This window comes from Melanerpes formicivorus, unplaced genomic scaffold (genome assembly GCF_026170545.1).
Source record: "Melanerpes formicivorus ecotype bairdi unplaced genomic scaffold, bMelFor1.0.p_v2 SCAF_8, whole genome shotgun sequence".
Lineage (NCBI taxonomy): Eukaryota > Metazoa > Chordata > Aves > Piciformes > Picidae > Melanerpes > Melanerpes formicivorus.
The window spans coordinates 3,255,968-3,540,878 of record NW_027142360.1 but is presented as its reverse complement, the minus strand read 5'-3'; the positions used below and the strand labels follow the sequence as shown (position 1 = coordinate 3,540,878).

At 51.2% G+C, this 284,911-nt stretch overlaps 3 protein-coding genes and 1 long non-coding RNA gene across 7 annotated transcripts in view; 2 read left to right on the top strand and 2 right to left on the bottom strand.

Annotated features, from left to right (window-relative positions):
- The window catches only part of BCL2L13 (BCL2 like 13), a 61,185-nt gene extending 9,858 nt beyond the window's left edge, over positions 1–51,327 (bottom strand). Inside the window, exons 1-6 of one of the 3 annotated variants that reach the window (XM_068141841.1) lie at positions 51,309–51,327; positions 42,591–42,780; positions 27,267–27,377; positions 26,147–26,303; positions 22,639–22,708; positions 14,950–15,093 (exon numbers count right to left, since the gene is read on the bottom strand). In XM_068141841.1, the coding sequence (XP_067997942.1) occupies positions 14,950–15,093; positions 22,639–22,708; positions 26,147–26,303; positions 27,267–27,377; positions 42,591–42,711 (603 nt within the window). In that variant the 5' untranslated portion in view covers positions 42,712–42,780; positions 51,309–51,327. Of the gene's footprint in view, positions 1–14,949; positions 15,094–22,638; positions 22,709–26,146; positions 26,304–27,266; positions 27,378–42,590; positions 42,781–50,828; positions 51,015–51,308 lie in introns of those variants that run through there. The other 2 variants (XM_068141840.1, XM_068141842.1) reach the window with 2 other exon arrangements.
- LOC137442816 (uncharacterized) lies at positions 51,120–51,811 on the top strand. Its single transcript, XR_010987773.1, has 3 exons — positions 51,120–51,304; positions 51,401–51,539; positions 51,648–51,811. It is a non-coding gene; the product is annotated as an uncharacterized lncRNA (long non-coding RNA).
- A 2,878-nt stretch (positions 51,812–54,689) lies between these two features.
- ATP6V1E1 (ATPase H+ transporting V1 subunit E1) lies at positions 54,690–73,844 on the top strand. The gene is made up of 9 exons (XM_068141843.1): positions 54,690–54,829; positions 60,370–60,435; positions 63,124–63,233; positions 64,418–64,484; positions 67,589–67,678; positions 69,518–69,586; positions 69,980–70,074; positions 70,883–70,970; positions 73,238–73,844. Exons 1-9 carry the CDS (start codon positions 54,797–54,799, stop codon positions 73,298–73,300), a joined length of 681 nt encoding a protein of 226 aa, XP_067997944.1. The 5' UTR covers positions 54,690–54,796; the 3' UTR covers positions 73,301–73,844.
- Positions 73,845–109,189: 35,345 nt separating this feature from the next.
- Positions 109,190–256,530, bottom strand: CECR2 (CECR2 histone acetyl-lysine reader). Of its 2 annotated transcripts, XM_068141837.1 has the most exons (19): positions 256,348–256,530; positions 174,297–174,391; positions 140,084–140,267; positions 139,103–139,242; positions 138,493–138,597; positions 137,052–137,101; positions 134,269–134,438; positions 133,467–133,544; positions 127,999–128,155; positions 120,714–120,843; positions 120,420–120,457; positions 120,232–120,323; positions 119,848–119,974; positions 117,810–118,243; positions 116,300–116,428; positions 115,358–116,180; positions 111,686–113,090; positions 110,522–110,627; positions 109,190–109,473 (listed from the first exon to the last, which is right to left on the bottom strand). In XM_068141837.1, exons 1-19 carry the CDS (start codon positions 256,519–256,521, stop codon positions 109,468–109,470), a joined length of 4,443 nt encoding a protein of 1,480 aa, XP_067997938.1. In that variant the 5' UTR covers positions 256,522–256,530; the 3' UTR covers positions 109,190–109,467. The 2 variants fall into 2 exon arrangements, with proteins under 2 accessions (XP_067997938.1, XP_067997939.1); XM_068141838.1 differs by lacking the exon at positions 133,467–133,544.
- Positions 256,531–284,911: the final 28,381 nt, after the last annotated feature.

Genomic DNA, 284,911 nt, shown 5'->3' with positions numbered 1-284,911 from the left:
GTTAGAAAGGACCTCAAGGATCAGCCAGCTCCAACCCCCTGCCATGCCCAGGGACACCTCACACCACAGCAGGTTGCTCACAGCCACATCCAGCCTGGCCTTAAGAACCTCCAGGGGTGAGGCTTCCACTTTGGGCAGCCTGTTGCAGTGTCTCACCACCCTCATGGTCCACTGCCCAGACATTGAGACTGGACACCAGCTCCTTCAACCAGCAGGGTGTTCTCTGTGCTAGGTAGGCACCATGGTCCCTGCAGCATAAGCTACTAACAGACAGCTACAGTCACAGCTATTCTTTTTACAGAGTCAGGACAATAACAATTAAACACTGAAGTAACTAGGGGCAAAGCCTACAATCTGGTGAACCTCTGTGCTGCCCTCCTCCCTGCTCAGCTCTCCCCTTCCACGAGTCAGTTGCTGTACTGCCTGCCCGCAGCACATGGCAGCAGAGCAGCCTCTGTGCTCTGACACAACTGCCAACAGCTCTTCTCTTCATGCACCACTGCGAGCATCTGTAACGCTGAGAGACCTGGGGCTCTTCAGCCTGGAAAAGAAGACTGAGAGGGGATCCTATCAATGCTTATCAGTATCCAAAGGTGGAGGCCATGAGGGTGGGGCTGGGCTCTTCTCAGGGTTTCCCAGTGATAGGACACAGGGCACTGGGTACACCCCAGAACACAGGAGGCTTCACTTGAACTCAAGCAGAAAATCCTTTGAGGGTGATGAGGCACTGGCAGAGAGGTTGTGGAGCCTCCTCCTCTGGAGACTCAAAACCTGCCTGGACATGTTCCTGTGCAACCTGCTCAGGGCCTCAGGAGGAGGGTTGGGCTCAATGACCTCCTGAGTTCCCTTCTCATGGTTCTGTGACTGCTTCAACATGAAGCATATAAAACACCACACTGTGCTTCTATGGCCTTGGAGCCACAGGGATCTACTAAACTCCTTTTCAGTAGTAAACTAAAAAAGCACCAGCTAGGGTCATGCTGAGTCAGCCTGGATTCCCCTCAAGTCATATGCTACAGAGCAGTGAAAGCCAAGTGCCTTTGAGCAGGAGCTCAGCAGTCTACAGCAGAGGGAAAGGAGCCTCCTGCAGTCACAGTATCACAGTATCACTAAGGTTGGAAGAGACCTCGAGGATCATCGAGTCCAACCTATCAACACAGACCCCATGACTAGACCATGGCACCAAGTGCCACATCCAGTCCCCTCTTGAACACCTCCAGGGATGGGGACTCCACCACCTCCCTGGGCAGCACATCCTGATAACCAACAACTCTCTCTGTGAAGAACTTTCTCCTCACCTCCAGCCTAAACCTCCCCTGGCACAGCTTGAGACTGTGTCCTCTTGTTCTGCTGCTGGTTGCCTGGGAGAAGAGACCAACCCCCTCCTGGCTACAACCTCCCTTCAGGGAGTTGTAGAGAGCAAGAAGGTCTCCCCTGAGCCTCTTCTCCAGGCTAAGCAGCCCCAGCTCCCTCAGCCTCTCCTCACAGGGCTGTGCCCCAGACCTCTCCCCAGCTTTGTTGCCCTTCTCTGGACACCTTCAAGTCTCTCAATGTCCTTCTTAAACTGAGGGGCCCAGAACTGGACACAGGACTCAAGGTGTGGCCTAACCAATGCAGAGCACAGGGGCACAATGACTTCCCTGCTCCTGCTGGCCACACTATTCCTAATGCAGGCCAGGATGCCATTAGCCTTCTTGGCCACCTGGGCACACTGCTGGCTCATATTCAGGCAGCTGTCAATCAGTACCCCCAGGTCCCTCTCTGTTTGGCAGCTCTCAGCCACTCTGACAGTGGGGACAATTCCATACAGAGAGTGTGCTGCAGTTCAAGCCACCCTGATGCTCCTCAATACATATTCCCCCCAGCCCCTTCTGCTCTGCTCCTGATCCACTACACTCTTAAGTTTTAACTTTCCTCTCAGAAGGAAAACTCCAAGTTCTTTAGAGGGACCCCACAGATGACCTGACCATCATAAAAATGAACAAGAAACACAAAGAAGGAACCACCACAGCTTCTAGGTGGGCTGGGAGCTGCCCAGGCCCAGCAGCCTTAGCTCGGGAGGATGCAGTGCTACACCCTAGGCAGGTCAATGAATGGGTGGGGAGGCAGCCCTGGCACGTAAGGATTGGGCATGGGCTGCTGTGATTCCCACATACCAGGACATTTCTCACAGCCCAAGTGCTTTGCTAGAGCATCTTGACTGGAGATGGAGTGCTCACAAAGGGTAGGTAAGATCTGGGCCTGTGCTGAGGGGAACATGCAGAATAAACTGCTTTGGAGAGGGTAAGGAATCAAAGGGATGGCAAAACAAGGAACATCTCAAACGCTTCATTAATTCGTGTACCAACACTGTGCTCCCACCCTGCCTTGGGCAGAAGGGAGGCCTTCAGAGGCTCAAACATTGTACTCTTCCTTTCCCCATGCAGACTGCACTGACCTCAAAAAAAAAATGATCAGCTGCTGACTTCCTAGAAATCAGAGCACTATGAGCCCTGGCTGATTCCTTTCCTTCTTTACAGACAGTTTAACCTCCATATCAGTGCTGGGGGGGCTCAGCTGCCCAAGGCTGGGACCCCTGCAGGAGAGCTACACTGAGTAGCTCTCCACTGATTCTCCTTGCAAAGCTTGGGAAGTTTTACCTGCAAAACCAGACAGTCACAGCAACACTTAGGATACGTGATTCACACCCCTTGGGCTGAATTGAGAGTTACCACAGAGAGTCAGATGCACAGAGCTAGGATTTAGTGCTGATTTGGTGGAGGGTTGCACTTTGTTTGGGGTTTTTTGTTTTGCTTGGGTTTGGTTTTGGGTTTTGTGTGTTTGTGTTTCCTTTTAAAGCAGCTGCCCTAAGAACTGAATGGCAATTGGGACAACTCCTCCTGATTCATCCACAGATGTGACCCAGAAGCAAAGCTCCCACAGAGAGATTAATTCAGGACAGGCTGGAACATGTGGAAGGATTTTTAATAACCTGGAGGCTTACATAAGCCCTACCCTGGTGATCTAACTGTGAGCAGGCAATGGGGAGAAGTGCTGCTTTGCTTTGCAATTGGAAGCAGAGAGTCTGCTGCTCCAGACCAGGAAAAACAGAGGTCCTCTTTTTCAGATTTGGGATGGAAGGCTGGCAAACTTGGAGTGCTCCTCCTCATCCAGCACAGAGCCACAGCATCTGGGGTTGCTTAGCCTGGAGGAGAGGAGGCTCAGGGGAGACCTCATTGCTCTCTACAACTACCTGAAGAGAGGTTGTAGCCAGGTGGGGGTTGGTCTCTTCTCTCTAGCAACCAGCACCAGAACAAGAGGACACAGTCTCAAGCTGCGCCAGGGGAGGTTTAGGCTGGAGGTGAGGAGAAAGTTCTTCCCAGAGAGAGTTGTTAGGCATTGGAATGTGCTGCCCAGGGAGGTGGTGGAGTCCCCATCCCTGGAGGTGTTCAAGAGGGGATTGGCTGTGGCACTTGGAGCCATGGATTAGTTGTCAGGAGGTCTTGGGTGACAGCTTGGACTTGATGATCTCTGAGCTCTTTTCCAACCTTATTGATTCTATGATGTACATCCAGGGAAACAAAAGTCCTTCACTGCAGCACCCTATCACTCATGATCCCAACCACTGCCACTTGAGGGAAGAGCTGGCTCAAGTTATGATGAGGGGGACTGGATAGTTCCCTTCTCAGCTAGAACACAAGGGCCTGTGAGGCAGTCCGAGTTTAATGCTGTTGAGGTGGTGTTTGCAGATACAAGAAAGGAGCTCCAGCAGTCGATCTCTGGCCTCAGTCTGTGCAGTTTGACTTCTACAGGTGACAGAAAGCACTTGTAACACATGTGCCAGGCTACCTCCAGGACAGGCTGCAGCTGTTAGGACACAGGGGGAGCTACACCAGGTAAATGTCAGCTGATGAAATAATGAAAGAACTATCTGAAAGGCCTTCCAAGAAGCAGAACCTTTCAGCTGGGATTCAGCTGCAGGCTGCCAGTGTCAGCCATCTGAACAGTCACTCTCAGCAGTGGAATCAGAACACTACCAACCTTTAACACATAGCAGGAAACTGCCACTGCCAAGCTTCAGCTGTGATTTAAAGACAGCAATCACAAGGACAAATGAACATGAGGACTTGGAGACTGACTCTCCTGATGCCTATACTACTTTTCACAGCACTCTGAGAGGTCTGTTGTTGAAAGGAAAGGAAAGGTTGCTGCTGGCCTCTTCTCACAGGTGATTAGTGATAGAACAAGAGGGAAGGGCCTCAAGCTGCCACAGGGCAGAAACAAGCTGATCACTAACTACAGCACACATTAACCACACCTAAGAAACCCCAACCATCCTCATTTGCCAGATCCATAACTTCTGCCTGGTTTTTGCTTCTGGTGCACACAGATATTCACATCAAAATCCTGCATGTCTCAAAGATAAGATGAACTCTTTTCCCCCCCTACAAAACTAGTAGGAGTAGCAGCACACATTGCATCCCAGATGGAGGTGGCATCACTTAATGAGCAGAAAGAGATCCCCATTCCAGCTGTCTGACAGGGCATCTGCTGTATCTTAGAGAAGGCTTTGAAAACCCTGCCCCTGTAAGCTGAGAAGCATGTAAGAGAGTGTGCCTAACTGCTGTGGAAGCTGTGTGTACTCTTTAAGTGCTCTTAAAGGTTCAACCACTTCCTCTGGTTCAGTTCTTAAGCCTAAGCAGGCAGGTAAGGTGTAGCTGTGTCCTCACAAGGAACAATGTGGATGGGCAACTCATACACAAGTAATTTCTGAAGACATTAAAAAGCCCTCTGAAAAACCACACAGCCTGGCAAAGCCACCCATCCACCCCAAACCTTGACTGTGCTCAGCACAGACAGAAGTTCTGGATGCAGGTCAAAGAGGAGTGCCAAAATGCAGAGAAAAATTTTACCTGTGTTCCCTGAACTCTCCCCCCAGCCCTGAAAGTACTGACCCACCTAAAACCCCCAAGAAATCCCCTTGAGGGGCAGGAGGAAAGGCTGGAAGAACAAACTGGAGAATGATCTTATGGAGAGTGACTGAAGGAGCTGGGTCTGCTTAGTTTGAGAAAGAGGAGGCTGAGGGGAGACCTCATTGCTGTCTGAAAGGCAAGGTTGCTGCTGGCCTCTTCTCACAGGTGATTAGTGATAGAACAAGAGGGAAGGGCCTCAAGCTGCCACAGGGCAGGGTTAGACTGGACATTAAGAACTTGTTCCCAGCAAGAGTGGTCAGGCACTGGAGTGAGCTGCCCAGGGAGGTGGTGGAGTCCCCAAGCCTGGGTGTGGTGCTTAGGGCTCTGGTTTAGGGGTGACCCTTGCAGAGCAGGGTTCTGGGTTGGGCTTGGTGATCCTGGGGGTCTTTTCCAAGCTGAATGCTTCTGTGAACACAACTATCCTAGGAAAGTTTCAGTGTGATAAAAGCTTCCAAACACCCAGCACAGCTAAGAAGTTTCTAAGGCAAGAGCAGTGACTTTATCTTCTACCCTAAGTGATGACAGAGGGACAGGAGGTTCAGTCTTTACTCTCCATACACAGCCAGTGCCACAGCAACACCACGAGCAAATGCTTCTGTGCTTAAAATCCAGGGCCTGAAAAACAAAGGGCAAGGAGGGAGGAGCTGGCCCGCGTCTGGGGACCCCAGGAGACTCCCTCTGGGGAAGAAAGCAAACTTCCCACAGTAGCAAATGTCCCCAGAGCTGGAAGGTGCCTGTCAGAGGATTTCTGGCTGTAGCAGAGGGGCAGCCGTGTGCCCCTGAGGCGCTGCCTGTGCCGAGGGCTGAGCAGGCAAAGGCTGCGCCCGCGGCCGGCTGCTGGGGCTGGACAGCTTCACTCCCACCCGCACCAGCGGGGCTGCAATGCCATCTGCTCTGTGCCTCCCGCTGCAGCCCTCCTCTGCCTCCTCAGACTCTGACTGCAGTCAGATTTGACTGCTAATCCTTCAGAGAACTGGATTATAAAAGGCAGCTGCGAACAGATCTAGAAGGAGACAGTTCGGTTACAAAAGTAACCCAAAGCCCTCAGGCATTTCCTGCAGCAGGCATCTCTCTGATGATGTCGAGCCAGGTGGAGCCAAGGCAAACAGAGACCACAAACAGGACTGTACTTATTGTGAAGAGAAAGAAAAGGGGGGGGGGGGGAAGGTCATGTGAAGTAAATCGAAGCACACCGCTGCTGCAGGCGCTGCTCTCAGCCCCTTCACCGAGTGCTTGGGCAAGGACAACTTCCAGAGGTGATCCTGCTCCTTCCCCTGCCCCCAACCCCACAGCTGCTGCCTGCAGTGCCACCACCAAAGCCACACCCTGGAAGTTCTCGGTCCTGTCAGGTAAAACTGAAGTAAATTCCTTTGCTCAGAGACTGCTTTTCCCGATGGAATTATCTGAAGTTGTCGGAAGGGAAAAAAGGAAGGAGATGTAGCTGCTCCTGAGCCATGGAAGGTCCTTCTCCTTCATCATTTTGAAAGGCAGATGCCTTCCTGGGACTCCTCAACTGGATTGCTCCCCTCTCTGCCACACTGAAATCACCTCTCTGTCCTGCAGTGGGGCATGTCTCTCTATTTCTGCACTGTCATTCTCAAAGCAGACACCTGGGCTGCTGCAGGGGATCTTAATCTCCAGCAGCACGCACCGATCACCTCTCGTGCCTCTTCACTCCTCTTCTCCTCCAGGTTTGTTAACAGACTCCCTAGCACTTGGATTTTTTCACATCACCAGCAGCAAAAAAAGTGTCAAAAGAGCTGGGAGGCTCCTGACCAAGCACTGGAAACAGAACAGCTCTGCCCAGGCTGAGATATGAAGCTGTCAAATCCTTTCAAGCCAAGGGACTGTCTTCAACACGTGCAAACAACTAGTTACATTCAACCCTGCATCTGAACATCACAAGACAAGAGCCTGGGAAGGGAGAGACAGTTTCAGCTGCGGGTTACAAAGACCAGCCCCTGGTTATTAACTGCATGCTGATAAACACTGGCTGCAGGCACTTTGCCTCCTTCAACCAAGGGCACCCCAGGCAGGCTTGTAGCACAGCTGTGCAGCTAAGGGAAAAGCAGCAGCGAGCTTCCAAGTCACCTTTTACTCTTTCCTCCTTCTAGACCTTCCCAGACTATTTCAACACAGATGACACCTAACCACAGAAAGCAGAGCCTGAGATGAAAATGCACTGTTTGGGAGGAGGGGTGGGAAAGGAAGAGGGGGGAAAAAAAATCCTTACCAAGCAACTGGCCTTACTGTGCACTTCTGCAGGAGAGCCAGGAATTGCTTCTGATGCAGCAGCATTCAGCCCTGGAGAAAGGCAGGCAGAGCGAAAGAGGGAGGGAAGGTAGAGGAAGGGAGGGGGCAGGGAGGAGAGAGGGGAGGGAGGAGAGAGTAGAAGGGAGGAGAGAAGAGGAAAGGGGAGGGGAGAGCATCTGTGCTGCTGAGCCCTAACATTGCTCTGGGGAAGGAGGAGAATGAAGCCACTGCTAAATCAGGATGTGAATTGCTTTGCAGCAGCTCAAGATGACAAAGCAAGGAGATCCTAGTATGCCCATTTAGGTTCAAAACAGGGAGCTGGACCGAAGAAATGTGTCCCCTCACATGCATCTATTTAGAGAACCTGGAATGCCAAACCTCTCACTGCAACTGGTGGAGGAGGGAGGCCATCCACAAGAAAGCAAGGCTTCTTTGCTTTCCCTGCAGTCCCCCAGACTCAGCTTGCACCTTATCTACCTGCAGATCTCAGATGGACAACTAGCTGGAGCAGTCATTTCATCTCATCTACACCTTTATTCTGCCAGCTGCACCCAAACACACCATGCAGTGCACTGCAGACAGTCCTATAGTTTCATAGTTTCATAGTTTCATTCAGGGTTGGAAGGGACCACAAGGATCATCTAGTTCCAACCCCCCTGCCATGGGCAGGGACACCCCACACTAGATCAGGCTGGACAGAGCCTCATCCAGCCTGCTCTTAAACACCCCCAGGGACGGGGCCTCGACCACCTCCCTGGACAACCCATTCCAGGGTTTCACCACTCTCATGGGGAAGAACCTCCTCCTCACATCTAGCCTGAATCTCCCCACCTCCAGCTTCATTCCATTCCCCCTAGTCCTATCACTACCTGATATCCTGAGAAGTCCTTCCCCAGCCTTCCTGTAGCCCCCTTCAGATACTGGAAGGCCACAATTAGGTCTCCTCGGAGCCTTCTCTTCTCCAGACTGAACAGCCCCAACTCCTTCAGTCTGTCCTCATAGGAGAGGTGCTCCAGCCCTCTGCTCATCCTCGTGGCCCTTCTCTGGACACATTCCAGCACCTCCACATCCCTCTTGTAATAGGGGCTCCAGAACTGGACACAGTACTCCAGGTGGGGTCTCCCCAGAGCTGAGCAGAGGGGGAGGATCACCTCCCTTGCCCTGCTGGCCACACTTCTCCTGATGCAGCCCAGGATCTGATTGTCTTTGCGGGCTGCAAGTGCACACTGAGAGCTCATGTTGAGCTTTTTGTCCACCAGCACCCCCAAGTCTCTCTCCTCAGGGCTACCCTCCAGCCAGTCAATGCCCAGCCTGGATTTGTGCCTGGGATTGCCTCGACCCAGATGCAGGACCCTGCACTTGCTCTTATTGAACTTCATGAGGTTGGCCTGTGCCCACCTCTCCAGCCTGTCCAGGTCCCTCTGGATGGCCTCCCTTCCCTCCAGCCTGTCTGCTGCACCACACAGCTTGGTGTCATCAGCAAACTTGCTGAGGGTGCACTCAATGCCACTGTCCATGTCCCCCACAAAGATGTTGAATAAGACAGGTGCCAGGACTGATCCCTGAGGGACTCCACTTGTCACTGGCCTCCACTGGGACATGGAGCCATGTCCTGCTTGGAAGACTTTCACCCTAAAGCAGTACAACAGACCAAGGGGGAGTGGAACAGGCTACACAACAGCCAGAACCACAGCATCAAAATGCTGTATGCCCTTGAACATGAAAACATGTTGGCCATTCCCTCACCAACCACCCACCCTACCCCACCCTGCTGTGGGAATTTAGCCAAACCATGGTTTTAGTGCCTGAAGGCAAATGGGAGTGGAACACTCATTGCTTCACCATTTCCTCTCATCACCAGGTCTGTGCAGGACTGGGATGAAAAAATCAAACAATGACTTCTCATCTCAGAGGCTCTGCCTCTACTCTCCCAAGCTCCCCATTCCTCCATGCTGATTTCTTGAAATCTATTGCACAGCTATTCACTTTATCAACTTTTATTCTCCTGAGCTAGCAAATTTGTTTCTGCTCAGCTGATTTTTTCCCACCCCCCTCAGAGAGATGCTTTCCAAGCCTCCTGAGCTGACAAGACAGCTCGGAGTCTTTCACGCATGCAGAACCTTGGGAGCTCTTCCAGCTGCACTGTGGCTGCACAGCATGACACAGCAAGTGGTCTCCCTGGATGACACAGCTCTGCAAAGGTCTCTAACAAAGTCCAAAGGCAGAAGGCAGAAACAGGGCCCCATGTGTCTGTTGAGAGAGCCTGGAATGCCAAACACGCTTTCTGCTCCGTGAGAGAGACCACACTAACGCTTGGGCTTAGTATGCAGAGCCACACATCTGCAGTGGGGCACTGGAAGGGTTCAGCTGGCCCCTTACCTCCAACTGGCTGCCTCCTTCCTGGCAAAGCTCAATCCAAGAACTGAGGAAGATCCCAAATTCTGTGGTGCCAAGGGAAAAGACAGCACCAGAGACACTAAAGACATGTTCAGGTCTGGCCCTGAGAAGCTGACTCCTATGCAGCTCTCCTCTGCCCTTGATCCACGAAGGACCAGACAGGCCTCTCTGGTGTCTGCTAAGACACCAGAGGAGGAGGTTCTTCACCATGAGAGTGGTGAGACCCTGGAATGGGTTGTCCAGGGAGGTGGTCGAGGCCCTGTCCCTGGAGGTGTTTAAGGCCAGGCTGGATGAGGCTCTGGGCAGCCTGATGTAGTGTGGGGTGTCCCTGCCCATGGCAGGGGGGTTGGAACTAGATGATCCTTGTGGTCCCTTCCAACCCTGACTGATACTATGATTTCAGCTCTTAAGAGCTGTAGGAAAGACCTATCCTCAGACTGCTCTAGAACAGCACAACAGCCAAACCAAACCTCCTCCTGTCAGAGCACCATCATTCAGAGGGGCCTGCCAGGTTTCCACACTGCCCTTGTGGCTCTAGCAAAGCATTACTGACAACTTGCTCCGGCAGACAAAGCCCCTGGGGCAGATGCTTGCAAACCACTTGGGTGATGGCTAACAGCCTGCCTGCCAGCTGCCTTGTCCCTAGCCCTTCCCAGCAACACAAACTCTCCCAGCCTTACCCTGCTCCCCCAACTCCATCCCCAGAACACCATCCCACAGACTCAGAACAATCCAGGACACATGCTACCAGCCACAATGAACACTTCCCTTGCAGGAGAAACCCAACACACTGATCACATCATGTGTCCCCTTCTTCTGCACAAAGCCACAAGCCCAGGGGGTTCCCAAGCCCCTCCCCACAGCAGCTCACAAAGGGTTAGTGCAGCTACATGAATCCAGCTGGAAAGGACTTTCATCACCTTGTCTCTTTCCTCCCCTCTTCTGCTGTTTCAAAAATAGCTCTGGCTGGTCTGCTGTGCCGCTTATGTCAGGCTGATTTCATGCCTGACTGGATGTCTGCAGACAAGCTGTAGCCCACTAAACAACAGCCACCCAGCTCCCTGCATACATGCACAGTCCCACAAACAAAGCACAGCCCCCTCCCCTGGGGGCCAGGCTGGAAAGCTGCTTGTTTGGAGAGGCTCTGCCTTGTATGAAGTGTGTTTGCAGCAGGCCTTGAGAAGGGGCTGGAGAAGGGAGCACAGCCTTTCCTGAGGGTACATACAGGAAAAAGCAAACCAGCACCACCATCCATCCATCCATCCATCCTCCAGCTGCAAGTGAGGACCATTTCTGTGATGAAAATGCTTTGAGATGTGAGTGCACTCAGTGCACTTATCCAGTGAGCTGAGGTCCCTTGGCTGCACGCAGCTGATGTCTCTGTTCTGTCCATTTAAAGACAAAGGATCCCTCCTGAAGGCCTTGAAAGCTATTCTGCACAAGTGCCAGGAAGGGAAAGGACATAGAAAGGTGAAGATGGACAGAAGTACTGGAACAAACTACTCCTCAAACAAAAGCTGACAGGAAGAAGTCCTGACATGCTGTCTGAGTGAGACTGTTTTCCTTGCTAGCACTTTGCAATCACTGGGCTCTCCTGAACAGCTTTTCTTTGAGGCTAAATCAACCTGCTGGAGCCATTTCCCTAATCCCACATTAATTCCATTCAACTCTGGCATCCTTCCCAGGCACAGCAATCTAAAGCTCAGCCTTCAAGGCCCAGCTCATCAGCTGTGAGCTGCCTCTGGGGGGGATTTTCAAATGAAACTTTCTCAGCACACTGTGACTCAGGAACATTGGCTCCCAGGGACTGAAGGTTTGCACCAGGAAATGCAGCACAGAGACACCTTGATTGCTCCTTCCACCCATGTTCCTGTCAGGCTATAAAATCCCAGGTGCATTAGGTGTTTAGGCCTACTGACATTTCTGTAGGAAGTGGGCCCCAGCTACTTACCTGCTAAAAAATACTCTCTGGAAATGAAGAGGGAAAAACATCCTATACCATTTCCAGCAGTCACCAGAGCACAGAACAGTCAGGCTTGGAAGGGACCTCAAGGCTCAGCCAGTTCCAACCCCCCTGCCATGCCCAGGGACACCTCACACTACAGCAGGTTGCTCACAGCCACATCCAGCCTGGCTGCAAACACCTCCAGGCAGGAGGCTTCCACCCTGGGCAACCTGTGCCAGGCTCTCACCACCCTCATGGGGAACAACTTCTTCCTCACATCCAATCTGAATCTACCCATTTCTAGTTTTGCTCCATCCCCCCCAGCCCTATCACTCCCTGACACCCTCAAAAGTCCCTCCCCAGCCTTCTTGTAGCCCCCTTCAGATACTGGAAGGCCACAATTAGGTCACCTCAGAGCCTTCTCTTCTCCAGACTGAACAGCCCCAACTCCTTCAGTCTGTCACAGTATCACAGTATCACTTAGGTTGGAAAGGACCTCGAGGATCATCGAGTCCAACCTATCAACACAGACCCCATGACTAGACCACAGGAGAGGTGCTCCAGCCCTCTGATCATCCTCCTGGCCCTTCTCTGGACACCTTCCAGCACCTCCACATCCCTCTTGTAATAGGGGCTCCAGAACTGGAGGCAGTACTCCAGGTGGGGTCTCCCCAGAGCTGAGCAGAGGGGGAGGATCACCTCCCTTGACCTGCTGGCCACACTTCTCCTGATGCAGCCCAGGATCTGATTGGCTTTGTGGGGTGCAAGTGCACACTGCTGGCTCCTGTTGAGCTTTTTGTCCCCCAGTACCCCCAAGTCTCTCTCCTCAGGGCTGCTTTCCAGCCAGTCCCTGCCCAGCCTGCATTTGTGCCTGGGATTGCCTCGGCCCAGCTGCAGGACCCTGCCCTTGGTCTTGTTGAACCTCATGAGGTTGGCTTGTGCCCACCTCTCCAGCCTGTCCAGGTCCCTCTGGATGGCCTCCCTTCCCTCCAGCCTGTCTGCTGCACCACACAGCTTGGTGTCATCAGCAAACTTGCTGAGGGTGCACTCAGTGCCACTGTCCATGGCACCCACAAAGGTGTTGAACAAGACAAGACAACACAAAGAGATGAGCCCCTCAGGCACAGCCTCCTTGTTGTAGGTGTTCACTTCTCAGTGCAATTCTGTATGTATGTTAACAGGAAAGAACAGAAACCTGGGAGTTCATCCTGCAGCCACCAATCAGCATCCTAACACACAGAGAATGAAAGCTAGCTGTTATTTGACATCTGAGGACCTCTTCAATTCCGAGGGCAATCCAACAAAGCAGACAGGAAAAGAACTGGAAGAGACTGCCTGGGGCAATTATGGAGTCCAATCACACAGCTCTTTACTGTCAGCATCAGAAGTGAATGGGCAAAAGGCAGCTCTGCCTTGGGGCAGAGAGGAGCAATAGATGGCTGCCCAGGATCCCTTTCCAACTACATGATCCTGATCTCAGAATCATAGAAAATCTGGTTGGATGTGACCTCAAAGCTCATCCAGTCCAACCTTCAACCTAGTTTAGGGTCTATCCTAAACCATGTCCCTAAGCACCAGCTCCACACACTGCTTAAACACCTCCAGGGATGGTGGCTCCAGCACTGCCCTGGGCAGACCATTCCAGTGTCTGAGATCCCTCTCTTCTCCAGACTGAACACCCCCAGTTCTCTCAGATGCTCCTTATAGACCACATGCTCCATCTCCAGCCTTGTTGCCCTTCTCTGGGCACACTGCAGCCCTCAAAGCCCTTCCTGTCATGAGGGGCCCAGAACTGAACACAGCACTCCAGGTGTGGCCTCACCTCCCTGTCCCTGCTGGCCACAGTGTTTCTAATCCAAGCCTGGATGCCATTTGCTTTCTTGGCCACCTGGGCACACTGCTGGCTCATGTTTAATTGACTCTCAACCAACCCCCCCAGGTCCCTCTCTGAGTTGCAGCTTCTTCTCCTGATTCTTTTTTTTTTCCCCCTCATCTTTTCCCTTCTCTCATCTGCTTACTTCTAGCAACACCTCTTAGCTTTCACTCATTCAAAGCTTCAAAATAAGCTTTGAACATGTGACAGTTTAGGCTGGGTGCCTCCTGTTCCTGTCACATACACCTCCAGTGTCCCAGGTGTCCAGCCCAGTAGGTGTATTTCATACCCATAATATCCTGTGCCCTATAAATCCATCTGCAAAGTCCTTCTCTTCCTCTTTCTTCCCTCTCTGCTCCTGTGGGAGATGCTTGCTATGGGTAACAGTGGGGGAGTATCTCAAGGCCTCTTAGGCCTGGCTAGGCCTAATGCCAGGAGAACAACCCCATGCAGAGCTACAGGCTGGGGGCAGAGTGGCTGAGAGCTGCCAAACAGAGAGGGACCTGGGGGTGCTGATTGACAGCTGCCTAAACATGAGCCAGCAGTGTGCCCAGGTGGCCAAGAGGGCCAATGGCATCCTGGCCTGCATCAGGAACAGTGTGGCCAGCAGGAGCAGGGAAATCATTGTGCCCTGTGCTCAGCACTGCTTAGGCCACACCTTGAGTCCTGTGTCCAGTTCTGGGCCCCTCAGTTAAAAAAGGACATTGAGAGACTTGAAGGTGTCCAGAGAAGGGCAACAAGGCTGGGGAGAGGCCTTGAGCACAGCCCTGTGAGGAGAGGCTGAGGGAGCTGGGGTTGCTTAGCCTGGAGAAGAGGAGGCTCAGGGGAGACCTCATTGCTCTCTACAACTCCCTGAAGGGAGGTTGTAGCCAGGTGGGGGTTGGTCTCCTCTCTTGAGCAACCAGCACCAGAACAAGAGGACACAGTCTCCAGCTGTGCCAGAGGAGGTTTAGGCTGGAGGTGAGGAGAAAGTTCTTCACCAAGAGAGTTGTTAGCCATTGGGATGTGCTGCCCAGGGAGGTGGTGGAGTCCCCATCCCTGGAGGTGTTCAAGAGGGGACTGGATGTGGCACTTGGTGCCATGGTCTAATCATGGGGTCTGTGGTGACAGGTTGGACTTGATGATCTTTGAGGTCTCTTCCAACCTTGGTGATTCTGTGAGACTGTGACACTGTGAGAAGGGGGGAGGGGCAGTCTCAGACCTGGCCAGCCTGAGACCAGCCTAGCAGTGCAGCATGGGGAAGAAAGAGCTCTGGGGGTTTTGGGTGTACCCTCAGGTGGGGAGAAGGGAAAGGCTGGGTGGCTTTTGGGTGTGCTGGAAGTGACTCTGTATGCTTTGGGATTCTCTTGTCACTGTGCTTGTAGCTTCTGTACAACACTGGCTGCTTCTCCACTTAACCTTTCCCTCACTTCTGCAATCCATTTTTGTGGTGAGTGTCATTCTTTTGTCCAGCTCAGGGGCAAGAGAGGATCTGCCTGGCCTCAAACCAGGACAGAACAAAGAATGAACATTAAACACTGTCTTCTTACCCATCCTCCTTGCTGGATGATGTAGTCTGCAGAGTAGTCCTCTAGATAAGTCAGCCCGAAGTTGATCAGGGCGCTCAGTGGCTCCTGGCCCCGCCGGGTCAACTCCATCAGAAACTGCTGCAGCAGAACCAGGGGCACCAAGACCTTCAAAAACAACAACAACAGAGCAGCCCTGTGAGTACAAAAAGCATTATCAACACTGCCTAGGTAAAGGAGAAGAATGTCCATGTGGTCCATTGAAAAGGGCTGAATCGAAAGGGCCAAAGATCTCAGGGAACATCCACTTCGGCTTTGTGCAGACACAAAGCAGGCACACACCACCATGGTGGGCTGAAAGTTCCCCTCCCCACCAACATGAAACTTGCCAGAGCAGCAGATGCAAGCTGTATTCACAAGCAACACTACAACCTACCATGGACTGCAAGGAATATGTACAAAATAGCCAGGAGGTACAGCATTTACAACTGATAATGAGCACAAGGACCCCCTGGAAAGCTGGGGAGGGACTTTTAAGGGTGCCAGGGAGTGATAGGACTGGGGGGGATGGAGCAAAACAAGAAATGGGGAGATTCAGATTGGCTGTCAGGAAGAAGTTGTTCCCCATGAGGGTGGTGAGAGACTGGCACAGGTTGCCCAGGGAGGTGGTGGAAGCCTCATCCCTGGAGGTGTTTGCAGCCAGGCTGGATGTGGCTGTGAGCAACCTGCTGTAGTGTGAGGTGTCCCTGGGCATGGCAGGGGGGTTGGAGCTGGAAGATCCTTGGTGACCCTTCCTACCCTGACAATCTGTGATTAACAGCTGACAGAGCCCAATCCTATGGCAGACAGGTCACCAGCCTGCTCCTCTGGGATGACAGTTACCACTGCAGTTACTCAACTAGGAAGGAGATGGTGCTTGAATGTGAAAAGCCTTGGGGGGGGTTGAGTTTCCTGCAATTAATTTCAACTCAGAGGCAGAAAAGATGCAAGCTTAGGGTGCACAGACATGAGGAGCAGGTCAAGGTGAGGCAAGTGACTGAGGATACTCTTTCTTCCCAGAAAGAGGAATGGGCCATTGGGAGGTGGTGGAGTCCCTGTCCCTAGAGGTGTTCACAAAAGGCTTGGATGAGGCACATGGGGCCATGGTTGAGTTGTCAGGAGGTGTTGGGTGATAGGTTGGACTTGATGATCTCTGAGGTCTTTTCCAGCCTGCTTGATTCTCTAAGTATCAGAAGACACCTCAGTCTTTTTGGATCAAAGGAACAAAAGCATGCTGTCAGGACTAGGCATCCTGCAGAGGCTCTGGGCACACTCACATAACTGCTACAGCATGAACACTGAGACCTCAAAAGCAAGGCAAGAGAAACAAAGGCAAAAAAAAGGCTGCTTAGGAAGTGAAGGGAACTCAAATGGCTTACTGAACATGACTGTCACCACCTGCCCCTGCCAACTGAAGTGTCTAATCTACCCATTCCTCCCAAATTTGGCAAGCCTCTGCAGGCCTCCAGTGCAAGGGACCAAATTCAGACTCATTAGAGTCCTGTGCAGACCAACAAACACTGCCTGGTTTTCCTTTCCTGACGAAGCTATTGACACTTACACCTCTCACACCAGTAGGAAGAGAACAGGATTGCATGGCAGTGTCACTAAAATCACAGGCTCACTGTGTTAGGGGTTGGAAGGGACCTCCAAAGGTCATCCAATGCAACCCCCTGCCAGAGCAGGAGCAGAGAATCCAGCACAGGTCACACAGGAACACATCCAGACAGGGATGGGAAGGCTCCAGAGAAGAAGACTCCACAACCTCTCTGGGCAGCCTGCTCCAGGGCTCTGGGACCCTTAGTGTAAAGAAGTTCTTCCTCATCTTGAGGTGGAACCTCCTGTGCTGGACTTTATATCCATTGCCCCTTGTCCTATCACAGGGTGAGGAGAGCAGAGCAGAGGCTGTCCCTGTCCTTCCTTCCTGACCCCCAGCCCTCAGCTATTGATAGGCATTGATCAGATCTCCTCTAAGTCTTCTCCTCTCCAGACTAACCAGCCCCAGGGCCCTCAGCCTCTCCTCATCAGGCAGTGCTGCAGGCCCTTCAACATCCTTTTAGCCCTTTGTTGGACTCTCTCAGGTAGAGAAATTACCTTCACAGTACTTCCATGTGAATGGTGATGAGATTTCACTAGACCAAAATAAAAACCCAGCCCAGGCAATTCACAGCAACTGCAGTTCCCTCCACCAGCATGGCTGGGAAAGAATGCCAGCAGCTCTTGGTGTTCTGACTCAAGAGAAAGCAAACAGAACACCAGGCACAGCATGCCAGGAAATTGCTGGCAAAAGAAAGTTTCTGGGGAATCACTTAACAATCCAAACTTTACTCTCAGAAGCCTGCAGGTGCATGGTGTAAGCCTGTCTGTCCATCATAGCACTGCAGTTCCACAGGACACAGAACTGGCTTGGTGTTGCTGTCGACACTGTCCTGCACCACAGCCTGGTCTCCACACCGGTGACACATGGGTGTGAGGGGCGACCACGAGATGGGTACAGAACTGGCTTGATGGCTGCACCCAAAGAGTGGCTGTCCATGGCTCCATGGCCCAGGGGAGGCCAGGGACAAGCAGAGTCCCTCAGGGATCAGTCCTGGGATCAGGCTTGTTCAACATCTTTGTGGGTGCCATGGACAGTGGCATTGAGTGCACCCTCAGCAAGTTTGCTGACGACACCAAGCTGTGTGGTGCAGCAGACAGGCTGGAGGGAAGGGATCCATCCAGAGGGACCTGGACAGGCTGGAGAGGTGGGCACAAGCCAACCTCATGAAGTTCAATAAGAGCAAGGGCAGGGTCCTGCAGCTGGGTTGAGGCAATCCCAGGCACAAATCCAGGCTGGGCAGGGACTGGCTGGAAAGCAGCCCTGAGGAGAGAGACTTGGGGGTGCTGGTGGACAAAAAGCTCAACAGGAGCCAGCAGTGTGCACTTGCAGCCCAGAAAGCCAATCAGATCCTGGGCTGCATCAGGAGAAGTGTGGCCAGCAGGTCAAGGGAGGTGATTCTCCCCCTCTGTTCAGTCCTGGTGAGACCCCACCTGGAGTACTGCCTCCAGTTCTGGAGCCCCTATTACAGGAGGGATCTGGAGGTGCTGGAAGGTGTCCAGAGAAGAGCCAGGAGGATGAGCAGAGGGCTGGAGCACCTCTCCTGTGAGGACAGACTGAAGGAGTTGGGGCTGTTCAGTCTGGAGAAGAGAAGGCTCCAAGGTGACCTCAATGTGGCCTTCCAGTATCTGAAGGGGGCTACAGGAAGGCTGGGGAGGGACTGCTCAGGATCTCAGGGAGTGATAGGACTAGGGGGAATGGAATGAAGCTGGAGGTGGGGAGATTCATGCTGGAGGTGAGGAGGAAGTTCTTCCCCATGAGAGTGGTGAAGCCCTGGAATGGGCTGTCCAGGGAGGTGGTTGGGGCCCTGTCCCTGGAGGTGTTTAAGCCCAGGCTGGATGAGGCTCTGGGCAGCCTGATGTAGTGTGGGGTGTCCCTGCCCATGGCAGGGGGGTTGGAACTAGATGATCCTTGTGGTCCCTTCCAACCCTGACTGATACTATGATACATACTAGGGAGTGCTTTATTATCCTATCTGGGTAGCTCAGATAGTTCTTCTTATTTAGTCATAAGGGTTCAGAGCTGCTGATGGAGAGGATTTAAATACACACCCTTCAGACTTTCACAAACCTGAGGCCAGCACAGCCTCCTGGTGCTGCCATATGCCTGCTAATTAGCCCTAATGCTGCAGCTATTCATAGCTCCTTTTAAAAAAGCCTTTTCTAGCAGCCTCTTCTTCACAGTGAAAATTAAGCTGAGTTGAGGTAGGAGAAAAGATCTCTAGGTCTCCTCTGTTACAAAATACAATTCTGATTCAGATGACAAAGGAAGTTCCAAGGAAATGAAACCAAGACAATTGTATCCCCTCTGCCCAAGACAGCATTATTACAGGAACTGCTCAGCATTCCTCAAGCATCAAGCTAGCAGGAAAACAATCCCAACAGAGGCTGGGGTGCTCTTCCAAACTTCCATCCTGGTTTGCTTGTGTGTAACTTTTGTGGGAACAAATGTTACAGGTAAGCACAGATAATGAGAAAGGCCTCTTCTGCACAGAGTCACAGAATCAAGCAGGCTGGAAAAGACCTCAGAGATCATCAAGTCCAACCTAGCACCTATCACCCAACACCTCCTGACAACTAAACCGTGGCTCCTAGTGCCACATCCAAGCCTTTCAGAACACCTGCAGGGATGGTAACTCCACCACCTCCCTGGGCAGCACATCCCAATGGCCAATCACTCTTGCTGGGAAGAGTCACAAGCTGGTGGGGATCAAAATCCACAAGCCAGGGGCCTGCACCAGCATTCCAGCAATGAATCACAGAGTCATAGAATGTTAAGGGGTGGAAGGGATCTCAAGAGGTCATCCAAGTGCAACCCTCCTGCCAGAGCAGGAGCACCTAGAGCAGATCACACAGGAACACATCCAGGCAGGTCTGAACTATCTCCAGAGTGGGAGACTCCACAACCCCCCTGGGCACCCTGCTCCTGAGGGCTGATCCATCTACCCAGAGCTGTGTGCTGATAGCACATGAAGATGTGGCAGGCCAGTGAGGAGCTCCATGCAGCTGCCCTCTCCCTTGCTGCCAGGTCACCAGGACCTGCTAATTTTCCAGTTTCACCAACTGACAAGTACAGTGGGCTGGCTTAAGCCACCCTGATAATCAGATTTCATGGTGGTTTAGGCTAAAATGCTGTGAATCACAAGATGGCAAACTGAAAGCACACACACCTCCCCCAGTGATAATTGCTGGAGCCATGGGCAGTAACTTGCCAAGCAATGTTTAAGAAGCTGCTTTAAAAGTGCCCACACCCTTGGCTAGATGATCAGGCAAGTCTAGAGAAGGAAAAGTATCTCTGGAAGCCAAATGTAAAGAGAGGGGAAAAGGTTTCTTGTTTTATTTTCAATTTAAGACTACATTTGAACACTCCCTCTGTGAGCAAGCTTCCCAGGATTTATTTCAGTCTGTCATTGTTTGTTCTGAGGCCCACTGAATGCTTCAGAGAATCAAAAAGATGAGGAAATGCAGGAGAAAAATCAGAGAGGCAAAAGCCCAATGAGAACTCCAGCTGAGCACTGCTGTGAGACAATAAGAAGCATTTTTATAGCTACATCGATGCCAAAAAGAGGGCAAGAAGAACCTGCACCCCTTATTGGGCCTGGAGGGTAGCACTGTAACTGAAGGTGAGGAGAAGGCTGAGGTCCTGAACACCTACTTGGCCTCAATTTTCAACAATAAGGCAGGAGGACTCCAGGCCAAGTGGCCTCCTGAGCTGGGTGATGGGGTCAGGGAGCAGTGTAGTACCCCTGAAATACATGAGGAATTAGTTTGGGACCTGCTGAGCCACTTGGACACTCACAAGTCCATGGGACAGGATGGGATCCATCCCAGGGTGCAGATGAGCTGGCCAAGCCACTCTCCATCATTTTCCTCCAGTCCTGGCTCACTGGAGAGGTCCCAGATGACTGGAAACTGGCCAATGTGGTCCCCATCCACAAGAAGGTTCGGATGGAGGAACCTGGAAACTCCAGGCCTGGCAGCCTGACCTCAGTGCCAGGGAAAGTGATGGAGCAGATTATCCTGGAGGCAATTACTGCACACCTGAAGGATGGCCAAGGGCTCAGGTCCAGCCAGCATGGATTTAGAAAGGGCAGGTCCTGCCTCTCCAACCTGATCTCCTTCTGTGATCAGGTGACTGCCTGGTGGATGTGGGGCAGGCTGTGGATGTGGTCTGCCTGGACTGCAGCAAGGCCTTTGACACTGTCCCCCACAGCAAACTGCTGGCTAAGCTGTCAGCTCGTGGCTTGGACAGCAACACTCTGTGCTGGGTTAGGAACTGGCTGGAGGCTGAGCCCAGAGAGTGGTGGTGAATGGTGTCACATCCAGCTGGCAGCCAGGCACCAGTGGTGTGCCCCAGGGATCTTGTTCAATATCTTTATTGATGATCTGGACAAGGGGATTGTGTCCATCATCAGTAAGTTTGCAGAGGACACCAAGCTGGGAGCAGATGTTGATCTGTTAGAGGGTAGGAGAACTCTGCAGAGGGAACTTGCCAGGCTGGACAGATGGGCAGAGGCCAAGGGTAGGAGATTGAACACATCCAAGTGCCAGGTTCTGCACATTGGCCACAACAACCCCATGCAGTGCAACAGGCTGGGGTCAGAGTGGCTGAGAGCAGCCAGGCAGAAAGGGACCTGGGGGTGCTGGTTGACAGCAGCTGAACATGAGTCAGCAGTGTGCCCAGGCAGCTAAGAAGGCCAAGGGCATCCTGGCCTGCATCAGGAGCAGTGTGGCCAGCAGGAGCAGGGAGGTCATTCTGCCCCTGTACTCTGCACTGGTTAGGCCACACCTTGAGTCCTGTGTCCAGTTCTGGGCTCCTCAGTTTAGGAAAGATGTTGAGATGCTGGAAGGTGTCCAGAGAAGGGCAACAAAGCTGGGGAGGGGTCTGGAGCACACCCCTGTGAGGAGAGGCTGAGGGAGCTGGGGTTGCTTAGCCTGGAGAGGAGGAGACTCAGGGGAGACCTTCTTGCTCTCTACAACTACCTGAAGGGAGCTTGTAGCCAGGTGGGGGTTGGGTTCTTCTCTCAGGCAACCAGCACCAGAACAAGAGGACACAGTCTCCAGCTGTGCCAGGGGAAGTTTAGGCTGGAGGTGAGGAGAAAGTTCTTCACAGAGAGAGTTGTTAGCCATTGGAAGGTGCTGCCCAGGGAAGTGGTGGAGTCCCCATCCCTGGAGGTGTTCAAGAGGGGATTGGATGTGGCACTTGGTGCCATGGTCTAGTCATGGGGTCTGTGTTGATAGGTTGGACTCGATGATCCTCGAGGTCATTTCCAACCTTAGTGATACTGTGATACCTGGGAGCCCTGGTGGATAGCAAGTTCTACATGGGACAGCAATGGCCTGGGGGGCATTCAGGAGTGTGTCCAGCAGAGCCAGGGAGGTTCTCCTCCCCTCTACTCTGCCCTGGTGAGACCTCACCTGGAATATTGCACTCAGTTCTGGGTTCCCCAGTTCAAGAGGGACAGGGATGTGCTGGAGAGAGTCCAAGGGAGGGCTACAAGGGTGATTCGGGGACTGCAGCACTGCCTGGGGAGGAGAGGCTGAGAGCCCTAGGGGTGATTAGTCTGGAGAGGAGAAGGCTGGGAGGGGATCTGATGTCTACAAATATCTGGGGGATGGGGGTCAGGAAGGAAGGGACAGGGACAGCCTCTGCTCACTTGTGCCTTGGGACAGGACAAGGGGCAATGGAAAGTACAGCACAGAAAGTTCCACCTCAACATTCAGAAGAACAACTTTACTGTGAGAGTCACAGAGCACTGGAACAGGCTGCCCAGAGAGGCTGTGGAGTCTCCTTCTCTGGAGACTTTCAAGGCCCATCTGGATGCCTAGCCTGTGTGAGCTGTGCTGGATTCTCTGCTCCTGCTCTGGCAGGGGGTTGGACTCGTAGGTGTTCGGAGGTCCCTTCCAACCCCTGACATCCTCTGATCCTGGGATGCTGAGAATGAAAGCCACTTCATACCAAAACCCACTTGGTTCTTTTCACTCTCATTCCTCTGTGAAGCATAACTAGATCATAAATCCACTGTGGGCAAGAAACAGAGGTGAGAGAGAGGGAAATGCAAGTCAGTGCTTTGCTACCTTGTTCCATCCGCTGGCATGGGCAGCTGCCTCCTGCGTGCGCTCCCGGTACTCCTGGTATGTCACCGGCCTGCAGGAGGCAAACCAACACCGAGGGTCATCAAAGGAAACCACAGAACCAGAACACAGAAAAACCTCTCAGTTCCCAGCAAATAAAGTATTGGCACTCAGATTGCAGTAACTAAGTTTCAAGAACTACCAAGCCTCACATTTTCAAGACATAAAACAGCAGCACCAGGCAGGGTCTGGAGGGCAGCTGCTGCCCCTCTGCATCACGTCACAGATTTGGTGAGGTGAATTTGACACTGCACAACTTAAAGGACATCACAGTATCACAGTACATAGAATCATAAAATTGTCAGGGTTGGAAGTGACCTCAAGGCTCAGCCAGTTCCAACCCCCCTGCCATGCCCAGGGACACCTCACACTACAGCAGGTTGCCCACAGCCACATCCAGCCTGGCTGCAAACACCTCCAGGAAGGAGGCTTCCACCCTGGTCAACTTCTGCCAGTCTCTCACCACTCTCATGGGGAACAACTTCTTCCTAACATCCAGTCTGAATCTACCCATTTCTAGTTTTGTTCCATTCCCCCCAGTCCTATCACTCCCTGACACCCTCAAAAGTCCCTCCCCAGCTTTCTTGTAGCCCCCTTCAGATCCTGGAAGGCCACAATGAGGTCTCCTCAGAGCCTTCTCTTCTCCAGACTGAACAGCCCCAACTCCTGCAGTCTGTCCTCACAGGAGAGGTGCCCCAGCCCTGTGATCATTCTCATGGCCCTTCTCTGGACACATTCCAGCACCTCCAGATCCCTCTTGTAGTAGGGGCTCCAGAACTGGAGGCAGTACTCCAGGTGGGGTCTCACCAGGGCTGAGCAGAGGGGGAGGATCACCTCCCTTGCCCTGCTGGCCACACTTCTCCTGACGCAGCCCAGGATCTGATTGGCTTTCTGGGCTGCAAGTGCACACTGAGAGCTCCTGGTGAGCTTTTTGTCCCCCAGCACCCCCAAGTCCCTCTCCTCAAGGCTGCTTTCCAGCCAGTCCCTGCCTGGTGCACCTTAACAGAGTTCATATGCATAGAAGAGCACAGAAAAATATAAGCTAGACAAATAAGTCTTGCCTCAAACAGCACTTCTGTTACAAAGATGAGTAACAGAATGGAGTTGAAGGACACAGAGGAAAATATAGTTTGGCTTTGTCACTTGAAGTGCATTCTAACAACTTCCTTGGTAGGTTAGTTCCCTTGAAATGCAAATCCAAGGGAATCAGTGGGATGAAAAGAGCAACAACAGCTGCAGGAAGGATATCATCAAGAGATTAAACAGTAGCTCTAACAAGGCATGCATTGTCAACACATTATCACAAGCACTTCAGCCTTCAGAGGTATGTCTGTCTGTATAGAAAGTCATTACTTGGAATGCAAACATCTTCTCCCAGAATACACAAGCAGCCCAGAACATCAGGCTAGAGCAGCTGGAACATTCACAACAGACAGGAGCTCATGTGCATCCATTAAAATCAGGCTGGGAACTTACAACAACAAACCCCAAACACAACAGTTTTATCACCTAGCATTCCACTATGCCAGCATGCCAAGTACATGCCAAGTACAGCTGGCAGATGAGCTGGCCAAGCCGCTCTCCATCATTTGCCTCCAGTCCTGGCTCACTGGAGAGGTCCCAGGTGACTGGAAACTGGCCAATGTGGTCCCCATCCACAAGAAAGGTTGGATGGAGGAACCTGGAAACTGCAGGCCTGGCAGCCTGACCTCAGTGCCAGGGAAAGTGATGGAGCAGATTATCCTGGGGGCAATAACTGTGCACCTGAAGGATGGCCAAGGGCTCAGGTCCAGCCAATGTGGATTTAGGAGGGGCAGGTCCTGCCTCTCCAACCTGATCTCCTTCTATGATCAGGTGACTGCCTGGTGGATGTGGGGAGGCCTGTGGATGTGGTCTACCTGGACTTCAGCAAGGTCTTTGACACCGTCCCCCACAGCAAACTGCTGGCTAAGCTGTCAGCTCATGGCTTGGACCACTACACTCTGTGCTGGGTTAGGAACTGGCTGGAGGCTGAGCCCAGAGAGTGGTGGTGAATGGTGCCACATCCAGCTGGCAGCCAGGCACCAGTGGTGTGCCCCAGGGATCAGTGCTGGGCCCCATCCTCTTTAACATCTTTATTGGTGATCTGGATGAGGGCATTGAGTCAGTCATCAGCAAGTTTGCAGGTGACACCAAGCTAGGATCAGATGTTAGTCAGTTAGAGGGTAGAAAGGCTCTGCAGAGGGACCTCGACCGACTGGACAGATGGGCAGAGTCCAATGGGATGGCATTCAACAAGTCCAAGTGCCAGGGGCTGCACTTTGGCCACAGCAATCCCATGCAGAGCTACAGGCTGGGGGCAGAGTGGCTGAGAGCTGCCAAATAGAGAGGGACCTGGAGGTGCTGATTGACAGCTGCCTGAATATGAGCCAGCAGTGTGCCCAGGTGGCCAAGAGGGCCAATGGCATCCTGGCCTGCATTAGGAATAGTGTGGCCAGCAGGAGCAGGGAAGGGATTGTCCCCTGGGACTCAGCTCTGGGGAGGCCACACCTTGAGGGTTGTGTCCAGTTCTGGGCACCTTAGTACAAGAGAGATGTGGAGGGGATGGAGCCAGGGCAGAGCAGGGCAAGGAATCTGTGAAGGGCCTGGAGAAGAAATCTGATGGAGAGTGACTGAAGGAGCTGGGGATGGTTAGTGTGAAACAGAGGAGGCTGAGGGGAGACCTCCTGGCTCTCTACAGCTACCTGAAAGGAGGCTGTGGAGAGGTTGGTGCTGGTCTCTTCTCCCAGGGAATTAGTGACAGAACAAGAGGGAACAGCCTCAAGCTGCACAGGGCAGGGTCAGACTGGGCAGTAGGAAGAATTTGTTCCCATCAAGAGTGGTCAGGCCTTGGAATGTGCTGCCCAGGGAGGTGGTGGAGTCCCCCAGCCTGGATGTGTTTCAAGGTGGTTTGACTGTGGTGCTTAGGGCTATGGTTTAGGGGTGACCCTTGTAGAGTAGGACTCTGGGTTGGACTTGGTGATCCTGAGGCTCTTTTCCAACCTGAATGTTTGTGTGACAGCTAGCAGACCTACATGGTGGTTATAAAGCACTTCACTACTGTCCTTCCTGGGAAACTCTCCCATTCATCTTGAGCCAGAATGCAAACAAACCTCCAGCTCCATTCTTAACTGAGAGGTAGGAGAAGCTGATCTGGCTAGAGGCCAGCAGTCAGGAAACTGGCAATGGCAGCTGCCAGCTGCGAGCTTCAGCAGCAGCTCAAACTGCTGGGAAGTTCAAAGAGGAAAGCTGAGAAAAAACTTAGAACTTGCATTGCTGCAAAGAACAAGTAGCACAAAGGAACACTCACAGATTGCCACACAAAACACAGAACCAACCAGACAAAGGATCACTGAGCAAAAAAAGAGACACCCAATGCAAAATGTTGTCCCACCCTTAGCACTTCCCTTTGGCAAAGCAAATGGAAACTCACTTGCTAAGCAAGCTCTGCAGAGCTTTGTGCAGATGTTCTTTCAATTCCTGGGACACCTTCTCCCCCAGATGAGCCAGGCAGTCTTCTATTGAGCTCTCTGGATTGGCAGGACTGAAGACTGGGGAAGTGTGGCAGTCAAATCCTGTAGCAGTAAATGCTGAGAGAAAAAAAACAACAAAACCCCCAAACAGACAAGATAAGAGAGATTAACCTAAGAACATCAAGAGGCACAGGTTTCTTACCCCAGCACTTAGCACAGCTCACATGAGGGGTGAAGCAAGCCTAAGCCTATGAACAGCTTGTATGAAACAAGTGTGGGCCAGATTCTGGAGGTGGTACTTACAAGCCACAGAGTGGCCACAAGCCACAGGACTACAAACACAGACAACATTTGCCCTCCAGCCCTCACTTCACAGCCCCATCCCAGCCAGCCCATCAGCTGAATGTGCAGCTTGCTCAATTTTAAACTGATGCCAAGCCAGGTAAGCAGCGAGGGAGCATCTTCTTCCTGGTAAGACTTACTGCCCCATAGAGGTAACTGCAGCAGTACCAGAGCATGGTGTGGCTCAGAAGAATACTCTGCTGACATTATCTTCTCCATCTCAGTTTAAAACTTCTAAGGAAGCTTTATCTATGGATAAGTATCAACAGGCCTGGAGCCTTTCTACTTCAGACTTCCAATTTGCAACACCCATGCAAAGCAGAGAGTGCTTCCAAATCATCCCTGGCCAGGAGTCCTGCACAAGCCACACACACAGGTCAAGGCATGGCACAAAACACAAGCTTGGTGAAGTGAGAAATCTGATGGTTTAGGTCCACACTCCTCTGAAGGTGAGCTGCTGAGGAATGATTTCACTCTGTCATCAACTGGAGCAGCTTAAGGGCTGCTTCCATGCCATTATTTATAGCAGCCTGTTAAATGTCACTCAAGTGTTGGCCTTGGCCAGACTCCACTGCTACAAATGCTAACCTTCAACTATTTGACTTCATGAGACAATGTGGAGAAGTCTCCTGGGTGCAGGAGTGTACAGAGATTCCATGTGGCCACTAAAGTGCCTGTTACACATTAACCACCCTTAAGAGTGCACAGAATCACTGAAAGGGAAAAGCTGAAGTGCACCTTCCAAGATTTCTTCCTCAAGCTGCTTCAGCTCCTGCTCGATTTCTGTTTTAATCTTCTCCAGAGCCTCTTTCTCCACAGCATGTTGTGCCACAGGCTGCTGGGGAGGCCCTGAAAGGATCAAGAGAAATCATTCAAACCAGGCAGATATTGCAGTAGCATGTTCTGTTCACTGCAAAGGAATCCAGGGGGAATATTCTACTTCATAGTAGAGTAGAGTATCATAGTATAGTATCAGTCAGGGTGGGAAGGGACCACAAGGATCATGTAGTCCCATGGGCAAGGACACCCCACACTAGAGCAGGCTGCCCAGAGCCTCATCCAGCCTGGCCTTAAACACCTCCAGGGACAGGGCCTCAACCACCTCCCTGGACAACCCATTCCAGGGCTTCACCACTCTCATGGGGAAGAACTTCCTCCTCACCTCCAGCCTCAATCTCCCCACCTCCAGCTTCATTCCATTCCCCCTAGTCCTATCACTACCTGAGATCCTGAGCAGTCCCTCCCCAGCCTTCCTGTAGCCCCCTTCAGATACTGCAAGGCCACAATGAGGTCTCCTCAGAGCCTTCTCTTCTCCAGACTGAACAGCCCCAACTCCTTCAGTCTGTCCTCACAGGAGAGGTGCTCCAGCCCTCTGATCATCCTCCTGGCCCTTCTCTGGACACCTTCCAGCACCTCCACATCCCTCTTGGAATAGGGGCTCCAGAATTGGAGGCAGTACTCCAGGTGGGGTCTCACCAGAGCTGAGTAGAGGGGGAGGATCACCTCCCTCGACCTGCTGGCCACACTTCTCCTGATGCAGCCCAGGATCTGATTGGCTTTCTGGGCTGCAAGTGCACACTGAGAGCTCCTGGTGAGCTTCTCCTCCCCCAGCACCCCCAAGTCTCTCTCCTCAGGGCTGCTTTCCAGCCAGTCCCTGCCCAGCCTGGATTTGTGCCTGGGATTGCTTCGACCCAGCTGCAGGACCCTGCTCTTGGTCTTGTTGAAGCTCATGAGGTTGGCTTGTGCCCACCTCTCCAGCCTGTCCAGGTCCCTCCGGATGGATCCCTTCCCTCCAGCCTGTCTGCTGCACCACACAGCTTGGTGTCATCAGCAAACTTGCTGAGGGTGCACTCAATGCCACTGTCCATGGCACCCACAAAGATGTTGAACAAGACAGGTCCCAGGACTGATCCCTGAGGGACTCCGCTTGTCCCTGGCCTCCACTGGGACATGGAGCCATGGACAGCCACTCTTTGGGTGCAGCCATCAAGCCAGTTCTGTATCCATCTCGTGGTCACCCCTCACACCCATGTGTCACCAGCCTGGAGAGCAGGCTGTGGTGCAGGACAGTGTTGACAGCACCATCTTCCCTTCAGACAGCAACCCAGGAGGTGTGATGCCTTATGGGCACTTACTGCAAAGAAGTTTATGCCATGAACCCAGCAAGCCATCAGCTCCCAGGCCTGTCCAAGATAGAACAGCTCTTTGAGAAAGGATTTAGATATTTCAAGATTGTTTTTAATGAGCACTGTAAAGCCTCAGCTTTAACACCAAACCTATCTCAAACCTCAGACCAAAACCCAAAGCCAGGCACAGGAACACAGCTGTTCAAAGTCATTCTCCAGCCACATCCAAGCCAAGCAGACACAGAGAGGCACAGGGGGGATTGGTTTTTATTTTTCACTAGCTGAAGAGGAAATGTCTGCTGGTGCCTGGAAAACACAGACAGACACTCAGAGCCATGTTGCACTAACATCATTGAGGAGTCCTGAAATCCACTGACTGTGCATCCCTCTGCTGTTCAGGAGGAGACTACAGGCCACAATGAGAGAATTTAAGTCCAGGTACACAAGTCACAAGAGAGGCAAAGGACCCCTCCCACTGTCAGCCAGTTGTCAGTTCTCATCTCACAGGACCATGGATCACAGGATGTGTGGGGTTGGAAGAGACTTCCAAACATCTTCGAGTCCAACCCCCTGCCAGAGTAGGAGCAGAGAACCCAGCACAGGTCACACAGGAACACATCCAGACAGGCCTGGAAAGGCTCCAGAGAAGGAGACTCCACAACCTCTCTGGGCAGCCTGCTCCAGGGCTCTGGCACCCTCACAGTGAAGAAGTTCCTCCTCATGTTGAGGTGGAACCTCCTGTGCTGGAGTTTCCATTGGCCCTTGTCCTAGATAGGTGCAACTGAGCAGAGCCTGTCCCCTCCCTCCTCACACCCAGCCCTCAGCTATTGATAGACATTGATCAGATCCCTCTCAGTCTTCTCCTCTCCAGACTAAACAGCCCCAGGGCTCTCAGCCTCTCCTCCCCAGGCAGTGCTGCAGTCCCTTCAGCATCCTTGGAGCCCTCCCCTGAACTCTCTCCAGCAGATCTCTGTCCCTCTGGAACTGGGGAGCCCAGAACTTGATGCAGTATTCCAGGTGAGGTCTCATCAGGGCAGAGTAGAGGGGGAGAAGACCCTGGACACACTCCTCTCAATGCACCCCAGGATCCCATTGACCTTCTTGGCCACCAGGGCACATTGCTGCCCCATGGAGACCCTGTTGCCCACCAAGACTCCCAGGTCCTTCTCCACAGGGCTGCTCCCTAGCAGATCACCTCCTAACCTGTACTGGTACAGTTTATTCTTCCTTCCCAGGTGCAGGACTCTGCACTCACCCTTATCTCCTGCTGAAGTCATTCAGGAATCTGCAATAGCTGCACATCCCCAGCAGCATGTGTGCCACCATTAAGAAGCTTCAGCCACACCATTTAGGATAACAGACTCCCAATCATCTTAACTATTATGCTGGAGCAAAACACAGACAGAAAACTCTTCCCAAACAAGTCAAGGTGCTGAACAGAACAGAATAGAATAGAATAGACCAGGTTGGAAGAGACCTTCAAGATCATTGTGTCCAACCTATCATCCAACACCACCTAAGAAACTAATCCCTGGCACCAAGCACCCCATCAAGTCTCCTCCTGAACACCTCCAGTGATGGTGACTCCACCACCTCCCTGGGCAGCACATTCCAATGGCCAATCTCTCTCTCTGGGAAGAACTTTCTCCTCACCTCCAGCCTAAACTTCCCCTGGCACAGCTTGAGACTGTGTCCCCTTGTTCTGGTGCTGGTTGCCTGGGAGAAGAGACCAACCCCCACCTGGCTACAACCTCCCTTCAGGCAGTTGTAGACAGCAAGAAGGTCTCCCCTGAGCCTCCTCTTCTCCAGGCTAAGCAACCCCAGCTCCCTCAGCCTCTCCTCACAGGGCTGTGCTCCAGACCCCTCCCCAGCCTCACTGCCCTTCTCTGGACACACTCCAGCATCTCAACCTCCTTCCTAACCTGAGGCCCAGAACAACCAAGCTGCTGCACAACCAATACTGGCAAGCACAAACTCTTCTTTTGCGCTGAGCTTCCCCGTGTCCATGGAGGGGGTGAGGTGCTGGGAGAGCAGCCGCTCTCAGGGGCTGGAGTGATGATGATCACACAGGACAAGCTGTCACACTTGGTAAGTAGTCACTTGGAAAACAGCAGAGAGAGAGATTCCATCGCTGCCGGCGCACAAAAGAGCTGTTTAGATAAGCCCTGCCGCAGCCAATGGTTGCCATCTCCTAACACGCACAGCCCTGCAGCAGCTGCTGCTTCCAACAGCACCTGACTGTTCAGTCATGCCAGAGCAACAAAAACCTACCCCTCCCAGCCCAGTGACTTTGCACTAATTATCAATGGACTTCAGCTTTCTGGATCCTCCATATGCCGACTGCTGCCAACAACAACTGCGGCCAGCGCTGGAGAGCAGCGAACTCCAACGGCACAGCTCCTGAGCTGTAGGCTGCAGAGCAGAAAACTGAGAGGAGATCTAATAAATGTTTAGGAATATCTGGGGGCTGGGGGTCAGGCATGAAGGGACAGCCTCTGCTCACTTGTGTCCCCTAATGCAACAAGGGCAATGGATGGAAACTCCAGCACAGGAGGTTCCACCTCAACATCAGGAGGAACTTCTGCACTCTGAGAGCCCCTGTCCCAGAGCCCTGGAGCAGGCTGCCCAGAGAGGTTGTGGAGTCTCCTTCTCTGGAGCCTTCCCAGCCCTGTCTGGATGTGTTCCTGTGTGACCTGTGCTGGATTCTCTGCTCCTGCTCTGGCAGGGAGGTTGGACTCAAAGATCTCCAGGGGCCCCTTCCAGCCCCTAGCCATCTGTGACCCTGTAAGCGAGTGCTATCCTTTCTCCTTTAGATGACTTCCAGGCCAGTTTGCCAACAGGTAGAATGAAGCAGTTAAACACAGCTTTTAACAGATGGTAACATTTTAATGTTTACATTGTGCAGACTGCCACCCCAGAGATGGTACCTGCAAGATCCACACACACTTGAGCTCTTCTTCCCTGTGCTGCAAAAAGGGGGTTGCCCATGAGAGGCTTTTGGTGAACTCACTCTGCAGTGAGTGACTTTCCCAATCCAAACACACAACACATTTCCGCCTCACAGTCTTACACAAAGGAGTTAGGGTACTCTGCTCTCTACTTGTGGAATCAATGATCCCCTTTACACAAGCGTGGCCTTGGTAAGATTTTGAGGTTCAGGTATTTGGAGGTAACCTGCGGGAGAGGGAGAGGGAGAGGGAGAGGGAGAGGGAGAGGGAGAGGGAGAGGGAGAGGGAGAGGGAGAGGGAGAGGGAGAGGGAGAGGGAGAGGGAGAGGGAGAGGGAGAGGGAGAGGGAGAGGACGAGACCAGGTTGGAAGAGACCTTCGAGATCACCACATCCAACCTGTCACCCAGCACCACCCAATCAACCAAACCATGGCACCAAGCACCCCATCCAGTCTCTTCCTAAACACCTCCAGGGATGGGGACTCCACCACCTCCCTGGGCAGCACATCCCAATGGCCAATCTCTCTATGAAGAACTTCCTCCTAACATCCAGCCTAAACCTCCCCTGGGGCAGCCTGAGACTGTGTCTTCCAGAGGGTAAGGGTGAATTTACTCTAGAAGCCCATCAGGTGCCCCATCACTGACAACCAGACAGCATTGTGGCTACTACATAAATGTAACATTTCAGTACAGATCCACTGATAAGGTCCTTCCAGAAGTTTAGGAACAACTCCAGACTAACCCACTCCCCAGGTTTGACCCGAGGAGGAGGAGGGGTAAGTCACTCATCCAAGCCAGAGAGCCTATAGCATTCAAGTCAAACTCTGACCACACTGACTCCAAGAGAGCCTGAAGAGGTGTGACTCCTCCTTCAGTTCAAGTGCATGAAAAAGCAAGCTACTGATGTCACACACTGTATCACAGTACCACAGTATAACCAAGGTTGGAAGAGACCTCGGGGATCATCAGGTCCAACCTATCAACACAGACACCATGACTAGACCATGGCACCAAGTGCCACATCCAATCCCCTCTTGAACACCTCCAGGGATGGGAACTCCACCACCTCCCTGGGCAGCACATTCCAATGGTGAATGACTCTCTTTGGGAAGAACTTTCTCCTCACCTCCAGCCTAAACTTCCCCTGGCACAGCTGGAGACTGTGTCCTCTTGTTCTGGTGCTGCTTGCCTGGGAGAAGAGACCAACCTCCTCCTGGCTACAACCTCCCTTCAGGGAGTTGTAGACAGCAATGAGGTCACCCCTGAGCCTCCTCTTCTCCAGGCTAAGCAATCCCAGCTCCCTAAGCCTCTCCTCACAGGGCTGTGCTCAAGGCCTCTCCCCAGCCTTGTTGCCCTTCTCTGGACATCTTCAATGTCCTTCTTAAACTGAGGGGCCCAGAACTGGACACAGGACTCAAGGTGTGGCCTAAGCAGTGCTGAGCACAGGGCACAATGACTTCCCTGCTCCTGCTGGCCACACTGTTCCTAATGCAGGCCAGGATGCCACTGGGGGGAAGGACACCACAGGAAGGTACTATGAAGGGACTACAGATCAAAAGAAGGTATATGAAGGGTAAGTGAAGATACAGGGATGGAGTGTGAAGAAAACCAAGATATTCTGCAACATCCAGGTCAAGAGTGACCTAATGACATAAAGTCTGGCAACATGTATCCAACTGATGCAGGTCAAAACCACCCAAAGAAGGTACTGCTATTCAATCTGAGACAGGCTCTAAGGAGCCTTGAGCTCACAAACACCACATGAAAGCTGCCCACATCTTCCTGCGTGTATCTCCTGAGCTGTAACAGACACTGACACCAACTGGTGCCAGTGGATAAATGTAAACTCCATTTCCCTCAGTAGGTCCTTTCAGCATTGCTCAGCTGTAAGACATGCATGTGGCAAGCCACTGAAATGCCTTGATCAATGGCTACACGCAGCAATTCCAAACCACGCAGTGAAGGGTCAGAAGAGCACTGTGCCAAGTAACTGGGTTAAAGCACTGTGGACAGCAAGCACCTGAGGGGAATGGCAAACCTGTCAAGACCTGGCTCACCACATGAGTGATCAATGGCACCGTGCAGCAGGGGCACTGATCACAAATGTTCCATGGGAGAGAAGGGGTTATCTAAGATCTGTCATCCTGACATGGAAAACACAGGAACTACTTGGTTGAAGTCACAGGTTCATGGGATGGGGGTCAGCCATGGGGAATTAGATTGAAAAACAGAAATACACTGAAGTCTTGCACCTGGGCAAGAACAAGGTTGGGACTGACCTGTGGGAAAGCAGTGAAGGGGAAAAGGACCTGGTGGTCCTGGTGGATGGGAGGTTGGCCATGAGGCAGCAATGTGCTCTGGTGGCCAAGGAGGCCAATGGGGTAGATTAGAAGGGCTGTGGTTAGTAGGTCCAGAGAGATTCTCCTGTGCCTCTACTCTGCCCTGGTGAGGCCACAGCTGGAATATTGTGTCCAGTTCTGGGGCCCTCAGTTCAGGAAGGACCTCAAGAAACTGCCTGAAAGAGTCCAGCAAAGAGCCACAAAGATGATGAAGGGAGTGGAAGATCTGCCTCATGAGGAGAGCCTGAGGGAGCTGAGGGCTCTGTAGCTTGAGGAGGAGGAGCCTGAGGGAGACCTCATTCATGTTGATAAAGCTGTGCAGGGTGAGTGCCCAGAGGCTGGAGCCAGGCTCTGCTGGGGGATGCCCAATGCCAGCACAAGAGGCAGTGGTGGAAACTGAGGCAGAGGAAGTTCCATGGAAACAGGAGAAAACATTTTTTCCCTGTGAGGGTGAGAGAACCCTGGAGCAGGCTGCCCAGGGGGGTTGTGGAGTCTCCCTCTCTGGAAGTATTCCAAACCTGCCTGGATGTGTTCCTGTGTGATCTGCTTTAGGTGCTCCTGCTGTGACAGGGGGCTTGGACTGGATGAGCTTCCAAGGTCCCTTCCAACCCCTGACATTCTGTGACTCTAAAAATGACTCCTTGATGAAACACAAGAAGCATTAACAAATATATTGAACCCCAACAAGTACCTTGATGCACTTGCAACAGCACTAACAATTGCAGCAGCTTGGAAGCTTCTAGAATGAGCATCAGCTTTGGGGGGAAAAATGCAGAAGTGCTTCCCAGTACTTGATATTCATTTTCTGTGTAGTGAGCCAGTAGGAGATACAAGTAGTTCTAACAAAAAATACTGCAGCATCTCTCCACGGGCTATGAACAGAGGACTGGGAGCTCCCACACATCCAGAACAATGGCACTTGTCTGTTGCCTCAAACATAGAGGACACTTGAGAATCCTTTTTGGTTTAGCAGATTTCTGCAAGCAATTTGTATTATCACCTGAAACCCTACCAAAAAGGAAAGCAAAGCCTGCCAGAAACCCCAGCTAAGGCCACTGAGGTGAGGGTGATGCAGAAGCACTGCTCTGGCACCACTCTGCTGAGAGTGATCTCCCAAACTATTTCTCAGCTAAGTTTGATGGATGCTCCTCTGGAGAAACTGAAATCCACCACAGAATAATAGACTAGACTGGAATTAACCAGGGTAGAACAGAGAATAGAACATGGGATGGGATGGAATATGGAATGGAATATGGAATAGGGAATGGAATATGGAATAGGGAATGGAATATGGAATGGACTATGGAATGGAATATGGAATATGGAATGGAATATGGACTGGAATATGGACTGGAATATGGAATATGAACTGGAATGGACTATGGAATGGACTATGGAATGGACTATGGAATGGAATGGCATATGGAATATGGAATGGAATGGCATATGGAATGGAATATGGAATGGCATATGGAATATGGACTGGAATATGGACTGGAATATGGAATATGAACTGGAATGGAATATGGAATGGACTATGGAATATGGAATGGACTATGGAATATGGAATGGAATGGCATATGGAATATGGAATGGAATGGGATGGAATGGAATATGGAATGGAATATGGAATGGAATATGGAATGTGGAATGGAATGTGGAATGGAATATGGAACATGGAATAGAATATGGAATGGAACATGGAATAGGGAATGGGAAGGGAATGTGGAAGGGAATGTGGAATGGAATAAACCAGGTTGGAAAAGACCTTTGAGACCATCCAGTCCAACCTATCACCCAACACCATCTGACCAACTCAACCATGGCACCAAGTGCCTCATCCAGGCTCCTCCTAAACACCTCCAGTGATGGTGACTCCACCACCTCCCTGGGCAGCACATCCCAAGGGCCAATCTCTCTTTCTGGGAAGAACTTCTTCCTAACATCCAGCCTGAACTTCCCCTGAGGGCAGGTTTAGGCTGGAATGAATGAACTACAGAGCACTGTAAGGCTGTAAGGTTAAAAGATTGGTTCTGCAGATGGTTCTCTCTCTTCAGTGCCTGCCCTGCAGAGAAGCCATGCAAACAGAAATTTCAGAGTAGTTAATCAGATCTTGACTCAGATCAGCCTTCTCTGCCTGAAACCAGAAGCAGCCTTAGCTCTTGTAATTGAAGCCATCTTTCTTGCAAGTGACTCAAGAGCAACCAAGAGCTCCAGAAGGGAATCAAGTAAAGTAATTTCCTATGGAATTTGGCTGAGTTTCCTCTTCACCAAGTAAAATCCCTCTGAAAAGCAATGGTCTCAAAAAGCTTATTATGTCCCTGAAAAATGAGATGTTTCAACCTGAAATCTAACAAACATCTTCAACATCTCCAGGAGCACTTGGAACAAAAAGGCAGACATCATAAAACAAGCTCTGGAGTGAAACACAGGATAGCAACAGGTCTGTAGGAGATGACTACAGGAGGAAACAGAGGGGTAATGGACCAAAGCATTTAATTTCTATTACTAGTTCTCCAGGAGGTAAAAGAGTAGCCCTCCTGCTGGGAAGGATCACTTGTTTAGGTGGTTGGTGTTTTGGGGGGGGTTTGGTTTTGATCCATGAGATACATTCTCTGGTTTAAATGGAGTGTTAAAACCTCACCAAAACCGGTGAGAATGCTGTAGGAGGAGACTCAAGAGGGGTACAGAAATACTAATGACACCTAGTGTGCCTTACTTCCCCACGTTCTGGTCACATGCAAGGAGAAGCCTGAGAGGGGATCTAATCAATGTCTGTAAATGCCTGAGGGCTGGGGCTCAGGAAGGGCCAGACTCTGCTCATTGTGCCCTGGGATAGGACAAGGGGCAATGGATACAAACTGCAGCACAGGAAGTTTCACCTCAACACCAGGAAGAACTTCTTCACAGTGAGGGTCTCAGAGCACTGGAACAGAGAGGTTGTGGAGTTAGAGAGAGAAGATGCTCCAGCTGTGACACAAGGTAGCTGTGACACAAGGTGGCTGTGACCAGGAGCCTGCTCTGAACTGCCCTCTAGAGGAGTCCCTCACGCTCCCAAGGAGACAAGAGATCAGCTTTACAAGGGCAAACTACAACTGGCTTCTCCAGATCCTCTCCTTGTATTGTGATATGACACAGAAACCAGGCAAAAAGCAAAGCAGGGTCTGAAAAACAAATTGATGAAGAGGAACTACTAGGTACCAGTTCACACACATGATCACACAGGATGTTAGGGGTTGGAAGGGACCTCCAGAGGTCATCCAATCCAACCCCCCTGCCAGAGCAGGACCAGAGAATCCAGCACAGGTCACACAGGAACACATCCAGACAGGCCTGGAAAGGCTCCAGAGAAGGAGACTCCACAACCTCTCTGAGCAGCCTGCTCCAGGGCTCTGGGACCCTCACTGTGAAGAAGTTCTTCCTCACATTGAGGTGGAACCTCCTGTGCTGTGGTTTCCATCCATTGCCCCTTGTCCTATCCCAGGGCACAAGTGAGCAGAGGCTGTCCCTGTCCCTTCCTTCCTGACCCCCAGCCCTCAGCTATTGATAGACATTGATCAGATCCCTCTCAGTCTTCTCCTCTCCAGACTAAACAGCCCCAGGGCTCTCAGCCTCTCCTCTCCAGGCAGTGCTGCAGTCCCTTCAGCATCCTTGTAGCCTTCCCTTGGACTCTCTCCAGCAGATCCCTGTCCCTCTTGAACTGGGGAGCCCAGAGCTGGATGCAGTATTCCAGGTGAGGTCTCACCAGAGCAGAGCAGAGGGGAGAAGACCCTCCCTGGATCTGCTGGATACACTCTTCCTGGCCACAAGGGCACATTGCTGTCCCATGCAGAACTTGTTGTCCACCAGGACTCCTAGGGGCCCCTCCTCCAGGGGGCTGCTCTCTAGCAGATCACCTCCTAAGCTGTGCTGTACAGGTGCAGTTCATTATTCTTCCCCTGATGCAGTACTCAGTTGGTACCTCATACAAAAGAAACATAAACCAGAGGAGAATTCTGCAGTTAAAGTAGAAACAGGTAGCTCCTATCACTACTGCAATTGTTTCCTGTGAAAGGCTCCATCAGGACAATGATGAAATTAAAGCAAAAGAAGATTAGGTGACAGCTCCTTTGAATCAGAATCCTCTCAATTCACAAGTGAGCAGTGTTCAGCCACCTAGAGTAGGGAGACTGCTCACCAGAGACATCATCAATGGAAAGAACTTGGGATGACTCAAGAAGTTGCATCACCAGTGTCTGACCCTGCTTGGAGAACACAGAGAGAAGCAGCAGGTATTGTCATCCTGCCACCATCCCTCTTAAGGCTTCCTTACCCAAACACAGAAGCTTCCTTCTCAGGATGGGATTCTACACAACTGCTCATTCTCATTTACCACCTCTCACCTCTCTTTTGCCCTAAACAAGGTTTCTCAGACCACTCTTGCTACCCAGCTACCTTCCAACAGTGCATGAGGCAGTGCAGTCATGATCCATTATGGGCTGCTGCTGGGATCACTGCCTCTCTGGAGGAGAGTACATAGAGCAGAGTGCTTTGGTACAACTCTCCACAAGCAGGCATCAGCCACATGCCAAGCAGCAAGGAATCATAGAATCAATAAGGTTGGAAAAGACCTCAGAGATCATCAAGTCCAACCTAGCACCCAACACCTCCTGACAACTAAACCATGGCTTCAAGCACCACATCCAATCCCCTCTTGAACACCTCCAGGGATGGGGACTCCACCACCTCCCTGGGCAGCACATCCCAATGACCAACAACTCTCTCTGGGAAGAACTTTCTCCTCACCTTGAGTCTAAAGCTCCCCTGGCACAGCTTGAGACTGTGTCCTCTTGTCCTGGTGCTGGTTGCCTGGGAGAAGAGACCAACCCCCACCTGGCTACAACCTCCCTTCAGGGAGTTGTAGAGAGCAATGAGGTCTCCCCTGAGCCTCCTCTTCTCCAGGCTAAGCAACCCCAGCTCCCTCAGCCTCTCCTCACAGGGCTGTGCTCAAGACCTCTCCCCAGCCTTGTTGCCCTTCTCTGGACACCTTCAAGTCTCTCAATGTCCTTCTTAAACTGAGGGGCCCAGAACTGGACACAGGACTCAAGGTGTGGCCTAACCAATGCAGAGCACAGGGCACAATGACTTCCCTGCTCCTGCTGGCCACACTATTCCTAATGCAGGCCAGGATGCCATTGGCCTTCTTGGCCACCTGGGCACACTGCTGGCTCATATTCAGGCAGCTGTCGATCAGCACCTCCAGGTCCCTCTCTGTTTGGGAGCACTCAGCCACTCTGACCCCAGCCTATAGCTCTGCATGGGGTTGTTGTGGCCCAAGTGCAGCTCCTGGCACTTGGACTTGTTGAATGCCATCCCATTGGACTCTGCCCATCTGTCCAGTCGGTCGAGGTCCCTCTGCAGAGCCTTTCTGCCCTCTAACTGACCAACATCTGCTCCTAATTTGATGTCATCTGCAAACTTGCTGACGACTGACTCAATGCCCTCATCCAGGTCATCAATGAAGATGTTAAAGAGCACAGGGCCCAGCACTGATCCCTTGGGGACACCACTGGTGCCTGGCCGCCAGCTGGATGTGGCACCATTCACCACCACTCTGGGCTCAGCCTCCACCCAGTTCCTAACCCAGCACAGAGTGTTGTGGTCCAAGCCACGAGCTGACAGCTTAGCCAGCAGTTTGCTGTGGGGGACGGTGTCAAAGGCCTTGCTGAAGTCTAGGCAGACCACATCCACAGGCCTCCCCACGTCCACCAGACGGGTCACCTGATCATAGAAGGATCAGCTCATTAACAGCCTGAAGTCCATCCAAGGCATTATGAAACAGAGTGAGAACCAACCTGGCAGATTCAAAGGGACTTTTTTTTTAATCTAAACCAGTAACAACTCTGAAAAATAGATCTAATTCCGGTGAAAGATGACCAGGAGAGAAGCTGTGGTCACTGCCTGGGGTTAGGAGTGAGGGTTGGAGAAATACACAAGAATTTCCTGTTTAGAAAGGAAGGTTTAGTGCAACAAAGATGAAAGAACAGATTTGGAAAGCATCAGTGGTTTGGAGTGCTTCAAGAGCAAACCCAGCCACAGCCTGCTGGCACACAGGCTGCTACAGCTACATAACAGCAGAAGAGGAGACTCAGCAGCTATCCCTGCTCAGGAGCAAGTCCTCTCAACTGACTACACAGATTTCATTTAAGCATTTATAACTTCCTACCCATAACACTACAGCATGGCCCTTGAGTGCAAGTACTTCTTAAGAGGTTTCAGAAACAATTGGTTGAAAGGTTTCCTCTCAATTTGCAAACATTTGAAAGGCAATTATCACCACAACATTCTTAACAAACCCCTTCTAGACTAATGGTTTCCTTTCTGGATCTTGCATTTACAGAACAAAACAGACTTCCAGCCTCTAGCTTTGTATGTACTGTAATGGTTGGCAGGCAAGATCCTTCTCCAACCAAGCAGCCTCAGAAGCAGCAGCCAGAGAAAGGGGGAAAAAATGCATGTGGGAGAGACTGCTAAGGGTCCCCTGCACACATGTGGCCAAGGAAATTAGTTTAGAATAATCTTTTGTTTTCCTTTTTACACCCAACTGTGAATTGTTTATACAGCCCCATGCAGAGCTACAGGCTGGGGGCAGAGTGGCTGAGAGCTCCCAAACAGAGAGGGACCTGGGGGTGCTGATTGACAGCCACCTCAACATGAGCCAGCAGTGTGCCCAGGTGGCCAAGAAGGCCAATGGCATCCTGGCCTACATCAGGAACAGTGTGGCCAGAAGGAGCAGGGAAGTCATTGTGCCCTGTGCTCAGCACTGGTTAGGCCACACCTTGAGTCCTGTGTCCAGTTCTGGGCCCCTCAGTTTAAGAAGGACATTGAGAGACTTGAAGGTGTCCAGAGAAGGGCAACAAGGCTGGGGAGAGGCCTTGAGCACAGCCCTGTGAGGAGAGGCTGAGGGAGCTGGGGTTGCTTAGCCTGGAGAAGAGGAGGCTCAGGGGAGACCTTATTGCCCTCTCCAACTCCCTGAAGGGAGGTTGTAGCCAGGAGGGGGTTGGTCTCTTCTCCCAGGCAAGCAGCACCAGAACAAGAGGACACAGTCTCAAGCTGCACCAGGGGAAGTTTAGGCTGGAGGTGAGGAGAAAGTTCTTCCCAGAGAGAGTTGTTGGTCATTGGAATGTGCTGCCCAGGGAGGTGGTGGAGTCACCATCCCTGGAGGTGTTGAAGAGGGGATTGGATGTGGCACTTGAAGCCAGGGTTAGTCATGGGGTCTGTAGTGACAGGTTGGACCTGATGATCTTTGAGGTCTCTTCCAACCTTGGTGATTCTGTGATTCACTCTTCTGCTCCAAAATCTGCAGCTGACTTTTAAAGGCACAGCCTAAAACTGCCACAATGTGCTCAACACATCTCCAGTCCTAGCCCAGCTACCTGAGGATATGCAGAAAGCCAGAACAAGCACATTTGCCAACAAAGAGTCTTTTGAAACAGCTTCTTGGCACTACAGTGCCTCTCCTTTCATGGGCCACAGAGACAGTCAGAGTGGAAGCAATGGACACACCTCAATGCACTGAGGTTTACTTTATGAATGCTACAGAAACCAACCAGCACACTGAGATCACTTTCATAAATGCTGTACATATAAGCAGCACAGGCTATGTGCTTTGGTGCCAAAGTGACCATTGCTGTCCCAACTCTTGATGCTGTCTCTTCAGGTGCTTCTCACTTCATGACAGGTGAGTTCAGTCAATGCCAGAGGATGCACTCATAAATGCTTGCTCAATAACAAAGAGTCTGTCTTTGGAGGTTTTTCTTGCTACGCTTCATCAGAGTCGATTCTGAACCACAGGAATGAGTAGTGGCTGAAATGCCATTTGGAAGTGACAATTCCCCAATCCAACCTTGACAAACAGCATTGTTGAAGTGCCTGCCACCACAAAATCAAGTCTTACTCCCTAGGCTTGTGTGAAGCACAATCTATCTGTTCTGCCTCCCATTTATTTATTTAGCCTCCTGTGTATACATAAACCTAGCCTGGAAGAAACATCTGCCTCTGACTCCATGCAGTCCTTGTCTTCTCCAAATTAAATAAACAAATAGGTGTAGCTTAGGCCAGGCTAAGCCTCACACCTCTGCACTACCAGTGACTGACATCAACAGAAGCCTCAGCTTAATAGGGCAAAACTATTTAGCACATGAGATTGCTCAAGTCACTGCCCAGTTTATGCTGGTAAACACCACCTCACCCTTGTTGACTTCCACTTGCCTCCCAAAAAAAACCAGGCATGTGCTCAAATTCTCAAGATGGCTCAACAAAGATCTCCACTCCTCCTAGCCTCCAGACAGATACTAAACCCACTTATTTGCTTCATAAACACCAACTGGCCCTGGCACAGCTCAAATGAAAACAGTGAACTAAGTACAAAGAGCTTTTTCTCCATTAGCATCTCCTCCAATTACTGTAGAGGAATAAAGTAAGAGATGCATCACAGTAAACCTCAGGCTAGCACTCTCCATCCATGCACAAAGAGCTGCAGCACTAATTGCAAGTACAGCTGCACATGTAAATACACAGAGATGACTACAGAATAGAATAGAATTAACCAGGTTAGAAGAGCCCTTGGAGATCATCGAGTCCAACCTATCAAGCAATATGCAAGCATTACCTTGAGCTGAAGGAGGAGGGTGCTCCTGCGGCTTCTCTTGTGATAAAAGTCCCAGGTAGCTGAGCACTACATACTTTGTCTCATAGTGAAACCCTACAGGCACGGCAGTAGAGGACGCCATCAGGTTGGCTTGCAGGGCGGCAGCGCTCTTACGGGCACTGAGGCTTCCTCGCCGGGTCACTGAGGAAGACTGCAAAAGAGAACAGAGAGGTTTGCTTGGGGGTTTTGTATGGCTGCAACAGGTCAGGAACTCATACATAACAGGGAATTACATAACAGTTGTGAAGTAATAGCCAGGTTTTTGCCCTGATATCCTATGCATTCTTATTGTAATGAGAACCAACTGCCCCCCAGCCCGGCTCCCCTGCTGCCGGCAGTGGAATCTCTCACTCCTGCTCGGCAGTGCTCTCACATTAAAGCAAACTGAACGGTTCCTCAACGTGTGTGCTCCTCAGAATGCCTTCCAACTCAACCACACACAAAAACACATGTATTCACACAAAGGAGATTTGAAGGGTTCTGAAGAGTGACTGACTACAATTTGAGGCTAAAAGATGGATTGCAAGGAGCCTCTCTTCCCCCGGGCCTCTGAGGAGTGTTCTCCTGATCCTCTGCTTTCTCTGATGTGCTGTCATGATGCTTAAAAGTTTTAGTGACCACAGTTGCCTTGAATTAATGTTACTGTTCCAACAGTAAAGGCGAACACATGGCAAACAGAGGCAAGGCCACATCATCCTAGGGACTGGGAGAACAGATGGCTGTACGTCCTGCACTTCTCACCCAGACATTGACACCTCCAAAGCAGAAATCCACACCCAACAGCAACATCTGGCTGAAGAACATCCCTGGTTTGCTTTAATTGTTTTGTTGCTTCTTTTTTTCTAACAACTCAGAACAGGGAGGGGGAAAAAATGAAAGAAAGGTGGAGAGAACTCAAAACCAGCCACAGCAAAAAAGGTTAAACAATAATCTCAGAAAGCAGCAGAGAAGTGGGGGAAAGGCACAGAACAGAGTGAAGAGAAGCTTCAGATGAATTAACAAGGCTTAGATCTCTGTAATAGGAACAGTATGGATAACTGCTTCCAACATGCCATCAACTTGATGAACCAAATATTGTTAGTTAGGGATTTTTATTTAGAATAAACCTTTATTTAGAATAAACCAAACCAGGTTGGAAGAGACCTTCAAGATCATTGTGTCCAACCCATCAACCAATCCAACCCACCTAAACAACTAATCCATGGCACCAAGCACCCCATCAAGTCTCCTCCTGAACACCTCCAGTGATGGTGACTCCACCACCTCCCAGGGCAGCCCATTCCAATGGGCAATCACTCTCTCTGTGTAGAACTTCTTCCTAACATGCAACCTAAACCTCCCCTGGCACAGCCTGAGACTGTGTCCTCTTGTTCTGGTGCTGGCTGCCTGGGAGAAGAGACCAACCTCTGCCTGTCTACAACCTCCCTTCAGGTAGTTGTAGACAGCAATAAGGTCACCCCTGAGCCTCCTCTTCTCCAGGCTGAGCAATCCCAGCTCCCTCAGCCTCTCCTCACAGGGCTGTTTCCAAGCCCCTCACCAACTTTGTTGCCCTTCTCTGGACACCTTCCAGCAGGTCAACCTCCTTCCTAAACTGAGAGGCCCAGAACTGGACACAGTACTTGAGGTGTGGCCTAACCAGTGCAGTGTACAGGGGAGAATGACCTCCCTGCTCCTGCTGGCCACACTGTTCCTGATGCAGGCCAGGATGCCATTGGCCCTCCTGGCTGCCTGGGCACACTGCAGGCTCATGTTCATGTAAGCTCTCAAGATAAAGTTCTCAATCACTTCCAAAAGTCATCCCCAAACAAGCAGTAGCCCACTCTGGGCCATCAGAATGGGTATCTGAATGAAAGGCAGGCATGAAAGTTCAGGCTACTGCACTGAAGGAGATGTGTCAGTTACTAGTGAGAGACTGCTGCAGATACATTCAGAAGAAAAATGAAAACCTATTTTAAAGCTTAAAACAGAACAAGAAAAATTCTATATAAAGGGAACAGAAGTTGCAACATCTCAAGAGGGCTCCCAGTTATACTGGAAATGCCTTGAGACCAGGCCAAACTAAAGCACAACCTGCAAATGAAGCCTCAAGACTCAAAATAATACAAACAGAATAAATCAAGAGAAGCATTGGCCAGCCTAGCTATGCAAGATGTCTGGGCTAACTTCTAGCTCCTCCTCCCTGGACAGGAATTCACAATAGAATACATAGAATAAAACAGGTTGGAAGAGACCTTCAAGATCATCGTGTCCAACCCATCAACCAATCCAACCCACCTAAACAACTAACCCATGGCACCAAGCACCCCATTAAGTCTCCTCCTGAACACCTCCAGTGATGGTGACTCCACCACCTCCCTGGGCAGCCCATTCCAATGGGCAATCACTCTCTCTGTGTAGAATTTCCTCCTAACCTCCAGCCTAAACCTCCCCTGGCACAGCCTGAGACTGTGTCCTCTTGTTCTGGTGCTGGCTGCCTGGGAGAAGAGACCAACCTCTGCCTGTCTACAACCTCCCTTCAGGGAGTTGTAGACAGCAATAAGGTCACCCCTGAGCCTCCTCTTCTCCAGGCTAAGCAACCCCAGCTCCCTCAGCCTCTCCTCATTGGGGTTGTGTTCCAAACTCCTCACCAACTTTGTTGACTGGTGAGTGAGGATAAGCAGAACTGTTATCTGAGCTGTGGCACAGTTACTGCGTAAGCAGGTGGCTTGGCAGAGAAACATTTGTCCAACAGATTAAAAGCTGCAAAAGGAAAAGCCTTGGTGTAAAATGGGCTGAGTGTTCCCCCTTTAATCTTTAGCAATTCTGATTTCTGACAGTCACTTGGTACCCAAAACAGAGGAGGACTCTGTCAGGAAGGCTGTACTCTGGAAGCTCTGCCTCTTGCCATGTGTTTCCAAATGCCTGAAATCCTTTACCAAAGACTTGACTGAGTCTCTGCTATGGATTGAATTGAAAGAGTGATTTACAGAGAGAGGAATCAATGCTGAAATTCTGAGTCAACACTCTTCCCTTTTCCCTCAGAGCAGTAATCCTACCTCTATGTGGCCTCTACCCCAGAGTGCTCTACAGGCAACACACCATTCTTCAGAAGCACAAGAAATTAGAGCAGAAGATAAGCACAGCTTCTGCACAACTGCAGAGTTGGCCTTCAGCTGCTTCCATAAACTGAGTTTCATAAAGCAGGGAGATTGGAAAAACAATAACTGCTCAGAAGACTTTAGGATCCTTTAACAATAGACAGTGGACACTGGCACAGGCTGCCCAGGGAGGTGGTAGAAGCCTCATCTCTGGACGTATTTAAGGCCAGGCTGGATGTGGCTGGGAGCAACCTGCTGTAGTGTGAGGTGTTTGTGCCCTGTACTCTGCACTGGTTAGGCCACACCTTGAGTCCTGTGTCCAGTTCTGGGCTCCTCAGTTTAAGAAGGACATTGAGAGACTTGAATGTGTCCAGAGAAAGGCAACAAGGCTGGGGAGAGGCCTTGAGCACAGCCCTGTGAGGAGAGGCTGAGGGAGCTGGGGTTGCTTAGCCTGGAGAAGAGGAGGCTCAGGGGAGACCCCATTGCTAACTACAACTACCTGAAGGGAGGATGTAGCCAGGAGGGGGTTGGTCTCTTCTCCCAGGCAAGCAGCACCAGAACAAGAGGACACAGTCTCAAGCTGTGCCAGGGGAAGTTCAGGCTGGAGGTGAGGGGAAAGTTCTTCCCAGAGAGAGTCATTCACCATTGGAATGTGCTGCCCAGGGAGGTGGTGGAGTCCCCATCCATGGAGGTGTTCAAGAGGGGATTGGATGTGGCACTTGGTGCCATGGTTTAGTCATGAGGTCTGTGGTGACAGGTTGGACTTGATGATCTTTGAGGTCCCTTCTAACCCTGGTGATTCTATGTGATTCTCTGTGTGTCCCTGCCCATGGCAGGGGGTTGGAACTAGATGGTGCTTGAGCTCCCTTCCAATGCCAACAATTCTATGATGCTACAGATCTGCTCTTCAGACCAGATCCCCAGGTGTCATCACCACATCACATGTTCACATCACCAGGCCTGATAGATGTCCTTCACCAGACTGCAAAAGCTGCTCCCCAGCAGGCTGCAGTTCTGGTTTGCTCAGCAGAGATCCACAGCCCTGAGACCAACAGGCTTCTCCCAACGCCTACACAGTGAATGGCAGCCCTTCCAGACAACCTGAACTGATCTGGCCTGAAAACAGCACTCTGACAGATGGCCCAGAGACATCCAGACACTATGCTGTGGATCAGAGAACAAGCCTGAACATGTAACAAAGGGTGCAATTCCAAATCAACACAGCAAATGAAGGAACACAGGCACAGCAAGTGCCAGACTCCAGAGCAGCAGTGAGCACTAATTCAGGGAAACTTCAGCATGCTTAGCTCAGCACCTCTAGAGGGAGGAAAAGGAAACAAAAAGAGAGGGAGACAAGCAGACTACAGCTTATTTAAATAGCAGTTAATGCTTCCCTGTGAAAAGCATGAAGAAAAACAGCTTTGGCTGAAAAACCACTCATCACTTTGGTCACTGGATTGTGGAAGGTAGATCTGTGTTGAAATGAGGAAGGACATTTAGGAGCCTGAATAAAGGAAACATCTTCAGCTTCACATAAGAGAGTGTCAGACTGGGCAGGCACTTCAGAGTCACTGGTCTTCCTGGGGTACTGGATTACTCATTTTGAATTGTGAATGACTGGGTTTGTTTACTACAGGAAACAGACAAATATTGGCTCAGATGCTGTTAATGTCTCAGAAAAGGCCACTTTTCAAGACTGAGTGGGATGAAAAAGGGACATGCAGCTTGAGGCACCACATCAGAGGAAGGAGAGCTTTCCACTGCTGGAGAAAAATGGAAGAAGCTCCAGAAATTGTTTAAGAGAATAAGGCAAGGGCTTGTATGGGAGATGGAATGGAACAGAGGAAATCAGGCATTATACACAGGCTAGACAGGCCTCAAAGCAAGGGCAGGAGGCTTCCTCGTGGTGTAGCAGGTTTGCTGCAAGAATATTGCCTCTTAAAAAGCTAAGAGATAAAAATTATTACCAATTACTCCCCACAAAAAGCCCTCCTGAGTTCCTGCACCCCAGGGGGAGCAAAAGGCTGCATGTGTTGAAGCTTGCTTAGTTTGTTACTCCCCCAACCCTGCTGTCCTTTTTTTCACGTGGGCTGAGCTGCTCAACTGACCTGAGCACAGAGTTCCAGTCAGGCTGACGCTTCCTGGTGCAATCTGTCACAGCCTAATCCACAGAAGTCAGTGATATGTTAGATAACAAGCAACAGGAGCCTGCCAAGGAATACTGTGAACACAATCCCCTAGCAATGAGGCTGGGCTCTGTGTCAGTCCTTACCTGCAAAATCCTCCTGTGCATCACGCCGTACGCACCCCGCATCCTTCAAAAGCCAAAACGCAACAGCACCACGGTGCTGCCTGGAAGAACAGGTCACCAGCTGCCCCCAGGCACCTACCAAGCAGCTATCCAACCTGTTGCAGGTCTGAGACTCGCCTTTGCAATTACAGCCGGGGCTTCACAAAGTGCTTTGTTGCATACTTATAAAAGAAACCCCAAACAAGAGGCGATCAATACCCCTCCTGATTTCAGAAGCACTGAAAATGCAGCCCCAGAAAAAAACAGCACAGTCACAGACTGCCTTCTTCTTACCAATAACACTGCCACCATGCCCACAGCTAAGCCTCTCTTGAAAACAGAGTGAACCTAGGGCTGGATGCACTTCCCAGCTACAGCCCAGGTCATCAAGCCCCACTTACCAGCTACAAACTTAATCAAACTAGGAAGCTGCTGTGCTGGAAAAATATTTCAAAGCATGCATGGTCTCAGTCAGCAAGTGCTCAGCCAAGCAGGGACAGGGAGATTTAGCGAGGCAACAAAGCGGCAGCACTGGAATTCAAATCATCCGTAGGGCAGCATGCCACCAACAGATTCACAAGTTGGGGTCATCCCCCTGACATCAATCTCTGCAACAAGTAACCCCTCTTAGATCACTCTGATGTACAGAGCCCAGAAAGCCAATCACATCCTGGGCTGCAGCAAGAAAAGCATAGCAAAGAGGTCAAGGGAGGGGATTCTCCCCTGCTGCTCTGCTCTGGTGAGACCCCACCCAGAGCACTGTGTCCAGTTCTGAAGCCTATATTCCAGCAAGGATCTGGAGGTGCTGGAAGGTATCCAGAGAAGGGCCAGGAGGATGATCAGAGGGATGGAGCTGCTCTCCTATGAGGACAGACTGAAGGAGGTGGGGCTGCTCAGTCAGGAGAAGAGAAGGCTCAGAGGAGACCTAATTGTGGCCTTGCAGTATCTGAAGCGGGCTACAAGAAGGCTGGGGAGGGACTTTTGAGGGTGTCAGGGAGTGACAGGACTGAGGGGAATGGAGCAAAACTAGAAATGGGTAGATTCAGATTGGATATTAGGAAGAAGTTCTTCCCCATGAGGGTGGTGAGAGACTGGCACAGGTTGCCCAGGGAGGTGGTGGCAGCCTCATCCCTGGAGGTTTTTAAGGCCAGGCTGGATGTGGGTCTGAGCACCTTGCTGTAGTGTGAGGTGTCCCTGCCCATGGCAGGGGGCTGGAACTGGCTGATCCTTGAGGTCCCTTCCAACCCTGACAACTCTGTGATTCTATGATTTTTCTAGCTTTACATTTCTGTTCTACCCAAACGTACTGGTGTCAAGGGTTAGAGAGAAAGTCTCAGCCTTCTCCCTCCACAAAGAGAAAAGGCACAGCCTCAAATGGCCACAACTGAATTTCAAAGAGCTGCAGATCTACAAAACCACACCCCATATCAACAAGGTGGAAAACATGCAAGCACTCTGCACCCTTTCCAGAAGGCTCATGCAGGGACTTCAGATGAGACCTGCATGTGCAGACTAGTCTAACCTCGCAGCAGTCTATCTCTGGAGACACTTCCCCTAACAGGTAGGCCTTCCCCAAAGCACTCAATTGTAATCAAGTTGGAAGCTGAATTCTTCAGAGTATTTTTCCAATGCCATATGATGGTAAGTCTGAAAGGCTGCTTTTAACAAACTTGAGAACTACCGAGTTCAAATACCTCAATTTTACTGGAATTAATCAATACTGCATCCATTACTGATCCTCCAGTGGCACTTAATGGATAGAAATACTAGAAAATATGACAGTTAGGTATCTGGGCAGTGGTTTTAGCTGACCTTATGGGGAAATGTAATTAAATGAACGTTCCAGGCAAACGGTTTGAGTTTTTTTTTTTTGCCTTGTAGGAAGAAAACCAAAGACTCTGCAAGTCGTAACGGCTCTCAATCCTTTCAGGCTTTAAAACATCCTACCACAACATTAAAACGTAACAAACCCGGCTCCCATCAACAAGCTTTCATTCACTTTTTTAATCTGCCAAGCACTATTTGGTTCTGAAAGTGAGCGAGAGGAGAGGTAAGGTAGAAGCACTGCACTCGCTTTAAGTTTCAATAGCGCCAGACAAAGGCAGAACCGGAGCAGAGCCTGCAAGAGTTGCAGCGTAAGCTACTCAGTTACTACGGCGATGAATGAGGTATTTATATCTGGGCAGAAACGGCAAGGAGCAAAAAGCCGGGATGAGTCAGCCGGCGGGGTCCGTGCCGGAGCCACAGCCTACGCGCTACAGCGGCAGGTGCGGGCAGGCCGCAGCCCCTGCAGCGGAGCAGCCGCCGGCTCTCCTTGCCACCGCCCTTCAGGAGCTGCCGGGGGACGGAGGGGCACAGCCCCTTCTCGCATACCGCGAGGCCCGGCCCGGCCCGGCCTGACCACCTGCTCGAAGCGGCGCCCTCCTGGCAGCCGGTCGGGAAGGGACGCTCTGGAGGGGGCTCGGCTCGCTGGCCCTCATGGCTACCCGGGGCTGGGGAACGCGTCCTTCAGACGCGGCCACGGCGAGGGGCAGGAGGGGGGCACGGGCAGGAGGGGGGCGTGGCCCTGCTGCGCTCCACCCCCGCCGGGAAGTTCCACGGCCACCGACCCCGCGGAGAGCGGCCGGCTCCCCCCTCCCGTCATGGACAATGCGCGGGAGGGGGAGGGAGGGCGGGGGAGAGGAGGCGCGCGCACCGCCCAGCGGCCGCGCCGGCCTCCCGTCGGCTCCCCCACCGCGCTGCCGGGCGGCGGGGCGCAGGGTGACGAAGGGGGCGAGAAGGGAAAACAAATAAATAAATGAATCGCCCGCCCGCCCTTACCCCCTGCCTCACCTGCGAGCGCCGCGGGACGCGAACGGGGCGGGGAGGGAGAGGAGGGGGGCGGACAGGCCGGGCGGGCGAGGAGCGGCGCTGCTCCGGGTCGGTCCGCCGGAGGTGGTGGGCGCGCGCTCGCGCGCGCGCGAGGCGGTACGAGCTCTGCCCTAATTTGCCGCCGCCGCCATGATGGAGGGGCGGAGAGGTGGGGACGGCAGAGGGGGCATGACGTCACGGCCCTGTGTGCCGCGCGTCACGGCCCGCGCTCAGGGGCGTTGCCCGGGCCCGGCAGGACGCTTCTCCCGCCACGTGACTTCGCAAGGGAGAGGGAAGAGAGGCGGCGGACACGGGGGCGGCGCCGCTCCGCCGCTCCGCCGCCGGGCCGCGGCGCTAGACTGGAACGGCAGGCACGGGGGCGCGAAGACGGCAGGCAGGAAGCCCCTCCCCCGGGGTGGGCACTGGGCCGAGCGAGTTTCCCGCACTCTAAGGCACACGTACGCAGCCGGAGGAGTCATATCGGTCCCTGCGCGGATTGTGAGGAACAGACCAGGTTAGTTCCCGCGGGTCTCATCCAGTTCCCGTGCCTACAGGTGTGGGTCAGCAGGCCTGCGTCCGAGTCCCAAACAGAAAGCGTCCCGTAAGGCTGAGCGGTCGCTGCTCACCGGGGCTGGGGAAAAAGAAGGCAGGTCTGAGGGAAGTTCGACTGGCTTAGATTGCACCGAAAGAACAGTTAAGTGTTCTGAAGCCCCAAACTACCAGTTGATTCCCTGCGTTACAGTGTTTGCTGTAACATGAATAAAAGCTACACTCACTTTTATACCGAACTTTATTTTACAGAAACGATGGGGACTGTAAAAATGAAGGAAATAGAAGCAAGGAAGCAGCATGGGTATGACCTATCCCACCTGTGACCCTGCTTTGTAGGGAACGATTCTGTCTTTTCCCAGAAAATACACCTGGAGAGTGGAAATAGAAGCTAGAATAAACAATATGATTATGAAGATTGCTTTAAGTTTTTGTCACAAAAAAAAAATGGCAAAACTCCTGAAAAATCATGAATAGTCACAAAATGACAATAATAATAATAATAATAATAATAATAATAATGCCTTGAATTCCCATCAGGTATTCCTGCAATGAAATGCTGGTGCCATAGCTGCTACTCAAAAGGTTCCCAACCAACCTGAAGGACCCATCACAAGGCTTCCCCTAAGCCACCTCCACCTGACAGCCGTGACCACCAGTCTCCCTGCTGCGAGGCCATCCTTCACCTCCACTTGGTCAGCTGTTTCCTGCCTCTTTCTGATTGAGTGCCCTGTAACACTCTCCCTCCTACACCTCAGTCATAGTATCATTCAGGGTTGGAAGGGACCACAAGGATCATCTAGTTCCAACCCCCCTGCCATGGGCAGGGACACCCCACACTAGATCAGCCTGGCCACAGCCTCATCCAGCCTGGGCTTAAACACCTCCAGGGACAGGGCCCTAACCACCTCCCTGGACAACCCATTCCAGGGCTTCACCACTCTCATGGGGAAGAACTTCCTCCTCACCTCCAGCCTGAATCTCCCCACCTCCAGCTTCATTCCATTCCCCCTAGTCCTATCACTCCCTGAGATCCTGAGCAGTCCCTCCCCGGCTTTCTTGTAGCCCCCTTCAGATACTGGAAGGCCACAATGAGGTCACCTGGGAGCCTTCTCTTCTCCAGACTGAACAGCCCCAACTCCTTCAGTCTGTCCTCATAGGAGAGCAGCTCCAGCCCTCTGATCATCCTCCTGGCTCTTCTCTGGACATGCTCCAGCACCTCCACATCCCTCTTGGAACAGGGGCTCCAGAACTGGATGCAGTACTCCAGGTGGGGTCTCCCCAGAGCTGAGTAGAGGGGGAGGATCACCTCCCTTGCCCTGCTGGCCACACTCCTGATGCAGCCCAGGATCTGATTGGCTTTGCAGGCTGCAAGTGCACACTGAGAGCTCCTGTTGAGCTTCACCTCCCCCAGCACCCCTAAGTCTCTCTCCTCAGGGCTGCTTTCCAGTCCAAACCTATTAAAACTGTGACTTTTTAAAAAGAGCATTTCACAGCTTTTTGACAACTGACAGCTGAACGTGACATTGAGATATCAAAGCTTCCTGCAATGGGGAGCCCATTACCTGAAGAAATCTACTTGAAGGCCTTGTACAGGAGTTTCTCTCTGGGTTTCATGTCTCTGTTACAGGCTAAACGTGTTACGACACTTCTTGGAAGAAACTCGGTTCTTTTTGAAACTGAACATGATATTCTCACCAAAGCCTTAAAAACACTACATGCAAGGGAAAGATCCCTTCCCTGGAGAGCGGCCAGGCAGAGAGGGACCTGGGGGTGCTGGTTGATGGTAGGCTGAACATGAGCCTGCAGTGTGCCCAGGCAGCCGAGAGGGCCAACGGCATCCTGGCCTGCATCAGGAACAGTGTGGCCAGCAGGAGCAGGGAGGTCATTCTGCCCCTGTACACTGCACTGCATAGGCTGCACCTCAAGTACTGTGTCCAGTTCTGGGCCCCTCAGTTTAGGAAGGAGGTTGACTTGCTGGAATGAGTCCAGAGAAGGGCAATAAAGTTGGTGAGGGGCTTGGAACACAGCCCTGTGAGGAGAGGCTGAGGGAGCTGGGGCTGCTTAGCCTGGAGAGGAGGAGACTCAGGGGTGACCTTATTGCTCTCTACAACTACCTGAAGGGAGGTTGTAGACAGGCAGAGGTTGGTCTCTTCTCCCAGGCAGCCAGTACCAGAACAAGAGGACACAGTCTCAGGCTGCGCCAGGGGAGGTTCAGGCTGGAGGTCAGGAGGAAGTTTTACACAGAGAGTGATTGCCCACTAGAATGTGCTGCCCAGGGAGGTGGTGGAATCACTATCACTGGAGGTGTTCAGGAGACTTGACAGAGTGCTTGGTTGCATGGGTTAGTTGATTAGGTGGTGTTGGATGATAGGTTGGACACGATGATCTTGAAGGTCTCTTCCAACCTGGTTTATTCTATTTCATTTCATTTCATTTCACTGTACTCCCTGCACACAGCAGCACCCCTGACCTCCTAACCTCCAAATGTGTACCCTTGAGGCTCACCAGCTGCACAGTGGAAGGCTGGGAGAGCCAGGTGGCCCTGCTACCCCAGACCAGCACGGGGTATCTGTCGCCTCTGCCACTGGAAGGAATCACAGAATCGGTTTGTTTGGAAAAGATCTTTATGATCATTGAGTCCAGCATGAGACCATGTCCCTAAGCACCACACCCACATCCCACCACATCCAGGTGCTTCCAGGGATGGTGCCATAACCCACTTCCCCGAGCAGCCTGTTCCAATGTTTTACAACACTTTTGATGGATAAATTTTTCTTAATGTCTAAGTTAAACCTCCTGTGGCACAATATAAGGCTGTTCCCTCTTACCTGGGAGAAGGGACTGACCCCCACCTCACTGCAACCTCCTTTTTGGGTAGCCGTGAAGAGGCTCAGTAACCCCAGATCCTTCAGTTGCTCATAACACTTGTTCTCTAGATCCCTCACCAGCTTCGCTGCCCTTTGAACACCCTCCAGCACCTCAAACTCCTGGTAGTGAGCGGCCCAAAACTGAATCCGGTGTTAGACTCACCAGGGCTGAGTACAGGAAGACGATCATTTCTCTACTCCGTCTGGCCACACTGATTCTGAAGCAAACATGGGAGACGCGAAGGCAGCCCTCCCATGCCGGGGCTGCCCCTTTCGTCGGCCATGGAGGGGACTACAAGCCAGAGCCGCCGCCGACCACAAGAGGGAAGGATGCCGCGCTCAAACACTCACCCACCCGCCCCCGTGACGTCAGCCACAGTGCAAGTTTCTATTGGTCCGGAGCAGCAGTGGGCGGGGCGTCGTGACGCAGAGGCGGAGGCAGCAGTCCGGCTGTGACCCGAACCGGATTTGATTCCTCTCGCTGTCGGCAACGGCCCCGGTCGCCTTCCCTCCGGCCCCACCACCGCCGCCATGGCTCTCAGCGATGCCGACGTGCAGAAGCAGGTACACCCGCGGGTTCTTGCCTGAACGCGCCACTGCAGCCCTGAAGCGGGCAGCATGGGGGCCCCGAGGCCTCCTCTAGGTCTGCCTCCTCCGCACTGCGCTGGGCCCGGCCGGGGCCGCGGGGAGCTGGGGGAGCGGACCCGGCGTGAGGGGAGAGGCGCTGTGGCGGCGGTGGCAGCTTGCAGGCAGCCTCCTTGCCCTGAGCCGTGCTAGGTGTGAGGCTCAGGTGTGCCGTTTGTCTGGTAAAAGGGCAGTTGGAACGGGAAGGATAGCGGCAGCTCTGCGCCCCGCCGCAGCCACCTGCGGCTGACTCACGTTTTAGCTGTTCGGTAGGGTCTCCTGCGCTGGAGCGGTGGCGTTCTGTGACAGCCAGGGTAGCGAAGGGGACCCTCCTTCTCAGGGAACCTTCGTGAGAAGGAGAAGTCCCTGAAGAAAGTGAATTTTCCCCTGGTGGGATTGGTTTGACACCCACTGGGAAAAAGTCTTGAACCATTTTGATGACATCTTATGCCAGATTATAGTGAAAGGGATCGTTGAGTGCTACTGCAGCCTGGAATTGCACTTGAAGGCAGGTAAATGCACTGCCCTCGAGAAGTACTGGCTTATTAGATGTTGCTCTCTAAGGATGTCCCTTCCTTTTTATTCTTACAGCTGCATTGCATCTAATTAGCTGTAAATTATCATTTGGCTAGGCTAGTCAGTATTCTGGGTTGCCCTTTTCACTTTAGTATCCCGAGCAGAATAGTGCAATCTGGGTTTTCTCTTGCAATGGAAACTTCCAACCCTGAGGTCTGACTGTGCAGACTGAGGCAGGACACTTTGTCCTTATTGACAATAAACACTGCCCTTGCCTAAAACAGCTGCTTTGAGCTGGTTTGAAGATGGCTTGCCACGTTAAAGACTGCGTGGATCCAGTCAGTGCTGGTCTGGGGAGTTTCCTGGAGGCGGTGATCAGATCAGCCAAGTTCCTTTTGTCCTTTGCATCTCAAGTGCTGGTGTCTCACTTTCTCATTCGGTAAACATAATCTCTTGGCAGGGAAGCATCACATTGAAAAGTCAAATCGGCAGGCTGAGTTGGTTTTTTTTCCCCCAAAAGAGGAATTGTGTCATTGCATTCATTTACCTACAAAGCTTGTTTGGTTTTCCTGCCTCTTCCATGAAGATAATAACAATAAAGCTGGCATTGGGGTGCTCTTGTTCAGCCACCATGGGCCTGAACTTCAAAGGTTAGTTCAGAATCACAGAACATTAGGGGCTGGAAGGGACCTGGAAAGCGTATCCAGTCCAACCCCCCTCCCAGAACAGGATCACCTGTATGAGACCACACAGGAATGCATCCATGTGGGTTTGGAATATCTCCAGAGAGGGAAACTCCACAGGCCCCCTGGGCAGCCTGTTCCAGGGCTCTGTCACCCTCACAGGGGAAAAAAATGTTTGCTCATGTTTCCATGGAACTTCCTATGGCTCAACTTCCACCCAGTGCCCCTTGTCCTGTCACAGGGCATCACTGAGCAGAGCCTGGCTCCAGGATCAGTTGATATACTAAACATGCAATGCAAATAGTATTTCACATCTGCAACTTGCCTGTCACTGTTTTATACTCCTCACCTGTTATAAACTGCTTTATCCTCCTGTGAGCCTGTTAGCAGGAAAGGAGAATGCTGCTGGTGGCATGACAGTTCTGCATGTGTACAAATCCAGCTGCTCCTCTGAACTCTTAACTATTTGCCACGGTGTTATCAATGATTTTCACTTTGAAAAGCATTTCTAGTTAAGACTTTTTCCCATTGATAGACTTGATTGCTTTCCTCTGTCCAAAGTGTTTAAGAGATGGTTCCATCTGCTCTGCCTTCTAGCTCAGGCCAGTTTAACACATGAAACTTCCCATGGAAAGGATAATCTCATTGCTCTTTCTTTCTACAGGAAACACTGCCCTGCCAGTCTTAACTTAACTTAGGCTCAATCTCTCATTTAAAAATACATAACTTTGTCTTTGCAACTAAAAGCTAATCCTGCTCACAGATGTGCCAGTCCTGTGTGAGTAGGATCTGTTAATTTCCATGAAAAGCAAAAAGAGATTTCAGTACAAGAGGTTCTGAAGGACATAAAGCTGTTGAGCCCCACTGCCTTGCTTCCCTCTTATTCCTCTTCATTACTCAGAGGACACTTCTTGAACACTCAGAACTATTTGAAGTGCTTTTCCAATCTTCAGAAACCAAACCAAAGTGCAGGAAGTGACTCAGTAGTATCAGGGTTACCACTTCTGTCCAAGAGCTCTTAGTCTCCTCCAACAGTAGGCTACTTAGCAAAATAAGTCCCTTATTTTATATGTCCCTCTTGGGGTTTTTCTCTGGCATGCAGGTAGATCTTAAAGCTTGGTTTAACCAGTTATCACATGAGCATGGTAGGAAACTGGCACTGCCCTTGGAAGTGTTATAGACTAGGATGAAAAGGAAAATGGTTGATTTGCTTTTGAGGGTGTAGATAGTGTTCATTTCTTCCACTGCATGTGCTTAAAAGCATCCACTTGCCTGGTCACTTCTGGTTTTTCATCTATCTGGGTGTTGTGTCTGGTCTCACTGCTCATATTGGTACCTTTTTCACCTCTTTAAAATATTTCATTGTAACACAGGGTTGTATAAATGGAATCTTTGGTGCAGGTTTATCCAGACCAAGGTTGTCTCCTCCACTAAGTGCAAGCAAAAACAATCAGTATGTTTTCCACTCAAGTATATGATCCATTCTCTCTGCCCCTTGAAAATACTCTGCTAGTTTGGTTGGGCCTAAGTCATAGAATCACAGAATCAGTAAGGTTGGAAAAGGCCTCAAAGATCTTCAAGTCCAACCTGTTGCCCAAGACCTCATGACTACTAAACCATAGTATCATAGTATCAGTCAGGGTTGGAAGGGACCACAAGGATCATCTAGTTCCAATCCCCCTGCCATGGGCAGGGACACCCCACACTAGATCAGCCTGCCCAGAGCCTCAGCCAGCCTGGGCTTAAACACCTCCAGGGACAGGGCCCCAACCACCTCCCTGGACAACCCATTCCAGGGCTTCACCACTCTCATGGGGAAGAACTTCCTCCTCACCTCCAGCCTGAATCTCCCCACCTCCAGCTTCATTCCATTCCCCCTAGTCCTATCACTCCCTGAGATCCTGAGCAGTCCCTCCCCAGCCTTCCTGTAGCCCCCTTCAGATACTAGAAGGCCACAATGAGGTCACCTGGGAGCCTTCTCTTCTGCAGACTGAACAGCCCCAACTCCTTCAGTCTGTCCTCACAGGAGAGGTGCTCCAGCCCTCTGCTCATCCTCCTGCCCCTTCTCTGGACACCTTCCAGCACCTCCACATCCCTCTTGTAATAGGGGCTCCAGAACTGGACACAGTACTCCAGGTGGGGTCTCACCAGAGCTGGGCAGAGGGGGAGAATTGCCTCCCTTGCCCTGCTGGCCACACTTCTCCTGATGCAGCCCAGGATCTGATTGGCTTTGTGGGCTGCAAGTGCACACTGAGAGCTCCTGTTGAGCTTCTCCTCCCCCAGCACCCCCAAGTCTCTCTCCTCAGGGCTGCTTTCCAGCCAGTCCCTGCCCAGCCTGGATTTGTGCCTGGGATTGCCTCGACCCAGCTGCAGGACCCTGCCCTTGCTCTTGTTGAACCTCATGAGGTTGGCTTGTGCCCACCTCTCCAGCCTGTCCAGGTCCCTCTGGATGGCCTCCCTTCCCTCCAGCCTGTCTGCTGCACCACACAGCTTGGTGTCATCAGCAAACTTGCTGAGGGTGCACTCAATGCCATGTCCATGGCACCCACAAAGATGTTGAACAAGACAGGTCCCAGGACTGATCCCTGATCCCATGGCACCAAGTGCCACATCCAGTCCCCTCTTGAACACCTCCAGGGGCAGTCCTTATGGTGTGCCCCTAATGTGACCTTAATCTTGGGGCTGGTCACAGAAAGGCACGTGATAAAGAGGCAGCACTTGGTGTCATTGCTTTGCTGGCATTTAAGCTGTTGGACTGATGCTTCATTGTGTTCTGAGGTGGCTTTAAAGAGGTTCCCATAAGTAGAATGTGTTAGTGCATACCAGGCTCTGAGCAGCATGTGATAGACTTCATGTGGTCTAGAGGAACTAGCACTTCTGTCTCTCTCTCTCCTACTTCAGCTCCTCCAAACTGAGTACTTTATAAAGTTACATGGAGCATTTTTTTAATGACCTTGTAAGTCTTTACAGAATTTATAGCTTCCTTCCCCACCCCCCCAAGAAAGACTACTCAGATGTGTAAAGGAACTTCTGATGTTACAGATCCCTTTGCTTTCCTTCCCTGGTCACCTAGTGTGGAAGGTCTAGGTTCATGCAGATGCCAGCTGTAGAGCAGGGACTTCTATGATCATCTCTTATGTTTTCTGTAAACAGCACAGAACCTCAACAGACCACTCTAACATGTGAGGAGTTTGGGTTGCTCTGTTTGGTTATTTTGCTAATCATGGAGAGGGGAAAAAAGGTGTTCTCATTAGTGAAGAAAAAGGATACATCTACTGTGGTTTGGTTTGGTTGGGGTTTTTTTATGTAGTTGCATATCCAATGTATGTTCTTCTAATGGCAGCTACTGGAACAGCATTATCCAGAGAGATCTTTTGAAATCCTAATTTCAGTGTAATCTTTGTTAAGATGGACTGAGTCTTTGACCTGTGTGTGGAAAAACATTACAGAATCACAGAATTGTCAGGGTTGGAAGTGACCTCAAGCATTATCCAGTTCCAACCCCCCTGCCATGGGCAGGGACACCTCACACTACAGCAGCTTGCTCACAGCCACATCCAGCCTGGCTGCAAACACCTCCAGGCAGGAGGCTTCCACCATCTCCCTGGGCAACCTGTGCCAGGCTCTCACCACCCTCATGGGGAACAACTTCTTCCTGACATCCAGTCTGAATCTACCCATTTCTAGTTTTGCTCCATCCCCCCAGTCCTGTCCCTCCCTGACACCCTCAAAAGTCCCTCCCCAGCTTTCTTGTAGCCCCCTTCAGATACTGGAAGGCCCCATGAAGGTTTCCTTGGAGCCTTCTCTTCTCCAGACTGAACAACCCCAACTCTCTCAGTCTGTCCTCACAGCAGAGCAGCTCCAGCCCTCTGCTCATCCCTGTGGCCCTTCTCTGGACACCTTCCAGCACCTCCATAATAGGGGCTCCAGAACTGGTTATAGTGCCCCAGGTGGGGTCTCACCAGAGCTGAGCAGAGGGGGAGAATCATTTCCCTGGCCCTGCTGACCACACTTCTCTAGATGCAGCCCAGGATGTGATTGGCCTTCTGGGCTGCAAGTGCCCACTGCTGGCTCCTGTTAAACTTCTCATCCACTGGCACCCCAAGTCCTTTTGTTCAGAGCTGATCTCAGGGCAGTCACTGCCCAGCCTCTTTTGGTGCAAATGTCTATGAATTAGCAAATGGGTATGAAGTGGCTTACTGCACAAATGAGGAATAAATGCATACTTCCTGCCATCAAAGTTCTTGCTAACAGAAAGTATTTTTGTCTGTCTTGTTGCAGATCAAGCATATGATGGCTTTCATTGAGCAGGAAGCCAATGAAAAGGCTGAAGAAATAGATGCAAAGGTAAAAATGGAAGTTCAATGTCAGTAAGTGCCAAAGGGGGGAGGGGGGGAAGTGCAAAAAGTGTCATTGTGTCTAACCTCCTGCTGTGATAGTTGCAGTCAGAGCAGTCCTGGAGCCCTTTAAGCTACAACTTATTCACATTATTACCTAGTGAAAAAATTGTGCTGTCAAATGGAGTTCAAATCTGGTAGGCTTTGACAAATTAAATCAGATTTGGGCTGCTTTTTGGCCAAAGTTTTCCCAGTGGTTCTTGAATACAAATGTATTTGTGTGCAAGCTCACTCCTGTTCTCTAAGCAGCCAGGAGAGCTGGGTGGTAAAGTGAGCAAATGGAGTGGATTAAGTGGAGCACATTCTCCCACCTCCTGTACACAACTTGATGTCACTGAGGATTAAAGGAGTCCTCTCCCTAAGTAAGTCTGCTAGGGTTTGTCATCAGCTGCTGAGGCTTCACTTTCATTTTGGCTTGGTTTGCATAGTGTGTCAGGCAGAAACATTTAGCTGTAAGTTAAAGCATTCATATTGGAATCAGAGAATTGTCAAGTTTGGGAGGGACCCAAGGGATCATCTAGTTCCAACCCCCCTGCCCTGGGCAGTGACACCTCACACCAGATCAGCTTAGTAGTCTTGCACAAGGATTTATGCATGTGCCTAAATGATACAAGAGGAAAGTTAAACTGGTTGGTTAAAGTTGGTTTGTAAGCTGGGCCCCTGGCTGGGGCTAAAGCTGGGCCCCTGGCTGGGGCTAAAGCTGGGCCCCTGGCTGGGGCTAAAGCTGGGCCCCTGGCTGGGGCTAAAGCTGGGCCCCTGGCTGGGGCTAAAGCTGGGCCCCTGGCTGGGCCCTGCAGACTTACTTCTAGCTATGAGTGAGTAGGTATCCTAGGGAACTAAACCATGTATTTATGTTTAAGGCATGAGCTGAGTTACTTGGAGAATTCTGCACTCAGGTTAAGCCACCAGAGACTAGTTTTAAGACTAACCTAGTGATACAATGCAGATGTTGACCAAAGAAGCAGTGATGGTACCTTGCAACCACAACAATCTGCATTGTAGCAGTACTGAAATACCTTGCTGATATTGGACTCAGCTTGTGTATTGCTAATAATATTTAATCACAGAATCACAAAGTGTTAGGGGTTGAAAGGGACCTCAAAAGATCCTTGAGTCCAAACTCCCTGCCAGAGCAGGATCACCTAGAACAGACCACACAGGGACATATCCAGGTGGGTTTTGAGTGTCTTCAGAGCAGGAGACTCTACAACCTCTCTGGGCAGCCTGCTCCAAAGCTCTGTAACTCTCAACAAGTTTTTGCTCCTGTTTACTTGGAGCCTGTTGTGCTTCAGTTTGCACCCGTTGGCCCTTGTCCTGCCAGGGGCCATCACTGAGATGTGATGTTCAGTCCCTTAAACTTTTGGAACTGCACAAATATTTGATCAGTACTAAAGCAGATCTTCCTGATGATCTGCAAACAGAAGTCAGAAGCTGAGATTGGCTTCACAGAATTAACCAGGCTGGAAAAGACCTCTGAGATCATCAAGTCCAACCTCTTACCCAACACCATCTAATCAACTAAACTATGGCTCCAGGGACAGTGACTTCACCACCTCCCTGGGCAGCCCATGCCAATGGCCAACCACTCTTCTAACATTTCTTCCTAACATCCAGCCTAAACCTCCCCTGGTGCAGCTTGAGACTGTGGCCTCTTGTTCTGGTGCTGGTTGCCTGGGAGATGACACCAACCCCCACCTGCCTACAACCTCCCTTCAGGGAGTTGTATACAGCAAGAAGGTCTCCCCTGAGCCTCCTCTTCTCCAGGCTAAACACCCCCAGCTCCCTCAGCCTCTCCACATAGGGCAAAGCAGCAAAGCAAGCTGCAAACTACAGGGTGGAAGCCTCGTGTTAAATCCTGTTCAATGTCTGGCACAGCCTGGGTAGATCCAACCATGCCACACCAATCCTGCCACCCCTCTGAGGTGGAAGCCACAGAGGAACACAGCCCACTCAAAGCCCTTCACTGGGAAATCTGCTGAGTTCCCTGCCCTCTCTGAAGCAGTCAAGTGCTCTTCCCAGGGGACTTCATTTCTGTGGGATTCTGCTTTCAGACAGTGTTCAAGCAGCTCCTAGGCTCCAATGACCACTCTGGTTCAGATACACTTCTCAGGTAGAAACAGGAAAATCCATCATGTCTTTTCCCATGCTGCCTGGCCAGGCTTTATAAGAAAGGTAATAGCTATAGTGTCACTGTCTTTGTGTGAGAATTGCTTTGATTGATGTTGGGGGCACCCAGGGGCTGGGTAGCTTGTTTTAACTAGAATCTCTTGTGGCCAGGCAAGAAACCACTTCTACACAAGTCAGACCTGAAGCTCAGACAAAATGAGTTTTGATTAACAGCATAGAAGATGTAAATGTGGTGATTCTGTGCCTGCAGTGTGAATACCACATGAAAATGTGTCAGCCCATTGGTAAACTCAGCTGTACCTTAGTTAGCAGGGCTCTAGCTCAGCAGAGCCCAGCCCAAGCTGCCTGGGGCTGGGGTACTGGTGAAAAGGTTTTGTTCCTGTGGAGCTGTGCATTGTGTTGTCCTAGCTTGTCTGTGATGTGCTCTGAAAGCATGGCTGTTTCATTTTGGTTCTGTGTTTTTCAGCCCATGGAATCAGTTTCCACTTCAGTTATTTAATTTTTACTGTAGGCAGAAGAAGAATTCAACATCGAGAAGGGTCGCCTTGTTCAGACCCAGAGGCTGAAGATCATGGAGTACTATGAAAAGAAGGAGAAACAAATTGAGCAGCAGAAGAAAATGTAAGTTTGTGAGGTTTAGAAGGCTGAGTTCAGGGCCTGAGCTCTCATTTGATTGCTGAAACTCATGGAGTGGCGTGAAAAGGAGGAGAGACAAACTGAGCAGCCACAGAGAATGGAAGTTTGTGAGGTTCAGAAGGCTGAGTTCAGAGCCTGAGCTCTCATTTGATTGCTGAAAATCATGGAGTGGTGTGAAAAGGAGGAGAAACAAACTGAGCAGCAGAAGAGAATGGAAGTTTGTGAGGTTTAGAAGGCTGAGTTCAGGGCCTGAGCTCTCATTTGGTTGCTGAAAATCATGGAGTGGTGTGAAAAGGAGGAGAAACAAACTGAGCAGAAACAGAAAATGGAAGTTTCTGAAGTTCAGAAGGCTGAGTTCAGGGCCTGAGCTCTCATTTTGTTGCTCATCTTAAACAAAACTTTTGCCCTGGTAAACTGTAGCAAAGATATGTAGTTCCAGCCATGAGTTCTATTCTGGGGAGGTGGGGGAAGAAATTGGCCCAGCTGAGCTCCAGGAATATGACTGTTAGTAAATGTGGAGAGTGAATCTCATCTTTCCTTACGTACTTAACACCTGGAACTCTATCCTGGTTTGTTAACACTGGGGCAGATGAGGCTCAGTTTTGGTGGGTGTTTACTGAAGGATATGGTACTGCATTGTAATCATTTATGCAAACCTCAGGACCAGATGCAAACAGGATAGCAGGCTATGCTGTTAGATATTGTATTGCTCACTGGATGTTAGGGGTTGGAAGGGACCTCCAGAGGTCATCCAGTCCAACCCCCCTGCCAGAGCAGGACCAGAGAATCCAGCACAGGTCACACAGGAACACATCCAGACAGGGCTGGAAAGGCTCCAGAGAGGGAGACTCCACAACCTCTCTGGGCAGCCTGCTCCAGTGCTCTGGGACCCTCACAGTGCAGAAGTTCCTCCTCATGTTGAGGTGGAACCTCCTGTGCTGGAGTTTCCATCCATTGCCCCTTGTCCTATCCCAGGGCACAAGTGAGCAGAGGCTGTCCCTGTCCCTTCCTTCCTGACCCCCAGCCCTCAGCTATTGATAGACATTGATCAGCTCCCTTCTCAGTCTGCTCCTTTCTCTGTTAACTTGTAAATGTGAAGCATGTAGTTAAATGTTGCAGTTCGTCTCAGACTCTAATGGAGTAATTCAATTTTATCACACACCTTGCAGTCAGATGTCCAACCTGATGAATCAAGCAAGACTGAAGGTCCTCAAAGCAAGAGATGACCTTATTGCAGTGAGTATCTCTGTAGCAGATGCAGAGGTTCTGTTTCTGCTGTTAGAAAATGTTCTAGGCCATTCTCTAAAGAAAAGGATGATTTGTGATTGAGGGATGCTTGCTTCAGCATACCAAAATGGTTTACCCAGCTGCTCTGAAAAGACACTCAGGATTTAGTCCAGCTTCACTCATCTCCTTTAGCACAGTCTCTGTTACCTTCTCCTTTAGGTAAGTACAGTTCCCTGCCAGGAGTATTGCAGACAGTAGTTTATCTATCATGTGGACAATATTTTGGGATCAGTCCTGGGACCTGTCTTGTTCAACATCTTTGTGGGTGCCATGGACAGTGGCACTGAGTGCACCCTCAGCAAGTTTGCTGACGACACCAAGCTGTGTGGTGCAGCAGACAGGCTGGAGGGAAGGGAGGCCATCCAGAGGGACCTGGACAGGCTGGGCACAAGCCAACCTCATGAGCTTCAACAAGAGCAAGGGCAGGATCCTGCAGCTGGGTCGAGGCAATCCCAGGCACAAATCCAGGCTGGGCAGGGACTGGCTGGAAAGCAGCCCTGAGGAGAGAGACTTGGGGGTGCTGGGGGAGGAGAAGCTCAACAGGAGCTCTCAGTGTGCACTTGCAGCCCAGAAAGCCAATCAGATCCTGGGCTGCATCAGGAGAAGTGTGGCCAGCAGGGCAAGGGAGGTGATTCTCCCCCTCTGCTCAGCTCTGGTGAGACCCCACCTGAAGTACTGCCTCCAGTTCTGGAGCCCCTATTGCAAGAGGGATGTGGAGGTGCTGGAAGGTGTCCAGAGAAGGGCCACGAGGATGCTCAGAGGGCTGGAGCACCTCTCCTGTGAGGACAGACTGAAGGAGTTGGGGCTGTTCAGTCTGGAGAAGAGAAGGCTCCCAGGTGACCTCATTGTGGCCTTCCAGGATCTGAAGGGGGCTCCAGGAAGGCTGGGGAGGGACTGCTCAGGATCTCAGGTAGTGATAGGACTAGGGGGAATGGAATGAAGCTGGAGGTGGGGAGATTAAGGCTGGAGGGGAGGAGGAAGTTCTTCCCCATGAGAGTGGTGAAGCCCTGCAATGGGTTGTCCAGGGAGGTGGTTGGGGCCCTGTCCCTGGAGGTGTTTAAGCCCAGGCTGGATGAGGCTGTGGCCAGCCTGATGTAGTGTGGGGTGTCCCTGCCCATGGCAGGGGGGTTGGAACTGGATGATCCTTGTGGTCCCTTCCAACCCTGACTGATACTATGATACTATTTTGTTTCTTGAAAGAGCAGCATCTCTCCCTTGAGTGCTGCTTGACTGAGGCAGCATTTGTTCAATAAAGCTGGCATGGCTTAAGCAAGGAGGGCTTAAAATGCCACTAACTGGATTTTTCTATCTCCTTTAGTGGCCCCTAGTACACAAAAATGTTTGGCTTTTTGTTCTGGTAGGTGACCAAGCTGTGTGTTGATGTACAGGGTGAGTAATTGTTTATCAGAGCAGGCTACACTTAACCTTAGCTCAGTCTTACTCCATGGGATGCAAGATCAACATGGTATGTCCTCATTTTGCTCATTGCAGAGCTTGCAGGTTTCCTGTTACCTCAGAGCCCCTCAGAATCAGTTTGAGTGTTCCCATTCTGCTAGGTGGTGCTGTTGAGCTGTTGGAAAAGCTGCAAGACCTGTAGCAGTCAAGTAAAAAAAACCCCAAAGGATAATGTTCTAGTGGATGCCCCCTTGGAAAAGGAGAGCTAGCAGAAAGACAGTCACCAGTGTATTGGTTCTTTAAGCCCTAGTTTCAGCCTTCAGATTGTATTCACAGAGAGCAGTAAGGTGGGTGGCTGAAGAGCTAACTCTATTGTGATAGTCTCTGCTGGGTAATCTCTTCCTCTTTTATCAGCTGACTCACCCTCATGCTTCTGAGTAATGCATAACACTCTTCCTCATTTTAAAGCATTTAAAGTCATGTGTTGCCAGCTCTTTCTTCCCTTATCAGATTGCCAGTCTCTTCCATGAGCAGGGGAGATAAGCAGTTGCAGAAGTGCTGTGTTACTCCACTGCAGAGATGCCATTCAGTTGTGATAGTCTCCTATCCTACTACTGCCTGGGTTAAATTTAAAAGAAGATGCATTCTTCTTCTGAAGCACTGTGAGGCAGGCCAGTAAAGGAAGGCTTATACCAAATCACACCACTTCTTTATCTGAAGTGACTGTGATGAGTCAGTTCTTAGGGCCTGTTTGTGTTGACTCAAACTTTTTACCATTTCAGTCCCATTTGGTACTGACTTGCTGAGAAAAGAGGATAAGATCCATCTACTTCAAACTAAAAATAAGCTCTGGCTTGCAAATGTTGGCTTGCATTTGCTTGCAATTCAGAAGTGGCCTTCCAGTGTCTGAAGGGGGCTACAAGAAAGCTGGGGAGGGACTTTTGAGGGTGCCAGGGAGTGATGGGAGTGATAGGACTGGGGGGAATAGAGCAAAGATAGAAATGGGTAGATTCAGATTGGGTGTCAGGAAGAAGTTGTTCCCCATGAGGGTGGTGAGAGCCTGGCACAGGTTGCCCAGGGAGGTGGTGGAAGCCTCCTGCCTGGAGGTGTTTGCAGCCAGGCTGGATGTGGCTGTGAGCAAGCTGCTGTAGTGTGAGGTGTCCCTGGGCATGGCAGGGGGGTTGGAACTGATCCTTGGGGTCCCTTCCAACCCAACCCATTCTGTGATTCTGTGAGAGATACCTAACCTGAATCTTTTTGTGATAAAAACATAGATTGGATTTCTTTCCTTGAGCACAAAGCTGAAAGGTTTGCTTTGGATGACTTTATTGCATTACATTAGGTAATGATTCACAACATAGTTTAAGTCTGAATTCAAAGTACTGTCCTCTTACTGCTGAGGTCTCCCCATGTCATGAAAAGGGGATTGCTGTCAGGTTAGAATGGGATCAGATCAGGGCAGGGAGAAGGGAGCTGCTGGGAAGGGGACAGTGTGCCATGCACAGAGATGAAGGTCTAGCTCAGCTGAGCACCAGCTGGAGTGTACATTTACATGTTGGCAGGGTGTGATAGCTATAATAGGAGTACAGAAAGTTGGTAGGCATGAAACCAAATGCCAAACAGATGGGCTCTGCTGATCTGATTTCTTCTGAATGCAGGATCTGCTGAATGAGGCCAAGCAGAGACTTGCCAAGGTGGTGAAGGATGCTGCCAGGTACCAGACATTGCTGGATGGACTAGTTCTACAGGTGACTATTTCAAGTGTAAACAATAGATGGTAGCAGCTGTATCCTCCTGGGTGTCTTGCTTCCCAAGTAGCCTCCTGGGAGTTACAGTTGCATTGGGGTCTGGATCAAATATTGCTGTGTGATCTTTGAGCTTTAAACATCACTTCTATACCTTTCAGTCTCAGATTCTGAACAGATTAGGTAGCAGCTTATTTTGAGCTGTAAACCCCAATGTGCCCTTGCACCAGTTTCATTATGAGATGCCTACATACACCCTGTAACATGCATGTCTAGGATTCACACTGCTTCAAGCCTCTCTGATAATCAGTGTTTGACACAAGGTGTTTCTCCAAATCCAGAATTCAAGAGTTTTCTGCTTTTAAAATCATTTTGGTGCTTGGAACTGAGAGGTCCTGACACTGAATTTACTGTTGTGTGCCATGTGCTTGTGACAGGCATCCAAAGCAGAAACTAAAGCTTTGCTCGCCTGGAACACCATTCTCCAGCCCCAGAAATGAACAGCTGAAAATCCAGTACTGGCCAAGGTCAGCTGTGTGACCAGTGGTGCCACCCCCTGGTGTGACTTGGTGCTCTTACTGGAATCTCAAACCAGCTTTCCTGTCCGCAGTTTGACAGCAGAGTTTCCTAGCAGTGTTTCCTGCCAGCTTGGGATTTCAGTGCAGTGTTGTTTCCATGTCCTGCCTGTACATCAAGCAGAGCTGTCTCATTTTCACAAGGTGCCATGTCTGTCTTGGCTCATGAAATCTGATGCAGGGAGGGTTCTGTACTCATCACTAGTCACAGCTGGGCTAGGTGATCATTGTAGGTCTCTTCCAGCTGGAACTAAACCCATTCTATCCTCTCTCATGTACTACTGTAGGAACTTGTTGTGGGTTGAGGCTTATGTCCTACCCATAATAGATGATTCCTCCAGAGGGTACAAGGAGCTGAACAGTCCAGCCCAGTGGGTGGACACAGGAAATTGTTATTCCTTTCCCACAATGCCTCCCTCTCCCCTTTTATAAGGGAACAGCACAAGCTGTCCCTTTTCCTCCTCCCTCCCTCTCACCCTTCCTGGCTCCCTTCTTTGCTATGTCTGGCAGTAGAGCCTGGAGTGACCTGACTGGGGCCTGGAGCTGGCAAGCTGAATTTTAAGTGTGTCACTCAGGTTTGATAGGGGGCAGGGGGGTAGAGAGGCATTGGGGGGGGGGGGACACATTAGAGGCCCGGGGCTTTGGCCTGGTTTGAGGGAGGTTGTATGAAGCTTTGGCCTAAGGAGGTTCTTTGGTAACCATGGCTGTGATGGGCTGCAAAGCTTTTTGTGTTGTATATGCTTTGCACTGTAATCTGTAGTTATGACTAGCATTTCAGTTCTATCCAGTCCTGAGGGGAGTGCTTAACTCCTTTGAGAAGGGTTAAAGAGCTCTGTCTCACTCCTTAAAGAGAGACAGAGCTGCAAGGAAGGAGTAGTTAGAAGAGACATCAGAAACAACTGTGTGTCTTCTTCAAGAGCCGCATAGGAGCGTGTCAGCTTGTCTGCATGCTCAGCCTACTTAAGCAGCAGGGATCCTTATGTATGTAAATTGTATGGGCACCTCAGTGCTATGGTACATGTGTTGAGCTGCACTTGAGTTCCAAACCTGAAGCTGGCAAAGAAACACATCAGCCATGGTTGTAGGCTCTTGCTGAGACATTGGTGCTGTCCTTTCAGAACGAGGTGGACTTGAGAGCAAAGGACTAAATAAGAGAGGCCTATATTGGCAGGTTTGAAGTTTCAGGCTCCTTTCCTTTCTTGGGGGTTAAATAATTTCAAGACAAGTAAAATGCTGACTTTCTGCTGCTGTCATGCTTCTTGTGCAGGGATTCTACCAGCTGCTGGAGCCCAGGATAGTTGTTCGCTGCCGGAAACAGGATCTCCCTATGGTTAAGGTGAGAGCCCTGGAACAGTTTGACAGTATCCTGCTCTCAAAGGCTGGGACCTAACTGCAAGTGTTTGCTGCTCAGATCCCATCTGTGTGACAGGAAAACAAGCTAACAAGCTTTGCTTGCTGCACTTGTGCAAGAGAACAAGTCTGCTGTTCCAGTTGGGGATCCTTTGCTTGACTGGATATTACCTGGGAAGCTTGAGACATCCTTACAATGTTATTCTTAACAACAGGGTTTGGCTCATCCTGAAGTACATTTGAAAGACATAATGAAATACATCTGCCCAATTAAAGGCCTCAATCCTTTCATTTTGTGGCTACAAATGACTGAGTGGCCAAACTCCAGTGGTATGTGAGCATTTGTCAGTGCTAACTGGAGGTTTATCTCCTCTCCTAGGCTGCTGTGCAGAAGAGCATTCCCATCTACAAAAGTGCCACAAAAAGGGATGTGGATGTTCACATCGACCAGGACAGCTTCCTGCCAGAGGAAATGTAAGGAAAATGGGAGTTTCTTATACAGAGCACTAAACTCATGCAAGTTTCCAAGCCACTGCTCCTACAAGAACAACGTCAGAATATTCCACATGCAAGAGCATAGGATCTTAGAATGGTCTGGGTTGGAAGGGACCCCCAAAGGTCATCCAGTCCAAGCCCCTCTGCAGTCAGCAGGGACATCCTCAGCTAAATCAGGATGCCCAGAGCCCTGTCCAGCCTCACCTCGAGTATCTCCAGGGATGGGACCCCAATCACCTCCCTGGGCAACCTGTTTCTTGGGCTGGGGGTATTCAGCCTGGAGAAGAGAAGGCTCCAGGGAGATGTAATTGCCACCTTCCAGTACCTGAAGGGGGCTATGAGAAGGATGGAAAGAGACTGCTTACAAAGGGCTGCAGTGATAGGACAAGAGGCAATGACTTCAAACTAGAGAAGAGCAGATTTAGACTGGATGTTAGGAGCAAAGTTCTGAACCATGAGGGCAGCAGAATGCTGGAACAGGTTATCCAGGCAGGTGGTTGAGGCACCTGGAGATGTTCAAGGTGAGGCTGGATAGGGCTTTGGGCAGCCTGACCTAGTGGAGGACATCCCTGCTGAGTGCAGAGGGGGTTTGGCCTGGCTGACTTTACAGGTCCCTTCCAACCCAGAGCATTCTGTGATCAAAAAGAAGTTTGGTTTTTAAAACTCCCAAAATCTTCTCTTGCTTGCCTTGTTAGCCCTGATACAGGAGAACTACTCTGCCACATTCTGACTTGGAGATGTACCACCCACTTAATGGACTTCTTTCCTTCTGTCTCCCCCTTTCTAGTGCTGGAGGTGTTGAGATCTATAACAGTGATGGGAAAATCAAGGTTTCCAATACCCTGGAAAGTCGGCTGGACCTCGTAGCCCAGCAGGTGAGTGACTCCAGCAGCCCAGGTGAGCAGGATGTCATGAACTTGTTTTCATCTTGTGATTAACTCCTATTGTTCCCAGTGTGGTAACTGTCACAGGAGTGTGTGGGGCCAAAAAGTTAGTTTTGATTGGAGTGAAGCAAATGTTACCTACTGCTGGTGCTTCTCTGCAGCAGAGGTGGCTTTTCCCTGGGTGCTGCCTTTTGTGTTAAGCATGAGCACAGAACTCACAATTCTCACTCAAAAGACTTGTTATGAGGACACTGCAGTCAAGATACTGAAATCACAGTATCACAGTATAACTAGGGTTGGAAGAGACCTCGAGGATCATCGAGTCCAACCTATCAACACAGACTCCATGACTAGACCATGGCACCAAGTGCCACATCCAGTCCCCTCTTGAACACCTCCAGGGATGGGGACTCCACCACCTCCCTGGGCAGCACATTCCGATGACCAACAACTCTCTCTGTGAAGAACTTTCTCCTCACCTCGAGTCTAAACCTCCCCTGGCACAGCTTGAGACTGTGTCCTCTTGTTCTGGTGCTGGTTGCCTGGGAGAAGAGACCAACCCCTTCCTGGCTACAACCACCTTTCAGGTAGTTGTAGAGGGCAATGAGGTCACCCCTGAGCCTCCTCTTCTCCAGGCTAAGCAACCCCAGCTCCCTCAGCCTCTCCTCACAGGGCTGTGCTCAAGGCCTCTCCCCAGCCTTGCTGCCCTTCTCTGGACACATTCAAGTGTTTCGATGTCCTTCTTAAACTGAGGAGCCCAGAACTGGACACAGGACTCAAGGTGTGGCCTAACCAGTGTTGAGTACAGGGCACAATGACTTCCCTGCTCCTGCTGGCCACACTATTCCTAATGCAGGCCAGGATGCTATTGGCCCTCTTGGCCACCTGGGCACACTGCTGGCTCATATTCAGGCAGCTGTCAATCAGCACCTCCAGGTCCCTCTCTGTTTGGGAGCTCTCAGCCACTCTGACCCCAGCCTGTAGCTCTGCATGGGGTTGTTGTGGCCAAAGTGCAGCCCCTGGCACTTGGACTTGTTGAATGCCATCCCATTGGACTCTGCCCATCTGTCCAGTCGGTCGAGGTCCCTCTGCAGAGCCTTTCCACCCTCTAACTGACCAACATCTGCTCCTAACTTGGTGTCATCTGCAAACTTGCTGATGACTGACTCGACCCCCTCATCCAGATCATAAATGAAGATGTTAAAGAGCACAGGGCCCAGCACTGATCCCTGGGGCACACCACTGGTGCCTGGCAGCCAGCTGAATGTGGCACCATTCACCACCACTCTCTGGGCTCGGCCCTCCAGCCAGTTCCTAACCCAGCACAGAGTGTAGTGGTCCAAGCCACGAGGCTTGGATGCTGAGGCTGACTTGAACTCCTTAAGCTAGCCTGTGGTAGTTTCAGGCTAGGCCTTTAAAATTGTGTTACAGATTTTGAGCAGAAAAGTAGAAGAATGTAAAGCACTGTTGGGTGTGAAAAGGAAACCTAAAGACAATTCTGAACACTTTCATTGGAGAGAGATCTGCTGTAGGACTGCTTGTACCAAAATATTCTGGGGGCTTCTCATCTCTGCTCCCTTCGTGCTCTGAAGGGAGACAAATCTGCTTCTGCCTGACCTTGGCTGCATTGTTTTGGTGAAGTCTAACAACTACTTTTTCTCTGCTCCTTTCTCCCTTTTGGACAGGGGGTGAGGGGGCGGAGGGACAGCTCTCCTGGTCTCTAACCAAGGGGTTCTTGTGGTGTTAATTGTAACTATGGTAAATCCTGGACACTTTGTACATACTCCTTGCAGTGCATTGAGGATTGTGGTTTTGCCTGTAAATACAGCTTCCATTTGCTTCCAGCTGAGCTGGCCTGGCAAAGTTCATGCTGGGGGGGAATCTCAACCCACTACATAGCCTTAGCACTGGAAACTTTAGCTGAAACCTGTTATAGACCTTGCTCTGGGCAGCCTGATCTAGTGTGGGGTGTCCCTGCCCATGGCAGGGGGGTTGGAACTAGATGATCCTTGTGGTCCCTTCCAACCCTGACAGATACTATGACACCCTAGTGGGCAAAACCTAGCGCTGGCCTCTCTTTCCTATGCTGCAGTCCTCTAAGTCTAGAGGGCAGGTGGTGATGTGTGATCAGGTAAAGGCTTCAGAACACTCAAATGGATGGGCTTGTTAAATCCACACCCTAGCCTAGGCAGCACACAGTGCCTGCAGTGGCAATTGGGCTGTCCATTGTGTGTAACCAATGTACTCTTTCTTGACAGATGATGCCAGAAATCAGAGTGGCTCTCTTTGGTGCTAATGCCAACAGGAAGTTTTTGGACTAAGACTCTCTGAGGGAAGGTGGGAATCTGTTCCACTGCCATGCTGAAGGGGATGCAAAAGCATCTGCTGGTTTGGAATCTGGAGATGTAACATACCTTGTCACCTACTGTCTGTTCTTCAATGGAATAACTTTGCATACCTGCTGTGCTTAGTCTCTCCACTTGTGGCTAGAAAGTGTTGCTTGAAGGATGTGAAGACATGCATATTCATCCAGCAGTGACACGAGGAGGTGTGGGGGCTTTCCTTGCAATGCTGTAGCTCTCTAAAGACAAGTGCTTCTTTCAGGGCCACTCTCTTTGCTTTGGCCACATCTCTTTTCAAGTTGTTTAATCTGTGAAGTAAATTCCTAGGCTGCCCCTGGGAAATCCCTTTCCAGTTAAGGTCTTCAGTGTTAGAGAAGGCATGCATTCCTTCCCAGGGGCAGCAGTTAAATTCATGTTCCTTGGTCAGGCATTCTTCTGTTCTGTACATGTGATTTGAAAAGGACAAAAAGAGCCTGAGCCTGTACCACATTATTTATTGAAATAAAATTGTGTGTGTGTGAAATTCTTTGTAGCTTCTCTGGGGGGGATGGGCAGCAGCTCGTGAAAAGAGGGCTTGGGTGGGTATCACACAGTATCACAGTCTCACAGTATAACTTAGGTTGGAAAGGACCTCGAGGATCATTGAGTCCAACCTATCCACACAGACCCCATGACTAGACCATGGCACCAAGTGCCACATCCAATCCCCTCTTGAACACCTCCAGGGACGGTGACTCCACCACCTCCCCGGGCAACCCGTTCCAATGACGAACGCCTCGCTTGGTGAAGAACTTTCTCCTCACCTCGAGTCTAAACCTCCCCTGGTGCAGCTTGAGACTGTGTCCTCTTGTTCTGGTGCTGGTTGCCTGGGAGAAGAGGCCAACCCCTTCCCAGCCACAACCACCCTTCAGGTAGTTGTAGAGGGCAATGAGGTCACCCCTGAGCCTCCTCTTCTCCAGGCTAAACAATCCCAGCTCCCTCAGCCTCTCCTCACAGGGCTGTGCTCAAGGCCTCTCCCCAGCCTTGTTGCCCTTCTCTGGACACCTTCAAGTGTTTTGATGTCCTTCTTAAACTGAGGGGCCCAGAACTGGACACAGGACTCAAGGTGTGGCCTAAGCAGTGCAGAGTACAGGGGCACAATGACCTCCCTGCTCCTGCTGGCTACCCTATTCCTAATGCAGGCCAGGATGCCATTGGCCCTCTTGGCCGCCTGGGCACACTGCTGGCTCATATTCAGGTGGCTGTCGATCAGCACCCCCAGGTCCCTCTCTGTTTGGCAGCTCTCAGCCACTCTGACCCCAGCCTGTAGCTCTGCATGGGGTTGCCGTAGCCAAAGTGCAGCACTCAGCACTTGGACTTGTTGAATGCCATCCCACGTGAGGTGGTATAAGGCCTCACTGCTTGAGGGATGTGTGTAATACCTGTGCTGTGAAGCCAGAATCCAAGGGCCTGGAGTGCTGTCAAAGCTATTTGCTTGACTAACAGTAGGTTGTATGCAAGCCTTTGGAACAGGGCTCTAGGATAAGCTTCACTCTTATCATAGAATCAGTAAGGTTGGAAAAGATTATCAAGTCCAACCTGTCACCCAACACCTCATGACTGACTAAACCATGGTTTCAAGTGCCATGGGCAGTCCCCTTTTGAACACCTCCAGGGGTGGTGACTCCACCACCTCCCTGGGCAGCACGTTCCCATGGCCAATAACTTCCTACAAAAGAGGTCAGGAGTTTTGCTCCCTCAGTCTCTGGCGGGAGAGGAGTAGAGTGACACAACCATGCCACTTAAATGCAGCAAATGTAATCTCTTTCAGGGGACAGCTTTGTTGCTCCTATGCAGGAGACCCAAACCACAGTCAGCTGCTGCTCCTCAGCTCCTCTCCCTGTCGTTGGGAGCTGTTAACTTGAGTAATGGTAACACAACTCCATTCATGATCGAACTTGTGAAGTTACACTAGCAGTTCCTTCTCCTTTGCTTCTGCAGGAAAGGCTAGTGTTGCTGTGAGACAAAGGGCTTCTTTGTGTAAGTTCTGGTGGTCTGCTGCTTTTGTGAAGGCCTCAAGGCTTTCACACATCCAGGTCCTGTGCAGCTTTGACCAGCAAAATAAGGACTCTGACTGTGGAGCTCAGAGTGGTAGACACTGGAATTGCTGTTTTATATCTTCCCATGCAGAAAAGAGGGAGAGAGAGTTGCTGTCATAATTGCAGATGAAAATTAGCAACTTGGAGAATGTCTTTGGTGTGAGTCACTTGGGTAGCAGCGATTTAAAGCAGGTCCTCAAGAAACAGCTCATGTGTATTGCATCTACTATCTGAGTCCGGTGCTTTACCACCCTCTGCTCTACTGCAGCCTGCCTGAAGCACTTAGAATCATGGAATCAGAGAATGGTAGGGGACCTCTGGTAGGGTATTCCATTGAGGCCCATGGATGTGTGGATGTCCAGCCTCTCTAGATGATCTCTACCCCAGTCCCCCTTGAATGAGGGAGAGTCTGCCTTCCTCTAGATTTTCCCTCTTACCTTTAGGGACTGAGGATTGGTCTTAGCAGTACAGACTGAAGCAAAGAAGCCATTCAGTAACTTCCTGCACCTGGGAAGGAAGAATAAATTGCACCAGTGCAGGTTAGGAGGTGATCTGCTAGAGAGCAGCCCTGTGGAGAAGGACCTGGGAGTCCTGGTGGGCAACAAGTTCTGCATGGGACAGCAATGTGCCCTGGTGGCCAAGAAAGCCAATGGGATCCTGGGGTGCATTCAGAGGAGTGTGTCCAGCAGATCCAGGGAAGGTCTCCTCCTCTGCTCTGCCCTGGTGAGACCTCACCTGGAATATTGCATCCAGCTCTGGGCTCCCCAGTTCCAGAGGGACAGGGATCTGCTGGAGAGAGTCCAAGGGAGGGCTACAAGGATGCTGAAGGGACTGCAGCACTGCCTGGGGAGGAGAGGCTGAGAGCCCTGGGGCTGTCTGGAGAGGGGAAGACTGAGAGGGGATTTAATAAATGGTTATCAATATCTGAGGGCTGGGGGTCAAGAGGGAGAGGACAGACTCTGCTCAGCTGCACCCTGTGATAAGACAAGGAGCAATGGATGGAAACGACAGCACAGGAAGTTCCACCTCAACATGAGGAAGAACTTCTTCACTGTGAGGGTCCCAGAGCCCTGGAGCAGGCTGCCCAGGGAGGTTGTGGAGTCTCCTTCTCTGGAGCCTTCCCAGCCCTGTCTGGATGTGTTCCTGTGTGACCTGCTCTGGCAGAGGGGTTGGACTTGGAGATCTCCAGAGGTCCCTTCCAGCCCCTAACATCCTGTGAGCCTGTGAACTTTGCCTTCTTTGTCACCAGGTCATTCAGCAGCAGGCCCACATTTTGCCTGGTGTTCCTTTTCCTGCTGATGTATTTGAGGAAGCTCTTCTTGTTCTTTTCACATCCTTTGCCAAATGTAATTCCAAGAGGGCCTTAGCTTTCCTTGTTGCATCCCTGCATACTCTGGCAATGTTCCTATATTCCTTCCAAGCAGCCAGTCCCTTTTCCCACATGCTGTGGATTTCCTTCTTCCATCTGAGTATTTCCAGAAGCTCCTTGTTCATCCATGCAGGCCTGCTGCCTCCTCTGCTTGATTTCTTGCTCGTGGGGATGCACCAATCCTGAGCTTGGGGGAGGTGGTGCTTGAATATTAATCAGTTCTCATCACTCTTCTCAGCAATGCTCAATGCCAGCACAAGGGGCAGTGATGGAAGTTGAGGCATAGGAAGTTCCATGGAAACAAGAGGCAGAATTATTTCACTGTGAGGGTGGCAGAACCCTGGCACAGGCTGCCCAGGGGGGTTGTGGAGTCTCCTTCTCTGGGGGTATTCAAACCCTGCTTGGATGTGTTCCTGTGTGATCTACTCTAGGTGATCCTGCTCTAATGATCTCTTGAGGTCCCTTCCAGTCCCCCATATTCTATGCTTCTATTCAGCCCCCCAGTCTTCTAGAGCCCTAACCCCTGGGATTCTTCCAAGAAGGTCTCTGAAGAGGTCAAAGTTGTTAGGGTTGCAATCTTACCATCCTGCTACCACATGCATGATTCTGAGCTCCCCCATCTCATGTCACTGCAGCCAACACTGCCTGGTTTGTTGTTTGAGCTAATTTAAGTAAACTGAGGACCTGCAGTTATTTTTCTCTTGCTGATTTACCTGATGACCTGGGGCACAGCAATGAAGATACTGATCACAGAATCACAGAGACATTCAGGTTGGAAAAGAGCCTCAGGATCACCAAGTCCAACCCAGAGCCCTACTCTACAAGGCTCACCCCTAAACCATAGCCCCAGGCACCACATACAAAACACTTTCAAATACATCCAGGGTTGGGGACTCCACCACCTCCCTGGGCAGCACATTCCAAGGCCTGACCACTCTTGATGGGAACAAATTCTTCCTACTGTCCAGTCTGACCCTGCCCTGCTGCAGCTTGAGGCTGTTCCCTCTTGGTCTATCACTAATTACCTGGGAGAAGAGACCAGCACCAACCTCTCCACAACCTCCTTTCAGGGAGCTGTAGAGAACCAGGAGGTCTCCTCTCAGCCTCCTCTGTTTCACACTAACCATCCCCAGCTCCTTCAGTCACTCTCCAACAGATTTCTTCTCCAGGCCCTTCCCAGCTTCCTTGCCCTGCTCTGCCCTGGCTCCATCCCCTCCACATCTCTCTTGTGCTGAGGTGCCCAGAACTGGAGACAACCCTCGAGGTGTGGCCTCCCCAGAGCTGAGTCCCAGGGGACAATCACCTCCCAGCCAGGATGCCATTGGCTTTCTTGGCCAGCTGGGCACACTGCTGGCTGATATTCATCCACTTTATACAAGCATGGAAAGTAGTCTAGCTGGATATAATAAACAAGCCCTAAGCCAGATTTCACACATCAAGAAGCTGGCCAAGTCCAGGGAATGAAGGTGGCATTAAATCAGGCTTCTGGTGAAAGAGTGAAATTGTGATGGGAGAAGCAAGCACCACAGATTAATGGGAGAGTGGAGAGCTGGCTCTGCCTAGTGCTGGACAAGGAGTGAGGGAAATAGATCATCTTGCACTTGTTCTGCACAGTTGGCAGTGGAAAATTTAAGGGCAAGTTTGACACTAAGTGATCAGCAGAGGACTTAAAATGTTACTGCACATCTGAGTCACAGCCCCTTTTTAGTACTTAGTTTTCACACTGAGAGGTATTACCATTCATCAGAGAGGCACATGCTGGATGAATGATCCCTGGAGGTGCAAGCAAGTGTCAAGGTGAGAGAAAGAGTAGAAGGAAACAACCAGAAAGCACCAAGAACCGGGGCCTGGGATGTCTTTATTAAGCCAGTAGCAGTTGATAGAGCTCTAACTTCTGAAAGGAAGCTCTGAGCTGGCTGTCAGGAGGTAAAACTGGTAGTGATAGGGTGAGCATGCTGCAGGGAGGCTGCCACAGTGCTCAGCTCCCTGCTAAGAGCCAGGCCGGGAGGAAAGCATAAACATGGCTTCTATTGAACAAGCCTTGAGCGTCCAGCTCAGGGATGAACCCTGCCATGAAAGCCTTGCTGCAGGCTTTTGGGTGCTTGCTGTCCAGAGAGGACATGGGTCCTGGTGGTGAACAGTGCCACATCCAGCTGGTGGCCAGGCACCAGTGGTGTCCCCCAGGGATCAGTGCTGGGCCCTGTCCTCTTCAACATCTTCATCGATGATCTGGATGAGGGGATTGAGTCAGTCATCAGCAAGTTTGCAGATGACACCAAGCTGGGAGCAGATGTTGGTCAGTTAGAGGGTGGAAAGGCTCTGCAGAGGGACCTCGACCGACTGGACAGATGGGCAGAGTCCAATAGGATGGCATTCAACAAGTCCAAGTGCCAGGGGCTGCACTTTGGCCACAACAACCCCATGCAGAGCTACAGGCTGGGGGCAGAGTGGCTGAGAGCTCCCAAACAGAGAGGGACCTGGGGGTGCTGATTGATAGCCACCTGAATATGAGCCAGCAGTGTGCCCAGGTGGCCAAGAGGGCCAATGGCATCCTGGCCTGCATCAGGAATAGTGTGGCCAGCAGGAGCAGGGAAGTCATTGTGCCCTGTGCTCTGCTTTGGTTAGGCCACACCTTGAGTCCTGTGTCTAGTTCTGGGCCCCTCAGTTTAAGAAGGACATTGAGAGACTTGAAGGTGTCCAGAGAAGGGCAACAAGGCTGGGGAGAGGCCTTGAGCACAGCCCTGTGAGGAGAGGCTGAGGGAGCTGGGGTTGTTTAGCCTGGAGAAGAGGAGGCTCAGGGGTGACCTCATTGCCCTCTACAACTACCTGAAGGGTGGTTGTAGCCGGGAAGGGGTTGGTCTCTTCTCCCAGGTAACCAGCACCAGAACAAGAGGACACAGTCTCAAGCTGTGCCAGGGGAGGTTTAGACTCGAGGTGAGGAGAAAGTTCTTCACCAAGGGAGTCGTTCGTCATTGGGATGTGCTGCCCAGGGAGGTGGTGGAGTCCCCATCCCTGGAGGGGTTCAAGAGGGGATTGGATGTGGCACTTGGTGCCATGGTCTAGTCATGAGGTCTGTGTTGATAGGTTGGACTCGATGATCCTTGAGGTCCTTTCCAACCTAAGTTATACTGTGAGACTGTGATACCAATGTGCAGCTGAAGGCAAGCTGGTCCCTTTCTTGTCGTGTGTCCGTCCTGAGCTGCTGATGTCAGCAATCAGTGGGAAATAAATAAGGGAAGAATATGCATCCTCATTGGAAAAGGGAAGAAGAGAGCTCACACAGAGCAATAGCATCTGCAGTACAATGAGGCTGCAGTCATCCTCAACATCCACAGCCTGTGCCTAAGGCAGTCTGGGAGGTTAAGAGAAAACAACCCATGCATTGCATTGCAAGGATATTTCAGCAAGTGAAGAAGGGAGAGGGGGGTGGGGGGGAAATGGGGGGAAAGAAAGAAACAAACCAAAACCCCAACTGCTTCAGAGGAAACTTTGAAGCAAAACATTTTCCTTGATGAAGTTCACTCTGAGCTGCTGTTCTGAGGAGCAGTAAGACAAGACTGCAGTACAGCAGCTTGGCAAAAGGTGTTAGCCTGAGCCCAGGCAAAAGGTGTTTAGCCCAGAGCGAGAGCCCAGACAGACTGCAGCATGGTTTGGCTGTTAGCCATTTGGTACAGACAGCTCAGAGAGGCAGGTGGGTGCCCCCCATCCTGCCTCTCAAACATGTCTGGAGGGAACAAGCTGTGACAAGGAGGCCCTTCCAGGGCTGGGAAGTTCCTGCTGCTCTCAGCCAATGCAGAGCTGGCTGTGAAACTCTTCCTAGGCATCTCTTTCAGAGCATCCCATGCTGCTTCCTTGGCTTTGCTTTAGAGAGCGCCAGGAATGCATCTGTACAGGAGGTTAAGAATCATGCTGACAGCCTGCCAGGAGATGTCATTTCCCAGCCCATGTTACACCATGGAGATCAAAAGCTGTGAAAGTCAAGGCTACCACACTATTTTAGGTAGTTCAAGGCTGATGTGAGAGACTGCAGAGGGAAATCATTGAGGGGTCCCTCCCAGCATTCCTGATGGCCTTTCCCCATCCTGTGTGCAAGAGTGCTTGCATGAGGCCAGCCTCTTTTTCCAGGCAGTTCCTGGCCCACACCTGAGCACCAAGCAACTGCACATGCCCAGCCTAGCACCAACTGCAAGCCCTGGAGCTGTTCAGGATCCTGGATATCATCCTACCATCTGCCAGTGGCAGAAACATCCTTTTTTTCACACAAAGACATTCAGCAGAAGGCTTTTAACAGTGAGATGAGAAGGTGCTTGGGTCCTGCATGGCTTTGAATTCACAGCACGAAGCTCTAAGGTCTAAACCTGTGTGGTGACACATGGGTTTGATGGGTGGACCACTAGATGGATAAGGAACTGGCTTGATGGCTGCACCCAAAGAGTGGCTGTCAATGGCTCCATGTCCCAGTGGAGGCCAGGGACAAGCAGAGTCCCTCAGGGATCAGTCCTGGGACCTTTCTTGTTCAACATCTTTGTGGGTGCCATGGACAGTGGCATTGAGTGCACCCTCAGCAAGTTTGCTGATGACACCAAGCCGTGTGGTGCAGCAGACAGGCTGGAGGGAAGGGAGGCCATCCAGAGGGACCTGGACAGGCTGGAGAGGTGGGCACAAGCCAACCTCATGAGCTTCAACAAGAGCAAGGGCAGGGTCCTGCAGCTGGGTTGAGGCAATCCCAGGCACAAATCCAGGCTGGGCAGGGACTGGCTGGAAAGCAGCCCTGAGGAGAGAGACTTGGGGGTGCTGGGGGAGGAGAAGCTCAACAGGAGCTCTCAGTGTGCACTTGCAGCCCACAAAGCCAATCAGATCCTGGGCTGCATCAGGAGAAGTGTGGCCAGCAGGGCAAGGGAGGTGATCCTCCCCCTCTGCTCAGCTCTGGGGAGACCCCACCTGGAGTACTGTGTCCAGTTCTGGAGCCCCTATTACAAGAGGGATCTGGAGGTGCTGGAAGGTGTCCAGAGAAGGGCCAGGAGGATGAGCAGAGGGCTGGAGCACCTCTCCTGTGAGGACAGACTGAAGGAGTTGGGGCTGTTCAGTCTGGAGAAGAGAAGGCTCCCAGGTGACCTCATTGTGGCCTTCCAGTATCTGCAGGGGGCTACAGGAAGGCTGGGGAGGGACTGCTCAGGATCTCAGGGAGTGATAGGACTAGGGGGAATGGAATGAAGCTGGAGGTGGGAAGATTCAGGCTAGATGTGAGAAGGAAGTTCTTCCCCATGAGAGTGGTGAAGCCCTGGAATGGGTTGTCCAGGGAGGTGGTTGAGGCCCCATCCCTGGGGGTGTTTAAGCCCAGGCTGGCTGAGGCTCTGGGCAGCCTGATCTAGTGTGGGGTGTCCCTGCCCATGGCAGGGGGGTTGGAACCATATGATCCTTGTGGTCCCTTCCAACCCTGACTGATACTATGATACTATGATACTATGAAACCACTTGGTGCCTCTCTAGCCAACTGCAGGTCATACAGGACACAATTGTCAGGGTTGAAAAGGACCTCAAGGATCATCCAGTTCCAAAGCCTCTGCCACGGGCAGGGACACCTCACACTACAGCAGGCCAATGCCATTCTGCAGCAGGATATTCCTCAGCCTTCTACACATTGTATCAGCAGGCCTGAAGTGGTTGCTTTCATCCAACCTGAAACATTTGCTCTTCAATTGCACCAAGTGACCTTGTGTGAAGTCATCTGGAGTTGTAAAGGAAATAGGAGCCACCATCTGGCTTTTTTTCCTGTTCCTTATTTAATAAATTGCTACCACATCTCCTTGCATCTGATCAGCTTTATTGCTCTGTGCTACTCATTCCCCTTTCATCTTGTGGCTCCATCTTTCTTTTAGCACCAGCTACGTGCAGTGGCTCTCGGCAATGGTTGCAGCACCGCCTGGGTAGCCAGGCTGGAGACAGCTCTCACCTTGCTGCGGTGGTCTCAAACTGCACCAGGGGAGGAAGAAGTACTTCACAGAAAGAGAGATTTGCCGTTGGAACGGGCTGCCTGGGGAGGTGGTGGAGACACCTGGAAGTGTTTAAAAAGAGACTGGATGAGGCACTTAGTGCCATGGTTTAGTTGATGTTACATGCGCTCCAAATCCCCCTGCTCCCATCTCCAGCAGCGGAGGTTTGAATGGGGAAAGACAAAGGTGCAAAGCTGCCTTCCCCTTCGCCTGGGGACAGGCAATTAGTGCCCATTCTTCCCACCGGCAAGGAGGTTCCTGCCCGGTGGGGAAGTCCGCCGGGTTTGGGAGCTATGATTAAGCAGCATGCTTCGCACACATTATACACTGGCCTTGGACACATTGTCTAGAAACACCTTAAACAGAGTGGCCAGAAAGCTCTCGGGGCTCTCACCATCACCTTGCTGCTGCTCCTGCCCTCGCTCTCACTCTGCTGCTCTGGCTCTCACCATCACCTTGCTGCTGCTCCTGCCCTCGCTCTCACTCTGCTGCTCTGGCTCTCACCATCACCTTGCTGCTGCTCCTGCCCTCGCTCTCACTCTGCTGCTCTGGCTCTCACCATCACCTTGCTGCTGCTCCTGCCCTCACTCTGCTGCTCTGGCTCTCACCATCACCTTGCTGCTGCTCCTGCCCTCGCTCTCACTCTGCTGCTCTGGCTCTCACCATCACCTTGCTGCTGCTCCTGCCCTCGCTCTCACTCTGCTGCTCTGGCTCTCACCATCACCTTGCTGCTGCTCCTGCCCTCGCTCTCACTCTGCTGCTCTGGCTCTCACCATCACCTTGCTGCTGCTCCTGCCCTCGCTCTCACTCTGCTGCTCTGGCTCTCACCATCACCTTGCTGCTGCTCCTGCCCTCACTCTGCTGCTCTGGCTCTCACCATCACCTTGCTGCTGCTCCTGCCCTCGCTCTCACTCTGCTGCTCTGGCTCTCACCATCACCTTGCTGCTGCTCCTGCCCTCGCTCTCACTCTGCTGCTCTGGCTCTCACCATCACCTTGCTGCTGCTCCTGCCCTCACTCTGCTGCTCTGGCTCTCACCATCACCTTGCTGCTGCTCCTGCCCTCGCTCTCACTCTGCTGCTCTGGCTCTCACCATCACCTTGCTGCTGCTCCTGCCCTCGCTCTCACTCTGCTGCTCTGGCTCTCACCATCACCTTGCTGCTGCTCCTGCCCTCACTCTGCTGCTCTGGCTCTCACCATCACCTTGCTGCTGCTCCTGCTCTCACTCTGCTGCTTTGGCTCTCACCATCACCTTGCTGCTGCTCCTGCCCTCGCTCTCACTCTGCTGCTCTGGCTCTCACCATCACCTTGCTGCTGCTCCTGCCCTCACTCTGCTGCTCTGGCTCTCACCATCACCTTGCTGCTGCTCCTGCCCTCGCTCTCACTCTGCTGCTCTGGCTCTCACCATCACCTTGCTGCTGCTCCTGCCCTCGCTCTCACTCTGCTGCTCTGGCTCTCACCATCACCTTGCTGCTGCTCCTGCCCTCACTCTGCTGCTCTGGCTCTCACCATCACCTTGCTGCTGCTCCTGCCCTCGCTCTCACTCTGCTGCTCTGGCTCTCACCATCACCTTGCTGCTGCTCCTGCCCTCGCTCTCACTCTGCTGCTCTGGCTCTCACCATCACCTTGCTGCTGCTCCTGCCCTCGCTCTCACTCTGCTGCTCTGGCTCTCACCATCACCTTGCTGCTGCTCCTGCCCTCACTCTGCTGCTCTGGCTCTCACCATCACCTTGCTGCTGCTCCTGCCCTCGCTCTCACTCTGCTGCTCTGGCTCTCACCATCACCTTGCTGCTGCTCCTGCCCTCGCTCTCACTCTGCTGCTCTGGCTCTCACCATCACCTTGCTGCTGCTCCTGCCCTCACTCTGCTGCTCTGGCTCTCACCATCACCTTGCTGCTGCTCCTGCCCTCGCTCTGCTGCTCTGGCTCTCACCATCACCTTGCTGCTGCTCCTGCCCTCACTCTGCTGCTCTGGCTCTCACCATCACCTTGCTGCTGCTCCTGCCCTCACTCTCACTCTGCTGCTCTGGCTCTCACCATCACCTTGCTGCTGCTCCTGCCCTCGCTCTCACTCTGCTGCTCTGGCTCTCACCATCACCTTGCTGCTGCTCCTGCCCTCGCTCTCACTCTGCTGCTCTGGCTCTCACCATCACCTTGCTGCTGCTCCTGCCCTCACTCTGCTGCTCTGGCTCTCACCATCACCTTGCTGCTGCTCCTGCCCTCACTCTGCTGCTCTGGCTCTCACCATCACCTTGCTGCTGCTCCTGCCCTCACTCTCACTCTGCTGCTTTGGCTCTCACCATCACCTTGCTGCTGCTCCTGCCCTCGCTCTCACTCTCCTGCTCTGGCTCTCACCATCACCTTGCTGCTGCTCCTGCCCTCACTCTGCTGCTCTGGCTCTCACCATCACCTTGCTGCTGCTCCTGCCCTCACTCTGCTGCTCTGGCTCTCACCATCACCTTGCTGCTGCTCCTGCCCTCGCTCTCACTCTGCTGCTCTGGCTCTCACCATCACCTTGCTGCTGCTCCTGCCCTCACTCTGCTGCTCTGGCTCTCACCATCACCTTGCTGCTGCTCCTGCCCTCACTCTCACTCTGCTGCTCTGGCTCTCACCATCACCTTGCTGCTGCTCCTGCCCTCACTCTCACTCTGCTGCTCTGGCTCTCACCATCACCTTGCTGCTGCTCCTGCCCTCACTCTCACTCTGCTGCTCTGGCTCTCACCATCACCTTGCTGCTGCTCCTGCCCTCACTCTGCTGCTCTGGCTCTCACCATCACCTTGCTGCTGCTTCTGCCCTCGCTCTCACTCTGCTGCTCTGGCTCTCACCATCACCTTGCTGCTGCTCCTGCCCTCACTCTGCTGCTCTGGCTCTCACCATCACCTTGCTGCTGCTCCTGCCCTCGCTCTGCTGCTCTGGCTCTCACCATCACCTTGCTGCTGCTCCTGCTCTCACTCTCCTGCTCTGGCTCTCACCATCACCTTGCTGCTGCTCCTGCTCTCACTCTGCTGCTCTGGCTCTCACCATCACCTTGCTGCTGCTCCTGCCCTCGCTCTGCTGCTCTGGCTCTCACCATCACCTTGCTGCTGCTCCTGCTCTCACTCTGCTGCTTTGGCTCTCACCATCACCTTGCTGCTGCTCCTGCCCTCGCTCTCACTCTGCTGCTCTGGCTCTCACCATCACCTTGCTGCTGCTCCTGCCCTCGCTCTCACTCTGCTGCTCTGGCTCTCACCATCACCTTGCTGCTGCTCCTGCCCTCACTCTGCTGCTCTGGCTCTCACCATCACCTTGCTGCTGCTCCTGCCCTCACTCTCACTCTGCTGCTCTGGCTCTCACCATCACCTTGCTGCTGCTCCTGCCCTCACTCTGCTGCTCTGGCTCTCACCATCACCTTGCTGCTGCTCCTGCCCTCACTCTGCTGCTCTGGCTCTCACCATCACCTTGCTGCTGCTCCTGCCCTCACTCTCACTCTGCTGCTTTGGCTCTCACCATCACCTTGCTGCTGCTCCTGCCCTCGCTCTCACTCTCCTGCTCTGGCTCTCACCATCACCTTGCTGCTGCTCCTGCCCTTGCTCTCCTGCTCTGGCTCTCACCATCACCTTGCTGCTGCTCCTGCCCTCACTCCCACTCTGCTGCTCTGGCTCTCACCATCACCTTGCTGCTGCTCCTGCCCTCACTCTGCTGCTCTGGCTCTCACCATCACCTTGCTGCTGCTCCTGCCCTCACTCTGCTGCTCTGGCTCTCACCATCACCTTGCTGCTGCTCCTGCCCTCGCTCTCACTCTGCTGCTCTGGCTCTCACCATCACCTTGCTGCTGCTCCTGCCCTCACTCTCACTCTGCTGCTCTGGCTCTCACCATCACCTTGCTGCTGCTCCTGCCCTCGCTCTCCTGCTCTGGCTCTCACCATCACCTTGCTGCTGCTCCTGCCCTCACTCTCACACTGCTACTCTGGCTCTCACCATCACCTTGCTGCTGCTCCTGCCCTTGCTCTCCTGCTCTGGCTCTCACCTTCATCTTGCTCACTTCACTCAGACCTGGCTCCTCCCTGGACTCTGCCTGCCCTGGAGTGAGCCTGCCTGCCGTGAAACCTGCGGCTTTCTTGCAGTGCTGCTGCTCAGGAGTTTCCCCTCACAGCAGCCCTGTCTGTGGACACCGATTCTGGCAGGTCCTCCGCCTTCGGATCGTGCTGCATTATCCACAGTTGAATGAAACCCCTGCAGTTCCTAGAGCCTGCCGCTGAGGAGAGCCCTCGGGACCGACCCCAAAGTCCCGCTCCGTCCTCCTGAGTACAACCTGGTCTTCCCATCAGCTTTCCCAAGGTTCCTGGCTTGCCTCTGATTTTCAGTGGGGTAAAGCTCTGTTGTGCCTTAGCCTCTTCCATTTTCTGGATTCTCTGAGTTGTACTCAAGTTGCCCATAAGCGTCCTGGTAGAATTCGTGACCAGACAGACCCTGTCAATGGTCACATCAGGTTTTATGCCTAATTTGGGGGCAGGGTTTCAGGGAAAATGAAGATAACTCTGTTTCTCTAACTCCAGCCTCATTAGTTCAGCCCCTATCAAATCAGTTGAGCAGATGGTGTTGGGTGATAGGTTGGACTTGGTGATCTCAAAGGTCTTTCCCAGCCTGGTTAATTCTGAATTCTGGGTGGGCTGGTGTCCATCCCCAGGGCCTGAGGCCCTGCTGCTCCCTTCAGAGACAGACTGGTCCCTTGCCAGGGCACTGCCATCACCCTGTGCCATCAGGGAGGCAGAAAAGGAAGGCTCTGCTGTACCCACTATGGCTTTGCTTTTTTTCCACAGCAGCCTGTGTCTAACCTGGCAACTGCAGCTGTAGGCTAGTTCTAGGTAATCATCACCTGCTTTTCCAACCTGGTAGCTGGCAGCAGTGGGTCCATCCTCCAGGCAGGAGACAGTTGTGCTGCACCTCGAGCTAAAGACACAGCATTTCTCCACAACACATGTGGAAAGTTAATCTCCATGATTCTCTGTGAGAAGAGATGGGCAAGAGCCTGCTTGACTCATGAGTTACTTGCTGGTAGCTCCCTTCCACCTGTCACAGTGGGAAAATGGGGAAAAAAACCTCTGTGCAACCCTAAATAGGAACCTTCCACCTGCAGCACCTAGCAGGGAGGTTTGTGCTCACTCTGATTCTCTGCCTGAGGTCCCTGTAAGCCTCCCAACCCCTCAATTAGCTAATGTTTGGGGAAAAGAGGAAAGAGGCAAACCCTTGCAGCAAGCCCTTGGAGCTGCCCACAGCTTGGCTGCTTTACTTCTGTAAACCTGTCTCCATGCTGCTGAGTGACCTGCTAGCAGTTGGGCACCTCCTTTTGCTTTGGTTTTAGCCTCATGGCTGCTGATTTAGACCAGTGGGCTCACAACTTTTTCTGCACCCCTATTTGTCCTCTCCTATGAGGACAGACTGAAGGAGTTGGGGCTGTTCAGTCTGGGGAAGAGAAGGCTCCCAGGTGACCTCATTGTGGCCTTCCAGTATCTGAAGGGGGCCTACAGGAAGGCTGGGGAGGGACTTCTCAGGATCTCAGGTGGTGATAGGACTAGGGGGAATGGGATGAAGCTGGAGGTGGGGAGATTCAGGCTGGAGGTGAGGAAGAGGTTCTTCCCCATGAGAGTGGTGAAGCCCTGGAATGGGTTGTCCAGGGAGGTGGTTGGGGCCCTGTCCCTGGAGGTGTTTAAGCCCAGGCTAGCTGAGGCTCTGGGCAGCCTGATGTAGTGTGGGGTGTCCCTGCCCATGGCAGGGGGGTTGGAACTAGATGATCCTTGTGGTCCCTTCCAACCCTGAATGATACTATGATACTATGAAATATGTAGTGCAAGTGCACACAGGCACTAGTGCAGGTCAGGGGCTGCCACAGGACTATGAGGGGATAAGAGGGCTGCAGAAAATTGCTGGGAGCACAAGTGGACATCTCAGGGCAGGGGGCATGTGGTTCCTCATCACCCTGTGGAGCTGCAACAACCCCTCAGCTGCTTTCATCCTTCCAGGGTAGGGCAGGAGGTGCAGGGATGCTGCAGAGTCTCATCCAGGTGATGGGTGCCTTTGCCCCCAAGAAGCAGCAAACCTCAGAGGCAGTGAAGTGGGCTGGAAAACCCTCAAGGCACCCCACACCCTCTGCCTCCCAGTGCTGGCTGCCATTGGTGAGAGCAAATGGGTGCCTGTCCCTGCCGGAGCAGCCTGGGCTGCAAGGAGTGCCAAAGACTTCAGGAGGTTTGGAAAGCATACAAAGGAAGGGGAGGGAAATATCTTGGACAGGAGATAGAGAGCATAAGTTATAAGTCTTTTGGGATGCACAGGAGTGTGTGTGTGTGCATGTGTGACTGGAGGATGCAGGGAGCAGCAACTTTGATCTCCCAGGACATCTGGTGCGAGGGCATCCGCCACACATCTGCACACAGGGCAGGGCCAGAGCCTGCGTGACTGGGGGAGGCAGCTGAAAACCCAGGCAAGATGCTTGCTGTTTCCCATGCTCCCTGCACCCTCTCCTTCAAAGCAGACAGGCATCATCAGCCCCAGAGAAAAGGCAGGCACTGTTGGAGCCAAGCCCCAGTTCCCTGCCAAAGACCTGGAGTGAGCACTGCAGTGCCCTAAACTGCTCTGAGCAACGTGCAAGCTGTGGATGCAGCTTGGAGGAGCTCCTGGGCTGGAAGGAGATCAGCTACAGCAGGGCCTGGGGAAAGGAGAGTGACCTTTGGGATGTGTGCCCTCAGTTTAATTTCAGTGAGGGCTGGAAATGGGCATCCTGAGCTGAGATGGCATGATGTGCCCCCCAGGGTGGGAACAGGGTGCTGGGCAGGACAGTGAGGGGGGGACAGTGTTTGGTGTTTTGGCAAAGCCTGCTCTGGCAGGGGGGTTGGACTCAAAGATCTCCAGAGGTCCCTTCCAACCCATAACACTCTGTGAGCCTGTGAATGGCAGCAGTCTTGGGACCAGCATCCAGAGTACAAAATCCACTGCACACCAGCCCAAGCCCACAGCTGCTGGCCCTGTCCAGCTGCTGCGGCGGTCACCAGCTTGTGGGACATCAAAGATGCTGAGTCCCAGCACTGCTGACTCAACTGCTTTAATAAGACCCCCAAGAGATTGCCTTACATGGTAAAAAAGGTTTGTTTTCCCTTGCCATGTGAGCAGCAAGGGCTTTAGAGTTTGGCTTCAGAGGCAACATTTTGAAGTGAAGGATGTCTGTCAAGCAGCATCACCTGCAGCTTGGCAAACAGAAGCCAGCCCTGCCTGGCCTTGTGCCAGAATCACAGTCTCTGGCAGAAAGCACTGCTGGCAAGCTCTGGCCTTTCAAGGGGCTGAGCTGGGGTATTTTTGTCCCTATCTGTGGGCAGCTTTCCCTCAACTGCTGCAGCAGAGCACACCTCACCATGTGTGGTAGGTTTAGGCTATGCCTTTAGAAATGTTTCACAGATCTGGAACAGAAAGTAGTAAACACATAAATAAATCACTACTGGGTGTGAAAAGGACAACACAGATAATGCTAAACAAGCCAGGGGAGAGAGAGAGACACCATAAGATCTGGTTCCCAAAACTATTTCTCCTCTCACCTCTTCACTCTGGGAGAGATGCTAACTGGCTTCTGCTTGACCCTGGCTGCACTGTTTTGGCTGAGTCTAACTTCTCTGCTCCTTTCTCTTCTCCTTTTTGTACGGGGGGTAAGGGGGAGACAAGGAGGGAGAAGCTATTAGCTTCCCCTGGTCTTTGGCTGGGGGGGTCCTTGTGCTGTTATTGATCGTAAATCCCTGTCAATGCTGTACCTCCTGGAGATTCTGTACATGTCCCTTGCAGTCCATTGTGGATTCAGTATTCCTAAGGTTGGAAGAGACCTCAAAGATCATCGAGTCCAACCTGTCACCACAGACCTCATGCCTAGAGTAGGGAGGACACTACTGCCCACTGCAGGCTTGAACTCACCACCTTCCCATTAAGGGTCTGTAGTGCAGATTGTAGTGTTGCTTGTGAATACAGCTTGCATCTGCTTCCAGCTGAGATGCTCTGTCAAAGTTAATGTTGGGGGGGGAAATTTCAACCCACTACGCCATGCCCCACACACTCCCTCATGCACCATAGTAGTATCATAGTATCATAGTATCAGTCAGGGTTGGAAGGGACCACAAGGATCATCTAGTTCCAACCCCCCTGCCATGGGCAGGGACACCCCACACTACATCAGGCTGCCCAGAGCCTCAGCCAGCCTGGCCTTAAACACCTCCAGGGACAGGGCCCCGACCACCTCCCTGGACAACCCATTCCAGGGCTTCACCACTCTCATGGTGAAGAACTTCCTCCTCACATCTAGCCTGAATCTCCCCACCTCCAGCTTCATTCCATTCCCCCTAGTCCTATCACCAAATCACAGTGCCCACAGATGTGCCCCTCGGTGGTACACGTGGGACAGAAGCTACCTGTGGCAGTTTCAGGCTGGTGCCTAGGAAAGTTTTCCACAGATTGAGTAGAAAGTGGTAGAATGAAAATAAATTACCATTGGATGTGAAATGTGAAACTAATGCTAAGGTCTAATTAACCCCAGTGGTCTGATAACCAACACACAGTTAGTTGTATAAACTAACTCTTGCTCTTTCTTGGTTTCTTTGCTCTAGCAGGTACCAGCTGGTAGCTTTTGCTTGGCTGTTGCTCTTTAACATCTTTATTGATGATCTGGATGAGGGCATTGAGTCCATCATCAGTAAATTTGCTGATAACACCAAGCTGGGGGCAGGAGTTGATCTGCTGGAGAGTAGAGAGGCTCTGCAGAGGGACCTCGACAGGCTGGACAGATGGGCAGAGTCGAAGGGCAGGAGATTGAACACATCCAAGTGCCAGGTGCTGCACATTGGCCAGAGCAACCCCATGCAGTGCTACAGGCTGGGGTCAGAGTGGCTGGAGAGCAGCCAGGCAGAGAGGGACCTGGGGGTGCTGGTTGATGGTAGGCTGAACATGAGCCAGCAGTGTGCCCAGGCAGCCAAGAGGGCCAATGGCATCCTGGCCTGCATCAGGAACAGTGTGGCCAGCAGGAGCAGGGAGGTCATTGTGCCCCTGTACACTGCACTGGTTAGGCCACACCTTGAGTCCTGTGTCCAGTTCTGGGCTCCTCAGTTTAGGAAGGAGGTTGACTTGCTGGAACGAGTCCAGAGAAGGGCAACAAAGTTGGGGAGGGGCTTGGAACACAGCCCTGTGAGGAGAGGCTGAGGGAGCTGGGGTTGCTTAGCCTGGAGAGGAGGAGACTCAGGGGTGACCTTATCACTCTCTACAACTACCTGAAGGGGTGCTGTAAACAGGCAGAGGTTGGTCTCTTCTCCCAGGCAGCCAGCACCAGAACAAGAGGACACAGTCTCAGGCTGTACCAGGGGAGGTTCAGGCTGGAGGTCAGGAGGAAGTTTTACACAGAGAGAGTGATTGCCCATTGGAATGGGCTGCCCGGGGAGGTGGTGGAGTCACCATCACTGGAGGTGTTCAGGAGGAGACTTGATGGGGTGCTTGGTGCCATGGGTTAGTTGCTTAGGTGGTGTTGGATGATAGGTTGGACACAATGATCTTGAAGGTCTCTTCCAACCTGGTGTATTCTATTCTATTCTATTCTATTGATGACCTTGGCTGTGTTTCTTTGTTAAGTGCTAACAAGCTGCTCTCTCCTCTTCTCTTCTTTCTTTATCCCTTGTCTGGGGGAGGGGAGAGGGGAAAGCTATTCCTAGCCCCCCGGTTTTGTGCAGGGGGGGTATGCTTGTGCTGTCTATAAGTTGTAAACATGTGTAAATATTGTCTGTTTTGTACTCATCTCGTTCCATAGCTCTGGATTTCAGTGTGCCTGTAAATACAGCTTCATTTGCTTCCCAACTGAGCTGCTCTGGCAGTTTTATTCTGCGGGGGGGTAGGGGGAGTAATTTCAACCCACCACACTATCACACATGCATGTGCAACAGCCCACACCTTCTTCTCCTCCAGATCCAACATTTGGCTCCTTGTGGAATACACCAAACCTGGTCTGACCTCCTCAAAGAGTCTGTTTCACTGGTAGTCTTTACTCCTTTCCACCTGGAGAAGAAGCTGCCCCTGGGCTGCCTCTCCATAGGACAGATTTGTGTCAGGGGGCTTAGCCCCAGCTAGCAGCTAAGAACCACACAGCTGCTTGCTTTCTCCTTTCCAGAGAAGGAAATCAAAGGGTAAAACTGAGAAGACTCATGGGTTGAGATAAAGACATTTAATAGGCAAAGCAAAAGATGTAGATGCAAGCAAAGTGAAACAAGGACTTAATTCACCACTTCACATCAGTGGGCAGCTGTTCAGCCATCTCCAGGAAACCATCTAAGGGGATGCCACCACTGTACCTGCACCCTTACAGGCTCCCAGCAGCTAGAAGAAAGCAATAAGGTGTTGGACACTCTCAGAGCTGTCTCATACCTGGAACACAGCCACCAGGAACCACTGCAGGGCAAAGGGTGGGAGGCAGGTCAGCGAGGGGAGAGGATGTGAGGTTTGGTGTGCTGGCTCTTAGGGAGCTGGGTGCTGGGCCATGTGGTGTTAGGGACCTAGATGCAGAAAAAGGCAGAAAAGAAGTTTGGGGTTTGTGTGACTTTATTAGAATCAATGAATTGTCAAGAGTTGGAAGGGACCCCAAGAATCATTCAGTTCCACCTGAGGAGTGAGGCAGGGATACCTCACACTAAACCATTACTCAGAGCCACATGCAGCCTGGCCTTAGAAACCTCCAGGGATGAGGCTTCCATCACCTCCCTGGGCAACCTGTGCCAGTCTCTCCCCACCCTCATGGGGAAGAAGTTCTTCCTAACATTCAATCTGGATGACTTTCTGACACGTGTGCCTCCTTCTTCCTTCTCCTAGAGCAAGGAACTACCTCCACCTGTTTGAGATATAGAAGGTTTTTCCTTTCCATTCTTCTCCTCCCCGAGCTCCACAGGTCCTCATCAAAAAGGGAACTGAACAGCACATTTCTCCACAGAATAGAATAGAATAGAATAGAATAGAATAGAATAGAATAGAATAGAATAGAATAGACCAGGTTGGAAGAGATCTTCAAGATCATCGTGTCCAACCTATCATCCAACACCACTCAACCAACTAACCCATGGCACCAAGCACCCTATCAAGTCTCCTCCTGAACACCTCCAGTGATGGTGACTCCACCACCTCCCCAGGCAGCACATTCCAATGGGCAATCACTCTCTCTCTCTGTGTAAAACTTCCTCCTGACCTCCAGCCTGAACCTCCCCTGGCACAGCCTGAGACTGTGTCCTCTTGTTCTGGTGCTGACTGCCTGCGAGAAGAGACCAACCTCTGCCTGTCTACAACCTCCCTTCAGGTAGTTGTAGACAGCATGGTCTGCTCTGCCTGGAAATCAGCACACAGCTCCTTCCTGGGATGGTCTGAGTGCTGCAAGGCCATGCTTGGTGCTACACAAGGTGAAACATCGCAACCCTCCCTCCTGACCCCCAAACCTAGGGGCTTGAAAAAAAGAGGGCTCATGACAGAACAGTTTCCCAAGGGAATCTGTATTTAGCAGCAGGGAAGTGTGGTAGGATGTGTTTCCCTAGGGAAGCAGAGATCAGAGGGAGGGTAGGCAGGGCCAGGCAGCCAAGGGAAGCCAGGCAGACTGGTATGCACAGGCTGCATTTCCTCAGGGGAGATTGGTTTCATATGCAGGTATGCCTTCAAAGGGGACACCTGAGAGCAGGGCACCGTGCTCCCGCCTGGAATTGCCCCCCTGGGAATCTGAGCTCCAGGCACCTAAGGAGAGCTGTTTCCCAGGGGATGGTTCTAGTTTACTGCTAATTTCCCTAACAAAACAGCAGTGCAGGGTCTACCAAAAACTTCTGCAGCCTGGAGGTGTCCAGGCCTATTAACAGCTGGGGCTTTGGAGCCAGTAAGTGTGCTGGCATCTCCCTTTTGTCCAAACTCCTACTAAAAGTGAGGTTGTGATACTTGCTGTCCAGTCTGCAGGGAGGGCTGGCTCTGGACACAAGCCTTGCAAGACATCTTTCCTCACCCTGCTGATGCAGCAAAACATGATCCAGCATTCCTCTGGGGAAAAGAAAAGCTAAAGCAAACTCTCTCAAGCCTCTCTGGCAGGAGCCTGTTGTGTGCCATGCATGGTGCAGTGTTCCTCGCTGAATCCCCTGCTGGAGAGGAGCTTGAACCTGGCCGAGCTGGCAGCGAGGGGTCCCCTGCACCTACCCACCAGACTCTAGGGTCCAAGTGGTGCTCTTTTGCCCCTTGTTAAAGGCACTTCCACCCCCGCCAGCCAAAGGCAGCTCTCTCCCCCACCCTCAGCAAGGCTTTGATGGATTGTGATTCTCCTCTGCCATGGTCAAAACAAAGGTCACGGCCCAAGGAAATTGCAAATAAGTTTTGCCCACCGGCCCCGGAAGAACGGTGCCTGCGTGGCAAGGGGCTGAGCTGTTTATCATCCCTCCACTCTACTCTGGCAGTCTCTGTGGGAAAGGCATTTTTAAGGGTGAGCAGGGAGTGTGTGGCCTCCCAGTGCTGACAGAGGAGGAGGAGACAGCCCTGAGATGCTGCTAGGAGGCCCAGGGTGGGCCCTTGCCTCTTCCCACCTTCTCCTCGGGCAAAGCTGCTCTGCATTCTCTGCTGGGCATGCACAGGACGCTTGGGGCTCCCCAGCTGGGGCTCTCAGGGTGGCCCAAAGCAAGCTTGCATTTTCTGTCAGCACTTGGGAGAGCATTTGTTATGTGTGTGTGTATAAATGAATATATATGTGTGTGTATAAATATATATATATATGCATACATATGTGTGTGTGTAAATATATATATGTATATGTGTGTGTGTAAATGAATTTATATATGTGAGTGTGTAAATATATCTGTGTGTGTAGATATATCTCTGTGTGTGTGTATAAATATACATCTACACCTATCCTCAGACTGAGCTAGAAACAACCCAGGTTTGGGTCTGTTCCCACCTACAAGGGATGTGGCCTGCCCCACCAGGCCAGTGGCTTTGCTCTGCTTGCCTGTGCCTGTGCCTTCTCCACCAAACCAACACCGCAGCTTTGAGGGCTGCAGGAGATAGAGTGGGGTCCTAACCCACAGGAGAACTCTGTCTGCTTGGAGAAGTTGCATTATGCATCTCCACATGTGGGACAGCATCGAAACCTTGGCATTAGGAGTGGCTGTTCCAGCACCTCTGAGAAGAGGAAATGTTTCAGCCTAAATCTGAGCCTTACCTTTCTGTGCACGGTGGTGTCTCCCATGCTAAAGCATGGCAAGCAAGAGAAAAATGTGAGCTAGAAACTTCACCTGCAGGATTCTTTACTTTTAGGGAAGTAGACAAAACAAACAAAGCCTTCCTAAAACACTGATGGGTGCCAGGGGCACCCCAGGGGTTCCCGTGCCATTAGGCACTCCTCAAAGGTGCAACAGATGCACTGTCCTTTAGCTCTAGCAAAGCTTCCATGGAGCTGAAGCTCAGCCTGGAGATAGCATATTATGGGAGTGAGAAGCTGTCATTTATTTCCACACCCAAAGTGGGCATTGGTCATCATTGAAGCCATCCAGTTTGGGGCTCCCCAGTTCAAGAGAGACCTGCTGGAGAGAGTCCAACAGAGAGCCAGGAGGATGCTTAGGGGACTTGAGCATCTGCCCTGTGAAGAGAGACTGAGAGCCCTGGGGCTGTTTAGTCTGGAGAAGAGAAGGCTGAGAGGGGATCTGATCAATGTCTATCAATAGCTGAGGGCTGGGGGGCAAGTGGAGGGGGCCAAGCTCTTCTGGGTGGTGCACAGCAATAAGACAAGGACCAATGGATACAAACCTGACCAGAGAAGGTTTCAGCTCAACATGAGGAGAAACTTCTTCACAGTGAGGGTGCCAGAGCCCTGGAGCAGGCTGCCCAGAGAGGTTGTGGAGTCTCCTTCTCTGGAGCCTTTCCAAACCCCCCTGGATGCATTCCTGTGCAGACTGCCCTGGGTGATGCTGCTTTGGCAGGTGGGAGGTGGACTTGGTGCTCTTGGGGTCTCTTCCAACCTCTAATGTACTGTGATAGCTGCGCCAGGGGAGGTTTAGGCTGGATGTTAGGAAGAAGTTCTTCCCAGAAAGAGAGATTGGCCATTGGGATGTGCTGCCCAGGGAGGTGGTGGAGTCACCATCAGTGGAGGTGTTTAGGAAGAGCCTGGATGAGGCACTTGGTGCCATGGTTTAGTTGATTAGATGGTGTTGGGTGATAGGTTGGACTTGATGATCTCAAAGGTCTTTTCCAACCTGGTCTCGTCTCTTCTCCTTCTCTTCTTCTCCTTCTCCTTCTCCTTCTCCTTCTCCTTCTCCTTCTCCTTCTCCTTCTCCTTCTCCTTCTCCTTCTCCTTCTCCTTCTCCTTCTCCTTCTCCTCTCTTCCTGTGATTTGTCCACCCATCCCTGGTCATCATCTGAGTAAGCCGCTCTGAGGCAGCTGGAAAAGCAGGAGGTGGGTCCCAGGGAGATGGAGGCTAGAGGAAATCTAGAGCTCAAAGCCTCAGTCTAAGAGCTCAGGAAAGCTCTCTCTTGGTACAGGGCAGTAGCTTTGCCAACTGATGATGGGAAGGAAGGAAATGAAATGAGAACGGTGGACAACAGAATGCAGGAAGAAAGGTGAAAAATCAGGGGGATGCATGACCTAGCCTGGTGCCACCTATTTGCTCAGGATAGCATCTTGTCAAGGTCAGGACTTGGCATTTCCTATTGCACAGATAAGCTTTGTCCTTGCCTGGGCTGCAAGGCAGCTCTAAGAGCAGTGACTTTCCACCCCTTCTTCAGGACTGGTTCCAATTAGCGCCAGCTCCGCTAAGCCCCTGGATTAGAAACCTCCTCCTGCTGATCCCCTCTGACCCACACGCTTCCTGGGACTGATGGGTCAACTGAATTCCTCCCCTTTCTAAATTGGACAACTTGCTCTCATCACCCCAAACTCTGGCCCCTGTGAGGGGGAGCAGGGGAGAGGGATACATGACAGCGAGCAGCCCTTTGCCTGCCCCTGGGAGCAGCTTACCCTGGCAAAGCTTGGAGAGATCCTCAGCCCATGGAGCTGTGTCCAGGCTGGGAAGCACCCCCTGGGATGCTTGCCTTTGCCTGTCTGCCAGAGGCAGCAGTGTCAGCAGTGATTTTGCAGTGCTCAAGATGTCAGGGTGCAGCAGATCACATCTTGGGCTCCTCCTTCCAGGCTGGATGTGGCCCTGAGCAACCTGATCTAGTGTGAGGTGTCCCTGCTCATTGCAGGCAGGGTTGGAACTGGATGATCCTTGAGGTCCCTTCCAACCCTGACAATTCTATGGTTCAATGGTTCCCATCACCCAGGGCAGGAAGGTCCCAAGGTGGGCTCCTGCAAACTTCTTTGCTCACAGAATAGACAAGTATGTGGCAGGAGAAGCATCTTTCAGACCAAGCTGTGGAGGATGAAATGAGTCTCTGAATGGACCTAGGAGTGGGGTTGCACTGAGCCCTTGTGGCCAAGAAGGCCAATGGGATCCTGGGGTGCATTCAGGAGTGTGTCCAGCAGGTCCAGGGAGGGTCTCCTCCCCCTCTGCTCTGCCCTGGTGAGGTCCCACCTGGAACATTGCATCCAGTTCTGGGCTCCCCAGTTCCAGAGGGACAGGGATCTGCTGGAGAGAGTCCAAGGGAGGGCAATAAGGATGCTGAAGGGACTGCAGCACTGCCTGGGGAGGACGGGCTGAGAGCCCTGGGGCTGTTTAGTCTGCAGAGGAGAAGACTGAGAGGGGATTTAATAAATGTTTATAAATACCTGAGGGTTGGGCGTCAGGAAGGAAGGGACAGGGACAGACTCTGCTCACTTGTGCCCTGTGATAGGTCAAGGGGCAGTGGATGGAAACTCCAGCACAGGAGGTTCCACCTCAATGTGAGGAGGAACTTCTTCACTGTGAAGGTCCCAGAGGCCTGGAGCAGGCTGCCTAGAGAGGTTGTGGAGTCTCCTTCTCTGGAGACTTTCAATATCCATCTGGATGTTCTCCTGTGCAACCTGTGCTGGATTCTAAGATCCTGCTCTGGCAGGGGTGTTGGACTGGAAGATCTCCAGAGGTCCCTTCCAACCCCTGTGATCCTGTACTTTACCAGCCAGCTCTTGAACAACTTGCTCCCTGGGGCTCATTTGCCCATCTGTGTAAAACACTGGCAGCCTGAGGGGATGAACTTGCTGCTTAGGGCACACAGAAAAAAAGATGAGCAAAGAGGATAAGGTGAGTGCACTAGTTTAGCCAGCAAGTGTGGGGTCCTGCGTCAGAGACAGATGTTTCACGAGCATCTCTTTGCAGAGGCAGCTGCAGTGCTGAAAGCTTGGGAAAGTGCTCTGGGCTTAGGAGCAGCCCCAGCCAGGCTACCACAGGAGGGGCAGATGGAGCCCATAGTGCAAGCAAGCTCTGCTGCAAAGCTGTTTTGGCAGGAGGAGATGTGATGAAGAGCATCTGTTGCCAGCCCTGGAGGAGACAGAGAGCTCTTTCACCAGCCAGAGCTAGGAGGAAAGGCAAGGGGCATGTAGTGCATGCCCGAGAGCCTTCCTGTGCTCTTTTGCTGGCACTGCCTTTGAAGGACAATTGCCTTGGTTTTGTTCTGACACAAAGCTGCAAGATCAGCAAGGTGGAGCAAGTTATGCAGAGACCAGCTGAGAAAGGGCCATGTGCAAGCTGCCCTCTTGCACCTACAGCAGGCACCTTCCTGCATGAAATGCTCTGGGCAGTTGCCAGTTCGATGCCAAAACCCCTGTGAGAAAGTGCAGTGTTTCCTTGGGAGAGTTGGAGGGCTGCAACCACTGCCCCACCTCCTGGGGGGGATCTAACAAACAGCAAGATGCCTTTTTGGGTTCAGTGTGGATTCAGACCACTTGAGCTTGAAAAGCTTCTCATTCTCCTCCCAGCCCCTCGGAGTTGTCATGCTGCTTAGAGTTAAAGCAGGACAAAGGGGAACCACCCAGGCTACACCAGATCCTCCTTTGCAGCAGCATCACTCCTCAGGCTTTACTCAAGGGTAGTCACCTTTTTAAAGCAGAAAGGTTTCAGCTGAGTGTGGGGGAATGGAGTACCTGCAGCCTAGGTCTGTGAGGTGTTTCAGAAAGGCAGGCAGGCTTGCCTGCAGCCCACCGAGGGGCCTGGGGGAAAGCAGCAGCACGCTCTCCCTTCCACAGCTGGGCTGTGTTCATGCACAAACAGCTGTATTTCAGGGAGAGGAAACAGTCCCAGTTAGCTTCTCAGGTGCTCTCCTGTGAACGGATTTCAGATGGCATGAGCACATCTGACTGCAGTCCAGGGCTTTGTCTCTCTGAACAAAAACCAGAGCAAGAGCCCTCTGGTGTTGCCCTCCCACCCCCACCTGCTGCCCCCTTACAGAGGCAGAGGACGGCCATGCAGGAGACAAGAAAACACACACACAGCCTGGGGTGGTTGCTATTTTAAGAACATACTTTATACAAAATAACCAATTCATATGGAAATAAAATCTACAGACCTCCGAGGATCGAGCTTTTAAAAAAGTTCTTTAAAAAAATTACCCACACACAGTAGTAAACTAACTATTGAGGTAACTGCTCCTGGGGAACAAAGGGCTCAGCAGACCAAGACAAAATATACACAATACAAAAATAAATAGCATTCCCCTTTCCAGTATTGACCAGGAAAGTTCACACGACTTTGCAGCAGCAGCAGCAGCAGAGAGAAGAGGATCCCTGACACTGTGCTCTACGGAAGGGGGAGCGAGGCAGGGGCCACAGCTCCTGGGAAGCAGGGGACGGAGAGGTGCAGCACCTGAGCCCCTGCTGGGGAGGGAAGCGCCGGGGCCGGCAGCTCCGGGGCCGGCAGCTCCGGGGCCGGCAGCTCCGGGGCCGGCAGCTCCGGGGCCGGCAGCTCCGGGGCCGGCAGCTCCGGGGCCGGCAGCTCCGGGGCCGGCAGCTCCGGGGCCGGCAGCTCCGGGGCCGGCAGCTCCGGGGCCGGCAGCTCCGGGGCCGGCAGCTCCGGCTCCAGCTACTCCTTGCACTGAGAAATTCGGCCTCTCAGATCCCACCTTTCCTAAACAGCACAGGCAACCATCCAGCTCAGTTTCTGACCAAGCCCAGGACGCGCAGGACCGGCCCCTGAGCGCGAGTTCTCGCCCCCCAGCAACGCCCTCCAGTGCAGAGCCCCCCGCAGGTCAGGTTCCCCTCGCCGAGGGACGCCGGCAGAGGTCGTTTGCACAGCTTGGTGTGGGAGGTCTCTGCCGCGGCATCAGCTCACTCTGCCATCGCCCTAGGACAGTTGTGAGCAGATGACAAGGGCCAGGCTTGTGCCCTCCTGGCTGCTAAGCCCCTCCCCACCCAGCAACACAAAGCACAGCAACACAAGAACAGCCTCACCCCAGAAGAGCAAGGCCTCCGTTTTCTCCTCGTGCCCCAGACAGACAGATTACATTCTTTACAAACTTACAATTATACAACAAAACCCAAACAACCAATGTCACCCAGCTTCAGAAACACGGATGTAGTGGCTTAGGCTCTCCTGCCACCTCCCCCTCAATGCCAAGTGAAGCAGCAGCGGGTCGCCCTCCTCCCCAAGAGGCATTAAATCAGTGGGGTGCACCCATCCCTCATTTGATGGCCACGACAGGTACCCCTCCTCTTCCATGTGCTCTGCCTTGAGGAGGAGCCTCAGCTGTTACCAGCTTGCTCCCTTCCCTTTCTAACTTCCCAAACACAGAAGCAGCAAGCAGGTGTCTTCTGCCTACCTAAATCAGCCCAAGGGTCACTGAGACGGCAGGAACGTGGCACAGATAGATGCAGGGCCACAGACAGCACCTTGTTTCCCACTCCAACTGTGAAGCCCCTCAGTGTGTTTCATAGCCATGTGGGCCCTGAAAACGATCTGGGAAGGTCTATGTTGTGCTGCTGTGCATTACTATTGCTCAGGAAAAGAAATGAGGCAGTGGTGTTCACTCATCTGTCAAGGAAAAGAGGCAACAGCTTCCAGGGTTGTAGACAGTAGGCATGTTTTTAACCTCAGCCCCTTTGGAGGTAGACACACCAGGATTATGTGCAGGAACACTGCACAGGCACCAGGAGCAAATCCTTGTGGTGGCAGAGGGATAGACATCGCTGTGCCATCATGGTGAACCCCAGGGCCATGCGAGAGGATGCTAGTGAGCCACTGAGGACATCTGAATTTCATGAGGAGAGGAAATGTGTACTCCTCACCTGCTTTATATATGCATGTGCAGAGGAGGCAGCTGGCAGAGTTCAACCTCCTGCCCTTCCACTCACGCTGGCAGTAATCTTTCATCTCTGCAACTGACAGCTACCGACTACGGCAGAGGGAGCAGAGGTAAAGAAATCTGAAAGCTAGGAAGGAAGGAGAGAGGAAGGTGGCCTGTGACACAAAAGGGGAGCAGAGGACTCTGCAGATTAAACTTTGAGGGTTGAGCTCCTGCTGCCGTCAGGGAGGGAGATTGCTCATCTGACATCCCCCACAGTATTGGAGTGCACCAGGGGTCTGCTCGCCTCCCACTGATTTGAAGGCCAAAGAAGTTCCTCTAACAGAAGTCTGGTCTAGCTTTGTCCACAAGAAGAGAGTTTTGCGCACACTGAGTCTGTTCCTCTTTTATTTAGAAGACATTCCACCTACTGCCCTTCTGCCAGTGAGCCAAGTATTTCCAAATGAAGGAGGCACAAGACAGAGAGACCTGCTAGAGCTGGTGAACAGCAGCCCTAATTAACCCTTCACATCCTCTCTTGCCCTGGTGGGTGCAGGACAAGAGAGCAGCAATTCTTCTCTTCAATTCTCAACTTATTTGCAGCACCTTTCTCTCAATAGCTTCTTTATGATTTGAAGGGGACTCTGACACTCCAGTGCTGCTTCTCCCTTAGACATCTCCCCTTTAATAAACACAGAAAGGAACCTTCACTCCATCAGCCTCATGGAGCAATCCTGGACCTCTTTCTACCTCAGCTACTTGGCATGGATCTGCTTTCCTAGGCTGGCTCTTGCAATAGTCATAGAAACATGGAATTGTTTAGGTGGGAAAAGGTCTTCAAAATCATCAAGGCAGCTGTTAGTCCAGCACTGCCAAGACCCCCATTGAAGTGGGTGCCCTACCCTCTCTCCCTGGACACTCTGTCCTCCTTCCTGGATGCCCTGCCCTCCCTCCTGGGCACCCTGCCCTCTCTCCCCTTCCTGGACACTCTGCCCTCTCTCCTGGATGCCCTGCCCTCCCTCCTGGGCACCCTGCCCTCTCTCCCAGACGTCCTGCCCCTGCTCCCGGACACGCTGCCTACTTTGACATTTGACATTTCAAAGAGAAGAAGACCTTTGCCAAAGCAGCAGATCAAGCAAAAACCCCACCTCAGTTGATGCCAGGCCAGCAGTGCTAAACCCACAGAATGCTCCACGGTCTCTCAAAGCCTGCACATGGGCTGAGGCAGGATGGCAGCTGGAAAGGGGATGGTGCTGCCTGGCCACACCTGCGCTTCAGCATGGATGTTGCTATCCGGTTTTGAACACACAAAGCCCTGCCCTCAATTTCCTCGCCTAGGGGTGGACTGAGCCTCGCCTCTTGTCATCCCAGGAGCTCCTGTACAGAGGCAGCTGGGAGAGAGTCCCTCCCCAGCTCGTTTTTCAGAGAGGGCAGTGGGCAATGGAGAGTGAAAACCAGAACGTGTAGTTCATTATGTGCTGATTAAAAGCATTTCCCTTCCGCATGGGCGGCAGGGGTCCTGCCGAGCCCAAACGTGCTTTACCCCCATCTGTATGTTAAACCGGTACAGATGGGGAAAGGCTGGAAGGTCAACGTTGGAGATGCTTCCTTGGCTACAATGAGCACACATCACGTGGCCTGCAGCTGCAGTGCCACTCTGCTAGCCTGCTCTCTCAGCCCCGGCCTTGCAGCAAGGACACAGCACTCAGCCACCTGCTCTGCCACCAGCAGTGCCAGGCTTCCTGAAACAGGAATTCTGCAAGAGCAACCCCTCCACCACATTGCTCTGATTAAGCACAGACCCAGCTGCATGGCTGCCCTGCAGTGAGGGGAATCAGAAGCAGCCACATCACAAGTTCTCATCTGTTTCTCCAAGCCATCCCTCGGGATGGCACGGCCCTGCCGCTCCGCTCAGCGGCTGCCCTGAAATTCCACCATGCATATGGCAACGCCGTCTCCTCAGAAGAGGAAAGCAGAACAAAGCCACTGAGAACAAAGCAACAGCCCTGGCTGAACTCAGATATGTGACAGAAGACTGGCAGGAACCAGTAGAGGACATAAAGGAAGGCTGTTTTCGAACTCTTGGCTTTCATTGGAGGTGGGGAAGTGTCAGGGTGAGAAGCTGCCGAAGAACTGTCTCAGTCAGCAGAATGAAAGACAGGCTCTGGGAGTAGCTTTCTGATAAGACAGCAAGAAGCTGATAGCTCTCCAAGACCTCGAGAAACCACACTTACAAAAATACACACAGGAGAGTTGTTTCAGAAAGCTTGCATGGGAAAGGCACTTGGCAGATGAGAAAGAATCAGAAGCTCTTCCAAGAAAAGTAGCTCTGTGTACTTTCATGTCACAAATCAAACCAGTTGGGCCTTGAAGCTCCAAATTTACTTTCCTCTTTTGTCCTCCTCATTGCAGGCTGGTGCTTTGGATTGCTACTGAGTGGCTTGGTGGGTCACACCATGGAATTTATGGACTGCAAACTTCTGCTAGACACAGCTAAAAACCACTGTGAAGCCTCAGTGACTTGGCCTCCTTGAAACAAGTAGCAGAATGACTAGGGTCTGTAGCACTTGAGATGTTCAAATACTTCCAGTGTCCCAGGGAGAGTTTATACAGTGGCATTTATGTGCCCTCGTGGCCAAGAAGGCCAGTGCCTTTCTAAGGTGGATTAGAAGGGCTGTGGTTAGTAGGTCAAGAGAGGTTCTCCTTACCCTCTGCTCTGCCCTGGTGAAGCCACCTTTGGAATATTGTGAGGCCAGTTCTGAGGCCCTCAGTTCAAGAAGAACCTCAGGGAACTGCTTGAAAGAGTCCAATACAGAGCCACAGAAATGATTAAGGGAGTGCAACATCTTCCTTAGGGCTCTTTAGCTTGGAGAGGAGGAGCCTGAGGGTGACCTCATTCATGTTGATACAGATGTGCAGGGTGAGTGCCAAGATAGAGCCAGGCTCTGCTGGGTGATGCTCAATGAAAGCACAAGAGGCAGTGGTGGAAGTTGAGGCAGAGGAAGTTCCATGGAAACAGGAGGAAAAAAACATTTTCCCCCATGAGGATGAGAGAGCCCTGGCACAGGCTGCCCAGGGGGACTGTGGAGTCTCCCTCTCTGGAGATATTCAAAACCTTCCTGGGTGGATTCCTGTGTGATCTGCTCTAGGTGCTCCTGCTCTGGCAGGGGGTTTGGGCTGGAGGAACTTTGGAGGTCCCCCTTCCAACCCCTAACATTCTGTCTGGTTTATAATGACAACTGAACAGCTTGGGAGGCTGGGAACACCACACACCACTCTTGCAGGGAGGCAGCAGGGGAGAGACCAAGAGGCTAAAATGCCAGAGCAGCTCACAAAGCTCTTCTGAGAATGTTGGAGAATGTTGGCATGCTCATGCATGGCCAACAGTGTATTTGTTCTGTGTACTATGTAGTGCCACTTAACATGAAATCCATAATTACAGCAAAACACAGCCTCCATAGGGGAAAAGTACCAGCTACAGGAAGCTTTGCTAAATCCTTACCTTGGGGTGCTTTCTGAACAAGGACCAACTGGTGATAAATTAGATTACAACAATGCTGGGAGGGATGAGAAAGAGGGCTCCAGCCAGAGTCTACAACATCTCTGTATTGGGTTAAAACATTAAGTCAGGGATACAACAGTGGCACTCAGAAGCCAGAACAGTTCGAAATGCAGTGACATTTCTCCTGCACTGCCTGCTAACCTATGGCAAAAAGTACCACTCCTCTCTATAAAGAGCTGCCCTTCCACTCTCTCCTACATCCCTCTTTAAACCCCCCTCTTTCACAGGATCTACAAAGCAGTCCTGTGCAGCACAGGTTGGGAAACCACAGACTACAAGATTCACATCTTCCAGCGGTGTTCCACCCCAGCAACCAGCTCCCAGCACTGTGCCCTCTGAGGGGTTTCTGGGACGTGCCCAGAGCTCTGATTTTTGGGTGATCCCTAGGTATCATCACCAAAGGAAAAACAACAACAAACCCCAAGCACTTATGAACAAGGCATGTGAAAGCCTGGAAACCCTGAGCTAAGATTCCCCAAGCAGCTCTCCAGCTGTCCCTTGGATAGCTCTCTTCCTGTAGTCCAGCCATAGTTCCCCTGTGTTAGGTTAGTACTTTTCTAATACAGACCATGTGTCCTCACAACAGCAGCTTCTTAATCACCTGAACAAGAATTACTGACTACATCAAAAGCCATTTACCTAGACACCCTCCCACCAGGAGCCAGCTTCACAAATCTCTTTTGCCTACCATCTGCAAGTGAAATCCTTCTCCCAGCTTTGCATTAGGTTAGGTAAGGGATATCCAGTTCACACACTCCATACAGGATCCTTAGGGTATCTATCAGTGGCCAACACTCCACTAAGGCTCTGCAGGTAGACCACGAGGAGTTCTTGCCTTTCTCATTCCTCCCATTTTGATCTGGGCTCAGTACTCATCCAGGCACCATGACCACTAGAGTTATGCTTTCAGTGCCAGTCAGAGCTGAAGGCCAAGAGGGCTTCAGCCTGGTTGTTTTTTTTTTCCTCCTCTTCACAGCTTCTAAAATCATGAAGTTCACAATGAACTGAATGAAAGGCACTTCAAACATTTGGGTAACTGACTATGATGGTGGTCTTCAGCCAGGCAGGCTGAAGTGCAAGCAGTGGTTGCTTGCAGAATCTTTCAGCTACATTGCTGGGGTTTGGAATTTCTTTGTGTTTTTAGAACAAGCTCTATTTTACAGTCTCTCCCCCCCCCCCCCCCCCCCCCCCCAAACACACAGCTGCAAATTACTTTTGTACCTACAATGAACTAAAGATTGCTTTGCAAGGAGAAGCAACCATGTCTCCAGTTGTCCCAGGCTTGCTGTCTTGAAATGCAGTTACACTTGCACAGTTTTTCCATAGGTATCTTCTACTGCTGCTGCTGCTTCAGTACCTCCCATTCAGGAAAGGCTCCAGACCTGCATTTCCAAGCAGCTGGGGCACCTTTGAAAACCCACTGCCAGCTGAGGAGCCAGCAGCAGATCCTTAGGTCTGGAACAAACTTGAATGGCAGGGGGGAGAAGTTACCTGCTTCTCAGTCCAAGGGTCAGGATCATCTATTCCAGTTTATAGCAACCCACCAGTCACAACTGCTCCCTAAGTGAGGAACACTAAGAGACAAAGCAAAGCATTCTCCCTTCTGTAATGTCATGGCATCTATAGACACTGTACTTTATATTCTACTGAAGTCTTCCTTTGCAGAGCAGCCAGCTGTCCAAGGCAACTCCCTGGGCTAAGCTAACAGCTAGCTGCAGCAGGGAGGAAGAACAACTACATTTATAAGCACACTGATGGGAACAGCATGAAGAAGCTGAACTCCAGTCAGGCTTGGAAGCTGCCTTGGTCAGAACAGCTCACCAGCATCAAAAGTACTGTAGTAACACAGCAGTGAGACTCATTGGTAAGAGGGCACTAATCTGGCTGCCCTTCTAACTATTTCAAGAGAGAAGAGCTGCTGTCCTTTAGGCTTTTTGTGCTTCCAAGAGCTCAGGGTAGGAGTGATGACCCAGTCAGACACTACCTGCTACTTGCTCAGCCTTGCCAGCATGTGGTGGATCCACACAGCAGGACAAAGGGGGTGTAGCTGTGCATGCTAATGCAATCCAGCTGAAGGTACAGGTGATGGCACCATCCAGCACAACAAAGCAGCCAGAAAAACTCTCCAGAAACCTGCCAAGACAGACTCTCCTCCCCATGCTGCTGCCACAGACTAAAGGGCAGGATTCTCCGTCCCTGCTTCTGCTGCCGCTCGTGCTTTAGCCAGCACAGTTTGTGCCACCACATTGGCACAACCTCCTTTAAACCACACCACTGCACCCCAGGGCAAACAGCAGCCTGCAATAGGGCTGTGGGGACAGCAGATCTCACTGACCATTCTTGTCATGTAGCAGCTCCACCTTGTTTTACCCCAGGACCCTCAAGAATAGTCAGCTGTACTTCCTTGTTAGGTTTGAGATGTGAATAGACATCTGCAGATGGACCCTCTGTAGAACTACTTTGTCAAACCTGTACCTGAACAGCAGTGCTTGGAGAAGCTCTGGTGCACAGAGTTTCCCCTGAACAGCATGGCAACTGGTGAGGGAAACCCCCAGAGACTGCTTAGCCTCTGAGGGAAGCTATTAGCTCTGTAGGATGTTGCTACAGCACCAGTGGGAATGAAGGCAATCCCAGCCAGCTCAAGCACAGCTGATTTTGAATTAGGGCTTTCTGATTCACTTGCACCTTGCAAACACCAAACCCAACAAACAGCTCACACTACAGCAAACCAGCCATTTCTCCAAAGCAGCCTCATGCTCTCCCTTCACAGGCAACCAAGAGTGGTTAGGAAACTCCAGGGTACTTTCTGCTTGGCTGCTACTAAGAAGTGAACATAGCCAATGGAGGGAGAAAGAAAGGTGAGGATTCTGCTCAGCTCCTTGGGCAGCAGGGCAATATAGATTTGCACAGTATTTGTTCTAGTAGACAGGTGCTGCTCTACCAGCTTCACAGAAATAAGTCTAAGATGAGCACTTATGCCATTTTCTGGTTTATAGAGCATACATTTCTCCTACCAGAAAGACAGAGATGAAGGTACTATACTAGTGGAAGGGACAATGCCATAAGTGTCCTGTCCTGGTTTCAATTCCTGATCCTGGTTTCTTTGTTCCTCCATGATGACAGGAGCTAGAAGTGCACTCAGGCCCTGGATCCAGAGGGGTGGAGAGATGGGGATGAGAGGGGAAGGACAAAAAAAGACATGAGAAAGAGGAGGACGCATTGTACTCCTGAGCAACTTCTGCTGTTAAGTCAGCCAACCCTTGTGTCGTGTCTTGGCTGCAGAGGATAGGAAGGAGGACAGCGAGTCACCCATCGTGCATTCCTTCAGCTCTCCCCCCAGCCCCTCACCCTATCCTGAAAGATTTCAGTGTGATATGATTGTAAACAGTTAAGGATTCCTCCAGTGCTAAGCCCACTACAAGCTGGGCCCACCCCCTCCCCCATTATGTACAATACATTCACCAACAACAGAAATTTATTTCAAAAGGCAACAGGTTAAATTCTGTAAACTGGATCCAGCTCCAAAACACACACACACATTAATACTACAAGTAAAATTCCATCCTCCTCCTCTTCCACCCTGAAAAATATACCTGAGTTTAGCAGTCAGTGAAGGTTTCCACCCTACCCCCTCCCTCCCCCTGCTCCCCCCCACCAAAAAAAAAAACAACCCACCCAAACCCCCCCAGATCCCTCAAACCCTGAAGGAGATGCAGTCTCCAGTCACGGAAAGCCACTGGTTTGCAATGCCTGCTCTGTGGTGGGGCAAGCCAGCTGCTCGCCTGGCTGGGCCCAGCGCTGCTCCGGGGTCCCAGCACAAAAGCTGTCACGGCGCGGTGTCCCACGGACCCAGGGAGCTACGAGCTGCTCGGGCAAGGGGAGGGTGGGAGGAAGGGCAGGTTCTTCCTCCCCCTTGTCCAAATCGTGTGTGGCTTTCGTTTTCATGAGGTCCTTTTTCCTTCCTTGGACTAGCTCTGGAAGAGGAACAAGAGTTGGAGGCTTTAAATGGCAGTTTTAGAAAGGAATAACCTCATCATTGCATGCAACCACCTCAACGCTAGGAGTGCAGAATCACAGAATGTTAGGGTTGGAAGGGACCTCAAAAGATCATAGAATGGTCTGGGTTGGAAGGGATTACCAAAGGTCATCCAGCCCAACCCCCCCCGCAGTCAGCAGGGACATCATCAACCAGATCGGGTTGCCCAGGGCCTCATTGAGCCTCACCTTGAGTATCTTCAGGGATGAGGCCTCAACCACTTCCCTGGGCAACCTGTTCCAGTGTTCCACCACCCTCAGAGTGAAGACCTTCTTCCTGATATCCAATCTAAATCTGTTCTTCTCCAGCTTAAAGCCATTGCCCCTCATCCTGTCCCTGCAGGCCTTTGCAAACAGTCACTCTCCATCCCTCTTGTAGCCCCCTTCAGGTACTGGAAGGCTGCTATCAGGTCTCCCCAGAGCCTTCTCTTCTCCAGGCACAGCTCCCTCAGCCTGATCTCATAGCAGAGCTGCTCCAACCCCCTCATCATCTTCATATCCCTCCTCTGGACCTGCTCCATCAGGTCCATGTCTTTCCTATACTGAGGGCTTCAGACCTGTACACAGGTCCACTGAAGCCCTCGATAGAGGAAGGACATGGACCTGATGTAGTGGATCCAGAGGAGGGCCATAAGAATGATCAGGGGATTGAAGATTACCCAACCCAAACCCCCTGCCAGAGCAGGATCACCTAGAGCAGATCACACAGGAACACATCCAGGTGGGTTTTGAGTATCTCCAGAGAAGGAGACTGCACAACCCCTTTGGGCAGCCTGCTCTAGTGTTCCCTCACAGGAAAAAAATGTCTCCTCCTGTTTACATCGATGTGCCTAGGTTATGTTTTACAGCCAGCTAAGACTATAGAGGCATCCCCAACTCCACTGAATAGCACCTTCCAGCTTCCTCCAGTGCTTTACAGTCTCATCAAACACTTCACTCTTATAAGCAGCGGGAAGAGAGAGACTGGCATTTCAGTTCTGCTCTTACTTGATCCAGAGGCAATGCTGATGGTTTCTGTGACGCCAAATCTTCCCGGGACATGGTTGCTGTAGGCATCTTCGGGAAGGGAACTTGAGCCTGATGCATTTGCATTCTGAAGCCAGGTTGAATGGAAAGAGTTTTAGCACAGGAACATCATGAGCCAAGCTCCCCTAACTTTGTTGAATGCACACATAAACATTCACAAACAAGTGTGCAGCTTGGGTATTCTTCTTTCTGGCTTCCCTTAAAAACACAAAGCTTTTAATCTCTGCCACTTCCCCAGTGGCTGAGGCGTAAGCCAGCCTCCCTAACTACCAGAAGGGGGACAGACAAGAAGAGTCTAAACACCATTTTAAAATCTGAACAGGTCATTTTTGGAGCAGAGGAATGTTCCACTTGGAAATAAACTGTGACCTGCACAACCTGAGTGAGAAGTCATTCCCTGGGAGGAAAATTTCAGATAGAAAGCACGGGCAAAGCAAGAGGAGGGGGAGGAAAGGGGGCAACACTGAAGTAAAGGGATTCACAACAAGAGGCTCATTTCCACTGCAGCTTACTCTGCCCTGCTACAAGGAAGTTGCAATAAAATACTTGCAAGGAAAATAGAATAGAATTAACCAGGTTGGAAAAGACCTCTGAGATCATCAAGTCCAATCTATCACCCAACACCATCTGATCAACTAAACCATGGCACCAAGTGCCTCATCCAATCCCCTCTTGAACACCTCCAGGGATGGGGACTCCACCACCTCCCTGGGCAGCACATCCCAATGGCCAATCTCTCTTGCTGGGAAGAATTTCTTCCTAACATCCAGCCTAAACCTCCCCTGGCACAGCTTGAGACTGTGTCCTCTTGTTCTGGTGCTGGTTGCCTGGGAGAAGAGACCAACCCCTACCTGGCCACAACTTCCCTTCAGGGAGTTGTGGACAGCAAGAAGGTCTCCCCTGAGCCTCCTCTTCTCCAGGCTAAGCAACCCCAGCTCCCTCAGCCTCTCCTCACAGGGCTGTGCTCCAGACCCCTCCCCAGCCTCATTGCCCTTCTCTGGACACATTCAAGTGTCTCAATGTCCTCCTCAACTCTCTGACCTCAAGTGCTATCTGTTTTTAAGGATATCCAGCACATTGTTACCCAAGCCTCACCCCCGCTTCCCACAGAAAGAATCGTCTTACCCTGAGGGTCTATACAAGTCCTGGGGTGGCCCCCCCATGCCACCTCCACTGCCTCTCTGCTCCATCAGCAAGGCCTGAAAGTGACCAACGTTCTCGTCCCGGCAGCGGTACAGGGGTCCCTCCTGAGAGAGGCCATTGGCCTGGCCAGAGGCTGGATGATGAGACAGGTGAGCATTCATCGGCGACGCGTACGTCCTGGGCTGGAAATGACTGGCGGGGAGCCGGGACGCGTAAGGAGGGCCAGTCTGTAGCATCATCCCGTGGGGAGGGAAAGCCGAAGGGCTGAAGCCCATCCCTGAACCCAAGTGCGGCGGAGGGGCTCCGTAGAGGAACTCCCCCGCTGCCACCGAGCTCTGCCTCTTTGTGGCCGCGTTGTGGTTGTCCAAATCAAGAAACTCTTTGGGACTCTCCGGTCTATCCTGGGACTCCTCAGGCTTCTCCTCTTCAGGCCCCACCTCCGGCCCGTCGCTCGGAGAAACCTCTTTGGCACTCGCTACGTCCATGCGGCTGGGAGAGGCGAGGGCGACGCTCAGTGCCTCGCAGCCCTGCAAGCTGCTGGCGGACCCCCTGTCTGGGAAAGGGGGTCTGGCCAGCGGGGGGTGGGGAGTGGGGTTGGCCTGAGGGTGGAGAGGCCTCTGCCAGTCCGAGTAGCCCTGCGGACAGGCGTAGTAGGGCGATCGCTGGTAGTGGTGGTAAGAAGGTTGAGGCTGTGGCTGGTAGGGGTAGGGCATGCCCTGAGGAGGCCGGTACCGGGGAAAGACGCCGGGGTGGGTGCTGCTCGGCTGGAAACCCCGGGGGGAAAAATGCTGGGGGTGGGAGGCAGGAGGAGGAGGCGGCGGCGGCTTTCCCCCCATCATGGGGCTGAACCCCTGCAGACCTGGGTTGATGTGGTAGCGCCCGGCTGAATTTGGGTACTCCAGACCGGGCATGTAGAGAGGGTGGAACTGGTTGGGGGCAGCCCCCATGGAGCCAGAGTCCACAGCAGGGAGGCTGCTGCCTTGCCCCATGCAAGGCACAGTCGCGTCGGGCACAGCCTTCCCACTGCCGCAGAGGGGCTTCTCCAACAGGGTGCTGGCTAAGCCTTTCCCCTCGGCGCCAGCCACCGCTCCCTCTCCTGCAGCCCCGTTCTCAGGTAGGGGACCCCCTCTCTCAGAGGCGGGCACCAGGTCCCTCACACAGCCTGGGCCACCAGTGTAGCCACTCTCTGCCGGCCACGTGCCCTTGCCCTGTCCTGCCTTCAGGTCGCCCTTCATGCCGGAGCCGTCCCCCTCCCCGTCTGGGGGCAAGGCGCGCCTGGTGCACTCCATGGGCAGCGGGGGCTTGGGATGAGGTAGGAGCTTGGTGTAGGCCCCGTCAGGAACGCCGATGCACTGAGCCTTCTCATCCACACCTGCTGGTGGCTCCACTGGAAAGAGAGGGGGGAAAAGTCACGTGTTGGCCTAATTTCATGCTGTCCTTCCCCACGCAGTGCGTGCAGCCACACTCACCGAAGCACACAGCTCACAGTAATCCCAGCCAGCTTAACTAGGTCTACCAAGTCACCTCTCAGCATCCTGTTCTGCCACTGACCCAAAGGTGCTGGCAGCCTGACAAGTCCCTAACACCCATCCAGAGAAAACATCTCACTTTTGCACAAATGGAAGGGCAAAAGGAATGACTCTGTAAAGCCACAAAGATCCTTCCACCACAGAGTACTGCAAAGCCTGCAATGTTCTGTCCTCTACTCAGACTTCCCTGTGGGGCTGCCAGAGTGTGGTACCAGGACAACTGCTTGTCTGGGGGGCTGCAGGCTCCCTCCCACACCCATCACACAGCCTTCCCCTTCAGAGTCCTTTAGCAATCCTGGGGTGTGTTTCTGCCAAGTTAGGTGATCTTTAGCAGCCTTTTAAAAAGGCTTGTTTAAAAACTCCTTGTGAGGTTGCATTTGTGATGGAAAGGCACATATGAACTGATTCCTTAAGACACAGGTCTGCTGTAGCTTGCAAGCCACTGGTAGGACATATGCCCACCAGAGTAACATCACATACGTGGGTTTGGTCTGATGTGGGTGTGCAGAGCCTGCCAAATGGAGAGGCAGAGCTGGGAAATACCACAGTGTCTTCCACACAAGAACAGACTTAAGCAAGCTGTGCTACCCTTTCTAATCCACAAATACCTCTTGCCCACAGCTTGGGCGGCAGTGCCACCACGCACTGAGATGCTACGAAGCCAATCACAGCCATATTTTAACCAACTGTGATTTGGAGATGCAGCAACTCTGCCCTGCAATCCCTCAACGGCCTCCTCCTGTCTCTGTTCTAAATCCAGCACAGCTAAAATGATGATGGCTCTTCAGCAATGCCACACGAGGAAAGAGTTTCCTCTTAGTACAAGGCACACAAGGGATCAATAAAAGATGCAATGGGTTTTGATCTTTAGCTTACCAGCCAGAAGTAATGAAAACAATACAATTTTTTTGATCTTTGGGATTTTTTGATCTCTACTTCAGGTTTTATTTTTAATGGTTGTTGGTTATTTTTGATCTCTAGTTTATCAGCTAGAGCGAGGGAAATTCAGCTAGGAAGAACTTCTGACATGACACCATCCCCACCTGAAGTGACAGGGCTGCTCAGGGCACTTCCAGTCAGCCCTGTTGTGTGAAGCTAAAAGCTCTCAAGGCAGATGTGCAGTTCAGAGCAGCCCTGCTGACATACACACAGAGGTGTCTGCTTGATCATTTATGTCTTCTTGCCTCACCCAAGTCTGCAGATGCAATTTTTACATCGGGCTCTAGGAGCATCACAGCCTATGCTTTGCACTTGCACCCCGTGGCAAACTGCTAACTTGCAGGGATAGCTGGGGCAGAGGGGGGGCCCTCTGCCAGGCTGCAGTGAAACAAAACAACCTCAAAAATAAGGAATCTGAGCAGTGGCTGAAGCAGGAAATATATTCCAACTCAGATTTTAGAAAGGCTGTAACTGAATGTGTCCCCCCACAACTATTTCACTAAATATTTCATTCAACAAACCCAAACCTGCTTTAGCTGCTGAGCCTCAGCCACCCTTTAGAACTGACTCTGGCAAGCCTGAAAGCCAGGATGTATTTTAGAATCACAGAACTGTCAGGGTTGGAAGGGACCTCAAGGATCAGCCAGTTCCAACCCCCCTGCCATGGGCAGGGACACCTCACACTACAGCAGGTTGTTCACAGCCACATCCAGCCTAGCCTTAAAAACACCCAGGCATGAGGCTTCCACCACCTCCCTGGGCAACCTGTGCCAGGCTCTCCCCACCCTCATGGGGAACAACTTCTGCCTAACATCCAATCTGAATTTAGCCCTTCCTATTTTTTGTTCCATTTCCCCTAGCCCTATTTTCCACTTCTCTAGTAGTGCAAATGCAAAGAAAACCACACTTGCAGACACAAGTTTTGTGCATCTGCAAGACAGTTAAGTTTGGACCCTGCAAATCTGGAGCCCAAGAGCAACAAAGCTGGCCTGGGAGTGCTCTCTTAGCCTCCTTGCAAGCTCACAGCAGAGGGCAGAGGGTCTGCCCCAGGAGGGAAAGTGGCGGTGTTGTGCAGCAGGTGGGAGAGATGCCTGTCAGTAAGCAAAAGGGAGGCAGGCAGGGGGATGCAGGTGACAGAGGGAGGCAGGGAAGGTCAAACACTACCACCAGATGCTCGAAGGTTTACCTTGGTTGCTTTCCGTCTCCATGGTCTGACTGGCTGGATCCTGTGAGCTCCCATTCCCCACGATGGGTTTGGGAGGCTGCACGCTGGTGGCGGAGGTGGCATGAGCCAGCGGGGGAAAGGGTCCAGGGAGGTGCGGGGGGGGTGGCTGGCGAGGGTGGTAAGGCACACCCGGTGGGCACACACGGGAGGACAGCTGCTGCATGGCGATCATCTCCGGGCTGTCCATCATGGATTCCCCGCCCTGGCACCCTCTTTGAACCTGAGGTGGTCCCCCAAATAGAGTGGTTGATGGCTGCGGCATCCTCTGGCTGGAAGCTTTCCCAGGTGGTCTGATAAATCCTGAGGGAGGTACCCCGTGAGGTAGGAAATTTGATTGCTCAGTCCACTGGCTGGGAGGCAGCGGTTGCCTCACGGTCCGGGGGTCCATCATATGGCCCAGGGCACGGGGCTGGAGCGAGGGCCCTGGTCCCATGGGGGTCTTCTCCTCTGGCCCCGCAGTACCCTGGCTGGCGGGGCTGTGGCTGCCGTTCCACAGGGCTGGGTGTGCACGGTTCAGGTACTTGTAGGGCCGGTACATGTGCCCCGGGGGAACCTCCGAGCCCTCCGGTGGCCTCACAGGGGGTCCGTTGTGCCTCGGGGGTAGGAAGCCCTGCTGGAACTGGGCCGGTGGGTAAACTGCCTCGGGTGGGGGGCCACTCACACACCCTAGCTGCAGGCTGCCTGGCCGTGGGCCAAGGCCGGCAATGTGGGTGGGTCCTGCACACGCCTGCTTCTCTGGGGCAGCCAGCCTGTGCCCACGGTGCTCGCTCAGTCCCACGGCCGGCTGGGAAGGAGGGAGAGAGAGAGATGGGGTGGGTCTCAGTGAGAGGTGCCACACTGCAAGGAGCGGAGGGGCCCTGTGGGTCCCAGGGTGCCAGCCCTGTCGGCTGCAGCGTTTCTTACCTGCATAGCAAAGTGCTGGTGCTGCTGGACCGGGTCTGCGGGGTGGGGCTCAGGCACTCGGGGGGAGCCATACAGCTTTGCGGGGTCCGACCCGCGCAGGGGACCGAACGTTCCTGGCACGGCTGGTCTCTGGGGGACAGGGAGGGGTGCAGGAGGGAGACATAAAACAATTTGTGAAGTGCAGAAAAGCAGCAGAGGGGGTGAAAGGGAGGGGAAGCTGAAGGTGGAAGAATCACATGGATAAGCAGATGGAAAAATCCATGGCTCTGTCCTACGGGCACAGCTCCCCTGCTAATGCCACTCTTTGACACCCCAGACATGTATTCCTGTGCTCACAGCTGCAATGTGCTCACCATCCAACTACTTGGGAGCAAGGAGGATGACTGGAGGGGGCAGTGGTCAGCCCCAAGAGAAGGAGCAGACCACAAGAATATGCAAGCAGGATGACTGGAGAATGCTCTGGATTTCCTTCAAAACACTGGCTGCATCCAGCTCTCCTATGACTCCTCACTATTTATGTCACAAGAATCACTCTTAAAAGAGTTGTTTGATTTCTAGCTAAAAGGGCAAGGAGTATCCTGGATCTCAGAGGACAAACTGATACACCACACCACAAAACATCTGTGATTAAAATGGAAAAGGCAGTGAGGAATGAGGGAAGAACAACCCAGAGGGGAGGCAGAACAAGTAGCACTCAAGGAAGAAATGCTGGGCAAAAGAGAGGTGACTGCTGCAGCCCAGGGTGGCCTTGTGTTTGATTTCATTTACTGCTTTCATAAACAGCCAATGCATGAAATGCAGTAGTACACAGATGGCACAGAGTTACCAGGCATCTGTAAACAATTGAGACAAAAGACCACCAGCTTGTTCAGCAGCAAAAACTGGGGGTTAAGACTGCTTTCTATGCACAATGGGATAAGTCTCCAAGTAGAGAAGAGAACTGGGGGAGCCACACAGACACATACTGGCCACGGGAAATATTAGGGGAGTGCTCCCAGCTCATGTGGCAAAGACTGGAACTGTACCAGTTTGAATCCAAGACATGAAAAGTTTCAGTTGTAGAAACCATAGCCCTGAAATCCTTAGCTTCTGGGAAGTGGAGGGGGCCAAGTTCTTTTTGGTGGTGCACACTAATAAGATGAGAAACACCAGGTACAAGCTTGAACGTAGAAGGTTTCAGCTCAACATGAGGAGAAACTTCTTTACAGTGAGAGTGCCAGAGCCCTGGAGCAGGCTGCCCAGAGAGGTTGTGGAGTCTCCTTCTCTGGACACTTTCAAGCCCCACCTGGATGCATTCCTGTGCAGACTGCCCTGGGTGATGCTGCTTTTGGCAGGGGGCTTGGACTGGATGATCTCTGGAGATCCCTTCCAACCTCTAACATACTGTGATACTGTGAGAGTGTTCTTGCCATGCAGTAGAGATTTCACAGTGGAGAGCATCATTCTGCTCCACCTCCCTCCCCCTCTCCACAGGCCTGATGAGTGAAGAAAAGCAGGAGTGGCTCCTTACCATCTGGCTGGGATGTGGCACAGGGCTGGGCATGCCGCCGTACTGCAGGGACCGAGGGAAGCCTCGCCCATTGGCAGGGCCTACTTCTCGAGGAGGCTGTGCTGGGTTGCCACTTGGGTCCTCTGCAGAAGATGAGGAGAAGGAGGAGGAAGAGGAAGAAGAGGAAGAAGCAGGAGCCCTGGAAGGAGCTCGATATGGTGGGGGCTTTCCTCCATTTTCCACGCGTTGCTGCCTCTTGCCTGCTCCATCCGGGTCTCGCGACCGAGTCCAGACGCTGCCCGTGCCAGAGCGGCCGGAGCGCCGGCTCCTCTTCTCTCGCCTCCCATCTTCTCTGATCCAAAACTCCTCATCAGTATCTCCATCTTCCCCAGGGAAGTGCTTCATCATTGCTCGGTGAAAGCACCTCTCTAAGTTGTAAGCCATCTTGGTATATTCTGGTCAAAGAAAGCCCAACAATGTCAAGGGACAGAGCCTCATAGAGAGAAACAACCAAGCAACATCAGACTTTTCCTGTCAAGTAAATCATCTTCCCTCCACAAAGTCCCTTTGTGGAAGACTTTTGTTCCTCACTAGCCAACTTTGGCTTACATTCTTAAACTTGACAAAGCAATGCAGCATCGAATTTGTTCAGTAACCCCTACCAGAGGACAGGCACACAGGCATGACAGAAGAGCATTAACAGCACAGCCTGCAGAGTCAGCACTAACTGAGTGCTGCAGCACAGTGCCAAGAGTTACATTATGAGAAGCACCACCTCTGCTCACGATTAGCCAGCAGAGTGCTGAGGCAAGAAGTCAGGGCTTCCAGCAATGCTATTTCAGAGGTTTTTGGACTCATTCAAATGTCTGCTGCATGCTACAAACCAGGGGGAAATCAGCAAACATTAATTATCCACGTGCAGACTCTGAAGCGTGCACTGACGCTGGAGCAAAAGCTGTTTGCAAGCACCAGCGTCCAAACTACGTCATTGCCCAAGGATGGCTCTGCTCAGAGGGGCTCCTGCTTTTCATTGGAGAGGATAGGAAGGAAAAGACACAAGAGGTGTTAATGACAAAGGCTTGAAGCAAATGGCTTTCCAGTTGTTTCCACTAAACTAACCCTGAAGCTCCTCAGGAAGCAGAGTTCTCCCAGTGGCAGTGCAGGAATGCCTTTACTTGGGGCCCACAGCGACAAGCTGGGTAGCTCTATTTTCCCTTTCAAGGCAGTGCTGGTGAGGCATAGTCTGCTGTGATGACCCACCATATGGGAACTGATTTCTTACCTAAGCAGTGTGCAGAATTTTAATTGGCATGGCAATGAAACCCAGGGCTTTCCATTTGCAGAGGCATGTTACTCATTCCATAGCCAAGGAACCTAAAGACTACATTTTCTGTAGAAAGGACTACCAGCCTGGTGCATACATCACTTTCCTGTGGTACTCAGCAAACACTGGGAGCTAACCAGACTCTAATGCTTTTCAAAGTCTGTGTTAGATAGTATGAGAAAAGGGGGAATACAGACACACACAAGCACAGGAAGCAACGAGCTTAGAAACAGATTTCCTTCTCTCCACAGTCTGCTTTCACCATCTACCAACACGGAGTCCCTTGGTATGCCATATCCCCGTTCAGCATGGCCACATGCTGCAGAAAACCTTGCTAAAACCCCAGGCCTTATCACTTAGGAGCTCCTTTTTTTGTGCAGCCTCCCCAGAACACCCTGAGAGTAAGCACAAAGTAAGAACTGATGAGTAGGGAAAGATCACTGCTTGATTTGACTGGAGATTCAGTCCGTCTGGTTTCTTCCTCTCAGTGGGTAGCTACACCTTGGGGTCCTCTTAAGCCCTGGAACAGGCTGCCCAGGGAAGTGGTCAAGTGACCATCTCTCAAAGATATTTAAAAGATATGTAGATATGGTGCTGGGGGGACTTGGTTTAACAGTGGACTTGGTAGTGTTTGGGTAATGGTTGGACTCTAGGATCTTAAACATCTTTTCCAGCCTAAATGTTTCTATGACTGAGAGCTGCAAAGAGATGAACTCAGCATCTTACTGCTCTTACCACTGCCTTCACCATTGTACTTAAGACAGTTCCTGAACATGGTCTTCATATCGCCCACAAATTCCTCCTTGGTGCAGTACTGACCTCCATTCAACTTCTTCTCCATGCTAGAGATGTCCATGGGGGCCTGAAACGCAACAAACCCTCCCTTCAGTTACAGCAAGCAGAGTGGGGTTTACAAAGTTGCATAGATATCTTCCTCACAGAGAGGGGGTGAGAAGTGGAGGCTGCTCTCCTGAGGGGCAGCCTCTCAGCTGTTGTTTCCTTGCCTTATGAGGCTACTGGAGTCGTGCAGTTTGACTGTGAGAGCAGCAAAGCACTAACAGAAAGCTGCATCCCGGTCAGTAGTGTGACCAGTCGAGATGTCTGGACCTCTCCCCATACCTTAATGATCTGGTAGTAGTTGGGAGCATACGACTCATCAACGGGCTCCAAGAAGGGCCAAGAGTCCTTGTGAGCCTTCACCACATCTAGAACTGGCAAAAGAAAGGTGAATGGTTAAACACAGAAGCCCAGGGCAGCATTTTGCTCGGAGCAAGTCACACAAAGGGGAAAGCTGGGGCAGGACTAACCTTTGTACATAGCTGTGAATTCATCATCCAGTTCAAAGCTGTAATGGGAAGTGCAGCAGTGAATATGCAGATTAAGGACAGGTAAGACATGCTGTCATACTTCATTTGCCCTTCTACTCCATGCACAGTGCCATGGTGCTGACAAAGAGGCCTCACCACAAACACTCTTCTAGTGTTTGCAGCCTACTCCTCGTCATCCTCCAACCTCACTTCTCCCCCCTCATTCCTGTGAATGATCACACTCCTATCCTTCCCCTACATGCTCTGCAATGCACTTGTGTGCTGCATACTCACAGATCCTTGGTCCTTCTCTCTTCCCTGGTAGGGGAGCTGGGATCCAAGTGGGAAAGCTCAGGGGGCAGCTCCTTCCCTTGCGCCAGCAGCCAGGCTCGTTCTTCACGAAGCTTCCTCCTCCTGGCCCGTTCTGCAGCGGGGAGGGGGGAGAGGTGAAAAGCCATTCAGCAACTCCTTGTCAACAACAGCTTGCAGGGAGAATGAAGGCAGCTCCTGCAGCTCTCAAGGACTCCAGTGAAACAGTCTTGTTCTTCCAAGCAAAAGCAGCAACAGCACAGAAGCAGAGGAAGTGAGAACACAGCTCACCATCAGTGTGATGCTTCGTTGCCCCTTGACTTTACAGCCACTGATTTTGAAGCCTCACTGTGATACAGGTGCTTCCCTAGGCAGCTTCCAGACAAAGTGGAATGGTTCTAAGAGAGAATTTCAATGCACAGACCTAGGCAGAGATCAGCATTATGGAAAAAGTTGGCTTGTTAAGCTACCATCCTGCAGATGCTTCACCTCAACCAGGGGAACAGTGCCACTCTTCCTCTGCACTGAAGTAAGTGAAAATTGTGAACTCGGTGAAGGAAAGAAGCCAGAGAGCTGTGTTCAGTGGGATGGAGTCTGGTTGGAAGCCTCTATCTACTGGAGTCCCTCAGGGGTCAGCACTGGGACCAGTACTATTCAATATATTCACAACTGGATAAGGGCACAGTCAGCAAGCTTGCTCATGACACCATACTGGGGTGAGTAGCTGACACAGGAGGGTTGTGCTGCCATTCAGCCAGGCTTAGACAGGCTGAGAGCTGGGCAGGGAGAAGTTGAATCAAAAAATCAACAAGGGCAAGGGTAGAGTCTTCCATCTGGGAAAGAACAACCCCAGGTATCTGTACAGGTTGGAGACTGACCTGCTGGAGAGCAGTGAAGGGGAAAAAGACCAGGAGGTCCTAGTGGATGGGAGGTTGACCATGAGCCAGCAATGTGCTCTGGTGGCCAAGAAGGCCATTGGCATCCTGGGGTGGATTAGAAGACCTGTGGCTCATAGGATGGGAAAGGCTCTCCTCCCTCTCTACTCTGCCCTGGTGAGGCCACAGCTGGAATATTGTGTCCAGTTCTGGGCCCCTCAGCTCAAGAAGGACCTCAGGGAGCTGCTTGAGATTCCAGTCCAGAGCCACAAAGATGATTAAGGCAGTGGAACATCTTCCTTATAAGGAGAGCCTGAGGGAGCTGAGGGCTCTTTAGCTTGGAGAGGAGGAGCCTGAGGGTGACCTCTTTCATGTTGATAAAGATGGCACTCACTCTGCACCAGAGGATGAAGCCAGGCTCTGCTGGGTGATGCCCAATGCCAGCACAAGGGGCAGTGGTGGAAACTGAGGCGTAGGAAGCTCCAAGGAAACAGGATGAAAACTTTTTATCTCTGTGAGGGTGATGGAAAACTCAAACAGGCTGCCCAGGGGAGCTGTGCAGTCTCCTTCTCTGGAGATATTCAAGACCTGCCTGGATGTGTTCCTGTGTGATCTGCTCTAGGTGCTCCTGCTCTGGCAGGGGGGTTGGGCTGGATGAACTTTTGAGGTCCCTTCTAGCCCCTGGAATTCTGTGAAGAGTAGTGCTGAGGCAAGGAGGGGGGAGAAGTTCTACCAGCTGGGTGGCAATAAGTAATCAGGGACACTGTTATTCTCCACCATCAGCTTTGGGAAGATTGCTCAGGTAGACCTTCATGGCCAGCAGCCAGATCAAGCAAGCTGCCACGTAGGAGGGCCACTGGGACAGCTTTGGTTTAAGAGGTGAGAGACAGGAAGAAGCAATGCTGGTAATATAACCTGTGGTTTGCAAGCAGACAGCTGGCTAACAGATTGCTTCATAATAGAAAGTTTATGGGCTCTTATGAACCTCATTTCCTTTTTGTTATAGGAAATCTGAATTCATTTCACTTGCTAAACACCTGTGGTTGTACCAACTCTCTGTAGGAGCTCAGTTCTGTCAAAGTAATGTTCAAAGAGAGATATCATGGGAGGAAGACTCCAGAAAACCAGCCACATGGAGGAACACCCAGAGTGAAAGAAAGATGTGGGGGGACACGTGGCTAATACCCTTCAGCTAATACCCTCCAGCAGGAGCTCCATCTTTGGAAGATGCCAAAGACTTGAGAAGCACCAGCTCTGGCAAGAGTGTTCATTTGCTGTCTTACTCTGTCAGTCAAAAAACAAACTTGGGATGAGGGCACAAGAAAACTAGGAATAGCTACAAGGTATTTCCAGGGAAGTCCACAGCCAGGTATGCCAAAGATTGGAAAAGAAAGTTCAAATGTCCTATATGAGGAGATTCTGGCAAGTACTGAAGTTGCATCTTAGGTGTCCTACAGAATCTCAACAGCTTCTATTACATATAGTGATGAGAAGTCCAATATCAAATCAGGTTTTGAAGGCCAGGCTGGATGTGGGTCTGAGCACCCTGCTGTAGTGTGAGGTGTTCCCTGCCCATGGCAGCGGGGTTGGAAGTGGATGACCTCTGAGGTCCCTTCCAACCCTAACAGTTCTATGATTCTATGAACCTGCAGTTAACAGGGGTTATCTGAGTCTGCCCAGGTACTTCACTCTGCTTTTGTAAAAGCAGCATCATTGAGCTGACTTTGGAATGGAGATCCAAATGAGGAAGCTGAGAAAAACACCAGGTGATGATTTGGGCAGCAAAAGGAAACACTCATGGTGAAAGCAGCCAAGAGGTAAGGTGATGCAGGTTTCCAAAGTCCACCAAGGCCTGCCAAGGATGTGACCTAATAGACTGACAGGAATCAGGGAGCCTTGGTACCAGACTGGAGCTCAGGCAGAATTAATGCCAGGCCCTTCTACCACAGCTAGTGATTAATATAGTGTGTTAGAGATCACTGGCAAATCTCATTGCCATGCTTTTGGCCTGAGTTAAGTCCTACCCAGCAGCTCTCAAAAATCTAACCAATGCCCTTAAAAGTACCTCAAACACCTAGAAAGAGAGAGAGAGAGAGAGAGAGAGAATGCTGGACCAGCATCTGGAAAGAGAACTGGATTAGGCTCTTTTCAGTGGTGGCCAGTGACAGGATAAGGGGCAACAGATACAAACTAGAACACGGGAGGTTTCATTTGAAGTTCAGGAGAAGCTTTACTTGGAGGGTGATGGGGCTCTGGAAGAGGCTGCCCAGGGAGCTTGTGGAGTCTCCTTCTCTGGAGACTTAAGACTTACCTGGACATGTTACTGTGCAACTTGATCCAGGCATACCTGTGTTAGCAGAGGGGTTGAACTAGATGATCTCCAGAGGTCCCTTCCAAACTCTACCATTCAATGATTCTAACTGGGACTCCAGCCTGCTGCTTTGGCAAGAATCTAGAAAGCTGCTTTAGCTCAGAAATCCAGGAAAGCACAGATGGAGCCAACAGGATTCTCGCTACCCAAGGGTAAGTGAAATCTCAGAGTGGGAACAAGAACATGACCTAACACCAGGCACCCAGTCCAAAACCAAGAAGCAGATGAAGTGCTGATGAAGTTCACAAGCAGATAGCTCACCCTGTGTTTCACAGCACCCTGCTGCAGAAGGCCTCACAAAATTAATGTCAAATCCCTAACAGACTGCAAAAAGTCCTTTGTCATCCTAAACATCTGTCAACAGATATCCAGGCCTGTTCAGAGGTATCTACCTGTAGGCCTTCTGGAACTTCAAGATTAACTTTGTCTCTGCAATGAGGAATCAAGGCACAGAGAACATGCAGTTTGCCAAAGAGGAGGTCAAGCAAGTAACTGGATTTTCTAAAGGTTAGGAAGGCAAGCAGGTAAAAGAAACTATTCTTAGATAACATCTGGTCTGCTACCAAACATCTGGTGGCAAACTGTTTCATCTTTGAAAGTTTACAAGGTTTTCATGAACTTAATCTTTATTCCTTTCAGATTCTTTATCCACTTAAGGATTCATGATTTATCCTCACTACCAATACAGGGGTGGGGTGTCAGAAAGCAGCCCTGTGGAAAAGCATCTGGGGATCATAGGTTGGACTCGATGATCCTCAAGGTCCTTTCCAACCTAAGTGATACTGTGATACTGTGGGGGTGCTGGTGGATGAGAAGCTGGACAGGAGCAGGCAGGGTGAGCTTGCAGCACAGAAGGCCAATGGCAGCCTGGGCTGCATCCAAAGCAGCTTTGCCAGCAGAGCCAGAGAAGGGATTCTGCCACTTGGCTCTGCTCTGTGAGACCTCACCTGGAGTACTGTGTACAGGTCTGGAGCCCTCACCACAAGAAGGATCTGGACCTGATGGAGAGGGTCCAGGGGAGGGACACGAAAATAATCAGGGGGTTGGAGCACCTCTGCTATGAGGACAGGCTGAGGGAGCTGGGGGTGTTCAGCCTGGAGAAGAGAAGGCTCCAGGGAGACCTAACAGCAGCCTTCCAGTACCTGCAGGGGGCTACAAGAAGGATGGAGAGAGACTGCTTGCAAAGGCCTGCAGTGACAGGAGCAGGGTCAATGGCTTCAAACTAGAGCAGAGCAGATTGAGATTGGATGTTAGGAACAAGTTCTGCACCAGGAGGGTGGTGGAACACTGGAATAGGTTGCCCAGGGAGGTGGTTGAGGCTCTATCCCTGGAGACGTACGCTCAACGAGGCACTGGGCAGCCTGATGTAGTAGATTTAGATTGGATATCAGGAAGAAGTTGTTCACTGTGAGGGTGGTGGAACACTGGAACAGGTTGCCCAGGGAGGCGGTTGAGGTCCTCTCCCTGGAGATATTCAAGCTGAGGCTGGACAAGGCCCTGGGCAACCTGATCTAGTTGGGGATGTCCCTGCTGAGTGCAGAGGCGGTTGGACTGGATGAGCTTTGGAGGTCTCTTCTGGCCTGGACCATTCTGTGATAGGTAACCACCAACCTGATCTTCAGGGATCTGAAGAACCTGAAAGTGTTCAAGTCCATGGGACCCCACGGGATACACCCACGGGTACTGAGAGAACTGGCAGAGGAGGTTGCTAAACCCCTCTCTATCCTATTCCATAAGTCCTGGCAGCCTGGGGCAGTCCCCACCGACTGGAAAAGGGGAAACATCACCCCCATTTGCAAAAAAGGTAAGAAGGAGGAACCAGGGAACTCCAGACCAGTCAGTCTCACCTCTGTGCCTGGAAAGATCATGGAGCAGATCCTCCTGGAGGCACTACTGGCTTAGAAGAATAGTGAAGAGGTGATTTGGAACAGTCAGCATGGCTTCACCAAGGGCAAATCCTGCCTGACCAACCTGGTGGCCTTCTCTGAACAGCTGACAACATTAACAGATGAGGGGAGAGCAACTGATGTCGTTTGGCTGGAGCTGAGCAAAGCCTTCGACACTGTCCCACACCACATCCTGGTCTCCAGGCTGGTGACACATGGGTTTGATGAGTGACCACTGGATGGATAAGGAACTGGCTTGATGGCTGCACCCAAAGAGTGGCTGTCAATGGCTCCATGTCCCAGTGGAGGCCAGGGACAAGCGGAGTCCCTCAGGGATCAGTCCTGGGACCAGGCTTGTTCAACATCTTTGTGGGTGCCATGGACAGTGGCATTGAGTGCACCCTCAGCAAGTTTGCTGATGACACCAAGCTGTGTGGTGCAGCAGACAGGCTGGAGGGAAGGGATCCATCCAGAGGGACCTGGACAGGCTGGAGAGGTGGGCACAAGCCAACCTCATGAGCTTCAACAAGGCCAAGGGCAGGGTCCTGCATCTGGGTCGAGGCAATCCCAGGCACAAATCCAGGCTGGGAAGGGACTGGCTGGAAAGCAGCCCTGAGGAGAGAGACTTGAGGGTGCTGGGGGATGAGAAGCTCAACAGGAGCCAGCAGTGAGCAGCTGCAGCCCAGAAAGCCAATCAGATCCTAGGCTGCGTCAGGAGAAGTGTGGTCAGCAGGGCAAGAGAGGTGATCCTCCCCCTCTGCTCAGCTCTGGGGAGACCCCACCTGGAGTACTGCCTCCAGTTCTGGAGCTCCTATTCCAAGAGGGATCTGGAGGTGCTGGAAGGTGTCCAGAGAAGGGCCAGGAGGATGATCAGAGGGCTGGAGCACCTCTCCTGTGAGGACAGACTGAAGGAGTTGGGGCTGTTCAGTCTGGAGAAGAGAAGGCTCCCAGGTGACCTCATTGTGGCCTTCCAGTATCTGAAGGGGGCTACAGGAAGGCTGGGGAGGGACTGCTCAGGATCTCAGGCAGTGATAGGACTAGGGGGAATGGAATGAAGCTGGAGGTGGGGAGATTCAGGCTGGAGGTGAGGAGGAAGTTCTTCCCCATGAGAGTGGTGAAGCCCTGGAATGGGTTGTCCAGGGAGGTGGTTGGGGCCCCGTCCCTGGAGGTGTTTAAGCCCAGGCTGGATGAGGCTCTGGGCAGCCTGATGTAGTGTGGGGTGTCCCTGCCCATGGCAGGGAGGTTGGAACTAGATGATCCTTGTGGTCCCTTCCAACCCTAACTGATGCTATGATACTATGATACCTCCACACATTACCACCACAGATTTCTGAGGACATTTAGGCTTTCCCTGGAACTGCAAAAGCCCAGCCAGCCACTGCAGCAAAAACAACAGACAAAGGAGACCCCATGGGGAAGGCTGACAGAGAGAAGTTAGTCAGAAATGGAGATGCTGTTAGGCACCCGTGCCTGCACGTACTGGCTGATCACCTGCGGTCTGTGCCTTGATCTGATGTATTAAACACAATGGCTTTTTCTTGTGGACACCTTAAATCAGTATTTAACTCAAAGCCATGACAAAGCAAGCCCAACACCTGAGCCTGCCATGTGTGGCACTCTGTTTAACCTGGGCTCCTCAGCTTTAGGTCTCTAATCGACAACGCCAGTAGCAACATGAAAACACTGCTCTTGTCAGCTCTGTATTGTCCCCATCCATTTCTCCTCAAAGGGAATCTTTGGGCCAAAAGTACCAAGTGTTATTCATCAAAAGCAAAGCCAGCTAATCCTGCCCACAGGGGTATCCATGAGGAGGCAACCAGTGAGACACAAGAGTACTGTGGGACAGCATGAATAGCAGGGAAACAACCCACGGGTACAGCTATGGCAAGGGAGAGAGCAAGCACGGTTTGAGGAAGACACCACAGCTGAATGATGCATTAGAGAACAGCCACCATCACCAAAGGAGACAGACAAAGGAAAAGAAGCTACAGTCAGACCAACTTATCATAGGTAAGTGCAAGAAAAGGTATTGCCATTAGCCGGTCTGGCAGGGGAGCAATGCAAATGCAGACTTGAATTCAAGATCTCAGTCTTGACTTTGAAAGGTTCCCCCTCTGCTTCACACTGGCTTCATGTACCTTCCACTGCTTTGACCTTCTCCTCCATCTCTCTCTTCCTCTCCTCCTTTAGCAGCTGTTCCTGCTCCCTCTTCTGCACTGCTATAAGGATTTGGCGCTCCTCCTCTTCCTCTCTGCGCCTCTGCTTCTCCACTGAACTCAGCACGTTCGGGTTCACCTGTGATAAAATAGTGCACCAGAAACTGTAATGCTTTGGCTTGCTGAAGTCTGAGCAGGGGGAGGCTTACTTTGAGCAAATATTAAAGCACACCTACAATGAATGGCTGGTGGAGGGAAAAAAAACAAAACAGGATTTGTAGACATGAATTCTTGGATGGAAAGCAACAGGTAAGGTTATTTGTCAAGCAATGAAAGCCTACTGAGACAGGGACAAAGGAATGAGAAGTGATGGGTTAGACAAGCTGAAACTCTGACAAGGATGCATCATATCTGCCTTCTGGGCAAAGAATTCAGGCTGTTGACACCTCTCTACAGCACCTTTACCCCTTCCAGCTAGCACAGCCCAGGCTGGCAAGCGTGAGCAGAGAGGACTAACGATGAACCTGGCTCTGCTATAAACCACAGAATATAGTTAGGATAGGAACAGAGACTGGCACCAAGGAATCACTTGGATGGTTTTCCTTACCTGTTCAAAATAAGGTCTGATATATTTTTCTGTGCTAGTCTCTCCTGACCTGGCTCTGGCTTATTTGTTTGGACAGTCTTTGCATTGGGTCCCCCAACCAGTTTCCTGATTCAAGGACACCTGGCTCTGTACTGCCCCACTTCCTCACCATCTCACTGCCAGCGGGCTGCAAGGCTGTGTGTGATCCTACTTACACTGTAGGCTTCCCAGAGCAGGGATTCCCTGCTCCTATTTCTCCAATGAAGTGCAAGTTATGTATATAGCAGTGTGGAATCACCTTAATTTAGTTCCAAACCCAATGAATCAGTCACCTACCAGCCATTTCTACCTCTTTGACTTCTGCATAACACACATGGGCCTTATCAGCAGGGCAAATCAACCAGCAAAGAACCACCATTTCCCCCACCTTCACTGTCAGGGAAGAACCAGCAACCACCACTTATGCAGAAGGCATTTCCTGAGGATTAGCAATCAGCTGGAGCCCCTTGGCTGCTGCTCAGGCCATCCACTTCTCCAGGCCCATTAGTAATCCCCAGAAAAAAAGAAAATAATAATAAAACAAACAAACAAAAAAAAGAAGTCTGGCACCATGATTACTATTTTGACCTTGGTTTATTTCCCACAAATGGAATCTGGGGGAGTTTTGATAACCATCTAGAAACGTTGCCTGGTTCCACTGTGCAGTCACAGTGCTACCCTGTAAGCTCTCCGTGGACGAGCATTGAGTGTTACCTCCCTGTTTCCAGCAGCAACAAAATGCTAAGAGAATTATGCTTCAAGCACCAAAAGCCACCAAATGTCCAAGAGAGGCTGACAGGATGACATTAGGGCCCTACCCTTGCACATAGGAACAGACAGGAGAGGAAAAGCATCTATTGTGTGCTCATTGTTTCAGGTGAAACCGACCACACGATCTCGTCACAAGGGGACCCTGCGCCGCTTGTTTTCCATTTCAGGTCTTGGCCAAACACTGCTACTTCCTTCTTCTGTTGCCTTCTTATGGAGCCCACATGCCTTCAGGTTAGCCGGCTTCTCCCTCACTTTCAAACCAAGGTTAATTTCTCATCCCCTCATTCCATCCAATTATTCCTAGTCACGCTCTTCTGGGCAAACATAAATTCTCTTTTTCAGCCACATTCCAGCTTTTATGAGCTTCCTCAAACACCGACACAGAACTCCAATGTTTCTGTAATTAGGTTAAATGTTTCCTTCACAAAGCCATCCTTCAGGCTCCCTAATCATTCTAGTTACCTCTCAGACCTTTTTTCCCCCCGCAGCTGATCAATATCCAAACACTAGGATGCCCAGGACTGAAACTGCTATGGCAAGTACAAGAGATCAAGGACCTACTGAATCAAGTTCTTCATTTCCACTTCTGAGTCCTCTTTATGTACCTTCCTCAACTGCTCGACTCTATTTTCAACTACTGCACTGCAAACAGCTTCCTCTCAGGCCTGATCCTGACCACTATCAAACACATTTCCCCTATTTTGATCAATCTTTAAATTGCAGTAGGAACCAAAGAAAAAAATCAGGTTCTGCAGCAAGTAGGAGAGAAAGAAGTGAGGAGAAACTAGCTAACAGAAGTGTGCACACCATGTTGTTTTACTGAGGATGTGACCATCAGCCTTTCAATTCCCCATCCAGAACATCTAAGCCAGCCTGGTGAGCCACATTGATTTCTTCAACTGTTGGTGCATTGATCAGAATACACACACAGAATACAGAATTAACCAGGTTGGGGAAAACCTCAGAGACCATCAAGTCCAGCCTATCATCCAACACCATCTAATCAGCTAAACCATGGCACCAAGTGCCTCATCCAGGCTCTTCCTAAACACCTACAGTGATGGTGACTCCACCACCTCCCTGGGCAGCACATTCCAGTGGCCAATCTCTCTTGCTGGGAAGAATTTCTTCCTAACACCCAGCCTAAACCTCCCCTGGCACAGCTTGAGACTGTGTCCTCTTGTTCTGGTGCTGCTTGCCTGAGAAGAGACCAACCCCCACCTGGCTACAACCTCCCTTCAGGTAGTTGTAGACAGCAAGAAGGACTCCCCTGAGCTTCCTCTTCTCCAGGCTAAGCAACCCCAGCTCCCTCAGCCTCTCCTCACAGGGCTGTGCTCCAGACCCCTCCCCAGCCTTCCTGCCTTTCTCTGGACACCTTCAAGCAACTCAATATCTTTCTCAAACTGAGGTGCACAGACCTGGACACAGTTCTCAAGGTGTGACCTTCCCTTTCTCTGGAGTCATACCATTTCCACCAGCAGGTTCTACGAAACCACAAACACAACATCCAAGCTGCAGTGCTCACATCAAGACCTCTCCAAGCCTGCAGAGTGCATTCAGCACCCTCAGCACCCTGTGTTGTGATGGTGCAACCCACCATCAATATGGCAACACTGTAAGCAAAGAAGAGGATGTCATCCTAGCAGGCCTAGGATGAGATTAAGAGGGAAGAGCAGAAACCACAAGGACAGCACAGCAAGCATTAGGGACTGCAGCAGACACCCACATCTGCACTTGCTCCCTGCAGCGCAGCAGCAGGGCTGGCACAGGCTCTTCCAAGACACTTCAAGACACAGCAACAGCCTGATTTGCAAAGGGACCTACTGCCTGGGGCCCCACTCAAGCCCATTGGGGTTTTGTGTGATTAACTCAGGGTTAAAAAAGCAAATAAGCAAGCACCAACAAGTAGGTTGGACTCAATGATCCTCGAGGTCTCTTCCAACCTTAGTTATACTGTGAAGTAAACTCCTACAAGATGTGATGGAAGGAGATGCCTCTTGGAACGACAAAACCAAGAATCTAACACGAGCTGAACTTCCTTCCTGACCAAGGAGGTAGCAAAGGGACGCTTCTCCAGCCTCCTCCCCGCTCGGAGCACACCACCAGGCTGCCGCCTGCGGCCGCGGCATCACCGCCTCCTTCCCTCCGCCAGAGAGCACTCCAGGACGCGAGATCGCTGCCTCCCCGCCTCCGCCCACCCCGACAGCGCCGAACTTCTGCCGCTCGCTTTGCCCTCCAGATACCGAGTATCAGACTTCAGGAGCAGAAGGCACGGGCGCCCCGACCCCCGTCCTCCAGAGCTTGCCTACTCCGGTTTCCGCAGCGCTGCCCTAATGAGGGTGCTGCTCAGGCAGCTCTCTAATGAGGAGCTAATCTGAACCACCTGTTGAGAAATCCCCCGCGGGATTAGGAGCCTACGGAGCAGTTCTATCTCCGACCAAAGTGGCGTCCGGCTCGCAGAGTCAGGAAGAAGAGGTCACCCCTACACCGGGCTGAGGTTTTCTTTCCCCGGACTTGCTTGCCGACCACCCCTCGTGTGGCAAAGAAGCCATCAGACATGCTGGCATCTTCCCTGGCTGCCCCGTGGCAGGGATGGCTGCCACGTCCCGCTGGGGAGCCGGCAGGAGTGGCGCCATCCTCTCGCTGGCTGGCTCCCCATGCCCTGGCACAGCGGGTGCCAGGAGGGCCCCCCACTCGCTGGAAACGTTTCACTGGCCCACAGGCAGCAATTAACAGCCCTCTGCCACCGCAGACCTGAAGCACCTGCGGTACTGATTAGCATCATTCAGGCTCCATGTGTTTCCCACTCCCCTCCTCCTCGGGGATTTCTGCTGCCTGCAAACAAACACGTGTCCCTGCGCTTCCTGCGTAGTGGGATTTGCAGACAGCAGTTCTGGCCCCAAACTGACCATCACTGGGCTCTTATTTTCCTCTTGGCAGGCTTTTATCTATAGCATGATGAGAGATTCTTCCTTCCTTTTATTTATCTATTCTAAGTGATTATATTTATTGCAGAGAGATGTACTTTCTCCTTTGTTTCACGGGAAACCCTGTCCCTGACTCACACAGCATACTCACTCCCTGCCATTTCGTTTCCCAGGGTATGACAAAACACCAGGTAACTACATTTTCATCACATTTAGTGAGAGGTTATGCCACAGCCTGATAGAACCAAGTCAATTTTCCCCTCCAAAGCTAATCCTGCCTTGCCTGACCGATTGTTTTGAGTAGCAGTTGCCAGTTAAAAGACACCTCCCCATCTCCACCGTACCATGCCCCTGGGCTGTGCCACCGTGCCTGTTGGGGGCTGTGTGGCGAACTGGACTGGAAAGCTGATCCAGGTTAAAAATAACTCGGACCAAAGAAAAGGTTATATTTAACTCCAGTCATCTCCTGGGGTCTGGTTCACTGCACAGCCCCGCGAGCGGCAGCGCCGTTACGCTCAGGGGTGGAGAGGAGATGAGGGCTCGGAGGCACGGCAAGAGCCCTTTCAGCCATCAAGGCTGGAGTTTGACAAGCGTTCCTTTAAGCAGCCCAAATGGTGACTTCCATTTCCAGCTGACCGTCTCCTAGCTCAGCTCTGTTCTGCATCAGTCATCCTCCTCTCCCTCCGCGCTATCCGCAGCCTCATGTGTTTGCAGCCTCACGTTTTTCCCCTTGGCTGGATTTCTGTCCTTTCCCTTTGTAAGCCGGTTCTCCCAGCCCTCTCATCCTTCTTCAACTTTTCTTTGAACTGCCTCGAATGTGCCAGCACTTTCATTGAAGTGGAATTCCCCAGGCTGAGCGCAGATTTCCATATGCAGCTGCAGCGAAGCCTGCAGCAGAGGCCGGCGGTTGCCTCTTCCATCCAGAGGGCAGCACCTCCCTGCTGGCCACAGAAAGGCCGAGTGTCAGCCTGCCTTTGACGGGCATTACCACCCATCTCTCTTTCAGCACAAGCACTTTCAAACGACTCCTTCCCACTGAATAGCGATGCTGCGGTTGATTTTTTTTTCCCCCAGGAGGCATCTGCTCTCGGCCTCCCTCCAGTCCTCCCCCTCGCACCCCCCCTCACCTCCTGCTTGATTGCTTTGATGGGCTGATGGTCAGACATCCACCTGGGAGAAAACTCTGTCCGCTGCAGACGCTTCTCCTGAAACAGGGTTGAGAATTGAGGGAAGGAAAGAGAGAGTGGAGGAAATTAGGGCACATCGATGATACCGGCAGGAGAAACTCTGGGGGGCTAGAAGCGACCATGAAATCCCTATTAGCTTTACGAGGGAAGCAGAAAAGCAAACAGAACTCAATCCAAGAGCATCACGCTGACTGAAGCACCGTTTTACAAAGCCAAAGGATCCTGTCCAAATCTGTCCCACCTGAGAACATTCAAGTTGACAGACAACACTCTTCGGAGTTCCAGGGCTCGAGCTGACTAGGCTAGGACATCTAAAGAAGTCATTGCTCCTTCAGCAGGGCCAGCTGAGAGACGGCAGTAAAAGTGGAATCGCAAGCAGTCTGAATAGAAAAGCTAGGCTGTAAATTGCAGCAGGTCAGAAGCAGACAAGAGACTCCCTGCTAGCAAAAAAGGGACACACAACAGGGCTGAACACACAACTCCTTCAGTCATCCTACCTACGCTGCCATGCAATCGTCAACCATATCCTTAAGTATTGATTCCAGCCCTGACACTCCATGGCGCAGAGCCTTGCTCCCCAGACACAGCCTAAGCAGCCCCTGCGTCCACACTCACAGGCTGGAGGTGCAGGGTGGCAGGAGAGGTTGACAGGCTGCTCGGATTTGGATCTCCTTCAATGAGCAAATGTCCATGCTCTTGGAAGCAGTCAAGGAGAAGTAAACAGGATGTCATGTCTCCTCACCTTCTGTGCAATCATGTTGCAGATCTCCGGCAGGAAGTCTTCACTCAGGAGTTTGTAGAGCTGCCGCTCTCGAAGGGAAGTCCTCTCTCTGAAGCTCTCTGTGACCTGCCTCCACTCCTCTTCCGTCTGACACAGCAGCCACCATGTCCCACGGCCAGGCCCTTGGGACCCTTCAACAACATGAAAGAATGTTATCTCCACAGCATTTCTGACTAACAACTTTTCTTTATCCTTGCTCCTCTCCTCTATTCAGAGCTCAGGCAGAGCAGAAGATACTGCCAATGGCCACCCTTACAGGAAACTTGCTCTTTGCTATGGACCCAAAGCTCTCTTCATCCACCAGAAGCACTGCTGCCTCCCCTAGTGACACGGAGAAAGTGATGCCAAGGCACAGAGGAAATACACAGAAGAAGAAATAATGGTGGCACTTTGCAACACACGAGCAGTGTGACATCCCTGTGGCAAGCCTCCCTTTCAGTTACGATGGACCAGAGAAAAAGGATTTCACTATTTTTCTTGTAATAGATGGCTGTCAACCAGAGCAGGACATGGGTAATGTAAATATCTGAATAAAGGCATCAAAAATGAATGGTAATTGGAATCACAGAATTGTCAGGGTTGGAAGGGACCCCAAGGATCATCCAGCTCCACCCACCCTGCCATGGGCAGGGACACCTCACACTACAGCAGGCTGCTCAGAGCCACATCCAGCCTGGCTGCAAAAACCTCCAGGCAGGAGGCTTCCACCACCTCCCTGGGCAACCTGTGCCAGGCTCTCACCACCCTCATGGGGAACAACTTCTTCCTAACATCCAATCTGAATATAGCCATTCCTAGTTTTTTTTCCATTCCCCCCAGTCCTATCACTCCCTGACACCCTAAGAAGTCCCTCCCCAGCTTTCTTGTAGCCCCCCTCAGATACTGGAAGGCCACAAGAAGGTCTCCATGGAGCCTTCTCTTCTCCAGACTGAACAACCCCAGTCTGTCCTCATAGCAGAGGTGCTCCAGCCCTTCTCTCTCTCTTATTTTTTTAGCACTGCAAACCTTTGCTGTGGTGAATGAGGTGTCCCATTCTCCCCCCAGTGAAACATTTTGTTTGCAGGCACTTAACAGAAGAGGAAGTGAGGGATGGGCTTCATCAGGCCGCCAGATGAAGGGGAAGTTCCAAAAGTTCACATCCTATCCCTGCTTGATCCAGAGTGGGATCTAAAGCAAGATAAGCCACTGCTCTGAAGCGTGGCCCAAGTACCAGGATACTCTGAGGTGTTAAGTCTTGTGTGCACCATTTCAGCCTCAGTTGCAAAGGAAGGATTCTGGTGTGGTGGTTGAGATGAGGAATGTAGTTCCTGCTCTGCAAACGTTTACACAGAGCAGAGAAGCTCCATGGGTTGCGACTTGGATGCTTCTGCCCCGAGATCCTCCCTAAGCAAAAAGGGTTGTGGCTCATTTTGGGAGAGGGGGAAGGTGTTGGTTCAAAGCTCTTCAGTCTGAGGGGGTCTCAGCTCACTCTAGACTTTTGCAGAGCAAACAACTGGCTACTGGAGAGAAAACAATAGTCACCACCCCCACTGGCAGGTGTCATGCCACTTCTCACCGCATTTTTCCAGCAAATGAACTATGAAAAATATAAAAGCAGACCAAGACAGAGCCCCTTTCTCTCAGAACTTGACCCTGTGCCTTTTGTGGATCTGAGCTGCCAGTGGCTCTGGCACACAAGCTATCAGGTTACCCCAGAACACTGGAAAGCTGCAGCCTCCTTCCAGCCACCTGTCCTCTGTTGGAAACCTCTGTGCTGCAGTAGTGGCACTGAGTGAGCATCTGTTAGCTCCAGGTCACAGGCCAGCCTATAACTTAACCCAGCCCCAGCTTCAGCTCAAGTTAATGCACTGGGGACTGGTAACTGAGATAGTGAAGGACCAACAATGTGCTGGTTTCTGTTGCCCTCCTCTGCCCACCTGCACACTGCCCCCAGTGCCTGCACGCTTGTTGCCTTTCCTTGCCACCTGCTTGTGGGTGACTCACTTCAATAGCAGCTCTCAACAAGGCACTGCTCTGTGCCACCAGGACACTGCTCTGCAGCTGGAGGGGCACAGTTTGCTGGAAGACAATGATTTGATGAAAACTCCAGCACCTCACATGAAATATGAAGACAAAGGGCAAAGGGAAGGGGGGCTGGGAAAGACAATGCCACCCTTGCCTTTTATTGGAGGCAAATGGGCAGGCTGAGCCCCTGAGTTATGTGGAAGCCAATGGATTCACATGCACAACAGATGAGTCCCAGCCCCCTTGAACTCACTTTCACATTATGCTGCCAACTTGCTTTTTCTGCTTGGCTTGTAAATCCTTAGGTGGGTATCCCCCACACCTCATTTACTCATCTCCTCAGTCCAGCAAGCAGAGGTGAGGAGAATCAAAAAGGTTCTTCCTTCCCTGTCTTGGCATCACTGACCCCAGTTGGAAAAAACACACTCCCTGCAAACACGGACTGCTGGTCACTTCATTCCTGAGGAACCTCAGCGAGTAGTTGGGCTCACAAGAACTATTGTTAGGTTTCTTCATACCAAACTAATCCTCAATAAGCTAGGAAGCCCACAGGTGCCCAGAGTCCCTGCTGAAAGGCAACCTGGAACACCAACCCACCCTTCCAAACTCAGCCCCAACCACCAGCAGGAAGACTCTCCCTTTCCTGAGAAAGACTTCTCTGCAGGCTTTGATAATTTCCAAGCCAGGTTAACTGATCACATCAACCCTGGCCTCACAGAAGCTCTTTAGAAGCTCTTTACCATTTCTCATCTGAGTCTCGCGGATTAGCAAGTTCTCTTCTGCCTTCTCCCTGCCAAAACCAAAGAAAGGAGTGAAACACTAAATATGTTACTTCACTTCACTGAAATGAAGTCATTTCTGGGGAAAAAGAATGGGTGATGTAGGAATTCATGAATGCACAGCAAAACCATGGGAAAAACCACCATGCAGGACACAGAGTCACAGAATGTTCACACAAGGTTAGGGGCTGGAAGGGACCTCAAAAGATAGAATCATAGAACAGTTAGGGTTGGAAGGGACCTCATGGATCATCCAGATCCAACCCCCTGTCATGGCCAGGGATACCTCACACTACAGCAGGTTGCTCACAGCCACATCCAGCCTGGCCTGAAAAACCTCCAGGGATGAGGCTCCCACCACCTCCCTGGGCAACCTGTGCCAGTGTCTCACCACCCTCATGGGGAAGAACTTCTTCCTAAGGTCTAATCTAAATCTCCCCTCCTCCAGCTTGGATGCATTCCCTCTAGTCTTATCACTCCCTGATTCCCTAAAAAGTCCCTCCCCAGCTTTTTTTGTAGCCCCCTTCAGATACTGGAAGGCTACAATTAGGTCTCCTTGGAGCCTTCTCTTCTCCAGACTGAACAGCCCCAACTCCCTCAGTCTGTCTCCATAGCAGAGCAGCTCCAGCCCTCTGCTCATCCTCATGGCCCTGCTCTGGATGTGTTCCAGCACCTCCAGACCCTTCTTGTAATAGAGGCTCCAGAACTGGACACAGTGCTCCAGGCGGGGTCTCACCAGAGTGGAGTAGAGAATCCCCTCCCTGGCCCTGCTGGCCACACTTCTCTTGCTGCAGCCCAGGCTCTGGCTGGCTCTCTGGGCTGCAAGTGCTCACTGCTGGCTCATGCTGAACACAGAATTACAGAATGTTCACAGAATGTTAGGGGCTGGAAGGGACCTGGAACGATCATCCAGTCCAGCCCCACACCTTCAACATACCTATTTTTCACATATGGATGTATCATAGCTTCAGAGAATTTCAAAACTGAATGGTACTGGCTGGAGTTTGGCAAGGACCAAACTTCAGCTCTTATGGAAAGCATCCCAAAACCCATACTGACTCAAGAGGCCAGGATTTTTGGCTTCAAGTACTACAGCAGTGAAAGCATTCTTTATCAGGAGCATATCCTTTAGTACTGCAGAGGGGAACTGCATCCAAAGTGAGGTGGCTGAAAGAGCAATACCCAGTGTTTCACCAAACCTGGCTTCCAGCTCAGCCGGAAGTTTCTGTGGAGAGTAATCAAAGCATCCATCAAGTCTGAGCTTGCTTCGCTTCAGAGATGCATTGAAGATACATGGCTGCATGGTGTATCTGTAACTACTGGGGGATCCCCAGAAGTACCTTGCATTTCCCTCTGGGAAGGTGTGCATTTCACATCTATTGCAGGAATGACCTTTCCATACCTCAGCAGATTTTCCTCCAGTAGTTTTTTCCGCTTTGGGGGTCGCCCTCGCCTCTTGCCCGTCTTCCCAGGAGCGCTTGGGGTGTTGGTTTGCCCCCCACATCCCCTGAAAATGGCAAAACCATCCTCAAGTGTCTGCTGTGCAAGGGAAGTGCAGCTGGCAGGAGGGGAGAAGGGCAGGGAAATCGGAACAGCTGCTAGGAACCCAACCAAAGGAGGGATTAAATCAGAGCAGCAATGAGACAGGGAGGGGCAGAGGGATTCCCACTGGCTGGGAGCCTGCTCTGGGAGCCGTGCGGGGCAGACGGGGAGGAATGCGGTGGAGCAAGCCGCATGGCTTCCACAGCAGGCTCTGCTGGTGCCACAAAGGCTGCGGGCTGCCTCTGACACAATGCACCACGCGGGGCAGCTCACAGTCTGCTTGGCAACTCCAGCCTTGCCCCTCGCTCTCCCGGCTCTCTCCCAGGCCCTCCCTGCGCTGCCACAGGCTGCCCCCCACCACCCTCTGACACAACAGCAGTCAGGCGGAGTCCTCTCCAGTCGGGCAGGCTGTGCCAGCCCCCCTCACCCCCTGCACCCAGACACAGGGGAGACGTGGGGGAGGCTGTTACCTGTCTGGAGCCAGCTCGCCGTTGCTCTTGCCCTGCACAGGGTCCTCCTTGTACATCCTGGTGCCATAGAAGTACCAGTACAGGGCCCCGCTGCTGTCCTCGCCCAGCGGCTCCACACGCAGGCTGTCGGCGTCCAAGCCCTGCGCCCACCAGGAGTCCCCCGCCAGACAGTGACAAGTGAAGAGCGGCCACATTGTAACACAAAACATGATGACACCCCCTCTGCAAACACCTCCCTCCCTCTTCCCCTCCCACCAAGCCACAGCGGCAGCACAGCTGCTCCCCAAGGCCAAGCTGGGAAAATGCTCCTCCAGTGGGAAAGCGACGACCACACTGTCCGGGGAGGGATTTAGATTGGCATCTCTAATTTGAATGGCCCCTCTCGTTTTAACATTTCATCTCTGGTGCTCCTGACAGGGAAGGTCTAATTAGTGCTGGCGACAGTCATGCATAGCCCTGAGAAGCTCCCCCCCGCCTCCCCTGCCCCTCCACCCTTCCCCCAGCTCCCCCAGTACACTTCAGCCCCATCCTTTCATCTCACACCGTCCCTCAGCAAGGCAGTCTCAGTTCTCAGAGCCCTGCCATTACCATTGGAGCATCTCCAAATACACTCTTGATAGGAAGAGTAGCCAACAAAGCCAATTTACTTAGCAACTGCCGTGTTGTGAATACATCTGTGCAGGGCATGGGCCCCAAGAGCAGTCCTGAGCTTTTGCCTTGGGTCCTCTGCAAGACAGAGGAGGGGATGGGCAACTGCTGTCCCATTGCACCATGACTGATTACCTGGCATTAATATACACTTCACAGGCTGACAGGATGTTAGGGGTTGGAAGGGACCTCCGAATCGAGTCCAAGCCCCCTCCTGAGCAGGACCATAGAATCTAGCACAGGCACTTAATACCATCAACTCTTTTCTGTCTAGGAAGATTCACTGATCTGGCCCAGCTCCACTCTTTGTCCCTTTCCTGCTGCCCAAAGCACCTTAAGGAGGTCGAAGACGTCATCTGCGTCGAGGCGGTAGTCACAGAGCCGGTGCAGGATCTCCACGCGGGTGCGCAGGGGCAGCTCCTGGAAGGTGGACTCCCGCAAGGGGTTGGGTTTCCCTTCTTCCAGCTCCCAGCGGTAGTTGATGATGTCCTCCAGGTAGCTGTGAAATGTCTGGGACCTAAGCAAGGAAACAAACCCCACACATACTCAGTGTAGCTTGCCATGCCAGAAACACCTGATGGGACAAAGCAACTGAAACCATCACAACACAGACAGCTGATGATGCCTGAAGGAAGACTGTGCCCCACAACAGCTATGATTAGGTGCAGTGCTACAGAATCACAGAATGGTTAGGTGCAGCTCTATGCAATCTTAGAATGGTTAGGTGAAGTTTTATAGAATCACAGAAGGGTTAGGTGCAGTGATACAGAGTCACAGAATGGTTAGGTGCAGCTCTATACAATCTTAGAATGGTTAGGTGAAGCTTTATAGAATCACAGAAGGGTTAGGAGCAGCTTTATAGAATCATAGAGTGGTTAGGTACAGCTCTATACAATCACAGAATGGTTAGGTGCAGCTCTATAGAATCACAGAATGGTTAGGTGCAGCTCTATACAATCATAGAATGGTTAGGTGAAGCTTTATAGAATCATAGAAGGGTTAGGTGCAGCTGTATAGAATCACAGAATGGTTAGGTGCAGCTCTATACAGTCATAGAATAGAATAGAATAAATAGAATAGAATTAACCAGGTTGGAAGAGACCTTCAAGATCATCAAGTCCAACCTATCATCCAACACCACCTAATCAACTAACCCATGGCACCAAGCACCCTGTCAAGTCTCCTCCTGAACACCTCCAGTGATGGTGACTCCACCACCTCCCTGGGCAGCCCATTCCAATGGGCAATCACTCCCTCTGTATAGAACTTCTTCCTAACATCCAACCTAAACCTCCCTTGGCACAGCCTGAGACTGTGTCCTCTTGTTCTGGTGCTGGCTGCCTGGGAGAAGTGACCAAACCCCACCTGGCTACAACCTCCCTTCAGGTAGTTGTAGAGAGCAAGAAGGTCACCCCTGAGCCTCCTCTTCTCCAGGCTAAGCAACCCCAGCTCCCTCAGCCTCTCCTCACAGGGCTGTGTTCCAGACCCCTCCCCAGCTTTGTTGCCCTTCTCTGGACACCTTCCAGCAAGTCAACATCCTACCTAAACTGAGGGGCCCAGAACTGGACACAAGGTGTGGCCTAACCAGTGCAGTGTACAGGGGCAGAATGACCTCCCTGCTCCTGCTGGCCACACTGTTCCTGATGCAGGCCAGGATGCCATTGGCCCTCTTGGCTGCCTGGGCACACTGCAGGCTCATGTTCAGCCTATCATCAACCAGCACCCCCAGGTCCCTCTCTGCCTGGCTGCTCTCCAGCCACTCTGACCCCAACCTGTAGCACTGCATGGGGTTGTTGTGGCCAATGTGCAGAACCTGGCACTTGGATGTGTTCAATCTCCTGCCCTTGGCCTCTGCCCATCTGTCCAGCCTGTCGAGGTCCCTCTGCAGAGCCTCTCTACCCTCCAGCAGATCAACTCCTGCCCCAGCTTGGTGTTGCCCACAAATTTACTGCTGATGGACTCAATGCCCTCACCCAGATCATCAAAAAAGATGTTAAAGAGCATGGGGCCCAGCACTGTGCAGCTCCATACAATCATAGAATGGTTAGATGCAGCTCCATACAATCATAGATTGGTTAGGTGCAGATTGATACAATCATAGGATGGCTGGAAAGGACCTCCAGAGGTCATTCAGTCTAACCCCCCCCTGCAGTCAGCAGGGACATCCCCAGCTAGATCAGGTTGCCCAGGTGCTTGTCAAGCTTCACCTTGAATATCTCCAGGGAAGGAGCCTCAACCACCTCCCTGGGCAACCTGTTCCAGTGTTCCACCATCCTCATAGTGAAGAACTTGTTCCTGATATCTAATCTCTATCTGCTTTTCTCCAGCTTAAAGCCATTGCCCCTCATCCTGTCACTGCAGGCCTTTGTAAACACACTCTCTCCCCATCAACTCATCAGCTCCCTTAGAACTCAGCTTCTCAAAACACAGCAATCTCATTTCGACACCACAGGATTTCACATCACACACACAGAACTTGCAGGACTCTGCATTACTGTTATTTCTTTCCAAGTTGAAAGAACAATCTAAATAGGATGCCTCATCCCCTTCCTATCCAACAGGCAGTGCTTTGGGCTAGCATCAACATTGACCCTTTATTAAGATATGGAAGCCAAAGAGCCTGGTCCCTTTCCTCCTCTCTCCATTTCATGCATTCTTCAGCTTCCCATTTGCTCCTCACACCTGCTGTTGCCAAGACCTGCTCCTCTCTCTGCCTCTTAAGTAGAATAGAATAGAATAGAATAGAATAGAATAGAATAGAATAGAATAGAATAGAATAGAATAGAATAGACCAGGTTGGAAGAGACCTTCAAGATCATTGCGTCCAACCCATCAACCAATCCAACCCACATAATCAACTAACCCATGGCACCAAGCACCCCATCCAGTCTCCTCCTGAACACCTCCAGTGATGGTGACTCCACCACCTCCCCAGACAGCCCATTCCAATGGGCAATTACTCTCTCTGTGTAGAACTTCTTCCTAACATCCAGCTTAAACCTCCACAGGCGCAGCCTGAGACTGTGTCCTCTTGTTCTGGTAGTAGTTTTCCATGCACCGGTTCAGTGCCTTGAAACTTCCGATAGCCTACTGTCTCCTCCCCACTTGGCTGCTGTATGCTTCCCATACACCTGGTATTGTCCCTGTTCTCCTCTCCTTCCAGCCATCCCCAAAGGTGTTGACACTTTCTGCCCATTCCTTCACCAGTGGCTCTGGTACAACACCTGCACAGCCTGGTTAATGGATATGGCTTGAACCTGGGCACACACAATAAGACAACAAGGCTGGGGAGAGGCCTTGAACACAGCCCTGTGAGGAGAGGCTGAGGGAGCTGGGGTTGTTTAGCCTGGAGAAGAGGAGGCTCAGGGGTGACCTCATTGCCCTCTACAACTACCTGAAAGGTGGTTGTAGCTGGGAAGGGGTTGGTCTCTTCTCCCAGGCAACCAGCACCAGAACAAGAGGACACAGTCTCAAGCTGCGCCAGAGGAGGTTTAGACTCGAGGTGAGGAGAAAGTTCTTCACCGAGAGAGTCGTTCATCATTGGGATGTGCTGCCCAGGGAGGTGGTGGAGTCCCCATCCCTGGAGGTGTTCAAGAGGGGATTGGATGTGGCACTTGGTGCCATGGTCTAGTCATGGGGTCTGTGTTGATTGGTTGGACTCGATGATCCTTGAGGTCTCCTCCAACCTTGGTTATACCGTGATACTGTGATTCCCAACATAAGCACAGCTCCCAAACAGGGTTCAGCCCAGGGGATTCTCACCTCTCCAAGTCTTCCAGATGATCAAACCAAACACTCAGACTCTTCAGCACTGCTACTAAAATGATCTTTCTCCTTTTCTAGCTGGGTCACATCAAGTCCCTCTTTTGCTCCCAGCAGTTAGCCACAGAACTCAAGGGAACACACATTCCTTGCCCTTGTCTGGTGCTGAGGGGACATGTCTCCATATGACACACATTAGCCTGCGGATAGAGCTTAAGGCTAAAAGAACTCCTGCCTATATTTTAATGAGTTCTCAGTGCTTACTCTCACTGCTGAGAATTTAAGAGAGGGCATAAAAAAGGGCTGAAGATACCACATGAGGTGGTCTCTAAATGTCTTAAGATCTGTACTGAGAGTCGCCACACTATCTCAGCCTGTTTTGAGCTATCCCTGAGCACAGAAAAGGGACCCCCCCAGCATGCCCCAGTCATTTTTGCACACAAGGGAAGTCCATATGCCAGCAAGAACACCACTGGGTACACATTCCCACCAGCTCTCAAAAAGGCAGCTCAACTTGATAGGTTTTTGGCACCAGTGGATGACTCTATATGATTAATGGAACCATGCCAGCACCACAGAGCTGCATTTGCCTGAGACATTGCTAACGACTACAAAGGCTATTATTTTGTCACAAAGCAATAGAAAAGTGCAATCCAGCTGGAGAAAGATGGTTGAAAGCCACCAAGAAGTCAGCTCTTAGACAGGGAGCTCAGAGACTGGATGTCTTTTGCAAGGACCATGACTGGACAGCGACTGCAAGACCCAAGGAACAGATGCTACAGGATTCCTCAGGCCACGTCCACCTGGCAGCATTCCCCTTCCTCCTCAAGTGGAAAAATGTTGACACCACCACCCTGCAGCTCATTCCCCAGCAGTCTGCTTCCTTCTGACGTCAAATACAAGCTGACCTCTCAGAGAGACCTCCTCTCACCAGATGAGTGCTAGAAGCCCCCTGGTTATGTCTAACAAGAGGTGCTGAACGTACCTGGGTGTAGTGCTGCCTTCAGCAGCCTGGAGTTTGCTCTCCTGCATGACCCCTGCAAAGTCTTTCCAAGTGCCATTGTTCTTGCTCCATTAACATCACCAACCAACCAAATGCAACTGGAAAGAATCCACGGCAGTGATGAAGTCCAGTCAACAAAGGAGGACTGGCTTTTATGAAATGATTCCTGTGCTGCCTCAAGTACTGACTTTAGGGTAAAAAACTGCAGCAACTACCCTCTTAAAATGAAACATTCAGCGCAGGGTGCACCTCCCTGAAGAAGCTATGCATCCCAGCAGTGTCTTCCTCATACACCTCAAGACCCAAGGGAACTTCCAGCAAGGAAGTGTGCACTTGCAGCCCAGAAAGCCAACCAGAGCCTGGGCTGCAGCAAGAGAAGTGTGGCCAGCAGGGCAAGAGAGCTGATTCTCCCCCTCTGCTCCACTCTGGTGAGACCCCATCTGGAGCACTGTGTCCAGTTCTGGAGCCCCTATTACAAGAAGGATTTGGAGATGCTGGAACAAGTCCAGAGAAGGGCTGCAAGGATGAGCAGAGGGCTGGAGCTGCTCTGCTGTGAGGACAGACTGAGAGAGTTGGTGCTGTTCTGTTTAAAAAGAAGGCTCCATGGAGACCTTCTTGTGGCCTTCCCTTATCTAAAGGGGGCTACAAGAAAGCTGGGGAGGGACTTTTTAGTTGGTCAGATAGTGATAGGACTGGGGAGGATGGAGCAAAACTAGCAGTGGGTAGACTCAGATTTGATGTCAGGAAGAAGTTGTTCCCCATGAGGGTTGTGAGAGCCTGGCACAGGTTGTCCAGGGAGGTGGTGGAAGCCTCATGCCTGGAGGTATTGAAGGCCAGGCTGGATCTGGCTGTGAGCAACCTGCTATAATGTGAGGTGTCCCTGGCCGTTGCAGGGGTTTGGAACTGGATGATCCTTGAGGTCCCTTCCAACCCTGACAATTCTGTGATTCTATGAAGGACTTCAAGATGGCAAAAAGTGCAACACTAGATTACCTTGACGGAATATTTGAGAGTGCTGTTTGACCACACAGCTTAAAGGATAGATTTTCACTGAGGCCACCAGATTAAAACAAAGAAAGAAACCCAGATTTGACAATCTTTCAGAAGAGAAATAGTGATGAGAGGCACAGGGATCTACTTGAGAGAGTCCAAGGGAGGGCTACAAGTATGCTGAAGGGACTGCAGCACTGCCTGATGAGGAGAGGCTGAGAGCCCTGGGGCTGTTTAGTCTGGAGAGGAGAAGACTGAGAGGGGATTTAATAAATGTTTATAAATATCTGAGAGCTAGGGGTCAGGAAGGGAGGGACAGGGACAGCCCTGCTCACTTGTGCCCTGGGAGAGGACAAGGGCCAATGGATAGAAACACAGGAAGTTCCACCTCAGCATGAGGAAGAACTTCACTGTGAGGGTCCCAAAGCCCTGGAACAGGCTGCCCAGAGAGGTTGTGGAGTCTCCTTCTCTGGAGGCTTTCCATCCCCGTCTAGATGTGTTCCTGTGTGACCTGTGCTGGATTCTCTGCTCCTGCTCTGGCAGGGGGGTTGGACTGGAAGATCTCCAGAGGTCCCTTCCAACCTTTAACATCCTGTGGGCCTGTGAGAACATCCTTTCCTGAAAGCAGGAAAGCAGCATCAGTATCTGGATGCTCAGTCTGTCACAGAAGAGGAATGACTGTGAGATCTCAGAGAGCATTCAAGTTTTGACTCCCTGAGTACACTTACTCAGCTCTGCCAGAGCTCCAGGCAGAAGATTATTTCATCACATCTGATACCAAGGCCGTGGCTATTCCCAACAAAATTGATTGAAAAACCCATTTTCCCCTAGGATCCTGAAAAACCAGCTGGTGACATGGGATGCCAGGAAGAAACAACAAAGCAAGAGGGTTGTTACCTGCTTCTATTGCTCTGAATAATTTGGGCATTTTTCCTCCTACCAAAAGCAAGGCAGGCATGGATCATAGATACTTTCACTACCTGGAGGAGTTTACTTATCTTCCTACCATTCTGGCTGCTCTCACAAGAAAACTGATCCAGGAAGCCCCTCAAATCCAGCAGATCACCTGAAATCTTTGCCTGTGTAACTCCCCTTTCCCCTGGGGACTGCCTCTGTTGACTTAACCAGTTTGGTTGGGGCTTGACTTTCACCTGAGTGCCTAGCAGTAGAAATCTCCACCACCCACCCCAGTGTGCCACACATCACAAGCTCTGTTCTTTAGCAGTACTTTGAGTTCCTCCCCCCATCAATTTCCCAAGACAGCTACTGTGCATTTGTCGCTTTGAATAAGGACAGAAATGAGAACCAGAGATGCAAACCAGATGTCTCAAGGCATTCCCAATCACTCTCCAGCTTACCCAACTGCTATTTGCCCTCCCAATGGGGGCTGGCTTTTTATCTCCAGTCAAACAGGAGGTGCTGGTCTTCAGCCTGCCTGCCACGCCGAGGCTCAGCCTCACCTTAGCTTTTCTCGATTAAATTTCCTTGCAAAAAGGAAATTGGAGAAGAGGAAATCTGCAGGGAGCAGAGTGACCTGGAAGAAGCTCGCCCTTGGGGTTCCTCAGGGCACAAAAAGAAATACTCAAGACTAAGGGGCTGACATTACCCAAAAAAATTCAAGCCCAAGAATCAGACAGAGAGGGTCCAGCAGTGCAAAGGCCTCCATGCAAGTTGTCCAAGACCCTTTGTTCAAGCTCACTAATAAGACAGTGATACACCTACAGGTGTGACAAAGTCCTACAGTCTCTGCTGCAGATGAGAGACTCTGAAAACCTTTTTGTAAGTGGGAAGAAAGTAGCAAAGAGATCATTGATGTTAGGAAGAGGTTCTTCACCATGAGGGTGGTGAGACACTGGAACAGGGTGAGAGAGTTGGGGTTGTTCAGTCTGGAGAGGAGAAGGCAACGAGGAGACCTTTTTGTGTCCTTCCAATGTCTGAAGGGAGCTACAAGGAAGCTGGGGAGGGACTTTTGAGGGTGTCAGGGAGTGACAGAGGAGGGGAGATTCAGATTGGATGTTAGGAAGAAGTTGTTCCCCATGAGGGTGGTGAGAGCCTGGCACAGGCTGCCCAGGGAGGTGGTGGAAGCCTCATGCCTGGAGGTGTTTGCAGCCAGGCTGGATGTGGCTGTGAGCAACCTGCTGTAGTGTGAGGTGTCCCTGCCCATGGCAGGGGGTTGGAACTGGCTGATCCTTGAGGTCCCTTCCAACCCTGACAGTTCTGTGATCCTGTGTTGTCCCTGGCTGTGCTCTGAGGGCACAGGAGCGTGGGCAGAGCTCCTGAGCTTACTTTCTTTTTCTTTTTTTCTTTTTAGTTATTAGAAAGGAGGTCAAAGCTGAGTTTCACTTGTAAAAGTTTTACTCATACTTTGTGGGCCTCTGCACACACTAAAGGAATCTGGAGCACAGGGAAGGACCTGACCTAGCACATCAGTGTCAAAGGGGAGCAATAGCGGCAGACAATCCACCAAAGCACCGGCGAGGCTGCATCTCAGGTTGCCTGTGATCTTTAGTAACAGCTGCAAAAAAACCCCCAGGTCATAAAGAAGACAGGAGCAAGCCGAAGGAGGGGCTCCTCTCCAACATGGGCATCAGGGTCCAGAAGAGTCAGAGGAATGATCCAGCCCCTGAGAGCTGAGTGCTGCAGCCCGGCCATCTGCCAGCCGGCTGCCTCCCAGAGAGGGAGGGAGGTATCTCTGTGCTCCAGGAGAGGGGAGCTGAGGACTCCTCCCCCTGCCTGGCCATCCCAGCGTGGCAGTCTGCCTCTGTGGCAGCTTCACCTGCTCACAGGAGCGGTACTCTTCCCCTGACCGAGGATTTTCATGCATGTGGCCACACTGCTGTTGGAAAAAGCAGACTGGTCAGCAGGCAGGGTAAAGCTCCCATCCCACTGCTTGCCATCATGCCTGTCTTCTTGGATGGGCTCCTTTGAGACCTCTGGAAGTCAGGGTGAAAATTACACAGGGTTGATGGGACAGACTGAAAAATCTGGTTGGAGCTTGTGGTAGGAATGCTTGGAGGGGGGAAACATCAGCACTTAAAGGACCCCAGTCCCACAGGCACTCTGTAGGGCAAAGTCAAGGTGAAACGCCTTCTGAGCCAACCCAGCAGCGCTGGGGCTGCAATTACCCCTGCAGACACAGGGGTGGGGCTTTTGTTCACCCTCATGCTCAGAGGACTCCCAGTTTTAAAGCCTCCAAAGTAAATAAAATCTTGGCTGGGAAACTGTAAACCAAACCAACCCAAAACCCACAAAAGCAAACCCAAGCACTGCTTCAGCAGGGCAGTCCCTGTGCCGGTCTGTGCTTTCCACAGGCAGGGTGCCAAGGTTGGAGTGTAGAATCACTGTTCCAGCACACTTCTCTAGCTGGTCTATCGCTGCCAGTTTTGTTCCAAGCCCCACCCTGCCCCTCCACTCCCCTCAACAACAACAAACCACCACAACGCTCCCCAAGCCCCCAGCCCTCTGAGAGTAAAAAAGTGGATTAAAAGAAACATTAGGATAAAGAGTTGGAAATATTGGAGAGCAAAACCTCTCAAGGATGCTCAGATATTGCTGACACACAGACATTCAGCCTTGTGAAAGTTCAGATGCCACACGATTGCCTGGACCCACCAGCTAGAATATCTGTCATGCTGACAGGGTTTGAAGTCTCTTGTTTCATTTAATGTACAAAATGCAACGGGAGAGTAACTACTGCAATGCTCCTGAGCTAAAGCTGCTGGGAAAATGGCAGGTTTGATCTAGGTCTAATCCTACAGAGTATGTTGTTCCATGCTTGAGATTAAAACCAAGAACCCTGACAAAACCAGAGACTGGACTGTGTCCAGTTCTGGAGCATCTATTACAGGAAGGATCTGAAGGTGCTGGAAGGTGTCCAGAGAAGGGCCATGAGGGTGAGCAGAGGGCTGGAGCTGCTCTGCTATGGAGACAGACTGAGGGAGCTGGGGCTGTGCAGTCTGGAGAAGAGAAGGCTCCAAGGAGACCTAATTGTGGCCTTCCCATATCTGAAGTGGGCTACAAGAAAGCTGGGGAGGGAGTTTTTCAGTGTCAGGTAATGAGAGGAATTAGGGGGAATGGAACAAAACTAGAAATGGGTAGATTGAGATTGGATGTTAGGAAGAAGTTCCCATGAGGGTGGTGAGAGCCTGGCACAGGTTGCCCAAGGAGGTGGTGGAAGCCTCATCCCTGGAGGTGTTTGCAGCCAGGCTGGATGTGGCTGTGAGCAACCTGCTGTAGTGTGAGGGGTCCCTGGCCATGGCAGGGGTTTGGAACTGGCTGATCCTTGAGGTCCTTTCCAACCCTGACAATTCTATGATTCTATGATTAGCAACAAGAACAGAGCTCATCCATCTCCTGGCCAAGCCTAGTGCGTGGGAAGAATGTGGAAAACAAGACTGGGAGATCTCAGGCTTTCCCTTAAAGACTATAGAAACAGCAATGCAATTACTGTCCTAGTTCCTCTTACAGAATTACCCAGTAAGAAATAATGACAGAGGTGATACTTCTGTCTGCTAAAGGCTTTGAAAGCTGAGAAAGCCTTGGACTCCATCAGCCAGCCAGCACAAGCATTGCTGCTTTTATGAGGTTCTCAGTACTAAGTGGAAAAACCAAACCAACCAACCTTCTTGGGCATGTAATTCACAGTACATGAGAGACTGCCTTTGCCTCTGTGATCCCTCTAGTCACAAGAAACAGCCACAGAACATCCAGGCCTTTTCAGAACAGATGTTTTATCATGGAATTAATTTGATGGACTGAAGATATTTCACCTTATGGGCTGGCACCTTTTAAGTCCTGTATTGGCAAAAAGACACCAGCTTGGCATTGGGAGTCACTCAGGTGTTAATGAGAGCATTAACTGACAGATGGCATTCAAGCTATTTCTCTCCTCTCCAATGAAGAGGCTTCTTTGCTACAGCAGAGATCAGAAAAGCCTAATTCTTCGCAGGCACACAATGCCTTGGCACAAAGGCAAGCTCTCTAGAAGGTAATGGGGAAGGATTCAGGGTTTGCTGGGATGACCTCAGTCAAACATCATTAACAGGGTCAGAAGAAGCAGAGACTATTTCAGAAGGAAAAAAAAAACATAATGTAAGAGCCCCCATGATCAATCCATCGTGGCTTGTCAGACAGAGAAAGCTTAGGCTGACCTAAGAAGCAATATGAGTTACTACTACCAGCCTGACCTTGAGCTCTCATCTAACAGTGTAGACTCTTTCTTTTTTTTTTACTGTATTAATGAGCTTTCTTATCTGAGGTGGGGGAGGAAACCTTATGGACCAAGTTGTACTTTACCTTCAAACAATTTACTCTGCTGAGAAGCTAAATCAGGCATGACTCAGGGAGGGGAAAAAAAAAACCAAACCAAAAGATATTCCTTCATCCTTCTGGGAGAGGAAAGGGTTAGATGAGTATATTGCCAATTTCCTTCCAAGCCCTCTGCCTGCAGCTTGCTCAGAAGGTGCACAAGTCAACAGAAAGCATCCTCAGACCATGGGCCAAGTTGTCATCAGGGCAATCACAGAACTGGCAGGGTTGGAAGGGACCTCAAGGATCAGCCAGTTCCAAACCCCCTGCCATGGCCAGGGACACCTCACACTACAGCAAGTTGCTCACAGCCACATCCAGCCTGGCTGCAAACACCTCCAGGCAGGAGGCTTCCACCACCTCCCTGGGCAGCCTATGCCAGGCTCTCACCACCCTCATGGGGAAGAGCTTCTTCCTAAGGTCAAATCTAAATCTCCCCTCCTCCAGCTTGGATCTATTCCCTCCAGTTCTATCACTCCCTGACACCCTAAAAAGTCCCTCCCCAGCTTTCTTGTAGCCCCCTTCAGATACTGAAAGGCCACAATTAAGTCTCCTGGGAGCCTTCTCTTCTCCAGACTGAACAACCCCAACTCTCTCAGCCTGTCCTCAATCAGACTCACTCAAGGGCAACAAGCACCTTGAAGAGTCCCTCCTCAAAACTGCAGCAGAGAAAAATGACCAAGAAGCTGGAGATCCAGTGGAATCATGACCCTGAGCATTAACATCCACATTTGCATCCCAACTCAACTAGCAGCACCACGGTCCTGCGCCGCCGGCAAGGACAGACTTGTGGGATAGTCACAAGGGAGCAGTAACTCCTGGCTGCACCAAACTGTGAGATCCAGGCCTGGCAGGGCCCTTGGGATGAGGGAAACACCCAGGCTCATCCTGCTTTTCAGCAAGGAAAAGGAGACCAGCTGACATTAACAGACCCTGAACAAGACCAGGAAATGGGGAGGGAAAAAGACAGAAACCCCCAACCCTCTAGAGTGAAGTTTCTCCTCCCAGAGTCAGAAAGACAGCAGAGATGGCTAGAATAAAGGTGTCACAAGGCATGTGCAGGCCTGCCTCTGCAGCAGACACGCTGGAGGGAAGGGAGGCCATCCAGAGGGACCTGGACAGGCTGGAGAGGTGGGCACAAGCCAACCTCATGAGCTTCAACAAGACCAAGGGCAGGGTCCTGCACCTGGGTGGAGGCAATCCCAGGCACAAATCCAGGCTGGGCAGGGACTGGCTGGAAAGCAGCCCTGAGGAGAGAGACTTGGGGGTGCTGGGGGTGGAGAAGCTCAACAGGAGCTCTCAGTGTGCACTTGCAGCCCGCAAAGCCAATCAGATCCTGGGCTGCAGCAGGAGAAGTGTGGCCAGCAGGGCAAGGGAGGTGATTCTCCCCCTCTGCTCAGCTCTGGGGAGACCCCACCTGGAGTACTGCCTCCAGTTCTGGAGCCCCTATTGCAAGAGGGATCTGGAGGTGCTGGAAGGTGTCCAGAGAAGGGCCAGGAGGATGAGCAGAGGGCTGGAGCACCTCTCCTATGAGGACAGGCTGAAGGAGTTGGGGCTGTTCAGTCTGCAGAAGAGAAGGCTCCGAGGTGACCTCATTGTGGCCTTCCAGGATCTGAAGGGGGCTACAGGAAGGCTGGGGAGGGACTGCTCAGGCTCTCAGGTAGTGATAGGACTAGGGGGAATGGAATGAAGCTGGAGGTGGGGAGATTCAGGCTGGAGGCGAGGAGGAGGTTCTTCCCCATGAGAGTGGTGAAGCCCTGGAATGGGTTGTCCAGGGAGGTGGTTGGGGCCCTGTCCCTGGAGGTGTTTAAGCCCAGGCTGGATGAGGCTCTGGGCAGCCTGATGTAGTGTGGGGTGTCCCTGCCCATGGCAGGGGGGGTGGAACTAGATGATCCTTGTGGTCCCTTCCAACCCTGACTGATACTATGATACTATGATACTCTGGTCCTCCAACCCTAGCTAGAACTGGTTTTCTGACACTGCCCAAACCTCAAGCAATGCTGTAGCCAACCTGTGTGGCCAACAGGACCAGTGGCAATGAAAAGGAGGAGAAAGGCACCTAAAGAACTGAGCAGACGGATTGCACACACAATGACCTTTGCCTTCACCACTGCTGAAGGAGGAAAGAGCCTTCCTACATCACAAGCATGGTTTTGTCTCAAAGCACAAGCTTAAAAAAAGAATAAAAGAGCTGCTTAGGAAATGTTAAATAGCAGCAGCTCTTCCCTGGTCTACTTTCTGGATTTGACAGTCTGAATCCTAAGTGCTGAGAGGTTTCCACACACATGAAAGACACACCCAAGTAATTTAACACCCTAGCAACTCCTGCTCCCTGCCCGGCACCTGTCCATCCCATAACCTGCTTCCAGAGCTCAAATGTGGCACTGAGACCACTCCCAAGAACATGCTGAAGAGATGCTCAGAGAAGATGTCAAGGTTTTGAACGCTTCCTCCAACATGAGAGGTTGCTCTACCTTGCTAAGACAACCTAATTCCAAGTGCTGGGGAATCTAATGCCTTCCCAGCTGGACTCCTGAAGTGTTCATGTTTTGGGGAGAGGAAAAAAAAGCACCTAAGAAAAACCAAGGCTGTCAGCAGCTCCTGCTCCTTGCCTTCCTCCATCTTACTTCAAGTGATACAATAAAAACTGGGGAAGCTGGAAGGGGAGCTGGCAAATATGCTGTATCCCACAGAGAAGCAGAATAGGAACAGCTATGGAGCGAGGCAGTGTCTCCAGGGAGGCAGAGAGAATGGAGAGCTGATGTGGGCTGTCTAGTCTAATAAGGAATCACACCACAGGAGCATGTGCTGGCTTGACAGAAGCAAGTACAGCCACTTAACCTGGGTATGACAGCTGAGGTGGGAGCATTGCTTTGCTACCCCCCAAAAAAGGGGAGAAGGAAGGAAGAAGGGGAAGCCACAAGGTCACCACAGCTACCCACTCCTCAGGGAGGTTCCAGGCTTCTCCCTCCAACCACGGCAGAAAAACTGAGCAAGTGGAGAACTTTCTAGCTTGGGCTCTTCAGCACTTCTAGCCCACACTCATGAACTCTTGGATTAGATGGAGGTGTTCTTTTTTCCCTGCTGCAGGGTGATACGAGCTGCCTTCTACCCGCTTTCCCTCACACAAGGGACAAAAGGCAGCAAGTGCTCCCCCTCCAAAAGGAGATGGCAGCTGGGGGAGCTCATCTCACGTGCCAGTGTGGCAGAAAGGCATGGCCTGATCTCCCCCAGCTGCCTGTGGTCCACACTCCTCCTGTGATTCAGCTTTCATCTGTCAAGCCCCCTCCACCTGATGCAGCTGCAGCGAGTGGGTGGCTTTGGTCACGTCACTGAGAAAAGGCAGAAAGGCAGCAGAGATACCAGCACAGATACCACGCTGTCCTGCACTGGCTTCTCCTGAAAAGGCTCTTCCCTTGGGCTGGCAAATGCCAGGGACAGGCAGGAGTGCTGAGATAAGTGTCTGTTTGATCTCCTCTCCTGCATTCACCCTGGATTTTTCTCCCTGCTGCCAAGGCAGCTAATCAGTGCTCTGTGACCCCTGTTAATTGGGCTGCGTGAGAGAGGAAGACAGCGGCGGCAGGAGAGCTCACACATACCTGTTACTTTGAACTATCCTGTCATCCTCATCTTCCTGCCTTGCAGGAGCTCCAAGCACCCTCATGTGAGCCAAGGCTGCTATCTTTTTGTCACCGTCCCCAGGGTCAGCAGGAGGGGCCAGGAGTGCTTCAAATGGTTGTGTCCTAACTCTAACACCTCACGGTACAGGGGATGGGAAGAAGAGGCATGGCTTTGCTCCTCCTTCCAGGTAAGGTGTGGCAGGTTTAGGCCATGCCTTTAACTAATTTTTCACAGATCTTGAACAGAAAGTAGGAAAATGTAAATAAACCACTCTTGGGCATAAAAAGGACAATAATGATGGCTCTAAACTATCCCATTGGAGAGACAAGGGACTTAAGCTGGTCATGGAAATAAGTTCTCTCTCTTCGTGCTTCCTCAGGCTGGGAGATACTAACTTGCTTCTGCTTGACCTTGGCTGCATTGTTAACCAGTTCTAACTTCTCTGCTCCTTCCTCTTGTCCCTTTTATATACAGAGGGGTAAGGGAGAGCAGGGAGGGAGAAGCTATTAGTTTCCCTGGTCTTTTCCAGGGGGTTCTTGCGGTGTTCATCGACTGTAAATCCCTGCAAATATTGTGACTCCTGGATATTTTGTACATGTCCCATGCAGTCCATCGCAGATTGTGGCTCTGCTTGTACATACAGCTTTCATTTGCTTCCAACTGAGCTGCTCTGGGGGGAAAGTGTCAACCCACCACATAAGGAAATCAGATCATCACAGAATTTCAGAGGCTGGAAGGGACCTTGAAAGATCATCCAGTTCAACCCCCCTGCCAGAGCAGGATCACCTACACCAGATTACACTTGGAACACATCCAAGTGAAATGAAAGTGACTTTTGCTGAAGGGAACAAACTGAAGGCCCTGATGGCCCTTCTTCCACCTACACCCACCTGCTCCTCACTGCCCTCATCCACCTCCCTATTGCTCTCCCTCTCTCTTCCCCCCTCTCCCTCCCCCCCAATACGAGGCAGAAGCAAGCAGATGCCCAATATCCATTTCCCCATCTCAAGGGACCAGCAGCCTATTTGTCCAAATAAGCCAGAGAAAAAGTGACTGGTGTGAAGATGTGAAGCATGGGAGGAAAGAGGGGCTAGGTTTGCCAAGCCTGGTGGATTATGCAGTGCTTGGAGGATGAGGAAATCACATATGGTTAACTAGATGCACACTGGGTGCGGGGGCGCATTCGAAATGGAGGTGGAAGCAAGGGCTGCTGGTGTGGTTTTGTTCTTTGATCAAGGAAAGCAAGAAATAGGTATCTGAGCAGCAATAAACCCAGAGCAGCCAGAAACATCCCCAACATGGGCTGGAGGTGGGGGGGTACAGAAGGAAGAGAAAGCCCTGGGGGACAAAGGGGATCAGCAGGAGGATGCTGGGATTCAAATAGATGTTGCTACCCCAACCCTTCCTTCAAACTCAGTGAGTCTCTGCACAGCATCTGTGAAGATCTGTGGGGTTTGGGGTAGGGGTATGGGCAGAGAAACACAAGTCTCCTCCCCACTGTACTGATGCTGTCATTTGCATGACAAATCAATGGCTTGGATCAGTGGATTAAACAGGGGTGGAAAACAATCCTGCTGCAAGATCCTGGTGGTGAGCAAACAGCATTGCCCTGGAGATCTGTCAAAGCATGAACTGAGGTAGCAATAGGTGAACAGAAATCATTATTTACCTTGAATGAATGCAAAGAGATCATTTGAGAGGTTTTTAAGTGGTCTTTCCCCTCCATTGTAATGGCATAAATATGATTAATTAAGTGTGCTGATGCTATTTTCCATGGGCAATGGTGAGGGTGACTCAGGATGTCCAGTTCTGGAGCCCCTACTACAAGAAGGATCTTGAGGTGCTGGAACACATCCATGAGGATGGTCAGAGGGCTGGAGCTCCTCTCCTGTGAGGACAGACTGAGAGAGTTTGGGGTTGTCTGGAGAAGATAAAGCTCTGAGGAGACCTTCTTGTGGCCTTCTGATATCAGAAGGGGGCTACAGGAAAGCTGGGGAGGGACTTTTGAGGGTGTCAGGGAGTGATAAGACTGGGGGGGGTGGAGCAAAACTAGAATGGGTAGATTGAGATTGGATGTCAGGAAGAAGTCCTTCCCCATGAGGGTGGTGAGAGACTGGCACAGGTTGCCCAGGGAGGTGGTGGAAGCCTCATCCCTGGAGGTTTTCAAGGCCAGGCTGGATGTGGCTGTGAGCAACCTGCTGTAGTGTGAGGTGTCCCTGCCCATGGCAGAGGGTTTGGAACTGGATGATCCTTGAGGTCCCTTCCAACCCTGACAGTTCTGTGATTCTATGTTCACACCAAAGATGTTTAAACACACCTGCCCAGCTTTGCCAATGCTTCCAGCCCCACAGGTACTCTACACTTCACTGGTTGTTCCATTTTACCTTGAAGACACCATGCTGAAACCATTGAAGGGCACAACAACGAATCAGTTGCCTTCAGTCGTTGATACACAGCCAATGAAAGCAGCAAGGGGAGGTTTAAACATCAAGAGCAAACCTGCTCTGTCATCAGCCACTACTGTGCATTTTCCTTCCTCCCATCCTGTGGAATCATGCAGCACAGCTCCAGCATGGAGGAAAGCAGAGGATATTGCAGCCACTTTTCCTCTTCTTGCCTAAAACCAGAGACCTCAGTTCCTACTATGCATCTGGAAATACTGAGGAACCTCCAGATGACTCCTGGTAAGACAAGTCTGTCAGATATCCTGTCTGTCTGAGTTCGAAGAAGAACTGAATGTCCAATAATCCAAGGGATAAGTGGTTTGTGCTCCTTTACTGGGGTTTACACTGTCCATCAGCCACAGGGACTGGGAGCTACTGGAGAAGAGTCCAGCACAGAGCCACAAACATGATGAAGGGAGTGGAACGTTTTCCTCATGAGGAGAGCCTGAGGGAGCTGAGGGCTCAGTAGCTTGGAGAGGAGGAGCCTGAGGGTGACCTCATTGATGTTGATAAAGCTGTGCAGGGTGAGTGCCCAGAGGCTGGAGCCAGGCTCTGCTGGGGGATGCCCAATGCCAGCACAAGAGGCAGTGGTGGAAGCTGAGGCAGAGGAAGTTCCATGGAAACAGGAGGAAAAAGTTTTTCCCTGTGAGGGTGACAGAGCCCTGGCACAGGCTGCCCAGGGGGGTTGTGGAGTCTCCCTCTCTGGAGATATTCAAGACCTGCCTGGATGTGTTCCTGTGTGATCTGCTGTAGGTGCTCCTGCTCTGGCAGGGGGGTTGGACTGGATGAGCTTTCAAGGTCCCTTCCAACCCCTGACATTCTGTGATTCTGTGAAAACAAGATGCATGTCCCCAGCAGTTTCAGCTGCTCTTTTCCTGCTGTGAAAAATCAATCTGTTGAACAGAGGGAGCCCAAGGAAGAGTCAATATCAGTCACCAAAGCTTTACTCAGAAAGGGAGGCAGAGATGGTACTAGAACAGGTTGGTTTCTATCACACCTGAAGAAATTTTGGTGTCAAGGTAACATATGATGCTGAGAGAGGATGCAAAGGAGATGTCTAACTGTATGTCAAATCTTGCCATGTGATGGCATTGATCTTGGCTGGGGAAGGGTCAGGGAAAATAGCTTTCATCAAGCAGTGCTAGTGAAGAGGGTCAGAGAGCTGAGGAGAGGCAGAGCCCAACACTTCCCTATACAATGAGATCTATCACTGCAGCTAGATTGGAACATATCTGGTTGGGTTTTTTTTTTCTCTGACAGTGTGCTTAGTGGCAAGAATCTCCCAAGATCCTTAAGTGCAGAGTTTTCTGTCAGGCTCAAGATCAGAAACTAAGTGACTGACGCCACTGGCAAAGGTAGAATGGCAAAAGAGGGTTAGGGTCCTGAGTCTCAGAGCCATCACTGGGTAGTGTACCAAAGGCACGGGAGTATATATTGGTGCTAAGAGAAAGGCAGAGCATGGTGATGAGATGTCAGGGCAACCAGTACTGAAATTGGTGCCTCTGGTACACAAGAGAGAGGTGCAGAGGAGGAGAGCCAGAGGAAGGAAGAAACTACTGACCTGCAGGGCACAGCTGGTCAGTATCACAGATCACAGAATCTGGGTTGGACTGGATGATCTTTTGAGGTCCCTCCCAACCCCTAACATTCTGTGATTCTGTGAATGTTAGGGGTTAGAAGGAGCTCCAGAGATCATCCAGTCCAAACCCCCTGCCAGAGCAAGATTATCCATGGCAGGCTGCACAGGAACACAGCCAGGAAGGTTTTGGAAGACTCCAGAGAACACAACCTGTCTGGGCAGCCTGATCCAGGCTCCATGCACCCTCAAAGTAAAGAAGTTCCTACTCATGTTGAGCTGGAATCTCCTGTGTTCTAGCCTGTACCACTGTTCCTTGTCCTGTCACTGGGCACCTGAAAAGAGCCTGGCACCTTCATCTTGACCCCCACCCCTCAGATATTGATAGACATTAATCAGATCCCCTCTCAGCCTTCCCTTCTTAAGACTATCCAGCCCCAGGGCTCTCAGTCTTTCTCCACAGGAGACGTTAAAGTTCCCCAGCCAGCCTCGTAGCTCTCTGCTGGACTCTCTCCAGCAGAAGATGAAGCCACAGTGATGCCACACTGGAGATTTCACAGGCACATCAGCAGGCAGCAGTCTTGATGACACTGACAAACTTAATGGTGCAGGTTTTGGATGCAATGGCAAAGCAAAGAACCTGGGGTGTCCTCAGCCTACGTTCTCAGACCACGTTCTCAGACCACAGGCTCACAAGGCAAAAATCCAAGACACAGCAGTTCTCAGAGATACTTTTAGGAGTAATTCCTGGACCTGGAAACAAAACTGACACAGGCATTACTGAGCACAGCTTAACAAAGGGAGGAACCTTTTTACCCCCCACAGAAAGAAGGGCAGATTTTTGTCACTCTTGTAAGGGAAGTCATTCAAAGGCAGAGAGGTCCTTGGGTGGGGTGAAATGATCGTCCTGAAAAGCCCTCATCAGCAGGTGAGAGTTGCTCCTCCAGTCCTGGCATGAATGGATGTTTCCCAGCACCCCTCAGGAATTCAGAGTGCTGCATTTTTCACAGCCCAGTTTCTCCCCAAGGCTTATCAGACACTGAGGATGGGAATCACTTATAGCCATAACGATCCCACAGCCAGGACAGCCCCGGGTTGAAGCCCTAGAGGCTTCTGCATTGCTTCTGTGTACTTTTGGCTCCGGAATAACAAAAGACAATCTCTTGAAGGATCAAAAAGGTAAACAAAGAACCACTTTTAAAGTATTTATTAACAATTTACAGGTTGTTAGGTACAATGAAAAGGAAGAGAAAAGGATTTGGGTGCTCAAGAGGTAAACAAGTACCTTTGGGAAAGCCAACTCCTTCAGTGAGTGATGGAGGACTTTGCTAACTCTGGTGCCTGCTAACATAGAATCATAAAATTGTCAGGGTTGGAAGGGACCTCAAGGATCAGCCAGTTCCAACCCTCTGCCATGGCCAGGGACACCTCACACTACAGCAGGTTGCTCACAGCCACATCCAGCCTGGCTGCAAACACCTCCAGGCATGAGGCTTCCACCACCTCCCTGGGCAACCTGTGCCAGGCTCTCACCACCCTCATGGGGAAGAAGAATTTCTTCCTAATACCTAATCTGAATCTACCCATTTCTAGTTTGGATCCATTCCCCCAGTCCATCACTACCTGACATCCTAAAAAGTTCCTTCCCAGCTTTATTGTAGCTCATTTCAGATACTGGAAGGCCACAATTAGGTCTCCTTGGAGCCTTCTCTTCTCCAGGCTGAACACCCCCAACTGCCTCAGTATGTCTCCATAGGAGAGCAGCTCCAGCCCTCTGCTCGTCCTCATGGCCCTTCTCTGGATGTGTTTCAGCACCTCCAGATCCTTCTTGTAACAGAGGCTCCAGAACTGGACGCAGTACTCCAGGTGGGGTCTCACCAGAGTGGAGTAGAGAGGGAGAATCCCCTCCCTCGACCTGCTGGCTAGTCTAGCAGCAAAGAAGGCACTCACTGTGCCTTACATTCAGCCTGGAAGAGGACCATTACTTACTATTCATTCCTGGATCCTCGAAGAACTAGTGAAGCCAGCTTAACGCTGCATTGTTCACTCCTAGTGCCCATCAACAGAAAGCAGGCTCCCAACCCATAGCCATAAGGGAACACAACAACAGTGCTGAGCCGTAAGCTCTGCCAATTGTTTAGGGGCTGCAGAGAGAGGACCTGAGGGTATTACAGTGATGATGAATGCTGTGGGGAATAAGCTAGTTTTTGTCTGGATGAGGATGGGGAAATAGGGCAGATCCATGTATTATGGCACAAATCCATATGAAACAAGGCATTGTATGGCTTGCTGCTCAGGAGTAAAAAAGATGTGTGCACACTTATTGGGGGAGAAAAGTCTTCTGAGGCAAAACTACCTAGCGTGGGGTTGCCTCACAGCAAATAAACTTAGCCAGTTCATCACTTACAGCAAGCTCCACGTGTTGCAAGTTTCTGGGGACAATGGACAAACCCAAATTGCCACACAGAAATGGGGATTCATGTCACCAACAGGTCTTCCCTTTTCTTTTCCCTAGAGTGTAAGCCACTACCCCAGGTGAGCCAGCAAGAAATGGAAGGCTAACTGAGAGGAAAATTAAAGGTACAGGTGACTTAGAACAGAGACTGGCACCAAATTGTTGTAGTGGCTTTGCCAGTGGCTAGCAGCTCAGAATCACAGAATCACCAAGGTTGGAAGAGACTTCAAGGATCCTCGAGTCCAACCTGTCACCACAGACCTCATGACTAAACCACGGCACCAAGTGCAACATCCAATCCCCTCTTGAACACCTCCAGGGATGGACACTCAGATAGCCATCAGGATGGTTGGGTGCTGAGTGCTTTAGCAAATTGGACTGCTTATCTAGATGATTACACACAGCATTAACTCCCAGTGGATGATTGTTTTGATCCCATGGTCTAGCAGGGCAGAGGGCATCTTGGGGGCTGAGGCGGACAAGCAGAGCTGCTGGGATGCATTCCTCTCCTCCCAGTAGGAAAATGAGGCTTAGGCATGAGAGTGAACCAGGAAGACTGGATGTGAGAAACCCAGAAGGTGAAAGACATTGAGTGCAGAAGGAAGGGCAGGCAACCTTTCTACCTGCCTGTGCAGACAATCTTCTTCACTGCATACTTGCATTTTCATCACCCCACAGGTTTAAAACAACCCAGGTGCTTCCACAGGAGCAACCACTCACAGTAGTATCACAGTATCACCACGTTTGGAAGAGACCTCAAAGATCACCAAGTCCAACCTGTCACCACAGACCTCATGACTAGACCATGGCACCAAGTGCCACATCCAATCGCCTCTTGAACACCTCCAGGGATGGTGACTCCACCAGGTCCCTGGGCAGCACATTCCAGTGCCTAACAACTCTCTCACTGAAAAAATTTCTCCTCACCTTGAGCCAGCTGCCCCAGCTGTTCCTCAAGCTCACTGAGGCTAAAATGCTCCACAAAAAAACAGTTGCAGAACTTGTCTAGTTTCAGAACATCTTAGACTAAAGAGCATTTTCTGAACCTGGTTGAGGTGATGGGAAGACAGCCTGCAAAGCCAGCTGTGCTGCACCAAAAATCCTGCACTGTGGTTTGGAGCAGCACTTCCTTAAAGGGCACATCTCCAAAGCAAAGGCAAAGGTTTCACATGGAGAGAACTTCCACACCCTGGCCTTCTCTCTCCATCACTTTGCCTTTTTCCTTCTAGAGAAATGTTTTTTCCACTTGCTTTCTCAGTTTCCTTCTTCATTGTTGCCTTTTTCCTCTTCTCTAGTGTAACTGATTAGCAACATAGAATCATACAACTGTCAGAGCTGGAAGGGACCTCAAGGATCAGCCAGTTCCAACCCCCCTGCCAGGGCCAGGGACACCTCACACTACAGCAGGTTGCTCACAGCCACATCCAGCCTGGCTGCAAACACCTCCAGGCATGAGGCTTCCACCACCTCCCTGGGCAACCTGTGCCAGTCTCTCACCACCCTCATGAGCAACAACTTCTTCCTAACATCCAATCTGAATCTACCCATTTCTAGTTTGGATCCATCCCCCCCAGTCCTATCACTCCCTGACACCCCCAAAAGTCCCTCCCCAGCTTTCTTGTAGCCCCCTTCAGATACTGGAGGGCCACAATAAGATCTCAGAGCCTTCTCCTCTCCAGACTCAACAACCCCAACTCCCTCAGTCTGTCCTCATAGGAAAGGAGCTCCAGCCCTCTGCTCATCCTCCTGGCCCTTCTCTGGACACCTTCCAGCACCTCCAGATCCTTCCTGTAATAGAGGCTCCAGAACTGGACACAGTGCTCCAGATGGAGCATGGAGCAGAGTGGGAGAATCCCCGGGGTCCCTTGACCTGCTGGCTCTGCTTCTCTTGCTGCAGCCCAGGCTCTGGCTGGCTCTCTGGGCTGCAATCATCAATAGCTTTACCACACAGGGACCCATTTCAGATTTCAAACTCTCTCCGTGGCACGATGACTTCATTGCAGTCTCCAGGACCTGACTCCACTGAGTGTTCTCTATTCATCCTTTCAAGTTTAGCCACCTATTCCTCCCTGTGGATGTTTTGCATAACTCCTTCTCCCCAGCTACTCAATCTCCTTCCCTCTCATCCATCTGCCCTGACAATCGCAGCACAGCTTTCATGCTCCCTTTTTCTTCCCCCATTTTCATTTCCTATTCTCCACCACGCCTGTGGAATAATACTTCCAGAACGTGCTCCCAACTTTTTCTCTCCCCCACCCCCCACCCCCCTTTCAAATTCTGCTTTAAAGATTCATTTTATCCATCTGAGAATCAAAGACATTTACTCAGCTTTATTTATACTTGAAGTCTGTAATTATATTCCACTGTGTTCCTCATTAATCTCTGAACGACCGTGTTATTTTACTGCTGTAATCTCATCCTTCCTTTCCCAACACCTGCCAGAATGCCTCATTCTCACTTTTTTACCCTTTAAAAGGCTCACCTTGCCTGGCATGGCCATTATGATAATAAATATTAATATTGAAGATGAGCAGTGTAGCCACTTCATCTTCCTTGCCTCCTCCTGGTATCTCCCGGGCTGATGATGCCGCCTCGATTCCAGCAGTCACCTACCAATCTCCATGATGTATGAAAGGCAGCACTTGTTAAAAGTCAGGCTGTAAACAATGCTGATCTTGCTGATATGCATTTGGCATTCATGGATATGACTCTGAGTTAGTGAGGTGCTTTGTGGCTGGGCCGTTTGAAACAGTTGTTAGCATCAAGGCCACCGGCACAACTGCAAGAGTCAGCTGTTAAAAGTCTTTCTGAAAGGTGGTGCTCTCCAGGTCTGCTGGCACTGCCTTGGGCTGGCTGCCCTAGATGATGATGCATGGACTGAAGTCTTGGATTCATTCAGACTCTCTTAGTGCCTTGGCTTAGCTACTCCCACAGCCTGGGTCACCACGAGACTCAAAACTTGCTGCTGCTTTGCCAGACATCCCAGCTGACCTTCCACTTTATCCCCTCCATCAGACCAATGCTCAGTGGTTCTTAAAGGACACAGAATGAGTCACAGGATCACAGAATATTTTGGCTGGAAGGGACCTTTAAAGGTCACTTAGTCCAACCCCTCAGCAGTGAGGAGGGACATCTTTAACTGAATTGAGTTGCTCAGAGCCCCATCCAATCTGACCTTGAATATTTCCAGGGATGAGGCAGGCGTCTACCACCCCTCTGGGCAACCTGTTTCATCACCCTCATTGTAAAAAATGTCTTCTTTATATCTACTCAATATAACCCCTTTGCAATTGAAAACCAGTACCCCATGTCCTGTCACCCCAGGCCCTGCCAAATAGACTCTCCCTGCCTTTCTTACAGGCCCTCTTGAGGGAAGGGAAGGGAAGGGAAGGGAAGGGAAGGGAAGGGAAGGGAAGGGAAGGGAAGGGAAGGGAAGGGAAGGGAAGGGAAGGGAAGGGAAGGGAAGGGAAGGGAAGGGAAGGGAAGGGAAGGGAAGGGAAGGGAAGGGAAGGGAAGGGAAGGGAAGGGAAGGGAAGGGAAGGGAAGGGAAGGGAAGGGAAGGGAAGGGAAGGGAAGGGAAGGGAAGGGAAGGGAAGGGAAGGGAAGGGAAGGGAAGGGAAGGGAAGGGAAGGGAAGGGAAGGGAAGAGAAGAGAAGAGAAGAGAAGAGAAGAGAAGAGAAGAGAAGAGAAGAGAAGAGAGAAGAGAAGAGAAGAGAAGAGAAGAGAAGAGAAGAGAAGAGAAGAGAAGAGAAAAGAGAAGAAGAGAAGAGAAGAGAGAATTAACCAGGTTGGAAGAGATCTATGAGATCATCAAGTCCAACCTATCACCCAACACCATCTAATCAACTAAACCATGGCACCAAGCACCCCATCCAGTCTCTTCCTAAACACCTCCAGGGATGGTGACTCCACCACCTCCCTGGGCAGCACATTCCAATGGCAAATCACTCTTGCTGGGAAGAACTTCTTGCACTAGGCAACAGAGATGCCATAGGCTCCTGAACATAGATCACAGAATCACCCAGATTGGAAGAGACCTCCAAGATCCCCAAGTCCAACTGATCACCCAACCCTAACTAATCAACCAGAGCATGGCACTGAGTGCCTTATCCAGGCTTTTCTTAAACACCTCCAGGGATGTTGACCCCACACCTCCCTGGGCAATCCATTCCAATGGCCAGTCTCTCTCTGTGAAGAACTTCTTCCTCACCTCCAGCCTTGTTCTGGTGCTGGTTGCCTGGCAGAAGAGCCCAACCCCCACCTGGCTACAACCTCCCTTCAGGGAGTTGTAGACAGCAAGAAGGTCTCCCCTGAGCCTCCTCTTCTCCAGGCTAAGCAACCCCAGCTCCCTCAGCCTCTCCTCATAGCTCCCACAGTCACATGCAGAAGGGCAGTTTCAAGTGGTGAAGTATTTTACTGAGCTCACTTTGACCCAAATATGAGACCTGGGGTAACTCTTGGAGGAGCCCTATAAAAAACCACATTCCACACAGAATAAAAGACAAGGGTGGGCAACAGTGACAAAGCAAGGAGGAGGAAGAAACATACTCAAGAGCTATAAAACACAGGCCTTCAGAAATGGGCATTCTGATCTCAGATTCTCTCTTACCACCTCCTGATGAAAGCTCAAATAAGTGATTACAGAACAAGCATTGGAAAATAAGCAGGATAGAGGCAGCATTCTTCACTGGCAATTAATTCACCAAGTAGGGAACACAGCTCTTCAGATACCATACTGGGAGTACTTCTTGGTGCCATCACAAAGGATATGAAAGAAATACTTCAAGACAATTGCAGGGGAGGGAAGAGGAGTTAAGGAATATCCTGTCATCCATATTAGAACAAACCAGGGGCAAACAAGCCAAAGGCTTGTTTACAGATCCCTGGAAAGCTTCAAGTGGTTGCAAAACAGATGATCCACTTGGGAAGAAACCCCCAAAAATTCCAATGCATTAAGGGGAAGAAATAACAAGGACAAAAGAAAAATAATGGAGGTTCCTAAGGAAGACTTCTGGTGGCACAGAAGTCAATGACACAGTGTTTCAGGCTCAGTGATGGAGCAGCCTCCTGGGGTATAAAGAGAAAAATAACAATAATGAAGAGAATATCATGGGGCACAGCTAGGCAAGAGCTCAGATGCTGCTTTTGGTCCTCTGCACAGGATAACAGAACTGTCAGGGTTGGAAGGGACCCCAAGGATCAGCCAGTTCCAACCCCCCTGCCATGGGCAGGGACACCTCACACTACAGCAGGTTGCTCACAGCCACATCCAGCCTGGCTGCAAACACCTCCAGGGATGAGGCTTCCACCACCTCCCTGGGCAACCCGTGCCAGGCTCTCACTACCCTCATGGGGAACAACTTCTTCCTAAGGTCTAATCTATATCTGCCCTCCTCTAGCTTGGATCCTTTCCCCCCAGTCCTATCACTCCCTGACACCCTAAAAAGTCCCTGCCCAGCTTTCTTGTAGCCCCTTCAGACATTGGAAGGCCCCCAAAAGGCCTCCTCAGAGCCTTCTCTCCAGTCTGAACACCCCCAGTTCTCTCAGCCTGTCCTCATAGGAGAGGAGCTCCAGCCTTCTGATCATCCTCACGGCCCTTCTCTGGGCACATTCAGGTTGAATCATGCAACAGCCACTGAAATGAGTTTTTAGGGCTGATGGGGTGAGGCTGTGAAACATTCCTCAAAATGGATTATTTATAGCCCATGATGGGGAAAAAAAAAAAAAAGAAAAAAGGGAAAAAACCCAACAAAACAGCAACCCCCAACCAAAAAACAATCAGAAAGAACAATTAAAATGCTTTTCAGGAGCCAACAGCATCCTCCAAACCAGGGAGAAACAGGATAAAGCCATCTTTGTGGGTGCCATGGACAGTGGCACTGAGTGCACCCTCAGCAAGTTTGCTGATGACACCAAGCTGTGTGGTGCAGCAGACAGGCTGGAGGGAAGGGAGGCCATCCAGAGGGACCTGGACAGGCTGGAGAGGTGGGCACAAGCCAACCTCATGAGCTTCAACAAGACCAAGTGCAGGGTCCTGCAGCTGGGTCGAGGCAATCCCAGGCACAAATCCAGGCTGGGCAGGGACAGAAAGCCAATCAGATCCTGGGCTGCATCAGGAGAAGTGTGGCCAGCAGGGCAAGGGAGGTGATTCTCCCTCTCTGCTCAGCTCTGGTGAGACCCCACCTGGAGTACTGCCTCCAGTTCTGGAGCCCCTATTACAAGAGGGATGTGGAGGTGCTGGAAGGTGTCCAGAGAAGGGCCAGGAGGATGATCAGAGGGCTGGAGCACCTCTCCTATGAGGACAGACTGAAGGAGTTGGGGCTGTTCAGTCTGGAGAAGAGAAGGCTCCCAGGTGACCTCATTGTGGCCTTCCAGGATCTGCAGGGGGCTACAGGAAGGCTGGGGAGGGACTGCTCAGGATCTCAGGTAGTGATAGGACTAGGGGGAATGGAATGAAGCTGGAGGTGGGGAGATTGAGGCTGGAGGTGAGGAGGAAGTTCTTCCCCATGAGAGTGGTGAAGCCCTGGAATGGGTTGTCCAGGGAGGTGGTTGGGGCCCTGTCCCTGGAGGTGTTTAAGCCCAGGCTGGATGAGGCTCTGGGCAGCCTGATCTAGTTTTTTTACACCATCACACAAGAAAAAGAGCCCCAAAAATGCTGCGGGGGGGGGGGGGGGGGGGCGAGGAAAGACTTCACCCAAAGAAACTCTGAACAGCAGGAGCTTTTCTGGACTATTTTAGTGGGGTGTATACATCCATGTCACACCATCACTTCATCACTTCTTACTTAAAAACAGCTGCAGAAGGCTCCTGCTGCGGCTGCTGCCGTTCGCTGCAGCTCTGATCTTCCTGCCTTGATACAAGTCATCAAGTCACATTTCCTGCTCAAATTAAAGTGCCAGCCCCCAGGGACCAGGCAGTTGCCCAATTTATATCAGAGGGAATCTGAAGCAAGAACCAGTAGGTATTTGTTTTTTCAATTTGATTTGATTTGAATTCCTTTCTTTTCAGAAACCCCGAGTTGGGGTTCCCTTCCCCCCCCCTCCCCACCTTGCAGGTATTTGCACTTTGAAACAATTAAAAGGGCAAAACTCAAGAGCAGACATTTCAAGGCCTGTTCACAAGAGCTAGAGGCAGGAAAAATCATAGAATGACAGAATCAATAAGGTTGGAAAAGACCTCAGAGATCATCAAGTCCAACCTGTCACACAACACCTCCTGACTAAATAAACCATGGCTCCAAGTGCCACATCCAAGCCTTTTCTGAACACCTCCAGGGATGGTGACTCCACCACCTCCCTGGGCAGCACATCCCAATGGCCAATCTCTCTTTCTGGGAAGAACTTTCTCCTCACCTCCAGCCTAAACCTCCCCTGGCACAGCTTGAGACTGTGTCCTCTTATTCTGGTGCTGGGTGCCTGGGAGAAGAGACCAACTCCCTCCTGGCTACAACCTCCCTTCAGGGAGTTGTAGAGAGCAATAAGGTCTCCCCTGAGCCTCCTCCTCTCCAGGCTAAGCAACCCCAGCTCCCTCAGCCTCTCCTCACAGGGCTGTGCTCCAGACCCCTCCCCAGCCTTGTTGCCCTTCTCTGGACATGTTCAAGGGCAACGAGACATTGGGTAAACTTAGTGGCAGCAAACCAAGTGGTGCCTATGACATAATACTGAGCTGGAAGATCAAGCCAAAAGCTTCAAGGATATTAGGTGATCCTGCTCTTGCAGGGATGTTGAACTGGATGATCTTTGGAGGTCTCTTCCAGCCCTTAACATTCTGTGATTAGTTACTGCATTGTGAGTAGTTAGATGGTAAGGATTGTATATGAATGCTAGGAAGGGTGTTTATAAGACAACAAATACTGCAGATTGTGGCACAAAACTGTTTCAAATCAGAGCAAAAAGGGGACAGCAGCAGGGAAACTCTGCTAACTAAGTGCTCCAAGCCCCCAGTGACAGGAGAGGATGGCTAGGGGGTCACTGTTAAAGATGCTAGAAGATAAAACCACAGAACCACCACCTTCTTTTAATCTGTATTTCTACAGTGCTTAACATGGCAAGAACCAGGGCAGGGAAGTGTTGTTCCTCACAGCTCTGCTAGGTTATAGTGAACAAAAGTTTGGAGGAGATTGTGTGGCACCCCTTAAAACACAGATATCCATACCTTAAAGTTACCAGACATTCAACACTACTTAACCATCAAGTAGGGTTAAAAGCAGTCTCTCTCATATGACTTTTCACATGAGTCTGTCATAAAGAGTATAAAACCCAAGGCAAAGTTGCTCTCCTTCCAAAGCAAGCACAGAACCCAACAGTTCATTTCCTTTTCTTTTTCTCCTTCATAGAATAAAAAGCAAAATCAAACTAGAGTGCATTAAATGGTACATTAGAAGGGCTCTCAGCTAGGTTCCACTTCCAAAATCACTTGAGAGCACATTATAATTAGCAAAGGTATGTGACAGTTTTATATGCCTCTAGGCTGGGTGATTAAAGCCAGGCAGCCCCAGCTCTGCCCCAAGTTCTGCATGCCGTCAAAACAGATGTGACAAGAGCTGCAAGCTGCTTCCAGACGGGCTGTGAGAAAGCAGAGGCAGATAACATTTTGGCCATCAAAGAGGTAAGACCCAATACAAAACTGATTTAACCTCCAAAATGGCCCTTGGAGAGGTAGATGGGCTCCTAAGTTTAGGAAGGAGGTTGACTTGCTGGAACGAGTCCAGAGAAGGGCAACAAAGTTGGTGAGGGGCTTGGAGCACAGCCCTGTGAGGAGAGGCTGAGGGAGCTGGGGTTGCTTAGCCTGGAGAGGAGGAGGCTCAGGGGTGACCTTATCACTCTCTACAAGTACCTGAAGGGAGGTTGTAGACAGGCAGAGGTTGGTCTCTTCTCCCAGGCAGCCAGCACCAGAACAAGAGGACACAGTCTCAGGCTGCACCAGGTTCAGGTTGGATGTTAGGAAGAAGTTCTATACAGAGAGAGTGATTGCCCATTGGAATGGGCTGCCCAGGGAGGTGGTGGAGTCACCATCACTGGAGGTGTTCAGGAGGAGACTTGATGGGGTGCTTGGTGCCATGGGTTAGCTGTTTGGGTGGGTTGGATTGGTTGATGGGTTGGACACGATGATCTTGAAGGTCTCTTCCAACCTGGTTTGGTTTATTCTAAATAGAGGTTTCCTATCAGGTTATAGGGAGCATCCTGCACTTGAGCTGCAGTGCTCCAGCCCAAGGGCTCGGATGAGAACAGGCTTCTAACTTCTCCTCTGAGGTGCAGCGTGGAGCAAAGTTTACAGCCTAAAGAGCAACAGCTCAGAGCCTCAGCACAAGGACGTGGAGCACAAATGAGAGGAGAAACCACTGCTGCAGTGCCACTGTGACGATCTGTGAACCCGCTGGTTTTTCCCACACGAGACAGATACCTACTACCTGCTCACAGCCACGGAGTGGAAACCCCAACCCATTCTCCAACCAAATTCTTCCCTCTTACATTTGCACATATTTGTCAAAAGAACATCAGGCAGAAGCTCTACTCCTTCCCACTAACAGGGGCCAAACCAGGTGTGGTGGGGAAGCTGTGGGTGAGAGGGACCAAATGGTGCTGTAAATAGATGTGTAAGGAACAAGGAGAATTTTAGGTTTTAAAACCACCGTTACTTTGGTTAAATACTCTGTAGCTGGTTTGTAAGTGTGAAACAAATGCTGAGGCAAGTTTGTTTCCCAGAAGTGCACCCAAGCCATCACTTTAATCTCATTTATCCACAGATTTCCATATTGAGACTACATCTTAATGCCTCTTCCTCTGTGACATGCCTCTGCATCCGATGCCTTTCCCTCTGCTTCCAGCTCTCCTCCCCCATTGCTTTCAGAATAAACCTTTATTTAGAATAAACCAAACCAGGTTGGAAGAGACCTTCAAGATCATCGTGTCCAACCCATCAACCAATCCAACACCACCCAAACAGCTAACCCATGGCACCAAGCACCCCATCAAGTCTCCTCCTGAACACCTCCAGTGATGGTGACTCCACCACCTCCCCAGGCAGCCCATTCCAATGGGCAATCACTCTCTCTGTATAGAACTTCTTCCTAACATCCAACCTGAACCTCCCCTGGCACAGCCTGAGACTGTGTCCTCTTGTTCTGGTACTGGGTGCCTGGGAGAAGAGACCAACATCTGCCTGTCTACAACCTCCCTTCAGGTAGTTGTAGAGAGTGATAAGGTCACCCCTGAGTCTCCTCTTCTCCAGGCTGAGCAACCCCAGCTCCCTCAGTCTTTCCTCATAGGGCTTGTTTTCCAAACCCCTCTGCAGTGCTTCAGAGCCCGCCTCCATAAGTGGTTCCAGGCAGTTTCCCCCCCTGAGATGTTCCTTCAGCCATTCCCACTGTGCTGCTCCTGTTGTCCTTTTCCCCCTATCTCCTTAATCCCATGCCTACAGGAGGTGCTGTAGGAAGGGTGCAGCTGCTTTTTCCTTCAGGCATCTCTTGCTTTCCCCAGCACAACCATTCAGGTGAGGTGTAGGTTCTCACAATTTCACTACATGACTTTGCCACTCTTCCATTTCCTATGGCAGCTCTTGTACATGGACAGAGACACAGCAACAGCTATGCAGGTAACTATCCGTGCCACGTGTGCACCCTGACTGAGTTGTATAAAACCATGTTTGGGTTAGTCATAGAATTGTCAGGGTTGGAAGGGACCTCAAGGATCAGCCAGTTCCAACCCCCCTGCCATGGGCAGGGACACCTCACACTACAGCAGGTTGCTCACAGCCACATCCAGCCTGGCTGCAAACACCTCCAGGGATGAGGCTTCCACCACCTCCCTGGACAACCTGTGCCAGTCTCTCACCACCCTCATGAGGAATAGCTTCTTCTTAACATCCAATCTGAATCTACCCATTTCTAGCTTTGTTCCATTCTCCCCAGTCCTATCACTCCCTGACACCCTCAAAAGTCCCTCCCCAGCTTTCTTGTAGCCCCTTGCAGATACTGGAAGGCCACAAGAAGGTCTTGCTGGAGCCTTCTCTTCTCCAGACTGAACAACCCCAACTCTCTCAGTCTGTCTCCATAGCAGAGCAGCTCCAGCCCTCTGCTCCTCCTCCTGGCCCTTCTCTGGACCACAGGAATGATCAGAGGGATGGAGCACCTCTCCTGTGAGGTTACCAGCTCCTTCTGTGAGGATCTTATCTCCAGGCAGCTTTTGCATCTCGGAGCTAACCAAAGCTGTGATGACAAAGGCACAAGTTGGGATCTAGGTGCAATGCTGGATAACTACATGCAGTTGAGCTGCCAGGTGCATCATGCATTGGTCCATGAGTGTGTCCTCAAGTGGGTACATCTGTAACCTTTCCCTGACAGACAGACAATGTGCCAATGCCCAGCAACTCACCCATGATTCGTTCCTGAGCTGTGTTAGTTAAAATTGGGCAGTGCAATTGTTAAGTGAACACTCTTAGGCTTAGAGCCCCACTTGGGAGAACCTCACAACGTGGAATTGTTGAAATTTTTCAATGACAAACCTTCTTCCACTGCTCTGTGGCTGTTTGGATGAAGGAGGTTTACAGACTTGCAGTCCCCTTTGCAGTGGAGCTTCACATCGGTTTCATTCAGAGGCAGTAAATGCAGCGCAGCTGCCTGGTTCAGGTCCTGATACCCACTTATGTTGAATGCCAACTTAATTGGCACACACACAGATATATACATATATATATATAAAATTACATAACTGTTGTACACAAGAAGTTAATTAGTAACTGAGCTTTCAGTGCAGACACCTGTGGTTACATCCATGCACCAGCCCAAGTCTCTGCACCACAGGGGAATCTTGGAGAGCAGCATTGCTTAACACCTCTTCTAAGCAACTGCAAGTGTTGCCAAGCTGTCCTCATCTCCACAATTACACTTTGCAATTAACCTGATGCACAGATGAACAAATAAACTACACTGCACGGAGCCTTGGTTCTCCCTGGGAGCACATGGCGCTGGGTGAGTGGCCGTCCTTTAAACAATGATGTTCCACACGTTCATAGTATCAGTCAGGGTTGGAAGGGACCACAAGGATCATCTAGTTCCAACCCCCCTGCCATGGGCAGGGACACCCCACACTACATCAGGCTGGCCAGAGCCTCAGCCAGCCTGGCCTTAAACACCTCCAGGGACAGGGCCCCAACCACCTCCCTGGACAACCCATTCCAGGGCTTCACCACTCTCATAGGGAAGAACTTCCTCCTCACCTCCAGCCTGAATCTCCTCCTTGTTCTCCTCCATTTGGGATGCCACCTTAGGGGACACCAACCAAGAGCCTCTGGATGTCAAACCACCAAGAGAATGTGTCCAATCATTTTCTCAGTGCCCTGCAACTGAACTCTGCTTCCAACACTCCTTTTATTCATAACAAAATGCTTACAGTTAGAATAAACCTTTATTAGAATAAACCAAACCAGGTTGGAAGAGACCTTCAAGATCATTGTGTCCAACCCATCAACCAATCCAACCCACCCAAACAGCTAACCCATGGCACCAAGCACCCCACCAAGTCTCCTCCTGAACACCTTCAATGACGGTGACTCCACCACCTCCCCAGGCAGCCCATTCCAATGGGCAATCACTCTGTATAGAACTTCTTCTTAACATCCAGCCTGAACCTCCCCTGGCGCAGCCTGAGACTGTGTCCTCTTGTTCTGGTACTGGCTGCCTGGGAGAAGAGACCATCATCCGCCTGTCTACAACCTCCCTTCAGGTAGTTGTAGAGAGTGATAAGGTCACCCCTGAGTCTCCTCTTCTCCAGGCTGAGCAATCCCAGCTCCCTCAGTCTTTCCTCACAGGGCTGTGTTCCAAACCCCTCACCAACTTTGTTGCTCTTCTCTGGACTCATTCCAGCAAGTCAACCACCTTCCTAAACTGAGGGGCCCAGAACTGGACACAGTACTCGAGGTACTGGACACAGTTGTCTCTCTGTAAAGCAAGGAGGTCTTCTAAGCAAAGCAAAGTGGCTGCAGAGCAGCAAGTTTTATCCTACACAATACATATGAAACGTCGAAAACATATGTGATGACTTAAAGACTTAGTGTGATATCACTAATTTGACCAAGGAGGGTGCAAAGCCTAACAACAGATGTGAATGTTCACTGCATGCTGGAGTGCTACAGCAAAGTGTCAAACACATTTGCATGGGATCTGAACAAAGAGGGTCGCTGTTAAATAATAATAATAAAGAAACCCCAAACCCTTACGACTCAACCAAAGAAGAGCTGGAATTCCCTTCCTCTTGGTGAAGCATCTGGCCTGATTGCTGGTGGCTGCTGCTAACTGCCATGTCATCACTCTAAAGCCGTGAAACATCCTTGCAACGGTGTTAATTAGCTCCCCTTGCAAAGTGCTTAAGCTGTAGAGCAAGGTTACTCACGTGATGTCTCTGCGCTGATAGCAACCTTGAAGCAGGCAGGCGATCAGGTCACTGATAAACTCCACATCATCCCCGTGAAGAGCAGCTTCCAGTTCCTAATGAGCAGAAAGGAGAGAAGAAAGAAAGAAAGAGAAGAAAAAAAATCCAACCATCAAACTAATTCCTGAACATTTACTGCTGGCTGAGCAGAACCCCCCTCCCCCCCCCCCAAAAAAAAGACCCCAAGCAGCCTCAAGAAGTATCTGCACAGCAGCCACGAGGTAAAGCCAACCTTCCCCATCAGTGCAAATCCTGCTGCTGCTACTTCTTCAGCGCAAGAAGTTTATGGGAAGACCTTGAAAGGCTTTTAGTGAATGTCACTCTCCAGCCAGAAGACTAATGCTTTTGTCTGCAAAGAGGAAAAATAGGGTTCAGTGAGGGTGAGATGCTCCAGCCTAATAGGAAAGCCAGGATTTCACCCATGCTCAGCTGATGGGCAGGAATCGAGAGCTGCATTCTCCTGCTTTGCTTTGCTTTGCTTTGCTTTGCTTTCCCCTCGTGCTCATTTAAAAGATGTGCTCAGAAACTGGGGCCCTAAAAGCCACTTACACAGAGAAAGAGCAGTTTCAGACGGCTAGCCAGAAATGGCTGAGAGCTTGCAAGTAAATGGCTCAAATAGAGGAAGGCATTTTGATTATTGGAGTTATCCCCCTCTGGGTTTGGGCTGTTTGTTTGTTTGGCTGGTTTTGCTACAGTAAGAAGGAAAGGATGTCAAGAGCTCACAACCCAAAACCTCAAAACCCTTTGTGAAGGGGAGGAAGAGCATCATGGCTTATTTCAGCATGACATGATGTAAGAACTGATCTCCCCCCAAAAGCATAAACTTCTGAAAGGAGGTCCTTAGGAATGTTGCACCTGCCCTGAGAAATATCTGGCAACCAGCAACTTCAGGCTTCATTTCCATAATATTGCTAAGGTTAATTTGGAGAATAAATCTTATGAAGATTTATTATGAAGGAGCTGGGGCTTGAAAAAGAGGAGGCTGAGGGGAGACCTCATTACTCTCTAAAACTCTGTGAAAGGACATTGTAGAGAGGTTGGTGCTGGTCTCTACTCACAGGTAATTAATGATGGAACAAGAGGGAACGGCCTCAAGCTGCAACTGGGTTTAGGTTTAGGTTTAGACTGGACATTAGGAACAAATGTGTTCCCAGCAAGAGTGGTCAGGCCTTGGAATGTGCTGCCCAGGGAGCTGGTGGAGTCCCCAAGCCTGGCTGTGTTTAAAGGTGGTTTGGATGTGGTGCCCGGGGATATGGTTCAGGTGTGAACCTTGTAGATTAGGGTTCTGGGTTGGTCTTGGTGATCCTGAGGCTCTTTTTCCAACTGGAATGTTTCTGTGGTTCTGTGATTCTGTAATTCCAGTTTTAGTTGTATGCCAGACAATAATTCACTGAGAAAAATCCACTTTCTGTAAGACTCAGCAGCAGCCCTACAGCACTTAACAAGATTCAACATGGATAAACAAGGCAGGCATAACCAAGCCTGCTCTTTTTGGGTTTCAGAGTAAATAAGGGACTGAACACGAATTCCTACTTGAATGTTACTCAGCAGACTGTTAACACAAATGGCTAAGCTAATGGTTACAGAATAAAGGTTAATGGCCAGAGAATAAAGGATAAACGTTTTGGCCCTTAGCCAACAAAGAAGGGAAAGTGCTTCTGTATTAAACCACAGCAACTGCAGTAATAAAATTATTGATAACAGATTGCAGATTAAATGCCACTTGTGGTTTGTTGTGGGGTTTTGCTGGTGGTTTGTGGGTTGTTTATTTTTTTTCATTGGGAATGTATTAATGGCATCTTTTCATTAGCAACACTACTCTTATTTACCTCTTGTGCAACATCCAAAGTGCTTCACCAGAGGCAAGCCTGGCACCTGCCCTGTGAAGAGTGCATTAAACCTGCTTGGAACCTCAAGGCAAGGCAAGGGTAGTGGGCAGCCAAAGCCTGATGTAGCATCCCTACCACAGGAATCTCTGCTCTGGCGAATAGAATAGAATAGAATAGAATAGAATAGAATAGAATAGAATAGAATAGAATAGACCAGGTTGGAAGAGACCTTCAAGATCATCACGTCCAACCTATCATCCAACACCACCTAATCAACTAAACCATGGCACCAAGCACCCCATCAAGTCTCCTCCTGAACACCTCCAGTGATGGCGATTCCACCACCTCCCCAGGCAGCCCATTCCAATGGGCAATCACTCTCCCTGTGTAAAACTTCCTCCTGACCTCCAGCCTGAACCTCCCCTGGCGCAGCCTGAGACTGTGTCCTCTTGTTCTGGTGCTGGCTGCCTGGGAGAAGAGACCAACCTCTGCCTGTTTACAATCCCCCTTCAGGTAGTTGTAGAGAGCAATAAGGTCTCCCCTGAGTCTCCTCCTCTCCAGGCTAAGCAGCCCCAGCTCCCTCAGCCTCTCCTCACAGGGCTGTGTTCCAAGCCCCTCACCAACTTTGTTGCCCTTCTCTGGACTCGTTCCAGCAAGTCAACCTCCTTCCTAAACTGAGGGGCCCAGAACTGGACACAGGACTCAAGGTGTGGCCTAACCAGTGCAGTGTACAGGGGCAGAATGACCTCCCTGCTCCTGCTGGCCACACTGTTCCTGATGCAGGCCAGGATGCCATTGGCCCTCCTGGCCACCTGGGCACACTGCAGGCTCATGTTCATCCTACCATCAACCAGCACCCCCAGGTCCCTGTCTGCCTGGCTGCTCTCAGCCACTCTGACCCCAGCCTGTAGCTCTGCCTGGGGTTGTTGTGGCTGATGTGCAGAACCTGGCACTTGGATGTGTTCAATCTCATGCCCTTGGACTCTAGATGACTACTCTGCTTAATGACAAGTTCATCCAAAACCTACAGTTGCTGCTTGCCATGCCTTGAAGAGAGTGAGGTTACTGCTGTATAAATAGCAATTACCCAGTGAATCCACTTGGTGAGTGGTTAGTATTCCTGAGGTGTTGAATGGGTTTATTTGCAAATCACTTTAGTGGACATCTGCTTGCCAACAAAATATACCTGGGAAGGGACCTCAAAATATGTCAGCTGCTAAAACACCCCAGGTGTGTTATTGCCATGGACTTACAGCCCGTGAAAAATGACATGTTAGGACCTGGTGTTGCAGCCACTGCTCTGAGGGCAGCTGCTGGACACGTGCAGAGCGCAGGATTCCTTAGCTGGCCAACTCCTTAGCTGCCTAGGGCCAAAACAATCACATTCCATGGGTGCCAAGAACAACAGCCTCACCTTGGCACCCTTGGATTAGAACATGCTGCAGAAGCCACCTCCTTGACATGCTGCCATCTCTCACTGGGAAGTGATTTTAGCTTATAGAGGTGGTTGGATTTTACTGGTTAGGTCATTGATAACACAGAGTATCAGAAACAGCCACTCTGAGCGAGAGTTATCTTTGGTTAGAGCTGCAAGGGACCCCTGCTTCTGTTAGTTAGCTACTTCAGGCTAGGGCTTTGGTGCAGGGATGCTGCTAGGGATATGCTCAGGACTTCTGTTAGGTGCTTCATCTGTTAAGAGCTTCCAGGACTTCTTTTGTAAGTGGCACTCTTGAGACTCTGTAAAGCTGGGAATTCTATAATGCTGCAATAAAGGACTCCTGAGATTCTCTGCTCTCTGCATTTCTGGAACCTGATTGCTATATGGTTGGTGCCCTCATTCATCATGCCTTGGCACCTTGCTACGGGGGGTCTACAACTACACACATACAGAGGAGCGATACCTGGAATAAAGGAGAAGGGGAAAAGTAAGTCCCCTAGATGTTAGAATAAACCTTTATTAGAATAAACCAAACCAGGTTGGAAGAGACCTTCAAGATCATCGTGTCCAACCCATCAACCAATCCAACCCACCCAAACAGCTAACCCATGGCACCAAGCACCCCATCAAGTCTCCTTCTGAACACCTTCAATGATGGCGACTCCACCACCTCCCCGGGCAACCCATTCCATAGCGCAATCACTCTTTCTGTATAGAACTTCTTCCTAACATCCAACCTGAACCTCCCCTGGCGCAGCCTGAGACTGTGTCCTCTTGTTCTGGTACTGGGTGCCTGGGAGAAGAGACCATCATCAGCCTGTCTACAACCTCCCTTCAGGTAGTTGTAGAGAGTGATAAGGTCACCCCTGAGTCTCCTCTTCTCCAGGCTAAGCAGCCCCAGCTCCCTCAGCCTCTCCTCATAGGGCTTGTGTTCCAAACCCCTCACCAACTTTGTTGCTCTTCTCTGGACTCGTTCCAGCAAGTCAACCTCCTTCCTAAACTGAGGGGCCCAGAACTGGACACAGTACTCGAGGTGTGGCCTAACCAGTGCAGTGTACAGGGGCAGAATGACCTCCCTGCTCCTGCTGGCCACAGTGTTCTTGATGCAGGCCAGGATGCCATTGGCCCTCTTGGCTGCCTGGGCACACTGCAGGCTCATGTTAAGCCTACCATCAACCAGCACCCCCAGGTCCCTCTCTGCCTGGCTGCTCTCCAGCCACTCTGACCCCAGCCTGTAGCACTGCATGGGGTTGTTGTGGCCAATGTGCAGAACCCGGCACTTGGATGTGTTCAATCTCATGCCGTTGGATTCTGCCCATCTGTCCAGCCTGTCGAGGTCCCTCTGCAGAGCCTCTCTACCCTCCAGCAGATCAACTCCTGCCCCCAGCTTGGTGTCGTCAGCAAATTTACTGATGATGGACTCAATGCCCTCATCCAGATCATCAATAAAGATGTTAAAGAGCACAGGGCCCAGCACTGATCCTTGGGGCACACCACTAGTGACTGGCTGCCAGCTGGATGTGGCACCATTCACCACCACTCTCTGGGCTCAGCCTCCAGCCAGTTCCTAACCCATTGCAGTGTGCTCCCGTCCAAGCCATGGGCTGACAGCTTGGCCAGCAGTTTGCTATGGGGGACAGTGTCAAAGGCCTTGCTGAGGTCCAGGTAGACTACATCAACAGGTCTCCACACATCCACCAGGCAGTCACCTGATCATAGAAGGAGATCAGGTTGGTCAGGCAGGACCTGCCCTTCCTAAATCCATGCTGGCTAGGCCTGATCCCTTGGCCATCCTGTAAGTGTTGTGTTATTGAACTCAGGATGACCTGTTCCATGATCTTGCCTGGCACTGAGGTCAGGCTGACAGGCCTGTAATTCCCTGGCCCTTCTTGTGGATGGGCACCACGTTGGCCAGCTTCCAGTCCTCTGGGACCTCGCCAGTGAGCCAGGACTGCTGGAAAATTATGGAGAGTGGCTTGGCCAGCTCATCTGCCAGCTCTCTCAGCACCCTAGGATGAATCCCATCTGGTCCCATGGACTTGTGGGGATCCAAGCTGCTAAGGAGAGTTCCAACCACCGCCTCATGGAACATAGGGAAACTGTGCAGCTCCCTGGCTCCTTCTGCTAGCTCTGCAGGCCAGCTGTCAGGAAGACGTTCTGCCCTTCTAGTAAAAATTGAGGCAAAGAAGGTGTTAAGTATCTCTGCCTTTTCCTTATCCTTGGTTACAATGTTCCCCTCCGTATCCACCAAGGAGTGGAGGTTTTCCTTCCCCTTCCTCTTACTATTAATGTATTTATAGAAGGACTTTTTGTTGTCCTTCACAGTAGAGGCCAGTTTAAGCTCCAAGTGTGCTTTTGCCTCCCTAATTCTCTTCCTACAAGACCTAGCAACATCCTTAAACATTCTGTGGGTTGCCTCCCCTCGCTTCCAAAGGTGATACACCCTCCCATTCAGCCTCTCCATCATCCACCTGCTTCTGCTAGGATGCCTTTTGTATGAAGGAATATTTCAGCTGCTTCCCCAGAGCCTTTTCAGCCTGCTGTTTGACTAACACTCCTTAACCAGTGCCCACAAGCAGCTCCTATCTGCAAACAATGTTTTCCAGGCCTGTGAGTGACCTTTATATTCTTGGAGCCAATGGGTCACCCTGCTTGCTACAGGACATTCCTCAGGCACTGGGCAAGGTGCTGTCTCCTGGGCAGGGACTCATCAGTCTTCTCCAAAGCACCTGGCTGGGTAGTTGCCCCCCTCTCTCCCATACAGGTGCTCCTCTCCTTGCCTTCATAGCAGGTACAGCACCTATTTGGGGACATGACCCAGCTGCAGGCAGATCTCACTGCTGCTGGCTAACAGGGGCGCTGGGCATGCAGACTGGCGAGGGGGCAGAGCACAGAGTCCCAGTGCCATGCTGAGCTAAGGGGCTCTGGCACAAGTCAGGATTAATTAGCACACACATAGCATAAAGCTAACAAACATCCATCAGCAGCAGGTGTGAGGCTGTTGGCACCTTTGTAGAAAGGCATTTGCACTGCACTCCATGAAGCCATGGGTGCTGCCTGTAGTCCACTCTGCTCCTCTAGTCCCTACCAACAGCTGCCCACAGTAAAGGCACAGCCCAAATACTCCATGTTTACTTGTCTTGAGGGGAAAAAATAATGCTGAGATTGTTCTCTAAAGTTTTGCTCTGTTTTTTTTTCCTGCCACTGCTTGCAACAGAGCAAGAGCAGTGAGGGGCTCTTTAATTTCCAGGGGCTGGGTCCCTTGGCCCTGTCTAGCTGAATGTCACAATTTTCTGTCCCTCTGGATTCTCCAGCTTCCTGGCCCCAAACTCATAAATTCTGCACTTCTCCCATGTGCCCAAGGTGCCGTGGGAATGGCACAGACCAGGATGATGCAGCATCCTTAACGTCTCACAATCACGAGTGAAGAGTGAGGACCCCCTCAGGTCTTCACCTAATGCTTCAGCCTACATTTTGCAGGAGGAGGAATAAACATTGTTTTCCCAGCCTTCCCCTCCAACAAGGGATGGCCAGCAAAGAGGGTGGTGCATGTGAGCAGAATTGGCTGAAGTGGTGCCAGGGGTTCCCAGGAGAAAGAGGCCACCAAACCCACCCTGGTCCTCAGGGCAAACCAGGTCCCAGGCACCCATCCCCACGCTCCTCTGGTCCCCGGCCAGAGCCAGCGGCTGGGCTTCCTCCCTACCATCCCCCCCATGCCTGCAACCCTTTTGTTTTTCCCCTTTTCTCTTTGAGCACTGAGCTGTGAGCAGAGAAATCTGAACCTTGCCAAAATGCTTTGGGGACGGCACAGAAAGGAAACAGAAGAGGCAGCAAATCAGCAGAGGAAGCGGAGGGACACATCTCCTCCTCCTCCTCTAGCTGGAGAGAGCAACAGACAGGAGAAAAGCAGGATTCTCCCCCTCTCCAGCTGGCGTCACACCTCATTAGGGAAAAGCCTGTTTAACGTCTCTCCCTCCCCTCAGCCCCAGACTAAATCCCCCGAGCCAGGCAAGGGCTGCCGGGAAGAGGCGGCCGCTGGAGCAAGGGTGAGCACCTCGCCCCAGAGGAGCGCTGGCCCAAAGCAGGGTTAGCAGGAGAGGGCGAGAGGGCACCGACCCATCCCTCCTGGGCTCCCTGGGAAAACAACTGTCAGGGGTGGGCTGGGAGAGAAGGGCCAGCTGTCCCATGCCAGGCTAACCTTACTTGTATGGCTAACCCTGCTTGTGTGCTGCTGGCCAAGGGCTGAGTCCAAAACAAACACTGCTCCCCCGGAGTTTGTGTGAACATGTACGAAACCCCAGTGTGACCTGGGGGTTTGTTTGTTGCAGCTGGTACTTTAGTCTGCTCTTGACAGCACTCAAGTGCTGTGGCCTCTGGACACCTGGTGGCCCAAGCCCTGCTCTGCCCAAGTATGCTCCTTGATATCTACCCAGATTTCTGAGAGGAAAGAAGAGTTGATTTCTCAGGTAAAAGAAAACAAATCCAAGCTGCAGTGACACCACTGCCACCCACAACAGTGCAGAGGTGACGGTGGAGCTGCTGAACCACAGGAGACAGCCTGTCAGATTCCAGCTCTTAGCAAGCTCATCACTTGGAAGCTGACAGCAAAGTTAGGGGCTCTCATTTACACTGAATTACACAGAATTAACCAGCTTGGGAAAGACCTTTGGGATCATCAAGTCCAACCTATCACCCAACACCATCTAATCAACTAAACCATGGCACCAAGTGCCTCATCCAGTCTCCTCTTAAACACCTCCAGTGATGGGGACTCCACCACCTCCCTGGGCAGCACATCCCAGGGGCCAATCTCGCTTGCTGGGAAGGATTTCTTCCTAACATCCAGCCTAAACCTCCCCTGGGGCAGCTTGAGACTGTGTCCTCTTGTTCTGGTGCTGGCTGCCAGGGAGAAGAGACCAACCCCCACCTGGCTACAGCCTTCCTTCAGGTAGTTGTAGACTACTCCAAAACCACAGGGAAGCCCAGCACATGCAGGAGTCCAGTGTGAGCAAGCTGAGCACTGAGGTATAGGGACTACAATTTAAAGGCTTCCTTTGTCCTGGAGCTGAATTGTAACCAAACTGCTTGGACACAACCAGTTTAAGCAGAGCTAAGCCTTGGCCAAGTTAGCCATCAGTTTAAAAACTCCAATCCCTTCAACTCTGTTTCCACACCACTGCTGTTATCAGCTTTCCATTGCACAGCTCCCAAGTGACTCAACAGGCTTTTAAAGCAGAGGCTTTAGGAGATCACTGAAAGCTACCAGTGGGCTGTGCTGAGCCAGCCCCAATCCGTTTCAACATCACCACGCAACCGAGTCAGGATGTTCTTGTCCCCTCACAGATAATTAATGACAAGTAACTGGGCAAGAGCCTGGCAAATTTGTGCAAAAGAGCAGAGTTACTGGGACTGGGCAGAAGATGGGAAGTTAACTACAGGCCTGAAATGCTTCCAAACACCATTTATCCTTGTATTGTGTGAAGCCCTCGTACATGCTTTGCAGCGCTGGCTAGGAGCTCCTGCTGCCTTTCCCACCGAAAAGCCAGCTGTCCAGCAGGACGCAGGGACCTGGGGAGGGACCCCTGGTCCTCCCAACACATCCCAGAGAAGAAAGGAATCACAGAGTCAACCAGATTGGAAGAGACCTCCAAGATCACCAAGTCCAACTGATCACCCAACCCTGTCTGATCAACCAGACCATGTCACTGAGTGCCTCATCCAGGCTGTTCTTAAACACCTCCAGGGACGCTGCCCCCACCCCCTCCCTGGGCAGCACATTCCCATGGCCAATCTCTCTGTTTGTGAAGAACTTCTTTCTAAGATCAAGCCTAAAATTCCCCCTGCACAGCTTGAGACTGTGTCCTCTTGTTCTGGTGCTGCTTGCCTGGGAGAGGAGACCAACCCCCACCTGGCTACAACCTCCCTTCAGGTAGTTGTGGACAGCAATAAGGTCTCCCCTGAGCCTCCTCCTTTCTGCCACAGAGCACACCCAAACAATTCACCCAAAGCAGCAGTGGATGGCAGGATGTGGTCCTGGAGCTGAGGTGACAGGACCCAGCTACACTACAGCTGCCAACACCTAAATCCCAGATTGCTGGCCTCTGAGTGTACTCAGGCCCTAGGACATTCTCGGCATGCCTGAAAAAGCCATGCCCCCGTCCAGCAGCCAGGCCACTTTCTGCAACCCAGAGCCATGCTCTCCCTGCTTGGGACTGCTGCCATCATAGGGAATTAGTTTCCAAACAAGCCAGCAGGGCATTGCAGGAAGTCAGGGGTGCCCCTGGGGCCATGATACCCTAGGTACACAAGCAGCAGTGGCTTTAGATGGCTGCCATACATTCAGAAAGTAGTTACAGCTCCTGGTCCTGATGGAATCTCCCAGCCATGTTATCTTGTTTTTAAGTGGCTGCTTGGAGACACCACCCATTATCCAAGTCTGCACCTGGGTGTGCCTCTCCCAGCTTCCCCACAGTCCTGCATGCTGCCCTCTCTCTATATGGTGCTCCAGGGTTTTTACAGCTTCCTGAGCCAAATGGACTCCCAACTTGTCCACTCTTCCTTTCCACTGCAGGGCAGCAGGTGCTGAACACCCTCCCTGTGTTCCTGGCAGGGGGCACCAAGTCAGCAGCCCTCCTCAAGGAAACATCACCTTCACCTCCCCCACTGGGGACCATGAGCTCAGGAGGAGCCAAGCTGGCCTCCTACAGGAGCTTTGGCACAGAAGGTGAAGAGGTTTAGTGACAGTTGGCACTGTGGCGGTTCCAGCTCTTCTCTGAGCTGCCAGACTGGTGTGGGGAGGGGAAGGAATGAAAATTAAACACCTGATGGAGGAGAAACGCTACCCTGCCCAGAGGGGAAGGGTAAAAAGCAAGAGCAGCAAAGGTATTGCCTTTTCCCATCTCTTCAGGTCCCCCCTTCACGCCCGGCGGTGCCTTCTGAGGTCTCTCCCTCCCTCAGCTCGCTGCGAGCAGACGTCGAAGACTATTTCAAGCATGCTGTAAATAGGGGCATAATGTTACTCTGGGGGCTAAGAAGAGGTGTGAGATGACAGCTTGGTCGGGGTGAGATGGTTATAAACAGAAAGGCAGGGTGGGTTTGTTGCACTGCTGCTTGAAAAGAACAAATCCCACGGACTTCCGCCCGGTGCCAGGAGCGCTACGGCGGCACCCTCGCCAGCCGTCCGCTCCACCAGCAGCTCCTTCCAGCCACAAAATGGGATGCACAGACATCAAATTCACAGAGGCACAGGATCAGCCAGGTTGGAAGAAACCTCCAAGAGCATCAAATCCAACTGATCACCCAACAACATCTCATCAGCCAGACCATGGCACCGAGTGCCTCATCCAGGCTTTTCTTAAACACCTCCAGGGATGTCGACCCCACCACCCCCCTGGGCAGCACATCCCAGTGGCCAATCTCTCTTGCTGGGAAGAACTTCTTCCTAACATCCAGCCTAAACCTCCCCTGGCACAGCTTGAGACGGTGTCCTCTTGTTCTGGTGCTGGTTGCCTGGGAGAAGAGACCAACCCCCACCTGGCCACAACCTCCCTTCAGGGAGTTGTAGACAGCAAGAAGGTTTCCCCTGAGCCTCCTCTTCTCCAGGCTAAGCAACCCCAGCTCCCTCAGCCTCTCCTCATAGGGCTTGTGTTCAAGGCCTCTCCCCAGCCTCATTGCCCTTCTCTGGACACCTTCCAGTGTCTCAATGTCCTTCTGAGGAGCCCAGAATTTGACACAGGACTCAAGGTGTGGCGTAACCAGTGCTGAGCACAGGACAGGATGACTTCCCTGCTCCTGCTGACCACACTACTCCTGATGCAGGCCAGTATACCACTGGCCTTCTTGGCTACCTGGGCACACTGCAGCCTCATATTCAGCCTACTGCAGGCTCATATTCAACCTACTGCAGCCTCATATTCAGCCTACTGTCCACTAGTACCCCCAGGTCCCTCTCTGCCTGGCTGCTCTCCAGCCACTCTGTTCCCAGCCTGCAGCGCAGCATGGGGTCGTTGTGAACAATGTGCAGAACCCAGCACTTAGATGTGTTCGATCTCTTACTTCTGCTCAGTCCACCCCAAATAAGGTTTGAAAATGCAACCTCTTTCCAATTCCAAGAGGCATTTTTGGTCAGGCCCCTATTTCCAGGTTTGGCTTATAGGCATGTTCTGGGTTTGTCCCCTTTAGCCTCCGCATCAGAATGCTTAGAAAAACCTGAGACCCTCATGCTATCCTCCTACCACCCAGCCCACTCACTGGACAGTTGTGGCTTCGTGCTCTCCTTCCCTGCTGGCCTGCTGTCTGATCTCTCCCCTGGGACTGGGGCCCACCCCTGTTTGCACAGCATGCTGCTGCTTGCTCTCCGACTGGAATTTTTCACTGCTGTGTAATACAAACAAATAGGAGCAGCTCACACTGGGTGGCTAAACTGTACTGAAAAGAGATTTCAGACTGATCAATCCAGGCTCCCTCACACCCCATCGCAGCGTGCTGATGCTAATAAAGCTTCCCTCTCCTCCTAGCTCATCTTTCCTGCGGTGCAAGCAATTTGGGACAGGAACTGCATTCGTTATGAATGTTATGCATTGTCAGCACTGAAAAGATGTAGCAGTGCCACTTGTTCCATTTCTTTGCCCCTGCAAAGTACCTGTTTGGGTGGACAGGGCACATCTGAAGCTCTGAACTCACAAGCCATTAGGTTCTGTTTAATAGCTAGGCATTAGTAGTTGATGCTTCTAGAGCGGCTTTCATCCCAGAGCATCAAAACATTCGAAACACGCTCAGTAAAGCCTCCCAGCACCTGTGAAAGGAGGGAAGGCACACACCCTACCAGCAGAGGCTGACCTGGAGCTTTGTAGTCTGGGGAAGAGAAGAATGAGAGAGGATTTAAGAAATGTTGATAAATACCTGAGGGTTGTGCGTGACGAGGGAGGGGACAGGCCCTGCTCAGTTGCACTCTGTGATAGGACAAGGGGCAATGGATGTAAACTGCAGCACAGGAGGTTCCACCTCAACATGAGGAGGAACTTCTGCACTGTGAGGGTCCCAGAGCACTGGAGCAGGCTGCCCAGAGAGGCTGTGGAGTCTCCTTCTCTGGAGGCTTTCAAGATCCATCTGGATGCATTCCTATGCTAGGTCCTGCTCTGGCAGGGGGGTTGGAGTCGATGATCTCCAGACCTCCCTTCCAACCCCTAACATCCTGTGAGCCTGTGATACCACATGCAGAGCAATGTTACAGATGGAGAAACTAACACAAGCCCCAGCACCCTTAGCACGCTCTGCTCAGGGGCAAGGCTAAGAGAGAAGCCATAAAGTTTGACACTCGATGCCACTGCAATCATCTTTCTTTTCCAGCAGTTTTAGCAGCAGCCAAAGCCTTTGGAGATCATGGTTTTGGGTTGGTTTGGGGTTTTTTTCCCCCTCAAAAGGATAATTTCTTGCTTTCAAAATAATCCCCTGTTCCTTCAGAGCAGATAAGGTCCTTTCCAACCTAAGTTATACTGTGATACTGTGATAATCTACACCATTTATGATAAGCCAGTTATGCTGGCTGAGGGGCAAGCATCACACTGGGCACTGAGTTGGCTTTACATAGGAGAGAGACAAAAATTTTGAGGCTCAGCAGAACCAGTGCAAACCACAGGCTGCAGACCTCCTGCAGACCCTGTGGGTAGGCTTCCAAGAGTCCTGGCAAGAGGCAATTAAGCAAAGCAAGCTTAACACCACGGTGCCTACATTTCTGATGGGGGTGTGTGCCTTTGCAGGAAAAGTACTGGGGTTGTGCCCTTAAAAAACCGCACAACCATAACACCTCCACAAAGCAGCTGACCACTTCCACCCAAGCCACAACTTCAACTCCTCTAGCTGGAAATAACCTCCAAAGAACAGCATGAGAGGAAACATGGGATATGAAAGGAAACATTGAGATACTTGAACCTGTCCAGAGAAGGGCAACAAAGCTGGGGAGAGGTCTGGAGCACAGCCCTGTGAGGAGAGGCTGAGGGAGCTGGGGTTGCTTAGCCTGGAGAAGAGGAGGCTCAGGGGTAACCTCATTGCTCTCTACAACTACCTGAAGGGAGGTTGTAGCCAGGAGGGAGTTGGTCTCTTCTCCCAGGCACCCAGCACCAGAACAAGAGGACACAGTCTCAAGCTGTGCCAGGGGAAGTTTAGGCTGGAGGTGAGGAGAAAGTTCTTCCCAGCAAGAGAGATTGGCCATTGGGATGTGCTGCCCAGGGAGGTGGTGGAGTCACCATCCCTGGAGGTGTTCAAAAAAGGCTTGGATGTGGCACTTGGAGCCATGGTTTAGTTGTCAGGAGGTGTTGGGTATTAGGTAATAGGTTGGACTTGATGATCTCTGAGGTCTTTTCCATCCTGGTTGAGTCTGTGATTCTGTGTGCTTGAATTGCATCCTGTTTGCCTCACCCTCATCATTTCTTATCACCTAGAAAGACTCTCTCCCGGTAGCTCTGCTTGGATGGAGGAGGATTTGGGGGTTTGGTGTTTTTGTTGTTGTTTGGGTTTTTTTTTCCTGGGAACACTGGGTGAGGAAAGTGGGGAGCAGGCAGCCAGAGCCTGGGACCATTCTGAAGGTAACCCATAATACTCTGTATGGTTAAACTCTCGAAGTTCCATGCCAGTTGTACCTTGCTCCCAACTCCCTCTTTCCACAAATATGAGCTTTATAATCCCCACTTATTAACAAGGCAGTAGGAGCAGCTAAAGACTAAACGTTTTAGCAACTGCTTTCCATAGCATCTTGGGTGAGCAGTCACAGAATCATTCAATCAACCAGGTTGGAAAAGACCTGAGAGATCAAGTCCAACCTAGCACCCAACACCTACTGGCAACTAAACCATGGCTCCAAGTGCCACATCCACCTCCAGGGACGGTGACTCCACCACCTCCCTGGGCAGCACATCCCAGTGGCCAGTTACTCTCTCAGTGAAGAACTTTCTCCTCACCTCCAGCCTAAACCTCCCCTGGCACAGCTTGAGACTGTGTCCTCTTGTTCTGGTGCTGCTTGCCTGAGAAGAGACCAGCCCCCACCTGGCTACAACCTCCCTTCAGGGAGTTGTAGACAGCAAGAAGGTCTCCCCTGAGCCTCTTCTTCTCCAGGCTAAACAACCCCAGCTCCCTCAGCCTCTCCTCACAGGGCTGTGCTCCAGACCCCTCCCCAGCCTCATTGCCCTTCTCCTGGACACCTTCAAGTGTCTCAATGTCCTTCCTAAACTGAGGGGCCCAGAACTGGACACAGGACTCAAGGTGTGGCCTAACCAGTGCTGAGCACAGGGCACAATGATTTCCCTGCTGCTGCTGGCCACACTGTTCCTGATGCAGGCCAGGTGGGGAGCAGCATCACCATGGCTGTACCTATCCCTGGGGGGTTGTTTTTTTTGCTGGAAACAACATCCCAGGGTTAGCTATGGTTCCCCTCCCCAGACAATCCTGTATCAGGATAAATAAAGAACAGCTGATCCTGCCATGTCACCATCTCCTGTGGTAAGAGGCTTCCTGGCTACCTAGTGGGAGTTCTGCTAAGCTTTTAAGCCCATTGGCAACGTGGGGAACAGTCTGTAGCTCCAAAGCCAAGAGGCTCGAAGTAATAATCCGATTTCAAAGCTCCTCCTCCCCTCCAGCTGAAGGCAGCAAGGGAGGATGAGATCAGACTGTAGATGCTCTTCATTTTAGGGCTGGCCATTGCGCTCATCTGCTCAGCGTGAGCACAGGGAAGGGAGAGGATAAGTGCCAAAATCTGGAATGGATTGCTTGGCTGAAGTGTCTGCAAAGATTTCAAGACTTATGGGGATTCTTGTTCTTTAACAGGGATTTTTCACTGCTCTTGATCTAGCCAGGCTGACCCCACCTCAGCCAAGCTCCACCTTTCCAGCTCACAGGCTGGCCAAAACTTCCGGAGGGTTTAATCCCTGCCTGCCAGCACGCACTGCTGACACAACCTGGCATGCAAGCTGTGCAGCCAGTTTGTGCTCTGGCCACAGAACTTCTCCTCTAACAGCAGTGAGTGGTGCTCTGGCATCTACATTGCTCCCCCCTCGGCCCCCCAGGATGTTAGTGGCTGCCAGTTGCAAAGCAAGTAATGAAATAACTATTTCCATGGGTACTGAAATAAAGAGAAACCCCAGATCATCCCTAAGGGATTTGGGTGCTTAGAATCACAGAATGGCTAGGGTTGGAAGGGACCTCAAGGCTCAGCCAGGTCCAACCTCCCTGCCAGCAGGTTGCTGCAGGTTGCCAGCAGGTTGCTCACAGCCACATCCAGCCTGGCCTTCAAAACCTCCAGGGATGAGGCTTCCACCACCTCCCTGGGCAACCTGTGCCAGGCTCTCACCACCCTCATGGGGAACAACTTCTTCCTAACATCTAATCTAAATCTCCCCTCCCCTAGATTGGATCCATCCCCCCCAGTCCTATCACTCCCTGACACCCTCAAAAGTCCCTCCCCAGCTTTCTTGGAGCCCCCTTCGGACACTGAAAGGCCACAATTAGGTCTCCTCAGAGCCTTCCCTTCTGCAGACTGAACAGCCCCAACTCTCTCAGTCTATCCCCATAGCAGAGCAGCTCCAGCCCTCTGCTCATCCTCGTGGCCCTTCTCTGGACACCTTCCAGCACCTCCAGGTCCTTCTTGTAATAGAGACTCCAGAGCTGGACACAGAGCTCGAGGTGTGGTCTCACCAGAGTGGAGCAGATGGGGGGAATCACTTCCCTTGCCCTGCTGGCTATGCTTCTCTTGCTGCAGCCCAGGATGTGGTTTGCTTTCTGGGCTGCAAGTGCTCACTGCTGGCTCCTGTTGAGCTTCTCATCCACCAGCACCCCCAAGTCCTTTTCTTCAGGGCTGCTTCCTTACACCCCCTTTCTGCCCATTAAATAAAACCAACAACTGGGGGTTTGACTGGGGGAAGAAAAGTCCCTGCTCACCCTTGCCTGAACAAAAGCAAGATGAGATGGTAAAATACACTGAGATTGTTTAGAAAGGCTGCTAAGCCTTGCTTGCTTTTCCCCTTTAATCTGATCTCCCCAGCCAGCCATTCTTCTGCCTGCCCTTTGGATGCTGCACTGAGAGCAGCCCACAGTGTGCCTACCACAAACAAATCCTGGCTGGCAGCTCAGTGGGGAGAATCAGCCTGAAAGTGCTGTCAGCACTGAAAACTTCCTCCTTGCCCTGGGTCAGACAAAAGAACAACTGCCAAGAGCCTGCAGCCACACACAAGCATCCCATGGGTTTCTACCACTGCCCGTGGCCAAGATGAATGGCAGGTGAATTCCACCTCAGTGCTAAGCTGAAATCCAAGTTCCAGCAATTTCCTCCCTATCAATTTAGAAAGAAGAACCTGCAGAAGTATGAAAGAATTGCCCACAGGTATGAGCACTGGTGATGCAGCCACCCAGCTACTCAGATGTGGGAACTGCTTGCTTGCCAACAGGCATAGTCCCAAGCCTAAGAGTAAGTTTTAAAACACACATGTGTTCCACAGCATAACAGTTTATAGAACCCTCACAGAATTGTCAGGGTTGGAAGGGACCCAAGGATCATCTAGCTCCCAACCCCCCTGCCATGGGCAGGGACACCTCACACTACAGCAGGTTGCTCACAGCCACATCCAGCCTGGCTGCAAACACCTCCAGGGGTGAGGCTTCCACCACCTCCCTGGACAACCTGTGCCAGTCTCTCACCACCCTCATGGGGAATAGCTTCTTCTTAACATCCAACCTGAATCTACCCATTTCTAGCTTTGTTCCATTCTCCCCAGTCCTATCACTCCCTGACACACTCAAAAGTCCCTCCCCAGCTTTCTTGTAGCCCCCTTCAGATACTGGAAGGCCACAAGAAGGTCTCCTCGTTGCCTTCTCTTCTCCAGACTGAACAACCCCAACTCTCTCAGCCTGTCTCCATAGCAGAGCAGCTCCAGCCCTCTGCTCATCCTCGTGGCCCTTCTCTGGACACCTTCCAGCACCTCCAGATCCTTCCTGTAATAGAGGCTCCAGAACTGGAGGCAGTACTCCAGATGAGGTCTCACCAGAGTGGAGTAGAGGGGGAGAATCACTTCCCTTGACCTGCTGGCTATGCTTCTCTTGCTGCAGCCTAGGATGTGGTTGGCTTTCAGGGCTGCAAGTGCACACTGGCAACTCCTATTGAGCTTCTCATTTGTGGAACTATAACTAACAGATGTGTTTCATGCTCTTAGATCACAGTCTGCACTGCTCTGGATAGTTCAAAGCATCACCTTGCTCATCTGCTGGACTCTCTGAGCTTACTCCAAGCTTACATAGTCCAGACATACTTCTTCAACACAAAACATTAATGGCTTTTATGCACTTTAAAAGCTATTGCAAGAAACACAGCAGCTCTCACCCTAATGAGAGATAAAAGCCCTAAGAAACATCATTGTTGTCACAGGGAATAGTGTTTCAAGGCTGTTGAATATTGTAATGTGACTCACAGTTCCTTACACAGCCCTGGGCTTAACTCACACCACCACAGCAGCCCATGTCAAAATCAACACAAGATGTTATCTCTTCTAGCACTTGCACTCTACCTTCAGCTGTGTCCAAACACCCAAATAATACCAATACTAATATTAATGCTACTAACAGTAGTAATAATAATAATAATAGCAACAACAACAATGGTAATAAAAAGAATAGCTGTATTTTATCAGCTATGTAGAGAAGCTCCCCCAAGTTTATACATCCTGGTCAGCCTCCACTCCAGAGACCATTATCTAGCACACCTCCTCTGGCTCTCCTCCATGCTTCCTCAGCTGTCTGCTCAACTCACAGACCTGCCCTGCTCCACTCAGCCATAATCTTCCACAGGAGGCCAGTAAAAACCCAACCAGGACCCAACAGGGTTGCTTGGTGACTGCTGTGGGGGCTGGGAATAGCCAGGAGACAAGTTGAGAAACCCGTGGTTGTTCCTGCTCCCTTCCTCGCAGCTGGGCAAAGGCAGCATGGAAAAGGGTCAGCTCAGAACCACAAACAAAGAGCTGGCAGTGCCAGGGGTTTGAGGCTGAGCAAAGCACAAAATCTCAGCTGCTGCTTCTAGCAACATCCTGAGAGTAGCTCAAGATTCATGCAAGTGCCACTGGTGCAGCTGTCCTGACCAAGGCCTGTCTGCCAAAGTGATCCTTCCACTCATGCTTGGAAGGAGCTCAGCTCACATGTGTTTGCCAAGGAATAGACTAGACTAGACTAGAATTAACCAGGTTGGAAAAGAGCTTCAAGAACATCAAGTCCAACCTATCACCCAACACCATCTAATCAACTAAACCATGTCACTAAGTGCCTCATCCAGTCTCCTCTTAAACACCTCCAGGGATGGGGACTCCACCACCTCCCTGGGCAGCACATCCCAATGGCCAATCTCTCTTTCTGGAAAGAATTTCTTCCTCACCTCCAGCCTAAACCTCCTCTGGCACAGCTTGATACTGTGTCCTCTTGTTCTGGTGCTGGCTGCCTGGGAGAAGAGACCAACCCCCACCTGGCTACAACCTCCCTTCAGGGAGTTGTAGACAGCAATGAGGTCTCCCCTGAGCCTCCTCTTCTCCAGGCTCAGCAGCCCCAGCTCCCTCAGCCTCTCCTCATAGGGTTTGTGCTCCAAACCCATCCCCAGGGAAATAACAGAGAGCCCTTCATGTGCTTCAGAGACAAATATTCCATGTTTTACTCCACATCTGGCAATGCTGCTCCATAAAAAAGGTGATGGAGTGCTTGCAGCTCTCCTTCCTGCATAGAGGGTAAATACATTCTTCAACACATATGCCATGCAGGAATTCTCCTCTAGCTCCATTTAATGCTGTATTTATAGGCAATAAATGTGCAGACTGCTACAAACATGTGGCTATTTATGCAATAACAGTTATAGCTACCAGAAACAACAAATTATCATTGTTAATTATTATGATCATCATCATTATTATTATGATGTTCATAAAGGTTAGTGCTAAGTAGGCTTTTAAAACACCTATTATAAACAGCATGGTCATTTGACAGAAGGGCAGTAAAAACCATTGCCCAGACACAGAGGAAACCAGGTCTGCTGGTCTAACACTTACTCTACAGACATTAGCTGGAGAGCTAATGTCTGTAGAATAAGGGCAGCCCCATGGAGAAGGACCTGGGAGTCCTGGTGCGCAGCAAGTTCTGCATGGGACAGCAATGTGCCCTTGGGGCCAAGAAGTTCCTGGGGTGCATTCAGGAGTGTGTCCAGCAGATCCAGGGAGGTTCTCCTTCCCCTCTACTCTGCCCTAGGGAGGCCCCACCTGGAATACAGCATCAAGTTCTGGGCTCCCCAGTTCAAGAGGGACAGGGATCTGCTGGAGAGAGTCCAAGGAAGGGCTACAAGGATGCTGAAGGGACTGCAGCACTGCCTGGGGAGGAGAGGCTGAGAGCCCTGGGGCTGTTTAGTCTGTAGAGGAGAAGACTGAGAATGGATCTGATCAATGTCTATCAATAGCTGAGGGCTGGGGGTCACAAGGGACAGGGACAGGCTCTGTTCAGTTGCACCCTGTGATAGGAGAAGGGGCAATGGATGGAAACTCCAGCACAGGAGGTTCCAACTCAACACAAAGAGGAACTTCTTCACTGTAAGGGTCCCAGAGCACTGGAGCAGGCTGCCCAGAGAGGTTGTGGAGTCTCCTTCTCTGGAGCCTTCCCATCCCTGTCTGGATGTGTTCCTGTGTGGCCTGTGCTGGATTCTCTGGTCCTGCTCTGGCAGGGGGGTTGGTCTCGAAGCTCTCCAGAGGTCCCTTCCAACCCCTAACCTCCTCTGAGCCTGTGAACTATTTTCTCCTAACTTCTTTCCTGCCATCCAGAATAGGTAAAACAGGGAGAAAAAAAACAAACAACCAAACAATGAATCCAGGTCTGTTTCATTCCAGTTTGAAAACCCACCCAAACCAAGGTCTGCTACATCTTGTCAAGTGTAATAGCCAGCTCTGCTTCTGCAGTGCAGTGCAGAAGTGATGACAGTGGATTATCCATAGAGCTGCACAAAAAGCTTTGGAGGGATGAAACAGCCAATCTGCCTGAAGTGAAGGGGGGGGGAAAAAAAACACCAAAACATTAACAGATAATTATATAACCAGCTTGTAAAAGTGTTTATTAGTAGAGCACAGGGATCAGGAAAGCCCTGGCTTTTATTCTCACTTCAGGCATTCAGTGATGAGAGTTAAATCTCTGCCCATCTCTCTCCTCCCCCACCCAGAAGTTAGATAATCTTTAGCCAACCCTGTAAAACGCTTCCAATCTTTTGAGTAGAAGCAATGCTGCTGTTAATGTGCTGCTACTTCTCTACCATTCAGACGCTGTGTTCTGCCTCGATAACAGAAGAAAACTCCGGGGGGTGGTGGGGGATGAATTTCCTCTCTCATTCAGATAAGGTAGCTTGAGGACTCAGGGGTAAACTCTAAAGTTCAACATCTCAGTTTGAAAGGACATTTCCAGTCGCTGGTTACAGGAATTCAGACCTTCAGATCCCAACCAAGTGATAAAATGCAATGGAAAAAAAAAAAACCACCCAAAACCAGAAGAGCTTTGCCAGAAGCTTTGCCTCTCCTCTCTTTCTTTCAGGGAGGGCTTGGGAAACTTTAACCATTTGTACATTAACTAAGCCCAGAAAAAAATCCAACCAGCAAACAAACCAAACACAAACCCCACAACCCAGATGTGGATCTTGCTCTCAGGCAGCCACAACTCCATGTCTCTGGGAATCTTTCCTCACCAGTACAGTTTTGCTCCTCCTCTCTCACGAATGACAGAGCCAGACCCAAGCAGGAGAGCAAAATTAAACTGGTGGCAATGGACCTTGAAGGTCTGACAGTGACCTGCAGCACTGAGGTCTTTGAAACTGCTTTCATTTGCCAGAACATAAATTAGCTTCCTCGCTAGGTACGGCACTGAGGTTAATGGGAGCTTTATAAATCCTTCTTTGAGCACACAGATTATCCTTTTCCAAAAAGACTAATCTTGTGCTTCAAAGCACAGGACTGGGAGCCAGGAAACCTATTCCCAGCCCTCTCAGGCTGGGTGACTTCAGGCAACCTACTTGGCTGTTCCCTCTTCGCTTTCAACACACACAAAACAGAGACAAATACCTGAGTCTCCCATGAGGCTTAATATTTGCAAGACAGTGAGAACCGGCAGCTTAAGCATTCCTAGATCTCTCAAAACAGAACTTTTTACATACAGGCTTGCTCAAACCTCTCCAAACAATGAGTCCCACACATAGCAGCAGTAAGAACACCTGCACCAGGGACTTCATGCAGGGAAAAATCCTGAATTACAACATCACCAAGTATATATCTTTATTTCAGCAGTGAAAAAACTGTCTTCTCATGCCCAGCATTTCTGTCTGAAGGAAGCACTCAAAAGCAGCAGAGCTGAGGCACTAAGGAAAATGAATACGAGCCAGCAGTGTACCCAGATGGCCAAGAAGGCCGATGGCATCCTGGCCTGGATCAGGAACAGTGTGGCCAGCAGGAGCTGGGAAGTCATTGTGCCCTGTGCTCAGCACTGGTTAGGCCACACCTTGAGTCCTGTATCCAGTTTAAGAAAGATGCTGAGATGCTGGAAGGTGTCCAGAGAAGGGCAACAAAAGCTGGAGCACAGCCCTGTGAGGAGAGGCTGAGGGAGCTGGGGGTGTTTAGCCTGGAGAAAAGGAGGCTCAGGGGAGACCTTACTGCTGTCTACAACTGCATTAAAGGAGGTTGGTCTCTTCTCCCAGGCAACCAGCACCAGACAGAACCAGAGGACACAGTCTCAAGCTGTGCCAGGCTGGATGTTAGGAAGAAGTTCTTCCCAGCAAGAGAGATTGGCCATTGGGATGTGCTGCCCAGGGAGGTGGTGGAGTCACCATCACTGGAGGTGTTTAGGAGGAGCCTGGATGAAGCACTTGGTGCCATGGTTTAGTTGATCAGATGGTGTTGGGTGATAGGTTGGACTGGATGAGCTTGAAGCTCTTTTCCAACCTGGTGAACTCTTGTGTGTGATTCTGTGTGTGGAAATGCTAGTTGAGGGGAAGCTTGGCTAGGCAAGTCTCAGAGAACAGCCTTCCAGGGCGAGATCTGTTAAAAGCAACTCAAAGACAACAAAACAAATGCAGTTAAAAAAAAAAAGCAAAGCCAAACATTTCAAAGCTAAACCCCAGAAAAGTACCAAAAGCTTGAAATGACACATAGCATTTGGTGCTGCAAACAAGGATCACTACTTTCTTTCCAAGAATAAATTCCTCTGAGAGATCTCTACTGTGAAAAGCAGTATTGGCTTAGAGTCTCCTCTCAGCAGCTCTCAGATTGTCAGCTACATGTTTTAGTTTCTGTACATCAGCTTCCTTCAGACTTAACATAAAATGAGTGCAAAACATTCGGGTGTAAACCAATCCCACCATTTCCAAGCCTCTTTAAAAGAGGGCAGGGGGAGCCTTACTTGTGCTATGTGCACTACAACATTCTAGACACATCAGCTCCTTCCTGCACCCCCCAGCACACTGATTGCTGCATTCACAGTATCACAGTCTCACAGTATAACTTAGGTTGGAAATGACCTCGAGGATCATCGAGTCCAACCTATCAACACAGACCCCATGACTAGACCATGGCACCAAGTGCCACATCCAATCCCCTCTTGAACACCTCCAGGGATGGTGACTCCACCACCTCCCTGGGCAGCACATTCCAATGATGAATGACTCGCTTGGTGAAGAACTTTCTCCTCACCTCAAGTCTAAACCTCCCCTGGCACAGCTTGAGACTGTGTCCTCTTGTTCTGGTGCTGCTTGCCTGGGAGAAGAGGCCAACCCCTTCCCGGCTACAACCACCTTTCAGGTAGTTGTAGAGGGCAATGAGGTCACCCCTGAGCCTCCTCTTCTCCAGGCTAAACAACCCCAGCTCCCTCAGCCTCTCCTCACAGGGCTGTGCTCAAGGCCTCTCCCCAGCCTTGTTGCCCTTCTCTGGACACCTTCAAGTGTTTTGATGTCATTCCTAAACTGAGGAGCCCAGAACTGGACACAGGACTCAAGGTGTGGCCTAACCAGTGCAGAGTACAGGGCACAATGACTTCCCTGCTGCTGCTGGTCACACTATTCCTAATGCAGGCCAGGATGCCATTGGCCCTCTTGGCCACCTGGGCACACTGCTGGCTCATATTCAGGCGGCTGCTGCTGTTCAAAACACCACTTGCCCATGAGCACAGGTGGCCGAAGTGATCACTCCCCAGAGGTTCAATCCCTCCATGTTAATGGGTGATAGCATTTCCTGTGACTCAGCCTCACTACAAAAGCTTTAGCAAGAGGAGCATCCAAAAGCTGTTTCCCAACTCATTTCTTCCTAGCGTGCAGAAACCTCAGGAAATCATTTTAACTCAATAACCTCCACACCATTTCCACCCAGCTGAAACAGAAGGAGATGCAGCAAACAAGCAAGCAAACCAAAAGCAAACCAAATGAAACACTAAATAAACCAAACTGAACCCAAACACCAAAACCCAAACCAAACACCAAACCAAACCCAAACCAAACCCAAACCACCAAACAAACTCAACCCAAGCCAAACCCAACCCAACCCAACCAAACCAAACCCAAACCAAACACCAAACAACCCAAACCCAAAACAAACACTAAACAAACTAAACCCAAACCAACCCCCAACCCAAACCCAAACCAACCCCCAACCAACCAAACCCAAACCAAACCAAACATTAAACAAACTAAACACCAAACCAAACACCAATCAACCCAAACCCAAACCACTCAACAAGCTAAACCCAAACCAAACACCATACCAAACCCAAACCAAACACCAAACAACCCAAACCCAACCCAACCCAAACACCAAACAAACCAAACCCAAACCAAACCCCAAGCAACCAAACCCAACCCAACCCAAACCCAAACCAACCAACCAAACCAAACCCAAACCAAACACCAAACAACCCAAACCCAAAACAAACACTAAACAAGCTAAACCCAAACCAAACACCATACCAAACACCAAATCAAACACCAAACAACCCAAACCCAAAACAAACACTAAACAAGCTAAACCCAAACCAAACACCATACCAAACACCAAATCAAACACCAAACAACCCAAACCCAAACCAAACACTAAACAAGCTAAACCCAAACCAAACACCATACCAAACACCAAATCAAACACCAAACAACCCAAACCCAAACCAAACACTAAACAAGCTAAACCCAAACCAAACACCATACCAAACCCACACCAAACAACCCAAACCCAACCCAAACCAAATACCAAACAATCCAAACCCAAACCAAACCCCAAGCAACCCAACCCAACCCAACCCAACCACTAAACAAACCTAATCCCAAACCAAACCCAAACCAAACCCCAACCAAACCAAACCCCAACCAAACCAAACCCAAACCAGACCCCAAATAAACCAGCAAAAGAAGCCCCCAGACTCAACCAACCAGAAAGGCAAATAAACCCACATCCTACTCCACAGACTACAACATTTGCACCTTCCAGGGGTTCTCCCACAGCAGAGAGTAATCCAACCACACCACCACAGCAGCACTTCCTTTTCCTCCAGAATGAATTTTGATGCTGGGGGGCAGGGGGAAGTCAGCTCTGCATTTGCTGTCCACACAGGGGCACAGCACAGCCAGCAGACAAGGAGCAGGATTCAGGACTATCTCTGTATTGATTCCCAGCCGGGGTGCAAAGTTAGGAATTTGCTTTCCCCCCCCCCCCCCCATCTGTCCACTGAGCTGAGAAAGGTGAACAAACAAATCCCCCTTGGCCAGGCTCACTTTTGTATGAAGTGAGGCATCTGAATGATTTTTTTTCCAAGCAAAAAGCAAATGGTTCTATTTCCTCAGGAGCAGTTGTGAAAGAGCTAGAGCAGCCTGAGCCCTGGCGAGGCAGTCCTTCAAACACATCCAATCTTTCAGTCACACTCTGCCTATTGGCTACATGGAAGGTAAAGCCAGCAAGGAGCACACCAAAGGATTAATTCTGACAATAGCAGGAAGCAGGAGTCCCTGCTCTTGGGGGAGGTGAGTGGGGGGAGAAAGCAGAGGGATGAGTGTGTAAGGCTGCAGCCCTGCTCTTTGGAGCTCCTTGCTGTGAATTCATCTTCTGCCTGAATCTACCTGAAAACAGGAGAGCTACCATAGAGAGAGTGCCACATCGACTTCAATGTAAGAAATGTTGTGGGGGTTCAGCTTTAAACCTGCAAAGCCTCCAAGAAGGTGCTCTATGTATCAGATAAATGAGGCATGGCTCAGCAGGGAAGGGAAGAGCTAAGGCACCAACGCTCCATACTCTGTGCGGTGGGAGCCATGCAGCAGCTGAACAGGTTTATCATAGTATCAGTCAGGGTTGGAAGGGACCACAAGGATCATCTAGTTCCAACCCCCCTGCCATGGGCAGGGACACCCCACACTAGATCAGCCTGGCCGCAGCCTCATCCAGCCTGGGCTTAAACACCTCCAGGGACAGGGCCCCAACCACCTCCCTGGACAACCCATTCCAGGGTTTCACCACTCTCATGGGGAAGAACTTCCTCCTCACCTCCAGCCTGAATCTCCCCACCTCCAGCTTCATTCCATTCCCCCTAGTCCTATCACTACCTGAGATTCTGAGCAGTCCCTCCCCAGCCTTCTTGTAGCCCCTTTGAGATACTGGAAGGCCACAATGAGGTCACCTGGGAGCCTTCTCTTCTCCAGACTGAACAGCCCCAACTCCTTCAGTCTGTCCTCATAGGAGAGGTGCTCCAGCCCTCTGCTCATCCTCCTGGCCCTTCTCTGGACACCTTCCAGCACCTCCACATCCCTCCTGTAATAGGGGCTCCAGAACTGGAGGCAGTACTCCAGGTGGGGTCTCCCCAGAGCTGAGCAGAGGGGGAGAATCACCTCCCTTGCCCTGCTGGCCACACTTCTCCTGATGCAGCCCAGGATCTGATTGGCTTTCTGGGCTGCAAGTGCACACTGAGAGCTCCTGTTGAGCTTCTCCTCCCCCAGCACCCCCAAGTCTCTCTCCTCAGGGCTGCTTTCCAGCCAGTCCCTGCCCAGCCTGGATTTGTGCCTGGGATTACCTCGACCCAGATGCAGGACCCTGCACTTGCTCTTATTGAGCCTCATGAGGTTGGCTTGTGCCCACCTCTCCAGCCTGTCCAGGTCCCTCTGGATGGATCCCTTCCCTGCAGCCTGTCTGCTGCACCACACAGCTTGGTGTCATCAGCAAACTTGCTGAGGGTGCACTCAGTGCCACTGTCCATGGCACCCACAAAGATGTTGAACAAGCCTGGTCCCAGGACTGATTCCTGAGGGACTCTGCTTGTCCCTGGCCTCCCCTGGGACATGGAGCCATTGACAGCCACTCTTTGGGTGCAGCCATCAAGCCAGTTCCTTATCCATCTAGTGGTCCACCCACCACTAGATGAATTCAGATGTTTCAGAGTTGGTTATCAGTGATCAGCGCAACTCAGAAAAACAGAGAGAAAGATTAAGCTTTTGTCCACCCCAGCCCTCAGCCTCCCTTTGCCTGGCAGCAGGGGTCAAGGATTGTTTCTGTCCCTTTTTTAACATCAGAATGGATAGGAGCCACACTCACCAGAGAAGCAGATCACATTGCCAACGGAATCATAAAGAGCAGATTCAAGAGCCAAGCACTGAAATGCAGCATCCTTTAGCCAGGTGCAGCCTGTGCAGGTATATTGGCAAGATTTGGTGATGTGAGAACTTGTAACTCTTTCCCCAACCACAGAGATCATTGTGAGAAAGAAAGGGCTGACCAAAAAAAGACTGGATAAGCCCAGCAACATACATGGTTGGACTTGATCTTGGAGGTCTCTTCCAACCTGGTTGATTCTATGACTCTATGACAAGAGGACTTCATGCATCTTTATGGTGCTTTACCTCGTAACAGCCATGTGGGCTTCTCACAGATGAGCTAAGTGATTCACCTCAGAGCACACAGGAAGCCAACTGCAGACCACTAAACCCGAGCAGAGCTCTCAGACTAGACCTCTGCCTACTGCAGCGCTAATTCAGTTCCACTTCAGTGTAACTGCACTTAACACTCAGGTAACAGATTCCTTCCAACTCACTGTTACATGGCATGGAGCTGCAGGTCAGAGGAAGAGATCCAGACTTTTCTGTGAACCATATCTCTACACAGAATCACAGTACAGAAGAGGTTGGAAGGGACCTCCAGAGATCAGCCAGTCCACCCCCCTGCCAGAGCAGCATCACCCAGGGCAGTCTGCACAGGAATGCATCCAGGTGGGTTTGGGAAGTCTCCAGAGGAGGAGACTCCACAACCTCTCTGGGCAGCCTGCTCCAGGGCTCTGCCACCCTCAGTGTAAAGAAGTTTCTCCTCATGTTGAGGTAGAACCTCCTGTGCTGTAGTTTCCATCCATTGCCCCTTCTCCTATCCCAGGGCATAAGTGAGCAGAGGCTGTCCCTGTCCCTTCCTTGTGACCCCCAGCCCTCAGCTATTGATAGGCATTGATCAGATCCCCTCTCAGCCTTCTCTTCTCCAGACTAAACAGACCCAGGGCTCTCAGTCTCTCTTCACAGGGGAGATGCTCAACTCCCCTAAGCATCCTCCTGACTCTCTGTTGGATTCTCTCCAGCAGGTCTCTGTCTGTTTTGAAATGGGGAGCTCAAAACTGGACCCAATATTCCAGGTGTGTTCTCACCAGGGAAGAGTAGATGGGGAGAAGAACCTCCCTAGACTGACATGTAAATGTAATGATGCAGCCTTAAGGACAGAGTCATCCTCAGGTCATCCTCCATTACTGGGGGACATAAAATACTGCTGACCTTCAAAACCATACTGCTGACCTTCAAAACCATACTGCTGTTAGATCCTGTGGCTGTGGAGGACAGGGGAAGAATGGCACTGCTCTGGCATCACCACATTCACAGAGGAATGTGTGTACCCCAACTCAGACCAAGGTCCAAAGTCTGTAAGGAAGTAACTGAACACAGCACCCAATGGGGCAGAGGTGAGTTGGAGGCCTGTAACCAGAGAAGTCCCTCAGGGGTCAGCAGTGGGGCCAGTACTGTTTGATCTATTCATCAACAACCTGAACGAGGGCACAGAGGGCACTGTCAGCAAGTTTGCTGATGACACCAAACTGGGTGGAGTGGCTGACACACTGTAGGGCTGTGCTGCCATTCAGGGAGACCTAGGCAGGCTGAGAGCTGGGCAGGGAGAAGTTGAATGAAATTCAACAAGGGCAAGGGTAGAGTCTTCCATCTGGGAAAGAACAACCTCATGGAGCAGCATAGATCAGGGACTGACCTGTGGGAGAGCAGTGAAGGGGAAAAGGACCTGGGGGTCCTGGTGGATGGGAGGTTGGCCATGAGCCAGCAGTGTGCTCGGGTGGCCAAGAAGGCCAATGGCATCCTGGGGTGGATTAGAAGGGCTGTGGTTAGTAGGTTGAGAGAGATTCTCCTCCCCCCTGCTCAGCCCTGCTGAGGCCACAGCTGGAATATTGTGTCCAGTTCTGGGCCCCTCAGTTCAGGAAGGACCTCAGGGAACTGCTTGAAAGAGTCCAGCACAGAGCCACAAAGATGATGAAGGCAGTGGAACATCTTCCTCATGAGGAGAGCCTGAGGGAGCTGAGGGCTCTGTAGCTTGGAGAGGAGGAGCCTGAGGGTGACCTCATTCATGATGATAAAGCTGTGCAGGGTGAGTGCCCAGAGGCTGGAGCCAGGCTCTGCTGGGGGATGCCCAATGCCAGCACAAGGGGCAGTAGTGGAAGCTGAGGCAGAGGAAGTTCCATGGGAACAGGAGGAAAAAAGTATTTCCCTGTGAGGGTGAGAGAGCCTGGAGCAGGCTGCCCAGGGTTGTTCAGTGGAGATATTCCAAACCCACCTGGAAGTGTTCCTGTGTGATCTGCTCTAGGTGCTCCTGCTGTGGCAGGGGGATTGGACTGGATGAGCTTTCAAGGTCCCTTCCAGCCCCTAACATTCTGTGGTTCTGTCTGATCCTGTGATTTTTCAAATGCTCAGACCCAAAAGAACCTCTTTTGTGTTGGAACTGTAGGGGACTCCATGCTTCTGGGGAACAGAGAAGGAATCAGAGCAACTTAAGAATCTCTAAAGGTGATACAGCAACTTTAGCTTATACTGCTATAAAACCACCACCTTGGTTGTGGTTAACACACAGAGCAATACCAGGACTTGCAGAGGAAGGCATCTTATAGCAGATTCCTCTCTTACAGATCCATCCAGGATCACTTATCCAGCACAACTCTGGACAAATCCTCATGTGCTGACCCAGTGTCTAGCATCAGCAGCAAACACAATGGGTTGGGTAGGACTCCAAGGCTCTTGTGCACGCTCAGTGCTCACAGAGTCCATCTGTACACAATCCAACACACCTGGGAGGCAAACAGGCTGCACAGCTGCACATCAGTGGTGCAGTGGGTCCAACACAGAGAGGGAACATCAGGCTTATTACACAGAAGTTACACAGACCAGCCAAATGTTTTCTATCCAAAAGCTCCCAGTCAGGAACAGAGGAGGCCCCAAGACTGTTTCTTTAAATCTTGCAGGCCTGGTTTCCTTGAGAGGCTGCACAGGGCCTAAGAAGATTAAGCTCTATTAAAATAAGACCCTTTTAAACAGTGCAAACTAGAGCTAAACTTAGAATTAACTGGACTGGTGTAAAATTAACCCTTAATGCACACAGAAAGCAGATTAGAAGACAGATGGTGACAAGGAAAAAGAGATATGGATATGCACGTGTGGATTTACATCCTCTGAGCTTGGCACACATCTTAAGAGGCATTTTTTATCTCCAGCCTATCAGAAAGTTGCTGCTTCACTACATTAGGGGGAAAAAGAGCAGATGCTTTTGAAGGGCTCTGTAGTATGAATCTGTGGCAGGATTTTAGAGATCAAGGTGGGTAGAGGGTAGGAGCACTGAAGCTCTTTCAGATGTGATGGAAGCATAAAATGGGAGAATCAAGAAGAAAAAGGAAAGTCTTGTGAAGAAAGAGAGTAACTGTCAGGGTCTAGATCATCAGCAAAAGTGCAAGGAAAACTCTGAGAGGTGCAGCTTGGGCAGCAGTGCACAGCACCCTGTGAGTAGAAGCTGTCAACATTTATCTAACCAATAACAGTAGACATGTGGAAGAAAGGGATGTAAACAGCAATGTGCCCTTGTGGCCAAGGAGGCAAAGGGAATCCTGGGATGCATTAGGAAGAGTGTGTCCAGCAGATCCAGGGAGATTCTCCTCCCCCTCTACTCTGCCCTGGTGAAGCACCACCTGGAGTACTGCATCCAGTTCTGGGCTGCCCAGACTACAGCAACCAGAGCAACAGCTTCTGGAGGAAAAACCAATTACACTACACAATAAAAGTCAGTAAAAGCAGAAATAGCTTGAAGTATGTGTGCTTGCAGTTCCTTCTTCACAAAAGAATGGACAGACATCAAATGAAATTGATGAGGATGATCAGAGGGCTGGAGCTCCTCTCCTGCGAAGACAGATTGAGAGAGTTGGGGCTGTTCAGACTGGAGAGGAGAAGGCTCCAAGGAGACCTTCCTGTGGCCTTCCAGTATGTGAAGGGGGCTGCAGGAAGCTAGGGAGGGACTTTTTAGGGTGTCAGGGAGTGATAGGACTAGGGGGGATGGAGCAAAACTAGAAATGGGGAGATTCAGATTGGATGTTAGGAAGAAGTTGTTCCCCATGAGGGTGGTGAGAGCCTGGCACAGGTTGCCCAGGGAGGTGGTGGAAGCCTCATCCCTGGAGGTTTTGAAGGCCAGGCTGGATGTGGCTGTGAGCAACCTGCTGTAGTGTGAGGTGTCCCTGCCTGCAGTGGGGGTGGAACTAAGATGATCCTTGAGGTCCCTTCCAACCCTAACAACTCTGTGATACTATGATTCCATGAAATTACCAGGATTAAAAGCAAAAGGAGACACTTCCTTGCACAGGAGAAGAGGTCATCTGCCCGTGTCTCTGCCACGGAACAGTATGGACGCTCAAAATGCCCATGGGTTTGCAGGCAAATTAACAGAAGTGAGGGGGGGAAAGTGTGATCTATCAAGGGCTGTAGATACAAAAGGAAGCTTTTGAGCTGCAAATATGATCCAGAGGCTGGAAGCAGAGTCTAGGGAAGTATAATTGCTTGATTGCTCCATTCTGACACTCTTCCCTGTACAAGAGAGAGGATGCTGGGCTAGGCAGGCCTTTGATCTAACCCTGTGCATTCATTTTGGTGTGCAAGCCAGAAAAGAGTTTGTGTTCTATGTTGTATCAGGCTGGGGATAGTCAAATTCTAACACAAAAGAGCATGGGTTAGCAGGTAAATGCAGAAAACCCTGGCTGCCTAGAACTGAGTGTCACAGAGGAGGGAGAATGTGAGGACAAGACACACACAAAAACATATTAAAAAGAAATCTTTGTTACAGCATTAAAATGGAGAACAGAGATGAAACTTTTGATGGCAAGGACATGTGAGAATACAGAAAGCCACACTTCAGACACAGAAGAGACTTTATTTCACACAACTGGGGATGTTAAGAAGGGAGACACACAAAAAAGAGCGGATAAAAGAACAGGATCGAAGAAGACTCCCAACAAGTAAAAACTCCACTCCCCTCCAGTGCCTCGAGCCATAAGCAGAGGCAAGAGACAGGAAAAACAAAGCAGTTTGACATGCTTGTTCAGCTTCAGGAGATGAATCTGAGATGAGGTGGTGGAGATGATCACATAATTAAGGCACTGGACAGACACAGGGAGATCAGAGCTGATCTCCCGGCTGCGCCACAGACCTCCTTCTCGATGTGCTGGGGATTGCACTTTGTTGTGCCAGAAAACAGGGAAAAGATTTTCTTAATGCACAGGAAAGCTGTGGGGCTGAATTCCTGAAACATCTGAGGTGCCTTGTGGTGTCTGAAGAAGCACAGATAGGATAGCAAATGCCAAGCACTCCCATGCAATGGACCATGTTTCACAGGCTCACAGGAGGTTAGGGGTTGGAAGGGACCTCTGGAGAGCTTTGAGTCCCACCCCCTGCCAGAACAGGAGCATAGAATCCAGCACAGGTCACACAGGAACACATCCAGACAGGGCTGGGAAGGCTCCAGAGAAGAAGACTCCACAACCTCTCTGCGCAGCCTGCTCCAGGGCTCTAGGACCTACTGGGACCAGTAAAGAAGTTCTCCCTCATGTTGAGGTGGAACCTGCTGTGCTGTAATTTATATGCATTGATTCAGGGTGCAACTGAGTAGAGCCTGTCCCTATACCTTCCTTGTGACCCCCAGCCCCCAGATATTGATAGACATTTATTAAATACCCTCTCAGTCTTCTCCTCTCCAGAATAAACAGCCCCAGGGCTCTCAGCCTCTCCTCCCCAGGAAGTGCTGCAGTCCCTTCAGCATCCTTGTAGCCCTCCCTTGGACTCTCTCCAGCAGATCCCTGTCCCTCTTGAACTGGGAAGCCCAAACCTGGATGCAATATTCCAGGTGTGGCCTCCCTTGGGCAGAGTAGAGGGGAAGGAGAACCTCCCTGGATCTGCTTTTCTTAATGCACCCCAGGATCCCATTGTTCTACTTGGCCACCAGGGCACATTGTTGTCCCATGGAGAACTTGCTGTCCACCAGGACTCCCAGGTCTTCCTCCACAGGGCTGCTCTCCAGCTTCATGACCTGCTGGAATCATACACAGTGCAAGATGTAACCACAGCATCAAGGCCAGGGGGAATGATAACATCACAGGAAACCAGCTCAGGGAAATTAAACTCCACAACAGGTGTAAGGGAAGAGGGACCTTGACAGGCTGGATGGATGGGGCTGGGGCTGGAGACTGGATGAGGCACTTGGTGCCATGGTTCAGTTGATCAGATGGTGTTGGGTGACAGGTTGGGCTTGATGATCTCAGAGGTCTTTTCCAACCTGGTTAATTCTATTCTATTCTATTCTATTCTATTCTATTCTATTCTATTCTATTCTATTCTATTCTATTCTATTCTATTCTATTCTATCCTATCCTATCCTATCCTATCCTATCCTACTCTACTCTACTCTACTCTACTCTGTTCTGTTCTAAGTCAGAGAGAACACAAGAGGCAGAAAGTGCATTTAAGGAACTGAAAAGTTTGCAATGCTGCAAACTACAGAAAGGAAGCAGCAAGGCACTACAAGGGTGGGAGATAAATAGGATGATTTGGCATCATGTGCCAAGTGCTGCCAATATGTGAATCTGCTTTTGGAGGGCTCTGTAGTATGAATCTATGGCAGGAATTTAGAGATCAAGGTGGGTAGGGTAGGAGCACTGGAGGAAGGAAGCTCTTTCAGATGTGATGGAAGTTCTTCCCCATGAGAGCGGTGAAGCCCTGGAATGGGTTGTCCAGGGAGGTGGTCAAGGCCCCATCCCTGGAGGTGTTTAAGGCCAGGCTGGATGAGGCTCTGGGCAGCCTGATCTAGTGTGGGGTGTCCCTGCCCATGGCAGGGGGGTTGGAACTAGATGATCCTTGTGGTCCCTTCCAACCCTGACTGATACTATGATGCTATGATACTACTAAATGTCATGGATTTCGAGTGGACAGAAGCTCTTTTAGCCCTCTCCAAAGCAGTAAAGGAAAACCACTCCACCTCACACAGGATTGTTAAGAATTGGAGATTTAAATGGAAGTACTGTTCACAACGATATACAGCAGTACAAACCCACCCAAAAGACACAAATTCCTATGCAGCCTCAGCCCAGGTCTCCATCCTGGGCTTACCAAAGCCTCACTAGGCCAATATTGTCCAAAAACCTTCCACCCCAACCGGGCCAAAGCCCCAGGCCTCCATGACACGTGGCCCATAACTCCCTACCCAGGCCCCAATGACACTGAAAAAAATTAGCCAGGCTGCTGAAAACCAAAAGCTTCCCCTGAAACAGAACCATAGAATCAGTAAGGTTGGAAAAGACCTCAGAGATCAGCAAGTCCAACCTAGCACCCAACACCTCATGACTATGGCTCCAAGTGCCACATCCAATGCCTTTTTGAACACCTCCAGGGATGGTGACTCCACCACCTCCCTGGGCAGCACATCCCAATGGCCAATCTCTCTTGCTGGGAAGAACTTTCTCCTCGCCTCCAGCCTAAACCTCCCCTGGCACAGCTTGAGACTGTGTCCTCTTGTTCTGGTGCTGGTTGTCTGGGAGAAGAGACCAACCCCCACCTGGCTACAACCTCCCTTCAGATAGTTGTAGAGAGCAAGAAGGTCTCCCCTGAGCCTTCTCTTCTCCAGGCTAAGCAACCCCAGCTCCCTCAGCCTCTCCTCACAGGGCTGTGCTCCAGACCCCTCCCCAGCTTTGTTGCCCTTCTCTGGACACTTTCAAGTGTCTCAATGTCCTTCTTAAATTGAGAGGCCCAGAACTGGACACAATACCAAACAAGAGATAGCTGTCACACTGGGAGAAGGAGAGAGGGGAAAGGGCAGAATAACCTGTGATACCCATTGATACATGGGAGATCACAGGACCAAAGGATGTTGGGGGTTGGAAGGGACCTCTGGAGATGGAGTCCAATCCCCCTGCCCACAACAAGAAATGAAGAAACAATGCTTAGCCTAACATTATTGATGCTCTCTACCAACATTCCCTCTTCTCTGAGATCAGGAATGTAAACCTTACACACTCTGAATGTTAACTCTATCACTAAAGGAGATACAAAGAAGCTCTGAGCAAGGATACCAGCAGCAGAGCAAAGTCTACAGGAACAGCAATTCAGGGCACTGGAACTTTACACTCAAATACCTCAGGTAAGCTTTAAAACTTATCTAAAGGTAAATTTGGAATTACCAGAGCCAGCAAGAGCCAAAGTTTTCCCTGACTTTTAATCAAGCATTTAAATTATACTTTACAACACCCCAACCCAGTATTTGCCAAGAGGTGTAAAACACCTCCCAGACTGAACTGGCAGAAAACACAGAGGAGCCCAGAATAGACCTCACTGATAGGATAAATTGAGCCTTGACATGTGTAGAGCCCATCTGTGAGTAAGAAACAGCATGGGCTTCATTTCTGGTTCTTCCCCTCACCCTGGATGAAATTTCATGGGTAACTTTACAGCACTACTGCCATGCTGCTGCCCAGACACCCTGCCTGCATCCTCTCCTCTCTTCATTCATAGCTCTGCAGCAGCTCCTGGGCATCACCCATGACTTATTAGCTCTTTGAGTTTCTTTGCTGTCTTATTTCACAGATGGATCAGCCTTTCTCTGCCCAGCCTTTCTCTGCCCATCTCACAGTCACTTGTGGCAATGCAGACAAGCACAGCACACAGGAGGACATTGCTGCTGTCAAGAGTCTCCCTACAGCCTGAGCACAGCTCCTCACACACAGTGGAGCACCGAGCTGCAAGCTGAAAACTTGCTTTTCTTTTCCAGTTTCTGAGTAAAAGCCTTTATGTGAGATGCCAAAATGTTGACTTCATAGAGCCCCAGCAGGCCTGAGGAGCAGAAACCAATCAGGTCACTCAGCTAACTGCAGCAAATCAGTCAGTTGTCACAGAATCACAGAATGCTCTGGGTAGGAAGGGACCTCCAAAGGTCATCCAGCCCAACCCCCTCTGCACTCAGCAGGGACAACCTCCACTAGATCAGGCTGCCCAGAGCCCTGTCCAGCCTCACCTTGAGTATCTCCAGGTATTGGAGAGATTAGGTGCAAAGCATCTTGTTTAAAACAATTCAATACTAAACTTCAGAAAGTTTGAGTGCACTTTTCAATCTGACTCTCTTAACCAAACACACTTTAATACATGTCATGAACAAACAGTTTACTCTGCACACAGGAAGAAACAGTTATGACTTTTATAACTGAAAACACTAACATGAATCCAAGTCAATGCAGATTAAACCCACAAATTGCTTAAACATTTACAGAAGGCAGTGTTGAATTGACTCTAAAGACTGTTTGGCTGTAAGATTGCAGCAAGATCCAGAGATCACAGAATAGAATAGAATAGAATAGAATAGAATAGAATAGAATAGAATAGAATAGAATAATAGAATAAACCAAACCAGGTTGGAAGAGACCTTCAAGATCATCGTGTCCAACCCATCAACCAATCCAACCCACCTAAACAGCTAACCCATGGCACCAAGCACCCCATCAAGTCTCCTCCTGAACACCTTCAATGACGGCGACTCCAAGTCCTTCTATAAACACATTAATAGTAAGAGGAAGGGAAATGACAACCTCCACTCCTTGGTGGACACGGAGGGGAACATTGTAACAAAGGATGAGGAAAAGGCAGAGTTACTTAACACCTTCTTTGCCTCAATTTTTACTAGAAGGACAGAATGTCTTCCTGACAGCTGGCCTGCAGAGCTGGCAGAAGGAGCCAGGGAGCTGCACAGTTTCCCTATGTTCCATGAGGAGGTGGTTGGAACTCTCCTTAGCAGCTTGGGTCCCCACAAGTCCATGGGACCAGATGGGATTCATCCTAGGGTGAATCACCAAGGTTGGAAGAGACCTCAAGGATCACCAAGCCCAACCTGTCACCACAGACCCCATGACTAAACCATGGCACCAAGTGCCTCATCCAATGTCCTCTTGAACCCCTCCAGGGATGGTGACTCCACCACCTCCCTGGGCAGCACATCCCAGTGGCGAACGACTCGCTCGGTGAAGAACTTTCTCCTCACCTCCAGCCTGAACTTCCCCTGGCACAGCTTGAGACTGTGTCCTCTTGTTCTGGTGCTGGTTGCCTGGGAGAAGAGACCAACCCCCACCTGGCTACAACCTCCCTTCAGGTAGTTGCAGAGAGCAAGAAGGTCTCCCCTGAGCCTCCTCTTCTCCAGGCTAAACAACCCCAGCTCCCTCAGCCTCTCCTCAGCCAAAACCACTAAAATCATATTCAAGCTGGAATTTATAAATCACCATTTCTTGCTAGCTTGTTTGAATTAAAAAGTTAGCATCTCCAATTGTAACAAACCTGTCTATGCTTCCCAAAAGGCTGAGGGTAAAGATTGGAGGACCTTTTCAAAGCCCATCTCCAGAGCATGGAGGCTGTGCTGGCTACACCAAACAGATCAGCATAGGAGGCCATTGCAGCTACAGAGAGCCCAACCCTGCAGGAGCCCTTGACAGGGGCCAGTAACAAGCAGTTCAAGAGCAGGAGCTGTAAAAAGCCAGGGCAGCTGCCACTGATGCCTGGAGTCACATAAAATTAATTTAAATTGGAAACAAAGTGGCCTGGGTAGCACTTGCCTGAGTCTCAAACACCGTTAGAGCGAGGCAGCCTGGTGCCTGTTTTGCCGGCAGTTCCATCATTGCCATTAAATGGGAAGTGGCAAAGCTGCAGGGCAAGGCATACCAGGGATAAAAACCAAGGGTGAGCCTGGCAATTACAGGCACTTGTAAACCTGGCTTTTGTGCTATGCAAAATGCCTCAAGTGGGTAGTTTTGAAAGTCAGATTAATGCCATACAGGAGGCACAGATGGGGCAGGGTGGATCCAAAGGTAAATTGGGCACCTCTGTGTTTTCTATGATCACAGGATCATGTTAGGGCTTGGAAGGGACCTCTGGAGAGCTTCGAGTCCAACCCCCCTGCCAGAGCAGGAGCAGAGAATCCAGCACAGGTCACACAGGAACACATCCAGACAGGGCTGGAAAGGCTCTAGAGAAGGAGACTCCACAACCTCTCTGGGCAGCCTGCTCCAGGCCTCTGGGACCCTCACAGTCAAGAAGTTCCTCCTCATGTTGAGATGGAACCTCCTGTTCTGTAGTTTCCATCCATTGCCCCTTGTCCTATCCCAGGGCACAGCTGAGCAGAGGCTGTCCCTGTCCCTTCCTTGTGACCCCCAGCCCTCAGCTATTGATAGACATTGATCAGATCCCTTCTGAGTCATCTTCTCTCAGGACCAACCAGCCCCTGGGCTCTCAGCCTTTCCTCCTCCAGCAGTGCTGCAGTCCCTTCATCGCCCTTGATTAAGAGGATGAGAATCAAGACAGAAAAATTGATAGGTGCAATGAATTTTGGTCACCTCTGTATTTTCTGTGAGAATGAAGTCAGTGGTTAGAGGAAAAAACCACCTGGTGCATACAATGAATTTGAATTTGAATATTAATCACTGCAGCCTATTAGAGCAGCTAGCCATGGGGTGAGAGGTAAACATCTGCCAATAGATTAAAGCTAATTGAGGGGAAAAAAATGAACAGCATGAACAAATAGCCAGTTTTCAAGAGGGTTAATAGGGGAAGTACGAGGGGTGGGTGCTCTGATCAGCATTTAATAGATGAAGTGATCTGGAAAGGGACATAGGGGAAGGGAAGGGAAGGGAAGGGAAGGGAAGGGAAGGGAAGGGAAGGGAAGGGAAGGGAAGGGAAGGGAAGGGAAGGGAAGGGAAGGGAAGGGAAGGGAAGGGAAGGGAAGGGAAGGGAAGGGAAGGGAAGGGAAGGGAAGGGAAGGGAAGGGAAGGGAAGGGAAGGGAAGGGAAGGGAAGGGAAGGGAAGGGAAGGCAAGGCAAGGCAAGGCAAGGCAAGGCAAGGCAAGGCAAGGCAAGGCAAGGCAAGGCAAGGCAAGGCAAGGCAAGGCAAGGCAAGGCAAGGCAAGGCAAGGCAAGGCAAGGCAAGGCAAGGCAAGGCAAGGCAAGGCATCTGAAGGATTCACCCAAGTTACAGCAAAGAAGAGTTAGCACACACAAGTGCAAGGTTGTGCAAACTGGCAAGGAGAGTTTGACCTACTGGTAGACATGGACCAGTTGGAGAAAGATCTAAGCACACTCATGAGAACTGCGTCCACTTCTGGAGCCTCTATTACAGGAAGGATCTGGAGGTACTGGAGCATGTCCAGAGAAAGGCCACGAGGATGAGCAGAGGGCTGGAGCTGCTCTGCTATGAGGACAGACTGAGGGAGTTGGGGCTGTTCAGTCTGGAGAAGGGAAGGCTCCAAGGAGACCTAATTGTGGCCTTCCAGGATCTGAAGGTGGCTACAAGAAAGCTGGGGAGGGACTTTTGAGGGTGTCAGGGAGTGATAGGACTGGGGGGAATGGAACAAAACTAGAAATGGGGAGATTCAGATTGAATGTTAGGAAGAAGTTGTTCCCCATGAGGGTGGTGAGAGACTGGCACAGGTTGCCCAGGGAGGTGGTGGAAGCCTCCTGCCTGGAGGTGTTTGCAGCCAGGCTGGACGTGGCTGTGAGCAACCTGCTGTAGTGTGAGGTGTCCCTGCCCACGGCAGGGAGGTTGGAACTGGCTGATCCTTGAGGTCCCTTCCAACCCTGACAGTTCTGTGATTCTATGATTCCATGGACAGCACAGGGAAAACATTTGCTTAGTCTCCACTCCTTGTCAAAACCACCCTTCCAGATGTGGATCTCTGCCTTGCAGAGAGATCAAGAACAAGGTGGACACCACCACTTTAGCCTTGAACTGTTGTGTTCCACCCATTTGTCTTTGTAACCAAACAAAACAGCAGCGACGGTCCAGGCAGAGTTGGCACAAGTTAGAGCTCCAGAGATGCGCTCATCTAAGAGCTCAGCTACAGAAGACACACTCCACAGAACTCAGGCTGGGTGAACTCTCTTCAGCATGACTTTGGATGGCCCTGCAGTCCATGAAAGAGTTTGCTGAATAAGGCCTTTGATGAATTTCAAGTTTCTGGGCTACGTCCAAGGGCGATAAGTAAGGGGTGAAACATCCAAGCACATCATGCAGAAAGCAAGCAGAGAAAACCATCTGGATGCACTTATTCTCCACTCCCACCCTCTCTTCCTCCCAATAAAACAGGAGCAAGGAGTTGTCCAACTAAATAAGAGGCAATAGATTTAGAAGTGATGAAAGCAAACTCTGCTGCACCCACACGGGCAGAACTGACTCACAGAGCTCTTCTCTGCAAGGTATTTGTTGAAGCAATAATCCTAATAAGATTAAAAACCACAAACAAATCCACAGTGTCAGCAAGTGGAGTCAGGAGAATTCTGCAGTGTTGCCACTTGTCTTTGCAGCATCTTACTCTTTCTTCCAAGGTATCTGTTATTAGCTGTGACTTAGGACGAGACACAAGAACCAGCCAGTCCAGCCGCCTCGTAGGAAGAATAACCCTGGACATGAAAGCAGCTCAAAATGAAAGAGGAAGGGAACAGGGAAGACAAGATTTTAACTTCATTGTGTTAGTTGCATTCAGGGAGAATATGGTTTAAGTTACCACAGTAATAGCAGAAAAAAAATATGCTGAGAAACAGAGCTTTTCATGTCTAAGCCCTTCAGCCTACTCTGAAAAGTGGCAGGAGGTCTTATCAGCTCTGCAGCAGCTATCTGCAGCCCTTCCACTCAAACAACATAGAAGGCTGGTTTCACAGTCACAGGATGTTAGGGGTTGGAAAGGACCTCAAAAGCTCATCCAGCCCAACCCCCCTGCCACAGCAGGAGCACCTAGAGCAGATCACACAGGAATACATCCAGATGGGTTTTGAATATCTCCAGAGAGGGAGACTCCACAACCCCCCTGGGCAGCCTGCTCCAGGGTTCTCTCACTCTCACAGGGAAAAACTTCTTCCTCATGTTCCCATGGAGCTTCCTCTGCCACAGCTTCCACCACTGTCCCTTGTGCTGGCATTGGGCATCCCCCAGCAGAGCCTGGCTCCAGCCTCTGGGCACTCACCCTGCACAGCTTTATCAACATCAATGAGGTCACCCTCAGGCTCCTCTTCTCCAAGCTACAGAGCCCTCAGCTCCCTCAGGCTCTCCTCATGAGGAAGATGTTCCACTACCTTTATCATCTTTGTGGCTCTGTGCTGGACTCTTTCAAGCAGTTCCCTGAGGTCCTTCCTGAACTGAAGGGCCCAGAACTGGACACAATATTCCAGCTGTGGCCTCACCAGGGCTGAGTAGGGGGGAGGAGAACCTCTCTCGACCTACTAACCACAGCCCTTCTAATCCACCCCAGGATGCCATTGGCCTTCTTGGCCACCAGAGCACATTGCTGGCTCACAGACAACCTCCCATCCACCAGGACCCCCAGGTCCTTTCCCCTTCACTGCTCTCCCGCAGGTCAGTCCCTGATCTATCCTGCTCCATGAGGTTGTTCTTTCCCAGATGGAAGGCTCTACCCTTGCCCTTGTTGAATTTCATTCAACTTCTCCCTGCCCAGCTCTCAGCCTGTCTAGATCTCCCTGAATGGCAGCACAGCCCTACAGTGTGTCAGCCACTCCACCCAGTTGGTGTCATCAGCAAACTTGCTGACAGTGCCCTCTGTGCCCTCGTTCAGGTTGTTGATGAATAGATCAAACAGTACTGGCCCCACTGCTGACCCCTGAGGAGTAAACCTCTGGTTTACCCAGGTCTTGCCCACAGCTGAATATCCATTCAGATCAGAAGACTTATAACTGGAATAGCTGCTGCTGACTTGTGACACACACACCAACACAACTTGGGAGTGGACTTTGCTGTGATGCCCTGCAGCCTACACAACACAGCCCACATCACATCATCCTGGGCCAAGAGAAAGGCGAATGTGAGATTACCAACCTGATGGCCATCCACCACCAGAGGGAAAGAACCAACATCTGAGGAGCTGCCAATCTTTTCTCCCTCTCAGTGAGAGAAAACATCTCCATCAAAACATAACAGCCAGCAGAGTCTCTTGGCCTCCAGAACACTGACACACCACACAGGATCCTTCTACATTTGTGCCATGGTTTCGTGAGTGGACAGACTGCTCTGTTGCTCCAAAGGGGGCAAAAGAATAACGCTCACACCCAGGACTGGAGAGTACTGGAAAGCTGAAAGGGAAAAGGCTGCTTACAAACTACAGTGCTACAGTTCCACAGTTCTAGAGTGGTGAGCATGGCAAAGCATAGCAAATACACACAAATCCATAGTCTGGGCTTACCACAGAAACTTATCAAGCCAGAGGTTGAGAGAGGGCTGGAGCACCTCTCCTATGAGGACAGACTGAAGGAGTTGGGGCTGTTCAGGCTGGAGAAGAGAAGGCTCCGAGGTGACCTCATTGTGGCCTTCCAGTATCTGAAGGGGGCTACAGGAAGGCTGGGGAGGGACTGCTCAGGATCTCAGGGAGTGATAGGACTAGGGGGAATGGAATGAAGCTGGAGGTGGGGAGATTGAGGCTGGAGGTGAGGAGGAGGTTCTTCCCCATGAGAGTGGTGAAGCCCTGGAATGGGTTGTCCAGGGAGGTGGTTGGGGCCCTGTCCCTGGAGGTGTTTAAGGCCAGGCTGGATGAGGCTCTGGGCAGGCTGATCTAGTGTGGGGTGTCCCTGCCCATGGCAGGGGGGTTGGAACTAGATGATCCTTGTGGTCCCTTCCAACCCTGACTGATACTATGATACAAAGCTACACACACAACTCCCTTTACACCAGGCAAACCAACCCAGGCTTTCATGCCCCCTCCCTGCCTAGACCTCTCCACCCTCCATTATGGCTCCACTCGTGGCACAGCACAAATTCAGCTTGGCACCTCCAGGCCCCAATTAAGTCACCCCAGGCTAATTGGCAGCATTGCCAGGGCCTCACTCCTGCACAGGAGATAAGAACCTGGGCATCCTTCCCGGGATGAGAGAGGAAAGGAAAAGGGGGAAGAAAACAACTTTGCAGCCAGGTTTCTAGGGGTGCAGGATTTATGGGAAGAAATACAAAGACTACCCCTTCCAGTCCACCTCCCAGACACCCTAGCTCCTGGAGGTCTGGCACTTGGTGGCCCTCCTAAAGTCACCACTTCAAACTGTCACAACTTGCCATCTAATTCTTTCTTACACCTTCTGGTACATCCCAAGGCACTTATTTCCTGCTTAGACCAAGTCTGCCAGAGGGATGCATGTCTTAAGTGAAGTCACCATCACTGGAGGCGTTTAGGAAGATCCTGGATGGGGCACTTGGTGCCATGGTTTAGTTGATTAGATGGTGTTGGGTGATAGGTTGGACTCAATGATCTCAAAGGTCTTCTCCAAACTGGTTAATTCTATTCTATCATCCCCATACTGGTTACTGAGATGAGCTCACTGCTGGTTCATGATACCCACCATCCTCTGCTTTCCAGTTCCCTTTATTGAGCACAACATTTGGAGACACAAAAGCTATATGAGATCTTATTGCTAACCCTAGAGTATTCAGGTGATATTCTCCCCCAATTTCTGATGTATTTGTCTAGTGTAAATGATTCGAGAGCACAACTTCACATTCCTGCTTAGGAGCCCTTCCTTGTGATGAGAAGCAATTTTCTCCTCCTCCTTTCTCCTATTATTTCTATCACCCAGTTTCCTTGGCTCCCTCAGTGTCTGTGTCTTTTAAATACAGGTAAGCATCCAACATATTCAGGCCTTTCCATCTTTACAAGAGGATCATTCTCTTGCTGCTATTCTGGTTTATACTGTACAACTTGATACCATTTTTATCTCTTTTTGGTATTAAGGTTTTCAGAAACAAGATTACAGAGAGGGGCAGGGGTTAGCAACAGGCTTAATACATTTTATGACATAACAGAATCACAGAGACATTCAGGTTGGAAAAGAGCCTCAGGATCACCAAGTCCAACCCAGAACCCTGCTCTGCAAGGCTCACCCCTAAACCATAGCCCCAAGCACCACAGCCAAAACACCTTGAAACACATCCAGGCTTGGGGACTCCACCACCTCCCTGGGCAGCACATTCCAACCCCTGACCACTCTTGATGGGAACAAATTCTTCCTACTGCCCAGTCTGACCCTGCCCTGCTGCAGCTTGAGGCTGTTCCCTCTTGTTCTGTCACCTGTGAGAAGAGACCAGCACCAACCTCTCCACAACCTCCTTTCAGGTAGCTGTAGAGAGCCAGGAGGTCTCCCCTCAGCCTCCTCTGTTTCACGCTAACCATCCCCAGCTCCTTCAGTCACTCTCCAGCAGATTTCTTCTCCAGGCCCTTCCCAGATTCCTTGCCCTGCTCTGCCCTGGCTCCATCCCCTCCACATCTCTCTTGGATTGAGGTGACCACAACTGGACACAACCCTCGAGGTGTGGCCTCAGCAGAGCTGAGTCCCAGGGGACAATCCCCTCCCTGCTCCTGCTGGACACAGCATTGCTGATCCCAGCCAGGATGCCTTTGGCTTTCTTGGCCAGCTGGGCACACTGCTGGCTCCTGTTCAGCTGCTTGTCCATGAGCACCCCCAGGTCCCTTTCTGCCAGCAGCTCTCCAGCCACACTGCCCCAAGCCTGTAGTGTTGCTTGGGGTTGTTGTGCCACAAATGCAAGACCTGCACTTCCTGTATATGCAGTCAGTAGTTTTCCTTTGCATTGACAGACATTTAAGATGAAAATGACCTCTCTTGACCTAGTGGCCTTGCCATGTTCAGCAGAGCAAGGTGTTGGGCCCACAATAAACACAACCTACTGGAGTGACAACAATTTAAGCATTATAACACTCACTGGGGTCAATTTGTTTCTCTGAACTGGGTGTGTGTTTGGATTATATTTTCCAAGCATCTTCAATACAAATAGAAAACATGAAACACTGATTTTGCCCCAAAGTCACAAGATATGGCACACTTGTCACATCCTGAATGTTCTCACTAACTACCTCTGGTTTGGATTGTTAATGTCCAGACATGATAGCATCCACTTTCCCACTTGGATTTCTTTATCCATGCTTTTAATCTCTCCTTGGCTCTTGCACTTTTGAGCAATGCTGTTAGCACCTTTAACATGTTCAGAGAAGGGCAAAGAGGCTGGGGAAGGGCCTGGAGGACCTGGGCTACAGGGAGGGGCTGAGGGAGCTGGGGGTGTTCAGGCTGGAGAAGAGGAGGCTGAGGGAGACCTCATTGCTCTCTACAGCTCCCTGAAGGGAGGTTGGAGTGAGGAGGGAGCAGCCTCTGCCCCTTGGTGGCAAGAGACAGGAGCAGAGGGAATGGTTCCAAGCTGCAGCAGGGGAGGTTCAGGCTGGATGCTAGGAAATATTTCTTCCCAGGGAGGGTTCTCAGACACTGGAATGGTCTGCCCAGGGCAGTGCTGGAGTCCCCATCCCTGGAGGTGTTTCAGCAGAGTGTGGAGCTGGTGCTTAGGGACATGGTTTAGTGCTGACCCTGCAGTGCAGGGTGGAAGGCTGGGCTGGATGAGCTTGGAGGTCTTTTCCAGCAAGATGTTTTTTGTGATTTCTGTGAACATCCATGAATTTAATTAATACATTGCCTATCTCCTCCTTGGAATCATCAGTGAAACTGAGAGAGAAGCTACTTCTGTTCCCTGTGGCACCTTGATACATATCCTCTCATGGTGCAGTTTGCAGTTACTGATTTGCCCAGGGCAGGGAGGGAGGGAAGACCTGGGGGATTTTTTGCTTATTGCTTTTATAGCTCTTAATACAAACTGAGCAGCATTATTGAGAGAAATGAAGTGTCTCCCAGTAACAGAGCTATAACCACATTATCTACCTGGGATGAGAGCATTTAATACAATGTCATATTAACAGTGCTTCATTCCAATTAGCCACAAAGATGATGAAGGCAGTGGAACATCTTCCTCATGAGGAGAGCCTGAGGGCTCTGTAGCTTGGAGAGGAGGAGACTAAGGGTTGACCCCATTCATGTTGATAAAGCTGTGCAGGGGGAGTGCCCAGAGGCTGGAGCCAGGCTCTGCTGGGGGATGCCCAATGCCAGCACAAGAGGTAGTGGTGGAAGTTGAGGCAGAGGAAGTGCCATGGAAACATGAAGAAGAATTTTTTCCCTGTGAGGGTGAGAGAACCCTGGAGCAGGCTGCCCAGGGGGGTTGTGGAGTCTCCCTCTCTGGAGATATTCAAGAGCTGCCTGGATGTGTTCCTGTGTGACCTGCTCTAGGTGCTCCTGCTGTGGCAGGGGGGTTGGACTGGATGAGCTTTCCAGGTCCCCTCCAGCCCCTAACACTCTGTGATTCTGTGAAATTACTGAAGCCAAGGAAAGTGCAAGGAGCATAAAATGAAACAGAAGGCTAAAAGTCAAGAATTACTGTCTATATCTGCATGCTTTTAATCCCAAAGAAGTCTCATTTTAAACCCATTCTAAAAGGTGCCATATTTTGGATGTATCAGGGAAAGCAGCTGGCAGATGAGGGCAGGTTACTGGAAGACAGGACTCACACAGACACAAATTTTCTGGAAGCTCATTAAGTGCCTGGAGCTCATCCACAAGCACCACACCATGTGCTCTGCAGACCACATCATGTGCCAGCAGGCCAGTTTCCTTTCCTCTCCCACTGCCCCTCTCCCTCCCTTGTGAGCCGAGCTCCATCCTCTGCCATCAGAAGACCAAGTCTTAAGTCTGCTTTCTGCTTGCAAGCAATGAATGCAGAAAATGCCTTCCAAAGTGCATCTCTACATGCTGTTGGCATTTCCTTAGCAAAACTGGGACGCCATCCACATTGTCTAAAGCACAACAGATGAATAGAACCATCAGCCTAGGTCAGACCAAAGGCCCATGGAGCTCAACATCCTTCCTGAGACAGTGACTAGTGGCAAATGCTGGGAGGATGTGCAAGGCTGGTGCATACTGAAAGGCTCCCCCACTACCAGCTTCCACAAGCTGTGGCTGAAGACTTCCTGTGCCAGAGATTTGTATCTCTGTGCCTTAATTGCCCTCGATGAACTTCTCTTCCATGAATTTGTTTAATTGCTTTTTTGAACCTATCTCAGCTTCTGGCATCCACAACATCCTGTGGCAATGAATTCCACTTTAATTATGCCTTGCATGGAAAAAAAAAACAAGGAGCAAATTGCAACATACTTCCCTTTTGTCTAGGAAATTACTTCCTTTTTAAAGCAACAACAACAACAACAACAAAAAAGCAACAACTAACCCACAAAACAACAACAGAAAACAACAAAAAAAGGAGAGAAAACAAAACCCAACACACCACATAAAACCCACCACACACAAACCAAACCAACCTCAAACCAACCCAAAACACACAACCCCCCCCAGTCAAAATAAAATGGGGGAAAAAAGGGAAACTCACCCCCCAAAAAAACCCCAAACCACCACCAACAAATCCCCAAGCAATGACTGGCACTGTGTGAGACACCCTGTACTCATAGAACATTGCAGGGCTGTGAAAGAAACCACTGCAGTCAGTTGTCCTACTCTGGCCTTCTGCAGGTTACTGCCTGGAGAACCAGGCAAGGCTGCTGGTGTGAAAGGTGAAATGCTAGGTGATGGTGGTGGTGAGTGATGATCATGGAACCCCAGAACTGTCAGGGTTGGAAAGGACCTCAAGGGTCATCCACTTCCAACCCCCCTGCCATGGCCAGGGACACCTCATACTACAGCAGGTTGTTCACAGCCACATCCAGCCTGGCCTTCAAAACCTCCAGGGATGAGGCTTCCGCCACCTCCCTGGCAGCCTGTGCCAGTCTCTCACCACCCTCATGGGGAACAACTTATTCCTAACATCTAATCTAACATCCAATCTAACATCCATTTCTAGTTTTGCTCCATCCCCCCCAGTCCTATCACTCCCTGACACCCTAAGAAGTCCCTCCCCAGCTTTCTTGTAGCCCCCTTCAGATCCTGGAAGGCCACAAGAAGGTCTCCTGGGAGCCTTCTCTTCTCCAGACTGAACAGCCCCAACTCCCTCAGTCTGTCTCCATAGCAGAGCAGCTCCAGCCCTCTGCTCATCCTCATGGCCCTTCTCTGGACACCTTCAGCACCTCCAGATCCTTCCTGTAATATGGACTCCAGAACTGGACCCAGAGCTCCAGCTGTGGTCTCAGCAGAGTGGAGCAGAGGAGCAGAATCCCCTCCCTGGCCCTGCTGGCCACACTTCTCTTGCTGCAGCCCAGGCTCTGCTTGGCTCTCTGGGCTGCAAGTGTTCACTGCTGGCTCCTGTTCAGCTTCTCATCCACCAGCACCCCCAAGGCCTTTTCTTCAGGGCTGCTCTCAAGCCAGTCCCTGCCCAGCCTGTATCAGTGCCTGGGATTGCCCCAACCCAGCTGCAGGACCTTGATGGTCCTGTATGAGCTGGGAACTTGCAGTAAATGAAGAACAAATGGCTTGCCTACCTTTACCACTGTTGTATCTACCTGCAAGACCAGACAGTTACAACCCAAGATTTGTTCCCTGCTGAACTGGGAGGAAAAAGATCTGCTGAAACAGTTGCCTGTGTTATGCTTTTAGAACTTGGCTGTTGCAAATATGTCAGAAAGAGCACCAGCCTTTGCCCTGCTTGTGCCAGGAATGGACTTGTGAGGGGTTAGTGATGACTTATTCCCATTGTTTCAGGTCCACAAGAAATGAAGTCTAGAGAGAGAGAACGTAGAGGTCGCATTATCACAGGGCGTTAGGGTTGGAAGGGACCTCTGGAGAGCTTCGAATCCAAGCCCCCTGCCAGAGCAGGACCACAGAATCCAGCACAGGTCACACAGGAACGCATCCAGATGGGCCTTGAAAGTCTCCAGAGCAGGAGACTCCACAACCTCTCTGGGCAGTCTGCTCCAGTGCTCTGTCACCCTCACAGTGAAGAAGTTCTTCCTCATGTTCAGGTGGAACCTCCTGTGCTGGAGTTTAGATCCATTACCCCTTGTGTTATCACAGAGTGCAACTGAGCAGAGCCTGTCCCCTCCCTCTTGACCCCCAGCCCTCAGATACCTATAAACATGCAACAGGTAATATGTGAAACCTCTTTCTACTCTCTCAATAATCTTTGCCAAGGGCAAATCCTGCCTGACCAACCTGGTGGCCTTCTATGAGCAGGTGACAAAATTAATAGATGAGGGGCGAGCAACTGATGTCGTTTGCCTGGAACTGAGCAAAGCCTTCGACACTGTCCCGCACCACATCCTGGTCTCCAGGCTGGTGACACATGGGTGTGATGGGTGGACCACTAGATGGATAAGGAACTGGCTTGATGGCCGCACCCAAAGAGTGGCTGTCAATGGCTCCATGTCCCAGTGGAGGCCAGTGACAAGTGGAGTCCCTCAGGGATCAGTCCTGGGACCTATCTTATTCAACATCTTTGTGGGGGACATGGACAGTGGCATTGAGTGCATCCTCAGCAAGTTTGCTGATGACACCAAGCTGTGTGGTGCAGCAGATACGCTGGAGGGAAGGGAGGCCATCCAGAGGGACCTTGACAGGCTGGAGAGGTGGGCACAAGCCAACCTCATGAGGTTCAATAAGAGCAAGTGCAGGGTCCTGCAGCTGGGTGGAGGCAATCCCAGGCACAAATCCAGGCTGGGCAGGGACTGGCTGGAGGATAGCCCTGAGGAGAGAGACTTGGGGGTGCTGGTGGACAAAAAGCTCAACATGAGCTCTCAGTGTGCACTTGCAGCCCGCAAAGCCAATCAGATCCTGGGCTGCATCAGGAGAAGTGTGGCTAGCAGGTCGAGGGAGGTGATCCTCCCCCTCTACTCAGCCCTGGTGAGACCCCACCTGGAGTACTGTGTCCAGTTCTGGAGCCCCTATTCCAAGAGGGATGTGGAGGTGCTGGAACGTGTCCAGAGAAGGGCCACGAGGATGATCAGAGGGCTGGAGCACCTCTCCTATGAGGACAGACTGAAGGAGTTGGGGCTGTACAGTCTGCAGAAGAGAAGGCTCCGAGGTGACCTAATTGTGGCCTTCCAGTATCTGAAGGGGGCCTACAGGAAGGCTGGGGAAGGACTTCTCAGGATCTCAGGTAGTGATAGGACTAGGGGGAATGGAATGAAGCTGGAGGTGGGGAGATTCAGGCTGGATGTGAGGAGGAGGTTCTTCACCATGAGAGTGGTGAAACCCTGGAATGGGTTGTCCAGGGAGGTGGTTGAGGCCCCGTCCCTGGGGGTGTTTAAGAGCAGGCTGGATGAGGCTCTGTCCAGCCTGGTCTAGTGTGGGGTGTCCCTGCCCATGGCAGGGGGGTTGGAACTAGATGATCCTTGTGGTCCCTTCCAACCCTGAATGAAACTATGAAACTATGATCCAAACCAAACAGCAGGCAGAGTCTTTCTGTAAGCTGAGTTTTTTCTCATACAGGGCAGGTCTGGCAAACTGTAGCCTCTTTCCAAAAGTGAACTCCAGTGGAGTTATCAGGGCTGACAGCTGTCCCTGCAATAAACTAAAGCACTGATGGTCTTTCAGGACAGGCTTGGCCACCAGCAGTTCCTCCTCCCTATTAGGAAGACCATTAAAAAGGGTTGACTAATTCCCCATCTCCTGTCCTCCTACTCTGCAACAGCTTGAGCCAGGCTGCTTTACATTAGAGATATCTCTAATTAACTCAGCCAAACACCACATCACTCACCCCCCAAATGAGTGCAAGTGGCTACCCTGCAGTTACAGACCAGTTTGCCGGGTTCTTGCAAGGGCTGCTCACACCAGCTATTTCAGAGGCATCGTTCATAGCTCTCGTGCCATATGTGCAGCCATTCTGAAGTGATTTTGCTGTAAACTGTGAGGCCATTTGTTTAGTGTTCTGGAAACACAAGAGGATTCCAAGAGAGGTGCTAGAGGGCTCTCAGGTGCTTTAGCTTCTATCTTTACTGATCAGTCAGAGGGTTAGCAGCCTAAACAAAGGCAACACTGGGCTTTCAGCCCAGAAGGTAAACCACATCCTGGACTACATCAAAAGATGTGTTGCAAGCAGATCCAGAGAGATGATTCTGCCACTTTACTGTGGTGAGACCTCACCTGGAGTACTGCATCCAGCTCTGGAGCCTTCAACATAGGAAGGACAAGGACCTCATAGAGCAGGTCCAGAGAAGGGCCATGAAAATGATCAGGTGGGTGGAGCACCTCTGAAAGAGAATAGGCTGAGGGAGCTGGGGGTGTTCAGCCTGAAGGAGGCTCCAGGCAGACCTAATAGCAGCCTGCCAGTACCTGAAGGGGGCTATAAGAAGGATGCAGAGAGACTGTTTACAAAGGCCTGCAGGGACAGGACCAGGGGCAATGGCTTCAAACTAGAGCAGAGCAGATTGAGACTGGATGTTAGGAACAAGTTCTGCACCATGAGGGTGGTGGAACGCTGGAACAGGTTGCCCAGGGAGGTGGTTGAGGCTCCATCCCTGGAGATGTTCAAGGTGAGGCTCAACGAGGCACTGGGGAGCCTGATGTAGTTGGGGATGTCCCTGCTGACTGCGGGGGGGTTGGACTGGATGACCTCCAGAGGTCCCTCCTGGCTCAGACCATTCTATGAATTCTACCACAGGTAAGCCACCTTCTCCACTGCCAAAGCACTACTCAGCTCCTCACTGACCTTGGGGCAGGGGCATAGAGGAGTAGGGCAACACCCAGTGGAGAACAAAGTCTCCAGTGAAAACAGAGTTAGACCTAACAGCTGGCAAACACTGCCCTCCACTTGTGTCAGAACACTCCTCCTCATAGGTAAGCTCCTCATCTCACCTCTTCATTTTCACATGGCCAGTATGCCACCAGAGCAAGGCTTGAGGCCAGCTTCTGTTTGGATGGTTGACAGCAACCCAACAACCAAAACTACGATGAGACTCAGCATTTGGTCCTTCTGAAGCCAGGCTCTTGCTCTTCATCAGCTGAACACAGAAGTGCACTCAAAGCCCATTTTATTTATTTATACATGTTGCAGCACTCTATTCCTGGCAACTGGTGCTCATGACATAGTGGCCTGGGACACGCTGGAACAGGGCTCCAGGTCACCTTGTAAGTGGTGGCAGCAGCTGCCTCCTGGATCAAGCGTTTATTAACCAGCAGCTCCGGAGGACTCTAAATTAAGTTCTCTGCTCTGTTCCCACAGGGGGGAAGGGAGAAAAATACGCAGCCACTGAATCCCTATTTGCTTCCAGCAGGACTTGAAGTTTCCCCACTGCTCCCTTCTATTCCTGCCAAGATAAACCACCCAAGCCCAGTTGCCCTCCAGACTAGAAAGAGTTGCTGGCTATTCCTGCTGCCATGGCTTTCCACAAGCTACACAAGCTTTGGGGCTTTTTTGGGTGGTGGCAGTGGTTTGTGGCCCTTAGACTGCTGTTGCCTCCAAGGTGCCTGTGCAGCACTGTCCCTATAAACCCCAGTGGCGAAGGGTCGGGCACCAAGGGTGCTGCGGGCCCAATACCAGCAGTTTGGGAGGGGAGGTTGGATAAATAGCTGGCATGCACATACTCCGGGGGAGCAGCAGGAGAGGGAGGCAGGGGGATCTGAAGTGTTGGGCCCCAGCTGTGAACTCCTCTTGTTTTTGTTTTAGGGTAATTAATGTTGCCTTGAATAGAGGCAGGGCATGGGCTCCTGTTTCTGCAGCTTTCAATGCTATCGGCAGCCCTTATTGGACTGCTCTGGAAGCGGCGGGGGGAGGTTTGTATTTCCTGCTATCCCCATTAAATGAGGTAATGCAAGCGCGGGGCCGGGCGGCCTGGGGGGGCTGGAGGCAGGGCACGGCCAAGGGGAACCCACCCGAGCCCCAAAGCCCCTCTTGCTGGCTGCGGGGGGGAGTCAGCCTGCTCCCGAGAAAGCCTTGGGGAGAGCCGCCCCCCCTCCCGCTTCTGCATGCTTCCCGATTTCACTGCCAAGGCAGGGGACCATCGTGGTACCCCCAAGCCCACCGCCCCTCTGCCCGCTCCCACCCCACGCTCCCCTCCGCCCGAATTAGATACATTCTCCCCGCGCTCCCAGACGTCTCCATCCCCTCGTCCCCTGACAGAGCAATCATTTATCAAGTTGTTTCACGCGTTGTCGGGGAGGGGGGCCCCGGGGGACGGGGGTTTGTTTCGTCCCTTTGTTGGAGCTCCACAGGACCGTCCAGCTTAGTCTCCAGCCAACTGCTGAGAGTTGCCGGAGTAGGGGAGCAAATGTTAAAGGGGCTGCCTTTCATCTGCGGGCTGATCCTGCTGCCTTTTCATTTTATTCTTCCAGCTCTGGGATGTTACTTGCTTACGCGCCCCCACACCCACCCCACTACCATTCTGCATGCATGTCTCTGAGGGAGCAGGAGCTTATTTTCCATGTGCTTGTCTCTTCCTCCCTCCCCCCCCTCCCCCCCCCCCAGCAGCTTCTCCTGTCACCAGCCCACTCAGCCTCCGGGAGGTTTGTTTTGGGTGGTTGTTTGTTTTGGGTGGTTTTTTTTTAACCACTAGCCTTTTTCTCATCCCTGAACGCTAAGATGTCATAAACCACATTTGGTTAGAGGCCAAGTGCTTGCTCGTGCAGCCCCTCGCTTCCTTGCACATGCTTTGGTGCGCTGCAAGCTTTTATCCACCAGCTCTGTGCGTCTGGGAGATGAGTAACTACCTACAGCACACCACCATCAAAATACGGTGGGTTTTTTGGTGGGGGGGAAAGAAAGAACTCTAAAAGGGGGTAGGGGGGGTGGGGAGGAGGAATAAAGAAGAGGCTGTTTGGCAAAAGAACTAAGTAATGCTAAAGGAAAAAAGAAGCGAAGCGTTTTGAGCGCTGCCGTGCTTCAAGGGCTCTTGTGTTTTCCACATGCAGGACTGGAAGACAGATGATCTGATTTGTATTGCTGACTGCCCACGCTCATGCAGGAAGCTTGTGGCAGGTCACCTAACCCCTGTGCACCACACCTGTGAGACCAGGACACTGCCCAGCTCCCAGGGATCCTGCCGGCTCTCATTAACCGGCCACTAATGCCCTTAGGAGGCGGTGGAAAACAAGAGAGCGCGTTGAGGGAGGGAAGTCTACCTGCACCCCAGAGCAAAATCCTTATTCAACTGCTGGGGATGGGCTGAATGAGGAGAGGGTAGCCCAAGGAGCTGTGAATCAAGCACACCATTTCCTTTGTTTACCGGAGGGCACACAACAAAAGTGCCTGCAAATCTTAGGGCTGCATTTATTTTTGGACAACTGTAGTTAGTCACAGTTTGTTTTCCAGCAGGCTGCCAGCTCCGTGCTTATGCATGAACATTTCCCAGCTATAGCTTGTTGCAATTTAAAGGATGGACTAAAAAGAAAAGGAGGGGAAAAAACCAAAAGAAAGCAAGCAAGCAAGAAAGAAAGAAATCCTACTTGCTTGGCAGCTAAGTAGCCATTGTAAATTCCACACATTTCACAGCAGAGAGGGCAGGAGCTGCCTGAGATCTGATGTATTCCTCTCACCACCTTGCCTCCATAACTCTTCCTTGTGGAGGAGAGCTGGATTCATTTGCTTCCCAAGTCAATCAACAGAGTTCATGAGTCAGCCAAGGGAATGCTGAAAAGCAAGAGGGTAAGGCTCCTGCCCCCAGGAACTGATTACACTGCTGCTTAATTGTTCCCAGATTCTATTATCCCCGAGGAGATGGAGCAGCACCAGCGCCAGCCAGCTTGTTGACAGCATCCACTCCATGCAGCCTACACCTTCAGACACACAGAAATGTGCACTTTTGAAATCCATGGATCTGTCAAGACCACAATAGTTAAGGTATAGGGGGGAAAAAAAGTTAGGTCTTACATATGTCAGGGGAAAAAACTAATCTGCCTTCTGAGTCAGATTTGAGTTTGTTGGTAACACCTGGTCAGAAAGCCAACCTATCACCAGAGCTTTGCACGCTGCCTATCACTGATCCACACACTTCCCTCTACTCTCATTCCCTACCACTTCCAGTACTTTTAAGGCTTATCTCTCCTCCCCCCTCAAGGAGAACACCCAAAGCTTTATTTCACTTTTCACTCACATTTAACTGGAGTATTTGGGGTCATTACACTGCTGCATGGCCTCGCTGCTTCTTTTGCATCACTCATGCAGGCTCTGCTGACTCCCTGTAGCAGCTCAGGGGACAGCATATGGAGAAGCAAACACTAGAATCACAGAATCGTCAGGGTTGGAAAGGACCTCAAGGCTCAGCCAGTTGCAACCCCCCTGCCATGGGCAGGGACACCTCACACTACGGCAGGTTGCTCACAGCCACATCCAGCCTGACCTTGGCAAAAGCCTCCAGGCATGAGGCTTCCACCACCTCCCCGGCAACCTGTTAATACTACATTTAGGGCGGTGAAAGCAACCAGAGGTCTGTCCCATTATCCGAAGCCTTTATAATACATACTAAATGAGTCATCAAATACATCTCCATTCCACTTCATTCAGTCCATGGGAGTGTGAGACTAGGAAGTCAAGACAGCTGTTCGATATTGATTTTTATCTTTCTTATTCTTTACGTATCCCTGCGCCCAATTTGCTACAGGGCTTCCAAGCCCGGCCACCAAATCAGCTATTAATCGCTTCACAAACCTTCTTCTGTGGTGGCCTCCACGTGTAGGATCTCAATCCAATAAGCATTAATTCTTTTCTCAACCTATTTACAAGCTAATGATTTTTAATCTGATTGGACAAATGCAAAATTGAAGGGGGGGAGGGGGAAGGGGGAAGGTGGGATGGGGAACGGCCAATGCTGGCGAGACTCACCGCTCCATTTAAGCATCCAGAGGCTGCATCTCTCTTTCAGAGTGCTTCCCCCCACCCAACCCCTGGGAAAAAAAACCTCACAAGCCCCCTGCTTGGCATTTTTATGGCAGCATTTAAAGCACAAGGGTGTTTGATCCTTTTTCCCAGGACCAGGTGAAGGTGGGTAGGTAACAATACACCCCAGAGAGCAAGAGAAAGATTCCTTGACCAAAGCTGCTCAGAGAATCATAGAATCAACCAGGTTGGAAAACTTGTGGCAGAGGCTGGCTCTTCCCACAGCATTGTTAGCAATTTCTACTTCAAGCACTGAGCCCTTCAGCCCTTTCTAACACGTTTGGCAGCACAGATAGCTCTGTGCTGAGTCAGAAAGCAGAGCACTATTGAGCATAAACTCAACCCTGCCATTTGTAATGCAGTTTAGCTCTGTTCTGGCTGGCACCCATGGCTGTTCCTCAGGTGGCTAATCCAGCAAACAAGCCCCACACCCTTATCTGGATCACCTGGATGACCTGCAGTCAGGGATGGGGGCACAGAGAAGGAACTGAAGCTAGAGATCTGGAGCACAAATGAGGAGTGAAGGAGCCTTTGCCCTCTGTGCTTCCATCAACTGCAAGAACTTGTGGCCCTCTCTGTGATGCAATCTGGGACTTCACTCCACTCTCCCTTGGCTTTACCCATGCTCTCCCAGCTCCCACAAGAGCTGACAAACAATTGTGTTGCCACACCTGGGAAGAAGCACATATCCCAAGCTGCTTCAGGGGAGATGACTGCCTCCAAGGCAGCTAAGTGAAGGGTTTTGGTGAGAAATGGGGCACTGGAAACTCACCCAGAGCCACTGAGTCTCTGTAACAGAAGATGAGTGCTGAGACTGAACACACAACACTACCTCAGTATGTTTCTGTTGGCTAAACCTGCCCTTATTCCTCTGGTCCTACACCTTCCACTCACTTCAGAGCTTCGTTTTAAGACACGCAGCCATAATAATTTCAGTTAAAAACAAACAAAAAATAACATCAAACAAACAAACCAAACCCAACAACAACAAACCCTCACAAATTTAGCTTCTGAAGCCTGGATCATTCCTCTCCCCTTCATAAGCACATCCCCACAAAGTTGAATTGGTGGATGAAAAGAGACTGCAATCTCTCAGGGTAGAAGAGAGTCAAGGATCTCACGCCTGCTTTGCCACTGTCTGGGACAGAGATGGCACTACACCGTCCTTTAACCAGAAGGCAGCCTTTCTGTTCCTGTAGCAGCCCTCATCTCTCATCACAGAATCAAATAGGTTTGGAAAAGACCTCTGTGATCACCAAGCCCAACCTGTCACCCAGCACCATCTAATCAACTAAACCATGGCACCAAGTGCCTCATCCAGTCTCCTCTTAAACACCTCCAGTGATGGGGACTCCACCACCTCCCTGGGCAGCACATTCCAATGGCCAATCTCACTTTCCGGGAAGAATTTCCTCCTAACATCCAGCCCAAACCTGCCCTGGCACAGCCTGAGACTGTGTCCTCTTGTTCTTTCACTGGTTGCCTGGCAGAAGAGACCAACCCCCACCTGGCTGCAACCTCCCTTTGGGTAGTTGTAGACAGCAAGAAGGTCTCCCCTGAGCCTCCTCTTCTCCAGGCTAAGCAACCCCAGCTCCCTCAGTCCTACCCACCTTCAAATTTCTTCACTACATGAGGTAAGAACCACACAGGCAACACTTCTATGTAATGCAAAGCCTTGGTTTATGCTCTCAGCTCCATCTGCCCTACAGAACAAGCACTGCCCTTCTCCCATCCAAAAAGCATATGACTGCAATTAGAAACAATCATCATCTACAGGCACAAGGTGATGGCTTAAAGGTTGCACAGGCAAGTGTAAATCTATAGTTTCCCATCAAGTAACTGAAATTCATAGGATCACAGGACGTTAGGGGCTGGAAGTGACCACTGGAGGTCATTGAGCCCAAACCCCCTGCCAGAGCAGGACCATGGAATCTATAGTCATAGTATCATAGTATCAGTCAGGGTTGGAAGGGACCACAAGGATCATCTAGTACCAACCCCCCTGCCATGGGCAGGGACACCCCACACTACATCAGGCTGCCCAGAGCCTCATCCAGCCTGGCCTTAAACACCTCCAGGGACAGGGCCCCAACCACCTCCCTGCACAACCCATTCCAGGGCTTCACCACTCTCATGGGGAAGAACTTCCTCCTCACCTCCCGCCTGAATCTCCCCACCTCCAGCTTCATTCCATTACCCCTAGTCCTGTCACTACCTGAGATCCTGAAAAGTCCCTCCCCAGCCTTCTTGTAGCCCCCTTCAGATACTGGAAGGCCACAATGAGGTCACCTGGGAGCCTTCTCTTCTCCAGACTGAACAGCCTCAACTTCTTCAGTCTGTCTTCATAGGAGAGGTGCTCCAGCCCTCTGCTCATCCTCCTGGCCCTTCTCTGGACACCTTCCAGCACCTCCAGATCCCTCTTGTCATAGGGGCTCCAGAACTGGAGGCAGTACTCCAGGTGGGGTCTCCCCAGAGCTGAACAGAGGGGGAGGATCACCTCCCTTGCCCTGCTGGCCACACTTCTCCTGATGCAGCCCAGGATCTGATTGGCTTTGCGGGCTGCAAGTGCACGCTGAGAGCTCCTGTTGAGCTTCTCCTCCACCAGCACCCCCAAGTCTCTCTCCTCAGGGCCATAAGAACATATAAGCAGGACCATAAAATTTATAATCATTTGGCATCACTTTCAACACAAACCCCCAATAATGTACAATAAAGCCCTCACTATCATGTCACAGCAGTGATGTGTTTGAGGGAGTCACCTTCTCTACCATTGCTACCACCTGAGCTCAAGCACAAATCACATTAGCAAGAAAGCAAGCTGAACATATTGGTCTTTGAAGCCCTCACTGCAGGACATAAACACTGAAAAGCAGGCAGGAACAGCCTTGTTTTATGGGCAGCCTACCCAAAAAGCAAGCAGTTAAAAGTGTTTGGGGGTTTCCTCCCCTACCCCAACAGAGCTAGTTACCTTCCAAACCCAGTTACATTATGCTTAGCAGTTGGATTTTCATAGTATCACTGTTGCTTACACCTGCCCTCCTAAGAAGTTTGGGATTCTGCTTCTAGCTGTTGGTGTTTTCCATATTTACAACAGGAAGGTGAAGCACCATGAACATTAGGCATGCTGATATTGTCATCATCTGAATGCGAGAGTCAAAAACAAACAAAAAAGTTTTAAGTCTGATGTCTTGTCTGAGCTGGCATGCTCAGCTCCTCCCTGTCATCACAGGCTCACAGGACGTTAGGGACCTCTGGAGAGCTTGGACTCCAACCCCCCTGCCAGAGCAGGACCACAGAATCCAGCACAGGTCACACAGGAACACATCCAGATGGGCCTTGAAAGTCTCCAGAGCAGGAGACGCCACAACCTCTCTGGGCAGTCTGCTCCAGGGCTCTGGGACCCTCACAGTGAAGAAGTTCTTCCCCATGTTGAGGTGGAACCTCCTGTGCTGGAGTTTCCATCCAGTGCCCCTTGTCCCATCACAGGGTGCAACTGAGCAGAGCCTGTCCCCTTCCTCTTGAACCCCACCCCTCAGATATTGATAGACATTGATTAGATCCCCTCTCAGTCTTCTCTCCAGGGCTCTCAGCCTCTCCTCCCCAGGCAGTGCTGCAGTCCCTTCAGCATCCTTGTAGCCCTCCCTTGAACTCTCTCCAGTAGATCCCTGTCCCTCTTGAACTGGATGCAATATTCCAGGTGAGGTCTCACCAGAGCAGAGAAAGGGAGGAGAACCTCCCTGGATCTGCTGGACACACTCCTCTGAATGCCCACCAGGATCCCATTGGCCTTCTTGACCACCAGGGCACATTGCTGTTCCATGCAGAACTTGCTGTCCACCATATCCCAGGTCCTCCTCCACAGGGCTGCCCTCTATGAGATCACTTCCCAACCTACACTGCTGCAGTTTATTCTTCCTCCCCAGGTGCAGGACTCTGCACTTATCCTTGTTGAACCTCATTAGGTTCTTCTCTGCCCAGCTCTCAGTCCGTCCAAGTCTCGCTGATGGCCACACAGCCTTCAGGCCCAGACAAAGAGAGAAACACCTTCACAGTGATTCATGCCAGCCTAAAATAGACTCCTCTCATCCCTCAAAGATCAATTTCTTTCCGCTGACAGCGATGCTGCCCTGCATGATCGGTCTGACACCACAGTCCACTTTGAACACTGAATTATTTTTGCCCCTTTTCTCATGCCCACTGCTTATTCTAACTCCTACACCAGCTGTTTGTCAGGCAGCTTATAAAAACTAATGCAGACAAAATGGGACTGGAGGGCAGGGGAACTGAGATGGTTTGTTGGTTTGTGTTGGCTTTTTATTCCCCACTGGCTGGATCAGCTTCCTGACCTACTTCAGCAGAGCCCCACAGAGTAGTGCTGCCATGGCTGAGAAAGCGCTGCGAGCCATGCAGGGACAGAGAGTCTCCTTGCTTGCAGGCACACAGGAGTAGATGAAATGAACTAAGCCTTCAAAACCCAAAAGCCAGAACTCTTGTTGGGCTATCTGTTCTCAATAGTCATTAAACAAAAACCCTCTTCCTTTCTGGTCTAAGGCATTTCTGGCAAGGCAACAGCTGCTGTTTTGTGTGCTCCTTCCCCACAGGTCCCATTTGGAGTGCTTGCATAATGACTCCTGAAGTCAGGCATTAGTGCACAGGCAACAACTACCCCTCAAAGGCAAACCATTCCCTACAGAACGAAGAAAAGAACTGGCAGTTTCCAACTGCATCTTATTACCAGTCACAGTTTGAGAAGAGCTTCAAAAAAAGCACCAGCAAAAGGTAGATCTCTGCCTCAGAGCCATACACCTTTGCTTCCCAGCTCCCCTTCTGCCCAGGAGGACTTTCAGCAAACAGTTTCAGACCACACATTGTTAAAAGTTCTCTTAAATAGAACTCTTGCGACTATTCTGCTCCCTTTTTTGAGGTGGTGGGGAAAAGGAAAGCAGCCAGGGAAAGCATTATGCGTTGCCCAGGGAGGTGGTGGAAGCCTCATCCCTGGAGGTTTTGAAGACCAGGCTTGATGCGGCTCTGGGCAGCCTGCTGTAGTGTGAGGTGTCCCTGTCTGTGGTGGGGGGTTGGAACTGGCTGATCCTTGAGGTCCCCTCCAACCCTGACAATTCTGTGATTCTTCAGATTGTGATTAGCCTGACCTGCTGGTGAAGACTGCCTCAGCCAGGCAAGCCTAGAGACTTCCAGAGGTTCTTTCTGATTAGGTATTTTTGTACTTCCCTATTGAGATTTCCTTATCAATCTTTCCTGAAATCAAACCTTGACTGACTTTCCTTTCATAATGATCTTCACAGATCATTTACACCTCCACAGTTTCAGCCTCCATTTAGCATCACCTCTCCCTGTTCAGAGGCCTTCCGGCACTCTGTTCCTCCATGGGGCACAAAATTAGGTGTGCATCATGAACAGGCAGGAAGAGCAACAAGCACAGGGTAGGACACCAAGGCAGCAATCCTTCACCCATCATGACCAAAGGAATGTGATGAACAAGCATTTGAGGGTGGGTAGATGTGCCTGTGACTGCTAAAAGGTTCACATATGGTTGAGTAATGTTTAACACACCTTGGATGAGGGAAATCAGGACAGTTCCTTACTTCCCAGCTAGAGAGGAAAAAACAAAAGCCAAGCAGCAGAGGAGAGGGTTCCTCCTCTTCCACTGCAGAGGACCAAATGAACTCTTCTGGTGTCACAGGCCAGACTTCACACACCCTGCCTACCCGGGAAGGAATGTAGACTCATTTGCCCTCTCTCTGGTTCTCTTTGGCATCTGAATGTTTGTCCTAAAAGAGCACTTTGTCCTGAGATAACGCCAAGCATTTTTCTATTAACCAGGAAACATCACCCAAAGAAAACATCATGCAAGCATCCAAGTGCATTTGTTACTCTGCTCCTAAGGAACCCAGAAACATCCACACACAGCTCAGCATCCCCTGCCTGCTCCTCATCCTGCCCCGGGCAAGCCACCAGGCTAGCCCAGGCCTCTCATGCAATGCACACCCACATAACTCCTCAACACCCATGCACATCCTCTTGGCTCAAGGCGAGATAGCCCTGGGTTTTTTTTGTTTGGGGAGGGTTTGGGGGTTTGGGGGGGGGTGTTGGGTGTTTGTTTGTTGGTTTGGGTTTTTTTGGGTGGCTGTGGGGAGAGAAGCACTGAAAAGAAAGAGAAGCTGGGGAACTTGCAAAGCCCCTTCCATTTGTTTAGCTCAGATCCAACTTCAAGCACTGCTGTAATTGTCTAGAAATCAAACAAGTGGTTGATAGCACCAATTAACACCTTCCAGCATAACAATACCTTCATCTCATCTCTCCCCATTCTCTCAAGCGTTTCACAGATTGGCAGCCTGAATGACTTCTCTCCCAGACAGCAGACAGACAGCAATATGGAGGAGGCTGAGGAATGAAGGTGTATGCAGTGGCCTAGCATGAGAAGTAGCTGTAAAACCTCCCATGAGAATAAAAAGTTAGGACTTGAGATGAGACAGCCAAGCAGGTGAAACTAGTCGAGAGAAAGGTTTTGTTTTTCACTCAGATGCATCTCACTGACTCCAACCACTTTTTATCAATAGCTACAAGTTTAGACTGACCTGTCAACCAAAGAATATCATGACCTCTTCACACAGCAGGGGGAAAAAAAGCCCTGGGAGCAATTTAATCAAACTAGGGGAAGATGTAAATATTACATTTACATTTCCTTTGGAATAAAGAAGCAAATAAGTCCTTATCCTCAACTTACTTCTTTAAACTTCTTGTGTAAGCCTAACTTTTCAGGCTCAACCACATGCAACAGCCTTGCATTAAAGGAGCTCAGCAGCCCGCTCCGAAGCACCTCACGCTCAGGGCACAGGTTGGGTGCCACACAGAGCAGCACTCAGCTCAAGTGCACCAATGGGGTATTGCAAAGAGAAAACTTTGGGTTCAGAAGGGCCACTGCTTTCTGCAATAACAGAGTAAATCTGGAGCACCTTTGAGGTCTCTTCCAACCTTGGTGATTCTGTTGGGCCACCCAGGGAGGTGGTGGAGTCACCATCCCTGGAGGGGTTCAAGAGGGGATTGGATGTGGCACTTGGTGCCATGGTTTAGTCATGAGGTCTGTGGTGACAGGTTGGACTCAATGATCCTTGAGGTCTCTTCCAACCTTGGTGATTCTGTGATGTGAACTCCCTGGAATTACTCTAAATTTGCACCTCTGTGACTCTATGCAGCACTATGCCTTACAGAAAGTGGAAAGGGCTAAAGGTTTCTGGTTTGTTTGATAGAGCAAATAAGTTCTTATCCTCAACTTACTTCTTTAAACTTCTCGTGTAAGCCTAACTTTTCAGGCTCAACCACATGCAACAGCCTTGCATTAAAGGAGCTCAGAAGCCCGCTCCGAAGCACCTCAAGGGCGAAAGCAAAGCCAAATCTGTGGCCAGGAAACATCTATTAGATCAGCAGCTACCAGAAAAAGTGAACAGCTTCTGGATTCAGAGCTGATTTGGGTTTGGATTGCTTTGGTGTTGGGGCTTTTTTTTTGCACAGAATTTGTGCAACCCTTTAAAACAATTAAAAATATTCTCCTTGCCCGAAAACAAGGCGAATTAACTTCCCAGGTGATACTGCCCATCTGCCTGAAGATTCAGCTGGAGGGGTAGCTGCAGCTTGGGCACATTCCCATCAGGGAGATAAATGCCTTAGGCTCACCGGAGCCCGGAGGGAGGGCTGCTGGGCAAGCAGCAGTAACCCCAAACCGGCTAAACCAGGCCTCCTTCCACCTCAGCCCAAGGGCCTCCTTGCCTCCGACACTGAAATGCTAATCCGACTTTGTAAACCCATAAACAAAAACAAAGAGGAAGACACAAGAGGTAAAAAAGCCTCCCCCGAACTCCACCCCCAAATCGAATCTCCGGCATTCAGGCTCTGTCCTGCCGAGCCTGATTTTACCCACAGGAGTGGGTCCCAGCAGCTCCGATATCAGAATTGCTGGCAGGCAGCATCTTTATGGTCAGATGCATTTAAATAGCCACTTTCACCACACACGACAATATCCTTTTGTTTCAGAAATCTCCTCAGAAAATAGCTTTTTACTGCAACAAGAGGCCAGGCACAGACCTGCTAGCCTTACTTATTGCCTTTTTACAACAGGACACCATCAAATATTAATACTAGTAAAACCTAACCGGCTTCTGCAGCTGGGCTCCAGCTTGACCTTGCCGTGCTGAACGCACTTTCCCCACCTCCCCCAGTCCACACACTTTTAAGACCTCCCCCTGCCCACCATCCGCACACAAAATGCAGGCAGCACCTTCCCAGAGACCCCAGCTAGGAGTCAGACAGGTACCAGAGCGCTGGCTCTGCCACAGGATGGTGTGGGGCACGTAGGAAAGACAAAAAAGGTCAGCCGGTGGGGAGAACAGGACTGATGGCTTCCCTCGCCAGCAGAGATGCTAAATCTCCGCGATCAATATGGACACATAATCCCCAAGGCTCCCTGGCCCTTCTCTCTGCTTACACTGCTCTTCTTGCAAACCTTGTCAGCACACCTACATCTGCAGAGCCAACATGGGGCATCGCTGGCTCTCACCAGAGAATTCACCCTATGGGAGGGAGGTCCACAACCACTTACTTACTCCAAAGGCTGCCCTTTTGTTTCCTGTTTTCCCCCATTTCCTTCTGTCTCCTGACCTGTTTTTGAATGCATTTCAGGCTGCCCCCTCATGTGGAAGCCGAATCTTAAAAGACAAAGTAGTGGCTCAGATATTTATCCCTCACTGAGGATGGGCTGACTGACAGCAGTGCTGCTACCACCGACCTTCAGGCAAGAGGAGGACAGATCCAGCTACAGGGACCACGGGGAGGGGGAAAGCTGTTCTGCATGCCACAGAGGAGCAGCAATTCCTTAGTGGGGTAGCTGAAGCCAGCTGTGGTTAACTTAGGCCAGAAGGTCCAAGGGCTCTTCTCTGCCAAGTTTAATCTTGGATGACAGTGAAATGTGCTTAATTTGACAGTTTCATTTTAACATGCATGGGCAAAGTCTAGGAGGAGATGGCAGCAGCAGCAAGGGAACAGAGCTGGATCCTTCTGAGGCAGCTCTCATGCTGCCGCAACCCACTGCTCAGTACTAAAATCTGATACAAAACAAAAATTACTGATGCTGACCCTTCACCCTAGCAATGAAATAAGGAAGCAGAGAGTGCCTTCGACCCTGGAACACTATTTCTCATCTTATAAAAATTAACCTTCCACTAGAAATGTCAAACTGTGCACCACACCTCCTGCGATACAGGAGCTGGAGCTTGGGCACGGCACCGGGGAGGTGGAAAATGCAAGGCTGGAAAAGGGAAGGGAAATTTCCTATCTGCTACTCTCTTCACATTCTTTCTAAAATGAAAGAAGAGTATGGCCCTGATATGACTACTGTGTCCTCCTCAAGCTACAGGGAATCTGCCTGTATTCCTGTGAGCTCATGGAAAATACAGTTCCTCCAGCAGCCACTGAAGCAGCAGAGAGAAATGGGTGGTCAACAGCAAGTTTAATTAGTGGAAAGCTGTCAGATGCATGGAGGTGTCCTGCCTGGTGTGGGGCTGTGTGACAGTGAGGGCAGGAAAGAATAATGCTTCAAAGGTACAGGAGAACATCTGACCTCCAGCTGACTTGTTTCTCCTGAAGAGCTATGAAGCACATCTTTCTTCACCAATACTTTGCAGTTCATTAGAGGACACAAAGCCATTAGCTGGGTTACAGTGAAGGCTTGGGCACCGACTGCCATAAGAGCCAGGGGGAGCAGATGTTTTGGTAGCATTGTTAGACACACCAGCCTCCTACCAGGTATGCCAAACACCAGCTACACCAGAGGACGGTCACTGTGTCATCTTCTCCCTGGGCTCTTGCTAAGAAAGGACACCTTGGCAGTCCAGCACTGGCCACTTTGCAAGCATCACCCCCCTTTTGCTCACGGTCCCCCCACTGGGGAAGCTGCCCTCTCCATTTCACACCAGTGCACCCCAGGCACACAGGGCAGTGAAGGGTTAATTTAATTAGTTCTGTGTGTGCTCAAAGAATTACAGGCAACTTCATTTAATTATTAAGTAGCCAATCAGGTAATCTCTGTATCTGATTAGCACGCTAATGAAATAATGTCTTCCAGTTCAAAGCTGTCATTCCAATCAGGAGACAGCCCTTCAGCTAGAAGGAAAAACTGGCCAGGTTTCCGTGGGCTTTGGATTTTGGAAAGATGGGAGCAAGGAGTGGAAACCTTTCTGCCTTGCCTCTGCTTGTCTCTGCCTCTGCCCTGAGCAGCACAGCTCTCCCTTCCAGACGAGTGAGCGCATTGGCTCCAGCGAGGCTCTCTGATGCTCCAGGCAAGCGTCCTGTGTCACCACCACGTCGAGTCCCTTCTCTTGCACTCCCAGATGCCCAGGAAGACTCTGGTCGACTGGAGCCCAGAGAGCGTCAGGCTGTTAGCATATCGCCTAGGCACTGCCAACAGAGATCTGCTAAATATGTGGGGCATGACTCTGCTATGGTCCACATGGGAGAGGAGTCACACAGCAAAGCCATTATAGCACTAAGAGGAAGCCAGAAAGCTTCCTCCCTCCCCCACACCATGCTCTGCTCCTGTGTCATATGCAGTTATTTCCAGCCTGGGGAAAAGTGCAAGGCGGCAGCTGTCACACGAGGCAAGGACTTGCCCCTTTTAAACATGGATTTCAGGACTAAATGACCCATTACAATTAACACAGCTGCAAGAACTGGGACACTTCCACACCGCCTGAGAGGGGCTTTGGGAGTGGGGGAGGAAAGGAGGAGACAAGCAGAGGGTTAGGATCGTACTTTCAAGACCTGGTGTGGAGTCTCTCACCCTTTATGTATTAGCTCAGCTGTCCTCTTCCAACTGCTACCACGCAGCCTAAGCCCAGCCAGGCAGCCAATTCGGGGTGTGCAACCTAGCCCAAGCCTGCCACACCACCTCCTCCTCCTCCTCCATCAGCCCCTTACTCACATGACCGCTCCTGCTCAGATCCAGCTACCAAAGAGCAATGCCAGCTACTCCGCAGCGCGGCAGCGGCCTGGCTGCTTTTTCCCTAGCTGCGTGCATGCTAACTTTTAATTAGCCAGCCCAGGTTTATCAGAGGAGCTGCAGCAGGATGTGGTTCAGCACGACCAAACCATCCCCGCGTTTATCCAAGGAGCCTGGCAGATGTTGCTGCCCGTGCTCAAGCCCTGCTGCCTCTGTACGTCTGTGCGTCCTCTGCCGCTGCTTTAAACGCTAGCTCAGCTCCAATTGCCGCAGCTGGCTCGGCATTTCTGAGTGCTAGATCACCTTCCCTGCCATGCTTCCACTTTCCCAGCGCATTTCCCAGGAAGAGAGGAGCCTCCAGGATGCTGCTTACACACACACACACACAAACGAGCACTAGTTCTGCTTAAGTCACCAGGCTGAAAACAAATACAGAGAGCAGCCCAAGAGAAGCAGAGAACATGTGAGCAGTGGCTAACTGGCCAGCCAGCCAGCTGGCTTTCTGGGAGACCTCTTCAATGTTGGCACTGTCTGTTGATCCTTGTTTGTTTCTGAGTATATCCCATGAACATGACACAGTGCTGTTGAGAAGGAAGGCAGATCTTCTCTCTGCTGACTACAGCCATTCCAAGTGAAGGGAACTGGTTGGATCAAGAAATTCAGGCTTGGACAGCACAATGAAGCACCCACTAATAAGTAATCCCTTCACAGCAGCCTTCCTGCCAACTGGCTACGGCCTAGGCAATGATTAGAAATTGTAGTTACTCCTCCAAGGGAAAACAGCACAATATCATATGGCAGAGTCCATGCTCATCCTTTAATTCTGAAACCAGCCCTGCTTACAAAAAAAGACAAGTCTTCCTGACTGCCAACCCCAACAAAAACCTCAATTCCGAGATCCAAAGCTGGGCCCATCCCAGCCTGTGCTTCACGAGTCACCCCCCCAAGCCTCACCCCCTCCAACACCTCAAAAACTTGGTAAGACAAAACTTGGGTAATTAAAGTTAGCAGAGAATTGCTAGCAGTGTCAAGAGGGTTTGTTTCTTGCCTACCACGATACTGCTGTTTCATCCCTGTATTTCTGGCATCCTGCTGCCTCAGGAAGAGCTACACACAGGAGAACCTGTCATGGCAGAGCTGCCCCAACACTTATTAACCAGCACACAGATGCAATTCGAGCCTGAGTTCAGCACAATCGACTGCAGCAGCCACCTGGGGACCTGCATTCCTTGACAGCTTCGCCACCCTGCACATTCCAGCCCCTCACCCCCTAGCCCTGCAACCAGGTCAGGGAGGTGCAGCATGACCTGATCTCCACCTCTGATAGTACCAAGCCTTGTCCCATCCCCTCTTGCCACCCTTGCCACAGTCAGGCTGCCTGCACGGTCACCTCCCCCACCGGTGAGCCGCACGGAGCGAGGATACAGATAGAAAGATCCAGACACCCATCCACGCCTGTGAAGGGACTCCCTCTCAACGCCACAGGCTATTTGTGGATCAGCCACCATCCAAAACCTCCCAAAATGAGAGTGTCCAGGCATCTGGCAGGTCAGAGGATTACTACAGTGAGTAGTTTGTTCCGCCAAGGGACTCGTAACACCCTCCCAAATTACACATTGCCCTTTAGGGGATGCCACAGCAGCTGGAATGGGCTCCCTTCCCTTCTCACGTTCCTCAGTAAGCACTGCCAGCGGAGAGCAGGGTGGATGCAGGGCATCAACTGCAGTCCACCATAACCAGGAGCTGGGCTCCCTTTCCTCATGCTCCACGGCACTATCTGTGGTCTAAGAATACAGTGGGCACCACCCACCCTGCTAGGGCAGGGGGAGTTCAAGTGGTCCAAGCTCCCAGGCATTACAGGTCTCCTTGTTACAGGAGACTTTCACTCTGCCTCCCCCAAGCAGCAGGCCTTCAGTGGGGCCCCTCAATAGCTGGTTGAGACCCTACAGATCATGGAAAGATAATCCATTGCACTACTAATGCACTACTGCAGCTGTCCATGGAGAAAATCCCCTTTCAACTGGGAAAAAAAAATCCTCAAGCCCTTTGATCCTCTCCAACACACAATTATCTTAAGGGCAAAATAGTCTTCTGTGCCTCAGCACCTTGTATCAGGCTGAAAGAAAGGAAATCGAGACTGCTATTCCCTGTTTATTCTACATGGCTGCTCTGTCCCACAAGGCAAAGCTGCTCTGGCCTCTCCAGCACAGGCAAGCAAATCCTGAGGGATAGATAACTCCCATTGCTCGGTGGCCAGAGCCTAAGGGAAACCTTTGGGGGTGAAATGGTTTGAGGAAAAGGAAAAAGAACAGGGAGAAGGAAAAAGGGGCACTTCAGCTTCTAAGAAAGGTAACAAAATTTCTGCACTGTTCTGGTTTTGTGCAAGACTGTCAGCTGCAGAGGAGGGTAACTGATTTCAACTGCATGTTCAGGTCTGGCTTTAGAAGGAATGGTTTAAAGGATTGCCATCAATTTCAGCTTTTTCTAACCAGAATGTTACCTTAAAGAAATAATTATATACATATAGAAAGGGAGAGCACGTCTGGATACAGTACCAAACCCCAAACCCTGGCCCCAAACCCTTTTACAGAGACAGACATGGGCTCTTCCCCAGGTGCCTCCCCTTGCAGCATGACCTCTTGTTACCTGTGCAGCCTCACTCCACCTGCTACCCAGGGCTGCAGTGCGATAAGCATTGCTTTCAGAAGGGTCAGCTATAAAAAGCCCTTCCCCTCCCCACTGCCTGTTTCCATTCCTGTGCCACTGCTTCAGTCCTGCTGGTACAACCCTTTTGTGGGGCTGTGGAGGGAGCCAGCTGGGCAAATCGTTCCTGGTTAGATCATAGAATCAACCAGGTTGGAAACAACCTCAGAGATCATCAAGTCCAACCTATTACCTAATACCCAACACCTCCTGACAACTAAACCATGGCTCCAAGTGCCACATCCAGTCCCCTCCTGAACACCTCCAGGGATGGGGACTCCACCACCTCCCTGGGCAGCACATCCCAATGGCGAATGACTATCTCAGTGAAGAACTTTCTCCTCACCTCCAGCCTAAACTTCCCCTGGCACAGCTTGAGACTGTGTCCTCTTGTTCTGATGCTACTTGCCTGGGAGAAGAGACCAATCCCCACCTGGCTACAGCCTCCTTTCAGGGAGTTGTAGAGAGCAATGAGGTCTCCCCTGAGCCTCCTCTTCTCCAGGCTAAGCAACCCCAGCTCCCTCAGCCTCTCCTCACAGGGCTGTGCTCCAGACCTCTCCCCAGCCTTGTTGCCCTTCTCTGGACACCTTCAAGTGTCTCAATGTCCTTCTTAAACTGAGGGGCCCAGAACTGTACTCAAGCTCACAGAAAAACTGTTGCAGCTTTTACTCCAGGCGAGCAGTTTTAATGCTGTTCAGTGGAACTGGATGATCCTTGAGGTCCCTTCCAACCCTAACAATTCTATGATGTGGGTGGCAGGAGCTGCTGCAGGAAGGCAGCTTCAGAATTGATGTCCTCAAGTTCCACAGGACACTGCTCATTGAGTCCACACTAACACAGGGAAAATGGCCACATGACATCAAACTCTCCAGTGAGGAACAAAAATAAGAACAAAACCAGAACCCTTCTCTGCTGCCCTGAAACCCTGTTCATTTCAGAGGTGCTGACAACTGCACTTCATGCAAGGGTTTTCAGAAAACTCATCTAAATATCCCAACAAAGTATTACTGCTCCTTGTGCACATTCCTCCATCCATTACCCAAGAGTAAGTTTGGAATTCTTGTCTGACTCCACCCAAAGTAACAGCAGTGCTGAAGCCTTCGACATGCACTTCCCATGAAATGTTCACCATACTTGGCCCCCGCAATCATCCCAGACATGTTTGCATGCCAATGAGCACATGTGGCCTGGGAGCTCCATCAGACAAGACCTTTGAGGGAGGAGAATGCAGCAGAATTCAGGGAGGAGAATGCAGGAGAATTACAGAATGTTAGGGCTCAGAAGGGATTAGATGATAGGTTGGACTGGATGATCTCAAAGGTCTTTCCCTACCTGGTTAATTCTATTCTATTCCATTCCATTCCACTCTACTCCAGAGATCATCCAATCCAACCCCCCTGCCAAAAGCAGGATCACCCAGGGCAGTCTGCACAGGAATGCACCCAAGTGGGGTTGGAAAGTCTCCAGAGAAGGAGACTCCACAACCTCTCTGGGCAGCCTCCTCCAGGGCTCTCACCATAAAGAAGCATCTCCTCATGTGGAGGTGTTCTAGCCTGTACCCATTGTTCCTTGTGCTATCACTGGGCACCACCAGAAAGAGCCTGGCACCTTCATCTTGACACCCACCCCTCAGATTTTGGTAGGCATTGATCAGATCCCCTCTCAGCCTTCTTTTCTCACAACTAAACAGCCCCAGGTCACTCAGTCCTCCTTCAAAGGAGAGATGTCCAAGTCCCACACTCCTCCTCATAGCTCTCCATTGGACTCCCTCCAGCAGGTCTCTGCCTCTCTTGAATTGGGGAGTGCAAAACTGTATACAGGTTTGGTCTCACCAGGGCAGAGTAGAGGGGGAGGAGAACCTCCCTAAACCTGCACCCCAGGATGTCATTGCAAAGAGAAGCACTGAGCAATGTCAGACACAGGGACACGAAGGGCTGCCATCCTCCACCTTCAGAATGGGAACCCCTCTGAAACCAGGACTCACTGTGACTTGCAAGCACAACGTAGTTTACATTTGAAAATACATTTCACTTTTAGAGAGTACCCTTCATGTTACTTATTCAGGGGTCAGGAAGCAACTTGTGCTGAGCCAGCAAGGGTTAGCCCAAAGTGAAGCCTTAAAATAGCACAGATAAGCATGGAAGAGGTCTTGTTTGCCAGGGTTTGGGTTTTTTCTTGCTCATTTTTTCAGCATTAGAACCATCCCAGCACACCAGAAGAGGGAGCCTTTGACTTCTCTCCCATGATCATCATTTGTTTTATATTAGCAACAATGACAAGCTCTATTAAGAGTCAAGCTCTTTAAGTGAACTCTCACCCTTTGCCTCCTAAAACAAACAAAAACCCCAAGCAAGAATGGGGGGGGAAAAAAGGAGAAAAAGACCCAGACCAAACCCCACAACCCTCTTCACCTTGTGTTATGCATGTTTAAATATTTTTTGCTGCCACACAGCTCCCTGTGTCCAGGGCTCACCAAAAATGAGCTCAGTCTACCAACCCTGGCCATGCAAAGCTCCAGCCCCCTTACAGCAGGCTTATCTGGAAAGAAAGAGCCAGAGAATTAACAGCTTTGCCAAAGAGGAGGGGAGAAAAGACCCTACAGAGCTTCTTTTACATCACCAGCCCCAGAACTAAACTAAGGCTAGAGTTTCAACAGCCACAGCAGATTGAGCCAGCAGCCTTACAGCCACCAAAAGCACGAGGTCCTGCTCCCAGCCGCTACAACCCCCACCCAAAAGCTCCTCCAGGACCCAGCGAGCAGCTGGGCTGGCGCCGGTTAAGGGGCACAGCACAGAGTCAGAAGCGTGGCTGGGATGAGGACTTGAAAGGGAGCAAGATCTTCCTTCTGGCAGCCGGCAGTCCCTGAAACCAAAGCTTCGGGTTTCACTGCTCCCCCGGCAGCACATGTGCCCTCCTTCCCACTGGGACTGAACGCACCAGCACAGCCACACCGATGCAAGAGAGCTAACAAAGACCCCCTCCCCACCCTGTTGCTGAACTAAACTACTTCAATTAATAGAGGTAAGAGGTGCAAGAAGTTCAGTGCAAGCACTTCATCCTAGGTGCTGAAGTCAGATTGGTTCCAAAACTACATTAAACTGGTGGCCTGGCCCAAGGCAGAGATGGCCTGAGGACCATTGCACTCATGTTTCAAATCATTTGGTATTAACCTTACATACTGCCTTCTCCAGCCAGCCCTCAGCAGCCCTGCCCTGGATGGCATCAGCAGCTTGGGGTTTGGGTTTGGTTTGTTCTCTTTCTTCCGTGGAAAGCTGGTATTTTAGCTAAGCATTGACGGGATATAAAGAGTTCATCATCCAGAAGTTGTGCAAGCTCTGAAAGGAGTTGCCACATCGGGCTGCAAGGCCACCTCAGAGCAAGGCAAAGACCTTGGCTGCCACCAGCTCATATTGTCAAGTTATTCCCGCCCCCCCCCCCCCCCCCCCCCAGTAAAGGCAGACTTAAAATCTCCCCAAAAAGCAGAAAAACGTGTTCTGGCAGTAAGCAACCCGTGCTAGGACCACTTTTCCCCATCAGCTGTTTTCTGTGCCTCACACAAAAGGCCACAAACCCCTCCTAATTGCAGGAGTTCTCCACCTAACAGACCCTGCTGCTCTCTGGGCCCTCCTCCCCAGGAACTGGGGGAGAACTGGGGCACAATAGGAAGGAGAGCGGTTAAAGGGAATAGATCTGTTAAATTAACACATTTTCTGTCAACCAAATCAGCTGCCCCTAGAGCTATTGTTGGTGAAACAATGGAGACCCCAGGAATGGGCACCCATTAAAAGGAACAAGCCTGCTGAAAGGATACACTCTGAGGCACAGCCTTGTGTGTTTAACAGGATTCTCTACTGTAAGGAAGGAGGAATCACTAGGCTGCATTGTTCCCACCACCACAGCAGATGCTGTTGCTTCTGGTAACGAGGAGGGGAATTAAAAAAAAATATATAAATAAATAAAATAATGAAATAATTCTCCTCCCTACCTACAATGAGGTTTGTGCCACATACACTTTTCATTCGGGAACTTTTTAACTCTCTCGGCTGTTGTGATTTCTGACTATAGCCCCTTTTCTTGAGGAGATTTTTGCCTGAAAGAAGTCTATGAAAGCATCCATTGCCATTACAAAAGTTAATTCTTCACCCTTCATGCAGGCACTTAACAGATGCCAGGGGCAGAATGGCACAGCTATGCCGGCATTATCCGAGGGGAGAGAAAGACTGCAGTTAAGCAGGTCTACAGAGAAAGCTGCAACACTTTTAAACGGTGTTACTTTTAGCTACACTTCAGTTAAGAGCAAATTCCCAACGCAGCAAACTTTTGAGGCCTAATTTAGATGCCCTGTGCAGAAGTTTACATCAGCTGCGCGGAACGGGCACAAGTTTGTGGTAGCAGAGCCCTTGTAAACAAAGCCTATTTAAGCTCCCACCTAGATCGGTTGAGGGGGGTGGGGGGGGTGGTGTTTATTTCCTAGCAGAGAAAGACTTGCACCAGTTCGTTTTGTATCGGTTTTTAAACAAAACTGGGCTTAAACCATTAAACTTCTGGGTGCACAAACACCAGGCATGCTTGCCAGAGTCAGCTGTGCTAGCAGCAGCAGCAATGGGCTCCAGTTACTGCCACCGTGGAAAATCTGCCATACCAGCCTCCACGGACTCCACATCCAAACCTCCAAAATTCTCACTGTGTTCCTCTTTCTCTTCTGCCTTGACTGCTACAGTCATTCCACAGCTCCCCTGTCACCTAGCTGAGATCCATTCAAAATGTGGCTGTCAAAATAACCTTCCTTGTCCATTGTTCAGACAGCCTTTGGCTGCGTGTAGTCACTTCTTGTTTCTTTTCATAGGCTTAAGATAATGTTTTAACTCACATATCAGCCTCCTGAACTACCTATTCCTTCTTTTTGTATCCAGTTACACTGGAGTCTCATTATATAAAATGTAAGCACTTGTTAAAAAGTTTAAGATCTACAGTTGGGAAAGATGTGACTTGCATTCAAAATAGAAACTGATATAATGCTTCCCAATTTGCAGACCACTTGAAACAACAGCTCCAGAGAAGTATCTCTCTGCCTCCCCCTCCATTAATCTCAATGAACTCTAGAGCCCAATACTGGCATGCAGAGTGTTAATGATTCTATTAGGAGCAGAAAAAAAACCTAAGGCAGAATAGCCAAGACCAGTAAATTAAGAATTGCTACTGGAACAGGCAGGGGGAGAGGGACCAGGCACTGCTGAAGCAACCAAACCAGAGAGGGGATGGGGCAGGCAGCAGGAATGATAACAGCAATCTCAACACTCCACTGCTTTCTTGTTTTTCAAACTTGATTTTCAAGCAACAAATACCGAGCCTGAACTCTCTGCTCTGATGAAGCTGATGCCACCCAGAAGCAGCTGATGCACCACGGAGTGACATACACTGGTCCAGAGATGAGTCTTTCTGCACAGCAAGGTTGACACTTCCATCTTTTCAGTACATTTAAAGTCCATTTATTCCAACCCTGCCCACTCACTGCACAGCACCTCTCCCTACACTGCCAGTGACTCCACCATTCCTCAGACAAGTTGCTTTTTCTGAAGCCAGCCAGGTTTTAGTGACCAGATCTATTATCCACCCTCACATCAGAGAGTCAGTGCCCCCTCCCTTCCACTTTTAACATCGCCTACTCTCAAGGGGCAAAAGGCAAGAGGGACAGACATCCTTAATGCCTGAACATGCCACCTACCAAAAAGCATTTAAACTAGCTCAAATTTACCTTCTATTAGTAAAGCTGACCTAGGTGAATTCACCAGAGTTTTGGTCATCTTCCAGGATCTACTTGTTGCCCTGATCTTAACTGGATTCTAAACCCTTTTGGATCTGCAACTACCGGGTTGTCTCAGCTATCATACAACATGATGAGGCATCAGTATCACAGTATAACTAAGGTTGGAAGAGACCTCAAGGATCATCGAGTCCAACCTATCATCACAGACCCCATGACTAGACCATGGCACCAAGTGCCACATCCAATCCCCTCTTGAACACCTCCAGGGATGGGGACTCCACCACCTCCCTGGGCAGCACATCCCAATGACGAATGACTCGCTCGGTGAAGAACTTTCTCCTCACCTCGAGTCTAAACCTCCCCTGGTGCAGCTTGAGACTGTGTCCTCTTGTTCTGGTGCTGGTTGCCTGGGAAAGAGACCAACCCCTTCCCGGCTACAACCTCCCTTCAGGTAGTTGTAGAGGGCAATGAGGTCACCTCTGAGCCTCCTCTTCTCCAGGCTAAACAACCCCAGCTCCCTCAGCCTCTCCTCACAGGGCTGTGCTCAAGGCCTCTCCCCAGCCTTGTTGCCCTTCTCTGGACACCTTCAAGCATTTCGATGTCCTTCTTGAACTGAGGGGCCCAGAACTGGACACAGAACTCAAGGTGTGGCCTAACCAAAGCAGAGTACAGGGGCACAATGACTTCCCTGCTCCTGCTGGCCACACTATTCCTAATGCAGGCCAGGATGCCATTGGCCTTCTTGGCCACCTGGGCACACTGCTGGCTCATATTCAGGTGGCTGTTGATCAGCACCCCCAGGTTCCTCTCTGTTTGGGAGCTCTCCAGCCACTCTTACCCCAGCCTGTAGCTCTGCATGGGGTTGTTGTGGCCAAAGTGCAGCCCCTGGCACTTGGACTTGTAGAATGCCATCCCATTGGACTCTGCCCATCTGTCCAGTCAGTCGAGGTCCCTCTGCAGAGCCCTTCTGCCCTCTAACTGACCAACATCTGCTCCTAACTTGGTGTCATCTGCAAACTTGCTGGTGACTGACTCGACCCCCTCATCCAGATCATCAATGAAGATGTTAAAGAGGACGAGGCCCAGCACTGATCCCTGGGGCACACCACTGGTGCCTGGCTGCCAGCTGGATGTGGCACCATTCACCATCACTCTCTGGGCTCAGCCTTCCTAACCCAGCACAGAGTGTTGCTGTCCAAGCCACAAGCTGACAGCTTAGCCAGCAGTTTGCTGTGGGGGACAGTGTCAAAGGCCTTGCTGAAGTCCAGGCAGACCACATCCACAGCCTGCCCCACATCCACCAGGCAGTCACCTGATCATAGAAGGAGATCAGGTTGGAGAGGCAGGACCTGCCCTTCCTAAATCCATGCTGGCTGGACCTGAGCCCTTGGCCATCCTTCAGGTGCGCAGTTATTGCTGCCAGGATAATCTGCTCCATCACTTTCCCTGGCACTGAGGTCAGGCTGCCAGGCCTGCAGTTTCCAGGTTCCTCCATCCGACCCTTCTTGTGGATGGGGACCACACTGGCCAGTTTCCAGTCACCTGGGACCTCTCCAGTGAGCCAGGACTGGAGGAAAATGATGGAGAGTGGCTTGGCAGCTCATCTGCCAGCTCTCTCAGCACCCTAGGATGGATCCCATCCAGTCCCATGGACTTGTGAGCGTCCAAGTGGCTCAGCAGGTCTCGAACTAATTCCTCATGGATTACTGGGGCACTACACTGCTCCCCAAAGCAGTGCTGTACATGTAGACGCTGTACATGTAGATGCTGTACATCCTACTGCAATACAAACAATCATCATCACCATCATAATACAGTACCAGAATAGCTATGGAGGAGTGAAGGCTTAACACTGAGTGTTAATTCTCAGCCTGTGAGATTAATTCCACACAAACCACTGGCAGAATAGAAAGGTTGTGACACTGTGGTGCCACAGATCATGAGGGACACACCTAGAGGGCACAGAGAAAGGGGCTCCAGAGAGGTTTTAGCAGGCCCTAATATTACAGGACAGTGGAGATTCAAAGCATATTTGAACAAACACTCTGCACTAAACCCCCCCCCCCCCCCCAAGTATTAAAATTCTAACACTCCTGGAGTTTAATACATTAAAAACAACCCCAAAAAAATTGCTTTTAAAGCTCTAGAGAGAACAACCCCCCTGCTGTTCTTTGCTTTCTCCTTCACATGGCCACAGCACTGTTTTCCCCCTCTCTCCACAACTCTTCCTCCTCCTGGGAGCCATAGCAGCCACTTGTAACAGCCACATGATATTCCTGACAGAAAAGAGCCTGTTCAGGACCCAACACAGCAGCTACCACACTACAGGAGGAAAAAAGGTAGGCAAGGGCAGCGGTGTCCTGCCTGTGGGTGGGAGAAACAGATCTAGAGGTAAAGCCAGAGCGCAAAGTGCTAGGAAGGGGCACACGGAGGAGTGGAAAAGCATCTTAAAGCCGCAGTGAAGTTAACAGCAGAGGCAATTTGCCCAAAGGCACTTTTAAAAACCACAGGAAAATATTTATGTTTTCCCTGTGTAATGCGGCTTCCCCCCCTCCACCCCAGCCCAGCTTTCCCAAATAAAAACTAACTTAATAACAACGTTTGGACTAGTTTTTTTTCAAGCACACTCTGAGAAGTCACCTCCCCTCGACCTACCCGGGCAGAAGTTCCTAAATGTTTTAGTCCACAGCTCCTAGGAGCACATGCCAAAGAGCTGGGTGGCCGTGCCACGCTGGCTCCTCTCCAGCGTTTTCAAGTTGTGCTGAAATAGGGTCGAAATCGTTAAATACCCTCCCAATATTTGCAATGCCAACGACCCCTCCAGCTACCAGGAGGATAAGTCAGTTGCAGAGGGGCAGGCACACGGCCAGGAGACACTTTGTCATGAGAAGTGTCCCACACTACAGTCTTGTCTTGAAGAGGGGAAACAAATCATTCCCTCTCATCGCCTGCACTAACTTGACTGTGGGAAGCATCCTTTCTGTCCACCTCCTGCTGGAATACTGCTCGAGTAGGTAAGGGGCAAGCCCACTCAACGAAGATTTCACAAACCAGCAGGAAAGAAGCCACAGCAACCAATCCAACAGAGCTAAAAGCCCACTTTTGAAGTGGGCATTAAAGTTTTGCACAGCAGATGGCCGACAAGGCAGCCATTTGAAAGAAGGGGGGGGGGGGGGGAATCCCCACCCCAGAGGACAGAACTACTCTTTGCTATCCTCGGAGATCCACGTAAAAATGCAGCGTGCAGCCGAACAAGTCCCGGAGCACCCGCTCCTGGCCCACTGAACTTTTGACCCGCTGGCAGTAGCTGAACCCCTCCTGAGTCCTTTGCCGGGTGATGCTGCGATGGAGGTTTGAAAAGAGGAGCCCTGTGCCTCGTCAGGCGCCTGCATCTGCCGGAGCCAGCATGAGGGCCGGCTGCGCCCACCCCCTCCTCGAACAATGCCCAGGGCCCAGCCTGATGGATGCGCTCCTTTCTTTCAGTCTTGGACATCCCTTCTCAGTAATACACACTGGTCCAGCAAAAAGAAAAACAAAACATCTGCTTCCCGGGCTCCTGACATCCAGCTGCTGACAGCGGCCCCGCATCTGGAACCTTCACTTTCTTTTTGGACCCAGAAGTGGAGAGTGAAAGTTTTGCATTTAAAAAAGAAAAATAAAAATAAGCCAAGAGCTCCGTGCTGCCTCCCCGTACTAAAGCCCCCGAAGTTCTCAAATACCATCAGCAAATCTGCTCGGCACAGGAGGGATGGGTCCAGATGGCCGATCATTACAGAGCCTTCCAGCTAGCAGACCCACCAGAATGAAAAAAAAGAGTGAGGAAGGAGAAGAAAAGAAAAGATAAATACATCTTGGGGGGGTGGGGGGGAGGGCGGGGAGGGAACCCCAACACCAAAACCATGTTGGAAGGTCAGGTTTTGTCTGGTTTGGGCACTGCAAAGGCTGCAACAGTGAAACCTTAGCCTCCGTGCCTCTCTCTCTGATTTAAGCAGGCAGTGAGGTTATCTGTTACAAGCAGAATGAAGGTTCATTTCACGATGTGCAACGCTGTTGTAAGTGCTCAGCATCACTTTCCCCACCGGAGATGCACTAGTATCAGAAGTTGTTAAAAAAAAAAAGATACCAAGATACTTGAGAGGAGCTCAGTCCTGCCTGGAAGAGGAGAATACTCTCCATGAAGAGAGCAAATGGCATCCAGAGTAAGGCCATTCCTCAGAGACAGTGGGCAGTCACACAAACGTTTGGGGTGAAGCTCAAGGAGTTTGAGCATGACCATCCTCCAGCTGAAGCCCTCTGAGCCTCAGACCTCCATTTCTGCTTCCACACACAAGAAAACAGGTTCACTCAAACCACTGCTTGACTTCACACCCAATGGACTGGGGTAGTCACCCTTGAGTTACCCACGAGGGGCTGTAATTTCTGAGGGAAAAGGCAGTAACTTCTCCAACTGCTCACCTTCAGCCACAAGCACCTCTCCCCCCACAATAAGCAAAGCTAAACCAAGGAAATATCATTTGTAGATGAGCACAGTTTCCAATTTTGATGGCTGGCTCAGGTTTTATTTCCCTCTACTATCTGCCTTAAGACAGAGTCATAGAATCAACCAGGTTGGAAGAGATCTCCAAGATCATCAAGTCCAAACCCATCACCCAACCCTAACTAATCAACCAGACCATGGCACTGAGTGCCTCATCCCGGCTTTTCTTAAACACCTCCAGGGACACTGACCCCACCACCTCCCTGGGGAGCCCATTCCAAAGTTCAATCTCTCTTTCTGTGAAGAGCTTCTTTCTAAGATCAAGCCTAAACTTCCCCCCTGCACAGCTGGAGACTGTGTGCCGGTGTTCCCCCAAATCCCTAGAAGAAAGGCCACCTCTGGTTTATTTGGACACCCCCGAAACTCAAAGCCCATCTCAGAGGCAATGGTGGCACCAGCATTCCCAGGTCCAAAAGCAGAGAGAAGCCTTCTTTATGTAGCCAAATAAAGTACAAAATAAAAATCAGAGCGATACTCTTAGGAAAAAAAAAAAACCTCTAAGTCCCATCGCTGACCACCAGTTGTGCACCATGAACAGTTCTGGGAAGCACTTGGCACAAAGTGCCATCTCCAGATATCCCCAAAACTGGCACCGAGACTGGAACAACCATGCCAGACAAGAAATAACAAGATGGTGAGCTTCAGGAAACAGCAAGTTTTGAAACCATCTGTGCCGGGCTGCTCGCACCATGCCAGGGAAAAGGAGAAGGAGGTGTGCCTGAAGGTGCCAGGTTCCGACAGCCGCATCTGCCCTCTGTGAACTGCGATTTCCACTGTCCCTCGGACGAGCACCATCCTTCAAAACCCATTTCTGCCAAACGCTGCAGGCCATCCCTGCAGGCAGAGGTTTTTGGTGGGCTGCTTCTGCTCTGCTACACCCCCAGCAGCAGCCCCACGACACCCTTCATCCCGAGCATCCCCTTCCAAAAAAACAAGTTAATTTGTTCCGAGTGAAGTTAACTCCCCCAGCCTAAGCGTGCTCCGGGAACCAAAGGGGAGCCCACATTTACTTCATTTGTGAAGCAAGCCAGATGCTAATTGCCTCCAAAGGTGAAAGGCTACTGCCTTGGCCCTTTTATCATTGCAAATTCAGGTTCCTTCAAGACTTTGCGCTGCTGGGCCTGGAGAGCTCCCCCCCCCCCCCCCCCCCCCGCCCCCTTTAATGGTTTGGCATCAATAGGAGGGGGAGGGGAGTTCCCTTTCGCAAGAAGTTGCATCATTGAGACAGACCTTATCCCCTTTCAAGATTTCACACCGCATAAGGGATTCCCCCTCTTCAGAAATTCACATCCTGCTTGAGGAGAGTTTTGCTCTTTAGGCCTCCGCGCATCTCATTGAACTTTTTTTAAGCATCTTTGGAATTCGCATTCACGGAGCAATTACTGTTTTTAAAAAACACACGCCACCACGTTATTCACCCGGTTTATTGCCAGCGCGCTGGCAAGAATAGCTTTTCACAGCAAGCACAAAAGATTTCCTACCAGGACAAACTTTGTTTAGAACATTTGTAGCCAGAGCACAAAATATTTACGGATCACCAGCCACGCACAGGAAAATAAGAAACAAACAAACAAACAAAAAGGCACGAGAAAGTTACAGAGGGAAATGGGTGAAGAGGTACGAAAGGAGAGCTTTTTCCCCGAGCAGGGGACGGCGGCTGTGGGGACGGCACCACCGCTGCCCAGAGCCTCCGCGGAGCCGCACAATGAGCGGCGCGATGCCCACGGGGCAGTTGCTGAGATGCGGGAGAAAGGCTGCAAGGGGGTCGACGCTCCGGGCTCCCCAATCGCGGCACCGGCCAGGTGGGGACCTCCTCCTCCCCAGTGAAAAGGACCAACTTGGGCATCGGCTGTGCGGGCTAGGGAGGCCCCTTCCAACAACGACAGCCAGAGAGTACCCCAGGGGAAAGTGGGGGGTTACCGTGCCGGCCCCGCCTCTCGCCGCCACCATTTTGGGCACGGGGGACCCGCCACCGGCTCCGTGCCGAGTCCGTGTGACCCCCAACAGACACACCTTTGTGTGCGGATACCGTCCCGGTGGAACAATGCGGCCCGCGGGCGGCCGGCTCGGCTCCCCTCCGCTCCGCCGGCGGCTGCCTGCGCCGTGCGCCTCCCCGGGTCCGGAGCGGCGCGGGGGGGTCCCACCCGCTGGCCGCCCACCGGCGCCCCGGGACGGGCGCGCCAAAGTTTGCGAGGCGCCCGAGAGGGACAGAGAAGTTGCTCTATCTGCCGCAATCGGAGGCGAGCCCCCGCTATGCATCACGCCGAGACCAGGGGACACACGACATTCCCATCCCCAAGCCCGCGAGATCCGTGGAGCGGCACGCGGAACCCGCCGGGCATCGGGAGCACAGCGGGGACACCACCGCGGCACGAAAACAGCCCGCGGGCTGGGGCGTAACCGGCCAGAGGCTGTCCAGTGGGGCGCGCAGCGTACGGGGGACGGCGACCGCGGGGCTCTCACCTCGATTTCGAAGTCCGGCAAGCGGAATGCGGTGCGGAAGAGGGAGCAGAAGTGCGCGATGGCCGGGACTTCCCACCAGGAACGAAGCTCGTCTAGCGCGACAGCCGCCTCGGAGCCGCCGGTGCCGGCCACGCCGCCGCCGCCACCGCAGCCGCCGTCCTCCTCCGGGCACATCTCCCCCGGCTGCCTACCCGTCCACCAGCCCGCTCGCTGCCTCACTCCGCGGGCGGCTGCGTGCCGCCGCCGTTCGGCGCTCCGGCTCCGCCCGCCCCCCGGCGCCACGCCGCTCAGCGGCCGCCCCCCGGCGGCCCCGCGCTGCCCCCTCGCTGCCGTCCGCGCATGGGGCGGCTCAGCGCTGGCGCGGGGGCGCTAGGGCCGGCGGGGGCGCTGCTGCTGCTGCTGCCCCTGCCGCGGGCGGCCGCCGCTGCGCGGTCCCATCCTCCGCCTCCCCGCGCCGCCGCCCGCGCCCTGCAGTGCAACCGCCGCACCGCCGGGAACAGATGGGCCCGGAGCGGAGGATAGATTGGGGGAGGGTAGGGGGGAACACACTCGGGAGGGCTGGGGCGGGGCTCCGCTAGAGGGGGGCTGGGCTCAGTTCGGGAGGGCGAATAGGGAGGCGAGAGAGGGCGGGGGCGGGGCGGGGGACCCGGCGGGGCGGGGCGCAGGGGGTGGACAAAAGGCGTGCGGCGCGGGGCGGGGCCCGTGCGGGTGGGCCGCGCGGCCGTGCACGAGGAGGGGGCGGAGCCGGCGCTCATCACAACAACCGGCCCCGCGCCCCGGGGCACGCCCTTGTGGGCGGGATCAGGGCTGACCGGGCGGGGACCGGCGCTGCCGGGGAGCGGGCGGGGCCGGTGCCGGTGCCGCAGCCCGTGTTCCTGCCCGGAGATGGAAGGGGCATACCGATCTCTCTCGGGCGCTGCTCGCCCACTCCGTCGCCGGAACGAGGCGACTGGATGAAGTGCTTGACCCGAGCCCCTCGGGAAGGTCTTGGAGATCGTTCCCCGCCGAGCGGCCTCCCCGAGCTTCGGGGGTCACGCGCTTTTGCTCCTCGCCTTGGGCCTCACTGGCATCAGCCCTCAGCCCCCTTCCTCCGCTTGCGTAGCTCCTGCTCTGCTGCCCAGGGCACTGGGGCTGACCATCGGGCTGCGCATGACAGTGTCTCAGCCCCGGTGCCAGGACTGCGTTCCCCAGCCTGTGCACTGCAGCTGGTCGCCAGGGTTGGCTGCAGCTGCCCGACGTGGCGGGGAGAGGCTAGGGCTGGCCCCTGGGCGCAGCGAAGGGGCACCCTCCAGCATTTCTGTGCTCACTTTGCGTTTTTGAGTGAGGAAGCCCAAGTGGCCCTTCTCGTTCTCCACGTGCTGCTGCGGCTCCCCTCTGGAACGGACAATGCCGCGCTGCTTTGAAATCTGTTATGGAAAAACATTCAGCAACAGATGGGAGTTAACCTTCTTGTGGGACAGCTCTAATGGGACAGCTTCAGTGAAGCTCCAGGCTGCTGTAACTTCGTGTCCTGTCACTGCATCGCTTCACAACCTCTCGGTTTCCCTCCCTAGTCTGTCTTCAAAACTGTTGCAAAGTTGCCAGCGTGCACAGCTGCACCAGTTTAGGGTCTTACCTCCACCAAAGACATCGCAAAGCTGGTGTTTAACCACAGTTTAAGACTTTTTCTTCCACTCCTTCCTACCTTCACCTGTCTGGGGCCATTTTTATACTAGTTCCACTTTTCCTAGCCTTTCCTTTCCTCTGTTTGCTTAACTTCAGCTTCTCCACACCTTACATTCTCTTGCCCTTTCCAGTGCCGTCTCCGACTGGCCGAAGCTGACTGCCTGCTGCTTGTGGTGTGTGCACTCAGCACAGGAGACTGCAGAGCTCTGTCTCAGGCTGGGGGTGAATAGTCCAGAACAGACAGGACTAATCCCATGGCCTGGTGATCGCCAGCATGGATGCAAAGATGCAGTTAAATGCCTGAGATGGACGTGTGTGTGGTGGCTTCAGCTGAATCTGCTAATGAGTATTCACTACCGTGCAGACATCATGCCGAGTTTTAAATTGAAGTGCTGGCTGGAGCAAAGTATCATGGGGCTTGTAGTCCAGATTCCTGTTTCTGGCTGCTCTCTTCCTCTGCAGGGGCTTGTGTTTCAGCTGCGGAGGAATTGTCCCAGGAGTTCCATCAACTCAAAAAGAATATGTCCTATTACCTACCTGTATGGTCCCATGTTACAGCTGCTAGGAGCAGGCAATTCCTTGTCTGAGACAAAGAATCTGGCAGGTACACACCACAGGGTACCCTCTGGTTTTATTTATGTGACCACAGGGAGGACATGAGGGCATGGGATGGAGTGGGCTAAAGAGAAGCCACATTGCAGATGTCCTGCTGTGTCTCTAACTTAGAGGTATCCGTGGCAGTGACATAGGTCAGTATTATCATATTGCTTCTGAGCTAATGCCAGTCTGTTTTCAGACTCCACAACCTCAAGCATGTACTTTTGAGACCTTAAGAGTTTTCTCTCCCTGTTTCCTGTCAAAAGGAACTCATAACAAAGAATAAGGTGAAGGTTTAGGAAAGATGTTGACTTGCTGGAACATGTCCAGAGAAGGGCAACAAGGCTGGGGAGAGGTCCGGAGCACAGCCCTGTGAGGAGAGGCTGAGGGAGCTGGGGTTGCTTAGCCTGGAGAAGAGGAGGCTCAGGGGAGACCATTCTACAACTACCTGAAGGGAGGTTGTAGCCAGGTGGGGGTTGATCTCTTCTCCCAGGCAACCACCAACAGAATAAGAGGACACAGTCTCAAGCTGCACCAGGGGAAGTTTAGGCTGGGTGTTAGGTCATCTTGAGTGCAATCACACAGCACTTACAGGATGGCCAAGGGATCAGGCCCAGCCAGCATGGATTTAGGAAGGGCAGGTCCTGCCTGACCAACCTGATCTCCTTCTATACCCAGGTGACTGCCTGGTGGATGTGGGGCAGGCTGTGGATGTGGTCTGCCTGGACTTCAGCAAAGCCTTTGACACCGTGCCCCACAGCAAACTCCTGGCCAAGCTGTCAGCCCTGGGCTTGGACAGCAGCACTCTGAGCTGGGTTAGGAACTGGCTGGAGGCTGAGCCCAGAGAGTGGTGGTGAATGGTGCCACAGCCAGCTGGTACTAGTGGTGTCTCCCATGCATCAGTGCTGGGCCCCATGCTCTTTAATATCTTTATTGATGATCTGGATGAGGGCATTGAGTCCATCAGTAGTAAGTTTGCAGATGACACCAAGCTGGGGGCAAGAGTTGATCTGCTGGAGGGCAGAGAGGCTCTGCAAAGGGACCTCGACAGGCTGGACAGATGGGCAGAGTCCAAGGGCAGGACACTGAACACATCCAAGTGCCAGGTGCTGCACATTGGCCACAGCAACCCCATGCAGTGCTACAGGCTGGGGTCAGAGTGGCTGAGAGCAGCCAGGCAGGGAGGGACCTGGGGGTGCTGGTTGATGGTAGGCTGAACATGAGCCAGCAGTGTGCTCAGGTGGCCAAGAAGGCCAATAGCATCCTGGCCTGTATCAGGAACAGTGTGGTCAGCAGGAGCAGGGAAGTCATTGTGCCATGTGCTCAGCACTGGTTAGGCCACACCTTGAGTCCTGTGTCCAGTTCTGGGCTCCTCAGTTTAAGAAGGACATTGAGACACTTGAAAGTGTCCAGAGAAGGGCAACAAAGCTGGGGAGGGGTCTGGAGCACAGCCCTGTGAGGAGAGGCTGTGGGAGCTGGGGTTGCTTAGCCTGGAGGAGGCTCAGGGGAGACCTTCTTGCTCTCTACAACTCCCTGAAGGGTGGTTGTAGCCAGGTGGGGGTTGGTCTCTTCTCCCAGGCAAGCAGCACCAGAACAAGAGGACACAGTCTCAGGCTGCACCAGGGGAGGTTAAGGCTGGAGGTTAGGAAGAAGTTCTTCATAGAAAGAGAGATTGGCCATTGGGATGTGCTGCCCAGGGAGGTGGTGGAGTCACCATCCCTGAAGGTGTTTAGGAAGAGACTTGCTGTGGTGCTTGGTGCCATGTTTTAGTTGATTAGATGGTGTTGGGTGATAGGTTGGACTTGATGATCTCAAAGATCTCTTCCAACCTGGGTTATTCTATTCTATTCTATTCTATTCTATTCTATTCTATTCTATTCTATTCTATTCTATTCTATTCTATTCTATTCTATTCTATTCTATTCTATTCTATTCTATTCTATTCTATTCTATTCTATTCTATTCTATTCTATTCTCCACTACAGGGTGTTTCTCATACCTTTCCTTAAAGTCTCAGAGGGTGGCAACTGCTGAAGTGAGAAGACTGGATTAGGAGGGCTGCTTTGTGGCTCTGGTAAAGCAGCTGCTGGGAGGGTCACTTGAGACTTGGAGGCACAAAGAGGTTAAGATTACATTTTAGCATCAGGCCTCTTACAATGCAGACCTCACTCTCTCCTTCCCTCACTCAGGCCTGCCCCACCAAGGTCTTTGCCACTGTTTAATCACTTCCTTCCCTACCTAAGTACAATATTTCTGTGTGTTTTCCCCCAAACCCTTTTCTACTTATTTATGTTTATTGTTTGCAGCAGACCACTGTTACACTGAAACCTTGACTCTGGTTCAAAGCACACTAACTCCAAGACTTGATTTTGAGCAAGGCAGTATCTGATCTATCAGTTCTCCCCAGTTCAAGAGGGACAGGGATCTGCTGGAGAGAGTCCAAGGGAGGGCTACAAGGTTGATCCAGGGACTGCACCACTGCCTGGGGAGGAGAGGCTGAGAGCCCTGGTGGTGTTTAGTCTGGAGAGGAGAAGACTGAGAGGGAATCTGATCAATGTCTATCAATATCTGAGGGCTGGGGGTCAAGAGGGAGGGGACAGGGCCTGCTCAGTTGCACCCTGTGATGGGACAAGGGGCACTGGATGGAAACTCCAGCACAGGAGGTTCCACCTCAACATGAGGAGGAACTTCTTGACTGTGAGGGTCCCAGAGCCCTGGAGCAGGCTGCCCAGAGAGGTTGTGGAGTCTCCTTCTCTGGAGACTTTCCATCCCTGTCTGGATGTGTTCCTGTGTGACCTGTGCTGGATTCTATGGTCCTGCTCTGGCAGGGGGTTGGACTCGAAGGTTTCCGGAGATCCCTTCCAGCCCCTAACATCCTGTGGTGCTGTGATGTACTCTATCTACCAGAGCTGGATTAAAGCATCTCTGGCTGCAAACCAGTAACAGCCCAAGAGGAGAGTGCAGACTGACTTACAGCTCTTTGCCAGTAGAGAGTATAACTACTGAACACCATCAGCTCTGCGTGGGAAATCCTGGGGGGACAAATCCTCAGATGGTTTTCTTTGAGCCAGTTACAGAACTCTACAGCATTCATCAATGCCTGACTCTTCCACAGGGCAAACATTTTGTGCTCTAGCCATGCAAGAAGAGTACACCCTGCTTTGCTTCCTTGCTCTGTCCCAGCATTCCTCCCTGAATTCCTGCAAAGGCCAGCCATGGCTTATCTTACTGCTGCATCTTGGCCTGTTCTTGATGCTAGGTCAAACAGCTTTGTGGTATCCCTGCTCTCTATCCCACCAAGACTTATGTGAACTTTAATGAAGACTCCTAATCTATCTTTCTGTCAGAAGAATGATGGTCCCTGTTTTCCCTGTGTTTGGTTTGTTATTTCATGAATTCATTTGGCTCCCTCTATTGTCCCCATTATTTGTGTTGGGATGTGTTTTCTCTCATGTTGCTCTTCTTATGCAGCGATGCTGGGGGCTGCCCACAATCACCTAAGGTTACCTCACTTTGCTGGGTTCTTACACAAGCTTCACACTTGTGTTGTTCAAGGTCATCTCTGGACTTCTGACCTCATTTCCTAAAGTTGGGGGCGGGGGGGGAAGCCAAATGCAAAGTGTCAAAAACAAATGAAAAGGTTGTAGAAGCTGCAGGAACTGAATGTCCCCACTCATAGATTCATAGCATTGACAGGGTTGGAAGGGACCCCAAGGATCACCTAGCTCCCAACCCCCTGCCATGACCTCACACTACAGCAGGTTGCTCACAGCCACCTCCAGCCTGGCTGCAAACACCTCCAGGCATGAGGCTTCCACCACCTCCCTGGGCAACCTGTGCCAGGCTCTCACCACCCTCATGGGGAACAACTTCTTCCTAATATCCAACCTGAATCTACCCACTTCCACTTTTTCTCCATTCCCCCCAGTCCTGTCACTCCCTGACACCCTCAAAAGTCCCTCCCCAACTTTCTTATAGTCCCCTGCAGATCCTGGAAGGCCACAAGAAGGTCTCCTCAGAGCCTTCTCTTCTCCAGCCTGCACAACCCCAACTCTCTCAGTCTGTCTCCATAGCAGAGCAGCTCCAGCCCTCTGCTCATCCTTGTTGCCCTTCTCTGGACACCTTCCAGCACCTCCAGATCCTTCCTGTAACAGAGGCTGCTGAACTGGACACAGTACTCCAAGTGAAGTAGAGGGGGAGAATCACCTCCCTCGACCTGCTGGCTACAAATAGTTTCCCCTGGAAACAAAAAGAAGGGAGGGATGCTTCCCACCTGCACTGTGAGCCTGCTTTGGCAAACCTTGTGTGTAACATGAGGCTAATGACAGGTAGGTCTCCTGTAGCCCACTTCTGAAAATGCTCAGGTTGTTGGCAGGCAAAGTTCCTTACCAGCCAAAGTGATGTTATCATTAATAAGGATCTCTTTTGGCAAACTCTTAACCTCTTTGCATGTCCACTGCGTGGGTTTAAGACAAAGCCCCACTGACTAGGTTTCTATAAACTAGGCACAGGAGGACCTGCAGTCTCCCCTTGGAAAGTCTCAAAAGCACTTACAGACCCACCAGCAAAACCAACCAGTCACCAGTGGAGTCCCCCAGGGATCAGTGCTGGGCCCCATGCTTTTTAACATCTTTATTGATGATCTGGAGGAGGGCATTGAGTCCATCATCAGTAAATTTGCTGACGACACCAAGCTGGGGGCAGGAGTTGATCTGCTGGAGGGCAGAGAGGCTCTGCAGAGGGACCTCGACAGGCTGGACAGATGGGCAGAGGCCAAGGGCAGGAGATTGAACACATCCAAGTGCCAGGTTCTGCACATTGGCCAAAACAACCCCATGCAGTACTACAGGCTGGGGTCAGAGTGGCTGGAGAGCAGCCAGGCAGAGAGGGACCTGGGGGTGCTGGTTGATGGTAGGCTGAACATGAGCCTGCAGTGTGCCCAGGTGGCCAAGGGGGCCAATGGCATCCTGGCCTGCATCAGGAACAGTGTGGCCAGCAGGAGCAGGGAAGTCCTTGTGCCCTGTACTGAGCACTGGTTAGGCCACACCTTGAGTCCTGTGTCCAGTTCTGGGCCCCTCAGTTTAGGAAGGAGGTTGACTTGCTGGAAGGTGTCCAGAGAAGGGCAACAAAGCTGGGGAGGGGTCTGGAGCACAGCCCTGTGAGGAGAGGCTGAGGGAGCTGGGGGTTTGTAGCCTGGAGAAGAGGAGGCTCAGAGGAGACCTTATTGCTGTCTACAACTCCCTGAAGGGAGGTTGTAGCCAGGTGGGGGTTGGTCTCTTCTCCCAGGCAGCCAGCACCAGAGCAAGAGGACACAGTCTCAGGCTGTGCCAGGGGAAGTTTAGGCTGGAGGTGAGGAATAAATTCTTCACAGAGAGAGTGATTGCCCATTGGAATGGGCTGCCTGGGGAGGTGGTGAAGTCCCCATCCCTGGAGGTGTTTAGGAGGAAACTTGATGTGGTGCTTGGTGCCATGGGTTAGTTGATTAGGTGATGTTGAATGATAGGTTGAACTCGATGATCTCAAAGGTCTCTTTCAACCTGGTTTGGTCTATTCTATTCTATTCTATTCTATTCTATTCTATTCTATTCTATTCTATTCTATTCTATTCTATTCTACTCTACTCTATTCCTCAGACTCTCAGAAGCATAGGGCTTTTGGAGGTGCAAGTTTTCCTAATTCATGTGAAGGAATTTATGGATCCTTTAAAGTGACCACTTCTTGAAGACAGGCCTTTGGCATTTCAGTGTGTGAATTGATTCAGCTCCCTTTTCTAGCACACCTGAATTTTATTGCTCCCTTCTGTTGACCCCCTCAGTAGTTTAGCACCAACAAATCTCCCTGCCTTTGCTTCTGCCTGCTCTTTGAGTTATGAAGTAGAAGGCAGTCATGATTTAGCCTCCTGCTTTCACCCAAAGCCACTTTTACCTTCTAGGAGTCTGTATTTTTGATCCACCTTTCAGTTCCTTGTTTCATCTTCAAGGCTCTCTGAGTGAAGAGATTTTGTGGTTTGCACAGCATCAGAGTGGAGAGTTAGCACCAGAGGCTTTGGCTTTGATCCTTTGATCTGCCTTTCTGACTCAAGACAACAAGTCAAGGAAACTGAGGCACGTGTGGTGACAATGAGGGCACAGGTGTTTGTGGGTAGTGGTGGGGCTGGTGCACTGGAGACAGCTGGAAGGATCACAGAAGGGGTGTGAAAGCAGATGAGAAACTTTGCTTCCTGTAACTAAAGCAGGAGGGCTGACAGAGAAAGCCACGGTGTGTCTTGACAGTTACTCATTTTGAGCCACTGGCTGTGATTAAGCAAGGACAACGGTGGCACACAAGGGGCTGGAATCAGATGCATGAAAGCCAGCAGGGCTGGGGCAATGAGAAAAGTTCCGTTGGACAAGAAAGTGCTGAAGGAGGGGAAAACAGATCTGGAACAGAGGACATGGGTAGAGCCCAGAGATTGTGCAGGATGAGAGATACACAAGGAAGCAGAGGGTGAAACTGATAAATACCCTGAGAGGTGGGAGCTGGAGGTGTCTGTGCAGCTGCTCCCTAATTAGGAGGGAATATGGAAGCCTGTAGTAGCAAGCACTGGCAGAGTGGAAGGAGCAGGAATGCTGTGAGGAACAAATTAAAAGAACAAGGGGAATAAATCTCATGAAGAGCAACTGAAGGAGCTGGGGCTGTTTAGTTTGAAACAGAGGAGGCTGAGGGGCTCATGGCTCTCTACAGCTACCTGAAAGGAGGTTGTGGAGAGGTTGGTGCTGGTCTCTTCTCCCAGGGAATTAGTGATAGGACAAGAGGGAACAGCCTCAAGCTACAACAGGGTAGGTTTAGACTGGCCATTAGGAAGAGGTTTTTTCCCATCAAGAGTGATCAGACCTTGGAATGTGCTGCCCAGGGAGGTGGTGGAGTCCCCAAGCCTGGATATGTTTCAAGGTGTTTTGTCTGTGGTGCCTGGGGCTATGGTTTAGGGGTGAGCCTTGTAGAGTGGGGCTCTGGGTTGGGCATGGTGATCCTGAGGCTCTTTTCCAATCTGAATGTTTCTGTGATTCTGTGAAAGAGGCTGAAGGAGATGGTAAAGCCAGGGAGGCAGAAGCTGAACAGAGAAAAAGGAGGAAATGCATAGTGAAGGCAAGGTCAAGCAGAAGGCTGGTCTGGTGAGTGGGATGCTGCAGGGTTGAATGAGAGGCGAGAAGAGGGCGGTGCAAGATGTGAGGTCTGAGCAACCTAACATCATGAAAATATGAGTCATCAAGAGGAAAGATAAGGGAGTCAATAAAGAAAGAGAGCCAGATGTTAAGGCAGAGAATGGATGGGCAAGAGATGGGTGGGCACAGACAGTGGCTGCTGAGTGGAGGCACGAGAGAGGACAGGGTCTGCCTGTACAGTACTGGAAAGCGTGTGAGACAGGAGTTGGAAACATGAGTAGCACAGGGGGAAAATGTAATGCTCTCCTCTTTGCCACTGTGCTGCAGTGAACCAGCTTGCACAAGGCCTGTCCCTGAAGCTGGGCATTATGGTGCTGGCACAGCTCCATTTAAAATTCAGCTAATATAAAGAGGGCTGCAGATTCAGCTGGGACACAAAGAACCTGCGACAGAACAAGAGGACACAGTCTTGAGCTGCACCAGGTGAGGTTTAGGCTGGATATTAGGAAACAATTCCTCACAGAAAGAGAGATTGGCCATTGGAGTGGGCTGCCCAGGTGGGTGGTGGGGTCACTGTCCCTGGAGGTGCTCAAGAAAAGCCTGGATGAGGCACTTGGTGCCATGGTTTAGTTGATTAGATGGTGCTGGGTGATAGGTTGGACTTGACGATCTCGAAGTTCTTTTCCAACCTGGTTAATTCTGTATTCTGTATTTCTCTTCAGCTTTGTGCAGCCAGGAGGTGTTCCTTAATTCCTGCAGCCTGCATCACCAGCCACATGAATTTGAGGCTCCTCTGCTGAAGAAGCCAATGCTTGACCAGAATGTGTCCTCCAGCTCCTCATGCACAGCTCCAAACTGTTAGGCCATGGGGGCTGCAGTTGCAGAAGTGCCGTGCAGTATTTGTTTTATGTCCTTGGTGTCCACATTGAGTTTGTGAATGTGAAAGCAGTCACCCCTGTGAACCTGACCTGCCCACTGAAAAACTGATCAATGATGTTGGTTGTTGCAGCCACTGCTCTGAGGGCAGCTGCTGGACACGTGCAGAGTGCATGATTCCTCAGCTGACCAATTCCTTAGCTGCCTAGGGCGAAACAATCACATTCCATGGGTGCCAAGAACCACAGCCTCACCTTGGCACCCTTGGATTGGCACATGCTGCGGAAGCCACCTCCTTGACATGCTGGCATCTCTCACTGGGAAAAGATTTTAGCTTATCTCACAGGATCACAGTACATTAGAGGTTGGAAGGGACCTCGAGAGATCATCCAGTCCAACCCCATGCCAAAAGCAGCATCACCCAGGGCAGTCTGCACAGGAATGCATCCAGGTGGGGTTGGAAAGGCTCCAGAGAAGGAGACTCCACAGCCTCTCTGGGCAGCCTGCTCCAGGGCTCTGGCACCCTCACACCAAAGAAGTTTCTCCTCATGTTGAGCTGAAACCTCCTCTCTTGAAGTTTGTATCCATTGGTCCTTGTCTTACTACTGTGCACCACGCAAAAGAGCTTGGCCCCCTCCACTTGACACCCACCCCTCAGCTGTTGATAGACATTGATCAGATCCCTCTCAGCCTTCTCTTCTCCAGACTAAACATCCCCAGGGCTCTCAGTCTCTCTTCACAGGGGAGATGCTCAAGTCCCCTAAGCATCCTCGTGGCTCTCTGTTGGACTCTCTCCAGCAGGTCTCTGTCTCTCTTGAGTTGGGGTGTGGCAATGCCAGCGACAAGCAGTGTGAGCAACCTGGCAGCGCAGGCCTAGAGCCTGACATGGTGGTAGGCCATGCTCAGCATAAGTGCAGAAGTGGCTAGCAGTGTAGCAAAACAGTGCTGTGCCTGCAGCATGGAACTAAAGCAGGGCACTGGTAGCTATAAACACAGAAAGCTATCTGGGAAGAACAGGACATACACCTGCATCAACAGCCTGGTGTGTCATTAGTAGTGTGACCAATCATCTGTAACGGGGCGACGTGGGGTCGCTCGTGGGGAACCAATGAAGCTATGCCAACGATGCTCTCTGAGTTTATAGAAGTTGTAGAAGTTCCCTTAACACCCACTTCTTCTTTACTTTACCTTCTTTTACTTTGCTTTGCTATACTCTACTCACTCTGCTCACACTACAGTCCTACAATACCGGAGCAATAAAGGAACAATACTCGATCATCTTGGGCGTCCGTGTTGACTCCAGGCTCCGTCGCTGACATTGGGGAGCCCAGAACTGGACACTGTACTCCAGATGAGGTCTCAGCAGGGCAGAGTAGAGGGGGAGAAGGACCTCCCTAGCCCTGCTGGCCACGCTCTTCCTGATGCACCCCAGCATCCCATTTGCTCTCTTGGCCACAAGGGCATATTAGAACAGAACAGAACAGAACAGAATAGACTAGACTAGACTAGACTAGAATAGAACAGAACAGAACAGAATAGAACAGAATAGAATAGAATAGAATAGAATAGAATAGAATAGAATAGAATAGAATAGAATAGAATAGAATAGTCCAAACCAGGTTGGAAGAGACCTTCAAGATCATCATGTCCAACCTATCAACCAATCCAACACCACCTAAACAACTAACCCATGGCACCAAGCACCCCATCAAGTCTCCTCCTGAACACCTCCAATGATGGTGACTCCACCACCTCCCCAGGCAGCCCATTCCAACGGGCAATCACTCTCTCTGTGTAAAACTTCCTCCTGACCTCCAGCCTGAACCTCCCCTGGTGCAGCCTGAGACTGTGTCCTCTTGTTCTGGTTCTGGCTGCCTGGGAGAAGAGACCAACCTCTGCCTGTCTACAACCTCCCTTCAGGTAGTTGTAGACAGCAAGAAGGTCTCTCCTGAGCCTCTTCTCCAGGCTAAGCAACCCCAGCTCCCTCAGCCTCTCCTCACAGGGCTGTGTTCCAAGCCCCTCATCAACTTTGTTGCCCTTCTCTGGACACCTTCCAGCAAGTCAACATCCTTCCTACACTGAGGAGCCCAGAACTGGACACAGGACTCAAGGTCCCATGCAGAACTTGCTGTCCACCAGCACTCCAAGGTCTTTCTCTGTGGAGCTACTTTCCAGCAGGACATTCCCTAACCTGTGCTGGCACCTCTATGCTGTTGGATTTTACTGGTTAAGTGATTGATAACAAAGAGTAGAATAACCAGTCACTGAGCTATAAGGCAGATTGGGGGGTTAGGGCTTCTCTAGGGACTGTAGTTAGGGATTCAGCAAGGGTTTCAGTGTAGGGATGCTGCTAGGGATATGCTTGGGAATTCCACTTCTGTTAGCTGCTTTGTCTGTTAAGGGCTTAAGGGACTTCTCCTGTAAGGGGGACTCTCAGACCCTGTAATACAAGGGATTCTACAACACAATAATAAAGGGTGTTTCAGAGGGTGGGGAAACTCTGGACTAGGTTGCCCAGGGAGGTGGTGGAAGCCTCATGCCTGGAGGTTTTTCCAGCCATGCTGGATGTGGCTGTGAGCAACCTGCTGTAGTGTGAGGTGTCCCTGGCCATGGCAGGGGGGTTGGAACTGGCTGATCCTTGGGGTCCCTTCCAACCATGACAATTCTATGGTTCTATGACTTCTGGGAGGCCTCCTGAGATTCTCTGCTCTCTGCATTTCTGGAATCTGGTGGCTATACAGCAGTGGGTTTGTGCCTGCCTTTGTCACCCACTGGCACCTCGTTAGAAGGCTCTACAACTCCATTCAGCTCCCCCAGAGCAGGGGAGCAATACTTGGTACCGTCCCAGGTACCTACTTCACAACACTATCTGCAGTTTCTCAAACCACTGGAAAGCAGGAGGAATTTCACATTAATGAAGTGTAGCTGCTCTTCAGAGGCAGCACAACAGCAGCCACACACCTCACCATTGCTTTAGGCAGAACATTAGCAGCACTGTGCTGTTTTTAGCTTGCATCAGCTCTCTTACTAATCAAAAAGCATCTACCTGCTGGGAATTTGGCAGGCACTGATGTGGCAAAGCATCCTCCACCATGGCTTCTCTCCTCAGAGCCTTACTGAACAACATATCAAACCAACAGATCTTAGGTCTCCATAGAATTTTTTCCCCCCCCTGCTCTCAATCCATTGGGGCTGAAAAACCCACAGGTTGCAACTTGATGTTCTGTCCCCTAGACAGTAATCCACAGGCAATCAATAATTTGTGGCAATGGATTCAAAGCCAGGGAACCTGGATCCTTCCAGGTCTGAGAGGGGCCCACCATGGGGGGGGGGTGTTTGTGATCAGCCATGCTCACAGCTGCTGCCAAGCACTGCTCCATACATCTCTGGCAGAAAGATGAGTGTCCAGGAAAATGCTCAGGGAGTTGGAGCACATCTGCTACGAGGACAGGCTGAGGGAGCTGGGGGTGTTCAGCCTGGGGAGACTTAATAGCAGCCTGCCAGTACCTGAAGGGGGCTGCAAGAAGGTTGGAGAGAGACTGTTTGCAAAGGTCTGCAGTGATAGGACGAGGGGCAACGGCTTCAAACCAGAGAAGAACAGATTTAGAGTGGATTTCAGGAAGAAGTGCTTTACTATGAGGGGGGTGGAACACTGGAACAGGTTGCCCAATGAGATGGTTGGGGCCCCATCCCTGGAGATATTCAAAGTGGGGCTGGACAGGGCTCTGGGCAACCTGATCTAGTTGGGGATGTCCCTGCTGATTGTGGGGAGGATGGACTGGGTGATCTTTGGTGGTCCCTTCTGGCCTTCACCATGCTATGATTCTATGAATCTGCCATGGCCTGGCTTGAATGGTTGCAGAGTAAGATGGGGAGGTAGTGATCTGCCCTGGAAACCTCAGTGGGAAGCAGAGCAGAGAGACAGCCAAAGCCAGATGCTTTTGTGTCTCACTAGGTCTCTACTTCTGGCATCTGCAGCTATTCCACAGGCATCAGTGCTATGGCATAAACAGAGAGATGTTTTAATTGTTTGCAGAGCAGCAGTTAGCAGTGGTGCTGATACATGTGCTGTGCTCTCCAGCCCTGCTTCCTAGACACTGCCTCCAAACACCTGGGGAGAGGCTCATTGGGATTCACCGCCGCAGCCTGACTTTGCTTGGCTCAGGTGCAGCGAGCTGTGGAGAAAAAGCACTCAACAGGGAAAGAGAACAGCCCCAGATGAAATGCAGAGGACACTTCACAGCATGGTGATGCTCCATGCATAGAGGAGCTCCTCATAAGTCACTCCAGGAGAGAAAATCCTGCTGGGAACCAGAAGCCCATTTTGCTTACAGCCCATAAGGATTCGGTTCTCTTTTGAACACCTTCTTGCATGGAGATTAGAGGTATCAAAGCAGCTCTGGCAGTGAGGATGAAATTTCCTTTGTTGTAAGCAGCCTTCAATAGTGATATGAGGGAAAACCTGACTTCTTCTCTAAGGCACTGATCTCACACAGCTGCAAGAGATTTTGCTGCATGGAGCAAGAAGCTTCCCATTCAGAACTTCTACCACTGCAGTGCTCCCCACAATGGTTTCTGGGCTAGATTCAGTGTTGGTGTAAACCACTAAGTCCATACTAGTTAAGAAATGGGTGTTGGAAAGGCAAGACATGGGATGGCTTAAGCTGACATGATCCTTTCCAGCACTTCATTTGGCACCCATCTGTTAGTTGCTTTTCCTGCTATGCTGCTTCTGCTGCGAGTGCAACTCTCAAATGCTAACCTGTTCTGACTTCACCAGAGTCCATTTTCAACCTCACCAGCATCCATTTTCTGCCTCACTGACAGCTCTGCTTGTTTCTTCTGCATTTGGTCAGGGAGATGTTTAAACCCATTCCTCCCATGGCAGTCAACAGGAGTCCAAAACAATTTATTTCTAAATCGTGCTAAGAATGGGGAGCTAAGGTCACACTGAGGCAGGGGTCTAGAAGTAAGGCAGAGCCTCATGGAGGGCTGAAAGTGTCCAGAGAAGGGCCACAAGCATGAACAGAGGGCTGGAGCTGTTCTCCTGTGAGGACAGACTGAGGGAGTTGGGGTTGTTCAGTCTGGATAGGGGAAGGCTCTGAGGAGACCTAATTGTGGCCTTCCAGTATCTGAAGGGGGCTACAGGAAAGCTGGAGAAGGACTTTGTAGGGTGTCAGGGAGTCAGGACTGGGGGGAATGGAACAAAACCAGAAAGTAGATTCAGACTGGATGTTAGGAAGAAGTTGTTGGCCAGGAGGGTGGTGAGAGCCTGGCACAGGTTGCCCAGGGAGGTGGTGGAAGCCTCCTGCCTGGAGGTGTTTGCAGCCAGGCTGGATGTGGCTGTGAGCAACCTGCTGTAGTGTGAGGTGTCCCTGGCCATGGCAGGGGGGTTGGAACTGGCTGAGCCTTGGGGTCCCTTCCAACCCTGACAATTCTGTGATGCTGTATTAGCAGGATGGAGTTGTGGTTCCATCTCTTTCACTGAATTGCTCTGTGCCATTGAGTAAATCAATTTGTATCTATCTTCCTCGTCTGCAAAATGGGAATGGTCATATCCAGATACCTCAGGGAGGTTGCAAGGCTCGATTAGTTAATGCTTGTGCCTTGTCAGCTCTCATTACCACAGTATCTCAGTGCTGATTGCATTGAAATTGTAAAATGCTACTTACACACTAAACATTATTATTCTAGGTGAGGTGGGGAGAGGCTCAATCCAGTTCCTCTGTGCATTCCAAAGGCAGGGTGCTGACATTCCTGGTAATAGCTTCGGTATGAGGGCCTGGCCTACTTGGAGAAAAGTTCCCCTGACATATAACAACATCTATTTATTTCCAAATCCCTAATGTAGCTGCTCCTGAACCTGGTTAAGTTGCTTTTATTTTTTCCCCCCCACTGGCTTACTTCATTCAGTCTCTGCATAATTAACCTCACCCAGCAGAAATGCAGTTTTCAATTGGTTTAGGTAGATCTTTGCTCTCAGTGCAAGAAAAGCCCTGGGATCTCTTTCTCAGGCATTGAAAAAAAAAAGCCCAGGCAGGACTCAATCAGAACAAGGTCTATGAAATACTACAGAAACCCATTTGGATGTCAAACTGCTTAGAGGAGAGTGATTGTAGGCAGCTTGAAGTTGGGGGGGTGGTGGCTTGGCAGATTCATGAAGTGAAGGGATTTTAAGCCCTCAGCCTCGAAGGGAATGAGCTAGTGACTAAGCTGGTTAGTCATCTCCAGACCTTTCCCAGAGCAGTCCTGCTTGTAACTGAGGAGTCTTAAGATACCCAGCTTTTTCTGTCAACCAGTTAAGGGCAAGCCTGACTCTCCCCATGAGCACAGCCTTGACCTTAGGGGTTATTTCCATTAGTGCCACATGTGCATTAGGATCACAGGATGTCAAGGGTTCGAAGGGACCCAAAGAGATCATCCAGTCCAGCCCCCCTGCCAGAGCAGGGCCATACAATCTAGCTCAGGTCACAGAGGAACACATCCAGATGGGCCTTGACAGCCTCCAGAGAAGGAGACTCCACAGCCTCTCTGGGCAGCCTGCTCCAGGGCTCTGGGACCCTTACAGGAGAGAAGTTCCCCCTTGTGTTGAGGTGGAACCTCCTGTGCTGCAGCTTACATCCATTGCTCCTTGTGCTATCCCAGGATGCAGCTGAGCAGAGCCTGTCCCCTCCCTCCTGACCCCCAGCCCTCAGATACTGGTGAACATTTATTAAATCCCCTCTCAGTCTTTTCTCCAGAATGAACAGCCCCTGGTCCCTCAGCCTCTCCTCACCAGGCAGTGCTCCAGGCCCCTTAGCATCCTTGCAGCCCTCCACTGGACCCTCTACAGCAGATCCCTGTCCCTCTTGAACTGGGGAGCCCCAAACTGAAGGCAGTACTCAAGGATAGACCTGAGACACTGGCAGTGATGCTGAGGAGCTGCTTTCACCTCTTCTTGCCCCAGACTCTCCAGTAGCTCTGCCTGCTGAGGCAGGGGGTGCCTGTGGGTGCCTGGCTAGCCAGGGAAAAGCAGGCTGCTCTTCCTGCTGCGTTTTCCCAGGGGCTGGTTTTACACTTTGTGTTTTGCAGACACCAGCTTCATTATTCCAAAGCAGCAGCAGCACACCCCTGGCCCTCAGCCTGGTACCCAGCTCAGAAAGGGTCCTCCCCAGGGTCTGACCCAGCTTGAGCTCACTGTGACTGGGGGTGGGGGGCTGCAAGGCAGCATGGCCATTTCAATTATGCATGCTGCAGTGCACAGGGTGTGCTGAGCGGTACAAGCAGTGACATGAGGTGTTACTGCCTCCTTTGACCCCCTGCTTCTCCCTGCCTCTCAGCACACTGCTTTCTCCATGCATTTAATACTAAATTCCAGGAGTTTGGGCCACTGGTATGGCCTTGTATGTGCAAGGTTTAAGCTGGAAATGCCATGGGCATCAATACTCTGAAGCTGCCCAAAGGATTTCTTCCTGGACACGATTTGCATGGCAGCGATCTCCTTACTGATGAGGTAACTGTCTGCTGGGGAGTAACCTTGCCAGGCTGAGGAAGCCTCTGTGCCCTCCATGGCAGCTCTACTGTTCAGAAGCTTTCAGAGGTGTGGACTTAGGCTATGCAGTATGTTTAAGAGAGGCCACACAGTGACAGTGATTGGTCACCTTGCTTCGGCAGCAGTCCAGTTTAAACCAGCAGCTTAGAAGTGGAAAGCAAGGGTGTGCTTGTGCCAGTAGTGACACTGTCATCCACTGACTTCTACAGCTGCCTTTCATTTACTGCCTCTCATCAAGCACTTGAGGCTGGGCTTCAAGCTTTCCCATGCTAATAGGATATCAATACAAGCTGCTGGCACTCCTTACAGTCAGGCATTAGGCAACAGAGATGCCATAGGCTCCTGAACATAGATCACAGAATCACCCAGATTGGAAGAGACATCCAAGATCCCCAAGTCCAACTGATCACCCAACCCTAACTAATCAACCAGAGCATGGCACTAAGTGCCTTATCCAGGCTTTTCTTAAACACCTTCAGGGATGCTGACCCCACACCTCCCTGGGCAATCCATTCCAATGGCCAGTCTCTCTCTGTGAAGAACTTCTTCCTCACCTCCAGCCTAAACGTCCCCTGGCACAGCTTGAGACTGTGTCCTCTTGTTCTGGTGCTGCTTGCCTGGCAGAAGAGCCCAACCCCCACCTGGCTACAACCTCCCTTCAGGCAGTTGTAGAGAACAAGGAGGTCTCCTCTGATCCTCCTCTTCTCCAGGCTAAGCAACCCCAGCTCCCTCAGCCTCTCCTCACAGGGCTGTGCTCCAGACCCCTCCTCAGCCTTGTTGCCCTTCTCTGGACACCTTCCAGCAACTCAACATCTTTGCTAAACTGAGGAGCCCAGAACTGGACACAGGACTCAAGGTGTGGCCTAACCAGTGCTCAGTACATGGCAGGATGACCTCCCTGCTCCTGCTGGCCAAACTGTTCCTGATGCAGGCCAGGATGCCATTGGCCCTCTTAGGCACCTGGGCACACTGCTGGCTCATGTTCAGCCTACTATCAACCAGTACCCTCACATCCCTTTTTGTGTGGCTCCGCTCCAGCCACTCTGGAAAATAGATCAGTCTTGGACAGAGGAACCTCTAGAGTTTAGTTTTCAGTACCCTAAAGCTGCTCTGCTAATGCACCTCTGATTTCCCTTGAATTCAAGATGAAGATCCTGTCAAAACCAAGCTTGCTGTGGCTAAGCTGTCAGCTCGTGGCTTGGACAGCAGCACTCTGAGCTGGGTTAGGAACTGGCTGGAGGCTGAGCCCAGAGAGTGGTGGTGAATGGTGCCACAGCCAGCTGGCAGCCAGGCACCAGTGGTGTGCCCCAGGGAGCAGTGCTGGGCCCCATCCTCTTTAACATCTTCATTGATGATCTGGATGAGGGGGTCGAGTCAGTCATCAGCAAGTTTGCAGATGACACCAAGTTAGGAGCAGATGTTGGTCAGTTAGAGGGTAGAAAGGCTCTGCAGAGAGACCTCGACCGACTGGACAGATGGGCAGAGTCCAACAGGATGGCATTCAACAAGTCCAAGTGCCAGGTGCTGCACTTTGGCCACAGCAACCCCATGCAGAGCTACAGGCTGGGGTCAGAGTGGCTGAGAGCTGCCAAACAGAGAGGGACCTGGGGGTGCTGATTGACAGCTGCCTGAATATGAGCCAGCAGTGTGCCCAGGGGGACAAGAAGGCCAATGGCATCCTGGCCTGCATTAGGAACAGTGTGGCCAGCAGGAGCAGGGAAGTCATTGTGCCCCTGTACTCTGCATTGGTTAGGCCACACCTTGAGTCCTGTGTCCAGTTCTGGGCCCCTCAGTTTAAGAAGGACATTGAGAGACTTGAAGGTGTCCAGAGAAGGGCAACAAGGCTGGGGAGGGGTCTGGGGTACAGTCCTGTGAGGAGAGGCTGAGGGAGCTGGGGTTGCTTAGCCTGGAGAAGAGGAGGCTCAGGGGAGACCTCATTGCTCTCTACAACTACCTGAAAGGTGGTTGTAGCCAGGTGGGGGTTGGTCTCTTCTGCCAGGCAACCAGCACCAGAACAAGGGGACACAGTCTCAAGCTGTGCCAGGGGAGGTTTAAACTCTAGGTGAGGAGAAAGTTCTTCACCGAGAGAGTCGTGTGCCATTGAAATGTGCTGCCCAGGGAGGTGGTGGAGTCCCCATCCCTGGAGGTGTTCAAGAGGGGATTGGATGTGGCACTTGGTGCCATGGTCTAGTCATGAGGTCTGTGGTGACAGGTTGGACTTGGTGATCTTTGAGGTCTCTTCCAACCTTGGTGATACTGTGATACTACTGTGAGTGGTTGCTCCTGTGGAAGCACCTGGGTTGTTTTAAACCTGTGGGGTGATGAAAATGCAAGTATGCAGTGAAGAAGAATGTCTGCACAGGCAGGTAGAAAGGTTGCCTGCCCTTCCTTCTGCACTCAATGTCTTTCACCTTCTGGGTTTCTCACATCCAGCCTTCCTGGTTCACTCTCATGCCTAAGCCTCATTTTCCTACTGGGAGGAGAGGAATGCATCCCAGCAGCTCTGCTTGTCCGCCTCAGCCCCCAAGATGCTCTCTGCCCTGCTAGACCATGGGATTAAAACAATCATCCACTGGGAGTTAATGCTGTGTGTAATCATCTAGATAAGCAGTCCAATTTGCTAAAGCACTCAGCACCCAACCATCCTGATGGCTATCTGAGTGTCCATCTTTCCTCTGCCTGTTCCCAAGGGCCCCTCCCAGTGATAGGGAACAAAACTAGAAATGGGTAGATTCAGATTGGATGTGAGGAAGAAGTTCTTCCCCATGAGGGTGCTGAGAGCCTGGCACAGGTTGCCCAGGGAGGTGGTGGAAGCCTCATGCCTGGAGGTTTTGAAGGCCAGGCTGGATGTGACTCTGGGCAACCTGCTGTAGTGTGAGGTGTCCCTGCCCATGGCAGGGGGGTTGGAACTGGCTGATCCTTGAGGTCCCTTCCAGCCCTGACAATTCTGTGATTCTATATGCAGACAAAAGGGGTTAACTGTGCTGGCAGCTGTGGGAGTGACCACCCTTTATGCTCTGGGTGAGAGCAGAATCTGCCCTCCAGCCCCAAAAGGTAGCGGCAAGGCTTTGAAATATACATCCAGACTAAGTCCCACAGGGAACTTCTGTATCGCAATAGAAAAACATTATGCTTTACCCTTAGAGAGGGAAAAAGCTTGGGAGTTAAAATATGAAGTGTTCAGGCTATTAACCTTCTCATTTAGAAGCAATGGTCACTAAATTATGAGGCATGTCCTCTTCCTCCTCCTCCTCCTCCTCCTCCAAAGAATGGTCCTTTGAAGATGATACCGGTCCGTTATGTGAACAGGCAACAAAGTGTAATTAATCCTGCTCTGAAAAGATGATCAAATACTGGCAGTGAGTCACAGCTGAGCCTGAGGGGGTTAAGGAACTTAAATCAGGGAGCCAGCACATCAGGCAAATAGCAAATCCTCCCACTGCCTCCTGTCACCCCTAGCGCGCAGCTAGGGCCGTCCCCGCTGGTGACACGAAGCGTGCTGCCTCCTGGGGACCCCGTGGGGGGAAGGCTGGGTTCCTGCAAGCTCTCGGAGTGGGGCTGGCTCCCTATGGGACACGAGGCTGCCAAGGGAGACCTGGAAGAGCACAGGAAGCGTGCCCAGAGTCAGCAATTTTCCCTTCATGCCACTGCTGAAGCGAGTGCAGCACGTTGCTTGGAGCCAGGTGTGCGTATGGGAAGGGAAAGGGAATGGGGTTGCCAGAGATTCTGTATCTTAAGATGTAATTCTCTATATATGTCCTGGCCAGTCCTGGGGGTTAAAAATCCCCTGGTGGAGGGTGACCCGAGCAATTGCATTTTGCTGGTCTTAAAGCAATTCCAGACAGCTTCAGCTGAAGATAAAATTAATCTCCCTCTTCCCTGGTGAAATGTGCCCTGCTGTGCATGGGCTATGGCAGAGGCAGCTGGACTGCTGGGAGGAGGAGGAATGGCTTGTTAGTACATACTGTAGAGATGCTTCTGAACAGGGCATTTTTGTACCTTTGATCAGCAGTCAGAGTGAACCAGGGAGTCTCTGGAGACAAGATGAGTCCTGCAAGCCCCCATCCAGAGAAGTGGCAGCATCCAGCATCCATCTCCTCAGACATGTGGCTGGGGCAGATCATCTTATCCTGCTGCACTTGGCTCCCAACACCTGCTCTTCCCTGTATGCACTGCTTGGGCACATACAGAATCAGAGTTGTCAGGGTGGAAGGGACCTCAAGATTCAGCCAGTTCCAACCCCCCTGCCATGGGCAGGGACACCTCACACTACAGCAGGTTGCTCACAGCCACATCCAGCTTGGTCTTCAAAACCTCCAGGCATGAGGCTTCCACCACTCTCATGGGGCAACCTGTGCCAGGCTCTCACCACCCTCCTGGGGAACAACTTCTTCCTAATATCCAATCTCAATCTACCCATTTCTGGTTTTGCTCCATTTTCCCCCAGTCCTATCACTCCCTGGCACCCTCAAAAGTCCCTCCCCAGCTTTCTTGTAGCCCCCTGCAGATACTGGAAGGCCACAAGAAGGTCTCCTGGGAGCCTTCTCTTCTCCAGACTGCACAACCCCAACTCCCTCAGTCTGTCCTCACAGCAGAGCAGCTCCAGCCCTCTGCTCCTCCTCCTGGCCCTTCTCTGGACACCTTCCAGCACCTCCAGATCCTTCCTGTAATAGGGGCTCCAGAACTGGACACAGTGCTGCAGGTGTGGTCTCACCAGAGAGGAGCAGAGGGGAGAATCAGCTCTCTTGACCTGCTGGCCACACTTCTCTTGCTGCAGCCCAGGCTCTGGTTGGCTTTCTGGGCTGCAAGTGCACACTGACATTCTTAGTGAAGTAATTAGATGGCAGAAAACCTTCACCAGAGCAATGCAGACAGACAAGTGGGCAGGAGATGTATGGCCCACAGTTCACTCCCCACAAGATTGTGCCTATCTTGCTGCTCCTGTGGGCAAGACTCTACCAGGAGCAGAGCAGCAAAAGCCCCCCTTCTTTTTGCAGCCTACCAGCTGTCCAGAAGCAGTTCCTAGCTGCCAGACATACTTGATGTGTAAATCCACTGAGGGTTATGGGCGGGCAGGCAGGTGGAGCTGGGCAGGTGGGTTTCAGGTGGGTGTGTGGAGCCATCCCTGGCTCAGGCAGCTCAGGCTACCTCCTGCCTGTGTATGTTTAGAGTGAAGTGGGATGTGGAGCATGTCTCCAAGCCAGCACATGTAGAGCAGTGGTGAAGACACTGCACTGTAGGCTTCAGCACAAACTGGAGCAGCCCACTGGAGGAGCCCACTGGAGGATGAATTTGGGTTATCAGTGACAAATATTCTCCCTCCTGTTGTTGCTTGGCTGGCGAGCTGGCAGCTAGTGTGGGTGTGCCTGCCCTGGGCAGAGTCATTCTCCTTTGATTGTGCAGCCACATCTGATGGCAGCAGCCTCCAGCCTTTGCTGGCCCAAGGGCACAAGCTGCAATGCCCTGCAGGCAACACTTTGCTTTGTTACCTTTGTTGGAAGGGGGAATGCATTGCTCCTTGCCCACAGCTGAAGAGATGATTGTTTGGGTGGGATCTGGCTTTTTGTTTGGATGACAACACAGAATCTTTTGGATGTTGTCTAAGCATCTAAGCAGCCACTGTGTCTTGCAGGAATGATTCCTCTGCCCAACTGATCACCCCCCTCCAGGTCCATCAGCTTGTCCACTGGTATTGTAACATTCAGCTTTAGCCTATCCTCTCCTGTCCAGCCAGTGGCCACAAGTAGTGGGGTGCCCATGAGCTCTAGGCTGAAACAACCAACTAATTGATTTCTGGCCCTGTGTGCCCAGCTTTTCAAAGCCTCAGAAAGGGGGTCCCACATAAGGCCACTGTTTCCTGGGGAGTCTCTCTGATTAGAGGCAAAACTTCACTACTTTTGCTTTTCCCTCTCTCCCTTCTCTTTCTGATGTAAAGAGAGTCTCTAAGTAGCCATCACAACCCTACCCTCATCTTTCCAAAGCAAGTGCTTCTGTCAGTCCATTTTTCTTTCCTAGGTGAGAGGAGGATACCACTGCCCTGTAGAATAGAATAGAATAGAATAGAATAGAATAGAATAGAATAGAATAGAATAGAATAGAATAGAATAGAATAGAATAGAATAGAATAGAAATGAATAGAATAGAATAGAATAGAATAGAATAGAATAGAATAGAATAGAATAGAATAGACCAGGTTGGAAGAGACCTTTGAGATCATCACGTCCAACCTATCATCCAACACCACCTAATCAACTAACCCATGGCACCAAGCACCCTATCAAGTCTCCTCCTGAACACCTCCAGTGATGGTGACTCCACCACCTCCCTGGGCAGCACATCCCAATGGGCAATCACTCTCTCTGTGTAGCATTTCCTCCTAACCTCCAGCCTGAGCCTCCCCTGGCACAGCCTGAGACTGTGTCCTCTTGTTCTGGTGCTGGCTGCCTGGGAGAAGAGACCAACCTCTGCCTGGCTACAACCTCCCTTCAGGTAGTTGTAGACAGCAAGAAGGTCACCCCTGAGCCTCCTCTTCTCCAGGCTAAGCAACCCCAGCTCCCTCAGCCTCTCCTCACAGGGCTGTGTTCCAAGCCCCTCACCAACTTCGTTGCCCTTCTCTGGACACGCTCCAGCAAGTCAACCTCCTTCCTACACTGAGGGGCCCAGGTCTGGACACACTGTAGCAGCACCACAGGAGTCTAGCCTAAAGCAAAAACAAGCACAACGTTTATTTAGCAAAGGATTTGGCTACCACCACAGCAGCGATAGGAAATCCAAACCAAACTGACAGCCACGGTTCCCCTGCAGCCTCCCCAGCTCCAGCTTTGGAGAGCTCGCTGGGGTAAGATTCACAAACAGAAAGAAAAGTAAGGATGACTTGAAGTAAAAGAGAAACTCAGCCAAAGTGATCCCTTTGATGCAGCTGAGAAAAGCAAACAAACACACCCCCCCACCCCCACACCCCCCCCCCAAACCCAAAGCAATAAACAAAGCAGGAGATAAAGAACTGGAACTAAGGGTTGGGGATTCCTTTGGTTTTGTCTTTCCTCATTTTTATGCTCTCACTTTCAGCATTTCAAACTGCTGTTGGTGTAAGTGATCATTGCAGCTCAGGATCCTTCCCTGTGAAATGAAGCTGTAGCTACATGCAATGTTATTCACAGATCTTCGTTAAATACACTTAGATTCTCCAGACAGGAGAGGCTGAGAGCCCTGGGGCTTTTTAGTCTGGAGAAGAGAAGACTGAGAGGGGATTTAAATGTAAATATCTGAGGGCTGGGGGTCAGGAGGGAGGGGACAGGCTCTGCTCAGCTGCACCCTGGGGTAGCACAAGGGGCAATGGATAGAAACTAAGCACAGGAGGTTCCACCTCACCGTCAGGAGGAACTTCCTCACTGTGAGGGTCCCAGAGCCCAGGAGCAGGCTGCCCAGAGAGGTTGTGGAGTCTCCTTGTCTGGAAACTTCCCAGCCCTGTCTAGATGTGTTCCTGTGCTCTCCCAAGGATCAGTGCTGGGCCCTGTGCTCTTTAACATCTTCATTGATGATCTGGATGAGGGCATTGAGTCCATCAGCAGCAAATTTGCAGATGACACCAAGCTGGGGGCAGGAGTTGATCTGCTGGAGGGCAGAGAGGCTCTGCAGAGGGATCTCGACAGGCTGGGCAAGATGGGCAGAGGCCAAGGGCAGGAGATTGAACACAAACAAGTGCCAGGTTCTGCACATTGGCCACAGCAACCCCAGGCAGTGCTACAGGCTGGGGGCAGAGTGGCTGAGAGCAGCCAGGCAGAGAGGGACCTGGGGGTGCTGGTCGATGGTAGGATGAACATGAGCCTGCAGTGTGCCCAGGGAGCCAGGAGGGCCAATGGCATCCTGGCCTGCATCAGGAATAGTGTGGCCAGCAGGAGCAGGGAGGTCATTCTACCCCTGTACACTGCACTGGTTAGGCCACACCTTGAGTCCTGTGTCCAGTTCTGGGCCCCTCAGTTTAGGAAGGAGGTTGACTTGCTGGAAGGTGTCCAGAGAAGGGCAACGAAGTTGGTGAGGGGCTTGGAACACAGCCCTGTGAGGAGAGGCTGAGGGAGCTGGGGTTGCTCAGCCTGGAGAAGAGGAGACTCGGGGGTGACCTTATTGCTGTCTACAACTTCCTGAAGGGAGGTTGTAGAGAGGCAGAGGTTGGTCTCTTCTCCCAGGCAGCCAGCACCAGAACAAGAGGACACAGTCTCAGGCTGCACCAGGGGAGGTTCAGGCTGGAGGTCAGGAGGAAGTTCTTCACAGAGAGAGTGATTGCCCATTGGAATGGGCTGCCCGGGGAGGTGGTGGAGTCACCATCACTGGAGGTGTTCAGGAGGAGACTTGATGGGGTGCTTGGTGCCATGGGTTAGTTGGTTGGGTGGTGTTGGATGATAGGTTGGACATGATGATCTCAAAGGTCTCTTCCAACCTGGTCTGGTCTATTCTATTCTATTCTATTCTATTCTATTCTATTCTATTCTATTCTATTCTATTCTATTCTATTCTACCTGTGCTGGATTCTGTGGTCCTGCTCTGGCAGGGGGATTGGCCTCGATGATCTTTGGAGGTCCCTTCCAGCCCCTAACATCCTGTGGTCCTGTGACTAGAGAGGGAGGCAACAAGTGCTGTAATGAACTGCCCAATGAGTCACTGCTCACTACAAGATCTTCTTAACTGTGTCACAGACTCCACACTGTGTACAGCCATTCTTTGCTGTATTGCCTGTGTTCATAGTCTGCATGGTTGGAAGAGGCAAAACATTTCCACAGCATTCAGCTCTGGGCCCCTCACTGCAAGAAGGACACTGAGGTGCTGGAGTGTGTCCAGAGATGGACAATGAGGCTGGGGAAGGGCCTGGAGCACCTGGGCTATGAGGAAGGGTTGAGGGAGCTGGGGGTGTTCAGGCTGGAGAAGAGGAGGCTGAGGGGAGACCTCATTGCTCTCTACAGCTCCCTGAAGGGAGGTTGGAGTGAGGAGGGAGCAGCCTCTGCTCCTTGGTGGCAAGAGACAGGAGCAGAGGAAATGGTTCCAAGCTGCAGCAGGGGAGGTTCAGGCTGGATGCTAGGAAATATTTCTTCCCAGAGAGGGTTCTCAGACACTGGAATGATCTGCCCAGGGCAGTGCTGGAGTCCCCATCCCTGGAGGTGTTCAAGCAGTGTGTGGAGCTGGTTCTTAGGGACAGGGTTTAGTGCTGACCCTGCAGTACTGAGTCAAAGGCTGGGCTGGATGAGCTTGGAGGTCTCTCCCAGCTAGATATATTCTGTGACTCTGTAATGCCTGTGTGTGTGTATGAGCACATGCCTGTGTGTGCATGAGCACATGCCTGTGTGTGTGTACACATGTAGCTTGTACAGATGACCTGTCTTCAACCATTCAGCTGGGAACATTGCATGGACTCTCCCCAGGTGCTGTAAGAAGCTATCTAGCAGCTCAGGCCAACTGTTTGGCCCTTCCTCTGAAGCAGCCTGAGGGAGGGCAGGGCTTGGGGAGGAATGTTTCCCATGTTGGTTAGACCCAGAGGGCTGCGGGGTGGCTCCAGCCGATGGCTGTCAGCCCATGACATCCACTCCTGAGACCTCCCCGCCAGTCATCAATGGCTCTCAGAAAAAGCCAAGCCTGGGGGCAGTGGCTGGAGGGCGACTTGAAGTCGCTGGTCAGTTGCTGATTCAGCAGCTTATTGCTCAACTGTCACTTGTGTAGCCTGGCCTAGGAAAGGGGGACGCCGGGGGCGGGGGGGGGAGGTCTCCCCAGCTGTTCTGCCCCAGTTGAAAAGGCTGAATGAGAGGCAGGATAGCACAGTTTGGGCATATCCAGTACAATTCCCAGTCCTGGTGGGGGTGTCTTTCATGCCAGGCTTCACCACTCCCCTTCTGCGTCCCCAGTTTCCTTCCACCTGTGGGGTGGGGGACACAGAGGAAGGCAGAACTTCTCTGCAGCCCCAGGATTCAGAGTCATGAAAGTATTTTAAGCACTCTCCACCCTTTTCCTGCTGATGGCTGCTGCAGCTGCTGTGCCCCATGCTGTTTCTTTGTGCCAGAGAGAGAGAAGGACAGAGGCGTATTTTCTTTTCAGCACTTACTGCCACTCAGTGTTCTTCCCCGTCTCCTGCCTGCATGCAGAGCAGTTGCTCCCGTTCCTCTCTCTTGTCCTTTCCTCGGCAGAAGCCTTCCACGGCTGAGCACCAATTTCCTAAAAATACTAAGGAGCTTTACTGAGCAAGGAACCCCGCGCTCATTCCTGTGCCCTGACTTACTCTGCCTGCTCTTTCGGGGGGGTGAATCCAGGGTCTAAGCGCCTTTATTTCAAGGCTACAAACAGCCCGAGGCAGTGATTGATTTGTCCCACGTGGATGCCTTATACCTGTCACCCCGGGCTCTAGATGAGGATCTGAGGCACTACTACAACCGAACAAAAATACCTGATCTGAGAGAAGCCTTGACACGGAATGAGAGAAATATATCCCACACTTACCCCCTCTGCCCTGACAAAAATACCCCCAAACAAAAACCCAACAACAACCACCACCACAAAAACCCCCACCTACAACCACCACCCCAAAAAACCCAACAACCCCCCCCCAAAAAAAAACCCACCTACAAAACCTCAACAAAACAAACAAACCCCCCAACCAACCGACAACGAAAACTTCCACATCTCAGATTTATTTATTTATCGATTGATTGATTTACTTTATCAAGCTATCAGCTGGCTCTGCTTAGCTCTCTGAGGTTATGGCTATGAAAAG

Excerpts from the sequence above, each read along its gene's own strand:
- ATP6V1E1 (XM_068141843.1), top strand. The coding sequence starts at position 54,797 with ATGGCTCTCAGCGATGCCGACGTGCAGAAGCAG. Across the intron at positions 60,436-63,123 it reads CTGAAGAAATAGATGCAAAG|GCAGAAGAAGAATTCAACAT; the intron begins GTAAAAATGGAA and ends TTTTTACTGTAG. Across the intron at positions 67,679-69,517 it reads TGGATGGACTAGTTCTACAG|GGATTCTACCAGCTGCTGGA; the intron begins GTGACTATTTCA and ends CTTCTTGTGCAG.
- CECR2 (XM_068141837.1), bottom strand. The coding sequence starts at position 256,521 with ATGTGCCCGGAGGAGGACGGCGGCTGCGGTGGCGGCGGCGGCGTGGCC. Across the intron at positions 137,102-138,492 it reads CTGGAGGAAAATCTGCTGAG|GGAGAAGGCAGAAGAGAACT; the intron begins GTATGGAAAGGT and ends TGGTTTTGGCAG. Across the intron at positions 110,628-111,685 it reads GACTTGTATAGACCCTCAGG|AATGCAAATGCATCAGGCTC; the intron begins GTAAGACGATTC and ends ACCTGGCTTCAG.